Source organism: Ceratotherium simum, chromosome 14 (genome assembly GCF_057802395.1).
Source record: "Ceratotherium simum simum isolate JZ-2026a chromosome 14, ASM5780239v1, whole genome shotgun sequence".
NCBI classification, from domain to species: Eukaryota; Metazoa; Chordata; class Mammalia; order Perissodactyla; family Rhinocerotidae; genus Ceratotherium; species Ceratotherium simum.
The window spans coordinates 47,045,529-47,333,886 of record NC_141913.1 but is presented as its reverse complement, the minus strand read 5'-3'; the positions used below and the strand labels follow the sequence as shown (position 1 = coordinate 47,333,886).

At 42.6% G+C, this 288,358-nt stretch overlaps 1 protein-coding gene across 1 annotated transcript; it reads left to right on the top strand.

Annotated features, from left to right (window-relative positions):
- Nucleotides 1-48,800: 48,800 nt before the first annotated feature.
- On the top strand, nucleotides 48,801-285,482 carry CCBE1 (collagen and calcium binding EGF domains 1). The gene is made up of 11 exons (XM_004422670.3): nucleotides 48,801-49,396; nucleotides 49,854-49,934; nucleotides 242,460-242,512; nucleotides 251,777-251,911; nucleotides 254,170-254,322; nucleotides 263,153-263,256; nucleotides 271,108-271,228; nucleotides 278,554-278,693; nucleotides 278,793-278,828; nucleotides 279,565-279,600; nucleotides 281,311-285,482. The coding sequence occupies exons 1-11, from the start codon at nucleotides 49,266-49,268 to the stop codon at nucleotides 281,530-281,532; spliced, it is 1,212 nt and encodes a 403-aa protein (XP_004422727.1). The 5' UTR covers nucleotides 48,801-49,265; the 3' UTR covers nucleotides 281,533-285,482.
- The last annotated feature ends 2,876 nt before the right edge of the window (nucleotides 285,483-288,358 follow it).

Genomic DNA, 288,358 nt, shown 5'->3' with positions numbered 1-288,358 from the left:
AACAGAGAGACAGGAGGTGGATGAGATGATAACTGGTGATACCGAGTGGGAAACAGCCAGGGCCTGAGGAATGTCAGGAGAGACAGAGAAGGAAAGATCCACAGTGGGTCATGGAAACAGCTGATGGAGAGGGGTGGACATTTGAAGCTTCAGCTGCTATCTCAGCAGAGATCTCACACAGAATTTTACAGGGGCTCTTTTTCCCAGGGTTGCTGAGCAAGAACAGTAGTAAGAACAGTCATAAGACCATTTTTCCTTGAGTATTTTACAGTAGCCCCATGAGGATTAGGTACTACTTTTAGCTCCATTTTACAGGTGAGAAGGTTAAAGCTTAGAGAGCTGAAGAATCTTGCCCAAGGTTACAAGCTTGTAGGAACCGTGGTGGGATACCAGATTCTGTGACACCAGAAGCCCTGCTCTAACCTCTACACAAAGCAGGAAAGCCACACCCCAGGATTGCTGGTCCCACAGGAGAAGACTAAGAGCATGGTGAAGATGAAAATGGGTGGAATCCAGTTCAGTATCTGCCCTGACCCTCCATAATACATAACTGGAACATTCGGTTATTGTATTTTCTATGGCTAGGAGGAGTATATGAAAAAGACAAGAAATGAGGAAAAAGAGAAGAAAATAAGGAAGCAGAATAATGTAGAGAACACAAATATAGAAATTAAATATGTATATGTATGAAAGTGTGTGTGTGTGTATGTATAAAACAATAGAAAATTATGTCTTGTATATACCTATCAACATTCGGATTATATGTTCCTAGAAGATATAGCCCTTGTGTTTAACTTTTGTATCCATCAACAACTACCACAATATTGGGAAAGACCTAATTAGAAGTTTACTAAACATTCATTGAGTTAAATGCAGGGCATACAGTGGGCATTCCACAAGTATTTATGCATTGCCAAACATCAACTATGAATTAGAGTTTTATGTGGTGCAATTTCTCCGATGCATACTGCCTAAGTAACTGATAATGGTGGGTAGGAGAAGGGAAATCAGATGAAAGCTCCCTTTTGCTTTTATTTGTTTGCTCATCATTTCAATCAATAAATGCCAAGTTACTACATGGGCTAGCTGCCAGCGAGGAGGAACAAGAGGTCAAGAGGACTAGGTATGGCATCTAGCCCCCTACGTGGCCGGGGAGGCATTTACCCCTACACCAACCATTTGACCGAAACCTCCCTGTGGTTTAATGAATTATTTTTCTGACATTCATTCTGCAAAAAAAAAGGAAAACGTAGAAATATGATATAGCATTTCATTCAGCACAAGAACTAACACGTGTGTTTCAAAGAGAAAAAAGATGTCTAACTGATCTCATCGTCTCTATATCAACTGCTTTACATTTATATTTATTTCAGAGCAGCAGAGAAAAGATTACATTGCTCATTTTCCCTAGATCAGTTTCCTAATCATTTCCACCTGTGAGATCTGTCCACATTACCCATTTATGTACAGGTATTTCTGCAAAGGTTATTTTTCTGAACCATAAATTCTTCCTGGACTTATCAAAGTATGAACATGTACTGATGATTACTAAAGCATGGAAGAACCTTTATCTGAATTCAACATTGCCAAAACAAAAAAAGGGCTACACGTTAGAGATATTTACATCAGGTATTTCCTTAATACATTTTACTATAAAATTTAGTCCAATCTCGACACATATGTTGTTATGCACAACGAACATACCTAACACAGTTTTTCTACTATTCATTTTGAAAGTCTGGATCCAATGTTATTTCTTTAGCACAAAGAGAACAGTCTATTTCATGGAAATGGAAAGAATAGTCCATTTCAGGGAAAATAATATTCTAACTTAATGCAAATGATGCATTAAAATAATGCAAAGTCTTATATAGCTTATATGATAAATACATAAATAATTGACACTGAATACTGAATACTGTAGTACTGAGGCATAACATCAAGTAATATGCAGATTCAGTATGGCTAAAACTCTCTTTAACCAGAAAAGTAAAAGAAATGAAGAACAGAACATCTATTGACACTGGCTTTGGAATTTGAATTTTAAGATTGTTATTTACTTAATATTATTTAGAATGATGCTCTAAAGTGTGTAGAGAAATCAATCTGTATCTCCTTTAAGTCCTTTCAAATTTTCTTTAAATCTATTTTTAAAATTCTATTATAAGCCTGGTACAATAATTCCAAAATTTTTTGAGAAGATATTCTGTATCAGAGAAGTGTTATATAATTCTTTATGTTTTTGGAAGTAGAGAAAGAACTAAATATAAATCTATGTCAAATCATACACTATGTGGTGGCATTTTGGCAGGGGAGCAATTTGAGGTTGAAACTGGTGCTGTGGCTTGCTCCTCTATTTTGAAGTGAACCATACTAGTAGATATATTCACTCATTTATCACACATTTTTTGAGTGCCTGCTACTATATTGGACTGGAACATGAAATGTAACACAAAGTCCCCCCCTCAATGAATGTATAATCTCATGGGAGAATGAAACATATGAACAAATATGGGAGTGTCAGCAGTACTTGGCGGTGGTACATATTGGCAAGGCTGGCATGCAGGGGGGAGGGGCCATACCACCCAAGAGGTGGGTGGGTGAACAGGCAGGAGGGAAGATGGACAGGAGGAGTCAGAAAATATACCAGAGAAAATGTCCAAACTAGTTCCTGTTCCTAGCTTGACCAGTGAGGGAGAAGGGCATCGTGGATGGTGTAAATATGATTAAACTGCATGGGCATCTAGGAAAATGCCAGTGGAGACTCAGTGAGGTAGTTTCTCCATCCTTCACTCAGTACGTAGAAGAACAAGTGCAGCTGAGAAAAGAGAGCAATAAACTGAGTGGACAATGATCCAGCCACCGAGGCTGTGGGGGGCCAGTCACTGGGGTGAGTCATTACGTACACACATGGCCAGTGTGGCCAGACCGTCAAAGCTTGCACTTGCTGAGGTTGCCTGGAGCTGGGTGGCAGGTACTTGCATGAGACACTAAGTCTCAGTTTCAGCCCGACAGCAGCAAACACACATTTATGAACCATGTCACACTTCTCCCCTCCCACAGGGTCAGCTGCCTTTTGATCCACAAATGGGAACGTATGAGGACTGTTTGCTCCTCTTGTGCCAACAGTGGCACCAAAACTATTTGTTGTGCTCTGAGTTTTCCCCCCTTGTCCAGAAGATCCCAGGGACAGATGTGTTCCTCCTCTCCTGAGTTGAGTAGTGTTCCTTAAAACTGATGGTTTGATCGTGGTTAGAGGGCACTGAGGCAGGTCCCTCAGGACCGTACTTCAGGCAGATGTGTATATCACGTTTGTGGGCAATACTGGAGTCCGACGTCCCCGATGTCACTCTTCCCAAGAGAAATAGGTTGTGAGTTTCCAGTAGTCAACTTCAAAATCAAATCTTTAGAATACAACCATTTCTCCTCAGGGTTTGGTTTTATTCAAGCTCAAGAGACAAGTGTAGGTGGAGAAAAGGAGAGCTAACCCTTGGCAGTGATTCTGTTTACACTGTCTGCTCAATGTCTAGCTCAAAACCTGTACAGAGGGCACTCAGTAAAAATGGGTGCAATGAACAAATTGTAATAATTAAGCATTGGAGAGCAAAAATTTCAAGTGGTAAATATTTGTGTCTAATCCTTTATATTTTGCTAAATATCTTCCAGAATATTATGTTTAATCCTTACTAAAGTGGTTTTAATATTTTGAGCACAATGCTATTGCATTAACCTTTATTTTGGAAAAAATAGTACAAAATTCAACGGCTGAGTTAAGCTTTCTGAGTTAAATACATTAACAGGTAACTTTTTTCAACAAAAAGCCTACAAAGGAGGCTGTGCAACAATTAATACGTGGCCTCACAAATTAATTGCACATCAAGTACTTGGAAAACAATAGAAAGATTCTCAAATCCCATTGCCAAATTGACAGAATAAAGAACAGACTTTCTAGGCTTTAAAAAGAAGTTGATAAACTATGACACAGTGAATCAAAAAAGGTTGCTATTCATTGCACATAGTTCTGACAGTTAAAGGGTAAGTGTCTATATGGCAAGAGTCACATTGTAACCGAGCAAAAAGGTGCTCGTTCTGCTCGCTGCAATCCAGTGCCAACCAAATGCAAGTGAGTCGGTGATTGAGAAAGGAAAGTTTATACGATTAGCTAGCACAATCGGAAGATGGTGGCCTAGAGTCCTAAAGAACCATCTTAAAGTCATACAGAATCTTGAGGCAGTTATATAGGGGAAATGGGCAGGGAAGGAGGGGTTTAGGGATGTTGATCATCTGGTGTGACGAACTTCAAGGCGCCTCATTATCTCTTTCTTCTGTCATTTGTGACGGGTACCAACACACAGTTTTTCTTTCTGGAGTCATCATGCTCCTAAGGAACTCAGAGAACAAAGTTATCCTTATCACAACTGGGAGTTATACGTGAGCAAGGGTCATAGAACTAGCAGATCATGTATTTTGCAAAAGTGAGAGGTGCTCAATCATCTCGCCTACATGCAGGCTAGAGTGCATTCTCAGAGACTAGTGAGTCAGGATCACAGCTACAATACTGCTTCCTTTCCCTAAGATGGCTTCCCTTAGGCTAGCCTAAGATGTAACACATCTAGTTACAACATGGGATGTGTTTCGAAGGCACAGGGCCCTGAGGGTGTCACAAGTCAATGCTGCTGCTGGTGTGTGAGTCTCCGGGATGAAGACTTTTCCTGCAGTGTGCTCTTTGCTCTGGTATTGAAAGTCCTGGTGAACAAGACGGGGTCAAGTCATCAGTTTAATTCTGTGAGGTACATGAAGAATAGCATTTCCTTTTGGGAAATTTAATGGCACTAAAATGTGTTCAGGGTGTTTTCAAACCTAGGATGGTGCTTCTAACATCTAGTGTAGCGTGGGTGATAATTGCAGAAATAATTGCAAAAGGAAGGAAGGGAGACACTGGGGAGGGGAGGGGAGAGAAGGAAGGGGAGGGAGGGGAGGGAGAAAGCATGTGAAGTAGAAGATGTGAGAAGAAAAATTCTAGTTTCCCCAGTTCCTTCTCTACCATCAACACTTACTTGTTTTATCCTTATTTCCTCAGGTCTCAGAGTTTTCCCAACTCCTCTATCATCAAAACTTGTTTTGTCTCTTATTAACTAAGAGTCCCTGATAGGTGACTCACTAACTTAAAGAGATGAGATGTTGATGGCTGGTAACAGCAGAATGTGTCGTCCCCATCAGATCACATTTACATTTTGATTGAGCCCTTGAATACCTTAATCCAAAAGGAAAAGGAGTGGCTGATGTGAGAATCTCAGGCTCTGTAGGAGGACTAACTGGGGGGAAAGCTAATCAGGATGTGGGTAATGAGCTTCCATTGCCATTTTTATTGCATCATCAAAGGGTGGCTATCATCTAGTGGGGTGAGAAGCTGATATCTATGTCTTCCAAAGTGGACAGTTGTACATTCTTTTGAAAGTGCTCTAGGAACCCATGGGAGTTCATTTCTGGGTTCCAGATCGATAAATCCAAAGGTTTAATGAAAAAGTCTTCTTCTAAAATTTGAACTTGTTTTTTCTGTTTATATCTCAGCAAAGGTGCAGAGCAATGGGGCAGTCACTCTTCTCGTTAAGCATTCTTTTATACACTTGAAGACAGTGAATAAGTATCTTCCTTTCTAGGCAATACAACCTCAATTTCTTTAGACTCCTGTTAATAAGAACCCTTTGCACTGCTTTTGCACTATTATATCCTTTTTCCGGACTAGCTCCATTTTTTCACACAATTTCTAAAACACAAGTGTGCTTGGTTGCTGCTGCTGCTGTTTCATCTGGAAAGCCATCAGCTGGTGCAGCCTGCTCCGTGGTCAACAGACCTGCTCTTGCCCCGGACGCGCTGTCAGTCATATCTCTGAAAACGTTAAACTTTTAAATAAAATAAAACTGAATCACAGTCTCTTTCTTGAGCTTCCCCAAATCTCACCAAAGTCCTCTAACATGAAGACACAAACTCAGGGGCAGATTTCACGTTTCAGTGATGTTCGTATTTTTCAGAGATCTTAGCATGCTCTCTTGACTGTAATAGGTGCTCACAAAACAACTCAGTGCTGAAGAATGGCCATTTTAGCCCAAACCATCTTTCTTACTTGGTATAATTCCCATGTCTTCCAACATTCATATTTAGCTAACAGACAATTCGTGGACTCCAAACAAATGCAATTTATGCCCACTGTTTACTCAGAGCTTAATTTGTTGTCGCATTTTTGGGTTGGCTTTTCAAGCACGAGGATTAATTACCAGGGATGGTTTTCTTGGATGAAAGCCAGTGCTCCAAGAGCTGTCAGTTCTGGAGAAATTTGAGATTTTTATCTACTCGAGCAAAGTTTTTATCACATCATCAAAGGGTGGCTGTCATCTTCTCAGATGAGAATTGGATCTCTAAGTCTTCCCAAGAGGATCGTTGTGTGTTCTTTTGAGGGCTCTCTAGGGATGTAGAAACCACAGAAATTGTCTTGAGGATGGGATGAAAAAATTAACAGAAATAGAACAATGTTGTGTAAAAATGATGGTTGTAAGGATCATGATTTTAGACCTATAGCCTCCCTTCTGAGGTCCTTGCCCTCTCCGGGGAATGGCTCCATGGTTAAATCCCTGCTCACTTACAGACAACTCACTTCTGAGGGTAGCAGATTGCAAAGTCCCCACAATCTAACAGTATTTAGAACCCCTAAGCTGTACTCCTTCACCCCTTAATACTTGTGTTCACTCTAAAAACAAGATATTCTCTTACATAACCACAGCACAGTCAGAAAACTTCAGGAAATTTAATATTAATACCATCATGTTATCTAATCTCTAATCCATATTCCAATATTGTCCATTGTGCCAATAACGGCCTTTAGACCATTCAGTCCAGGGTGCAACCAAGGATCGTAGTTTGCATTTAATTGTCCTTTAGTCTCTTTTACTCTGGAAGAGTTTCCCATCCTCTCTTTGTGTTTTATGACATTAACATTTTTAAGAATACTGGCCACTCATTTTACAGAAAGTTCCTCAATTTGGGTATGTCTGATGTTTCCTCATAATCACATTCAAGCAGATTTTGAGGGCTCTTGCATGGAAAGTCAGAAATCATGGACTCGTCCAGTGGCTTTCCATCACATTCAGAATGAAATTTACGGACTTGAGCAAGCCCTAAAAAGTCCTGCTTCTGCACTACTGGCTCCTGGCTCTCTCTCTGCCTCAGGACCTTTACACTTGCTGTTCTCACTTCCTGGTGTGTTCTTTCCCTGTCTTTGCTTGTCTTGCTCCCTCCCTTCATTCAGTTACATTTAGACACAAACTGAGTGATAATCGCACATTCCAATTCACAGCATTCTTTCATTGTTTGGAGCACTCCCTTCCTGCCAGACTCCTGAAAGCCTTCCTCTCCCTCTCTCCTACCCACAGAGCGTACATATGCGTGTAATGCTGATTAATAATTTGCTCTTTGGAACTAACCTTGTGTCCCTTCAGTGTTCACTACTACAGATGGAGTTTGTATTTAGAGCACTATTAATTTAGGTGAGGGTGACATCTAGTGGACCAGTGAGGACAGTCTTTGAACTAAAAGCTCTTGATTAGACCTTACAGATCCAAGGATGGGCAAAATGAAAACAACAACGAAACAACAAAAACCCCACCCTGATTCCTAGATAGATTCCGTTGTGAGATCTGGAGAATTCGGTGATATTCCTGTTAACATTTGATGTGGCCTTCGATGGGATAATGATCTCTAAAGATTTAGGTTTCTATTATGTGTAGTTGAAAGGAAGTGTAGAGGACAAGCCTAATATGAGAAAAATAAGAGACTTTGGTGTGTGAGACAGCTTACACTACTATAAACTCACTTTCTAAGAGGTTGATTTATCACCCAAAAGGTATGACTATGAAATTAATGTATGAAATCAGAGTGTGATGGCAATCATTACCAATGGCGGTAATGATTCAAAATTAAATACTTTGTTCATTAGGCACACTCAGCTGAGGAAGAAATTAGCAAATTTTCCTACTTATTATACTTTCAAATATGAGTATACTAAATGCTACAATATTGAAACATCATATAAAAAGCAAGCTTTAAAGTGCAAGATAAAGGAATATTTTAATCATTATCGTTAAGTTTGAGTGATTTAATTACAAGGGGTAATGAACAGGAGTGCATTTTTCCTCACTCCCATGCCGACAAAGTGTGTTATCAGTTTTTTTGTTACTTAATCTGATAGGCAAAACAAAACAAAACAAATCATAACTCATGCTATTTTTGTGTGTGTGTGTGAGGAAGATCAGCCCTGAGCTAACATCCAGTGCCAATCCTCCTCTTTTTGCTAAGGAAGACCAGCCCTGGGCTAACATCCATGTCCATCTTCCTCTCCTTTATATGGGAGACCGCCACAGCATGGCTTGACAAGCGGTGCGTCAGTGCTCGCCCGGGATCTGAACCTGCGATCCCCAGGCTGCCGAAGTGGGGCGCTCACACTTAACAACTGAGCCGCCAGGCCAGCCCCTAACTCATTCTATTTTTATATAACATTTCTGTTATGATGGGTGAGATTGAGTAATTTCATCTGATTTTCTTCTCCCTAAATTATTTCCTTCTGGTTTGTCCATATTTCTAGGGAATTTTTGGTCTTATTTTTTAAAAATTGGTTTGTAGGAGCTCTTTACATATTAGGTTAATTAGCCCTTTATCTGAGATATGAGTTGCAACTACTTTTTTTCCAGTGTGTCATTTATCTTTTGACTTTGCCTATGATGGTTTTTGCCATGTAAAATTTTCTTATCGTTTGGGTTTTTGTGTTATACTTAGAAAGGCATTCTCTTTTCTGAGCTTATAAAAGAAAATTATTGTATGGCTTCTTATAGTACTTTTATGGTTAGTCTTTTAGATTTAAACATATGATCAATTTGGAATTTGTGAAATAGCATTCTCACTTCAGTTTTTTCAGCACTGAATTGTCACATCATCATTCATTCGATAATGTGCTTTTTTCCTAGTGATTTAAAATGCCACTTGTACTATGTACTAAATTCCTTTGTGATTTTGAGTATAAGCGTATTTTTGTTATCCATCTGTGTTGATATACAGAGATGGGAAGATTTTTAAAAATATTTTGTCTCATCTCTCCAGGTTGTTGTGGATATAGCCCAACTTTCCCCTAATGGTCCTGCTGACTGTTCCCCCTCACCCCTCTCCTTGAAATGATTGTTCACATGCACTCTTCTCACTTTCTCTCCTTCCATTCTCTCCTGAACCCCATCAACCAGGCTTTTGTGCCCAACAGGCCACCAAAACTGCCCTAGTCAAAGCCACCAATGACCCAGGTTCTGGTTTGCCCAGGACTGTCCTGGTTTTTATCTGTTGGCCTGGCATAATTATTAATTGCCTTCCCTTTCACTCTCAAAAGTGTCCTGGTTTGAACGATAAATTATATGGTCACCCTCATACCAGTGGTAAGTGATTTACCAAGATTCACCCATGGTTAACATTTTACCCCATTGCCTATACATAAATCTCCAAATATTTCCTAAGAGTAGGTATAGTCTCTTGCATAGCCACAGTACAGTGATTAATTTCATAAATTTTCACTGAAGCAATACTTTTATCTAATCTACTGTCCATATTACAATTTTTTCAGTTGACCTAATAATTTCCCGTACGGCATCCCTGTGCCCCCCATCCCCCACCCCCTCCCTCCGCCAAGTGTAGGATCCAGTCTAGGGTCAGGCATTGGATTTACTTGCCATGTCTCTTTGGCTTCCTTTAACCTAAAATATTTCTTTGACATTATGGCATTGATATTTTTGAAGAATATGGTCTTCCTCTACCTTTTTATTCCAGAACATTTCTCATTTTCTGTGAATTACTTTCACTCTTTTAATCGCAGAGCTCCACTGACTCAGTGGGGACTGAGCAGGAATTGATGACTACGTCCCCTCCTTAATCTTTCCAGAGAACTGGGTCTCAGGCTTCCTGCCTGAATCTGGGCAGTGGGGTGAGGGATGAGGGCAGGAAGGCTGAGTTCTCACATAGTATCCCAGAGTCCCACTCTTTGCTCGATTGCTCTGTTCTAGAAAGCCCTTGGCTTGGCCACTGGCTGACCTGAAGTCTTGGATCAGAGAGATGGGTGTGGGTGGGTTCTAGGGGAGGAGCCTCCTCAGAGTCATAAGGCCAGAAAACGAATCATGGTGCCTAGTTGCCTGGCCTTGCTTGGTCTGATCTCCCTTCCTTCCTCCCTCCTGCCCTTCCCCAGCCACCCAAGCCCCTCTAGTCACAACTGCCAGTCTCCCTCTGGATCCCCTAAACTCATTCCAGGTGCCTCCAGGGACACATCTACCACCTGTTAGGAAACATGGCTCTTAGGAGCTGTCAGTTCCTCTCTCTTTCAGGCCTTGATAAACTGCTGTTCTCCCAAGTCAGACACAGAGGGAATCTTGGACCAAATGGCATGATGCTATTTCCTCAACTGAACAAGAACTCCTTTATTCTCACTTGAGGGCTCTAAAATATTTGTGCCCCATTAAGATTAGAGAAAGACCTCCTCCAGCCAGGCATCCCAGGGAGCCCTGAGGAGCTCTGGTAAATGTAGCCTTTGACCATAAGCCCGTGTTGCTGTAACTGGCCTTACTGGAAGAAATCTTAGCAGGGGTCTCTCATGGTGGACTGGTACCCAAATAGATTCCACTTAGCTTTGCCTGTTTGGAGCAAGGCTCAGGGAGCCTGCTTCCGCTTCTCCCTATCTGTCTGTGCCAAAGGAGTCCCCGTCTGTACTCCTGGGACACCCTCCAACCCCAAATTGCCTCCCACTGGTTCTTTTCTGGTTTGACCCCTGACCTACTAGTTGAGCACTTGCTGATTCCCCACTCAACTGAGCCCACATGGACCTCTGGACCCTTGACCAACCTGCCTTCTTCTTTCCTAAATATTAATTTACAAAAAGATTGACACAGCTGAAACCACTTCAACCTGGCAGGGAGAGGCCCTTGCCCTGCCCTGGCATGTTCACTGGAGCCCTGACTTAGCAGAAGGTCTCACCATGGAAGATCCAGGAAAGACTGAAAGAAGATGCCAAGGTTCCCAGGAACATCCTTCCTTCCTCACAATCCTGAGTTGGGCCAGCTCTGCTAGGATAAGGAAACTTTTGTCTTATGCACGTACACGGGGCAGACATTTTTGGCAATGCCTTTGCTCCACAGAACACTAGGGTTAGGGCTAAGGAAAACACTGTATTTATATGTCCACAAGGTCTCTCAATCATGAGCAAGTTATTTGCTGCTCACAATATGAAAAAATGAACTTTGTCTTTTGAGAATTGGGGAAAAATCGAAGGAAAAGTGAAATTAATGGATCAAAGAGAGCTTGGACAACAAACTGAGCACATTCACTTTCCAAAAGCACGTTTAACTATTTTATCTAGAAAATCTTCCCAAAGTTTATAAATAATGCCTAGCTATCAGTTCCAGCATCAACCTTGGAGAAACACTTCCAGCTTTATGACTGAGTTTGTGTGCTTGTGGCCAAATGGGTTTGGAATGGAAACTTTTTTTTGTCATCTGGCTTATTGTTGTTCCCTTCTGTGGCCACAATATTTGTCTGGGCTGTGGGATTACTCAATCAATCAAATATTTATTGGGTAACCAGACAACCAATGGAAAAATTAGACTTGAACCATGTTGTATTCCATACCATCTGCCTTAAAGTCTTAAGTCAATTGAGATCACCAATGCTCATCTTTTGCTTTGGAGCTTAGACAAAAATCCACTTGGTTAGAAAAGGAGAAGCACACACACGCAGAAGCAAATAATATTCTTACGACATTTGGCAAATGAAATATTCACACATTCAGTTGCCCCATTCTGGTATCTACTTATGAATGTTTCTCTCCATTTTAGCTGTTTTCTCTGTAATATGTCAACCATGACAACAACATCCACTTGAAACTGGAAGCCCTGAGAATTAAATGTTGGTCTCCTTAATTTACTATAGAACAGATCCCTAGAGACTATAAATCCAACATAAATAATGTGTGTTAGGGGTGAGTATATACATACGTATATTTTTACTAAGTGGGTGTGGAGAGAGTCACTAGTGCTATTTACTAATATTTCGGCTTCTCCTCTTTCTAGAGACATGGAAAGATTTCACTTCTCTGCCCACTGGAAGTTAGGATTGGCCATCTGACTTACTTCAACCAATGAAATGTGAGCATAAATGAAAGGTGCCACTTTTGGGTAGATGCACAATCTTCTATGTTCCCACTGTTCTTCCATGGCAACTTGTAATGTTCCAGTTGGTAGAGATTCCATCAGTGTGGGTCCAAGAGTGAGGATAATATAAAGAAGTGTCCCCCAGTGACCTGAAATGGACATGTAGAGGGAGAAGAAAATAATAATTTATTCTAGGTTACTGAAATATAGGGTTGTTTTTCCTATAGCATAACCTTGCCTATGCTGAATAACACAAACATTGGTACATAGATGTGGGCTGCTGCTCGAGCAAATACCTAAACCAAATGACTTAAGGGCCAGGTCGTGGGTGGCAAGGACACTGTGCCTGCAGTAATTTGGGATGTACATTCTATTCCTGATGAGCTTGTGCCTCTGGGGGAAAAGATTGGGGGAAATTTATTGCTGGTAGCCTGTGTTGTCTGCTGATGACTGTTTCTGGCAAGATGTTACAAGAAAGAGGCGAGCTCAAAAAGATATTGACTCATTTTCAAGCAGGAATGTAAGAAAATAGAGTTCATGGATTTAAAAGACTGAAAGAAGCCTTAATCCTAAGTAGCAAATGATAAGATGAGGAAAATTTAAAGCAGCAGGGACTAATTAAAATGCAACCTTGCATCAAGGGACAAATTAAGGGTATGGTCATCACACTCTTTGTTAAAACCTGTGAATGAATTAAGACGCCTCTGAGTAAAATTCCCATTAATGGTGTGGTGTCCAAAAAATCCATTCACTTGTACAAAATGGCCCAGAGAAAAGAGATGAAGTATGTATTTATGTTTCTCATTGAAGCTTGATGGCCTCAGGAATTGAAATTAAACTGATAGAGAGGCATGGGTACAAGAAAGCAAAGAAATATAATAAATACGAGAATTATGTCTGAAAAGGAGCTGTGGCTATTGGCGTAGGGAGCTGCCTGGAAGAAAATACACAAGAAGCTATGTTTTTGACAAGAGAAGTATTAATCCGCCTGGACAAAAGGGATGGTGCTTATTGAAGACTTAGCATGACTTTGGGACTCTAATCGTCTAAGAGCAGGACGTGGGCTGAGAAAGCTGTTCATCCCAAGGAGGACATATCCTCACTGCCCACTTCAAATGTGGCCACAGAGAATAATGAAAAAGGAAGATGCTTTCAGAAGTTGGAGCCAGGCTTCAGGAGGATAATTGGATAAGAGAGCTTTTCCCAGGGAGCAGGACCAGAACATAATCAAGGGCCTTTCCCACTCCCAGGTAGGAGACCTCAAAATATCTGCACAGTGGATTCAAGAATTTCTCTATACCAATGTCTGCCACATGCCTCTTATTCCTCCCATTTCTGAATAGGGGTATTGTTGTGGTTACCCCATCCCTATTCCACCATTGGGTGGTTCCACTAAGGGTGATGGTGTGGAGAGCAGATAATTTGATTTTCTCATTCATAGGTCCCTGAATCAGTAGGTGCCATATCTAGACTTGATGTAAAAATGGCTGTGCATCTCCCCAAATCCTGGGTTTAGAACTAAGAGCCATGTTGGGCTGAAACTTGCTGGCAGCACTCCTTGGAGGAAAAGACGAGTGCATTTTGTATGCACAGAGGAAAGTGAACTGAATATTCAGTAACAAAAAGGGCAAGCGCTAGTAGTCATTAGGGCTATTCATCAGTGTTTCTGGTCCTTCTCTTTCAAAGCATAACAGGGATACAGGATCTTGCCACCTTGATGTTTAACATGTGATTTGCTTTGGCCAATGAAACAAGAATGAAAATGACGTGTACCACTTTCAGGCAGAAGCCTTATAGATACAGTACTTGATTTGCCATTTTCCCTTTCCCTGCCATGGCAACCAGCGATGTTCTAGAAGGTGGAGGCTCTGGCAGCCTAGGTCCCCAAGCGAGGACAATACAGCGTAGCAAGCCCTGCACACCCAAGATGGATATGTAGCATCAATGGGAAATAAACCTTTGTTGTTTTAAACCTCTAGGAGGTTGGGGTGGTTCGTTACTGAAGTATAAACTAGCTAGGGCTGACTAATTAAGTGAAAGTGTTTAAATTGGATATTAAAATCTTAAAAGGTTTTCCTCATGGATAGAAGGCAGTGTCCCTTAACTGGTAAACGTGATTTTATTGAGCAATTCTGCTAGTTGATTCTCATATATTGTTGAAATTTTAGTGAAACAAATGATCTACTGTTTTAAATCACCTCCTTATAGGGATACCACAGATTCATTTATATATGGATGCCTCACGCTTTCGCTGTCAGATAATATGTTTTTCTTAACTTCTTAACACTCGTATTACACCAGGATTCAACAATATATTCAATTTTATTTGTTTAAAACTCACATGTTCCAAAATAATACACAATATCTTTAAACATATGAAAGAAAACAACTAAATAAACACACTTATTTTTATATATTTCTAGGAATAAGTGAGCTGTCCTGAAGCACTTGGTACGAATTAAATTACTACTTTTGAGCACTAGGTCAGCTCCTGGCATTGGGTTATGAAGTTGTCATTGCTCGACAACAGCAAGTATACAAATGTGTCTAGGGAAAAAGTCTTTTTCAGGCTCTTTAAGGGGGGGTAACATGGTCCACAGTGTCTCCAGTATGTATGATTTTGCAAAATATATAAAAATATTCTTCAAATTAATGCCTTATCTCTCTTCTCCAAAGTCCAAGGACACAACATTAATCTTAACTCTATGAAAGTTAATCTGTGGGGAGTTAAGATAATAGAATTCAGGTTTGTTGCTTTCTGACGATCTAATTTACTTCAGGGATGTAGGACTTACAGAATCTAGAGAAATGGAGAATTAAAATATTTCCTTCAAATCCCAGACATTTTAAGCAAACTTTTGGCAAGCACTGAACTGCAGTTAGTTTGTGATGGGATTCTTTGTAAGTTCCTGAAGGGTGCATTTCACTGTCTTCCTTTGTTAATATTGTCTCTTTAACTTGGAATATCCCCTTCTTCTTCTCCAACCATCAGAATCCTTCTTGTCTTTCCAGGTCCAGCTAAAATGCTAGTCCTTCATGGAACATTTGATGGAGGTAATAATGATAATAGATTGTGTTTTTAACTAGAAGTAAGACAGTAATATTTATGTTCCCATGTGCCAGACATTGGGTAAATGCTTTGGGTGATTATCTCATTTAATTCTCATTATAAGCTTATGTCTTGGAACTGTTGTTGTCCACATTAGGTATTCTATCACTCAGAATTTCATAATTATAGAAATGCTCTATCATACCATTGTAGCAGACGTACTTGGGTTTGATTCCTAGCTCTAAAACTCACTAAACTAATTGTGTGACCTTGAATGAATTATTATGCTTTTCTAAACCTACATGTACAGGAATTAAAAGAACTAACAAGTCGCGAGCATAGCTGTGGTCCAGGGATGGTCCCTCATCAACAACCCACGACGCCTTGTGCCTCCTCTTGTCAAATCCTGTGTCATCTTGGCTCTTGGCTTACTCTTTTATTTTGGTGGAACACATCCTCCAGATGCTTTTCCAGAATGTAAACACGAGCCAGAGGCTATGTTTGTGAGACCTCACATGTCTGAAATTTTATTTATTTGACTGCTTTAAGAGGTGCCTGGGGCCTCCTCTTCCTAACCTCTCCAGGGGTTCATCTGTGTTAATCAGCTTGTTTCTGGATTCTTCCCTCTGCCAACTTAGGTTCTGATTTTCTTTGGTTTGCCAAGTCAGTTACTATTTATCCATGTGTTTTTCCACCTTCTGAGATTGATAGCTGTCCTCTCTTCGCCGTCTCTTTTTCCTTGTGGGTTTATGCTTCTTTTTAAACCCTTTTATTGCAATTCAATTCTTTTGGGGTTTTATAGGGAACACAGATACCTAAAAGTATTCAATCCACTATATTTAACCAGATGTGAGGACCATTGTTATTTTAGTGTGAAAATTGAGAAGGACAACTAGAGTTCCCATCTATACAGAAGGTCATACCTCTTTTACATAAAGGTTGGAATATGGAAGGAGGAACTGGGGTGTGGTGTTAATGTTCTCCATTTGGGACAAGTTGATGTTGAAGTTCCTAAGGGACATTCCAACGAGAGTTCTTGGATGACTTCAGACAGAAGAGTGTGGAGATTAGGAGATAATTCTGGGTTAGATAAGGATATGTGGAAGTCATCAGCAGGGAGGAGGCAGTGAGGAGTGTACGAGGAGAGCAAAGGAGGGAAGACAGAATATCAGTTAAGGTCAGATAGAGGAGAGTATTTTGTAAAGACTAGATTATTTCCCAGGCTTTTGTTTTGTTTTGCTACTCCCCAATTTCTAGGATTAAAAAAAGAAAAATGTAAAGCAAAGCTTCAAACTCTCCTCTTTTTTATTTTTCAAATAGACTTTATTTTTTGGAGTAATTTTGGGTTCACAGTAAAATTGAGCAGAAAGTACAGAGAGTTCCCATATTCTCCCTGCCCCCTCCCCCACGCACAACCTCCTCCACTATCAAGAACCCCCATCAGAGTGGTACCTCTGTTAGAATCAATGAGCCAACATTGACACATCATTATCACCCAGAGTCCACAGTTTACTCTAGGTTCAGTCTTAGTGTTGTAGATTCTATGGGTTTTGACAAACGTATGATATATATCAACCATTATAGTATCACACACAGTAGTTTCACTGCCCTAAAAATCTATGCTCAATTCTCTTCTTTTTAGGGAGTTATGCAACTTACTCTGATCTCCAATACTGCTTTCTGAATCTTAGCCTACATGAAACTGGAACAGTGAGATAATGGAGATAAGAAAGCTAAGATAGATGAAGGGTTGCTCCAAAAATTGTGGATTACCTTAAAAGGTCTAAGTGATTTATAACACTTCACTAAAACCTGACTTCCTTTTTAAACACCCACAGACTGCAGACAGGCTAGCACCAGCATTCCCGCCTTAGAAAAGGGTCATCCTAGTTCATGATCCAGAAAATGCTGACAGGAAGCCAAACACCCTGACATTAACAAGGCAGTGCCTCAGTTACCAGGCAAAGTCACACATACACTTGCTACATTCAAGTAGAGCATATGTTACACCCTTTGAGGGGCAAAAAGTTAAATGAGAGGATTTGCCTCTGACTGTCACAACAGAGTTGGGAATCGTTGCCCATGGCGTGGCCCTTATGAAAGGAATTAGAGGAATACAGCTCTCTCTTGGTGATGAGAGTTTCTCTGGCAGGGTGGAAATATTTCTCAAGAAAGAGCTTTGAATCTGCACAGGTGTGTGGGCAGGTATTTGGTTAAGAGCTTGGGGTTCTGTGCCATGAAGCAAGATGGAGCCAAATTTGACCCGAAAACATCTAAGGGCAAGTGTTACAGATTAGTCACCAAGACGATGAAAAGATCACCAGGGGGCCTTGTAGACTGTCTGATTTTAAGTGAAATTATCCAAAACATATCCTATGGTTCTGCTAGGACAATGGTTTTCCATGTTGGCTGCTCATTAGAATCACCTGCGGAACTTCTACAACCAGTGATTCCCCAGTGTCACGGGTAGAGCTTGGATTTAATTGGACTGAGTGGGGCCTGGGCATCTGTCTATCTTAAAAGCTCCTTCCGGTGATTCTACGTGCAGCCAGGATTGACACCTACTGTATGAGTTAGCTTTACCTGTGCTCCCAATAGCTGAAGGAGGTCCATTGAGATGTCAGCATCCACTAACAACAGTGACCCAGTAACGCGGCCAGAGTAACATGATGTGTGTTGAACGAATGTTAAGTGAACCTCCTCACGGTACAGATAAGGACCTGAAGCTGAGAGAAGTGAGGGCCCTCACTCAGTCGTGAAGCCAGACCTGTACCAAGTCTAGAATCGAGTATTCCGCTAGAGACTAGGCTTCGTTATTTTGCTTCTTTGTCAGGTTGTGTTCTATTACAAATTCCATAAATCCGCTAGCCTGGCGTGCTTCAAAGAGCCCTGGCATGTTAGCATTACTTGGGACATGATAGGGGCCTCTGCCTGGTTCCTTGGGTGTGTCTTCGGGGCTTCTTTCATACAGAAGTGGCTGGGGGTAGGCAGAGATGGAAGGAAGGGTCAGGATAGACCAGGATTTGGGTGCCCCACTCCTGTTTCCATCAGAGCAACTCCAGTTTTATATTTTGGTCTTCCATAGAAAAAAATTTTTGAAGGAAAGTATCCAATGCTAAGAAACAGGCAAGGAACATTAAAAGTAATGGTTTAGTTCAATTAATCCTCTAGTGTTATAAAAGAGAAAACAAGGCAGAGAAGTGAAAAGACATTCAAGACTAAGCAGATGATGGCCCAGTCCAAAGTAGCCACTCACTCTTTCTCCATATTTTCATAGTCATAGCCATGGACCACGCAGTGACCAAAACTTCCACAATGATGTTAAGTGACAACGATGTTGAGCATCTTTTTATTATTCCTGATTTTATTAAAAACATATACAATGTTTGAATGTTAAGCCTCTTTATTTTCTAGATGGATCTTTTTGGTGATATTAAGAAAAAACTGTTACAAGAAAGTTCATTAGAATTAATGAGAGCATTATAAGCATCTGAAAAGATCACACGATTTCTCTTTCCAAATAGAAGCTCTGTACCCATTAAACAACAACTTGCCATTTCCCCCTCCCTGCAGCCCCTGGTAACCATTATTCTACTTTCTATCTCCATGAATTTGCCTATTCTAGGTCTTTTAATGTATTCTTGATTTCAATTTACAGCTTTGCATGAATGTTCCTATTTTATAAATATATTATTTTATATATTATATAAAAAATACATATTTTTTTATATTATTTGTATAGTGTTATCATTTTGGTGCTTTACCAGCTGCTGTCTGCACAGGGTGGGGGAAATGAAGAGATGTTGGTCAAACGGTACAAACTTCCAGTTATAAGGTAAATACATTCCAGGGATCTAATGTACAGTATGGTGATTATAGTTAACAATACTGTATTGTATACTTGAAAGTGGCTAAGAGAATAGATCTTAAATGTTCTTACCATCACCACAACAAAAAAATGGTACTTATGTGAGATGATAGATGTGTTAACTAACCTTATTGTGGTAATCATTTCACAATAGATATGTATCAAATCGTCACATTATACACCTTCTTTAAACTTACACAATGATATATGTCAATTATATTTCAGTAAAGCCAGGGAAATAAAGAGAGAAGCAGTTGAAGGCCAAAACTAAGCAACTGACTTTATTTCTCCCTCTCTTGGAAGATATGGACTTTCCCTTCTTATTTGGGTAGCCCGATTACATTTCTCACTATTAGACATATCTAAAACGAGCAAAAGGGAAAAATGTTGCATTCTCTTTTTATAGACCAGGAATCAAATATAAGACTGCTTAGCTTTACAAAGGAAGTAAGTGACTGTTCTCTTAGCCAGCCCTGGTAATGGTTTAAAGATGAGACATTGTATTTAAATACAAACATCTAGTATATAAAGGATCGTTTATTTAATTCACTCTATTCTCTTTATCAGGGATCATTAGTACCTTGATTGTTTAGTAGTTTTCATAAAATAATTTGTGCTTTTCTTTATTCTTTGCTTAACACAATAGTCTTTCTAGCCTTTTTATGACCTCTAATGAGGATAGTAAGTTACAACATGAGACTAGCATTTTCCAAAATGTGTTCCAATAGATGTTGTGGAAAAAAGAAATTTTCTGTGGTCAAATACATTTGGGAAACATTGGACTAAACTAATTTAAACAGATTCTTTACTGCAGGACTTCCCAAACCTTTAATATGCTGTTTGTATTATGAATCTCCATGGCATGTAGCATGCAGGGCTTCCAAAACTGATTTTTCTGTAGAATTCCTTTTTCAGAAGCCAGCTTATAGGCAAGGAGGTTAGGTGCCAACAGAACACACTTTAAGAAAATTAAAATTAGACTTAGAACAGAAGAAACAAGAAAGGCACATTATGTAATTTGTTGAACATCAATGGGCTTGAGTAAGTTGAGAGACTTCAGCTGTAACATATTTAAATTTGGTTTATTAAAGAATGTGTTGATTTTCAAAATACAGTAGAAGACTAAGGCATACTGCCAACAGAGTGTTGGCAATACTGTCAGTGGTTAGTAATGAGGCAAAGAATGAGCCTATGCATTGGTCATACTGAGGCAAAACCATTTTGAGTTTTCTTAGGAGTATAATAGAGCTGTGTTATTGCTTGAAACTTGTGAAAAGATTTAAGACAAAAGAAATCGTCCTGGATCTCAGTAAAAGGACTTGAGGAGAAATATCACCAATAGTTGAAGTAAAAAATTTTGTATTAAGAAAATAATCAGGACTGGCCCCGTGGCTTAGCGGTTAAGTGCGCACGCTACGCTGCTAGCGGCCAGGGTTCGGATCCCGGGCAGGCACTGATGCACTGCTTCTCCGGCCATGCTGAGGCCACGTCCCACATATAGCAACTAGAAGGATATGCAACTATGACATACAACTATATACTGGGGCTTTGGGGAGAAAAAAAACAAAAAGGAGGAGGATTGGCAATAGATGTTAGCTCAGAGCCAGTCTTCCTCAGCAAAAAGAGGAGGATTAGCATGGATGTTAGCTCAGGGCTGATCTTCCTCACAAAAAAAATAAATAATAAATATTAAAAAAAAAAGAAAATAATCATGCTGTCATTGAAAAATTGTCCTTAAAGATCACAAAAGGTGGATTAATAACTGTATTAATCAATGTTCTCCAGAGAAACAGAACCATAGTAGATTAGATAGATAGATAGATAGATAGATAGATAGATAGATAGATTATAAATATATAGATATATATATCTATATTGACTGAGAGAGAGAAATTGATTTTAAGGAACTGGCTCATGTAACTGTAGAGGCTCGCAAATCAAAATTCTGCAGGGCAGGCCGGCAGGCTGGAGATCCAGAGAAAAGTTGATCTTGCAGCTTGAATCTGAAGGCAGACTATAAGCAAAATTTCTCTTCCTCTGGGGAGGTCAGTCTTTTTTCTCCTAAGGCCTTCAACTGATTGGATGAGGTCCACTCCATCATGAAAAGTAGTCTGCTTTACTCAAAGCCTACTGATTCAAATGTTAATCTCATCTAAAAAATACTTTCACAACAATATCCGCACTAGTGTTTGACCAAATGTTAAGGTACCATGACCTAGCCAAGTTGACACATAAAGTTAACCATGACGACAACCTATATTATAAACTATCAAAATTATGTAAGCTTAAAATTATCTGCATTGACTTCATATTGGGGCCCTAAAATATCTTAAAAATTAATGACTAATTCATTGGTGAAAATATTCTGTGAATCAGCCAATTATTCTATTGAAATCATTTAGATCAGGGGTTGATAAAGTATGACTGTAGGCCAACTCACCTTGTTTTTGTATGGCCTGTGGGCTAAGAATGGTTTTTGCGTTTTTAAATCATTGGAAAAAAATAAAAGTAGAATAATATTTCATGACCCATGAAAATTATATGAAATTCAAATTTCAATGTCCATCAATGAAGTGTTATTAGAACTCAGAAAGCCATGCTCATTCAATTATGAATTATCTACGGCTATTTTGAACTATGCTATATTGGCAAAGTTGAGTAGTTGCAACAAAGACCATATGGCCCCCAAGCCCTAAAATATTTATCATTTGGCCCTTTACAGAAAACCTTTAATGATCCCTGATATAAATAAACAACTAATAGAAAAAAATTTTAATACGTTACTGGATTGAATTGGCATCCTATTATATCCTGAAGAAGACATACGCATAAAATGAGAGTAGACATAACAGGTTATTTCCAACAGCAAAGGATCATCTATCTTCTACAGAATAGTTAAGCCCCAAATACTACTTCAGTGATATGAATTCTATGCTTTTCCTTTGGGTAGAGCAGGAAAGACAGTTTCTCTCACTGTTAGCAACTGATATAGGTATATGTCACATTTTCTTGATCCGTCCATCTGTGGACAGACACTTAGGTTGTTTCTATACTTTGGCTATTGTGAATAATGCTGCAATTTTCATGGGAATGCAGATATCTCTTTGATATCCTGTTTTCATTTCCTTTGGAAGTACATCCAGCCTTCTTGGCCACCTGAGATAGCGGTTTCCTCCCAAGTCAAGTCAAACCCTCTCTCAGGCTGGGTCTCCTAGACTCAGAGCCACAAGTCTATCAGGTTTCCAGCCATCATAGAGGGGCTCTATTACTCTGATTCAACTCCTTCTGGAGTTGGGACACAAAGGTTGCCTTGATTTCCTGGGTCTCTTAAAAGTGCCAGGTAGAATACATTTATTTCTCAAAGTGAATTAATATTTATTTTGCTTTGAGCAATTCGTGACCATTGAGATAATTTGGAATTCTAAAGTTTAGAATCCCTTTCTATAAACTTTGTGTGTTCAGATACCCCAGAAAGAATGATTTCCTTGCTATATCTCTTGTAACTAAAAATGAAAAGTTTGAATGGGCCACAGCTAAATATTCAAATAAATAAGAGCATTTTTCTAATTCTAGTCCCCTGTTGTTATCTTATGGCAATAGCACCCATTCAATGTGGCCATCCCTGAGGGAGCTGAGTCACAGACAGGCTGCCTCACAAAACAGATGACTAATAAACACAGCATGCCCTGGTGCCCACAAAAAGAGAGTTGGAAGGGAAGGAGGAGAGTGAAAGCGGGAAGGAAGGGAGGAAGGAACACTCAAAACCCAAGCAGGCAACCGTAAGACTGTTGTCTGAGGTTGATTAATCAACTGACATTTCCAGAAAGTCTTTTCGGCTCAGCCTTTTTGCCAACAATTCATTGACATGGAAACCAATAGAATCCCAGGTTGTTCTACATCAGTGTTAAATGGGGTCTCTGGCCAGATTTTCATGTTATGGCAGGAAATACAGACCAGAATTAAATTACAGGAAATACCTTTTCCCTACTAAAAAAAATAGAGATCCAAGTTCAAGGTCTAGTTTATGACCTCGGATAAATCATTTATCAGGTAGTCTCAGTTTTCTCATCTGTGAAATGGATAAGGAGGTGACAGTCTTAGTACAGCTGAAGCAAGTCAGCTCTTTGCATGCCACCTGAGGAGACACCTGGACAAACTAAGGAGGGTGGCCAGGATGATGAGCAGGATGGAAATCAACAAGTCTTTAAAGAAAATGGGCATGGTTAACCCAAATACAAAAACACTTCAGAGGGCAAGATAATTGTCTTTAACTATTCTAAGAGTTACTACATGGAAAAGGTAGTAAGTTCTAAAACTCGGGTCGGGGAGTAGAAGTGACAAGAGTCAAGAGTTAAGAGCTAAAGCTTTTAACCACAAGAAGGAAATTGCCCAAAATTTTCCTTGACCTTTCACCCATCTGTATCTTAGGACTTTGTTGGGAGAAAAAATGGGAGTTTAAGATGGGATAAGGGAAAGGAAAGAACAATCAATATTCACTCAAAACAAAGACTAGTATTAGAGCTGTCCTACAAAGAGAAAGGGATTGTGGCCCTCGTCTCTGCCTCTCACCAGAGAGTGAGCAGCTACAGGACACACACAAATGTCTCACAGAAGGGACTGTGAAGATGATCTTCATGATGGGGAAGAAGGCTGCAGATCTCCTATGTCCCACTCACAGTTCCCTGCTCAGTGCCGACGAAATGGAGAACAAGAGAGCATCCTTCAGAAAGCTTCGTACGCAACAATTCTTAGATTATCGTAACTCTTGAGTTATGCAGCCTTGTACATGTTATTTTTCAAGCGTGTATGCATTTTTCAAGTATATGCATTTTCCACATATGGTGCAAAATAGTAACACACACTTTAGAGCTGGAAGCATTTTTTAACAGATTTATTCACCATTAAGTAATCTATGTGTCATCAGCCTTGTCCTGAAAACAGTTCACATTTACCACAGAATGGCGAGTACACTCAGAACTACTCAACTGGGGGCACTTTTGAGGGAACTGACATCTCGTTTTTATTGAGTCCAATTTTTTTTCTTATTTAAAATTTCAGACCGTCCCTCCTCGATGGTCTGCTGGATAACTGCACTTATTTGGCTTACCTAGAAGAGTATATCTTTCTTGGCAAAGCAAACAGAGTTGGCGGTGGTCACCATTAAATCTTCAATAGGTTTTTTCCTGATGATGATGAAGAGTATGACCTAATGTCCTGTCTGATCACTTGAGTATGAGGCCAAACTATTAAATTTGATTCCTGAGAACTACTGAGAGCCAGCAACTTTAAGTAAAGAGAGAGCAGGATGGAAAGGAACCACAGAGAGCGTAACAAACTCTGTTCTGCTCAGGAAACAATGACCACCAACTGCAGGAATCTAAAAAAAAGCCTCAGGACTGAACCAGAGATGAGTGAAAGAGTTCATAAATAAGGCAAAAGGTTAAAGCAGGCTTTGTTAGTAGTTTCCAAATGAGGAAATATGTGGTCAGGAAGTGGTTCAAGACTGTTCAAGGAACCCAAATCTATGAAAAGCCAGAGTGAGGAAATGGGGAATATGTATTTAAAGTAAAGTAAACCATGAAGAGAGAATTCTAATCCCTCTCCTGTGTGATCACTTGGAATCCTCCTCCATAAGAGTGGACATAAATGCTACATTATCTAATAAAGTGTCAGAGGATGGAGAGGAAGATGAGAAAAGAAAATTTATTGCAAAGCCCTTCCCAATGGCATAGAGATATACTTTATCATCCACTTGTGTGAGGATGGGGGACAAAGTGAGGCAGGGGGTATTGATTTTACATCATCCTTAAAGCAGTCTGCCCATGACATGGGACAGCCTTGGCAGAGGTGAGAGGGAGGCAAAATGACAAGATTTTAGCTCCCATTTGGTCTTCCAATGGAAAACGGCTCCCAGAGGTCACCGAAGGAGAGAATCTCTGGGAGAGCTGCTTTACTCTACAGGACAACACTCCAGCTCTCCCCCAGAGAATGAGTGAAAGCCCCTGGAACTTCTCTCTGTCTCAAGACTTTTCTCCTCCCTCGAGCTAGCAAGGCAATTCTACAACGTCGTGACTACAAACAAGCAGGATTTGATACTCCAAAAGGGAAGCAATGGGAAAGGTGAAGCACAGAAATCAAGAGTTCAGCCAAAACATCCAAAAGTGAGAAAGCTTTCCTGGCTGCCCTGAAGCACTTTGAGGAGCCAGTGGTTATCAACACTGTGCGAAGCCCTAGCAGGTTCCACACTAGAGGCAATAATCCCCTCCGCAAATCCAGGACCAGTCAACAGGCACTCAGAGAGCACTTGCTTCAAGTTGCTGGGCTAGGCAGTGTCGCTGCTCAGGAGCTTGAGGAATACACAGCTATTAAATATGACACCTTAAGGCTGTAAGTGTTAAGTAACGAGGGGATAATCCAGAGGTCTGCGAGTTTTCAGAGCAGGAGACAACCAATGACAGACTCTTGAGTTTCTGTCCTTCAATTTCTGGCTAAGTGGGTACTCCAGTGACCTCTAGCTATGGCCTTGTGCCAAACGCTTAAGGTAGAGAGACAAGCCCAGTCTACACTATGTAAACCAGGACTGTGTGGTCATTGCAAAACCGGTCATGCAAAGTCTCCATTTGTAGGATGTAGGCAACATTCTGACAATGGCAGTGATTAATTGAAGGAGAGGGGAATCAGCCAAGCGAGCACATTCTATTTACTGATTCCTAAATAGGTCACCTACCTTTTCTTTCTATGAATCTATTAATGCTTTTAGGACCATAGAACCAATTTAGCAATGGAAAAGACAATTGTAATTTATTACCTAACTCTCTGCCTAAGTTCTGTGGCTAGGATGAGCGAAAAGAAAATATAGGTCTTTGGGGAAATTTACAATCTAATTTGGAACTTATGGTCTAGTTTGCAACATCAGATGAACATACGGACTGACCTGATACTTGTGGGAGTGAGACGGGGATGTGATACAGTGTTACAGGCTGAAGAAGTGAGATGGGCTAGGGAGCCAGTAACGACACAGAGAAGGGCTTGGGTTAGACATTTAAGGTTGGGTTGCATTTAGGATCTGGCTTGTCTGGCCAGGCCAAAGGCAGGGAATTTGCGTGTGCAGAGCACAGAACGATCCACCTTACAAGAATAGATTTGGTATTGAAGAGGAATTGGAAAAAAGAGATGGCAAGTACAACAGTTAAGAACATGGGTTGAAGTCAGATTTGAACCCCACTCTATTTCCTTGTAGCTCTGCGACCTTGAGCAAGGAACTTAACCTCAGAGTCTCTATTTCCTCATCTGTAAGATAGAGCTGTATACCTCATCAGGTTGTGAGGATTAAAAGAGACAACCCATGTTAAGCACCTAACACAGTACCTGGACTTGTAAGCTTACAATAAATATTAGCTCTTATATTTTTTTAGTCTCCATGAGGGTAGGGACTGTGTCTGTCTTGTCCGTCTTTCCTAACACAGCACATGGTAAACTGTCAATACACGTTTCTGAATAAATGAATGAGTGAATGGACAGAAGACATGAAAGCCAAGTGAGCATACTGGTAATAACGTCATCACCAAGACTACAAGTTTCTTGAAACCAATTTTTTTTTTTTTAAAGATTTTATTTATTTATTTTCCCCCCAAAGCCCCAGTAGATAGTTGTATGTCATAGCTGCACATCCTTCTAGCTGCTGTATGTGGGACCCGGCCCCAGCATGGCCGGAGAAGTGGCGCGTCAGCGCACACCCGGGATCCGAACCCGGGCTGCCAGCAGCGGAGCGCATGCACTTAACCGCCAAGCCACGGGGCCGGCCCTCTTGAAACCAATTTATTTAAACATTTATTTAGGTAGAATTTCCTCCTCAGGAGTATTTCCTCCTTGGGTCATGGGAAAAGCAAACAAACAAAACACAAAGAACCTGATATCTCATTGATGGCATTACAATTCAAAAGAGGATGATCCAAAGGAATTATGTATGTTAACATTATCATGTGCAAGTAAATCCAATTATTTATTTGTAAAAGTTCGAGTTCAGGTTTCTCTATAGAAAAACAACAAATATCTCTGTGCATTATGTAAAACCCTAGCTAATTTGTTCAGGCACACAATAGAGAGAGCTAAGGCACAATTTTAAGAACAGTATTTTTTTTACTGATAAACGATGGCCCGTACAATTACAATTAGTTACAATAGCCAAAAAAAAAAAATCACTTTGATATTCAATTCAGCAGGTTAGTTTATTGTAACGTAAGTTAATTGGAATTTTAAATCTGACTCTGGGCATGCACTTGGAATACTTTATGTACTGTCTGACTGAAAGAGATAAATGGATTTGGCTAGTAGGCCAAGAGAACTAGGGTTAATAATAGTACCCTCACACTCATTGAGGGCTTCTGAAGTGTGATAATCTCATCATATTCAGAGTTCCAGGGACTAGGGCAGTTAATCACAGAGGTCCATTTTGGAATCCTGTCTACCACAAGCCCTCATTATTATCCATGTATCTTACTTATTCCAATCTCCCATTGCACCTAGACCAGTATCTTTCACAGAGAATCCTCTTTTGAGAGTAAGCTCTCCTTGCTTACATTGTTCAGACAATTGCTTAGCTCAATTCTCTCTTCTTCTTCTTTTTTATTTTTTTTTGAGGACAATTAGCCCCTGAACTAACATCTGTTGCCTATCGTCCTCTTTTTGCTGAGGAAGATTGTACCTGGACTAACATCCGTGCCCATCTTCCTCTATTTTATCTGTGGGACGCCTGCCACAGCATGGCTTGATAAGCAGTGCATAGGTCCGTGCTTGTGATCCGAACTCGTGAAACCCCGGGCTGCCGAAGTGGAGCACACAAACTTAACCAGTACGCCACTAGGCTAGCCCCTCAATTCTCTTCTTTATTTGGCCTGCACAGACATAGCTAAAGTCTAAGTCAAGTGAATCTTTAAAATATGCCCCAGACCCAGTGTTACGAGAATTGAAATCACGATTCAATTTCAAATTCTTGTTATTTTACCTGATCTCATTGTTAATTACAGAATTATGCATAATGAGTCTTTGAACTTACAATGATGTCGGCTTATTTCCCATCTAATGCTGTCGCATTGGGCCCAAAAATCTTTCAATAGATACAAATTGGAATTGGAATTGGAAAAACTTTTGGCCTGTTTGTAGCAGGTTTTCCAGAGAAGTATTCTTCACTGACATTGTGGAAACCTAAATAGGCTTCTCCCTCAGGATCGTCATGAGAGTCTGGAAATATCAATCAGCTCTGAACACTGGCCAAGATTTTATGTTTTCTGGTTTTTACAAAATGTCAGTTTTGATTTTTATTGAGCAACAAGAAATTTAGTTGTTTATTGGAACAAACAAGGCTAGTAACCATTCTTTCCAAGTGCTGGATCTTTCCATTCACTTAAATTAAACAAAGTATTTCTGGTATGCCCATAGGAGGCAAGACTGTGGAACTGTGGAGCTCGCATTAGAAAGGATTTGCTATGCCTCCTTCAGGTCGTTTCCCCATCATCAGCCTATTTTGCATTTTGTTTTCTTTTTAAATCTTTGCAAACACAAATTGGATACAAATTCTAATACCCTTGTGGTGGAATTGTAAGATACTTCGAAAAATGAATAAATTAGGAATTGAAGTTCCCTGAGTACATCTTCATTTGGAAGCAAACAAACCCAGCATCATGTCTATGAGCAAAGAGCTTACAAATAGTGAGGATACGCCCCCCATGAGGAGATGAGGCGCGGGGGCATGGGATGGGGGGACAAGTTGGCAGGGTCTTTTGTGCTGTGGTCTGTCAGCAGTGGATGGCGATAAAGAGTTGCTGACACTCAGGATGGGGGTGTGAGCATAGCTGAGGCTGTAAATTTAGCCCTTTTCCTCATCCGATTCAAGGACTCTTTTCATTCCCTTCTCTCAAGAAAACCATATTTTAGAGGCTCCCTTGCTCTTAGCTGGTGAACAACCACAGTAGAAGGAATTTATTTTCTCTCTCTTTACCCTTCAGGAGGCTCATCTCTTCCGAGCATATACTAGAACCAATAAGGAATGCCTCTGAGTAGAAATGTAATTTTTCCACCATTTTTTTACATAACATTACATGTTATGGAAACTCTTTAGCCTGATCACAAATTTTCACATCCAATAAATTCAAGTGATGGGTTGGTGGTTTTAGAAATCGGTCCCGATCACCCACCATATTTCCCTGGGATTTCTTTCTCATTTTATTTAGTGATTTAGTGACATTAGTATATATGCAATCCTCCCCTACTCTTTCTTACAGGGAACAATCTTTTTTGGCATAATTTGCTTAAATCCGTTGAGTTTTCAGTGACAAATCAATGAATCTTTTTCTCCCTACTCCCTTATTGGTCTAAACTGGATCTCTTGATCGACCTCAAATGAGAACAGAAGGATTCTATTGGATTTGAACATGTTTTGCTGCTTTGTGTAAAAATCTTGGGCAAATTGCTTGAAGCACAATTCAAATCTTAATATAAGAAACTTCCAATACTGCCCCAATTCCTTTGTTGTATGGATTATCACACTAACAAATGAACTATTATGTAGCTCGAAGAATGTTTTAGCTGCCAGGGGTCACAGACTCCGTTTAGTCCAACTTTCTAATTCTGCCGACAAGGAAACTGGGATTCAGATAGTTTTAATGAATGAGACCAAAGTCAAATTGCATGGAGAGTTTGAAGATCTTATACCAGAGTTCCCAACATTAAGGTGTAGTTCAAACTTATCTGAGTTCCATTGAAAAGGATATAATCATGAATACAAGCTCTGTTTTGATGTTAATTTTAACCACATGTCCCTTAGTTGGGTTAGCACTTAACGGGCTCTTGCTCACATTCCTGCTGAAGCATATTAATTGTCAGGAAATTAAATTTTGCTTCATTCTTTGTCTGATAGAAATGGAATCATTGAGTAAGATGGTATTTGAAGCTCTTCATTTATAGTTAGAATTTCTCTATTCCCTGTTCATTTTTATGAGATGTTAAGCTGGTCATGGTGCTGTACCTTAAAAAACAATGCCCAGCGTACTGCTTGTCCCTGTTAGTGTGTGTGACAGGGAAGTTTCAGCCTGACTTCAGAGTAGGTGCAGATAAGTTCAGAAAATCTACTTGTCAGGCCATTAACACATGTTTGGTTTTTCCCCCACTCATCAATAACAATATACTTATGATAACCATAAGAATCAGAAGCTCTAGAGCTTTGGATTATATTTAAGATCTTGCTTTATTTTTATTACAGACTTAATTATTATAAACCTAGACTTTTAAAAAAATGGCCAGTAATATCTACCATTGTAAATTTGACTTAACCAAACTAAAGTTCAATTTTCTCTAAAATAGTCATTCTCATTTAAGGGTGATTTTGCTACCTCCAAGGGCATTTGGAAATAATCTGGAGATGTCACAACTGGAGGATGGGGGTGTGTGCTACTGTCATTTAGTGGGTAGAGACCAGGGATGATGTTAAACATCTTACAATGCACAGGACAACCCCCCACAACAAAGAATTATCTAGCTCAAAATGCCAATAGTGCAAAGGTTGAGAAACTTTGCTCTAAAAAGAGGGGTAATTCCAGTCTGCGCACCAAAGATTAGTGCAACATGGCTAATATTCTTAGAATTCTTAGAGTAAGTTGCTAAATAAACATTGAGAATTATAACTCAAAATACCATTCTTCAATGGGAACCAGAATATGCCAAAGTGAAAAATGTATATTTAATGGGTTTAACTGAAAGCTAGAGAAGACAACTAAATACGAATACAGTGGTATATCATAGCATTCAATAATTTTACTACAAATATATGTAAATACACACACATAGACATACACTGGAAACTCACATATGTACACACAAAAGCCTACTTTATCAAGATTCATTTATATTTTTAAGCTACAATGTAAGGAACTTTTATCATACTGGGTTGACATACTTTGTCAATCCTCTTACTGGGCCATTGTTCATCCAGGCCAATATTGTGTCTTTGTCAGTGAGATTTTATCAGTTAGTCTTTGCTGTACAACAAACCACCCCCGCAAAACTCAATAGCCTTCATCAATAGACATTTACTTTCATGTTCTTGGGTCTATAGGTTGATTGAATGGCTGATCTAGGTTGGGCTCAGCTGGGTAGTTCTGCTTTGGCTATGGGTCTTGTTGGGCTCAGCTCTTCACTGTGGGTTGGACTTGGATTTGCCCAGGCTGAAGGAGCAGCAGCTACTCTTGGGAGGGTCTTCTCACGATGATGGCAGATGTGCAAGTCAGGAAGCAGAAACATGATGTATCTTAAGACCTGGGCTCAAAACTGGCACACTGTCGTTTCTGTGCACATTTCATTGGCCAAAGCAAGTCACAAGGCCTAGACTGGCATCAGTGGGGTGGAGGAATGTTCTCTGCCATCAGTGGGAGGAACTGCAAACTCACATGACAGAGAGTATGGAAATAGAGGAGTTGGGATCCATTATGCAATCCACAACTGGCATTATGGTAGTTCCTTGTGACATCATCTCAAAAGTTTCATGGGTTATTTTAAAGCAGCTCTGACACGTTGCAGACACCAATTATGGCTAAATCATCTATAAATTTATATAATTTTTAAAAAGTTTAATTTTATTTCGTTGTAAAATTAATTTAAAAAATTATTTTAGAATATATGGAAAGTACATAAGACTAGATTAAAGAAAAAATCATCCTCAATATTACAATCCACAAAAAATGACTATTCATGTTTTAGTGCATTTACTTTTAGCGTTAATTGCTGTTGGATTAGAGAAGTGATTTTTGCCCTATATCGAGAATTTGGAAAATCGTAAAAAGTATAAAAATCACTTGAAATCCCACCACTCAACAATTATCTCTGTTAACATTTTTCTAGGCACAGATTTTGTTTTACTTAATTGGTGTCACACTGAATATGAATTTCTCTTCCTGATTTTTCTCACTAAAATATATATTAAGCATTTCCCACATCGTTAAATATGCTTTGCAAACAAAATGTTAATAGCGGTAAAATATTCCAGCACACAGAGGTCCTCTATCCAATCACTTATTTAAACTATTTTTATCTTCATCTGTCCAACCTCTTAAGACAGTGCTCTCTGCACTATTTATAAAGCACATCTTTGAGAAACAACTAAAGACAAAGGGAGTATATCCCAGATATTGATCAAATGCTGGTTTCATACAACTTTCATTAGTAGACTTAGTGATTAAAACAACTCAACTATTTCCAGCAAGGCTAACCAGGACAGGAGCCAAGATTCACTAGTGCAACAAAAGTCACAATAATTCTTTAAAAGTTCATACTTGGCTTATTTATTACCCTGGAACTAATAGTAACATATGCTTTCCTGATGATACTTTCTAGTGATATTCTTCTAAGGACTGAAAGCGTGATAAATATTCTTTTTGGTGATTGTATAATTAGACAAAGAGACATATTAAGGCTTTAAATCACGGAATTTTGATGGTTTACAATGTCGATTGCTTTTCATTATAAGGACTTTTAGGGCTGCATGTAGAGTTCTAAGGAGCCATGTGTAGCCCTGTGGGCGTGGCAATACTTATTTATTGATGAGGCTTGAAGTGGTAGCAGATGCCAATGGTTTAAGGATTAAGTTCTGAATATTTAACCTAGCCATCCCTTTATATACTACAAATTGACTTTGAATAGAGTTAAAAGAAATGTACAGGGGCCAGCCTGGTGGCATAGCAGTTAAGTGCACGCGCTCCACTGTGGCAGCCCGGGGTTCAGATCCCAGGCACGCACTGCTGCACCGCTTGTCAAGCCGTACTGTGGCCGTGTCCCATATAAAGTAGAGACAGATGGGCACAGATGTTAGCCCAGGGCCAGTCTTCCTCAGCAAAAAGAGGAGGATTGGTGACAGATGTTAGCTCAGGGCTGATCTTCCAAGGAGGGAAGGAAGGAAGGAAGGAGGGAGGGAAGGAAGGAAGGAAGGAAGGAAGGAAGGAAGGAAGGAAGGAAGGAAGGAAGGAAGGAAGGAAGAAGGAAATGTATAAACCGAGTGTATTAGTTTTCTAGGGCTGCCTTACACAGTACCACAAACTAAGTGGCTTAAAACAACAGAAATTTATTGTCTCGTAGTTCTGGGGGCCAGAAGCCCAAAATCAAGGTATGGGCAGGGCCACGTTCCCTCTAAAACCTGTAGGGTAGAATCCTCCCTGCCTCTTCTAGTGTCTGGGGTTTTCCAGCAATCCTGGGCATTTCTTGGCTTATAGATGCATCGCTGTAGTTTCTGCCTCTGTCACATGTTACATAGCCATCTTTCCTTGTCTGTCTTTTCTCCTCTTTATAAGGACATCAGTTATATTGGATTAAGGGCCCATCCTACTCTAGTATGACTTCATCTTAACTAATTACATGTGCAACGACCCTATTTCCAAATAAGGTCACATTCTGAGGTACTGGGGTTAGGACTTCAACATATCTTTTTGAAGGACACAATTCAACCCATAACACCAGGAAATGGAAAGTAAAAGCCCTGAGTAATTGAAATACCTCATATGAGTATTTGTTCCCACTGCTTAGCTGGAAAGAGTGAATAATAAAAACATGTTTCTGCAATTGTAGGATGGCTTTAATCAAAAGAATAATGGAAAGTTCCCCTTTGGTCACTTACCAACACATATTATGTTTAAATTCCAAACTCCAAGAGTACCATGTGAGCATTCCAAGAGCACAGCATCTCTATGTACAATGGCCACAATATTAGTAAGGGAACCTCTGAATTAACTACTGATTTCTGGGAATTTCCAAGATTTCTCTGAATTTCAACATGAGTGATAGGACCCGGTGTAACAGTATTGTGCGCTATAGGACAATATGGCTGGAAAGGACAAATTTTCCTAATTACTCATATGATCTCCGATTTGACTAATTGAGTCCATCTCAGTTTCAGATAAGCCAGAAAAGAAGAAGATATGTCCCAGAATGAGCCTTGATTAGAAAAGTCTGCCCTAGTGTATTCCAGCATCAGGCCAACTGGCAATATCCTGAATCACCAAAAAGAGCATTGCAACGTGGATTTCCTCATAATTGTTCTCCTCATCATTCTTAATAAGTGACATTTGGCCACTAGGATCTTTCAGAAGGCACTTATGTACACCCCAAACCTCACTGATTAATTGCTTGTCATGTAATAAACCAATTACACACAGACATTTTCTGTAGCCAGATCATGCATGCTTTATTCAACTGTGCTTATAGAATACCCATGGCAGTATGAAGAATTTATAGTATATAAAATAAGCTCTCTGGTGGAATGATTTATACTCCTGAAGCAAGTTCAACAAAGATACTTATAAAGGTTAAGATAATTTTTTTTACATTAGAACTGATGAAGGACAGCAGAATGACATTTGTATTAATAATATGCCTCTCAGCAGAATTTTAAGCACTATCTAAATGCTATTTAATTAATTGCCCCTGTCCTTGAGGTAGGTATAACATTTTATTGGAGGAAAATCTGAGACAGATAACTAAGTGACTTTCTTATGATCCTAAGTGCTGGATAAAATTACGATGCTTATTTGTGATTTCTATAGTCACTAAGGGCACACTCACAAAAACATGAATACACTATGTTTACTGAACACACTTTATATGCCCAGTACTCTCTCCTGCATAGGACTTTCATGTACTCTCTAACCTCACAGTAACCTTATGTAATGGGAATTGTTATCATCTCGATTTTAAAGACGGGGAAACTGAGGACTAGAAAGGGTAAGTAACTTGACTACAGCCCCAAGCTAGTAATGTATAGCATGGATATGAACCCATAAGTTAATTCCAAACGTGTCGTCTTCCCAAGTCTGGTTTATTCCCATTCCTCTAAAGAGCACCCTTAGGTTGTCTCTTCTGCAGACATTCTCTAGCTGTTTCCAGCCAATGCTCATTCCAGAATTTATCATTGATTCAAGGGTGAGCTTAGTTGTGTGAGCAGTAAAGTTAAGGATCAAAGATGCAACCAGCAGCCCCACATCTGATCTGAACCACCATCATTGTCATTGCCCTTGTCATAAATTGCCCATGATGTCCCTGCTGAAGGTTGGGCGTGCACTGAAGTACAGGCTCAGTTATGTCTGTGTGAGGGGCCATCATTTCTCAGCCCTCCTCAGAAGGCTAAGACTCCTCTAAATTGGACGCAGGTTGCAGGTGTCAGGAGTGCCAAGTATCTCCCTCGCATTCCTCCCAACTCACGTGAGCAGTTATCCTTCCTGTGGAAAGCAACCATTGGATGTGTTCAGTATGAGAATAAGGATTATGGGAGATTATAAATAACAACTCCCCTCCATGAGCATATTCCAGGAAAATATTTTGGGAGCCTAGAGGAAGATGAGTAAGTAGAAACAACCTTGGCCAGCCGTGACTACGTGCCAGAACATGCGTTCTGAGGTTAGAGAGCTGCAATTTAACTCTGCAACTGTGAGCTGGTGTTAGGACCACCGTTTCTCTCTGATTTGTTTCTAAAATGTATAATTTATGTACCGAAACACTTCCCCCAAAAGCAAAATAAACCTAAACAAAATAACCAAATAGCTGACTCTCATGATTGAATTATATGAAGTGTTATAAATCGGTTTGGATAGCCTTCCTTGATAGGGAATGCAAGAGATGGGGAAGAAGAGCTTACTAACTCCATCATCGGCAAATTGTTTTACAGGGCTTTTTCCTAATGCTTCATGTTGGGGATGACAAAGCCATTTCCATTCAGTCTCAGTGGTTTGTTGGCCATGGAGAATGGAGGAAGATGCTGTTCCTTTCTAGTACTCGTAAACCATGTGTTACTTTGATCCTTGAAGTGAGGCCATAGCCTCCAAAAAGTGATGCTGCCTGCAATGGGGTGTATTCAGTGCAGAGCACACAGATGTCTCCTTCCCTACCCCATCCTCCTGCTGTCTGCTCACCATTGCCTCTGGCAGACCTCACCATGATTACAGTAACCTCCCCTCAGGGACCAGGCCACCTCCAACAATCACAACACCTCATTAAACCATAACTTCCAACCTCTCCCACTCGGCCTGACAGTAGAATTGTGCCAATAGGGAAAGCTTTTGATAGAATTTTAATTCTGTTTCCTTTCCCTCCCTGACTGTGAAGGTCTGGTGAGGTGGCTAAACAGTGAAGATCTTCAGGGATAACTGGAATCTAGAGGTCTAGAAACCCACAACTATCTGTTAATTACATGCATAATAATAATTGACTGAGCTGGGAGCATTGAACCAGATCCATGGCGAGGGGAATGGAATCCCAGTCCCAGGTCTCATTCTTAACACTGGCTGCAGACAGAGCCTAAGACCCTCCTATCTAGATGCCTCTACTTTAGCCTTCTGCCCACCCAGTGAGCCAACTCTCAGCCCCTGCTGGGGTGGGTGTCAGTTTTCCATCTAGCTTACCACCTATTTCTACCTCTGGGGTTCTGTTAGGTCTTTTGTCTTAGTGCACTTACATACCCAGTTATTCCTCTGCTACCTGTGTTTTTGCCCAGGAATGCTACCTAGAGCTGGAAATCCTCAGAAGCTAAGTTGATATAAAAGAACCAGAAAATCAAATAACAGAAGGCAGAGCAAGGCAGCCAACCTTTCCTATAGCCTCCAGCCCAGGGAGGGAGACGTGGATGTGCTCAGGGTGAGGTGGGCCAATCTGGACACTGAATACCAGCTCTCAGTTTTCATACCCAGAGCAGCGATCTTCCTTCCTATGAAGATGATGATGACGACGATGATAAAACTTTGCAAATATCTTCATAACTGACATGTGAAATCCCTTCCTTCAACCATGGTGGAACCATTTAACAAATAGGAGATGTACATCCTACAAAAAGAATGCAAGGATACACTAAACAAACCTTTTCTCTTCTTTATTTAACAATCATTTATTAGGAATATACTAGGCACAAGGCCTAAATGAGATATTCAAAGATGTATCAAGTTCCTTGTCTTAAAGCCTAAAATTGGGCTCCAGGATCTAGATAAATCCTGTGACCCTGAATATTTTCTTGTAAATAACGTAGTAACATGTCCTCCTTTTGTTTGCATGTATGTCCCTCACCCCTACACTTGAAGTTGTTTTTCTGGTTGTGGTAACGTTGACAGTCATCCATTTCCATGTAAGACCGTTCACCAAGGTCCCTCTTGACTCTTAAGGAATTTGCAAGGTGGCTGCCTGGCATTGTGCACACAGCCTGTGGCCACAGAGCTCAGCAGAGCTGTCTGACTCACCAGGTCTGTTGTTAGAACCCTGGTACCAGGAATCACCCAACTTGGCCAACTAATCATGTATGGCAAGAACTTGCCACAGGACACTATGTGGAATGAACTTCAGATTCCCTTCCTCATTCCTTTAGGGAACCCCAGACCTTGTTTCCGGGCAAAGCCCAGGCTTCCTGGCCTGGTGACTCAGGCCACTAAGTGTTTCCAAGGGCCTGATGGAGACCAGACTTGCCAGGAAATGATAGTGACAGACCCAAACGAGGTTTCTGTAGGGAGGGTGGCCTAGACAGTGACTCCTTATGCAAAATCACCTTTTTAGATAAGAGCCAAAGCCAGATAAGGTAGTGGCTAAGCATGCGCTCTTCCTGCATTCCAGGCCCCACCACTTACTGGCCAGGTGACCTTGGATGAGTGATTGACATTTCCATGCCTCAGTTTTCCTTATCTATAAAATGGGGGTAATAATACTTAACTGGCAGGCTTGCTGTGAGGACTGGATGACATTACATCAGTAAATCACTTAGAACAGTGCTTGGGAAGTAACGAACAGTCACCATCGATTAAGGATTGCCTGATTTATTATCAAGGCGAGATGGGGCATGACCTTGATAGTGACACCAGGAGGCCCGTGTTCTCACCACGAGCAAGTTAATTTCACAGAGCTGTGAAGAATGTGCATGTAATCCCCAGTCTGGTACCAGCACCCTAGCCTGGCAATAGGTAGTGGTATCACAAACAGGATTATGGCCCTTCCAGGGACATCCACATGTCCACAGGGAAAGAGCCCATCTCATGGGAAAATATAAGGTGATAACGCTTAGGGAAAGAGGTTTCGAGTGTGTTTTGGTCTCAGTTTGATCTTAGGGAAAAAATATCTTCCTTAATACCGAGCTTTCTGTACCAAAGTCTCCCTCCCAGAAATGACAGCGTTTTGAAGGCTCATGCTAAATCTTACTGTTTTCCTTCATCCCCTAAACTGCTTCTGTAAGTTTTCCTAACCTTGACCTTGTATTTCAGGGAATTCAGTCCAGAAGAAAAATAAAGCCGGCCTCAACAGAGTGACCGTTGGCTACATTTCATAATGTTGTGTAGGCATTCTATCAAGGGAACAAGGCCACTTTCATGCTTTTCAAAAATGTCTTGATTTCCAGAGATGAGGCCTAACGCCTCCAGATGGGTAGAGTTTCCTATGGTAATGACACAACTCAGCCCACTCTGATTTATTAATTGCTCACAGTATAGAGAACAACAGTTTGGCCTTAAGAGAAAGCACATTGTTTTTGTAGGAAGGGGCTATTAAGTGCAGGTAGTTTAAACCACTTGTCTTCTGACCCCTTCCTTTGAGACCTCATTGAACGTTGATAGTGTTTTTGCAAGAAGTGAGAAATAAATACGGAGCCACAGAGCTGTCACAAGTGGTATAGGGGCTCCCTGAAGGGCCACAGGTGTTTTGTGCTTTGGGGGCAAAGGCAGGCATCTCCAATTACGGTGGTCTTTTTCAGAATGCTGAGCTTTAGTGCTGGTATGAGGGGAGGGGAAGTAATGAGGGGTGCTGGATTCTTGTGGCAACTCCACTAAGCTACGTTTGTGTCCAACTGGATGGCTGCACTTCACAGTCTCTTCATCTGGAAAGGAGGAATCTGAGATACGAGGACGCTGGAAGGAAACTGATGATTGGTGGCCTCTGATTCCTTGGTCCTTGCTTCGCTGTACCCACTGCATGAAGGGCTGCCCACCATTCCTTCATTCACGCATTCATTCATCATACGTTGCCTGCAAGCATTTAACCAACAAGCTCTACGCTAGCATCTTTAAAGAAATGGAATGAGCTCTCCAGTTCTTCCTTTTCCTCATCCTGCCAAAACCTGCTCCCAGACTCTGCAGAAGGAACGAAGCCCTGCTGACACTTGATTTTAGCCCAGTGAGACTAATTTTGCACGTGGGACTTCTAGAACTACGAGATAATAAATTTGTGATGTTTTAAGCCACTGAGTTGTGGTAACTTTTTATAACAGCCATAGAAAATGAATACAAGGTGCTTTATCCTTTCTGCTCCTCGAGCCCCTCCCTCTTGCAGGCAGAACTCTGTGATGGCATGCAGCTCTGAGGTGTGGTCGGCTGTTTTGCTCATCTCCCTGTTAGAGCTGGAGCTCGCTGGAGACAGTTCTCTTATTTATATTTCGGTTACTAACACAGCATTGACTGCCATACAGTAAACGCTCATTTTGATATTTTTTTTTTAAAGAATGAATGAAGGTAGGAAAAGAGGCATGCCCCTCTCCTAGAGCAGGAGAAGAGCTGGGACAACTACACCACGCAGATGCAAGCAACATATAAGCATCAACCTAATGAAGACAGGACAGGAGCAGCTCTGTGGCCGGCAGCAGGTGAGCTGAAGGAGTGTGGCAAGAAGGAGCGAGGATGGGCAGAACAGAGGGCCTGCATGGCTGCCCCTTTGGGCACATGTGATATGCCCAAGAGACTTTGAAACCAGAAGCTTAAGGGCTGCATTGGATTTGTGAAAACTTGGAAAATAAACAGAATTCTAAGAAAAATATTTTCCTAGACCCTCCAGTCACTGCAGGGCAGCTGAGAGATAAGGTAACTGCTGAACTAAGACATGAACACAAAGGCAGGAGGAGAGAGTCTAAGAGGTGAGGCCCGACCAAGTTTAAAGGTATAAAGGAGATTCAGCCAAGGAGAAGGATATGTGGCAAGGAGGAAGCGATACCAAGAAGATGGGAGACAACAAAAGGGTGGGCTTGGAGAGGGAAAGGATTAAGCAGCTGGGATTTGGAAATAAGAGATAAAAAAAATTAGAGTCGAGAGATGGATAAGTGTCTGTTTACGGCAGCATTTCTCAACCTCGAGGCTATTGACATTGTGAGCCAGAGAATTCTTTGTCATGTGGCGGTGGGGAGGGGGCTGCCCTGTGCATTATAGGAGGTTGAGCAGCATCCTGGCCCCCACCTACTAGATGCCAGTAGCACCCTCCCTCCAAGTTGTGACATCTAAAATGTCTCTGGACATTGCCAAATTTCCACTGGGTGACAAAATGGCCCCCCAGTTGAGAACCAATGATTTTGAGGAAGAAATAGGATTGGGGAAGGAATATCCTTTATACTTGTATACTTGGGGAAGCATAGACTTTAAGGAAGAGGAGGAGCAGAAGGAAAATAACAGAGAGACAGTGAAGCCAGAGGATAGAAAGTGAAAGAATCTGACCAAAGGAGGAATTACAGCAAAATGATTGACGAAAGAGAAGAATGGACAAGAGGCAAGCAAAAAGCAGAAATAGGGGAGAAAAAGACCCAAAAGGAAAGTGAGGATGACTGGCCAAGAAGGAAGGATGCAGCGTGAGAAGGAACTGACTTCAAAGCTGGTCACTTGGGGGGTTTAATGACGGGTTACTGACACGAGGGGTCAGAGCCCATTAGTCTTCTGTTAGGACATGAAGATGTGAGAGCCAAATTCATGTCAAATTGCGTACACATAACTTGCAGGCTTATTATAATTATGCCACAGATAAATGCTGGAACTGAAAAAAGATTCGAAAGGTCCCAACTGCCTCTCTGATGAATTATCAGGATGCTCATCACAGATCAAACAAATAAACAACACCAAAAGATACACTCAGGTCTAAACATCACTGATCAAGCAGAAAGAAGGTAAACAATTGCCCCGATACCCCCCAAAAAGAAAGTGATGCACGTCCAGTAAGTGAACGTAAACCAAAGCAGCGTATTTTATCTGGCATTCCTTGGGGATTCTGCATTGTTGGTAAAGATTAGGACTGAAGAATGCAAACCCATGCTGATCTTAAACATCCACTGCAGACAAGTCAACAGCCTCTGAGAGCGGGGTGTGGGGAGTGCGGGTGAGAGAGAGAGAGGCAGGAAGAGAGAGAGATCCAAAAATCTTCCAACTTTCTTGAGCAAACCTTGGTTGCAACTGCTTACCCTCCTCTATTCTTTCTGGATCTCAAAGAATCAGTTTCCAACTGGAAGGAGATTCCATGGGACTACGCTGGAGTCTGAAGTTTTCAGAACATTTTCCCTCAATATTTCTTTCATGGTGACTACAAAAATGCTCCCCCCCCAGGGCTTTCGTAATCTCCAAGTTCCGTGACAGTTCTAGGTCTGATAAAGACCTGTCTCAGGTCCAGGGATAGAACTGGAAGGGTGGTTTGCAAAAGTGCCAGAGCTCTAAGAGTTTTGAAACCTGATCTGTTTCTTCTCAAGCCAGCATTCCCATGTAAATCAGCAGACTGTCTGGCTCCATGAGGACAGGTTCAGTGGATATAGCTCAGCTTTGCTGCAAAGAGAGAGGTCAGCTAGGGGAGAACAAAGGTGAGAACTTATGGGGCCAGCTGGTTGGCATAGAGCTGCAGAGGATGGATCATGAGCATGAACCATGATAGAGTCTCCAGGTTACTGGTTGTGGTGGTGGACCTGGGGCCTTCCCTGGTTCTCATTACATCCCTGGGCGAACATCCTGGATGTAGTCTTTTTCTTAGGAGAAAACTACCCAGACGCTTACTTCTCCAAAGAACAGTTTAGGGTAGCGTTGGGAGCATGGGCCCTGGGGCCCAAAATGCCCCAATTCAAACTCAGCTCAGTTACTCATAAGTCTGTACCTTAGGCAAGTTAATGAAAATCTCTACCTCAGTTTTCTCATCTGTAAAATGCAGATAATAATAGAATCAGTGATAGAGGATTACAATAAGGATTAAATGAGATAAAACTTGTAAAGTGCTTTTAAAAATATCTGCAGGTACCAAGTGCTCAATAAATATTTGTTATTTTTTTGTGCCAAATTCTTGGGAAATTATCATCATCCATTAAAAGCTTGCAGGAACGTGGCTTTCTTCGTATTACATCATGAACAGGTCTCCATTTTGGTTAAGAAATGTATCCCACGTTCTTTGAGAATCTAACAACTTTTAACCTGAACTCTTAAGATTTTTCTACACAATATGGACTGCCACGTTTTCTTTAAACATTACTGCCCTACTGGAAGGTTGTGGGGGCCTCTTTAGGCAGGGGCCCTTTACATTGTTGCAAATTTTCCAGGCCTGACCCAATTAGGAAAGTTCAACAAAAAATAACGCAATCTCACCAATGGATAGATTTTTATTTATTATTTATTTTTTGTTTATTGCAGTAACATTGGTTTATAACATTGTATAAATTTCAGGTGTACATCATTACACTTCCGTTTCTGCATGGATTACATCATGTTCTCATGTTCACCACCCAAATACTAATTACAAACCAATGGATAGATTTGAAGAGAATATATGCACCATTCTAGAACTGACCACAGCTGGGTTTTAACTAGTCAGCTCCTCAAACATATTTAAGCCATGATTTGATTTAAAATATGTAAAAGTCAGAGAGGCACAGTACTCAGAAACACAGCTATTTTCCAAGGGAAAGTATGTACATTCTAATTTCTAGCAACTGTTAATAGATTTGACTTAGCCAGAGCCTTAGTCACTCCTTAAGGTCTAATTAAAACACAATGGTAATGACACCAGTGTCAATTCTGCTACTTAGTTTAGTCTGTTCTGTGACAGCATGTCTGTAGCCTGAGCCATCCAGTTGACAAAGTTTCTCTTATGGAAAGCAAATTAGATGTGACAGGGTGGATAGTCCACCAAAATTGCATCCAAATTTTTGAAGAAAAACAATTAAAATAATATTAGCTATCATTCATTATCTCTGTGACAGGCATGTTATATACCTCATTTACACTTTTCAACAATCCTATGAATTGGAGATCGTTGTTTCTATATTATTTATGGATAAACTGAGTCTCAGGAAGATTATGCAACTTGATCAGGGTCCTAGAGGTTTTACACTGTGTAGCTGGATTTCAAACCTAAGTGAATCTGATTTTTAAGTCTAATTTCTTCCCACTTCCAAATGCTATTTCTCTAAGTCCATTTTTTTAAAGGAGAGAGGTAAAGTCAACCTCATATTCAGAAGAAAAATATATTTTTAGGGGCCAGCAGAGTGGCGTAGCAGTTAAGCGCGCATGCTCTGCTTCAGCAGCCGGGAGTTCGTAGGTTCGGATCCTAGGCGCGCATCGACGCACAGCTTGTCAAGCCATGCTGTGGCGGCGTCCCATATAAAGTAGAGGAAGATGGGCACGGATGTTAGCCCAGGGCCAATCCTCCTCAGCAAAAAAGAGGAGGATTGGCATCGGATATTAGCTCAGGGCTAATCCTCCTCATAAAAAAATTAAAAAATATTTTTAATTACAGTAAGTACCCATGCTCTGCTGGCATGGGGAATATAGTTATATTTATTCTATCATAAAAGATATCTTGCCTCAGATCAGAACACTTTTAAAGTCAACGTTCTTATTACCTGTCAAATTGGCTTGATACCATATTCCTGAGCTGAGTATCTCCCAGTTCTCAATCAACATTAAATAAAAACTCTTACCCCTATGGAGGTAAGAGACATAAACAGAGTTGGCTCTACAAAAATAAAGCGGAGAAGTCATGGTATTGGAAAGGCTGACACTCAGAGGAGTCAGTTCATAAATCCAGGGATAATTATAACGCCCTTTTCTCAACCAGACACTTTGTAGCATGGCCCAGCGGCCCTACTTCTAGTGCTGGCCCCTTATCCTTCCTTGTTCATGCTTGTGGGGACCGCAACAGATGGGGCCATCCCAGCTGCACGTCCTGCAGTCTCCACTTGTCCCAGAAGGAGCTGCAGAATTGAGTGCTGTTAGAACGCACTTCTAGAAAGCCTGGGTTTGACCCTACAGCTCTGACTAGTCAATGAGACCGCTAAATCCTATTGTCTTAACAAGCTCCTCCTTTGGGAGAAATCGCCGACAGGGACTCTGTATTTGTGTGTGTGTGTGTGTGTATTAGAACTTTCAAGAATATGACACTCAAATCACATGAATAATTTTTCTTGATTTTTTTGAGACATTCAACCAAGTAACAAGAAGGTTCTCTCTTTTTTTTGGTTCATTTTTCTTTTAGCAGGCTATATACACACAAGGCTAATTAATCTTTTAAAATTGCTTTTATTTCAAAGTTCGGCACAAATTGTGTGAGTTTGTCATGAACATAAGAATCAGATATTTCTTCCCGTCTTGGGAGAAAATTCCAGAGACCCACAGCTTCAATATATTTTCAGAATTCGTGCAAGTTAAAACGAACGCAGACTAAGTGCGAAGATAATGTACACATGCCAGAACGAGGGCTTTCAAACCCTTTTACTGTATTAACCTATTTGAGCCTTCTTGCCTCAAGCATTTCCTTACAATGGCTTGGAGATTGGCGCACTTGAACAGTTTTCACGGTGTAGTCCTAATTCTCTACACTGACCTGGCCATATGTCAATCAAAACTGAAACTGAAGGAAAGGTATCAGGGCAACTTGTTTATTGTAGGGATATCACATTGTATGTCTCTCTCACACTTCAGTGGGAACTCTATCCACACTTGAGCCTTGTTTCTATGAAAAGACCTTTATCTGACAGTAAGATGACTGTTGCTATATTTCAGGGAGAGCAACAGGAAAATCTGTGATTTTTTTTTTTCTTTTGAGCAATTTATAGGCTTTTCCTTTATGGCTACCTTGAATCTTGTAACCAATCATGTAATCATCTGGAATTGATGTCTGAGAATCTGAGAACTGATTTGTGATCTTAACATAGCACAAGAATTTTCTGCTTATACAATCTTGCCAACTAACTTCACTTTAGCTTCATTTTATTATTCAATCCTGATTTTTCCTTTCCCTTAATTGCTTTATCTAATCTTGCTCTATACTATACGACCTACTATACATAATGCATATAATATAAAGAAATATATACACTGTAAAATAGTCCGTATTTTTGTCAGCCACCGCAAATCTTTTTTATAAGGGAAATTTTAAGCAAATAATAGTGAAATGAATTGTGTCCCCAACTGGTGGTGTTCTGTTCCTTATAGTAATTTAACTTTATTGGTCTCTCTTTTCTAATATTATGTTGATTTTCTCCAAATAAGACGTTGGAGTCCCTTAAAAATGAGTGGGCAAAATGGGCGAAGGTGGTCAAAACAACCTTCCAGTTATAAAATCAATAAGGCATGGGATATAATGTCCAGCATGCTGATTATAGTTAATAACACTCTATTGTATATTTGAAAGTTGCTGAGAGACGATCTTAAAAGTTCTCGTCACAAGAAAAAAAACTAAAATTATGTGTTGATGGACGTTCGCTGAACTTACTGTGGTGAACATTTCCCAATATATATACATGTATACACAGTACACCTGAAACTAATATAATGTTATATGTCAATTATGTCTCAATAAAAAAATTAATGCAAGCTAAAAATAAAAAGCAATGAGCAGAAGAGGCCATCGGTCTTATTGAGCGTCCTCTCTGCCCTATGACCTAGTTTTGACTTTTCCTTTTTCCTTTCACTTTGCTTTTGTGTGCTGGCCTCTCTATTCTCTAGCCAGTCAACCCCCCCCCCACGGCCCCCAATGCCCCCAGGCAACACTCAGCAGTCCTTAACAATACCTGGTCCACTAGGGAATCTAACCTATAGCACAGTCTGCACTATGAAGCCCTAGGCACAGTCCGGCGTCCCTAGGACATGGTAAATTGTATAACTATCCACTCTCTGGTTTGTTTCAGGGAAGCTGACAGGTCTATATGGAAAACATTGAGTGGTATGTTGAAAAGAAATAATCATACAGAGCCTCCCCCGAGAAGCATTTAGGTCCATATCATTAATCTTTGTAACACTCCTACGGAAGAGGCAGGAGGTGAGTCCTCTCACCCAGTGCTTCATAAATGAGGGAACAGGGCAGATCAGTGGGGGCAAGCCGGGCAGGGGGGAGTTTGTACGTGGTGGGGGAGAGTTAGAGTATCAGGAGAGAATATCTAAGACCCTGAAGGTCCCTATGAGGCACTCAGCTTTATTCTGACAGCTCCCATGCAGGCGGCAGCCTGAGCAAATGCAGGTTTTGTCTTTTACAGGAGTGTTTAACTTTTCAGGGGACTGGTGTCCATACACGGCCTTCCCCACCTCCTTCCGCTTGGCTCTGCTCTCCAGCCCAGCCCCCAAGCCTCACACTAAATGTCGTGCTGTCAGTAGCTGCCAATGAGTTTAAATTCCAGGCCTCCAGGCAAAGGTTTTCAAAAGGTCTCTGCTCCAGCTGACCATTTCCAGAAATGCTTTGACCACCCACCCTCGAGATTTCCTCCCCAGGCAAACCTGGGCTGTTTGCTTGGCTCCAGCACCTTCTCTGACGCCTCATTCTCATCTGTGCTCAGTGTAGGGGGCTGAAAATAAGGAGGCGGCAAAGTTGGCCCTGTCCCCAATCTTCTGCCACACAGCTGTGCATAATGGACGTGGATTTGCTTATTTTGCAGCCTGAATTACTTTCTCTTTAAAGCTGCATGTCCCCATATGTGGCTTATTAACTATTTAATGAAGCTGATAACTAATCTCTTACGTCATTCTCTATAATTTGTAGAACTAACATCCATAATGCAACAGTAGAAAATGAAAGGAGTCAAGATGAGAAAAAAGACAGCAAGACATCAAAGTAGAGGAATTGGTAAGAAAATAAAAATAGAACCTCCTACAGGATGGCTTTTTCCCTGCAAGATGGAGATTAAACAATTTTGTGGTACAGTCTAAAGTGATACAATTTTTAGAAGCTCCAGGATGGGTTTATTGTTTATGTACTTAGAGGTATCTCTTTAGGAAACCAAAGAGCTGTTGTAAATTAAACTCCTGTTTAGAAAGTGGAAAGTTAGAATGTTAAAACTGAAAATTCTGTGCAATACAATAATTTATGTTAATAATTGTCTACTGAGCACTCAATATAGGCTGGGCACTGAGAAAAATGCTTTATATGCATTACCTCCTTTAAAACTCAAACACTTATGAGGGAGGTTTCCCCATTTTACCTACAGGAAAACAGTTTCAGAATGGTTATATAACTAAGACAAGGTCATACACCTAGGAAGTCACACAGCCTGGGTTTGAATCCAGGTTTGTTTTTTTCTTTCTGACCCCATGATGGTCCCTCTCAGGTTCTGCAAGCTTCTGAAGTGTCTTGTGAATTACCGTGTGAAAATTCACTTCTTTTGTGTAGCTCCATATTGTAATATCAAGTCTGTTTTGCCATGTCTATGTAAGTTTTGTAGAAAAACGCATCTCACTGAAGAAGTCGGACTCCTAGTTTCAAGGGATATTGTATCAAGTAAAGTCATGAATGTGAAAAACCTTTGGAAAATATAGAAGCATTCTACAGAGGAATGAGAATGCCCTTGCTATTAAAAATGTCAAGGTGGGGACCAGCCCGTGGCCTACTGGTTAAGTTCAAAGCGCTCTGCTTCAGCAGCCTTTCTGGGTTTGTAGGCCTGGACTGGGGCAGGGACCTACACACTGCTTATCAAGCCATGTTGTGACAGGCGTCCCACATACAGAGAAAGATGGGCTCAGATGTTAGCCCAGGGCGCATCTTCCTCAGCAAAAAAAAAAAAAAAAAAAAGTCAAGGTGTATGTGATATGCATGGTAATTCTAGGTTGACCAGAATATTTTGAATAAAAACACCTGCTTACCTAACCCATTAGCACACTGGTAACTTGTGAACAAGCTACCGCTTCACTTCATTGCCCTGGGAGCTGCAGAACCACGAGTTTGTTCGAGATTAGGCATTACAACCTCGTGCTCTCCCAAGTTATTTCTGGGCCACGACCACTTGCTTGGCTCTGCGGGGCACGTTTATGTCACGAGTTTTTCTTTCACAGGCACAGACACTCCTAACGTGCAACAAAGCGTTAAGAGGCAGCCATATACGCATTACAGCTGGGTCGTCAGCAAATAAGCTACTTTACCGCCCCCCGCCCCGGGTTATCATGCTGCCCACAAACACCGCTGCGCTAACTAGCAGGGGGCAGGGCTGGTGATTAACTGCCCCCTTCAGTGTCTCACCTGATCTTCCAAGAGTTTCCAGCGCTCACGTGCGTGCTTTGAAACAGCATTAAAGCCGCTCAGGGCAAGAGGATTTAAAACCCCCAGAAAGACCTGATGAGAGCTCATTACTTGATCCACCTCGAGGTATGAAGAAAATAGCGGCTTTACGTACACATGAAATGACCGGAGGACTTTCTTCTAAAGGGCCTTTAACGAAGACAGCACAATTTACAGAGGGTAGTCTATTTCAGGTTTGAAAAGGCAATTTGGGAGAGTCGCTGTAGCGTTCCAACTCCTTCTTCCTCCCTTATTCTACTAAGAGAAAACTGAGGTAGCCGGAAAGCACAGTGTAGGAGCTCGAGCCGGGGAAAGACAAATGTTGGCCTGACCCTGGTCATTAGAAATCAACTGACAACAGGAAGGAAGCTTATTAACCCCTCTGCTCCCCCTCCCTTTTCCCGGGGTGGGAATCGGCTCCTCCTCCTCCTGGTCGTGCGACCCTGGTGTAAAATGCAAGCAACCGCGTGCTTTCCCCACCCTGCCCTGGTCTCCCGGCAGAGGAGGAGGCAAGAGGGGAGGGCACAGCCCAAAGCCGAGTCCAGCAAATCTGTCAATCCGGTGTGAACATCCCGAGCGAGACGACCTGGACCCCGCGACCCTCGCCCGTCTGGGCACCGCAGTTGCCCCGTTTACTTACCTCTCTGGAGAGTTTGCACCCAGCACCCCAACTCCCAGCCTGATTCCCCCCAGCTTCACAACGCCCCCAACCCCTGTGCCCCGCGCAGGTGGCGCAAACGCCCTTGCCCTCCGGCGCCCCCTGCCGGGGAGAGGGAGGGCGGCGGCGGCGGCGGCCGCGGAGGAGCCGGGCGCAGGGCGGGGAGAGAGCTCCGGCGCCGGGAAGAAGCCGGGAGCTTCCCTGATGGTGCCGCCGCCTCCGAGCCGGGGAGGAGCGGCGAGGGGGCAGCTGGGCAGGAGCCTGGGTCCGCTGCTGCTGCTCCTGGCGCTGGGACATACGTGGAGCTACCGAGAGGAGCCCGAAGACGGCGACAGGTAAGCGCTGCCAACCCCTGCTTGGTGCGCGCACGGCTATCGGGGTGCCGGTGGTGTCCCCATCACCTACCTCCGCAGCCCCTCGCACGCCCTCGCTCCACCCGGCATGGGCTGAGTGCTCAACCGTCCTGGGCGACATTAAACTATGCTCCCGGGTAACAGCCTCCACTCTCTCAGCTGGGGCTCCCCGATTCCCCCGCCCCGCATTCCTGCCGCCCTCCAGTGCCCCGCTTCTTCAGCTCTTCTTTCTCCTGGGGCTGGGTTCGCTCCGTTGGACCCTCACCTGCCCCGACCCTGACCCCGGAGTCCGCTGGGCTACGCGCTCGGGGACCAGCGCCTGCTCGGCGCGCCGGGACGCAGATGCCTGCAATCCTCGCGCGCTAGGAATCCCCCCGCGCGCACTGCACGCCGCTCTCCGGGCAGAATCAACGACATTGCCTCTCCAACTTTTTCGCAGAGAAATCTGCTCAGAAAACAGAATCGCCACGACCAAATACCCGTGTCTGAAGGCTTCAGGCGAGCTCACCACGTGTTTCAGGTAAGCCTCGGGGCTCTGCCGGCTCCGCCACTGCGCACCCTGGGTGGTTGGGAAGGCGGCGCCGCAAAGGAGGGGTTTGGAGACGCGCTCGGGAACTAGGGGCCGCGGTGGTGCTGGGACGTGCTTCGTGAGTTCTCCTTGGTTCAGACCTTTGTTGTTTCTGGGCTGGAGCAACGACAGTCAACCAAGAGCCTGCACCTACAGTTTGTGCCCTAAGATCCTGAAGTTGTTGACCGCTCCCTGGAATACTTGTGTTGGAGCATCGTAGGGGAAGAGGTTGCAAGTTTGTAAGGAAAATGGATTGGATTGTGGATGTAAACAGTGCGGCACAGCAAAGATGATTTTGCATTTTGTTTTGAAATGTGCGAAGTCAACAACAGAGACGTTCTTGGCCCTTGGCTGTCTTTGACCTTCTGCCGGGACACAGTGTAATACTGTCACGGTCTCTGTGGGCAAAAGGACGGGGGAGGATTGCGGGCGGCTGATATGGTTGTGTTGAGTGAAAACAAAAAACGTCAAGATTGTTGAGCCACAAGGAGAACAGTTTTGTTTTGGTTTTTTTTGAAAATGCGGTCCACAGATCACCTGGGTTAAAACTGAGCCTGGAGAGGCCTCGGGAATCTGTTTGAAAACTGCTCTCCAGGCGGTTCTTATTCTCAACAAAAGGAGGGAATCACTGTTCCCCTGCTTGCAGCCTTTTGGAGGTGTGGGGGTCGATTTCTTTTTTTATACCATTGGCCTCTGTTCCAATGCTCTCACTAGATGGAGGCCTGTGCCCATAAACCTCTATTAGTTTCCTGCTTCTAAAAGTTACTGTTCAAGGTGCTGGGCTCACACACTCACACCCGACTCTGTCTTGGGGAATCCTACACTCTGGTTGGGGTGCCAGGATAAATATTGGGACATACAAGGCAACACAGCAATCCTCAAAAGTGAACTCGAAAGAAAAAAGTTTTGCTATCCATAGTGTTGTAGCAGATGAATCAATCATACACTTCTTGCAGCTGAAAGCATTGTTTTACATGCTCAAAGGTTCAGCTGTAAGTGTTCTGGGGCTGGTCGGTTTAGTGGTACAAAGGCCCATCAGTTACATCACCTCCCCTGCTTTAATGTGTCATTGGCAATGGAATGACTACGATTGCTTAGTTGAATCAACAGTCACTCCTTGGGCTTGGGACAGGCTGCCTTTTCTGGGACAGGGGCAGTGAACACTGAACAAAACAGGTGAGTTAGAGGAGGAAGGAGTATGTTCAGTAGGTAAAGACTTAGAGGTTGACTGGGTAAGCAGGGTCACCCAGCTGCTGAAATGACCTGATGAAGCTGGCACCAGGATTGCTTGCCCGGTTCCAGCCTGGTGTTTCAGCCATGAGACCACAGTGTTTCTTAGGACACATTCTGTTCCTATCACCGCAGTATAAAGCCTCTAATTTAGCATGGAGAGTGTTCCTGAGATGGTTTGCTCATTTGTTTGGTCCCTGAAGGTCAGACTGCACATGAATCAGTGACAGTTACAGAATGCATGTCCAATTTCCAGAAACCATGGGTGCCTGATTAGTGTTCTAAGTGGATTTAACTTGTTATGCTGTTACACTCATCTTTTCCAGATTTTTAAAAAGTGTGGTTTCTCTTACACTAAGAATCTCAACAAGACACTAGCAGTGTCTTGATGTGTTTTCATTAACAGCTCTCAAAAGAAACAGCTTATGACAGCTGACAAAAAGGTTATTTTATATCTCGGAGAAGAGTAAGGAACATTGTTTTGGGGAATGAGAGGAATGGGAGAGGATGTTTACAACTAGAGAAAGTGGTAATGGTCCCTGTGAATAGGAAGAGTTGTTTGGTTTTGTCTTAAGTTACTTCCTTGATGAAAGTCAAGCGTTCCAAGCGTTCTGTGTACTCGTTTGGTTTTGTATGACTTCCGTAATTTAGTAATTTCTTAGAGACACAGTTGGCTGGCACTTGCTGTCCCCATTTTGCTTTTGAACCCCAAGAATGGAAGCATACTGTGTGTTCCTTGGTTTGTGGATTCTGATTGTCCTGGCCCTGTAGACCCTTGCTGCTCCCAAGGGCATCATCTGGGAGCTTGTTTGAGCCTCTGGCCCTCCCCAGACCTCTGAAACCGGAACCTATGTGTTAATGAGCTGTGCGTTAAAGCTGGAAAAGTGCTGCTGTAGAGACCAGGGTCCTGCACGGTCGTGGTGCAGGCCCGTTAAGACAGATCCTCAGAGTAGGTCGAAGAGCCCTGCAGGTGAGAGAGGAGTTACGCTTTCTACTACATTAACCTATAACAAGACTAAGGACCAGCCTTCCAGGAAACCAGACCCTTCAACTCTTGGATGACCCTTAATTAAGCTGTAGGTAAAGTAGCAGAGCTCCTGCTCGGGGAATGCTGATGACATAGAATCCCACTCTTAACAGAAGGGCTTTGGTGAACCAGCCCTTAGTACAAGTGAAACAACTCTGGAAGTCACTTCTGAATTTGCTGAAAGTGACTTTTAAAAATCATTGATATTGAGGATGAGTTTAACACTAAAATGAACGTGGTGGATGTGAAGAATAAATCTGATCTGCCATTATACCTAGAAGTTTATGCAGACCACAGTGATATATGGAGAAAAGGTGGGTTCAGAGTAATCCCTGTTCTGGAACCCCCTCCCACCACCTTTGTACATTTGTTTTACATGTTTTCACTTAAGCAGCCTTTTCTACTTTAGCCTCTTATGTTATCTATTAAATAATGAAAATCTGAGGACTTTGTATTCAGCACTGTTCTGTGCACTTTACATACATTATCTCTAATCCTTAAAGCCACTCTGTAGCATTTGTATTATCTCAGTTTTATGGAGGGGAGGGGGAACCAAAACTCAGAGGGATTAAGTAAATTTGCCTAGGGTCACAAAGTTAATACAAATGAGAGCCAAGAATCAAACCCAGGTTTGTTTGACTTCAAAGCCTGGGCCCTTTCATCGTCCCCGAGGTGTTTGAGGATAAAGCTGAACTTTCTAGATCCTGGGATCTAAGTAAGGAAGAAGACTATAAATTCAGAGAGAGATAAATTCAAAAGACAGCTTGATAGAAAACTCCAACATCCATCGTGACCACAGTGGTTTTTCTGAATTACTGTTGCCCTTGAGATCTATCATAAACAATTGAGTTTATATTATCATATTATACACAAAACTGGTTCATACTTGTATAGCTTTCTTGTAGGATTTCATCTTAATCACAGGGTCTGTCTCAAGAGACTCCCTACCCCAATGTGCACTGTGTCAAGGACCCAAAGTTTAATAAACACTTGTTGAGTGAATGCCAATGACAGCTTAACAGGCTTACAGAGTACATGTTTGCTCAGCATTATAATTGGATATAGGGTGCAGTCTTTACCGGTAGTTAAGATTTCAGAGTTGGTGTGTGATTTATCTAGACTCTGAATTTATTATAGCCAAACAAAGCATATAAAGTTTTCATGGCATTAGCCCTTTCATGGCTATTAAAGTTCTTCCCACAAGTTGATTTTCCTTCTTTCCCAAATCATGTAGTTTGAACAAAAGGTTTGTTTACACCTTTCTTTTATGGGGGCTTGTATTAATAAAATGACATGTTAAAAGCTTTTTGAAAAAAGGAATACATTTGTCTATAGGAAACACCAAGAAAATCCAATTTTTATTAAGGTTGTATCAAGTAAACATCCTAATTAAATCTTTTATCCATTGAAGAATTTGTTGAGCATCTATTATGAGCTTAAACTAGTCCTAGAAAATGTTTGAGCATAAAAGAATAAGCTACAGTCCCAGGTCTTGATTTTTTAGACCAAGGCCTTTGAAATTGTAACAATACACAGTGGTGCATGATTGAGTTCAAGTTCGTATAGTTTATATTATCAGTGATGGAGAAGAGATTGGAAACAGCTAGGTATGACTTTATGAGCTAGAGAAGACTTTGTTTTTCAACGTGGTTCTTTAACATAGTGCGTTAAGCATTTGTGTTAGCCATGATTTTCAGCTTTGTGATTCATGGACCTCCAAGTGGAGGCCCTCAGCTGTATTTGTCCAGTCAGTGTTGTCTTTAATTAAACATTGCTCTTGTTTAGTGTTTGTTCCCATGGGAAATGACGTGGGATGCAGCGACTCCCACTTTTCTTTGAGATAATGCAACAGTGTTGCCAAATGCTGTTAAAACATGGCAGTTAATGTGATATTTCTGCAAAGATGTTTACTTAGAATTTGGAGAGGAGGTCCAGTCAATTAGGAACGTCACTTAATTAGAGCAGCACCACCAGATTAAGAGCCCCGGACTGGAGCTAAGGCTGTTTTGGAGGAAAGACTGTAGAAGGCACTCTCTGAGATCTCTGAGTTTCTACAGATGGCTTTGATGTCAAAAGATGCACAATAATGGAACCGCAGCCCTGGTTTGTAATCCTAGCTCTACTTACTTAATTGTTTTGTGACCTTGAACAATTTCTTAATCTCGGTACTTTAGTTTGTGCCTTTGTAACACGAGGATCACGTTCCCATTGGAGTTACAGCGTTTCTTTGAAGGTTAGATGAGTTGATATATGTAGAAAGTGCTTGATGACTATCACCTCTCCCTACCACTGCTGCTTCTCCCTAAGTCTGGCATGTTGAGTGCACCTAGTAGTTGCTCAGAGCGTTCATTGAGTTTTGAGTTCTGAGCTTTATAGAATACACTTTTGAAAGAAGAAATTCAGACCACAGCCAGAAACACTGAGGGTGTTGATACACCAGTCACACATCAGTTTTTAGATGCTTTTCCAGATGTAGCATAGCCCAGAAACGTTGAGCCTTGGGGAAAATGAGTGTATCTTTGCTTCCTGCCTCCTACCTGACTACACAAGGTACCATATGTGTATGACCATAAGGGCAGGCAGAAGGCATAGTTACCCCATTTTTAGAGGATTTTAGAGGTTTACCCCTTGCCTGGTGTCATGAAGGGTCTTATTAGCAGAGAGGAGTCTAAAAATCAAATCCTCAGGTCCTCAGCCCAGTTCTGGTCTCGCGTTTCTGCCGCCTCCTGGTCCTGTGGGCAACACAGCTTAGGACAGGCACTGAGGGCAGCTCTGTGGATTGTTGTTGGCTCATTCAGGGCACGTGGTCCTCCCTTCAGAAAGCATTGGTGTCTTCACAACAACTGTCCACATCCTAACGATAAGGAAGAAGTGGTATGATGATGTGAGGGACAGAGCAGGGGACGGCAGAGGTGGCTTTGTGCAGAACTGCCTAAATCACAGGCACGCTGGAGGCAGCCTCTGTTTCTCTGTGCTTTCTCGCTGGACGGTCAGCCCGCTGAGGGCGTGGGTCACGTGTCCCCTCATCTATGACTGTATCCTCAGAGGCTACCCCATGCCTGGACAGTGCCCCATACACATTGTCGAATGACTGAGAAATGAATATGTTAACGTTACAAGTAAATAATGACGAGATTTGACTTAAATCTCTCAGGCCTTCCAGAACTTCTGTTGCTCTCCAAGTATGCCTCCTTTTCCAGCTGAGAGATAGGAAGGCTTTTTTAGAATGTATTTTTAGTTTAAATTTTGTTGAGGTCATAATAGTTTATAACATGGTGAAATTTTAGTTGTACGTTATTTGTCAGTCATCATATATATGCGCCCATTTACCCCTTATGCCCACCCCCCTTCCCCTCTGGTAGCTACTAATCTCTTCTCTTTGTCCATGTATTTGTTTATAGGAAGGCATTTTTAGAAAACAGAGGTTACCTGCACCTCTGTGAGATGCTACCCTTGTCTTCCTTGGTTTCCAGCTCCTGCTGTGTAGCTTTAATTGCTAACGTGCTACAGGTGCTGATTCCGGCAGATATCGCTAACTCCATGAACTTGGTATTTACATAACACCTGAAGAGGACGTGTGCCTTCCTGCCCACGTGCTAATTGCCCTGTAGACACTGGCCTTGAAGCAGAGGATTGCAGTTTTAAAGGGGATCCGGCTCCCTTCCACACCCTCTTTTTTTTTTTTTTTGGTGAGGAAGATCGCCCCTGAGCTAACATCTGCCAATCCTCCTCCTTTTGCTGAGGAAGACTGGCCCTGGGCTAACATCCGTGCCCATCTTCCTCCACTTTATATGGGATGCCGCCACAGCATGGCTTGACAAGCGGTGCGTCGGTGCGCGCCCGGGATCCGAACCTGCGAACCCCGGGCCACCGCAGCGGAGCGGGCTCACTTAACCGCTTGCGCCAGCGGGCTGGCCCCACCCTCCTATTTTTTTAAGCTGAAGAACAGGTGTTAGAGGGCGGGAAGGTGGAGGGTGTCAGCCAAGCTCAAGTTCTGTATCATTTTCCATTTATTCTCGGAGAAACAACACAAAGTGATAGGAAACAACTAACAATTGAACTCAACCCTAAAAGCTGTGCTTTCACTGGTGTGTCCTTGGGACCGGGTCCAGTTCTACTCTCATTGTCCCTGAAGCCGTTGATGCCTGACTTTCTGCGTTAACTCACTTCATCTTTTCTAAGTGAGGCTGGGGTGGCTGCACCCGGAAAAAGCAACAGCACTCTTTATTCCAGACACAGTATCTTCTCAGATCAAAGCTTGCATTTCAATCAGTAGTTTATGTGTCAGTGCCCAGTTCAGCTTCCCCAAACCTGCTACCCCCTGCTTGGCAGGACCCTGACTGCTTTTGTGAGTTAGCGGGTCTGCCTGCATTCGGGGCATTGCTGAAGATCCAGAGAACAAAGGTCCTCGGTTCTGTCTCCGTTTGTTTTTGTTTGGGGGATGGAAAAGTAAACAGCTGTAACATCTGCAGCTTCTCTTCTGCCAAGCTAGGTTCTTCCTTTTCCATGAAGCCATTTGAAAAACTTTCAAGTTTTACCAACAATTTTCGTTCATTTATTCAGCAAATACTTGTGACCTTACTATGTGCCGAGCACAGTGCCAGGCACTTAGAATACATGTGTGAATGAGGCAGGAAAAACATCCAAACCTCTGCCCTTATGGAATGTATGGATTTTAATTCAATTTATCTTTCAGTAAAGGCATTTTGAGCCAAAGATGTCCTTTGGAACATTTTTAAGATATTTTTGGCACACATCTGATTAATGTCGCATTTTGGGGGCTAAGAGCTTGAAATTTCCTGTGGCCCAGCTGTATCCTTTCAGCAAAAGAAACCCCACAGCTCCAGGCAGGGACACAAGAACCTAGGGATGGTGGTAACCAAAGCCTTTTTCTGCAGGGGTGTTAGCAAGAAATTAGCATGTGCCGCAAGTTTCTTGCTTCTAGTAATTATTGGGATGTGAAAACATTACAAAGAGATGGTGAATTCTCTGGCTGTGTGCCCTGTGAGGTCGATGGCAGTATCAGAACTGGCCCCTAGGGACAAATACCTCGGCCCAGTTCACCTCATATTTTCCAACAGTGGCTTTAAGCAGAGTGCAGTAAGAGGGCATGCCCCCCCCCCCACATTCCTTAATTCTCCTAATAATCCATCACAGATCCATCATCATAAATGTGTCTGACCCTTCTGGACGATTTTTCATCCTGAAGTACCTATAGGAGATGGAGTAGTGTTATGATCTCTACACATTTAATCCCCATTGAGCAAAGGGGTGCATCTTCTTCCCATCAAGGTGTGATCCATGTGAGTCACAAGCAGGTATGAGAGTGCGGATGAGTGTATATACTGCCGCCTTGTTCAGTGTGGTAGAGCATGAGCTAGATCATCTTTCTATGCCCTTGATGATTTCAGAAACTTGGACCACATCCATTTTCAGCCTTGGTATCCATTCTCAACCTTGCCCTCTTGGCCATTTCTATGGGATGTTCTCTCTTTGCCCCTGCTGGGGTGAAGCCCCCCATCCTCAGTCCTCTGGGAATGGCAGGGGCAGCTGCTAGCCCAGTGAACAGGTGGGAAGCCAGGAGGGCCCTCTGCACTGGGATCTGGCCCTGGGAGTTTGGTATGGAGCAAGAATTGGCAAAGTAGGGCCCATGGCATGTTTTTATACAACCCCTGATGTAAGAATCCTTTGTACATTTGTAAAGGGCTGTGTTAAACAAAAAACCCGGCTATGCAGCAGAGAGACCTTATTTGGCCCCTAAAGCCTCAGATATTTACTATCTGGCCCATTGCAGCAAAAGCTCGCCAACTTCTGAAGAGTCATCTTAACGCAAGGACCAGGAGTGGGATTCTCCATCCATATGTAACCTCATCCGTAGGCTGAGTCCTCGAAGAAGTGACTCGGCGGGCATTTAGTCAGCTTCATCTTTGGGTCCTTTGCCTTTGTGTCGCCTTATTTATTTTATAGTATTTGAATCTCCTGGCCTGAGCATCTTTGTGACTGGAACTGGAGCTCTTTTGAGTCATCATCCCTAAAGGATACTCAAAATGAGTGTAACTTGTCAGAATGTTATCAAGAAGCTGATTTTATTGCAAGTAGTTGAGTACTATCTTACTGCTGCTTTTCTACATGTTCCTAAGACAAGCCTACCTGTGCCAGTTGAATAATCCTTGGATTGCCATTACTGATCTCCTGCCTCCCTTAATTTCTGACTTGCATATTGATTATCACATGCTTTGACTCAAAGCCACCTCTCCATAAACCTCAACACATTAGTTTTGAATTTCTACAGTGGGAAACTTCACGTTCAAAAATCAAATGATAGTATGTGTTTTATCTGAGGAACACACATCTAGAAACAGCCATCTTCAATGAAAGGTACTCTAAATCAGAATTGCAACACTATGTTTTTCCTTATATGGCTAAAAATTATTATACCGTTACACAGTTGAACTATGCACCATATATCAATAAACTTTTGAACTTAAACTCTGAGCTGCCTTTTAACAATGCCAACTGGTCCATGAAACTCATAGACTCCTAAATAGCAATGCCTTCTGACAGTGTGGGGAAAAAGTGGTGGAAAAGGAAATAACACTTAAAAGAAATAGACTTTAAGAGGGGAAAGAAGCAAAGTCTGTGAATGGTATTTTGGAGAAGGGAAAAGGAAGAAACTGTTGGAAGGTACCACTTGACATATTAGGAAGATAAAAGAAATGCTGAACATCTTTCCTGAAAGAGGAAAAATATAGGTATAAAAATTTGATAAGGAATAAAGAGTATCCTGTGGAGATGAAGATGGGTGAAATAAATGTTTAAGTCATGTGGGAGCTTCTGACCTTGGTAAGAGCCATTTTTACTGATTCAGCTAAATGGAGATTAAGAGGGAGGCAGACTAAATTCACAAAGGTTGACAGATGTACAAATGTGATTTTTGTAACATCTTGTGTCCAGGACTATTTCCTCAGGGGTCAGAGGCCATCTAAAAGCCAATGCAGAGACCATGCCATGGCTTTCCCTCCAACTGTTTTCTCTGCTTTCACTTGGCATTGCTTTTGCTAATGCGTCCATGTTTCCTTTTGGAATTTTCCTGTAGAGAAATGGCTCACGACTTTTGTGGTGCAAAACTGCATGGCAGTGCAGAGGTTGCCTTCCTAGCAACGCCCCAGGACTGCAATGACTTCTTTGGAGGCAAGGTTGTTCAAAAAAATGTCCTGGAGTTGAGTTCTGAAAGACTCTGAAAGGTTAGAAGAATCTAGAATGCAACATTAATAGGGTTTATCTCTGAGATCTCAAAGTTTGGTTGAGGATTTTTAAAAAAATTCTGTAAAAGTTGATTTTAATATTTAACATGATTTCTAGAGCTCATTCTCACATGTTCTGGTCTAGCTGGATGGACATAGGGAAAGATAAATTTTACACAGGAACCTCATACTTATGTGACTTAATCAGGCAACAATTTTTATCTGGAATAGAGCTGAAAAAAGAAGTGGGGAGAGCGAGCTTTGAATACCGAAGTAGATATCGTAAAGAAGGATCACAAATTTCATGTACTTTCCTCAGTGAGTCCCTCAGATTGCCTTATGCGTGAAGGCTTGCTCTGTCAGAAGCTGTTCTCACTCAGCCTCCCAGAGCAGGTGCGTGGCAGAACTGGGGTTCTAAGCCAGACAGCCTGACTCCAGAGCCTCTATTCTTCTAACCACTGGGCTGCTCTGAAAGGCCTGACATGTGGCTACCTTGCTTTCCTGCCAACCACAAATTAAAGAGAGGCATTTAGAAGAGGGAAGGAGGACTGCTAGAAATAGAGATGCCAATTCCGCTGTAATGACTGGTGCAAGCATAAGTTGGACAACTTATGAAAAGTAGGCATGCAAACCAGCCCCCCTCTACTTGCTAGGACTGCCTAAACAAACTGCCATAGACTTGGGTGGGTTAAAAACAGAAATTTTATTTTCTCGCAATGCTGGAGGCTAGAAATCTGAGACCAGGGTGTTGGCAGGATTGATCCCTTCAAGGCCTCTCCCTGGCTTGCAGGTGGCTGTCTTCTCTCTGTGTCCTCACAAGGTCTTATCTCTGTACATGTCTGTGTCCTAATCTGCTCTTACAAGGACACCACTTCGTATTGGATTGAGGCCCATTCTAATGACATCATTTTAACTCAGTGACCTCTTTATAGATCCTCTCCCTAAATAGTCACATTCTGAGTTACTGGAGTTAAGACTTCAACATATAAATTTGGGGAGGACACCATTCAGTCCATAACACCCCCCCCCACCCAAAAATAAAACCCAGCACACGCTGGGGCTGTGTCATAAAGGGGACATTTTTCATACACACTGTAATTGCCACGGGTAGCACTGTCTTCCATGGCGATCCTGAGTTACCCAATGAAATTAAAGTGCCTTGAGCAATACCGCTGAAGAAGGAAAGGGATTCAACTTCATCTAAACTGGCATAAACCATAATGTTATTTGTGCCGTTCACTTCTGTGGAACCTCTCTCTCCAGGATGGGGCCAGATGATGGAGGCTAGAAACTGTTCTAATCCCTTACGTGGAGACATTGCTGTTAGAAATGCGGATACTGAAACCCCACCCCAGACCTACTGAATCAGAATCTGCATTTGAACAAGGTCCCTAGGTGTTTCCTGTGCACATTAAATTGAGAAGCACTGTCCTCATCATCACCACATCTGTTCCAGGGCTTACTCGCTCACGTGGCTATTCTTTGCTTCCTACTTGTAAAGCCATAAGCAGTGATTCTGGACTGCATGTTGGAATCACCTAGTGAGCTTAAAACAAAACAAAACAAAAAAAACTTCCAGTGTTCAGAGAGCACACTAGACCATTATGTCAGAAACTCTGGAGATGGGTGCCAGGCACCAGGAATTTTTAAAGCTCCTTGCGTGATTCCAGTATGCAGCCAAGGTTGAAAACCTGGGTGCAAAAAGCCAAAGAGGGTGAGCAGCTAGTTCTTTGCTGGAGGATAAGTGGTCTCTGTTTCTACCTTCTGTGGCTACTAAGCCTGGATCCTCGTGTCTTTTGCAATTGCTGGTCCAGGATCCTCAACGGGGAAATTTACAGCTGAAGCTTGTGTTGGTGGACCATCAATAAGCCTGGTGTCTCCTATCCCTTATCTGTTAGGTCCTGTTCTTTTTCTCCTGGAACCTCGTTTTTACTCTCAGTGTGGGATGGTTCGAGGGCAGTCAGAGGAGCGATGAAGTGGGCAGAAGTGGATCGAGAAAGGTAGACCATTCCTCGGGAGTTCTGTGTTTCTTAAGCTATCAGTTCTGAATCCCGTAGTGCAAATTCCATCACTTTTCATCTCCTATTGTGGGCTCTCAGCTTGGTGTCTGGAGCCACTGAGTGGCCTTTGGTGCATGTTTTAAAAAATGTTTTGCTTTGTTGCTGTGCTGCACCAACCTTCTCCCAAGATGTAAACATGGCTCAGTGTATTATAAATGAAAGCTTTTCAGTGTCAAGCTGTGTTTTTCTTTTCTTGTAAGCATCAAACACAAACAGTACTTTTTCCACATAGTGTGATAGGAAATCTGTGTACTGCCAGAATCTTGTCCCATTCCATTTTTGTTTTCAACTCTTCGTCCTCCCCTCTGATAACTGAGAGAACTTCTTAAGCCCCCCCCCGCAAACATGAGGCTTTTTATAGGTTTGCATTAACTTTATGCAACAGGAAACAATGCGCTCTGTGGTCTGACTGCGTAGTTATCACCCAAGCCCTATATTTATCATGTGGCCTTAAACCAGGCTGTCCCCAAATATGTCTACATATGATACATAGTTATGTGTATATAATTGCATCTTTTTTGAGTATTATAACAGCAATTATGCTGATTGTCATAGAAATAGAAACCATTATAAATTAAGAAATAAAGGAAATGTAATTGCATTATCGTGGATGGATGTGTTCCTGAGGTTCTTAATGAGGGATTTCTGTGAATTGGAGGCTGGCAAGATGTGAAGTGGTTCATAAGTGACCTCTGTAGGTTTTTAACACACTTTGAGAGTTTGACAGCATAATGTGTGGCACCCTATTAGGATATAATAGGAATGGATGTTTGCAATCTTAAGGCATGAAAGGATCCTAACAATTACTCAGCACCTGTGCCACCCCACTGTCTTCAAGTCCTTTCCCAGAAACCCCTAGTGTTTGGGAAGCACATTTTCAGGTCATGGCACACGCGACAATTATCATCTGTGGAGGGCACATTGAGGTCAATGACAAGGGATGCTCGAGGCTGGAGATGCCTGGCCTTGGAGGCTCTGGCAGTCCACCCTGCCGTCCTAGGGCAGGAGGAGGGTGTAGGTCTTGGCACACTTGGAGCCATTTCTGGGCAGTCAGGGCTGTGAGGGGCGGGGAGGGCATGTGCTCCCATTGGGTTGCTCTAGCCTAGGCTACCCCCCGCTTTTTAGCTCTTAGCCATCAAGCTGTTTGTTCAAGCTGCACCTCCAAGTCCTGCCTCTTCAATGAATCCTTCCTTGGCTGTTATTAAAAACACAGTTTCCCCCCATCCCTCCTCTAAAATGACTTGTATCATCTTAGGATGTGTATTTATCCCTTCGCTTATATACAGCTTGACTGTTGGATTGTCCTGACCCGTTCGGTATGTGCTCATATGTGTACCTGTGATGTAGTGTAACCTCCATGTTGGGAAGCCCAGGTGCTGCTGGGAAGATATTTAACTCCCTATATCCTGAAGAGATGAGGGTTTCATCCACATTTCTTAGGACTCTGCAACTGAGGCTTGGCTCCCGAAGGAAGCTACTATAATAATAACAAGGGGAAAACATTTTTTTTTTTTTCTTTTAGAGGAGTATGTAAAGGGGGAATCATGCCTTGCAGTTTTGCAGGGAAAGGGGCACAAGAAAGAAGAAATCTTCCCTATTGAAAACTTTGATGATGACAACACTTACTCTTTGCACGTTTTACATCATAACACCGTATGACTTAGAACTGCGGGTCCTCCGTAATCTCTCTCCTCCAGGATAATGACTGCTGAGGGACGAGAATGTGTTTTTTTCCCTGGTCTTTTCTATGCCTGTACTATACTAACAGACATACTTGTAGCTATTCCTTGCAGAGATGGGTTTGTTGTGCAATTGCTTTCTTCGCTTAACAATGGGTAAGGAATACTTATTCATCATTATATAGAGCGCTAATCTATCTTTACAGCATGGTATTGCATTGTATGGAAATATCATAATTCATCTCTTCACTGGAGAATTCTTTACAAGGCAATTAGGTGCTAAGGGGGCCCTCCCTGATGTTTTGGTGGGTTCAGGTTTTAAACGTAAGATGCAAGTTTCAAATATATCAAGTTTTACCTAAATGAATCAGAAGGAGGAAATCGAGTGTCATCAGATAGCACTTTGATCTGGAACCTGCAGGACATGGCCTGTAGCATACGGCCCTGCCACGGCCCTCCCACTGTAGAACGCGTCGCTGTGGGTCTCCGTAACCCTCTGGTGGTCTCTGGTCTTTGGGTGTGGGAGGTGGGGCTTTGATCGAGTTCCTTGCAGGTCTGGCAGTCTGTGACTCTGATCCCTCTCTGCTTCACAGAAAGCAGAGCAAACGGAAGCGGGCTTAGTTTACAACCCAGGGGATTTGCTTGACCTAAGAAAGAACATCTTGACTGTGAAGACACTGGCGGACATTCTGGGATACTTATCTCTAATCAGGGTAGCCATCTGTGAGCTGTCGCCTGACTCTCTTGAATGCCTTTGGTCGTTTTTCTTACCCCAGTTATTTAAAGGAAAAAAGGAATGTCTCTTGACTCTCTAGGTATATACTTCTGAAGGTGAGCTCTCTGCTGCAAGCACGGCCTGTGTGAACACAGAAACCCATCATTTTACTCTGCAGAGGTGCTAAGGACACCCCCACCAGCTTGCTTTTCTTGCTGCTGTTTTCTTTCAAGATGTGCTCTCCCACAGAATAGGGTGCGGTATCAGTTTCCTCACTCAGGGAAGAGCTGTACTCCCACGGAGACCTCCCCTTTCCTGGAGAGGATACATTTTCACTTGGGGAGCCTCATGCTAGTAAAGTGGGAAGAAAAGGTGACATCAGATGAGAAGCCTTTCCCATAAAATTCCTTGCACATCTTTTATCTTAACATACTGGGCTTAATATTTGTGTCATATTTACAAAAATTTTCATTGCAAACTTATGTTTCCACGTGTGTGGATCCTTCTGAATTGATTATCTAATGGCCCTTGTAAAGACTTCGTGTGTCAGTTGGCCTGCTGCAGCCCCGTTGCCACATCATCATGTGCTGCCCTGGTGCTGGTTCCATATTTGGCTCTGTTTAGAGACGCCAAGAGAAATGGTGAAACAGGGCAGTTAGCTACATAAGTGAGACCAGCAGCTTTTGGTTTTTTTTAGCCAAATTATCCACATAAAAGGATGAGGCCTCTCTCGAATAACTTAGATAATGATCAGATTTTTTTTAATGTCCTTTTCCATATTCAGGCTCTCAGTTTAACAAATGGTATCCCACTTGAGTTGCCCATTAAGTCAACAGGCTCCTGATTAATTTGAAGCTTGATTCTTTCTGTTAACTTCTCTTTTTGCACACTAGCCTGCCTTGTCTGCATTTTAACCCATGTTCCTTTTGAAAGAGTTTTAACTAGGGTGGGGTTGTGATTTAAGGGAGGAAAGTACATCTCCACTGTAGCCTCTGGTTTTTAGTGTACTTGCCTCAAAATCATAAAGAAAAGCACAAATTTACCTTCTTTTGAAAGTGAAGAAAAGCTGTGACCATATTTTCCCTCAGAATGTATTTTTTAACTAGGAAAATTTCACATATGCCATAGTAAGAAGAAAATCCCATCTGCTCATCACCAACATCAGTAATTATCAAGATTTTGTACCATTTGCTTTCTGTCCCTTTTCCTTTGCTCAAGTATTTTAAAGTAAGTCCCAGACATGTCATTTACCACCACGTATTTCAATATTCATCTCTAAGAAATGTAGAATTTTCATACGTTACCAAAGTGGCATCATCACACCAAAAAAAAAATCCAGTATGAACTTTTTAAACACTTTTCCCCCAAATAAAATGGGGGTTGGTTTTGTGAAGCTATTTCTCGTGAATTAAGTCGTGGTTGAGTGTACTTCTGTCACCACTAATGAGTGATGTCACGTTATAACAAGTGTGGCTTAATTCTGAGAGTTTCCTGAAATCCCGTACTGTACCTGGAATGCCACACTGCAGCACTCTTTGCAGCAGAGCAGAACTCTGCATGAGGCACTGGCCCAGGGGTAGTTATTGGCTAAATTTCACAAGTACAAGATTATTTCACCTCAAAGGCAGTTCCATATGTTTGACCCCCAAGATAATACCATACTATGAATGGGGTGTGTGCTTAGCAGATGAAAATGTAGCTTCAAAAGGAAAGCTAGCATTTTACTTTTATACTTATATTTGTTTATTTGTTTATATTTTCCTTATATTTAGGGTCCTTTTAACCCACATGAACAGGCCTTTTCACTATTTTTTGGTAGGAAAATTGTATTCATTGACACTCAATGCATTAGCTTTACTAATATCAAAAAACAAAAACGCAGCTTAGATATGGTGACGTGAAAGGTAGCCATAATTGTAGTCCTTTTGTTTTTAATATTCTGATGCCATCTATTCTTCATGTACATTTTCAGTGTTTTACATAGAGCAACATCAATGGTATAATTGACTCTGCATTTGCAGTTAACATCTTACACTTTAGTTTTAAATGTTACCTAAATTAGAGTTGAGAGTCAAATAACTCCACAGCTGGTAAGACAAACAGCAGGCCCTCAACCACCACCCCCCCCCCTCCGCCAGCCCCTCTGATCCCACCATAGCAGCTATGTTCCAATTTTTAAAACTTATTGTTTTGATTTTTCACATCCACAGCTCTGAGTAACTTCTATTACAACCTTTTTTTTTTTTTTTTTTTCCCCAGTTTTTGGTATCGTCTTTTGACTTGCTTCTATGGGAGAAGAGAATTCGGCTGTCATCAGCCACCGTCCACACACTGACTTCCTATCCTTGCGTCGTCCAGTGCAGTTCTGGTTTAGGGTAGACCAGTTATCGTTGTCCGCGTTTTGGCAGTGGGAATGCTGTTGATATCTAAGCCCTGCTGACCACTGAGTGCTCTTCACTCCTCCTATACTTTGCCTTCCCTGTGGTTCATAATTGTCTTCATTTCTTTTTTGCCTTTTTTAAAAGTATAGAATCATGAATCTAACCCCCAAATCAAGCTTGTTTGTATCAAGTTCCTCTTAATATATTCAAACTTATTAGGTGTTCCGTCATTTCAACCTTCTGAAGAAATTCCTCCCAGAACCTGAGGCCTGGCCTGATCCAGACTGGTTTCTGGCTAAGCCTGCTGTGGTCTCTCTCTGGTGTTAGATTCTGAGTTCCCTGGGTCCCATGTTTTCCCCTTGCCTGACTTACTCCGTTTTGGTGGAGTGTATAGTCTAGTACTTTCCTGAGAAAGGGTCTTGGAAGGGGTATGTTTTGAACTTCAGCACTTCACAAATCCAGTTGCCTACTTGACTCCACTGGGTGTCTGTAAGACGTTGCAAAGATCACCCACCCAGACAGAGATTGTGATTTCTACTCCCTCTCCCCACTAACGACCCAAACCCTGCTGCCCTCGCTTGTGGTATTGATACCTGATGAATTGCTCTAGACAAAAATCCAGAAGCAATTTTAGATCATTCCTTTTCACATATCCTCTGCATCCAATCTTTCATCAATTATATCCAAATTTGGGCTCTTTCTCTCTCTCTCCACTGCCACCATCCAGGTCCGGGCCACCGTCATCTGTGGCCTGGACTAGTGCAACTGTTCTCTTTGCTTGTGTCCTGTCTCTTACAGTGGAAGGTAAGCATGCAACAGAAAGTGAGATCCTGAACCTTAAAACAGATTATGTCTGACCCAGGCTTAAGATTCTCCAATGGCTTCTCATTGCCCTGGAAATAAAGTCTATACTCCTTACTCTAGCCTGTGAGGCCCTGGATGATCTGACCCCTCCTCCACCTGTTCACCCTCATCGTATGTTATCTTTTCTCTGTTAAGCTCAGTCGCGTTTCTTTAAATGGCGACTCTTACTTGTCTCAAGCAATTGCCCATCTGTTTCTTCTGCCTGGATAAAAGATCTTCTCTTGCTTTGAGGAAAAAACAAACAAACAAACAAACCAAAACCCTAATCCCAGCTCCTAATCCTTCAGAATTGACAGTGTCACCTCCTCAGTGAGATGCCCCAAGCTCCCTACCACAGTATATGCCCCTGTCCCTGTGGTTATGCATTTTAGGTCCTTGTGTTCTGTTACAGTACTTTAAACAACTTGTAGCGTATTTTGTGTCTCTTCCTGACTAGATGTAATGGCGGGGCCATGCCTGTTTTATTTTGGAATTCCCTGTGCCTAGCACAATGCCTGGCCCATTTTCTGTGCAGAATACATGTTTGTGAAAAGGTGAATGCATACATGTTGTTGCTGTGTAGTAAGATCATCCTCTGAAACAGAGCCATGTTTACTATTTGTGGATTTAAATTTATACTTGGATCTGTTCCAGATATGTAAGGCAGTTTACAATACATAGAACATGAGAAGATAGCGTAAATTAAAAAGACACGCAGAAAACGGCTGGAGACTTAAGAAATGGAGCCAGCATTGAGGCTAAGAATGTATACCATATAGCCACTTAGACTTGCTCTGGGTGGGCCATTTGGCTCTGAGCTCTCTAATAGCCAGTGAGAACAGATCACTTATACAAGTCCATATGGTAAAAACTGAACAGTGCCTGGGAGAATGACAACTGTTCTTTATATTAAGACCAAAGATAACTTTCATCCAAGGGGCATTGTAAAAAGAACAGTACATAATGTGATGAAGATCATCCCTATAATGGACATGGTAAATTTCATAGGAACAGTTCTTATAATGACCTTCAAGTGTTGACTGCTGCCGTTCTGCCAAGTACAGTCCAGTTAGGGCCCATTCGTGGGCCCCATGTGATGCTGTCCAGGCGCTGTGTGCTGTATGGCGATTGCTGCTGCTTTGGTTTATGGCGCTGCCTGCTTCAGGAGATGACCTACATGGGTAGGGGCAGGGGGGTACACTTTTTGGCTTTTATTATTTGTAACTTCCTCTCTTTGTCCTAACCAAATATTGCTGGCTTTTCCCATTGCATCATTTCTCTTTATTACTAGCTCCTGTTCAACATCTCAGAGATATGCTTTTTTCCTTCCAGACTTTTCTGTCCTTTCTATCCCATCCCTAGTGGTGGTATATACTTCCTCTAGCAGCATCTTTTAGCTTAAACAGTGCTAGTCTCCCAGACGGTACTTTGAGAATGTCTGAACCTTCTTTATGTTTGATAACCGTCTCCTCACTCGGGATGGACCAGCTTTCTCGTCTATCTCCTGAATGCAGTGGGGCTTTCATGTAACTCAGTAGTGCCTGTGTGTTCACGGGGATTCTAAAGAGACTGAGGAGATTATTTTCCTTAGCTTTGTCGAAGAGTCAAGTCTTTTAATGTTGTGGGAGCTGTCCACTTAGAGTGAGGCTGCTCAGAGCACTGTACTCTGAGGAGCGGAAGTCTTTGTGATACTTCGTAATCCCATGTGTTGTGGCAGGTGAAGTTGCTGTAGATTTTAGTTATTATTGCTTGGCTTTCCCCATAAACAGCTCAAAGTGAAACCAGGCGTTGAGCACACTGATCATGATTATAGAGGAGAAGCAGAATTAACAGATTTTATTTAGCACCATGGTTAGGATACAGTCCAGAAATTTCTCCTGCAGGATTCATTTTAATACCACAAGTTGGTTATAATGCAGTAGCTAAATAAGAGAACACTGTCTGCGTTACAGGCTGTCACTGTTGGTAATGAAGCTTTCCTCACCGGGGATGAGAACCGTTCATAGCAACAAACGTTGTTGGTGATGCTTGGTTTGGGCCGCTGACTGATTGGCTTTGGATGCTTTCCTTCAACATTCTTCTGATCCAAGCTGCAAGTTAACTTTGGGGGTTTTATTAACCCGCCTGTTTCCATTTGGGTTATGAAAAGCCATAGGTGATAAAGATGAGAATGTGTACAAGAAAGTACAAATGATAATCTTGATGAGATAGAAAAAGAAAGGCCTTTTGAGCAAAACCTGGATATGATTAAATGCTGGGTTTGCTCGAGGATGTGTAGGTTTTAGAACTATAAACTATTACTAAGTTCCTGCAGAAAATAACTTTTATTGTAAATCCGAAACTTGAGAGACCCTAAATCTCTTTTCCCTATGGGAGCAGTTATTTTTATAACACAATTGTTGATTACACACAGTTTCTTAGAAATGCAAATATTGTATAACAGAAGAGATTGTGTTAAATTTTTCGAGACAGTGCCAAACACATATTTAATATATTAATTTTGGTAATGTTCAGATGTATTCTTTTAATTATCATTGTAAGTAATATGTATTGAACACGTACCGTGTCAGGCAATATATCTGATTTTTCTTTAACCCTCTCAACAATCTTATGAGTAACAAACTATTTTTATTCCTCATTTTACAGATGAGATAAATGAAGGCTTAGGCTTGACAAGCAGTTTTCTCAAAGTCACATAGCTTGTAAGTGGTGGAGCCATGGTGGAGTAATTTTTGATAGTTTTCCAATTTTGATCAGTTTATTCATTTCTTAATTTCAGCAGAATTTTGTTCTGGTATCAGTCATCTATTGCAGCATAACAAACTTCCCCAAATCTTAGTGGCCTAAAACAATGGTTTTCTTGCTCACGGTTGTGTGGGTTTGCAATTTGGGCAGGTCTCAGCGGGGATGGTTTGGTTCTGCTCCATGTGGTGTTGGCTGGGGAGACTGAGCTGGGGCTGGAGGGACCAAGATGGCCTCACTCACATGTGGGGGCCTTAGTGCTGGCTGCTAGCCAGAGTCCCTCCGTTCTCCTCCACCTGCTCCCTCATCACTCAGTGGTCTAGGTGGGGCTTCCTTTCCTTGTGGAACAAGCATTCCAAGAACACAGAGATGGAAGCAGTCAGAGATAGAAGCTTTGCAGGCCTAAATTACTGAAGACCGGAACTAGCATAGGTCCCTTTCACTATATACTGTTGACCAAAGCAAGGGACAGGGCCAGTCTACATTTAAGGGAGGTGGCCTATGCGGAGGAATGGGAGGATTGCTGGAGGCTGTGATGGCAGACAAGCTTCACTGTAGGTTTCTAAACATCACCCTGGGGACCATAGTCCTCCTTCACTTGACATCTTTTTTTTTCTCTTGACTTCTAATCTCAGATGGCTTCTTTGGTTCTCCAAACAGCCACTCTAACCGCTTCTTTGCTATGCCTTATATTCTCTTTTTATTTCTGTACATAATAGTAATTTAAAGCCCTTGGCCCCAAGTTCTGGTCTGATTATGCCTGCATTAATGTACTTATTATTCTATGTGAATAAAGACAGTCTCATGTCCTCAGCTAAAGGCCTTGCTACTTCTCTCGTCCTTTTGAATCTTCAAGTTTTGTTCTTCTCTTGCTTGAATTCATCATCTCGGTTATCTCCAACTAGCATCCTGCCAACCTTCTCGTTATTGCCAATGGGGCCAGCGTTTTCCTTGTTCATTAAACCTGCTGTCTTGGAGTGAGTCTTGATCTCTTTGTTGCCTTCCCTCCATCCTTTCCTCTATCTGATCCAACACATAATAACAGCCTTTGAACGTGCCTTTCCTCTTCCCTTCACCACTCACACTCAGGCTTGTATAACCTCATCCCTCACTTAAGAGTGTTCAAAGTGCTTTGCTGTCCCTGCCTTATCTCCTCACTACTCCGCTCTCCTCCTGCAGCTGCTGGTTGTCGGAAACTAATGATGAAACCTACATTCTGACACTTCCCTCTTCAAGGACCCTTCCCTCCCACTAGTCATGTCTTATTGCTGGGTACTTGAACTGCATTCCTGGTGTTCAGGATCTGTCAGCAGCTGCTGCCTACCTCCCCCAAACTCAGTAATATTTAAGTGAGCATTCTAATATAATCTGAAAATGTATCATTCAGCTGCTCTCTGCAGAGCTCTACTTGAGGCCAAATTGTGGTGTGGCTTGGAATGTCAGTCTTGGGTTTAGATTTTATTTTGAAGAGTTTCTGAAATGCTTTGTACGATGGAGTGATAGGATTGAAAATTATTTAGGGAGATTGATGTGGGGTGGTGGAGTGCCTGATAGGATGTAAAATGTTTTGCTAAGGAAGAGATAAGCAGATCTACTTTGAAGTAATGGCCCTATGGAGATGGTTACATGGTTGGAGTTGTGTGGGACATTGGCCAAGTACAGGAGTTGTATAGGATGCGAGCCATCCCATTACTGTGAATACGCATGCATGACTATGAGGCAAGTCGTAATTATGAAGGAGGCTGATAACGTGTCTAGCCTCATACATATTTCCTTAGGATCATCCTTTCCATCCTAAGCCCATGCTTCTTCATCTCAGACGTGTTGATATTTTGCTTTCTAATGCCTTCCCTCCTTTTGAGGAGGAAAGAATCTGTTACCATTTGTATATTGATTGGAAATTGCAACGGACTGAAAGTTTGTATCCCCCCAAAATTCATATGTTGACGCCTAACCCCCACTGTGATGGTATTAGGAGCTAGGGCCTTGGGGAGGTGATTAGGTCATGAGGGTGGAGCCCGTGTGAATGGGATTTGTGCCCTTAGAGGCCTGAGAGAGCTCCCTTGCTCCTTCCACTGTGTGAGGACACAGTGAGAAGACCGTCATTTCTATGAACCAGGAAGCGCCCTCACACCAAACACCGAATCTGCCGATACCCTGATCTTGGAAGTCCCAGCCTTCAGAACTGTGAGAGATAAGTATGTGTTGTTTAAGCCACCCAGTCTAGGCTATTCCGTTATAGCAGCCCGAATGGACTAAGACAGAAATCATGCCTATGAGAGTGTCTATCTTTTTAGTTGTGGGGTAAAAAGATTAACAGTAATAAAAATACTATAATCATCATCCAAAACAATGCTTCTGGATCTTGCCCTTTAAAAAAAAAAAAAAAAAAAAAAAGCATACCCTTCTTTTACACCCATCCTACTTTTCTGCTGCCTGGAACACAGACAGTGGTGTCGGAGCTAAAATAGAAGCACATGTTGGAGATGGAAAAGCAAGGAGCAGCAGCCCATCAGCCCGTACTGTTTGTGCACATTGTACAAATGAGAGAAATAATCACCTATCTTAAGTCACTGTTATTTGACTTTGTAACAGCCAACTTAGATATTCAAGCTAATGTGACATCTATAATGACAGTTATCCCGGCTCCCATTTGTTGAGTGCCTATTCCGTGCTACACACCATGTGGGTGCATTGTACACAACGACCCAGCAAGGCTAGTAATTACTTCTCACATCTTCTGCCTGAGGAAACGGAAGCTGGATGTGGTTAATAATCGTGCCTGAGGTCCTGCAACTGGGAGGTGCGTCTGAAGCTGAGGTTCCATCCACGTCTGCCTGACGCCGGGGTCAGATGCCTCTCATTGTACCACGCTGACTCCACATCCGCCCGGAAGTTCGTGGAGAGACTTGAAGGAATCTGAAGTGACCCCCAGGCTGGTCATTTCTGGCACTTCATGATGTCTGGGGACGAGGTCATCGTGGATCTTCATCCTGTCTAAGCCTTTGGGCGCCTGAACCTCTGCTGCAGACCTGGGTTTGCAGGCAGATTTCTTACAGCTGCAGGGACAGACCTGGGCTGCCACCACTGCACACAGGCCTGGAGAGGCGATGCTCCCAGTTCTCTCCTCCCTTGATTTTCTTAGCCGCAAGAGACTCCTTGTTGTTCTACCCTCCAGTGCTGTGGTCACGGCCAGTGTATCATATTGATTCAAGGGTTGGGACTTGCAGGGAGCTGTTGGTCAGAAACCTCTCTTCTTGGGGAAAACGAAATGGTTCGTGTGAGACGGGGGTACATCGGGCACAAGTCGTGTCGGCCTGGAGCAGGGGACTTCGTGCTGATAGAACCTTGCATTATCGTAGGCCTCTGTCTTTTAATGTTTGTAAACGTTATCTCTATGTGGGAGGGGAGCAGGTTAGAGGTGGAGATTGACAATACTATATTGGAAAATAAAGTTAGAAAAGGGCAATGAAAGCAATACTTAATCTTTGTAGATGGTGTATCACGTATGCAAAACCACCATCCAGCACAACTATTTCATATTCATAGTGTGTCCAGCAAATTAGCTGTACACACTGGAGGCCTTAGCACCATGCAGAATCCATGTCTAGGAATTTATCTTAAGGAAATGAAGAATGTGCAGAAAGAGATAGCTGTAAGGCTGATTAATCTGTTTTGTTTTTAATATAAAAATTTTGAGAACAAAACCTAGATATGCAATGATGGAGGTGTAATTTAGAGTGTATCTGTACTATGGAATGCTGTTGAAATATTTTCTAAAATAAAGGTATTCATGATATAGTATGTGAAAAAGATTCCATATGAAAAGTGTGTATCCATTTTTATAGATAAAAGCGTGTGTGAATATATAATACATGATTTTTTTCCAGTCTTAAGTATTTAAGTGTATAGCTAATGGTCTACCTTCTGGGTAGTGGGGTTATTGGTAATTTTCTGTTTTCATCCTGGTTGTTTGTTCTGCATATTCTCTGCTCCTCCAGACCTACTGTCCACTCTTTTCCGTCCTGCTTTGTGTCCTGGGTTCCAGAGCCTGACTCTGTGGAATGACTCAGATGCCGTCTGGCTTCCTGTTGGGTTTAGCCAGTGACAACGCCAGCAGCAGAGCAGAGGGTGGAAGGAGAGAGAGGTCGGCACATCTTGTCCCCAGCTTCCTTCCTCCTGTGCTGTGGGTTGGTGTTGGCTGTGTGCCCCTGTGAAAGACGCCAATCCCTGTCGGTGGCCCTCTCCTTACGGCTTCAGCTGTACGTTTTTCCCCTTGCCCCTTCAGGCCGATGAGGGTGCCAGCTTCCTGCTGTTGCTAGCCCCTCAGTGCGTCACATCCTGGATTGGTTTCCCCAAGCCTGTGCACATCTTTGTAAATAGCTCCATTACCCCACTTGCCTCCTGGACCCTGGAGGAATACATAGCTCCTAATATTTCTGCAGTGCATAACAACATCTTATGAAGTAGGAAAATGTGACTTGTAGCTTTAAAAATGTGCCTTGTAGCTTTGTAACTTGTATAATAGCAGCCCCCCTCCATGTGTATGATGTGGCGGTTTCCACGGGCTCTGCATACTTATTGAGTGATCACAGTTGCTGGCTCGTGTCACCTGGGTGTATCCTCATGCAGAATGTCATTTGCTCCTGGCTTTCATTAAGATAGAGGGAATTTTCCCAGCAGGACATTAAAATATTGATGCTTTTGCTCTCTAGACTGTAATCTCTCTGAGGGTAGTCGGCGTCATTCGCTCCTTGTGCCTTTGGCATCGCCCTCGGCTTATTCACGACAGTGTTTTGCACGTTACGTATCCTTCAGATGTTGGTGAACTTGATGGATTAACTCCAGCCCTCCCAGTGTTCCTGCTCATTTAAAGTCACGTTCCTCAGCTGACAGTAATAGCCACAAAGCAAACACATGTTCACTAGACCCATTTGCTCTGTCTCCTGGTGAGCAATACACTTTTCAGTGGGAAACACTTAACCAGGAAGAGCTTGGCCCGGAGTATATAAATGAACTCAGAACTATAAACATTGCTGCTCTTGAATGTGACGCTCCTTGACATCCAGGGGTGAGCTTTTATTTTGCCTTCAGAAGCAAATCACATGTTTTCCTGTTGTTTACACATAGTGAAGTGATATCCAAATATTTCCATGAGATTGCGGTGTTTTCGCAGTTGGATCTATAAAATGTGAGCATAGCCAGATAAATTGGTGGTTAAAATGATGTGATATGCCCCTACTTTTTGAAGAATTTTCACATTAGATTGCTTCATCTGGTAAGTTGAACAATGGCTATTGAACACTTAGGATGGGATAAAAAATTCCTTCAGATTCCTTCGTCTCCTCCGATTACCAGCTATCTAGTCTGGCATTTTAGTTGCTGTTAACCATTGGGGGTCTTTAATGCTAATAAACCGAACAGGAGTCAACACATTTTCTGTACCATAGTCAATAAAATCAGGTTTAAAATGTTGAGATGGAGAACATCGTCTGTCTCCTGAAGATAGTTATTAGCTGGTGAACTGAGAGATCTTGGCCTGTGTCCTTGTGCCTGAGCTGCTGACTCAGGAAGAGCACCCTGGTTGATGGGGCACAGGCCGGGCCTCTGGGTTTTCAGATGGCTGCAAACGCACTGAGGAGAATGCAGCCAATGCATATAATCGCTTTGGCCTTTGTGCAGGATTACTCCCACACAAAACCACCAGGAGATCATGAGGAGAAAATTGCAGTGGTGTCTTGAAGTCAAGGCTGACTTGAGCTACTGGACTTACACAAGTAAATGCAGTTCCTAAGAGGAAGCCAGTGGGAAGGTATTTAAGAAGGCGGACCCTGTTCCTCTTGTTTCTTATCAGTCTTTCACTTTGCTTTCGCCTTAACTCACTTCTTAAATGTTGGTGTTTTTCAGATCACTAAGGGCCAGTAGTTCCTAAAAACGAGGGGGTACTTAATTGTAGCAACCTAGTTCAAAGGCTGGAAGTGGAGATGGGTAGAGGATTTATATTGAGGCAGTGTTTGCGTAGTATGCTGTTCTTCTTAGAGTTGCGTGTTTATTGGGCATTTCTTAGAAAGGATGGATTGGGCCAGCCCCGTGGCCTAGTGGTTAAGCTCGGTGCCGTCTGCTTCAGCGGCCCAGGTTCGGTTCCAGGCCCAGAACCACACCACTCATCTGTTAGTGGCCATGCTGTGGCGGCGGCTCACATGGTGGGGGGGGTGAAGGAAGATTGGCAAAAGATGTCAGCTCAGTGCAAATCTTCCTTGGCAAAAAAAAACAAAAGGGGGGGTAGGTTAATGCTCAGAGTTCTTATAGTGGGTCTGTTCTCTGTCTGTGCACCCATCCCCGTCACCACCCAGAGTGATCTCATCTATTTCATCCTCAACTGCCAAGTATGTATGGGCAGTTCTTTCCTTTCTCCAGGGCTCCAGTTGCTCACTGCACCTATCTCCCTGGAGGTCCTGCCAGCCCCACAAACACAACATGTCCGAAGCAGAAATCTCTCCTGCCGCTCCTCCCCTTCCACTTCTGTGTTCCATATCTTGGTTAGTGGCTTCACCACCAACTTTCAAACTGGAATTATGGGATTTACCCATTATTTCTTCCCTGCCTTTCAGACTTCTCCAGGTTCACTCGGTTGGTATTAAGCCCTGTCCCTTTTCCTCATGAGAGTCTCATGAACTAGATCTTTTCTGTTCACGCCTATTCAGCTCATCATCTCTTGCCCTAAATAATGTCCTCTGGTCTCAGTCTCTGAACTGTCTTCCTCTTGACTTGCTCCCATTTTGCCGACTGTCATCTTCCTAAAATAGCCAGTCTGAAGGTATCCAGCTCTGCTTGGCTTTGCAGCGAGACATCCTCTTCGGTTGGCTAACCCACTGATGCCAATTCATAACTCCATCACTTCCACTTCCCCGTTCCCAAGTCCCAGCCTCACTGAACTCGGCCACATCAGTGAAGAATTTGTCGTCCAAGTGAGGACACTTTTGAGAATGAAAGAGGCACTGATAATAATTACTGATAAAATAGGCAAACACAGGGACTGGGCAAATCAGGACATATGTTCACTCAGTGTTGGCTCTTCTCTTGGAATGCCCTTCCCACTCTTCCAGCAAATTCCCGCCACCATCCTTAAAACTCAGCTCAGATGTTATCTTCTCTGTCCTTCCTTCCAAACTCGCTCCCAAGAAAAATACTACTTTCCTCCTCTGTGCTTGACATTGCTTTTTCATGTTAATAAAGCCTGTGTACACTCGACTCCCCACAAAGAGTCTTCCCCCGCTACCCCCACGATTATGGGTCCATGACAATAAGAACAATATCTTATCTCCTTTGTATCCCTGGCATCATGCCTGGTGGCAGGCTCATGGGAAATATTCAGTAAGTCTTTGTTTAAGGTTGTTCATTCATTTTTGAACACTAAGCACATTGAACTTGGAGCCCTTCTCTAGGCTTCACTCTGCTATTGTATACCTTTACTATATGGGACCTGATTTAACTGCCCCAAACTTGCCTTAGGGCTCTTGCATTTATTCTGTCTGCCAGCTGACCCTCACCTCCATCTGGCTAACTCCACCTTGTGCTTTGATACTGGGCTTAAGTGTCATGATCCTCCTGAACCTGCTGTTAGATTAGGGTCCTCCTTTTATACATCCCCATATCTTCTACCTCATGCAGTTATCACATTTTGTAGTTATGTATTTGGGTGATTAACTTTTTTCCCCCCCACTAGACTATTAGCACAATTCCTTGTCACGAGACAAGGAACCTGTCTATTGTCACGTTCCTACCCCAGTGGCTGGCATTGAGGCACTCAATCAGTATTTAGGGAATGAATAAAGTATAGTAGATCCTCATTATTTGTGGATTACATATTTGCGAAGTTATCTGCTTGCTAACGTAGATTTGTAACTCTCAAATCAGTACTCGCGGGGCTTTCGTGGTCATTCACAGATACGTGCAGAGCAGTGAAAAATTCAAGTGTCCTGATGTGCAAATTCCTAGCTGAGGTCGAACAAAGTGAGGCTCTGCCTTCTTATTTCAGCTTTCATACTGTAAACACTCGTCCTTTTTTGGGGTCTACTTAGCGCCAAGTTTTTCACATTTTCGTGTTTTTTTTTGTTGTTGGCGATTCCACTGTTGAACACCACCCCCAAACATAGTGGTGAAGTGCTGTCTAGTGCCTTAAGCACAAGAAGGCTGTGATGTGCCTTATGGAGAAAGTACATGTGTTAGGTAAGCTTTGTTCCGGTATGAGTTACAGTGTTGATTGTGACTTCCATGTTAAAGAATCAATATTTTTTTAAATAAGATTTCCTTAAACAGAAACGCATGAAACAAGGTCATGTGTTGATCAGTTGATGAGAATGTTGTGAGCACAGGCTCGCAGGAACCCTACCCCTGGACCTCCCCTAGGAGAGTGGCTCAGCATTCGCTAATTCAGTGTTTGTGGCGACCTTATAGAACACGACTACCGTAAATAATGAGACTTGACTGTATGAGCCCCATTTCTTTAACTGTGGAAAGTAAAGCTCTGAGGATTTCAACGTCTTGCATCAAGGCAGCAACTAGTGAGTACAAGACTGGAAGCTTTCATTCTTTCAACAAATATTTATTGAGCCCCTACTGAGTCAGGCGCTGTGTACGTCTGACTCTCCAGATGCTTAACCCCCAAACCCAGTGGATGTGAACAAAGTGTCCTAACTTCTTCAGTAAGTTATTACAAACAAATAAGTTCAGTTGCACTCATCGCAAACTCCTTTTGTGCTAGACCAAAAATATTTACTGTGTGTTTTTGGTCTCCAATCTGCAGGTCCATAGAGACACCCGTTAGATGGCTGAGATGTTTTTGTAAGTTGCAAAATTTTCCAGATGAATTCCACAATGGCAGTGTCTTAGCAGTATATCGTTGGAACATCTCCAGGGAAAATAGCTTTGGTCAAGGGGCAAAAATACACATCAAAAAAAATTCCCAATCGATGATCATAGAGTAGTCATGGGAGGAAATAGTTTACAAATGTGTATGCATTTATGCATTTCCCCTTAGTCCCCAAGTCTGCTAGGTATTGGGATATCTGGGAAAAAATGGCATCTGTAAATCTGTGGGTGATCTTTTGGCCACAGAATTATGAAGTTATTCCAATGAGAGAGTAGTTCCAGCTGATTACTTCCGTGAATCTAATTTTCAAAGCATTTTAGGAGGAATTTTTGGATTACTTCATCTTGGAGAGACAAATTGGGTTAGGTTTCCATTTATTGCTTGTAGAGGCAGAAAATAGGGACAGAGTCTTTCACTTAGGTGGACATTGTATATAAACTTCTCTATGAAGGAAGCAGTGAAAAGAACACATACAGAAATGTCAAAGCTGGGGACTTCTACAGTATTTATATAGTGTGGTTCACATAGTTTATATTCACCAAATGCTTAATCTTAGGCTCAAAAGGGCTTTGCCCTTTGTGCAAACATACCCAGAATATTGCAAGGAGAATACTCTGAAAAGAGCAACTGAAGTTGGTGTTTAGAAATTGGGTCACAGTCACTGAGAATGAAATATTAAACTCCTATTTTCCTTAATAAATAAGACTGAGTAAAATATGAAGATTTGGGCACTAAAAGAAGTCAGTCTCTCTTTAAAGGGCATTTAATTTATTTTTCCTCATGTGTTGACTGAATGATCATTTGCTTACTTAGGTAGTTTTATGTGCTTTGTGTTTGTGAAAAGGTTCATGTTTCTGGGCAGGGCTGCAGCTAGGATGTAGGATGCTTTCGTTTGAATTGGGAAAAAGCCGTCCCTTCTTCTAGGCTGATACATAGGGGAGTGCAGGCTGGATTTCGGTGTCCCTGTGCAGGGCAAAGCTATATAACTGTATACAGAGGTCCTGAGTGCTAGAGAGGCTGCTGAAGTGGACATCTGGAGAATTATGCATGGGATCTGATAAACTCAAGCATTGTCTCTCACCTAGCTTAAGGACACAGAGAGAGAAGAGGAAAATGTTCCATAGGGAGGTGCTAGGGATAAAGGGACTCTGTCACAGAAATTTAGAACTGGGAGGAACCTCTGTGCTCTTGTTTTGTCTGTACAACCGTATCATTTTACAGCTGAGCAAACTGTGGTCCAGGAAACTTGCATCCGTGTGTTTGATCATGCAGCTCCTTGCTGGCAGTGGGAAAAGTTTCTGCTTCAGTCCACTCAGAACGGACCTTCTATTTCCTCTGTATACATATGACACAGCCATGTGTCAGTGGACACTGTGGCCAGGCCTGGCCATGTTTCCAGAGACCCAGGCTCTCGAGAAATCCTGATACTGTGCTCAGGCACATCCCTGGCATGGTTCTCCTTTCTGGCTACACACTAGATAGACTTGATGGATTTTGGTTCATGTCATTTTTTCTTTCTTTCGTTCTGGCATGCAATGAATAACAATTGCTAAAAGTGCAACCAAATCATTTCTTGTAAACTCTTAGAAATGCTGGGAGTAAGTTTCTGCCTGCCCACTTCCCCACTTTTTGATGCCCAAGAGAAGGCATAAAGCAGTATTTTTAAGAATTAGTTGGTTATTAGAAAGCCACGTTCATGGGCCGGCCCTGTGGCTTGGTGGTTAAGTGCGCGCGCTGCGATGCTGGTGGCCTGGGTTCGGATCCCGGGTGCGCATCGAGACACCACTTCTCCGTTCATCCTGAGGCCGAGTCCCACATACAGCAACTAGAAGGATGTGCAGCTACGACACACAACTATCCACTGGGGGCTTTGGGGGGAAAAATAAAATAAATAAAATCTTTAAAAAAAAAAAAAAAAGCCACGTTCAGAAATCTGTGTCGCTGGATTTTATAACAGTGTCTGTACTGGCTTCTCATGTTCAAAGTTGGCTCCTGTTAAAAGAATTTACCTGATTTTTTTTTTAACATATTAAGAGCATTTATGGAAGGTGCTCCAATTTCATTGTGGGAGGCCCCATTTCCTTATAAATTTCTCCAGTAACGTAATCCTTGGTGTTTACATGGAACCTTTCTCCAAGGAGATCAGAGTACTTGTAGTCACTATTTTGTGACCCCTGACAGCTCTGTGGTGTGTGTGGAAGCCATGCAAAGGAGCGTGTGGTATGTGTGGCCTTGGGTTGCTTTTCTTTTCTATTTTTAAAGATTATTACTTGTGGCGTTATAGGCAACAAGATGGTGCTGATGGAAACAGGAATTGGCTGAGCCTTTCTGAATACAGTCCTCAGTATCACATCTCGTTTCGTGGAACATAATTATTTACAGTAAAGGGTAGGTAGTATCGGGTCATGTTGATTGAGTACTGACTATGTGCCAGGTATGCTCTCGACAGGTCTTAACTCATTGAATCTTCACAGTAGCTATATGAGATAAGTAATATTACTGTCTGTGTTTTACAGATGAGTAAACTGTGACACAGTAGTTAGGTACCCTGCCAAAGGTCACACAGCTTTTGTGTGTCAGAGTAGTTTAAAAATTGGGCCATCTGCTTTCAGAGACCACACTCCTAGCTTCCCTGATGTCCTGCCTCCAGTGGCTATCATGTTGCCTCCTTACAACCAAGTCATATAGGGCCTTGAGCGTATCTATTTCTTCATCAGACTTTAAAAAAATTGTTATAATCTTACAACAGATTATGTTGTTAATCCTAAAGACTGGTGTCTTCAGTAATCCTGAAACTCAAATAACCCGAAGAATCAATGAAAGCCATCCTTTCTGTTGAAGGGGATTCTGCGAGTTGGTGCGCTTTGTATGTAAAGAAAACTGCCCTGTCGTGCCCTGCCCTGATCAGGTAGGATGCAAATTGAGAAAATGACATGTGTCTTGGGGTCTCTCTTCTCTCTCCCTTCTCTTTTTCAACACTTCTCAGTTCACTCATCTCCTTGGCATTCCCTGGCTGTTCAGCACCCATCACTACAGAATAGCCTCTCTGTCCCTGATGTTCCTCCAAGCTTTAACACCTTCCCTTCCACTCACATACAAACCTGTCATAAGTCTTATTCTCTGGATGCTTTGCTAGGTAACTTGGCTAAATCTGAACTGCTTTGTGTTGCAACATAAGTATGTGATTGGTGGCTTTTGAAAGTAAGTTCATTTCTATATGGAACTTTTAGAGATAATAGGACTGAGACAGTGGAAGGCTCAAGGTAGAATTTCAGGCTGTGAAAGACAAGCGGTGGAGACATTCTGGGGCCCTGGCCTGTCCTTCCTGTTGCCCCAGGGAATGATCTGTGAAGCCAGTAAATCTTTTGAGACTTTAGATTCATCTTGTAATAGTTTTTTTCTGCCTTTTAGGATCTCTGGGCTTAAGCTAATAGCAGATTACATTGGTGGCCTCTGGGTGCTAAAGCACCCAGAGATAGATGCTTTTGACCCTCTCTACACTCTAACTAAAACTAATGGTCACATTAATATAAAAATAATACTGAACCTAAAGTATTTTCTATAGTAGGGAAGCCTGTGAATTTAGCATTTTGTATATAAGAAACTTTGTTCTTGAGACAAAATAATAAGCCTTGTATTTACAACTCCATCACTAAAAATACTGACCTCTTAAAATATTAGTTAGCCAAATAATTGCCCACTAGATACACGTGTGAATAATTAGGCCCAGATGCTGTGTTTGACCATCAAGAACTAAAACGGCCTGGAATTCATGTCCTCAGAGCCGAGTCTTTAAATTCGCCCTTGGTTAAAACCAGTTTAAAGCAGTGGCTCTCTGGGAGGTAAATTAACCTTCCCTATATTGAAAACTAGCAGTTACCAAATACCCAAGAAAATAATTTAGTCTTCAAGTAGTCAGTTGCTCTCCTGAGATTTAATATAATTTAAAATACTTTCAAATGTTCTACAGTGAAATGGGCCACAACCATGAACACTTTGTAGAGTTTTTAAAAATTCTTCTATAGTGTTTAAGTGGTACAAGATATAATTGGCTTTCTTTTTTATTAAGTATAAGAATTTCACTATTGTGTCCTCTGAAATCCTGCCCCATCTTGTTGAAATGAACGCTCGTCTCTCTGATTCACTTGAAATGAACCTGCTCGTTGAAAATCTAACTGTAAAATTATAGTGTGTAAGTTCACTTCCTTGGGAATGGTCATCAGTCTTTTTGAATGACTCTAAAGTAGAAATTATTTAGGGTACTTCATCTTCCCTGCCTTTTCCTCCCACCACCCCCTCATGTTCTGTAACCATGGGCACCACATTCAGAGTCGAGTCAACATTTGGAATAAATCGCCAGACCAGATTGCTTACAGCTTTGTGAAAACATCTCAGACTTGCTATCAGGCTTCATAAAAAATGAACGTGGTGTTCTTTGCTTTCTGAGTAGTGGTATGTTCGTTCTTGGCGTGTTCAAGTGGGGCTTTAATGTCTGGCTGAGTGGCAGTCCTTAGAGAGACCTAGTGGAGACGGGCTTTGGCCAGCAGGTGTGGCCTATGGGCTCTCTGCGGCCCCACCACCGTTTTGTGGGATGTTTTGACTCAGAGGAATCATCTTCTATCTCAGGACTTGGCAAACAGCTCATGTGCTGAATCTAGCTGCTGCCTAATTTTGTAAATCAAGTTTTATTGGAATGTAACCGCACCCATTTCTTTACATGTTGTCTGTGGCTGCTTTCCTGCTACACCTGGAGAATTGAGTATTTGCTCAACAGAGCAGAGACCGTATGAGCCATAAAGCCTAAAAGACTTACTATATAGCCCTTTACTGAAAAGTGGCCAGGAGACTTTCTCTTCAATTTGTTTTTCAACAAGTCCTTGAAACTTGTCTCCTGTCGCCTCATGGCACCTGCCTTCTTTCTGCTCAGTGGCTCAGCCTCGACTTCCTTGATTTCCCTCACGTTGCTCCCAATGGGTGACCAGTCTTGCGGAGCTGTGCTTGGGGACTGGCTTTCCTACCAACCCCGGCGGCAGACTTGGTCCTGGAATTTCTTCATTGAATGGAACCCATCAATGTTGCAGTCACCAACTAACATTATCTAAAAATGTGACACAGAATTCTGGAATTTTAGAGGAGACCACCTCCTCACGGTCAAGCTCCTTCTCTTCTCGGATGATGATGTTGAAACCCTAGGAGGGACTGCCTGCGGTCACACATCTGGGTAGTGGCCTTTCAGGGTCTACTCTGGGCCTTTTGGCCCATGTTCCAAATATTCTTCTCACAAACGCCATGTTGCTTCCACACACACCACACGCCCATGCAAAACACGTGCTGTGTAAGCTTTTGTGTCATGTGAACATTTTCTTTCTTCCTTCATTTCTACCATACGTGGCTTGATACCAGTTGGCCAGAGAGAAATAATTTGTGCTCAGAAGAAAAAGCAAAAATCTTGTTAGTGCTGGATATGCACAGTGTTTTCCTTCTTCACTGTTTATTCCATCAGTACTCAGCCATCAAACAGAATAAAATGTGTTTTTAACTGTTGTCAGTAGTTATAATGCTAACCATTTTTTCCAGCCTAGTTTTAAACCAGTGAATTATACTTCTGTCTTTTTTTTTTTTTAAATAATTTTATTTATTTATTTCTCCCAAAACCCCAGTAGATAGTTGTATGTCATAGCTGCACATCCTTCTAGGTGCTGTATGTGGGACGTGGCCTCAGCATGGCCGGAGAAGCAGCACGTCTGTGTGGCCCGGGATCCGAACCCGGGCTGCCAGCAGCAGAGCGCGCGCACTTAACCGCTAAGCCACGGGGCCAGCCCTATACTTCTTTGTCTTTAATGTGCTGTTTTAGCAATGTCTAAAGCCTTCTGACTACATATATGACCTCTGGAATCAGCAGTTTTATGTATTAATATTCCTTATTGAGCTGACATTTTTGCTTATGATGTGTTGATTATAAGCATTTAAATTTTGTAACATGGTAGTCATCAAATAATTCACTTCTGATATGATTTCCTATTTTCTCCTTATCAGAGGGATCAGTATAAAATTGGATAGTAACTATATTGACACATATTCAATTTTGAATTATAATAAGATGAGCCCAGTGAAAAGCAGTACTCTGCCTGGTTCCCAATTTCTTCACCCTTCACTGTCAGCGTGGGTTCCCTTACCTTGGGAGCATAGAGCAGCACTCATGTTGAGAATGAATTTGGGGGCTTATTGGATGACCTTGGGCAATTTTCTTAATTTCTCTAAGCTTTATTTTATTTTTTTAATAATTTTATTTATTTATTTTTTCCCCCCAAAGCCCCAGTAGATAGTTGTATGTCATAGTTGCACATCCTTCTAGTTGCTGTATGTGGGACGCGGCCTCAGCATGGCCGGAGAAGCGGTGCATCGGTGTGCGCCCGGGATCCGAACATGGGCCGCCAGCAGCGGAGCGCGCGTACTTAACTGCTAAGCCACGGGCCCGGCCCTCTCTAAGCTTTAGATTCCTTATCTGTGAAGTAGAACTAATGGTACTAATCTCATAGGATTGTTGAGAGGAAAAAATTGGCAGAATGAGTGAAAAGCACGTAGTACTGTATTTAGCACTGTGTAAGCACTCCAGATAGAAATCTTTAAGCTATGTGATTTGTTAATGGTTTTCTATTGAGATAAAGGGATGAGCCCTCAAATATATTGGTTTCCTTAAGCAGGTGGACTTAATCTGGTCACCTTTTTAAGGTTACCTTTAATTGGATGGGAAGAGTTTTGACGTCTCCATTCTTGAAGGAGTGACCCTCAGCTGTGTTCAGGGTGCCTATGAAAAGCCTAGTTTGGGTCTCACCAGGCCCCTGGGGACAGGAGGGATGTTTGCCGGCTCTGTGGGCTTGGGAGCAAGAACAATGTCATTCTTTGAGAGAGCTGGAGGAAAGAGTAAGGTGTCAGTGGGAATGTTTTGTCCAGGCTTATGCCACAACTGCATGATTTTTTTTGGCAACGTGGTGGGTGAGAGAGGAGCTGAGTAGTGAAATGGTTAGAGCAGTCTGACGCTGCTTGCTTTTCAGTGACTTTTTTATAAAAGCTTCTTGACCGTGGGTTTGGCATCAAACTATACTGGAACTGAAATTCCTTTCTGTACCTGGAGCAGTGTCTTTCTCACTTGGTTCCGAGTCCGAGTAGGATGACAGTGGCAGCTTCTCTTTCTTGCTTTGCCCTCTACTGTCACAAAATGTTATTTTTATGGACCCAAGCTTTATTAGAGGGTTATAGCATTTTATTCTGGGCTATAGATTTCGCATTTTAAAAAGCAAAAGGGAGTTTGTTGTGTGTTACCTTTACTGATCATAGAAACAAAGGAGGTAGAAAGAACCTAACTATCCCATTGTCCTTCTGCCTCAGGCTAGACCTTTGCCTGCGTGACAGAAAGAGACCCATTGCTGCTGCTGACGGGCAACACCTGTCAACAGAGATTCAGCTGGGGTCCTTGTAACTTGTTCGGACCTATCAGTGATGGAAGAGGGCTGATTTTCCTTGATTCTTTGTTCCAAGGCGGAGACTCCTGGGACAGGTATATTATATAAACGATAGCACTAGCTTTTCATTTTGTTTCCCCAAAGCTGAAATTTACATGCGCTATAAGATGGGTCCCACGTCTTGGGCTCAAGCCTGAAGACTCATGGTGATGTCACTAGCTACGCTCTATAAATTGTGTACTTTCTACCCCGCCTCCCTTTTCCTCGAAGGTCCTGCCTAGAAAAATGCCATACTTAGAGCTGCAGGAGATTAGCCTGTCAGTCACTCTGCATCGCAGAAAAGATCCTTGCTAAAGGATCCTGAGCCATTGCTAACACAATCTTTGATTCTCAGAAAAAAACGAACAGTGTAGAGACATCTCAGTTTAGTTCTATGAATGACTACCAGCCTATGCACTTAAAGAAAGAACGTAAACTCAGTCTAAAGGAAAGAACCAGCATTCAGCATGCACTCTTGGCAAAACCTGTCCAGAAAAGGTTGGGGTAGTTTTTCACTCTGAAATGCCTGGTTTTTGTTTCCTTGCAAGGCAGTGTATGCACTTGTTTTTGAACACTTGCAGCAAACCCCAATGCCTGCAGCTCCTCTGCCTAGATTTGCTTCATCGTCCAAAGGAGAATTACCTGAGCAGCTGGACATTTCCCCCGGAACACAGTGTAGTCGGTGGGAGCCTAGGTCCTTTTCTTTCTGTAGCCTGGGCTTGGCTGCTTCTGTTGATGCCTTTGTTGAAAAAGAATAGAGTAAAATGGTCGTTACCATTTGGGGTGAGGTTAAGAAATCCCACCCAATATCCAGATTCATTAGCTGGCCATGGCCTGGAAACTGTTCATTCTTAAACTCTTGGGAAATTCACCTTAACCTTTATGTGCTGTATTTTCTGGAGCGACACTCAAGTCTTTTTGTTCCTGGAGGTTCTGTGGCTGCTCCTTGTGCACAAGAAGAGAATCTTTGGTTCCTTATAATTCATCTGTTCCTGCTGCTTCTTGACCACTGAGGGCTAACTCTGTTTCTGACTTCTGAGTCACTGTCCCAGGTGCGGTTTGGGTGGGAAGATGGGAATATGCCTTCAGGTGGGACCTGCAAAGCAGTGGGAGTAGAGGAACTGTAATCAACAGAGATGCTCAGTAGCCAAGAGGGCTGACTGTAAGATCGAAGCAGAGAATGGGTTAGAGGGAGAAGTGCAGTTCTTGAATGTTTGGGAAGCTTTCTCAGGGCATCAGAAGTGCTTTGAACATTCAAATTCCAGCTGGGATAATAACTTCAGAGGAAATGGCACTTAGTGTAAGCTGGTGCTGAAGTTTTCTCTGAAACGATTAGCTCTTACACTAAAAGGATTAGGCAGCTTTTAACGTGTCGGAAGCTTTCTGAACCCCATCACATTAGGTTTCCCATGGGATGATAAAGCTGAAGAGAGCAGGAGGTTAAACATCCCTCACATGTGGGATCCTGGGGAGGGAAGGGGGCCCTCTGTAGAGTTTTGAAGGCTTTTGTTTTTTTTGAGTGGAGAGCTTGGCTTCTGCCCTGTGGGTGCGCTGGGCTTGGTGCCTCACCATCCCACTCAGCGTGGTGTCCAGGCAGGGGTGGACCCTGGAAGCTGGCCTCTACTGCTGTGCATCTGTTTTGTTTTTTAAATTAAACTCTTAGATAATTCTATGGGACTTTTTTTGGTCCTGTGGGCAGAAGCTTTTCTCTGAGAAGTAGTTTATGGATTCTGCCATATTTCAAATCACTGCTATGGCCTCGAAGCTGGGATAACCATGCAGAAGAGGAAGAGAGGGGAGGTGGCTCCACGGCTGGATAAAGATGGCTCCCCCCACCTCCCAAAGTGGTGCCAGAGTAAGTTGACAATGAGCTCCCTCCCCCCTTTCCCGCGTGCCCCTCAAAGCCACCCTTTTGTGGTTACTTCCTACCATTGGACAGTGCTCTGAGCTCCTTGACAGCGGCCTTGGCTTAGTCCCTCTTAGAGCTCCACAGCTAGACTGGAATGGACCCTGCCTCTGAGCATGTGCCCTATGAGGGTTTAGGTTTATGAGCCACCCCTTTTCTCTGTTGTGAGAAAGGAATGGAAGGGTGTGTGTTCCACTAAAATCCAATGGTAGCTGAGTTGGTTGAAACAGCATGTGCTTTGGAATCAGCAAGATGTGGGTTGAATCCAGACGCGGTAACTCGCTAGTTACAAGGGCAGTGGGGCCCCTTAACCTCTCAGGCCTAGTTTCCCCATCTGTAAAGTGATTGTTAGGAGGATGAAATAAGCTAATGTGTGTAAAGTATTATTAAAGTGCTCTATTAGCAGTAGCCACTATTTTGCATGAAGCCTTAGCTTATAAAGGACTGTTTTTCTTTTTGGTAAATTTGAGGAGGGCCAGATTGGATTTTGTCTTGCATTTCAATCTATATCAATTGTTGAACATACACCGTGTCTCAGGTTGTTGGACACGTGGAGTGTATTTTCTGGGCTTATGTAGCTGCCTGAGGAAGGCCCAGTAGGGACTGGAGGGGCCAAGCCCAGAGACATGACCAAAGGGGCAGTGCACAGATCTCCTGGTGGCTACTCTTCTCTGGAAGGTACAGGGAAGGATAGAAGTTTCCTGAAGTTTCCAGTGTCTTATAAACCAAACAGTGGTAGTGTGCTTTACTTTATAGGATGCTCCCTGTCCACTCTTAGGAAAACACATTGAGCTTTATAAAAACAGTCTTGATGGACCACTTTGAGTTGTCTACTTCTCAGGCACTCTTCTTTCCCCTGTGTTGAAATTCCTGCAGTTAATTTCAAGTATGTGTCAAGAGAGATCAGACATAGATTTAAGCAATATCGGCAAATGAAAGCAGTTAGTGTAAGATTCTCACAGCTCTAACCTGGGCATCTCTGAGGGTGCTAAGCTTGGCTGAAGAAGTCAAGAGATGAAAGAGGAGAGGACAGTAAATGGGGCCTGACCAGTCAGGCCTTGTTCAAAGGCAAGTTCTGGGCTGTGGTGGAGGTTGCCCCATCACTAGCTGAACTGGTTTGTAGGTAGCAAAAGTTGCCCAGTCCTAGCTGCTGATACCTAGGTTTACAAAACCATCAGCCAAGGGGTTCTGGAAACATCTGAGCTTGGATGGTCTCTCACAAGGGTTCTGTTGAGGCCCAGCCACCCAGTTCTTCAGGTATTTATATATCCCCAGCTCTTCAAGACCACCAGCCAGTTCTCTCTGGTTCAGTTCTTCTCTGTTTTCTCCATCACTGGATCGAGGGGTATGGGAAACGTGTGTGAGAGAGGAGGGGGTGAGAGGAGTAACACCAGCTGCCTCACACTTGCTGAGTAGGCTTCTGACTTGTGGGTCCGCCCAGTGAGCTGTTCTCACTCAGGCCCCATGGTTCCCCATGCTGTATGGGGAGACCTGACATAGGTCAACCTCGCTTTTTCATTGTGTGTTCCTACATTTTTCCCATTTGACCTTCATTTACTTATGTTCTGTCTGTTCCTCTTTGTCATATAGTTTAGTTTTGATGTAGGGACTTGCTCATATTTGCTCTTATATAGTAGCTCTCTGAGATAGTCTGGAGATGACAGTATATGCAAAATCAAAAATATTTTTCAGTCTTAAGGAATAACTCAAGTTACCTAATTTTCTCTCTCTTTCTCACTCACACACAAACACACACTCACACACACAGAATGAGAATACTTTTTTCTTTGCTGAGGAATATTAGCCCTGAGTTAACATCTGTGCCGATCTTCCTCTGTTGTGTATGTGAGATGCCCCCAGAGCATGGCTGATGAGTGGTGTAGGTCTGTGCCTGGGAACTGAACCGGGGCCACCTAAGTGGAGTGGGCCGAACTTAACCACTAAGCCACGGGGCCAGCCCCTGAGAATACTTTTTAAAGTAATTTTATGCACTTAAAACTCTTAGAGGTTGAAATCCTTGTTTTCATATTTATTCAGAACTGAATTTATGTTTATTTCATGAAAACAATTGAAATGTGTGCCAAATAATTGAAAATTGTGAAAATTCTGTCCTTTTTCACAAGTACCCAATTGAAAACTGTGCAGGTGAAGGGACGGTCTGTAATACAATGTATGCATTTATTTTTATGACTCAGCACTCAATTATGCAAAGTGGCCAGAATTTTTTAAAGAGAAAAATTGAACACCGGGAGTTTTCTGCCATCCGGTTGTTAGGAGTAAGCCATGCAGAGTAAGTTGAGTCATTATAGAATCTGATTACAAAAGCAAAATGTTCATTGTAGAAAACTTGGAAAAATAGAAAACTATGAAAACAGCCCAACCATAATTGCATCAGAGGTTATTCTTCCAGTCTTTTTCTGTGGATATGTGTGTGTGTGTACATTTCTCATTATTGAGATCATACATACATATTGTTAATCTTATGTTTTTCATATAGGGTGAATATTTCATATGCCATTAATTATATAGCCATTAAAATAATATGGAATAATTATATTGGGATGACTTAATACACTCCATTTTATTGTGAACATTTTAAGCTGACTTGACTCTGTTCTTGAATATGTGGTGGATATTTTTAGGCAGAAATGAAACCAAATGTAAATAGAGATTAAAGAAAAGTCTGGGAAACTGTATTACCAAGGTTTTTGTTTTGTTTTTTTTTTGAAGTCTTGCATCAGCATCAACTTTTTGCTTTAGTTACTATTTCTATTATTAGATAAAATCAATGCAGCAAATTCCTTTTAGAATTTATGCTGTCATCCTTAGGACCACAGAGTGGTTAGTCTTTGCACTGTTTTGTTAAGGCTGGTGATGCCTAGTGTTTGATTAGAGATTTACATGGACTCCAAATGACTTTCTGGGAGGAAATGCTGCAGGGACCTGGTCGTCATCCTAGATTCTTTGGGGTTCATGTGGCACTGGTGGTCCCATTCACTGCTTGGCTGATGGTTAAAGCAGATGGGTCAGCACTTCATCAGCAACAGACTCACTGCACTCAAGGCCCTCATCAGGAAGTGCCGTTTTGAAATCATTGCTATACAAGTCCATCAAAAACCTCTGCTGAGAGGTTTTATGAGCGATATTTATGTCTTTAGGGCAGCTGCTCTTAACCGTATTAAGTCACAGACCCATTTAAGAGTTGGAACAACAGGCCACATACACATGAAATTCGGCATTAATTTCACAGGATTTGTGGTCCCCTAAAACCCAAGCTTACTCCCAAGTTGAGAAGTCTTGCTTTTCATACCCTAAGCTCTGCCCCTACATAACACCCCCAACCCCCTCTCTCCAGCATTCCTGGGGCGCTGACCATGTCTCCTAGATAACCATGCAGGTTCCCCTCTTAGCAATGAGTTCTCAGCCATCCATTTCTTGGTTGGGATCATCTCTTCCTCCAGGCAGTCCTCTTGGGTGTGGTCCTTGTCAGGATGGTCAAGTCCTGCTCCTTTCCCTAGGTCCGTATCTGGCCCACAGAAAACTCACACTTGCTTGGCTCCGACCAATTCTGAGAGTGATCATCCATCTTGGTAACTTTTAGGCTTTTACATTGTGATTCCAGCGCTAGTCTCTGTGCCCTACAAACTCCAATGGACACACGTTACACTTAAGTTGTTCCCTGGTTTGAATCAAAGTGGGGGCGGGTGGACTTCATAAGCCCTCTCCAAAGAAATTCTCTGTACCTTTCTTTTAAACTATCATGTTAGACCATCAAGGTAGGTAATGGGCAAAGCCTAGTTGAACTGGTTTCAAAACCATTTCGTATGTCTTCAATAGTGTGTGTCTACAGTGTCCTTGGAATAAGTGGGTTGGGTCTTTGCCACCGATTATTTTGTCCTAGCTTATGGACACTCTGAGACAGAAAGTGTTCCTTTTTAACATCTTAACCTAGATTGCTCTTTCCATGGCCAAGAGTAGGGACATCAATGGAACGGGATATAGGGGGAAAGCCTTTGGACTGGGAAGAAGTGCTATGGATGTGCTGAGGGCTTCTACAGGAATGATTCTGAAAGGAAACGGGTAGTTTTTAAATCTTGCTCTTCTGTTTTCTCTCACTGAGAAACAGGAGGGACTTGGCCAACATCAGCATGACATTTTCTATAACCTATCTTAGTGAATGTGTTAAATATCCAGATGTGTAATCCTGGTTCTCAGAAGCCATATATGGATTTGTGACATTCCTAGGATCTCTAAACCAACAGATGACTTATACTGGAAGCAAATGTAGTATTTTGATATGATGAGTATAATTTTTCATCATTATTTATATCTAATAGAAAAAGCAGATATTTGAGAGCAAGAATTTGAGATAACACCTATTTTTTCCGCTGATACCTTGTGGGAAGCGGGAAAGTCGCTTTTCTCTAGGCTTGAATTCACTTGTAAATGATACTCTTATTTAGGAATTGGCAAGGATATTCCTATATGGGAAGAGGGGAATGTGGGTGAAGAGTCTCTGACTTCCCTTTGCCCCCCAAGCTGGAAGTTAGTGGTAATAGGGAGGGAGGGATAAGAGGTATTAGGGAGACATCTATACACGGAAACATTTCCCTAGACATTGTACCATTTAATTAGAGCTTAATTTTTATCTAGCAAGTTCTTTGAAATGGCAAATGGTCCTTGAAAGGATTAACTACAGGGGCATTCAATTAGTTAATCTAATTGTTCTTTTCCTGACGGTGGTGATTCTAAAGAAATGATAATTATGAGTGGGAAAAATAGTAACTTTGGAGCATGCAGCTCTTTACTTGAGGACAGGTTAAACTGGCTTACTAGAATAGGATTTGGGAGGGGTGCCTTCTATAGCCAAAGAGCATAGGAACAGCAGAATTTATGCATTCAGTCAATTGAAACCCCTTGAAGATGATCCAGGTCAGTGTGTCTCAAATTGGCTTCCACAGACACTAATCCTGTGGGATGTTTCAGAAGGGGAGAGAGGAAGGGTCTCGGGTCAAATATGTTTGGGAAGCACTACTTATTCCTGACTTGGGCGTTCACAGTAAGCTTTAGCATATTAAGGATTCTGAGAAGACTTGCCATTTGGAAACTTGTTTAGCTGGATTAAAGAAGCGTTTCCCTAAATTACTTGACCAAGGAGCACCCTCCACCCCGAATGTTAGGACTTGTGCATTTGGGATATTGACTGTCCCACTCTTTAGAAGGTTCTAAGCTTCCAAAGCAGCTGCTATGACTCAGGATGCTTTTTAAGCTCTGGTTAAATTGCCTTCAAACCAGAAGAGCATTTGCTCAAATAGGCTCTGTGGTGGCTTGTTTTCTTTACCTCAAGGGTCAGTTAGAAGTTAGAATCACATATTTAAGTTAAGGTCCGATAAAAAGATAAATAGGATAAATAATACTAGATTGGGGTAAACAACATGAAATCACTGGATATATTAGATGAAATACACATAAATGTTTATACATGTATGTATACACACAGAGACATATAGGCTTTGAATGCAGTTACAAAAAATGTTTGATAGGGCTTTAATAATGACTCTGAAAATAAATAACTGTTAAAATGAAACAGTTGGTCTAAGTCTTCTATTTAATACATCCAGTTATAACTATGCTTTAAATTAAGATGTTTAGATTAGAAGCCAGGGCTGGTCCCTAGTGCTAATGTAACTGATCTTTTGAGAAATGTATTAGAATTTAGTAGCAGAGGATATCTGGGAGGAGGCAGAAAGGGAAGCCATTGGTGGTAAGTTATCAGTCTGGACTGGCACCACCCGCCCAACCATTCATGACCTCACTAATTTTTAAATGGATAAGTATCTTTCCTAAACTGTTCTCTCTTCAGTATTCCCCTAGTGACTTGCTTTTTTCCTTCAACATTGTGTTTTAAAGAATCATTTTTTTCTGTATAGTTGACTCATTTTCACTGCAACATAGTATTCCATTGTGTGAAAACATCACAATTTATCCCTTCTACTGTTGATAGACATTTGGGTTGTTGCCAGATTTTTGCTTTTACAGTACTGCTGCTATGGACATTCTTCTTTTTAAGTACAGGTTGCCCCAATGGACTCTGTAGATTTTTTTTTTTTGAGGAAGATTGGCCTTGAGCTAACATGTATTGCCAGTCTTCCTCCTTTTTTTCCTTTTTTGCTCTCCAAAGCCCCAGTAGATAGTTGTATGTCATAGAGCAACTAGAAGGATGTACAATTCTGTGGGACGCCGCCTCAGCATGGCTTGATGAGTGGTGCATAGGTCCATGCCCAGGATCTGAACCAGTGGACCCCGGGCTACCGAAGCGGAGCACACGAACTTAACCTCTATGCCACCGGGCTGGCCCCCTATGGACATTCTTATGGGTGTCTCCTGGTGTACCTGTGTGAGAGTTTTTCTAGAGAATGTCCCTAGGAGTGGACTTGCAGAGCCATGGAGAAGGGGAAGTTCAGCTCTGCTAGAGAGTCTATTTTCCGCAGTGGTGGTATCAGTTCATACTCCCACCAGCAAAGGATGCGGGCTCCCATTGATTCAAACCTTCCCGGTTGGCATTGTCTGACTTGGAAGTTTTTATCGTGTGGGTGTAAATGGTATCTTTGTGGTTTTAATTTGCGTTTCTGATTCCTAATGAGATTGAGCATCTCACCATGAGTTATTGGGCCGTTTGTGTTTCCTCCACAATGAGATGCTCTTCACCCATTTCTCCATATTGTTTTTCCTTTACTGATTGATTCTTTGAGGATTTTGAATACTAATACTTTGTCGGTTTATGTGCTTCAGAAACTTCTTATGGTATCTTTTGACAAAAATTTGTAATTGGGGGGGGGCGGTGGTGAGGAAGATCAGCCCTGAGCTAACATCTGTTGCTAATCCTCCTCTTTTTGCTGAGGAAGATTAGCCCTGGGCTAACACCCTTGCCCATCTTCCTCTACTTTATATGTGGGATGCCTGCTACAGCATGGCCTCACAAAGCGGTACGTAGGTCTATGCCCAGGATCCAAACCTGCAAACTCTGGGCCGCTGAAGCCCAGTGTGCAAACTTAACCACTATGCCGCTGGGCTGGGCCCAAAACATTTGTAATTGTGATGTAACTGAATTTATCAATTTTTTTGTTTTGTTCTTTTTGTTTTAATATCCAACTGCATTGTTTCTCAAAGTTTTATAGTTTTGCCTTCTCAGACCCACCTGGAATTTATTTCATGTATAGTGTGAGATAGTAATCCAACTGCGTTTTTCCCTTTGTGGAAAACCAGTTGTGCAAGCCTCACTTATTTAATTCTTCATCTGGTCTTCCATGTCATCACTCATGAATCAGTTTTTCATATGTTCGTGTGTCTGTTTTTGGACTCTTGATTTTGTTCCGTTCACCTATCGATCTCTGTACCAATATCAGACTATTTTGGTTACTGTAGGTTTGTGTGTCTTGATGTCTGGTAGAAAATTATTCCTTCTTTGCTGTTCTTAAAGTATTTTGGCTCTTCTGGCCATTTGCTTTTCCTTTTAAATTTTAAAATCAGTTTAAGTTCTACCAAAAGCAATTGAATCTAAAGATTAGAATTTTAGAAATCAGTTATTCCCAAATTAATGAGTCTTCATATCTATGAACGTAGTGTATTTATCCACTCTTTTAGGAGTTATATCTTTTTGTAAAAATTTCTAACTTTTTCTGTAGAAAGCTTGTAGGTCCTTATTAGATTTATTCCAAAAATCTTTATTTTTGTAGTATAAGTGGAATCATTTTTACAAACTACATTTTCTGTTTCTTGGAGATATTTGTAAATGCATTTGAGATTTGTATTTTTTGTGTCCTGCAACAGTGATAATGGGTAGATTCCTTTCTCCCCAAGAACAATCATATGATATATAAAAATATATTGGAAAGAGAGAAACTGTCATTATTTGTAGATTTGATTAGTCTTATTAAAAACCTCAAAGTAATCTACAGATTATATAATGTATATTTTTCTTGCCTTATTAGTTTACTTAAAAGCTCTAGTATAATGGTTCCCAAACCTCACCTGCATCAGAATCACTTGGAGAGCTTATTAAAACACAAATTGCTGGGCTTCACTGCCAGAGTTTCTGATGCACTGGGTCTGGGATGAGGTCAGAGAAGGTGCATTTCTAACAGGCTTGCCGGTGATGCTGATCCAGGACTACACTTCAAGAACCATTGCTCTAGTACAGTGTGCAGTACAATGGGTGAAAGTTGATATCCTTATCTTGCTTCTGATCTTAAAAGGAATGCTTTAGATATTTCACCATAAAGTATGTTGTTTGCAAGGATTGTTTGTGTGTGCGTGTTGGCGTTCTCTCAGTTAAAGAAGTATAATTCTATTCCTTATTTGCTAAGAGTGTATTATTTTGAAATTAAGAATTGATGTCAAATTTTGCTGATCACCGTTTTTTTTGAGAACATGACTTTTCTCCTTTATTAAGGTTGTGAAATAATTGACTTTCTAATTTTAAACAAACCCAATATTCCTAGGCTAAACTCATCTTGTTCGTGATTCCTTGCCTTTGTTGTTTATTGCCAGATTCAGTTTAACATTTTTGCATCTATGCTCACGAGTAAGATTTTCCTGTAATTTTGTTTTCTCATAGTGTCCTGTTTGGTTTCTTTATCCAGGTTATGCCAACCTCGTAAGGTTAGTTGGAAATTGTTTCCTCTTTTTCTGTTTTCTAGAAGAGTTTGTGTAAATTGGAATTATCTGTTCCTTGCTTGTTTGGTAGAATTTGCCTGGGAAGCCATCAGGCCTGACTTTTATTTTGTGAAAAGATTTTTAATTGGATTTAATTTATTGAATGGTTATAGAAATATTCATTTATTCTATTTCCTCTTGAATCACTTCTATTAAGTTGTATTTCTCTAGGAATTTATCCATGTTTCTGTGACCTTTTGTCAGTTTTCAAAATTCATGAGATTATTTTTTAAATCTCTGCTGCATCTGAAGTTTTGTTCCATTTTTATGACCAATATTTTTATCTTTTTTTTTCTTCATTAATCTCTCCAAAGGTTTGCCTGTTTTGTCTTTCCAAAAAACAAATGCTGCTTACATTTTTTTTTCTCTTTGTACTCTTTATTTTTCCTTCTGCTTCTTTGGTTAATATCCAAAGTCTAATTTTGTGTTTTATTTGGTCCTGCTTCCTTTTTTTCTCTTTTTTTCCTTTCTTTTGGGTTGACTGAGATTTTAAAACACCTCTCACTAATTGATGGATAAATCAAATGGTTAAGTTTTATCTTTTTCTTTTCTTCAACTAGTTCTGCTCTGTTTTATTTTAGTGAAAACTCTGCTTAAAAAATCAGAATCATTAAACATTAAAATGTGAGAGACTAATTGTGAAAGAAGGCATCTTATAGCACCAAAGATAGAAATGCTAAAGAACATGAAAAGTTGATTAGTTCATGTTGTATGTATAAGAGTAAACTTGATTGAGAATTGCGTGTATAAATTCCAGATATGCTGCTGGGATTAAAACTTTTTGAGCTTTGTGTGCAATTACTCTCCTTATATACCTCTATTCTTGATCATTTCTTACATATAAAAGTGCATGAAGGGGAGCACTATACATAATTACATAGTTCTAGCATTCATTGAAAGTTCTTTTGTCAAAAGGTTTTGCATTGTAGAATTTTTACCCTGAGGAATATGCACACAAACATTCGATCATTAGGAGACGTCACACTGAAGATTGATATTTATTTGCACATTTAGCTTAAGATGCTATAATGGTAATCTGTATCTTTACCCTCCTCTCAGATTTTAAGATCACCACTTTCCAATGTAAAGGCTCTTCTTCTTTTTTTTTTTTGTTTTGTTTTGTGAGGAAGATCGGCCCTGAGCTAACATCTGCCAGTCCTCCTCTTTTTGCTGAGGAAGACTGGCCCTCGGGTAACATCCATGCCCATCTTCCTCTGCTTTATATGGGACGCCGCCACAGCATGGCTGGACAAGTGGTGCATCGGTGCGCGCCCGGGATCTGAACCGGCAAACCCCAGGCCGCCGCAGTGGAGTGTGTGCACTTAACCGCTTGCGCCACTGGGCCGGCCCCTGTAAAGGCACTTCTTGTCCAATATTTTAATTCTACCTTATTCCCCCTCCCCCACAAGTTAGACATTCCTGTAATTTTGTAGTCAGTGTTTGTTTAAGTGTCTCCATAAATACCCAGTATCATTGCTCACTCTTCCTTCTTGTATCTTTGACCTTTTACGTGAGACGATATTCTTTCTATCCAAGGTGCATCTTCTGGAAATTCTTTTAGTGAGGATCTGTTGGTGGTAAATATTCTTAGTTTCATTTCTCTATAAATGTTGATATTTAATTGTATTTTTGAAAGACGCCTCTCATCTCTTGACATATTAAACATTCTTATTTAATTTCTGAGTGTGATTAGTCTTATTCTGTCTGGGTTCCTTTGTATTGTGTAATTTTTGACTATGAGCTCTTGCCTCTTGGATCTTTATCCTTGGGAATTCTTAAGGCCTGGGATAAAGTTATTTTCCTTCAGAGAGAATTTGTGATCCCATCTCCAGGTGCCTAGACCTGAGACCGCTTGAAAAGAAATTTACTGTGTGTGCTTTTCACGCAAACCTGTTTGAGGGCAGTTCTGTGATTAATATACATAAAGCGCTTTTTTTTCTCCTCACCGCATAGTGCCAAGATCAAAACAACTCTTTATCCTAAATGCTTTTTACCTTATTGTCTATTTTGTCTGTTTAATACAGCTTTTTAAATCATCTTCCACCATGCCTTCCTTTTCTATGTCTTTATACAGTCATGCGTCGCTTAATGATGGGGACATGTTCTGAAACACGCGTCGTTAGGTGATTTCGTTACTGTGCAAACATCATAGAGTGTGCTGACACAAACCTAGGTGGTGTAGCCTGCTACACACCTAGGCTGTATGGTACTCATCTTATGGGACCACCGTCGTATATGTGATCTATCGTTAATAGAAACATTGTTATGTGACATATGATTGTATTTTAGGTGTGTCTGTTCTAAGTAGCACATAGCAAGAGTGTAGTTTTTAAAATCTAATCTGACTTGTTAAAAATCGATTGTGACTTCTGATATTATAAAACTTATTTCTGCATGTCATTTTGTGCTTTGTTTTTCCTTTTCTCTGCTGCCTTTTTGTTTTCCTGTCTTCCTTTGGATTTTTCACTTAAAGATATTTTCCCTCTACCTTTTTTGGAAGCTCATCATTCCATTTCTAGTCATTTAGTAGATTATTCTTAAATTTTTAGTAGGTATACTCACCGTCTAGTCTACTGTGAATACTTTTTTCTCCTCCCGAATAATACAGTATTTTATTAGAATATTTTGATTTTGATCATACCTTCTGTAAGTTTTGATCAATATTTTAGATATATTTTGTTCTAATCTCCCAAACTACACTTCTTGTTATTGATTTTTACAGTTGCTGATTTTTTTTAGATTTCACCACATGTTGATCCACTTCTTGCTTACCTTTCCTTATTGCATCTCAGACCTTCCTTTCGAGATAATTGTCTTTTCTAATGAAATACGTCCTTTGGCAATTCCCTTGGGGATGTGCACAATTAACTTTCTCCTTTTTTGTCTGCTGAAAATTGTATTCTGCTTTATTTCTTGAATGCCTCTTTAGCTGTTCACACAATTATAGATAATTATTTCCTAACGATTCGTTGAAGTTATTATTTCGCCGTCATCTGGCTTTCATTTATAGCTGTTAAAATCTGATGTCAGTCAAATTGTCATGCCTTTGAAGTCATCTCTCTTTGCCTGTGAACTGTCTTTGCTTTCTATCTTTTTATTACGCCACATCTAGCTCCCTTCCTTCCTTCTTTCCTTCCCTTATTGTTGTGCTTCAGAATATGAGGATTTTGTCTTTCATCAATTATCTTTTCAAATGCTGACTGTCTTTCTATTTTTTTGGATTTCTAATTAGATATATGTTAGACCTTCTCATTCTCATAGACCTCCCATCTCTGAATCCCTCTTCCATTTTTCCATTTCTGTGCTGTATACTGGGATGTTTCCTCATAACTAATTCAATCTTCATCTGTGTCTAACCTATTTAGCTTATTTCTGAATCTTAAATATTAGTAATTATATATTTTGCATATTTAGAAATTGTATTTGATTCTTGTTCAAATCTCCCTGATCATTTACATCTTTTGTTTCTTGCTCATGTTGTAGTTCCTATTATTTCTTTAAATAAATGACATTTTTAATTTGGTTATTTTATATTATCATTTGGAGATTCAGATTGATATCCTTGGGTGTTCTAATTCTTTATTTTGATGTTTTTTGGTTTTTGCTGGCTCTAGCTCAAGGATTTTTGCTTCCTCAGTGTTTTGCAGTTTTTTACTGTGAACTCCTGTTTATCCATCATAATCTGTGGGCATCCTTAAAGACCTGGCGTGAGGGTGTGCTTCTCCAGTGAGACTTAGGTTTGCTTCTGCCGGGTACCCTGAAGTGCCCTCGAATTGGGACCACTTTCAGTTAATTTTGCAGCCTCGGGGATGCCAGATCATGCAGTTAGGATAAGGCAAACCCGGAAGCTGTGTGAACACAAATCTATGATTACAGATTCACAGGGAACCCTTTTCTTTCTACCTGAGCTGAGGCCAAAACAGACAAGTTTCCCTGTTGCTTTCCCTTGCTGGTCAGCAGGGTTTTCCTAACTTATTTCACTGAGAATGTAGTCCTTTGAGGGTCCTCTTACCATTTTGCAAAATGATTGTATTTGACTTCAGTTTTAGTTGAGCATATCGAGTTTGTTCTCGATTTTACTTCCCAGTTGGGTTCAGGTCCCTAGTATGTTCAGGCTATTGAGACCCAAATTATCAACAAGTCCTTCATTTCTTTTTCATACATTTACTGCAGTTCTTACAGTTTTGCAGACACATCTGCCAGGCGTGTTTTATTTCCCATATTGGCCATGTCTCCCTTGAGGTCACGGATATTCATCCACAACTTGATTAATGTTTTCCTTTAAGTCAAGATACGACCCTTTGTTTTGGTGTTTGTGTAATTATAAAATTTATCATTTATATTTGGGTCCCATGTCAAGTGGAATGTTGATACCATAAAAGAAATGAATATTTCACTATAAAATTTTATGCATAAAATGATTTTCTCAAAAAAATCTAAATTATATAAGAGTGTGTATGTGCACGTGCAGTTAATACAGGAAGAAGCAGTTTGTCTTTGGATAGGTTCGCTGCCCTTCATTTTCCTGGCTACATAACCTCTTAACAATTTAGACAGTGTTCTCAATGTTTTGCCTCAAGGGCTATTGCTGGCTGAGCGTCCTTCAATAATGACATCAGGGATCCAGAGGAGCCTGGAAACCCTGTTTAATGAAATGTACAGATGATGCTAAAGAAAAGAAGTGTTCCATTCTCACGGGTGACAGGAGCTCAATAGCAAGAGGAAAAACTAATGCTGTAGGCAATAAATAATGAAACAAGAGAATATGCCCGAATTTAGACTAGAGAAAATTAATGTATCTTTGGAAAAATGATCTGCAGTGATTCTCAGGGCAGTGATCCTAGAGGGAAAATTGGATCCAGAGAGGAAATGTGAGAGCAAAGGATGGGAAGTTCCACTGTAGTTATTTCCAGCTAATTGGTCATTAGCCTAACAAGGGAGTAAGGAAGTTTTAGTCTTTCTTATACAAAGTAATTTTTATTATTAATAACAACATAAATACTTGTAGAGTGCTTTTCTGCTTTGAATCTGCTGTTTACCTCCATCACTATAGGTTATTTCTGTCATATACGAGATTTTATGAGAAATTCTCCCTGTGAGCTCCTGAGGTACAAATTGAGAGATGTGCTTAGGGAAGGAGGAGGCTGTTTGGATCATCCCTTCTTAATGCTGAAATGCTTAAAGCCAGAATGCTTACAGCCCATTCCAGAAAAATCACATGGCCTCAAGAATGGATGCCTGACTTTTCCCTTGCAATCTTCTCTTTGGTTCACCCCATTCCTCTCTGCTTGGTAAAATCATTCCCAGTTGTCAAGTAGCAGCCAGAACCTATGTCAATCACGGGCCGTTCCCTGCCTCCCCAGCCCTCGGTTATTTCTCTTGTGACCCCGATGTCTTTGTGTAACCTTATAGCTTGGAGTGTCTCTTCTAACACAGGGTCTATGGAGATTCCCACTGCCCTTTTAGCCTGTGGCACAAAATTCAGTGCTTAGTTATTTATTCTCTTGTATTGGACCTTAAAGCTTTCGTAGGCTGGTCTTGGCTTCACGTCGAGATTTTTAAGTTCTTATGGACGTCCGTGTCAGATTTTACTTGAAGCCATAGCACAAAATATGGCAGTCCAGTGCTGAATAAAGGGTGGGTACTAAATAAGTGGTGGCTATCTCAAATTTTTCGCTGTCTCACGTATCCTATTATCTTCTCACTCTAAGATTCCCATCCAGACCACCACTACTTAATTTTAAGGGTCTTAATTCTAGTCAGTTTACTTGTTAAACCCCAGATTTCTGCCTCCTTGATGCAGGGGTGCCACCTAGTGGGAAAAGGTGGCAACTGTCGGCTATTCAGTGGCCATGCTCTTTCCCCCAGGTTCTTTCAATCAAGAGGCGCAGAGGTAGGTGGGCGCTTTGGAGTGAGTTGCAGCACTGTGACTAGAACTGCGCTGCCATTACACATAGTACAGTAGGCTGAAGGCTGCATGGTGTGATATGAAGGCAGCTGATCTGGACTCTACTGCTCAAAGGTCCTTATCCCAATGGCCTTTCATGTCTAGTGTTAGAGGCTCATTGCATAAGTGCCTTTTTATTTTTTGCACCCTATCCATTGACAGGAAGAAGTTGAATTCTGGTTGGCCAGATCTTGGTCATGTGCTCACCCCAATCACGTGAACTGAAAGATGGAAGGGGGGATCATTCCCCAAAGGAAGATGGAAGTACGACTTCCAAAAGGAGGAGGATTGGATGCTAGACAGACAAAAAATACAGATGTCTGTGATGTTGGCCATTGTATTTGTTAGCCCATTACAGGCAGCATGTCATTTGCTACTTGCCAGCTTTTGTACATTGCTAGCTGTCTAATATGTGCTTAATTATTATTGGCTGGATGATTGAGGAATAGGTGGGAAGGGAGGCCAGTGAGCAGCACAAGGCCACTGGGTACCTGGAGGAAGGGTAGAAAATCAAGGATACATTGTGTGGGTGAATTCAGGAGCAACTGTGTGGTGGTTTTAAAACTTAGCCTCAAATACTTCGAAATTCCTTCCGTTGAGAAGTGGGGTGTGTGTTCCCTCCCCTTGAGTCTGGACAGGTTTGTGATTACATCAGCCAATGGAATATAGAAATGATGCTATGAGACGTCCTAGGAGAGGTCACAAAAGACCATGCAGCCTTGTTCACTGGAACACTTGATCTTGGAGTCTAAATCTACCACATAAGATGTTCAACATGAGGCCACCGTGCTGGAGAGGCCACATGTAAGTGTTCTGCTTGACAGTCCTAGCTGAGCCCAGCCTTCCAGTCATCCCTGCTAAAGTACCAGATGTGACAGTGAAGCTGGCTCAGACCATCCAGCCTAGCGCATCCTCCAGCAGAGTGACACCGTGGAACCTTTGATGCCACATGGAGCAGAAGAACCACCTAGCTGAGCCCTGCCTGAATTCCTGACCCACCAAAGTGTCAGATACCATAAAGTGGTAGCTTTAAGCCACTAGGTTTGGGTCATCTGTTACCCAACAATACATAACTGGAGCAAGCTGCCGTCTCTTCAGCAGCCTTAACAAGAAAGTGAAGACCAGACGCATTTCACGTTGACGGTGATCGCGGCACAAATGTGCTTTAAAAAGAGCTGTTGATGAAGAAAGAGTAAATGATTTTTCTCCCAAAAGGGTTTCAGATAATACACTTGAGTAAATAAATGTCTTCCTGCTGCCAGCAGCTTTTGGCAGGCTGCCTCCTTTATCTCGGGGAGCCTAATGCAGCACGAGCAAGAGGCAGAGGCTAGAGTCTCGCTGTCACACTTTGCTGCACATGGTGGCTGGCTTGCAGGTCCCCAGGGGCCTGGAGAACTTCTGTTTCCTCGTGCAGAGGCGTCTCGGAGGGCAAGTGGAGTGAGTTCCATGAGCAGTATTGCAAAATAGAAAGTAGTCTCCGTTTCTAGAATTTTGATTCATTTTTTTCTTTTTCCTCCCTGCAGACATACAGCCTGTCCTTTGCCCCAGTGCCTTGTTAATGATTGGGCAGGGAGAGGACCAGGGTGAAGTTTGGGAGGGCCTGAGGACTCAGCCCACCCACATCTTTTATAGGCCTGACCCCTTTTGCCTGCCTCTCCTGGCCTTCCCTCTCCCCCTACCTGTAGGCGTTGCCCCCCAACTCCTTGCCAAGCTGTTCAGAACCACCAGGTTACATGTGCATGTGTGTGCTGGAGAACCCCCAGTTTTCTCCTTAGGAAGTAGTCTCCCAGCTCAGGCTCCCTGGGACAACTCCGAGACACTGCACTGCTTTCTGTCTCTGACTTCTCAGGTAGCAAAAGCAAGTGACTTCTTGCCAGAAAGTGTTCTGAAGGGGGTACAACTCCTGTTCCTTGCCCCTCCCTCCTCACTCAACCAGTAATCAGGCAGATTGTACTCTGTGCCATATAGTGTTCTAGTCTCTGGGAATATATTCATGAGCAAAATGGACAAAAATTCCGATGGTTGTAGGATTTACTTGCTAAAGGGAGAGGGAGAGACAGACAATAAACAATAAGCACATAAAACATACTGTATGTTGGGAAGCTGTAAATGAGATGAAAACCAACTAGAACAGGGTCAGGAGTGGGTGAGGGGGCTGCAGTGATAGTGTGGTCAGAGCAGGTCTCATCGAGAAGATGACCAGAAAGAGATTAGAGAACCAGTTACATGATTTCTGGGGGAAGATTATTCTGGGGAGAAGAAACTGTCAGTGCAAAGGCCTTAAACTGATAGCAGGGAGGAGGCCTGAGTCTGAGTGTCGTTAGCAGGTGAGAGTACACGAGGTCAGAGGGCCACCTGGACCACGGTAGGGCCCTCAGACTGTGAGAGACAAGGGAGTCATTGGCGAATTTTGAACAGAGAAGTGTTGGGATCTGGTTTGTGTCTCAGATCGCTCCGGCTGCTGGTTAGGAATTGACTGCAGGGGACAAGGGTGTAAACAGGACATCCCATAGGAGGCTGTTGCAGTAATGTGGGTGAGAGTTGGTGGTGGGTGGGCCCGTGGAGGTACCGACGGCAGAGGTGAAAAGTAGTGGGGTGTTTAGTGTGTTTTGAAGGTAGAGCCATTAGGATTTGCTAATGGATTGTCATTTGGGTTGAGAAGAGAAGTCAAGGGTGGCTCTGAAGTTTTTGGTCTGTAACTAGGAGGACGGGACAACTGAGAAAAGCACGTTTGGAGAGAAGATGAGCAGTTCAGCTTGGGCCATGTTGCACTTGGGAGGGAGGCCTGCTGGACATCGAAATAGAGAGATGAGGAGGCACTTGGACATGCAGGGCAGGTGGTCAGGGGTGAAGACCAGGCTTTAGTGAAGGAGCCCTTCCCAATGGGCTGCTGGTTGTCTTGGGTTAGATTAGGTCTCGGAGCAGAGTGGGCACACAGCTTTGTCCATTAGGTTTCGGAACATACTCCAGCCCATCAGGTCTGATGACCACCGTCTCTTCCACAAGCTGGTGGACGTTGTGGTGGTGACAGAAGTACAAAGTATCTCACGCACCATCCAGCGTCGTTCGCGACAACATCGTAGGCCTGGAGCACAGAGTGGACTGTTGCCACGCTCAGATAAAGAGCTGTCTTCTCTGATAGTGTGTGTATTTAAGTTTGAAGAGCCTGAAGATTGATTTTCCATCACCTCATGTCACTTGGGGGTAGGGGAATTGGGACTGGAAGAAAAAAATAATTAGGAAAAATACTATTTTATTCTGAGGGAAGCCAATAAAGGAAAAAGCACTTTGTTCTGTCTTATTGCTTCTCTCCTTTTCAAATGAAAAATAGCGGCTTCTACTTAGTTGATCCTTGTGCAATATTTATTAATTGAGAACATTATCCCCTGCAGATCAAAGCTGCAGTGGGATATCGCCTCACGCCCGTTGGAGTGGCTGTAATTGACAGCACAGGAAACAACGGGTGTTGGAGAGAGTGTGGAGAGAAGGGAGCTCTCGTGCACTGCTGGTGGAGATGTGGACTGGTGCAGCCACCATGGAGGACAGTGTGGAGTTACCTCAGAGACTTGGGAGTGGAGTTACCATGCGCTCCAGCTGTTCCACTGCTGAGTGTTTGTCCAAAGAACATGAAAACACAAATGCGTAAGGATACATGCACTCCTGTGCTCATTGCAGCATTGTTCCCGGTGGCTGGGATATGGAGGGGACCTAAGTGCCTACGGAGGGATGAATGATAGGGAAGATGTGGTGTGTATACACAATGGAATACTACTCAGCCATAAGAAAAGATGAAACCCAGCCATTTGTGACTGCGTGGATGGACTCGGAGGGTATTGTGTTAGGTAAGGTGAGTCAGAGGGAGAAGGTCAGGTGCCTTATGGTGTCACTCATAAGTAGAAGATAAAAACAACAGCAAACACACAGGGATTAGATTGGTGGTTGCCGGGGGCGGGGGGGGGGGGGAGGGGATAGGGAGGAGGGTGAAAGGAGTGATTAGGCACATGTGTGTGGTGATAGATTGTAATTGGTCTTTGGGTGGTGAACATGATGTAATGTATGCAGACGTAGAAGTACAGTGATGTACACCTGAAATTCCCAGGTGCTGGGGCTGAAGACTTGAACATATCTTTTTGGGGGACCCAGTGCTACCCACTGCAGTGCTGAAGGACAACAGGAGAATGGGCTGTAATGCTATATAAGCTAAGGAAATACTGCTTTGTCAAAATAACTCAGTTAAAATAGCTCTTTTAGTAACTGATTTTGTATTTCTTATTCTTTCGTAAAAATTTAGACCACTTCAAACAAATTTAAACTCCCCCCCCCAATTCTTGACATTTCAAATTGAGATTTGTTACATATAACTATACTCGGAGTAGCGACGAATTTGTTTTGGTGTGTGTGTCATTCTAGGAAACTTATCAGAATGAAAAGGAATGGACTGAAATTTGGGGTCTTGACCCAGAACACCCACGAATTGTTGAACTAATAAATGATGGAATCTGCCTGTTTTGTGCTTCTCTGAAATGAGGATTATTCAAAAGAAAAGTGATAAGGGGGTTGATCTCTAGCTAGGAACAGGTTGTACAGGTGTTTCCAAGACCATGGACGAATTTGGGAGGCATGCAGAGAGGTAGAAGTGCATGGTGAGTAAGAGTGCAGGTTCAGGACCAGTAAAGTGCAAACCCCAGCCCTTGACCCCTCCAGGCCTTAATGTTCCATCTACAGAATGGGGGTTTTGACTGTACTTAACCTCGTAGGGTTCTTTTGAGGATTTAATGAGTTGATTCATGTGGAGATGGCGTAGCACAGCAAGTAAAAGCATGGATTCTAGAGTCAGATGGCCCAAGGGACAATCCTCCACCACTTATTCCCTGCGTGACCTTGGACGAGGTGCTTAGCGTCTCTATGCCTCAGTTGCCTCTTCTGTAAACGAGGATGATAATGATACCTACCTCATTGTTGTGTGAGTTCAATGAGTTAATACATGTAAAATTCTTAGAACAGTGCCTGGCAGAGAATAAATGCTATTGAAGTGTTTTCCATATTAAAGTGTTTGAGTGCCAAGATTATAGTATAGGGTCAATAAATGTTAATTGTTGCTATCATAATTGTTATATCCTTCTCCTCATCCTGCTCCCGGAAGTAGTCTCTATCAGCCTTCTTCTCTACCCTCATCGAGGTCCTGAAAAAATGCTATTGTGGGGCATTTTACTTCAAGGAAAGCTGGAACTTTGGAAATGGATGAGCTGAAAAATGGCCTAATTTACCCCAGGGCTTACTGTGGAATTCTTTAAATAAGGTAGCACTTCATGGTGGAACTTTATTTACAAAAATAATTTCTACATAGGCCATCTTTTCAGGAACTTACCGCATCAAGTGAAATTGGTATTAAGATTGGATGAACTAAATGACCTCTGTTCTCTGTCCTTCACGCATCTGTGGGGGTGTCCATTTCTGTGCTTTGATGCTTCTACATAACATCTTAGCCCCCAGTATTTTCTTGTTAACTTGACCTAAGTGATGATGTCTGATTTTAGAACTCCAGAATGTCATAATTGAAAGGAGCCTTAGAAATCCCCAAGTTGTTCTCCCTGCTGGTTCTGCATTCAAGAATGTTCACCCAGTGAGAAGGTGGTTCGCTTTCCAGAACTGTCGCCTTTGCGAACAAGGTGGCAAGTCTCCAAAGCTCCCTGTGGCCATCATTATTTGGCTACAATTTTATACCACTGTGTTAACTTTACCTTCTATTTATAGCTGGGCATTTTGGTTTCCATTTGTGACACTGGTGTTCAGCCTGGGGAGTTTGACAACAATGGATGCCTTGGCCCCCCACACCCGCCCCCAGAGATTCAGCTGCGTGTGTGACCTGTTTAACTGACCCAGTGGGACTAATGCGCAGCCATGGTTGAGAACCATCACTTTATAATCATGATGTACTGTTTTCTTTATCCATGATAATGTCTGCCTTTTCAAGGTCAGTGAATAATAATAAAAGCTAAGTAACCATAGCCCAGGTGGTTACAGGAGTGACTGAGGTTTGGTAAACACTGGTGAAGCCCGCGGAGGTGGAGTGACCTGGCCCACATCGCCACAGGGGCTGGTGGGAAGTCTGTCTCTGAGCTTGTCTGAGGCTTGATTGTTCTTTCTTTTTTGCTTTGTCCAAAAGCCTCTCAGACTTGAAGCAGCTGCAGCTGTGCGCTTGTACTCAGGGGAATCTGAGGCCCCCTGGGTCCTCTGTCGTGCTGTTTTGTAGCCACCACCTCCACAACTATATTTAAAAACTTGACTGTGCCTGCTGCGTAAGTGTCAGGAAGCCTGACTGTATTTTGTGCTTAGTCCCTAGAGTATGCGGAGGTTGGAAAGTTGTGTTCAGTAGATGTTGGTATTCCAACAATCACAAATAATATTTTTAAAAACTTAGAAAACAATTTAAATCTATTGCATGTTTCAGAAGTGATGCTTATGTTCTTTCTCCGCTTCTTCCTAACCTCACACGTCCTCTCGTTTCAACTCCAAGATGCTCTTGTATTTGCAGCTGAGTCCCAAATGTTCTATCATAGCCTTGGAATGGTTATATCACAGGCCAAAGAGAATTTGAGGCTGAAATGTTAGGGTCTGGCCACTGAGAAGGATATATCAATAATGTCCTCTTCCAGCCTTGCAATGGAAGAGAAGGGCAGCTAGAGTCGCAAAGCCTTTCTTGACCAGAAGCTCCGAGAAGTGGGCAGGCAGTCGTCTTAAGTTGTATTTCCGCTGACCTCAGCTATGGCCTGGCCAGACCACCCTCCTTTTTCTGCAGAAAGGTAATTCTGCTACTAAGTTCAGTCCGTCACCCCCCTGTCGTTTGGAACGAGTTATTCCTAGTGGCCTTGTGGTTTGGGTCTCTATGCGCTAGGGAACATGTTTGACAAAAACCACACAATTCATTTTGACAGCTTTGGCCCATCTCTCCCAAAGTGAGGAGCTAGCTGCTTGTGACTTTCTTTCTTCTGTTTTCAGTTTGCGTGTTTTCGATTGCAAAATCAGGCATTCCTTTGAATTCATGTGTGTCCTTGAAAACAAAACAGCCATGTTTTCAATAGCGCCAACTCCCCCTTCTCTGTGGCTGCTGGTGGATGTGTTTATCCTTCAGGGTGGAGGGAATGGTAAACAATTAGTAAACAGAATGTTCCCCCACAAGGGTCCTACAGCTTGAAGTCAAAAGTATAGCCCCTCAAGTGTGGCTGGATATCAGTGGGCTCTGAGCATGTATTGGATGAGACTTATGAGAATTTAAGACCCACCGCCATGTACATGCTACGTGGATTTGTGTGTTCCCTGGGTGTGGTCCTTCGGAGGAATGACCCAGGGAGACACCCTGTCTTTATGCAGACTTTGCTCAGTGAGAAGTAGGGCGGCCAGTGCAGAGTGCATGGCTGGTGGGATAGAAGAGAAGTGGGTTTGAATATTTGCTCTGCCATCTCCTAGTTCTGTGTCTTGGACACATGCCTTCACCACATGCCATTTCCTTTTGTAAAATGGTAGACAATGATAGTGTTCCCAGTTGATTCAAGAGTAGAGAAAATTTTCAGAGGACTTAGCATTCACCAAAGGGCAGCTGTTAACTGGCGGCGGAAGCAGTAACCGGCAAAATCGGTGAGCCCGTCTCATCCTGTAGTTTGTACACCTTTTAGATCCCAAACAGTATTCGGATTCTCTATCACTTTTTCTTCAGATTTAGCCCTGGATAATGTCTGACTCTTAACAAAAACGTAAACAAATCTGAAAGAGTCGCTATTTGTGAGAGTACTTAACAGAATATGTTGCAGACTATGAAAATAATTTCAGTAGATGAGTTCCCCCCAAAGTTCTGAGAAATGGCAGGATTGTTGAAATAAAGACACAACTGCTTGGAGCAGCTGCTTTGAAGGGCAGGCTGCTCATTTGGGCAGATCAGATTAAAGGACTGTCTGTGCCCGTTATTTCATCCACACAGGACTTAGGATGGGTGGCCCCATGAATGGATGCCCTCTTGAACACTTGGACCACAGGCAGGAATCACCCTTGGCATTTACCAGGGAAGAGAAAACAGCAAGTGAACATCCGACCTGGGAAGAAGGTGAGCAGATACAGACGAGGTGGAAAGACGCTGAGAGAAGGCGGGCTTTGATTTATTTAGTGCCAGGGCTGGGAGTTGGAGAGGACACGTTCAGGCAGGTTTCTTTGCGTAGCGGTTATGGGGGTGTCGGGTAGTGCTGGAGTCTTGGCGAGTCCACGGCTGGACTTCGTAACCAAGGGTGACAGCTGTGAGTTGCCTACTGCTCATCACTTGTATGGCAGGTTCCCCATGGGGAGTTAAGCTAATATTTCTGATGTTAAGGCAAAAAATAAAGAGACAGTGGCTGTGCCTCGCCCCCCAAACACAGACCCTCCCTTTCTTTCATCTGGGGGCTTGGGCCGTGCAAGTGATAGAGGATAGATAGGCTTCGGAATCAGGGAGATCTGAGCTTACTCACCAGCAGTGTGACTCTGGCACGTTTCTCACCTCTGAGCCTCTTTTTGCTCACCTGTAAAATGGAAATAATTCTATATTCCTTGAGGGTTGGTGTGGGATTTGGTTACAACCTCTGCAATGTGAGGCATGCAGTAGGCGTATATTCAGTAACTTGCAGTAATCATTATTGAGGGTTATTTATTCATGTGTCTGTCTCCTCTCTGTGCAAGGGTGGGTGGCCCAGCAATGTCATCTGTCTGAGCGGCTTCACTGAGTGATTTTAAAGCAAAAATCTTTGACTCCTTTGACCCAATGCAGATTGTCAGGCAGTGGAGCCATCTAGAAAGAGAACTGTGATTAGTCCTCTAATGTAATGAGGGGCTGATTCAACTTGTCCTGAGGGACTATCCATCTCTACACCTTCAGACTAAGTACAGACTTGAGAACTGCATTTGCTTGATCACTGAGTGTGTGTGGGGTTTGTTGTGGGTTGTTTGTTTCAGAGCTGGGTGGTAGGAGGACAGGTCCACCAGTGAGTGATGCACCATTTCTTGGCAGCTCCTGGGTCCCCAGTTCCTTGGTGTTGTGTTCTGGGGTCCTGAACCCTTCTGAGAAAGGTGTGGTCTTTCAGATCCTTTTACACACGCTATGCTTTGTCATGACTTCAGCTCCAAGTTGGACTGCACCATCCCCTCCTCATACCTGCTTTACCCATCTGTGGTTTCTTCCACAGTGAATTGAAGTTTTTTGCCCTGACAGGCCTGGCCAGTGCAGGAACATTATTCTAGAAGCCCTTCCCATTTTGCAACCAAGCTGGGATCCTGCCAAATGCTGTAGTTACGTGCTGCACAATGACGTTTCGGTCAGCAGTGGATCTCATACGACGGTGGTTCCATAAGATTAGTCCCATATAGCCTAGGTGTGTAGTAGGCTCTGCCATCTAGGTTTGTATGTGTACACTGTGCGATGTTAGCACAATGACGAAATCACCTAGTGATGCATTTCTCAGAACGTATCTCTGTCATTAAGTGATGCATGACTGTACTGTGGGGCTGATATATATTCAAGGTTTTCAAGTCATTTTCTATTTTCCTTTAATTTTTTTTATTTATAAGAGAAGAAAAAATAAGTGCTAAAAGCCAGTATAAAACCCTTGCATGATTTTTCATTATGAAGGTTTAACAATCCTAATTGAAATAAGTAACTGTTTCACATAATACCTGGGGTAGCGTACATTCATTCTGTCTCTCCATCTTACTCTGTAAAATAAAATACAGTTATGTAAAGTTTCTCAGTCTCAAAATAAGTAATTAAACTATTGCTTTTTAAAAACTCTGGGTAGTTCACAGGTACATCATAATAAATTCTGAGCACTTTCTTTTGTCCCAAGTAGAGACACAGACACCTTTTGATAGCCCTCAAGGTTAGTTCCACAGGAAGACTTTTCTAAGGAGGACGTGTTGGATGTAGACTTCTGGAAGTTACACTGCTAGACTTATGGGAACAAGAGTTGGCTGCTTCAAATTTTACATCTTTAAATTGCACACAAACTACCGCAAAATTTAAAGTATTAATCCATAGTTATGGGGGACATTTAACTTTTATACATAATTAAGCATAGTTCAAATTGGTTATCTTTGGGTTCTTAGATTTTTAATTACTTAACTCTAAAAGATCCTAGATCCACTTACACAAATCTTTCTTCGAGGCGGGTGAGATGATCCATCAGTTAATTTATGGAGTGTCTGATTAATCATGCATGACGTGAAAATCACATACTGACTTGATTAGCTCAGGCGCTGTGCCGTGTTCTTTTCAGCGGGCAGAGGGGATGATCAAATGGGAACATTTGCAGATGTGGAGGCCCCAAGGTCAGCATGGCTCAGGTCTGACCTTAGTAATCCCCAAATCAGAGAAGAATTGTTTCAAAATGTTTCTGCTGATATGGAGCCTAAAAATGAAAAACCTGATGGTGAAATTCTCCAGGAAAAGGTGCTGGGATGAGTCAAAGGTCAGCCAGAGCAACACAGGCGTTGCTTCCAACCCATCGGGGGAGATCTCTGAAAAAGTACCCCGAGCGGTGTTTGCCTCCAGCTTTCAGCCCTCCTGCCCTGTGACCTGCTCTTGGCCAAAGACGGGCGCTCATCTCTCTGATGGAAAATTGCATTTCTCTTCATTTTAAATAAAATCACCTTTCTCATGTTTCCTGTTCTTTTTCTCAGCAGCTGACCTTCGGGCTAAGGAGCATGTTTTCAGGGGATGCCTTTGCCATAGTCTGGGTTTATGGCAGTGAAGGTGCCATCTTCGTGGTTTTGCTAAACAAAGAATCTCAGACTTTAATCTGTAAGCATTTCAAAATTACCTTTGACATCAAAGGAGGAGTTACTGAATGCCTCAGGTGTTCAGGGAGCGATGGGAAATGCAAAAGAAACATATTGTTCCTGTTTCTAAGGAGATTCCAGAATAATTCTTTCAGCCCCCCAATCGCATGAAGCCACAATCCATTGATTATCTTGAGTATCGTTGTCATTGTATTGTAAATTCCTGTAGTGCAATGGTTCCCAACTTTGGCTGCTCATTGGAATCGCCTGGGAAGCTTTTGTGAAAACTGATGCTTGGGTTGCACTCCCAAAGATCCTGATGTAATTGGTGTGGGGTGGAAGCTGGACAGCTAGATTTGTGCAGCCACGGTTGAGAATCAGTGGCTTCACATCAACCCTATGAGAAGCTGAAGCCCAGAATGATGACCCACTTGTCCAACATTACCCAGTTAGTCAGTGGCAGAGTTAGGATGAAAAAACAGGCTTCCATCCGAGTGGACTTTCAAATTAAATTTGGCAATCCATTTATCACGCTTTGACCGTTGTGTGAAATTCTTTGGTTATTACATTGAGAATCAGTTTCTGGGAAATGTAATGCAACTTGTTTAATCCTGGAATCCCTCCAATGTTAATGGACTCTCTCCCATGCACCAAGCTTCTGGTGCTGGGTGGGAGAAGGATGAAGGCGACCGGGCCCTTGGAAGAGCCAGAACTGAAGAAATGGATTTGGCACCAAGCCTCTGAGGGAGTTTCACAAGAGACAAATTCCAGCCAAGATGGCACTACCTCCCTCCAGCCCGGGGGACCTGTTTCCTCCCTGAGGAGCCATAATCCCAAGCAAGAAGGGAAAGGGGCAGCTCTTCCGTTTGTCACGTTCTTAATATCTAGACTTGAAACTGATCCAACTTTCCAAATATTTTAGATAATGCTACTTAACCTGAAATTTTTTTCCTCAGTGTTTGTATTAACCACATTTGGGGTCTCCCATAAATTGCGTGGCCATCATTTTTCAGGGCCTCCTCTGGCTCACTTCTGTGTTTTCTTTTTCCATTTTTGCCAACTTTTGTTTAAAGTGAGCATTCCCTAAATCGGTCATCTCTTGATCTCCCCCCTTCCTCCACCCAATACTGCACGCTCCCCTGCACAGACCCCACTGCGGCCCTCACTTGTTTGGCAGGCCTGCCCCCATTTTCCAGCTCTGGAAAGTCCTCGAGAGCTCATCTCCCATTGGTCCTCAAGTGGGCCCTTGGGTCAGGAGGGAGGCACCGGGTGTGTGCTCGCTGGAAGGAGGCCAGGCCTCCCGTTCATGTGATCTGTACCTTGTTATTGCATCACAGCAGGGCTTTGTTGCTCTGGCTTCTGTGACTTTGTTAGGATTTCCCCTTGATCCTGATATGGCCATGGTGGTAGGTTTTTTTTTTTTTTTTAAGATTTTACTACTAGTAACAGTCCCCTTGGAGAGTGTCCCCTTTCTTCTAAAGGAACTTGCTTGCCTGCTTTCGTCTCGTTCCCTTTCCTCCTCTTCTGCAAATATCGAATATTTACTACATGTGCTGTCTTAGCTGTGTCAGTGAACAAACCAAGTTCCCGTGTGGATCTTGCCTTCTATGGTGGTGTCTGTGTCAGGTTGGGGAGGACATTTATTTAGCACCTACTTTGTGCCAAGAAGAACCTCATAAACTTCATGGAACAAGGCAGCAGGTTAAATAAAGGCCAAGTACAGTGTTGATAAAGAATAAAACAGCTCCTGTCCTATGTTCACAACCTATTTAGGAGATAAACTGAATACTGTAGTTCAGTATGGTCGAGGTGTATAACAAATGTGATGGAAACACACATAAGAGGTGATCAATCTTTTTTTTCTGACCGCCAATCAGGAAAGGCTTGACCAGTGCAGATGATGTTGGAAATGATCCTGGAATGAGGAATGGCATCTGATGAGTGGACAGAGCAGGCTGTTCTGTTCAGGAGGAATTGGTGGGTGAAAGTGCAGAGCGTGGATGAGCATGTTGTTAGGGAACAAAGAAGAGCAAGGGATTCTGCTTGGGAATTAAACTGGAAATAAAGCTTTGAACAGCCTTACAAATCCTAAGGGATGACCTTGTAGATAATAGGAAACCATTTCAGGCTTGAAAGGCTAGTGGTTGACACCATCAGAATGTGTGTTGAAGGTCACTTTGGTAGAGTGGAAGATGTGTACAGGGGAGACTGGTTAGGATACTGAGCTATGGGTAGTCTTCTAATCAAGACATGATGAGATTCCAGTCTCCGTCATAGACAGGACCAGTGGAGAAGAGGGAAAGATCCAAAGAAAACTGGACACTGGTTGTCTGGCATTTGTAATTAGATGTGCTGAGTGAGGCAAGGAAGGAGTCACAGAACTCGTGGGTTTCTGGCTTGGGCATCTGGGTGTGCCATTAACTAGAGCTGGAATATGCTATGGTTTAGGGTGGAGGTGTAGGGGAGCATGATGAGTTGTGACTGGAACACGTTTCTATCTCACACTTTAACATGTTCGGAAATCAACTCTGAGACACACGTGGGTAGGATAATGTTACCCCATTTTATACCAAGTTAACGGAAGTCAAGAGAACTGTGTCATCAGCTCAACTTTAGAACTGTGACCACAGAGGTGGACAGTCTTGAGAGAGATGGGGTAAGAGCCAGAGAAATGAACTCTAACCTAGGCTTTGAAGGAAGTTGCCTACAATCCCAGTGTTCGGGCTCATCAGGATGGAGAGACTGGTAACCTGTACTTAAGTGCTAGGGGTGTGGGCTGTGAGGCCATTTCTTCTGGATTGCATTGACAATATAACCATCATACAGGGTGTTGAGAAAAATCGCCCCAGATGTCTACTCCACATTCTGTCAAGGTGCAAACCCAGCCAGTTGAAAAAATATCTCCCAAAATTAGCTTAAGAAGGCAATTCAGAAATTATTAGGGAAGGTATGATTGATCTTTAGTGGATTAAATGTGTTTTAAATCAAAGTGAAAACTATGTAAAAAAAATAAATAAGCACTTTCTGTTTAAAGACCAATCTGTGTACATTTGTTTTAAATATCACTGTTTGGGCCTGCCCCATGGCTTAGCGGTTAAGAGCGTGCGCTCCGCTGCTGGCGGCCCGGGTTCGGATCCCGGGCGCACGCCGACGCACCGCTTCTCCTGCCATGCTGAGGCCGCATCCCACATACAGCAACTAGAAGGATGTGCAGCTATGACATACAACTATCTACTGGGGCTTTGGAGGGAATAAATAAATAAATAAAATCTTTAAAAAAAAAAATCACTATTTAAAATTGATAAAAATGTTTCCCATGAGAGAAAAACATTATCCTTGTGCTTAAATATAAAATAGGTAATCGAGTAAGAGGTTTAAACCTATGTTTACAAGTATGGGAACATGAGAGACGTTAAGAACTAATCATATTGAAACTTTGTTGAATTCGAAGTGTTAAGTTGTTAGACAAGTGAAGTACTCTAATGATCCCTTAAAATTTCTGAATGCAGTTTAAAACACTGAGTATAATTTGTAAAATCCCCCTCAAAAATAATTGTCAAAATGTGTTTATATAGAAGATGTGTAAGATGAACTTTAATTCTTAAGGAGGGACTTGAATTTGTAAACTTGAATACATTACATATGAATTTTTAAAATTAAAATTCAAAAGTAACTTGAGAATGATCTTTTCTGTATACACAAAAACCTCTCTCTAGTGCAAAACACACAATGACAGAAAATACACTTTACAGTTTGTATTTTGACCCTGCTTAAATGGTGACAAATGATTCCTGTGCCCTACTGGCCACTCTGTGGTTGGGTGGTTATCCTTACATGTGCACACGCGTGTGCACACACACCTCCTGTCTTTCCTGCAGTCACTTCCCCTGAAGTACGGGTCTTTGCTCTTCCTTACCCCACCCCCACCTCAAGCCCCTGTCAGGGGGCTTCCTTGAGGTCTGTCTACTCTGAATTCCTTTAGGGTTTAAAGTCCATACCATGCAATTTAGCACGTAATTATATGCCCTCTGGTCACAGTCTCTAATTCTTTCAGTGTGTGAGTCTTGTCTTCTCAATCAGAGCAGGAATTATCTCTTCTTTATTCCTCACATCTTATCTATGAGATGGTTGGCTGGAGCTATGTTAAAAAAAGAAGAAAAAAATGAATGAAGAAGCAAAAGAAGCCTTTTTAGTTGACTGCCTTTTGGGTTCTTTTCCTCAACTACTTCTAAGTAAAAGGAAGTCATAGGAGGCATATCTTAAGAATCATCTACATGGTGCAACTCCCATAGCACAGTATGGGGCTGAGGCTTCAGAACACAGTGGTTCCCATCTTGCCTTCATTACATATTAGCTGTGTGAAGATCTTATTCGACACTTGGGATTTGCCTCAGTCACTCTTAACCCACTCAAAGGTGAGCAAAGACTTGTTCAGGCACCATCCTTGAAGCCCACACTGTAGGTTTCCTGTTCAGGCACCATCCTTGAAGCCCACACTGTAGGTTTCCTGCTTCGACCTGTGAATTCCAGGAACTCTTAGCAGGGGGCTCCACTGGCTCAGGGGTATGAGTAATGATGCAAAGCCCCAGCAGTCTATCACATCTGAGCAGGGCTCAAAGTGTGCAGTCTGAATAGCTTTAAGACAGCAAACTAGATAGACCTCGCCCTGCTCCTAACACTTTTTAGACATCTGTTTTCCAGTTGCTTATATACTTCTATCGGTATATACTTCAACCTGAACTTGATGCTTAAGCCTCAGGCTCAGTTTTGAAGCTTTTAGTTCAGTGTCATGAATGCTGTTTTTCTGCAATCAGAGAAATGCTTTTTGACAAGCTTCTGCTTTGCCCAAGTATGGACGTCTCCTAAAAAGAGTTTTGAATCGTCTTTCTGCTTTCTGAAGTTTTGGTTGCTGTGCTTTTCCTTCTGAACTGTGCTCCGAGTCAGAAAGCCTACATACAAACAAGTATCCTAGGAGTCAGTCCTTTTCTTCATTATCACTCTCCAGTCCTGACTGGCACGCTTGCCAGCCCTCAGCCAGAAGCAGGTGTGGATGCTGAGTGTAACCAGCTCAGTGACACCTAATAAATTACGAAGGCCATGCATTGATGGCAGAGCTGCTGTGTGGTGTCTGAGCACGACTCAAGACAACATTGTTCTCACGTTGGACGAGCCAGACCAGTCGTGAGATCTGCCAATGGATGTCTCATACCTTCTAATTCTTTGACAACAAGCATGCTACTGCAGCGAGTTTCATTTCCTCATTTTCTTTGTGCCAGAGCACGAGGCCCACACAGTAAAAGCAATTCGGAAAGCTGGGTGAACCTGATTCAAAGGGCATTGGCTTGAGGGCATCTCAAAAGTTGATTGTTGTGCGTAAAGAGGCTTTTTGGCTTGTGCCCATGTTGAACTCTTGCTGCTGACCTGTTGGCAGCCCATGAATCCCCAGGGGCTTTGGAAGAGAAGGGAAGAGCTGTGTGCCGAAATTCACGTTGCTACCTGGCTCTGTAGAGAATGCACCTCGTCACCTTTGGTCTCGGTCTCAGGCTCAGCTCATGTATCCATCTAGGGGTTGGTGGGATGATTTTTCTGAGTGAGCTCTGGAGCCTTCTCAAGAAATAGCTGCAGGCACCAATGGTTCTTTCTCATTCAAAGACAGGCCAGACTAGTGCAGTTATATAATGTGCATAAAACAAAATCCCTTCGAAAACAAACACTTATATAATCCTGTTAAAGCACATTACACCAGTTCTGGGAGATTCCAAAATCTTTTACTGTTCTGAAGTTTTATTGGATCAAATATTGCTTGAGGATAAGATTTCCTTTGGCTAGAGGCTACAGCCCTTTCCAGTTCTAGTGGTATATTGGTCTGTAACATTATTACAGAGTGGCTTTTTGGGAGGAAGGAGTGAGGCTCAAATAGAACCTAGAACAACGTGAGATGGTCTTTGCATAAAAACATCTGTTCTTAGAAATTACTTGTAAACAGTTTATTAAATAGTTCTTAATATATACAAAAAGTATAAATAATCATACAATAAATGCCCTTGTATGCAACACCCAGCTGAAGATATGAAACATTTCCATAGAGTTAACACTCCCCTTGTGCACCCTTGCCTGATTTCAGCCCTCTCCATTCCAGTCAGATTTAACCACCATCCTGAACTTAATATTATTTCCACATATTTCCTTATACTCTTATTACTTACAAATGTATCCCCTAAGTGACATATTGTAACATTTTTCATTTTTAAGCTTTATATAAATGAAATACTTTGTTTATTCTAGTATGACTTTTTCTGCTCAATATTAGGTCTGTGTGTTATATCCATGTTGACCCAGGTAGCTCCAGTTAACCCATTTCCACTTTTCTATGATACTCCATTGCTTGAATATACCAAAGTTGGAGAAAGAGTATTTATTGATGCAGAAAGATTTCATTCATGTTGTCTTGGTAGTAAATGAAAATCTTTCTCTTGCCCAATCATATTGAAATACTCTTTCCCATAACTGGATCATTGCCTGCATGGGTCGATTTTCTGGTACAGCTTATGATTTAGAAAATGTGTGCTTTGGTGATGTTTCCTATTGGGAGAGGAGTAGACCCTCTAGAAAATGCCTTTGCAAATTTGCTGAAATGATCAGATCTGATCACATGAAAATGGATTGGAGAAGGCTAAAAGTGATATGAGGTAGATACTTTTACAGTAAACTAGGCCAGAAGGTGTGAAGTCATTTACTAAACTGTGATAGTAGGGATTGAGTGAAGTATAAAGATTTAAGAAATAGTAAGAGGGTAGACCCTATAGTACTTGGTGGACCAGAGGTGGAGATTGAATATAAGAGAGGAGACAAGAATGATTTCTGTCTGGCTTTAGTCTACTAGGTGAATAATGGAACTATCCTCTGGCATATGGAATACCTAGGAAGAACCATTTTAATGGGGATGAGGGTGGATTATGATGATTTAGATTTGGACTTGTTGAATTTGAGATATTTGTGAGATATGGAAGAGGAGATATCCAGTAAGCAACTGCATATATGGGTCGGGGGAACAGGAGAGAGATGTGAGCTGAGATAGACTTTTGATAGTCATTGGCATATGAATGGTAGATGAAGCCAAAGAAGTAGATGAGGCTCCAAGGAGCAATGAGAAGGAAAAATGGCTGAAGACAGAACCCATCAGAACACTAGGAGGAGCCTGCAAAGCAGTGTGAGATGGAGTCCAAAAAAGGAGGGAAAAAAGTGCTTCCCTGAAGTCAGAAGTAGTAGTTTCAAGGAGGAATTGGGGTCGGCCCGGTGGCGTAATGGTTAAGTTTGCACATTCTTCGCTTTGGTGGCGCGGGGTTCACAGATTCGGATCCCGGGCGTGGACCTACACACTGCTTATCAAGCCATGCTGTAGCAGCCTCCATATAAAGTGGAGGAATATGGGATAGATGTTAGCCCAGGGCCAATCTTCCTCAGCAAAAAGAGGAGGATTGGCAACAGTTGTTAGCTCAGGACTAATCTTCCTCACAAAAAAAAAAAAAAGGAATTGGTCAACAGACCAGCTGTGACAGAAAAGTCAAGTTAGATAGGAACTCAAAGTCCGTTGGATCTAGCATCAAAGAGGACATTGGTGACCTTCAGGAGAGCCATATCAGTGGAAGGGTGGGGGTAGAAGCCAGATTATGAATCAGCGAAGACTGGATAATAAGAGAAAAGAGACAACAGATGTAGACTGTTGTTTCAAAAGATTTGGTTGGGCCTGAGACAAACAAGTGGCAGCAAGAGAGTAATGTAGGATTGAGGAAAGTGTTGTTTTGAACATAGGAGAGGCATGAACATGTTTATATGCCAAAGAGAAAGATCCATTGCAGAAGGAGAACTTGATGATCATAAATAAGAGAGGGGATAATAGATGAATGAGAAGGGATGGGATCCAAAACAAAAGTGGAAAGATCAACTTTGGGTCAGAGCAGAGATTCCTTTTTCACTGAGGAGGGTTGGCAGAAGGAAGAGAGTAATGGGGATGTGGATAAATGGGTAAAGTGGGAGGTCAGGAGCTGAAGATGTTTCGGCCACTATACCTCTGCAGATACCTTTTATCCACTACCACAGATCCTGAGAAACTTTTTTCTTAAAAGAGTCTTTCAACATCGCTTCCTCAAGCACTGTGCTGTCTAATACAGTAGCCACTAGCCACCTGTGGCTATTTAAGTTAATTAAAATTAAATACAATTAAAATTCAGTTCCTAAATACACTAACCACATTTCAAGGATGGAGTAGTCACATGGTGGCCACCATATTGGACATCCAAGCTGTAGCTATGTCTATCATTGCAGAAAGTTCTGGTAGCCAGTGCTGCACTAGAGGCCTCCTTGAAAACAAACCTCAGCCTTCCTTCTGAATTAGACATTCATCCTCTGAACTCCTTTGAGGATATTTGATGCTTATTCACTTCAAGTGTCAATGACTTAAAAGGCAATTAAAAAATATAATAAAAGCTTTATATCTCAGTAGCCAGATCAGTGTCTGGTTCACAGGGGATGCTGAATAAATGACCACTGAAAACTCAAATGAATCAACAAACTGAAAAGTGAGTAAGTGAACAAACGAATGGATGCAATGGCCTAACTAAGTCTTTGGGCCTTGAGGCAGTGAAGCTTGGGGCTCTACAGGGATTAGATAAGTGCTCGTCCATCCGCAGTAAACACCTTATTTCTGTTAAAGCTCTGTTTGAAATGCTCATAGTCCGGTCTTCAAGTTTCCCCTCAGAAATCCTTACCTTTCTTGAGTAGTTGACAAATTTTAGCTTCAGACAAAGAACCTTCCCCAGATCATTCCATTGCTGATATGAAAACTAAAATCGGGCCTTATTCCTATGCTTTCCCTGAAACACATCTCAGAAGTAGGTGGTCAAGACCACGGTAGCTCCTCTCTTTAAAAATGCAAAGATACTGTTTGGTAGGAATAACACATAATCATTTTGTTTCCTATTAACACCTTGGCCCAAGTTTGTTAAATAGTCTCTATTTAGCACAAGGAGTATTCTGGGGGTCTGGAACACAAGAAAGTTCATTGTAATGTTGACCTATAAGAAGTAAAAAAAAAAAAAAAAATTCTGAGAAAGAAAGTCTATAAACAACAACAATAATAGTTAATGCTTATTGAGCACTTGTGGGTCAAACACTGTACTGAGTAGCTTGTTAGAGACATTTCTCTTTAATCTTTAACATAAGCCTCTCACATATATGTGCTTTTATTATGCCCATTTGGTATCTAGTAAACCAAGAACCTGAGGTTTGAAAAGAGTGATAACGTTGTTAGTGTCACACAGTGAGTGGTTAGAATTTGAACTCAGGTAGACTCCAGAACCTATGTTTCACCACTGTGCTACATTAGCTTCCAAGACCTAGTACACTGTTTTGGCACGAAATCTGAGGTTGTCAGAGGCAGCTGAAGTGCATGGAAGGCGGGCAGTGAAAGGAACAAGAGGAGAAGAATGAATGTTGAAATCCAACTGTACCATCTTCTTTTTGCTTAGGATGGTCTGTAGGACTGTAGCAATCATGCCTCACAGTTTATCTTTATAGCCAGTCCCCAACTACTAAATGAGTTGGACCCCATAGTTTATTGTATGTCAGTTAAGTGAAATTTGGAATTATACAGATTATACAGTCTGAACAATTATAAATGATGGTTAGGTCTCCAGCGCAGTGCATCTGCATCCATGTAAATGATCTATCCTTTAGTTGGTTCACAGATGATCAGGTTCTGGACATGAAGAGGAGGCTCTTCATGTCATACATGAGCTCATGAGCCATAATCCATGCCAGTTGGTACATGGTAAATATCAGCCCAGATCACATAAAACTAGAAGACTAAAATCACAGTTGCAAAAATGCTATGCATGTCCAAGTATACTGGACAGGATTTTTGGATTAACCTTGTTTTCAAGAATAAGTACTACTCTTTCCCTTTATCAGTCTGATGGATGCAATGAGTGTGCTTATGTGTTTTCATTTAGAGTGTGGGCGTCCATCAAAAAAGGCTTCTCTGAGCAGCTGGTCAAATGTAAAGTGAGAGAACTAGCATTTGTGTTATAAATGTAAGCTTAACCCATTTTGATTAAAAAAGCAGTCATGCTCCAAGTCGTATGTCTTGTATAAAAAGACTGAACAGGTTTTTCTTATCATTGTAAAACAGTCAATGACAAAATATCCAAGATAACGTACAGCCTGCAGAGATTATTCTTGGTGTGTTTCTTGACACCCCTCTAAGATTTGTTTATATCATCCTGTGGCCCAGTGGAGATGTTCCATTTACAAATGCTCAGTTGGCTCCAAGACAGTGCCCAAAGATGGCAGGGATTCACATATGGATGTTATGTTGGAAGAAAAGTCGTGTTTGCTACTTTATTTGAAGACAATTTGTAATAGGATGTCATAACAGGCTTGTTAAGTATGTAGATAATTAAAACAAAATCTGATTTATAAACAAGCAGAAAAAAAAGACACAAGTCAGCATTTCATGTGCGCAGTGTGTGATTTGCTATGTGGGCGTTTTCCTTGTCACAGATGCCTTTCTGCTTTCCCTGAAAGGGTCACTGTGTCCTTGTCTGTCACCTCAGAGGAATTTCGTTCTAAGTAACTAAAAAGATCAATTTGGGGGGCTTCTAATGCGTTTAAGCTCTGTCACGGAGTGTGCAAAAGACAGGTCAGTGTGATCTCGGCCCTCTGAGAGCTCCACAAAGCATTTTTCTGAAAAAGCTAATGAACAATTAAGCTTGTATTTCTAAGAAAACCGTACTTGTCCGATTTAAGTTTGGAGTAAATTGGAGTTTATCCCAAAGCACAGCAGGAGCTGAGATCACCGTGGTTGCTTGGGAGGGGTAATGTGCTTCAGGCAGGAAGCTATAGCTGACGGGTTCAAGCACTCGGATTCATATCCTCAGCAGATTTCCAACCCTGGTTTCTTGAGGCCTGGCCTGGGCCGTTTTCAAGTGGAGCAGGTCACTTCCACCTTCACCTGTTCCCGTGGAAACTGCCAGAAGGAAGACAGATTATCCTAAGGCTGCCTCACCAGACAGTTGTCCAGTTGGCTCTGGGACAGTCGAGCCTTCCTCTGGCTTTTCCTCTCTGATGACAACCCAGGTATATTTTAACCCTCAGTTTGGGCTGTCCTGGGAATATAAGGTGCTTCATCATCCACCTAGGAACACTTCATTGGGATAAGTGAGAGGCAGGGGCGGGGTCTCAGAGTGCGAGGTAAAGAGTGCCTGCTTGGAGGTAAAAGAGGCTCCATGTCATCTTTAGGTCCCTGGTTTCCCAGCAAGGCCTTAGCACAGGTGGGAAAATCAGGAAACATCTGCCGGGTAATTACCCGTAATGGCTGGGGAATGGGGCTGCTGAGGACCTGAGGAGGTAGCCATGGGATGTGCTTTCCTCTGCCCGGAGCTGCCGCCCTTTGCCGCCCCTCAGCATCCAGTTGGACCACTTTTTTGTCTTTCAAGGCTCAGTTTGAGCAATTCTTCCTCCAGCAAGCCCTTCCTGTCTTTCCCTGGCAGCAGGGAGCTCCCCTTCGACTGTGCTAGAGCCCAGTTCACGCCCTATTCCAACCGTCTGCCCATCTGTTCTCTTTAAGGATAGAACATGTTGTCTTCATTATGGCACCTCTGGGCCTGGCATGGTGATTGGCTTTCAGCAAATGAAGGAATGATCAGGCTTTATTTTTTTTTTGTGTTTTAAAATTCTTTGGAATTTTTTTTATTGAGGTAAAATTGACATACAACATGTTTCATGTTTACAACATAATGATTTGATGTTTGTATATATTGTGAAATGATCACCACAGTAAGTTTAGTTCACATCCTTCACCATACCTAGACGCAGAATTTTTTTTCTTGTGATGAGAACTTTGAAGATCTACTCTTAGCAACTTTCAAATATGCAATGCAGTATTATTCACTATAGTCACCATGCTGTACATTACATCCCCAGAACCTTCTTATTTTATAACTGGAAGTTTGTACCTTTTGACTCCCTTGACCCATTCCCCCTCTACCCCGACCGCCTGCCTCGGGCAACCGCCAGTCTGTTCTTTGTATCTATGAGCTTGGTTTTTTCAAGATTCCAGATATGGGCTTTACTGTTCTTAAAGAGTTCAGCTTTTACCTGTAATATGTTCTAGAGGATGTTTTATCAAAAAGACCAAAGCTCATGTCGCTGACAGACCCTTCCTCCTCTTTATTTCTACCCACTTTGCCTCACAGGGGCAACACCCCTGCTGGGGCAGGTCCACCAGCTCCTGCATTGCAGGTGAGGCTCCCAGAGGGGACACTTTTTCCAGCATTTGCGATCAAATCAGGTCAGAACATAATTCCCCTGGCTGCTTTAATGAGGGCATTTCTTTCGTCCTCAGGCAGGGTGAACACAGTGTAGGTGGCGGTGAGCATGACCCCACATCTCCAGTTTGAGGCAGATCTGGGGCTGTTAGGATCTGTGCTGCTCACCGGATAAGACCAAGGGTCTTGTCTCCAGTCTCACCTTATCAAGCATCTTAGCAACAGTTGACAAGGAATGAATGACAAGATTTGAAAGATTTGGAATAAATCTTAAAAATACGTTTAATGTTAAGCTGATAAAAACAGTACACAGTTCAGTTTTTAAGAATCAGGAGTGTTGGTCTGGTGCATGTCAAAATTATTATGAAAAGTAGTTCAAATTGGGCATTGATGCAAATATCTATTGAAGCAATCGTATATAGTGGAAATTGATTCTTTACTAAGTCTCCCATATCTGCTTGTTTAATTAACATTTTTCTGTATGTAAAAATAGATGAAGAGGAATTAACTCTCCTTGTGAACACAGGTAATTGTAGCCAGGTACTCAGTACAAGCGTAGTTTACATCGAGGGAGTAGTGAAATGTCCTGCTTTTGTTTTATGTCTGGCTGGTAGAGTGGCCTATGGAGAGGGTCAGTTTGAGACCCTCTTCTGGATAAGTAGCTCTGTTTTGCATGTCCTCCTACTGCCAGCTCTAAGAGCAGCAGCATTCTCCTGGCTGGAGACTGTGGCTCTGTCCAGTATCTCTTTTGTTCTTGTGTGGCCCTGTAGCACTGAACCTCTTCATGGAGTGACGAGGGGCCTTGTGTGCATAAGTTTTCCAGTTTCTTCTGCATACTTTCTCCATTGGATCCTTCCTCATTCACTTACCTGAGATGAGATAAAGTACCAGACAGAAATAGGAGGGACCTTTTCCCACTTTCTATTTTTAAAAAGTAATAGATCACAATATCAGTGGTCGCATGTATTTAGTGTCAGGCTTTCCGCTTCATCTGCTAACAGCCCTACAAGTCATTTCTTGGCGTGTGGAAACTGAGGTATAGAGAGGTTGAGCCCCTTTCCGCCTGAGGAAGTCAGAGTAGAACTTGTGATGTCCATCTCAGGCTCTAGGTGCTGCCTCAGATCCCCTTGATAATGTCTCAACTGCTTGTTATCTCTTTTTCTTATCTAGTAATTTATTTGCTTGGTCTTCAATATTTTAACAAGGATAACAGGTTCTCTTCTCAAATAAAGTTGGTGTGTTTGCTTATGAAAGATAAGGGCGAGTTTCCTGGGATCAGAGAAAAAAAGAACAACTTAGTAGTAGAAGAAGGATACTAATTTCATTTTGTGTTCTTGTTGAATTTAACAGCAACATAGGAACATATAATTAGTGGATAATGCTGTATTTGCTTCAAGATGAGCAAAAACTTGAAAATGACCCACGATGTGAAAGGTTTTAAAGCAGGGAGATATGCTTCCTGGAGAAAGCCAAAGACTATATTTAAATCAGATGTTTTACGGAGAGATGAGCCATCATTATCTGTAAAGGCCGAATTCTGTTTCTTCATGGAAGTAGGGGAGAAAGATTGTTTTAGAAATAATAATAAAAACTTTATTTACAAAAACCTTTCAGCCAAGAACCCGAAGGGCCTAGTCGACATTAATGGGTGAATCCTTGTAACGCTGAGCTTCTCCTATTTCTTCAGCTTAAAGAATTTCCAGCCCCAGGGACTAAATTCTGTGCCCTGGTATTTGAGGCTGCAGGAGTCGTGGCTTCTTTACTTCCAGTGGTCTTTCCAGGATCTTCTGAGTGGGTGGTTAGCATTTGGCTATGGTGCACACACACCCTGAATTTTTTTTTTTTTAAGGATAGTTTAAAACTAAATATTTTGTCCTCTTAGTCTTCTGTGTGTAATAATAGCTAAAAAACTGAGTATTGTATGTTCCTGGGAGCATGTCAGTGCAATTCAAGTGTTACCTCCTTTAATCCCCACAACGACCCTATAAGGTAGGTATTATTACTTGATTTTACGGTTCAAGACAATGAGACACAGAGAGGTTTAGCAAGTTGTCTAAGGGCACAGGGCCTGTAAATGTGAGCCAGGTTTTGATCTCAAGTCTGTCTGACTTCAAATGTGAGCTTTTTAACATTGGACTGCACAGTGTTTCGTTTCGTCAGACCACATGTTCTGATTTGAGATTAGAAACTATGACCATCGTATATCCCTCCTCTCCATAGTCTTAGGGTCCTGTTGCTACTGGGCAAGATAATTTATGTCCCACAATTCCTGGGGCTGCCTTGACCACCCTGTGGTCCTCTGAGATCACCCTCTTGCCCTCAGGCCTGGCTTTTCTCTGTGAAATCCCCTTCCCTGTTCTGTTTGTCTCATTTCTCCAAGTCCTGCTCATGCTTCAAGGTTTCCCATAAAGCCTTTCAGGGTTATTCCAGCTTATTGCGATCACTCCTTAAGATTTCTCCCCACTCGGAACTCGGAGGGTTTTTCTCTTTATGCAGTGCCTTGTTACATGTGCACACACGCATCCATCCACCCTTTCTGAACTGTATTTTCTATTTTTACAGTGTGGTGTTGTACTAGCTAGGTCTAGGTCTTCATTTATCCATCCAGTTGTTTCATATTGAATTTGTACTCTGTGCATAAGCACTAGGGATACAAATGAAATATAAGGGGAAGGTCAGTGTTTAGAATAATGCTAACGCTAGGGGCCGGCCCCGTGGCTTAGCAGTTAAGCACGCACGCTCTGCTACTGGGCGCGCACTGACACACCGTTTCTCCAGCCATGCTGAGGCCGCGTCCCACATACAGCAACTAGAAGGATGTGCAACTATGACATACAACTATCTACTGGGGCTTTGGGGGGGAAAAAAAGGAGGAGGAGGATTGGCAATAGATGTTAGCTCAGAGCCAGTCTTCCTCAGCAAAAAAAAAGAGGAGGATTAGCATGGATGTTAGCTCAGGGCTGATCTTTCTCACCAAAAAAAAAAAAAAAGGGCCGGCCCTGTGGCTTGGTGGTTAAGTGCGCGCGCTGCGATGCTGGTGGCCCGGGTTCGGATCCCGGGTGCGCATCGAGGCACCACTTCTCCGTTCATCCTGAGGCCGAGTCCCGCATACAGCAACTAGAAGGATGTGCAGCTACGACATACAACTATCCACTGGGGCTTTGGGGGGAAAAATAAAATAAAAATAAAATCTTAAAAAAAAAAAAAAAAAAATGCAATGCTAATAAATCCTGATGGAGGAAGGAAGGAAGAAATAAAGGAAGGATCCCATAAAGATGATGATGCTTGTAACCTCATGTTCTCTCTCTTGACATGGTTGTTGAAAGGCAGAAGCAGAATAAGGACAAATGAAAGAAAGTCAGGAAGAGATTGAGCTCATTTTGCTATTGCAGCCTCTCTTTGCCCTCCTGTCACCCTAGAGAAGGGTCTTGGTGCCAAGAGTTTGTGCTTTGCTTAGGTTTTCATTAGCTTTATGGGACCCAATCTGGTGGTGTTAATAAAGGAAAGCGAGTAGAATTCACATTTGTAGTAGCAAATGGTCTCTTGTAATTAATGAGCACTCACATGAATTGTGGTGGATCCCTTTCTGCTATTTGCATTCCAATCTCGTTGTATTATGTCTAGATTAAAAATGTTTCAAATTTTTGGATGTTTTAACTTTCCTATAAAAGCAAGCTGATCAGATGTTGAATTTGCTAATTATTTAAAGATGGGCAAAGTGGAAAACAAAAGATCTTTGGGAAAAATTAACGGGACAGAGAAGGTGAATGAAGGTTGTGTAAGTGTGAGGGAAGGCAGTTTTTTCTAAAACTTCAAAGATTTAATTTAATTAAAATATCTGGCTTAACAAAAGCAGAATGTCCCCCTCCCCCAATTCCATAATGTTCTGGGCTACACATACTTTCTCAATACAAGTTTTGCTGTTGGACGATAGGTAATGAATGCAATTAAAAGAAAACTGAGACACTGCTAATAAACAGGCTCCTGTTTAAAGCAGAACGTAGGCCCCTTTTTCTTGCCTGCAAGCAGGGGAAATGGGTTTAGTGAAGTTTAATAAGGGAAAGCTATTATTTATACTTTCTTCTCTGCCACCCCCCACCAAACTTGAAATCTTTTAAGAGGAATATCAGTTCCAAGACTTGGGGGTGAGGGACAAGGATGCTCACCGGAGAAATCCAGAGAGGACAAATTGCTCTACATTAAAAAAAAAAAAAAAAAAAAGGGAGTGAGCTGCTCAGAGGGGAAGAATCTATGTGGGGAGGAGTTGGTGGTCACCAGCCCTCTGGTTGGAAGCGATGGGGGCAGCTGGAAAGAGAAAGCTATAAAGCAACTGCCTTTGAGAGAGGACTCTTAGGATATGGAGGGGACTTGGCTGACCAGGGTGTATTGTAATCTTCTCCTTCCTCTTCCCACATATCCCTCTGTGAAACCTACATTATTCATTTAAATAAACAAAAATGCCTGACATCTCTTCTGACGTACAAAAAACCAAAACAGCTTGGAGACTACAGGCTCTCACTCTGGAATGACCTGTTTTACTGGGCAACACCATCACTCTGTGGGGTTAGGATGAATTTTTGCTCTTCAACAATGAAGAAGAAATTTTTGTTCTCAAATGGTGGATGGAATAGGAACAAGCCAAGAGTGACACAGTGTCTTTTTTTAACCAAGAATTTGATTTAATTGCCACTAACTACAGTGTCCATTTTCTAGAAATGCCTTATTCCGTTTGGAAGCCTTTCTTGTCTATGGACTGGAGACTATGTGACTTGCCTACATTAATTCTGCAGGCAGGAATTATTATACCAGTGGTACATGTGAAAACGTTAAGGCACAGAGTAACCTGCTCAGATCTCACAATCGGGAAGAAATGGAGCTGGCCTTTGAACCCAGATCTGACTCCAGATTTTGAGCTCTGAGCCTGCGTGCCGTAAGGCATACTATCACGGTGATATAATACTTCAGTAATGCCCAGGGATAATGTGACTTGTATGAACAAACCATATTTAGCTAACTCTGTTTACTACACTGTAGTGACGAGAATTAAGGAAATGAACTTCAACAGAATAGTTATTTCAATTTTAATCTTGATGTGATTCAGTGCTGCTTGTGTTCTATCCAGGTCTGGTAATTATATTAGTTTTAGATGCCTGCTGGATCTTGAACTGCATATTTTCTCAATTGAGTACTTGTCACATATATTATCTCTTAAATTAGTTCTAAATGAGATAATGGAATTAAAAGCATCCAGCATGGTGCCTGGCATGTAATATAATTTATAAATCTTCATAATATAACGTAAATCTGTCACCCACCCAGCTTTTGTCTGTCCCTCTTTCCTCATCTCTTTCCTTCTTGCTTCCTCCCATCCTCTCTGTATAACTCAGAACTCACTTGGTTGCAGAGGGAAGAAATATAACTTAAAAGTAGTAGAAGTGAAAGTACAAGAAGAAAAGTAGGTTGGTTAACAAAGGAGGAGAAGGACGAGAAGTAGTAATAGAAATAGTAGTAAAATGTACAGAGGAGCGGGTCTGACATCAGCCATGGCTGGACTCAGGGACCCAGTCAGTGTCACGAGGACCTGATGTTTCTCCATCTTTCATGCTGCTCACTCCAGCATTGGCTTCTTTCTCAGGCACACTTTGGCATGTGCTGATTTAACAGCCTCCAGGAATGCCAGGCTCACATCCTTGTAGCTTCAGATCTATCAGAAGATATTTTCCTTCTCAATGGTTTCAAAAAGACCATGGAGTTGAGCCTGATCTCTGGCTTGGCTCATGTGCCCACCCAAGAACCAATCACTCAGGCCATGGGAATGTAGGACTCGGATTGGCCAGGTCTGGATCATGTGCCTATCCTTGGCTGGAGGTGTGGGGCCATCTCTACCTCAGCCACATGGATGAACAGTGGGGGGAGTGATTGTTCAAAGAGAACTGGGGCATGGAGCTGGTACTATGGATTGGTTACCTCAACAGCCTTTCCGACCTCCACCTGCTGTGCCTTCACACACTTCATAGGGTGGAGAGCTAGAAATAGCATTCTCACATTCCTTGTACCTGGGATTCTGGCTGTGATTTAGGTCCTGCCAGTCACTGGCACTCAAGTGAAACCTGAATTCAGAACCAGGTTAGACAGGTAAAGAAGCAGTGCATTTGGCTGGCACAGATCATATCCGTGGCAGTGTGACTCAGTGTTCAACAACTTCATAATATGGCAGCTTCCCGCAGTGATGGGTGACTTTCTGTGTCATGGCAGAGGCAGTGTGATTCTGCAGGGTAGGGGACATTTTTTGGCAACTCAACCTAGAGCCTGCTATTCAGGCTTTGTAAATCACTAGTTTTGTAAATCACTTAATACCTAGTAATAAATCCTTTTCTGCTTAAACTAGCTAGCGTGGTTTCTGTTTGTCTTCAGTGATCCCTAATTGATACGGTGCTATCCCTGGAAGATGAGGGCGTAGATACTGGGGGAGCTGCACAATCCATGTCCACCAGGGTCCCTAACCTTCATTTCCCTCCTGCCTTTCTCTTCCCTTTCTCCATTTTCTTTTCACTTCTTTCCATTCTCTTAAAATTCAGGCTTTGAGGTTCCAAGTTGTGTTCCTCAAGAAAGTTTCTAAAATATTTATCCTTCCCAACAATCTTGAAGAAAAGGGTAGATAGTTTATTTCTAAGGTGCTTGAGTGAAATCTATACAGATGAGGGAGTGAACTAGTAAGACTCTTAAAGTCCCTTCTAAGCTTACTTATCTGTGCCCTTCTGGACGTTTCCTAATGAAAGAGTGTTAGTGGAAACATCATGGACTTGGAAGTCAGATTTGGGTTCATATCCCAGGTTCTCTATTGACTAGTTATGTGGCCTTGGGTAACTGTGTCCAATGTCTCCAAGGCTAAATTCTCTTGTCTGTAAATGGATAGTAATACGATGTCATGGATTTGCTGTAAGGATTAAATACTAGACTGTGTGTAAATGTTTCACTCAGTGAATGCTCCAGTAAATGCCTCTTTCTTCCTTAAGCCTTGTTCTTCCCCATCGGTTTTTTCTGACTCCACATTACATTGAACGATAGCTTACATTAATTGAACACTTATTGTATGCCCAGCCATGTTATATGAATATCTCATTTAAGCCTCACAACAACCTCATGACACAGGTGCTTTGATTGTCCTGAGTTTACAGATAAGGAAATGGAGGCCAGAGGGATTATGTAACTTGCCTGAGTTTGCACAGCTAGTGAGTGGTAGATCTGAGATTTAAAGCCACCAGTCTGACTCCAAAGCCCAACTCATAACCACTGACTGGACTGTTGTTTTAATCCTAGCACCCTGGCCAGCACAAAATATTAAATGAATGTGAAAGCCTTTAATAATTGAATAAAATGTACTGCCCTTCCTTTTTGAAGATGATTCCATTAACCTATTTTCAGAACTCATATTTCTTATCGTGCTCTGCTGATGTATTTGCATTGAGATATCCACGTGCTCTTCTGTGGCCTTCTTTGTAACTACTGATTTACGTTTATGAGGTTGTAACTGGGTGTGTCCTTTGGCTATGGAGCAGAGGTTTTTCCCACGTGATACTGTTGGTCTCCATAGACATCGAAACTATAGCTTTTTTTTTTTTTTTTTTTTTTTTTAAAGATTTTATTTATTTTACTTTTTCCCCCCAAAGCCCCAGTGGATAGTTGTATGTCGTAGCTGCACATCCTTCTAGTCGCTGTATGTGGGACTCGGCCTCAGGATGAACGGAGAAGTGGTGCCTCGATGCGCACCCGGGATCCGAACCCGGGGCACCAGCATCGCAGCGCGCGCACTTAACCACCAAGCCACAGGGCCGGCCCGAAACTATAGCTTTGATTTCACTTGAGTCCTGTATTAACCAAAAGAGCCACACTGCCTTCTCAATTCAATGCTTCATCAATGGTTGGCTCACAGTTAAACCATCGCTACTTGACAGAAACAAACAGGCAAATGCTTGCTGTCTCGATAGTGTAAAACAGTAGAAGACATGGATCTGCGCACGCTCCTCAGCTATCAACTGTGAAAACCAGGCCTTGGGAGGGGAAATTGGACACAGGAGCTTAGCTTCAGTAGTGAAACTGAAGGTGTTTGCTACTTGGAGCTTTCTTCCCCCTTGTCATATATCATTGCCAAGAATGATTTCCTGTCAACTTAGACCTCGTATGCTTCTGAAATATATTCCTCCATCTAAAACTCTTGAAAATGATCCAGATATTGAAACTGAAACATTTCAGAAAGGGTCATTTCACATAAATGATTCCATGTACATCTTATTGTAGTGTTAAACAAGGAAAACTAATAATTATTTGGTAAAATTATTTTTGAAAAGTAGACTTCTTCATTGTGATCTGTTCTCAGCTGGCCTAGGGTGAGTGGACCCAGACATTTGGACCTTCTGTCTAAGCATCTTTCTCTCCCGACTCCCTTCTTAATGTAAAACACTGAAATGTTTTGAGCTATACTTTTGAGAAGGAGACTTTGCTTCCCTTATAGAAATGGAAGGAAAGTTATAGGGCAAATAGCCACTATATTCAGAATTTTTGTTTATTTACCCCATCCTTTTGCCATTTATTTTAAACAAAATGTTCACATGGGCGTTTGTTATAGAATTCTAAGTCCTCAAGAACAGGCACACCATTACCATGTAGACCACTTTGTAGATACTTTTAAATTAAAATGTGTAGATTTTAATGGATAACATTTATAGAAAATCTATGACAAGTCTCCTTTCACCTGAACTTCACTTTTCAGTCATTTCTTGGAGGTGACAAAGCCCTTGGGGTAGCCAATGGAGAGGGCCACCACTGTGGGACCCTACTGATAAAACCCAAATTGCTTTGTCCTGGTATTAACATATAATAGTCTTGTGTCTTTCTCAGTACATTTGTTCTCCCTGCCAAGGAACTGACATATTCATTACACTGAGGTGTGGAAAACAGTTTAATGTTTGGAAATGTTTTACACTATATTTACACATAACATTTATCTTTTAAGTTTTTATTTATGCTATGAAATTTGAGAGCCAATAGTAGTCACCAGTGGTCAGAATTGAAGGCAATACAGGCAGGAGAGAGGGAAAAATACTGTTGGTCAAAGGAACTTACCCTAGTTTCTGGAGGAACTCAGGTGATGACAATGATAAGAATAGAAAACATTTAGTGAGAATTTACAATGAGCATGCTCAGTGCTAAGTGATTTTCCCTGCATCATTATAGTTAATCCTTCTAATGACATGATGAGATCAGTTCTCTAATTATTTCCATTTCTCAGATGAGGAACCTGAGAAAAACAAAGGTGTTACAAGAACGACAGGATACCCTTATACAGCTACTAGAATGGCCAAAATCTGGAACACTGACACCACCAGATGCTGGGGAGGACGTGGGGCAACAGGAACTCTCATTCATTGCTGGTGGGAATGCAAAATGGTACAGCCACTTTGGAAGATAGATGGCGGTTTCTTGTAAGACTAAACATACTCTTACCATATGAGCCATCACAAGCTCCTTGGTATTTACCCAAAGGAGCTGAAAACTTATGTCCACGCAAAAACCTGCACATGGATGTATATAACAGCTTTATTTATAATTGCTTCAACTTGGAAGCAACCAAGATGTCCTTCAATAGGTGAATAACATCCAGACGATGGAAAATTATTCAGAGCTAAAAAGAAATGAGATATCAAACCATGAAAAGATTGGAGGAGACTTAAATGCCTATGACTAAGTGAAAGAAGCCAATCTGAAAAGGCTACATACTGTATGATCCCAACTATATGACATTCTGGAAAAGGCGCAAGTGTGGAGATAGTAAAAAGATCACTGGTTGCCAGAGGTTGGGGAGTGGGGAGGGACAAATAGGCAGAGCACAGAGGATTTTTAGGGCAGTCGAAATAGATTGTATGATACTATAATGGTGGATACAAGTCATTTATACATTTGTCCAAACCTGTAGAATGTACCACACAAAGAGTGAACCCTAATGTAAACGACGGACTTTGAGTGATTATGATGTGTCAGTGTAGATTCATCAGTTGAACGAATGTACCACTCTGGTGGAGGATGTTGACAGTGGGGGAGGCTGAGCGTGTGTGGGGGCAGGAGGTGTATGGGAACTCTCTGTACCTTCCTCTCAGTTGTGCTGTTAGTCTAAAACTTCTCTCAAGTCTTTAAATATGATTTTAAAAAAAGGTTAGGTAACTTGCCTGTTATTACACAGCTAGTAAGGGTCAGGATTGGGATCAAAATCAGGTCTTTCTGATGCTGGGACCCACAGGGGTGAGCCCAATTTTGTGGAAATTTATAAAATTGCCTGGGGAAGGGATGGGTCCCTTTTAAGGAAAAAAACAAAATTTCGAACAAAATGCTAGGTATCAGCAGTGCCTGTGCAAGGGAGGAATCTGGAAGCTTCAGCTTCTTTAAGCTTCCCAATAACCCAACTTTGAGAACCAATGATCTTAATCATTTCCGGGGTGCTGCCTCTGCGATTGCACATAGTGGGCAGCCTCCCATACCTGTCCGTGGGGCAGGCTCGGGTTAAAATGAACCATTGACACAGTGAGCAGCACCGGGGAAAGGAGTTAGATGTTAGGCTAGCTAGTTGAAGATCTGTTCCCCTTAAGAAAATTCCGACTTTCTAAACAGAATAATTAAAGGATAATTATTAAATTCACAAAAGAATTTTGTTTTGTCTAAGGATACTTGCGTGTCTTTTCCTTTTAAAAAAAATTGTGGTAAACTATAACATAAAATTTACTCTTTTAACTATTTTCAAGTGTGCAATTCAGTAGCATTGAGTACATTCACGTTATTGTGCAACCATCACCACCATCCAGAACTTTTCCATTTTCCCCAACTGGAACTCTGTACTTACTGAGTACTAAGTCCCCACTCCCCCCCCCCCCGCCCCACATTCTGCTTTTTGTCTCTGAATTTGACTACTCTAGCCCTGCCATGTTCTTTTTAGTATTGTAACTAGATCTTACAGGCTTTTTGTGTTCCTTTTTTTTTTTTTTTATTGTGACGAAAAAACACATGAGATATATCTTAATGAAGTAAGTGTACAGTACAGTATTGTTAACTATAGGCACAATCTTGTACAGCAGATCTCTAGAGCTTCTTCATCTTGCTTGACTGAAACTTTATACCCATTGATTAGTAACTCCTCATTTCCTCCACCCCCAGCCCGTGCAACCACAATTCCACTCTTTGATTCTCTGAATTTGACTATTTTAGATACCTCCTATAAGTGGAATCATTGTAGTATTTGTTATTCTGTGACTGGCTAATTTTACTTGGCATAATGTCTTCAGGGTTCATCCATATTGTCACATATTACAGAATTTCCTTCTTTTTTGAGGCTGAATAGTAGTCCATTGTATGTATATACCACATTTTCTTTATCTGGTCATCTCTCACGGACATTGAGGTTTGTTTCTACATCTTGGCTATTCTGAATCGTGCTTCAGTGAATATAGGAGTGCTGCTGTCTCGTCAAGATCCTGATTTCAGTTCTTTTGGATGAATACTCAGAAGTGGGAAACTTTTTAACAGTTGAGCACTCAAATTTTCAGGAACCCATTTGTAGGGTCTTCACTTGGAGAAATAGAAGAATCACATAGGGAAGACATTGGGATAATTTTTAAATGTCTGTTTTATCCTCGAGGAAGAGGATAGGGAATCAAACTTGCCTTTGTTTGGGGCCCACGGTGATGGGAGCACGAAGGGAGGGAGAATCTGTTTTCCACAGGGTCATCCTAGCTTGCTGATCTCTGCTGAAGCAAACAGTTCCTGTGTCTTCATCTAGACTTTTGGGACATTGAGGATAGTGGGAGACTGTGCAGTTCTACCTGGCTTTATGACGGGAAGACGGTTCTTGAATGTGCAAGGTGAAGGTGAATATGATGTGGCCACTGGAATGGGAGGGCCCCCCCTTTGGGAAATGGAGCCCACGCCGGTACCCATTAAGTCATGTGGCTTTTCTTTTCTAGACCAGAGGCTGCTACCTCTGGTGATCAATGAATTATCGGCCCATGTACCAGACTTAATCAGTTACAGTTTGCACAACTGATAGAAGTTGGACTATGTGAACAGCCTTGATTTTGCTTTTTTTCCGAATTTCCCCAAAATGTTCAAATGTCAGAACAGATCAAGAATCTTGGGAATACTTAAGCCAAAACTGCCTGCAGTCAGGATTGTAGAGATTAATGTGTCCAGCGAGTTCACAAAATTTCAGGCCATGTCTTATATAAGAACACTAGACTTCTTTTACCTTTTCTTAGATTTTTCTTAAGAAAATAGGGTAAATTTTTATTTTTTCATTATCTATGCTATTGAGGGAGGATGGCAATGCAGATAATCTAAAACAGCTGATAGAGCAAACAGTTTAAAATTTATAGTTGATACTGGAATGCATTACAAAAGTTATTGTTGGCAATACTTAAAGGCTGTTATTTATGTTTTTCTTAAGCTAATCTAAAAATTAGAATACGTTCTCTGATCATGCAGCATCTAATGGAAGGAATATATTACAGAATTGTACTAAGGGGCAAAAAAATGCTAAGTAAAGATTTAAGGATGCCTGCAGATAAGCATCACATGGACAACTGAGAAATGGCCAGGCATTTAGTCTTTCTGAAAAGCTTTTCATTGTAAAATGAAATACAGATATAGAATACCACTCAAAACAATTGTGCAGCTTAATATAAGGCAGACACTCTTGTATCCACCACCCAGGTCAAGAAATAAAACTTTGTCAGCCACAGAGAAGTCTCTTCATGTGCCGTGTCCTAAAACACAAACTTCCCCTCCCTTCAGAAATAACCGCTCTCCTGACCAATACTTTCTTGCATTTCTTCATAGTTTTATCACCCACATGTGCATCCCTGAACCCTAGAATTTGCCCATTTTCCAATTCAAAACTGTCTTTTAAACCTTTTTGAATCTACAGGTTTCCCTCTATCCCTTTCTTTTCCTTACAGTTTGCTGAAGGAAAGATCCTGGGCCCTTTGTTTGTAGAGTTTCCCATAGTCTAGCTTTTGCTGATTGCACACTCATCCTTATCGAGGCGTTTTTTGAGTACGTGAAAGATTAACATGGTTCCAGAAGACAAAACTATGCAAAATAGTATACTCAGCAGTGTCTTGTCTCACCCTTATCCGTTTACTCCATTTTCACCCAACAATTGCATTAGTTTATCCTTATGTTTCTTTTTGCAGAAATAGATACATGCACATATATGTAAATATATAGTTCCATCCCCTTCTTTATTATATATGAAAGTTAGTATACTGTACATGTTCTTTTGCATTTTGCTTTCTTCACTTATCAATATATTGTGGTGATCACTCCATGTCAGTTTATAGAGATCTTTTTCATTCCTTTTATTTTTCTTCAGCCGCAGAATATTCCATTATGTGGATATACCATAGTTCATTCAACTTGTCTCTTATATGAGTATTTACTCTTTCCGTTATTTTGTAATTATAGATAATCCTGCAATGGATAGACTTGTGCACATGTACATTCATTTTATTTGAGAGACAAATTCCTAAAAGTGAGATTGCTAAAGTCAAAAGGTTAATGCTTATATAGGTTTTGACCCATCCGTTGTTGTTTTAGGTATTGCTGAATTCCCCTCCATGAGGGGTGTACCGGTCTGCATGCCCACCAGCAATGTCTGAGCACCTTTTCCCCAAGCCTTGGCAACAGAGTGTGCTTTCAAGCTCTTTAATTTTGGCCAATCTGGTAGATAGAAGATGGTATCTCATTGTAATTTTAAATTGCTTTTCTCTTATGAGTAAACTTGGACATCTTGTCATACATTCAAGGGACATTTTTATATCTTATGAATTATCTGTTCATGAGTTTTGTCCATTTTTCTATTGGGCTTTTACCCCCTCTCAATTTTTGAATATATGTGTTCAATATATATGTAAATAATATTAGCCTTTTATTTGTGGTATGTGTTGCAAACATTTTCTCCCAGTTTGTCATTTGTCTTTTGACTTTGCTTATGGTACTTTTCACTATGAAAAGGCTTTTTATTGTTATGTAATCAAATTTATCAATATTTTTTAAATTGTATCTGAAATTTGCCAGTAATTAGCTGCTTTTTGCACCCACATTATAGAGGAACTTGACCATGTTTTCTTCTTGCATTTTCGTGGTTTCAGTTTTTACATCTCAGATCCATTTCAAGTTTATTCTTGTGTATGGAGTGAGGTCTGGATCCAATTTTATTTTTTTGCAGATAGCTATCCAGTTGTCCTGGTACAGTTTATTAAAGAGGGCATTTTATCCCAGTGATTTGAGATACCACATTTCATGAACTAAATTTCCAAAGTAGTTGGGTCTGTTTCTGGATTTTCTGTTCTAGTCCGTTGGTTTGTCTGTCCTCTCTGTGTGTCAGGACCACCCTGTTTTAATTCTGAAAGGCTTTGCTGTATGTTGAATATCTGGCAGGGCTATTTCCGCCTCATCCCTGCCCCAGCTTTTGTTTTTTACTACTTTCTTAACTATTCTTGCATGTTTGTCTTTCCATATAAACCTCAGTGTCATCTTGTCTAGCTCCATAAAAAGCAAAAAGTTTGTTGATATTTTCATTGGAGTTGGTAATTTTACTGCAACTTTTAAATTAATTTAAGAAGAACTGACATCTTTATGAGTCATCCTAGCCAAGAACAAGAGATGTCTATTTGTTCTAGTCTACCTTTTTGTTTCAGGAATGTTTTAAAATATTCTTCATATAGGTTTTGCAAGTTTCTTAAGCTTATTTTTAAGTATTTTATCTTCTTTTTTTTTTTTTATATAATTTTGTTTATTTATTTTTCCCCCAAAGCCCCAGTAGATAGTTGTATGTCATAGCTGCACATCCCTCTAGTTGCTGTATGTGGGACGCGGCCTTGGCATGGCGGGAGAAGCAGTGCGTCGGTGAGCGCCCGGGATCCGAACCCCGGGCCATCAGCAGTGGAGCGCGTGCGCTGAACTGCTAAGCCACAGGGCCGGCCCAAGTATTATATCTTCTATGTTGCTACGTTACATGCTACCTTAGTAAATTCTTTTACTGTGGAGAGATTTTTTCATTGTTTCTCTTAGTCTTTCTAGGTATCCTATCATATCATCTGCACATAGAATTTTCTTTCTTTTTCAATTTTTATGCCTCTAATTGATTTCTCTTGTCTCAGTTGACTCAATGGAATAAGGTTAAATAGTAGTGGAGATAACATCTGTATTTTGTTCCTGACCATGGTGGAAATGCCTCTAAAGTTTCTCAGTTAAGAATAGCAAATAAGTAAGATGCTGGCTTTAGGACTAAGGTATATATCCACCAATTCCTATTTTCTTGAGTGTGCATGTGTACATGTGTGTGTGTTTAAATCAAGAATGGGTGTTGAATTTTGTCGTACTTTTTTTTTAGCATTATAGAAATAATTTTATGGTTCTTCTTCCTAGATCTGTTAAGATATGTTTATTGATGCATTTTCTACTATTGAACCTAACATGCATTCCTGAAGTATATTCCAGTTGGGATTTCCTAAATACAGTTGGCCATGGTATATTATTTTTTAATGAGATGTTAGATTCTATTTGCTCTTCTCTTTTGGAATTTTATATCAGTCTTCTTACACTCTTTTTTGGGGGGCTGTCAATGATAGGTCCAATGTTAGATAAATAGCCTATCTGGTCTTTAATGGTTTGGTAGCATACCTCAGTAAAACCATTTTGTGAAGGGTAACTTTCTCGATTTCTTATATGAAATTGGTCTGTTTAAGCTTTGTATCACTCATGTGGTCCATGTTGATGAACTGTACTTTCCTAGAAAATTAGACGTTTCATATAGGTTTGCGAATTGACAACAGAAGGAGTAGCTGCTAGACCTAGGGCTGAGATAGAAGCGGGGCTCTCTTCCCTGAGCAGTCTGTCTCCAGGCTCCCCTAAGGTGAGATGCAGACCTTGCTGAAAAGGGCATGGCTGTGGCTCAGTGGGTGGTGGACAAGTTGCTAAGATGCTGTACCAGTAGAACTTGCTGGAAATCCTCCCTCTGGAGTCCTGGGGGAAGTCATCCATCAGGAAGCACCATACCTTGGAAATCACTGCAAAGTCACCCCAAGAAGGTAGTGGGGGGGGGCGGTTCCTTGCTAGGAGCACTCTGCTGCAAAGCGTCGTGAGGAGGTATCAGGGAAATGTTTCTAAGGTGCCTCACAGGTGGCCTTCTACTGCACAGCTTCTGGAGGGGATGCTGCGGGAAGATGATGGATGCTGGGCACTGATGGTCGCTTAGTGCCTCAGGAGCTTGGTGCTGAGAAGCAGATCACTGCAGGACCTGATGCTAGAGAAGCAGCATGCTGCCATTGCTTGTACCCATTGCTAGAACTACCATGTACTGCAGTATCCTAGCCAGAGGAGCACACCAGAACCAAGCAGAAAAGTACTTCTTGCTGTCTGGTAGAAAAATTGCCTGTTGTTCTTCACATGTTTTAAACCACTTAGAACTTGCTGCCTGGTTCCAGTTATATGAGGATCACGATTAGACAAAGCTAATCAATAGTGCTTGAAGTCAGGATTATGATTACCTCTTGGTAGGGGATTATAATGTGAAAAGGGCACAAAGAAGCCTTACTAAGTGCTGGAAACGTTTACATCTAAATCTGAGCGGTGGTTACATGAGATCTGCATGTAGAAAATATTTGGGCTGTACATTTAGATTAATGCAAAGTATAGACTTTACTGTATATATGTCATACCTCAAAAAAAAGGTAATCTTGGCTATGCTTGGCCCTTTGGTGTTCTATATAAATTTCAGAAACATTGTCAAATTCCACCAAAAAAATCTGTTAGGATTTCATTAAATCTATATATGAATTTGAGAACTGACATCTTTATATCTTCCAGCTCATTATTATGAGCTCATTTCTTTTAGCCTTCTTTAGCATATCTCAGTTTTGTATTTTCTTTGTAGAGTTTTTTTCTTCAATTTATTGCTAGTTACTTGACATTTTAATGCTATTAAAAATGATCTTTAAAAAATTTAATTTTTTTACCTCTTTAGTAAAGTTGATTTCAATTATAAATTTATATCTAGCAAACTTGATAAATTCCTTATGCTAGAAATTAATCTGAAGATTCTTTCAGATTTTGTTTTGTAATCTTTTCGACAATTAAGAAAAGTTTTATTTCTTTTTCAATCCTCACATCTTTTATTTCTTGCCTAACTCAGTAGCAGACTGAGACTTGCAGGAGAACGCTGAATGGAAATGAGAAGAGCCATAAGGCAGACCCATCCTAGATCTGAGTCACTTCTTGGAAGAGAACTGCCTTGAAATTCCTATAGACCGTAAGCAGATTTTTTGTGAGCAAGAAATATACTTTAATGTGTTATGCTACCAAAAATGTTGAGTTTGTTAGTTCCTATGGCATATCCTGTTCTGACTAATACAGTCAGATTAAAGCAATTCTCTTCAAATCCTAGTTTGCGGAAAGATTTTACATACACGAGTGTTGATGCTCAAATGTTTTTTTGGCATCCATTGGGATGATTATATAATTTTCTTCTTTAATGTGTTAATGTACCCAGTTATATTCATTGTTTCCAATGTTATGACAAACTACCATTCCCGAAATAATACAAACTGGTCATAACATATTATTCCTTGTAGTTGTTGCTGTGTTTGGAATGCTAATATTTAGTTTTGATTTTCACAGTGATGTTCATGACTGAGATTAGCTTCTTTTCTTATACTTTCCTTACTGGGCTTTGTTATTAAGGTTTATAAAGTGAATTGGGAAGTTTATCTTTTTCCTATACTCTGTAAGAGTTTGTAAAATTGAAATTATTCTGTCCGTATTTGGTAGAATTTGTCAGTGAAGCCATCTTCAGTTTTTCCAGTTCACCAAGTTATTTCAGATGAAATGAATATCTATTTTTTTATTTAAATGAATGTCTGTTTAACTGTGTTCAAAGTTTACATTTGCTTCTGTTTCATATCTGCCTTTTGTTTTTTCTAATCTCCAGACTCATTGGAAGCTTGCTATTTTTTCTCTTTAAGAATAAAGAATACTTTATTTTCAAGTCCATTTCAGAATGCTTTGTTATTTCTTTCTCATCATGTTTCATCAGCTGAATTCACCCTTTGTTGTGTCTGCCACATGTATCTTATTGGGTTTCCTGCTAAGCTTTGTAACTTTTATGTGAACTCATCTTATGTGCTCTCATGGTTGTCTCAGCCTGTCCACTAGGGTTGCAAAGCAATGAACAGGTCTTGAACTTCTGTAAAGTGTATGGTTTGCCACTCAAAAAGAGATCTATTCCGGATGCTGCACTCACTTGCAGTGCTGGGCAAGTTCTCCTTAACATAGCTGATGCTCTTTCCTCCTTGGTCATAGGAGAATATTGCATTTCTGAACATATCTAGGATTTGGTGCAGAAGCATTTTAGGCCTAATGTCATCCTAGTGCAAGCCCATCACTTCCCCTAGGAAGTTTGGTTCTGGTCATACCCCACAGCATGCTTGTGAGGCATGCTTGGCTGCATTTCCTAAATCTAGGGGGGACCACTTTCCATGGACCACTCACCACTATGCTTTTCTCTCCATTCCCAGACATGGAGATTTTCTTAGTTTTCAAGTGCGCTCATATAGATTTGACTCCCCTGCCACCCCCCCACCCCCAATATTTATATGCTATCTAGCCTCCCTGAATGTTTTCAATGGAAGGAGGAGGATTCAGAGCTTAGTCCCTCTTCTTACCAATGACTATCATGTGAGTTTTCTTTGTAAACTTTCTGGTTTTTTGTTGGACTCTAAACTATAATAATAAACCATTTATGATTGAAGTAGAACATTACTCTAAAGTTAGGGTGAGCACTTCCTTTTCCACAAAATTAATTTTTGTGTGCCATTTTAGATATAAAAAAGCATATCAAATTTTGAGTTGCTTATTACTAAAAGGTCAATATTGAGGGAGAGACAGAATTTCCTTCATTTTGATATCAACTTTGTAGCAAATACTTTTCAAGACTCAAAGTTTACTCCTCTTACCTAAAATTTTATTGCTGTACATTCAGAATCATGGCAGTGGGATTAGAAGTAGTAGTTGAAATACACGTGTGTGGTTAAGATATAATTACCTAAATAGTGTGTGCTGCTTTTAGTAAGCGACTCCTGCTGCCCCAAGTTTTAAAGAATGTTGATGCCTACGTGTCTGGTGTAAGCTGTTTGTACAAACCTAACAAAAAGGTATGTGCATGACACACACAATGAGGAATGTGATACTAGGTGAGGAGTGGATTAAGGTGCCAGGCATGTTCAGTGTTTATTTATAGTTTTACCTCCCGGTGGGTTTATGATAGCTAAAAAGTTGTTTTGCTGATACTTAACAAAATAAGACATTTTGCCACTTTTCCACCTGTGATCAGGGAAGCTAGAGTTTGAGGTGTCTGAGAGTGGTTGTCTGCAAATTTTCCTGGATTTGAATCAGGGTTCACTCATCCACCAGTTATTTTCTGAGCTTCCAGGATGTGTTAGGCTCTGAGCTTGGCGTTGGGGATTTAGTTGTAGCAAAACCCAACATGGTCTTTGTTCCCAACATGATCCATGTGGCTCCTTGTTTTCAGGAGTGTGTAGGTTAGGGGCAAATAATAATCAAATAATCACCAAATAAGTGTAAAATTACCATTGTGGGAAGTGCTAGGAAGAAGGTTACTGGGGATGAGAGTATTGACAAGAAATACTTGGGTACCGAGAGTGGAGTGAGCATCAGAGAAGGTTTCCTGGAGGGGTGACATTGATGAGACATGAAGAGTGAGTAGGGGTGTCCTATGTGGAGGGAACAGCATGTTGAAAGGCCCTGTGGTAGAAGGAACATGCAAGACAGGCAGAGGGCAGAATGTGTGTGTTGTTTTGATCCCTTGCCTTGCAGTGATAGGAAACCATTAACGTGCTGATCTTAAGCAGGAGAGTAATAGAATCCAAGTTGTCTCTGGAGTGGATTCTCTCAGGCTATGTACAGAGGGCTCTGAGCTTGTTTGAAGGTTCCAGAGGAGCAGGAGGCCAGTCGCACACTTGGGACCAAAAATTGGTCCTTCTCTGTGTGAGAAGATCTCTGTTTCAACTCAGTAGTCCAAGACACACAAAGAGCAGTGAGGGAGCGAGGCTTTTGGCTGTTATTTATAGGAGAGACCCCTGTCCGCCCCCCCCTCCCGCCCCAGCCGCGGGAAATCCCAAGGGAAATTTGTTACCTGGCTCTTTAGAAAAGGCATTGGCTGTTTGATGGATAATGAAAAACCAAACCAAAGGAGAGAGCACATTCTCGTCTTCCTGTGATTCTCATCTGGGGACAGTTTTTCCCTCTACCCCTACGGGAGACAAGTTTGGTTAGATATGAAGAAATTTCAGAAAGAGTGAGCATTTGGGGCCGGCCCCGTGGCTTGTTGGTTAAGTGCGCACGCTCCGCTGCTGGCGGCCTGGGTTCGGATCCCGGGCGCGCACCGACGCATCACTTGTCCGGCCATGCTGAGGCGGCATCCCACATACAGCAACTAGAAGGATGTGCAGCTATGACATACAACTATCTACTGGAGCTTTGGGGAGAAAAAGGAAAAAAAAAGAAAAGAAAGAGTGAGCATTCAAATGGACAGCTAGAGAGTTGCCTTGAAGTTGCCTTTTATCCGTGAGAACCTCAAATTTTATCTTTAGTAAGTTTAGGAAAAGTTCTTCATGTATTTTATTTTTTCACGTGGACTTAGAATTAAAGTTGAAAGCATAAATTTCAAATTAGTAAAGATACTTTATTGGAAGAACTCACCTGTGTGCTGAGTTCAAGTGATAAACCCAACACAGGGTTAAAATTTAGCCTAAAAAATGGTTAGTGTGCCCTTTAATGCTTGACTTCTCCCTTTTATAAAAATACATAGCCACTTTACAGCTAGCAAGTTTAGTATTAGTTTTTACTTGGTTGTAAAAGAGAATTCACTTTCTCTGATGAACAGGATAGAAAATAAGCCTGAGGAGAGTCCTAATCCAGGCCGTGAGTGTGGGGATGTCTGGCTACAGCGCTGTTGGCCACCCCTTGGTTGTTGGGGGCTGACCTTGCTGCTCTGTGGCTCAGCAGGTGCCCCCTTCCTCCCTCACGGCTCCACGGCATCCATGGTGCTGAGAACAGCCTGGCTTCTTAAGCAAAGAGTCCGTCTTGCCTCAGTCTCCCCTGAGAGCCTCCAAACCAACTCTCAAGGTCTGTTTGCACAAAACATATTTAAATTCCAGCCTTTTCTTATCAAATAACGTGGCATTAGCAGTCGTCTGGTGATTACAATAAGGCTGGTACCTGCCCAGCTGAGTAAAGCCACATAGGCTCTGAGTTATAATGCCCTAAGATCCTCTAATGGAAAGTCAATGGAGCCTGCATTGTATTGGGTCATGACATAGCCTGCTTTCTTTTTTGTTTTTCACGAGAGTGTAAGTTCAGCAGAAAGTATAAGAAAGTTAAAGGAAGGAGAGATGGTGAAGAAAGGCCTCATGGCAAAGTTGCCTTTGACTTGGACCTTAAAGGATGGGTAGGATTTGTTTTGGTGGAGACAAGGGAAGTGCATAGCAAGAGGAGCAGAGGCAGGCCAGTTAAGTGGGTGCAGAGGTTTTGTGAGAGGAAGGGGAGCCCTGAACCTGAAAGGTGTGTTAGGGTCAAGTAATTACCCCTAATTTTCCTCACTGTCTCATTTAATCTTCATGCTTAGCACATGTGACAAGGAGGGTTATTATTATTAGCAATAAAATAAGGTAGAAAACCCAAAACGTTAAATGCACTGCAGATGGGGTTGGATAAGACACTTGAGTGCAATGGTTCTCAACTGGGTGGTGGGGACTTGTAGCAATGTCTGGACACATTTTTGGTTGTCACAATGGAGAGTGGGTGCTACTGGCATCTAATGGGTAGAGACCAGGGGTGCTGCTAAATTACCTACAATGCATGGGACACCCTCCCTCCCTGCCCCCCAACAAGGAAGTATCTGGCCCCAAATATCAGTATTGAGGTCGAAATGCCCCAAATGGTAGCAACCATGGGACATTTCTAAGCATAGGAAGACAGTGTGCTTTGTAACCCAGTGAATCTGGGTACGTCCAAGCTGGGGGCTGTTAGTTACCCTTTGGCATAACTCTTACTCCTACTATCGAAAATCGGTTACTTTGGGGCTTTTCTTTTCAAGAAAGTTGAGGAGACACGAGTGGGAGTGCCTTGAACATATTCCACAAGAACTAGAAAGCCTGTCAAGTAAGTTTATATTTCTCCTGTCGACGTATATTCTGCTTGGCTCCTTCTCAGTGTTTAGCACAGTATGAAAGGTTGTCACTTGGGTTTCAAATATGTTGGCACTGTTGCTCAAATTAAAGGAAATAAATAAAACTAACCAAAGGAAATAGCGCAGAGCTCTGGTGCCTTTTCTCATCTGCCCTAAGGCAGCCTCAGGTGAAACGCACGCAGAGGCGGATTAAATCGTGGTCAGGCCCTGAGTCTGGCCAGCACGTAGCAGACGCTTCAGTGTTCTCTGGTCCCTAACTGATCGCACAGCATCGCAGCAAGGACTAGAAGTTGGAAGCAAGTAAATAGTCTGATGGAAAAGCACAGACTGAGTCAGAGGGCCCTCATCCCCGTACCTTGGACGAGTCCCTACAGTTTGGGACACCATGGCCTATCATAGGTGAAAATGTGGAACTAAATTATTTCCAGGTTTTTCTAACTCGAAGACTTTCTGTACTAGACCAACAACTGGCTTCACCCAAAGGGTTTTCCTTGGAAAATAAGTTCTATTCAAATGAGATGTGATTTACTCTCCTTGAATTATGGAAAATGAGGAGCTTCAGGAATTTCTTTTTTTATGTTGTTATTCTCCTGTCTTCAGATCCCGGCGGCATCTTTTTCCTCTTCGTATGCTCAGCGTCACCAGTTGTTCTAGTAAAGGCAGTGAAGGCGGATGCTGGTAGCTCAGCACACTGAAGGCGTGCTCAGGGGAGAGCTAGGTCAGTGTGTGACCTGGACAGGGAATAAAACCTTGCTGTTCAGGGAGAGTCCGGGCAGATCTCACTGAGAGGGGTGCTAATGCAGTAAGAGCCCAAATACTTCCTCTGTAGGCATGCTCCAGGCAGGTGGACACCATCACACACAATGTGGGGAACAATGAGGGTCCTCTAGAATTAAGTATTCTCAATGGTGGAGTTACTTTGTCACAATGTGGGCAAACGTGTTATGAACGGTGATTCAATTAAAATTGTCCTTGACTGGAACCACAATAATGATGATAATGTTCAACTTCTGCGGTGCATTAAGAGAGGAGCTTTTTAAGCACCCGGTGTCCAGGCGACACACCACAGTGTTTGAATTAACATCTCTGCGAGTGGGACGCAGGAATCCCATCTTTTTTTTGATTCCCGTGGGATTCCAGTGAGCAGCTGAGGTTGAGACAGCTGTTCTTGGGAAATGTTTATCAGATGCTAGTCTTATTTGTACATTTATGGAACTGTAAAGTGTTGCTTATTTCATCTTCCTGTTCTGTTTCCTTTTGCTTGTCTAGCTGATTTTAACAAATCAAGAGGCTAATAAGTGTATTTGCGAGATGTACGGTTATAGCAGTTGTCAAAAAAGATTCAAAAGTTGTCAAAAAAGATGAATCATCTGTCAGGCTTTTGTCAAGGGGATTCTTGTGTTTTGAGAGAAGTTGAATAAGAAATCCTCTAATATTCTGTCTCTGAGAGTCTAGTGATTAGACCAATCAATGAGGCTGAAATTAATGTCTTGAAGCTGGCAACATGACCAACCTCCATGTTTGTATTGTGATTTTCTTCTTGTTCTTAATAAAGGCAAGCATCGTCTATTTAAGCCTATTTCAGCTCTGGAGATTGGCTCTTTGCTGTGTCACCACTTCAGTCAAATAAATCACATTGTTGACTTTTTTCTCTTTACATCTGTTCAAAATTAATTTGATACAGTAACTCTACAGCTCCTGTCTTTGTTGCGTGTTTTCCCAATAAGATATAGGATGTGTGTGGGCACAGGTTTGTATACTATATAACTTATGCGCTCGTTTATTCTTAGATACTTATAGAATTCTTAAAAGTCCACAAATCTTATTAACACATCTTTCTATGTGGCAAACAGACTTGAGCATATTTTCATCAAATGTGATCTAAGACATCTGGGGTAGACTTTCTGAAGATTTAGCTTTAGAACTTGGGCAATAAGAGAAGTGCTGTCAATCGGGGCAGCTTAAGCGAGTCCCCCGTGTCTTTCCAGGGGGTTTTCCTTTTATTAAATTAATCTTCCAACTCCCACTGCGCTGCCAGACTTTTGTTGGCGAGAAAACCAGCTCCAGCTGGAGCCGTTGCCTGGAGACTGAAAGCAGCCTCTCAGATAGAGCTGTCGCCCCAGTGACCCCATAAACTCCTCTCTCCCTAAGTGTGCGTTGGCGCAAGTGTGTGGTTAATGTTCATGCGTTTCTCAAACTCCGCCATCCCTTTCCCATCTATGTCCAGATCCAGGATATCTAAATACTCGCAGATGCTCCTGCTTCCCCACAAACACAGGTTTGTACGAGGACCCTTCAGAGAAGGAACTAGGGTATTGGATTTCCTTTATGTGTGAGCCAGCTGGCCTTCAGACTTACTACCAGGATTTCTCTTGGTCCTGTGCATAGAGGCACATCTGCGACTGGCATCAAGTTCAGAGAGAAAAAAGGCAGGAAAAAAGATCTCTTTCAGGTAAGCAGAACCCACTCTGCAGACTTGCTGGCATCCTCGCTTCAAAAGACGGCAGACCAATCTCAGGGGAAGATGCAGTCTGGTGAGAGACACACACACGTGGAACAAACAGGTTCATTTCACCTCCTCAGTACTTTTGCAGTGATTGTTAATTTGTTTGGCACAACACAGAAGCCTTGATGAGGTGCCATGATGGGAGGATGAGTAGACAGAACGGCAGGGAAGAAACTGCGTCCTGGCTCTACACACAGCTCATCACTGCAAGGGAGAGGGCAAAAGCGATTTAATCCCACATTGAATCAGAAGCAAAATAGAGGCAGAAAGAAGTAGCTTTTAGTCTTCACTTATACCTCTGTCCCCTCACAGTTTTGCTCTGTGTTTTGCCTTAGTCACAAATAGCAAGGTTTTTGGTAGGTCTTAGACATCTACCCCATTGAAAATGGATGTTTCTAATGAAGCTGCTCACTGGCAAAAACACATTTACTTATTTCCTTTAATCTTTTCCTGAATGTCAAGTGTAATGTGGAGCCCATGTAGTTTTAAAACAAAGCTACTTTAAAAACAACCATCTGGATGGTACAGTCATCTTGGAAAACAGTTTGACGTTTTCTTAAAGTTAAACATACATTCATCATATGAACCAGAAATTCCACTCCTGAGTATTGACCCAAGTGAAATGAAAACTTGTGTTCACACAAAAATGTGTACAAATGTTTAAAGTGGCTTTAGTTGTAATCTCCGAAAACTGGAAACAAGCCAAATGGCTTTCATCAGGGAAAGGCATAAAGCTGTGATGTGTCCGTACCATGGAATACTACTCAGCAATGAAGAGATGAACTACTGATGCATGCAGGAATATGAATGGATCTCAGATGCATTATGCTAAGTGGAAAAAGCCAAAGGCAAAAATGCTGTAACCTCCTGTATGATTCCATTTATAGGTCACTCGTGAAAAGGCAGAGTTATAGGAAGAGAAAAGAGATCAATGATTGCTTGGGGCTGGAGGGGAAGGGGTTAACTAAAGGGGTATTGGAGGATTTGGGGGTGATGGGACTGTACTATATCTTGATTGTGATGGTAGTTTGTATACATTTATCAAATCTTGCAGAACTGTACACCTAAAAAGATGAATTTTACTGTATGTAATTTATGCCTTAATATATACAAAGAAAACAATGAGGGCGGGGAGACAAAACCACCTGTGAGTGGGGAGGGGCTCTTGCCCAGTACTGCCCATCTGGGGCTTCAGAATTGTGGCTCCCAAAGTGGATGGGGTCCAGGTTTCCAGATTACCTCCAACTACTTGAACTTAGGATTCTATGAATGACTAACAAAGCGTCAGTTAACAAAGACTGAAGGCACGTGAATGAAATGAGAACTATGCAGTTAACTCAAGCATCGCATATACAACAAGACTCTACAAAGATTGTCTGGTCTCTGTTCCATTTCTCTTCACTTTCAAATTCTGCTGTCTTTTGTCTACCTTGATCGTATTGTGCTAGCTGTATTAGATACTAATTCCTAGTATCAAAATCCTGATCATTTGTTGAACATTCTCAGTCTCTGAGGTCACTTTTATGAAAATGTATAATCGTTATCCCTCAAGGTTAGTTGTCCCAAATGTATTCAGTAACATAACAGCTGCCACCTTTATGTATAACCTTGGGAAGGTGTGCACTCTTATTTTGGCCTTGTTCTGCTGTTTAACCTCTTGCACTGTGATCTGTACCTTGTGCAATCTGCCCCTGTGCGTGTCTTACATGAATTCTGTGGCACTGCAGGTGTAGGATTGTGGATTAGATTGCTAGGGCTGCCATAACAAAGTACCACAAACTGGGTTGCTCATAGAAGAGACATATATTGGGGCCGCCCTGTGGCATAGCGGTTAAGTGCGCGTGCTCTGCTTCGGCAGCCCAGGGTTCCCAGGTTTGGATCCCGGGTGTGCACCGACGCACCGCTTGTCAGGCCATACTGTGGCGGCGTCCCATATAAAGTAGAGGAAGATGGACAGGATGTTAGCTCAGAGCCAATGTTCCTCAACAAAAAAAAGAGGAGGATTGGCATCAGATGTTAGCTCAGGGCTGATCTTCCTCACCCAAAAAAAGAAGAAACATATATTGTTTCACAGTTCTCAAGGCTATAAGTCCAAGATCAAGGTGTTAGCAGGATTGGTTCTTTCTGAGGGATGTGAAGGAGAATTTGTTCCCTGCCTCTCCCTCTAGCTTCTGGAGGTTTGCTGGCAACCTTTGGTATTCCTGTGCTTGTAAGTGCATCACCCTGATCTCTAGCTTCTTCACATGACGTTCTCCCTGTGTATGTGTCTGTGCCCAAATTTCCTCCTTTTTATAAGGATATAAAGGATACCAGTATATTGGGTAAGTGGCCCACCTTACTTCAGTATGACCTCATCTTAACTAATTACATCTGCAATGACCCTATTGTTAAAGAAGATCTCATTCTGAGGTTCTGGGGGTTAGGACTTCACCATATGAATTTTCAGGGGACACAATTCAACACATCGCAGAGTGTATTAACTGATGCTTTTTGGCAGGAGGAAGAATCAACTACCTAGAGGTATAAGCTGAAAAGTCTCTCCTCACCTGGAGTTGGGTGAACACAAGGATGCCACAAGACCTATGTAACAAAGTTAAACATTTTACCAGGCTACAGTATACCTAATAGAGGATGTTGCTGTGAATGTGTTTCATGGAAGCTACATGAAGAAGCAGACTTTTGATTTAACCTTTCTTTTTCAAAAATAGAGCATAGAAGTTTAAAGGTACATTTTCTTGGAATCTATGTGTAGAGCTAAAATGAGATACCATTTGGAAGAAGTTTGTGAATTCAGTCAGCGGTTTTGACCAGTTTTTAACCAGCCCTTTTTGGGCAGTGGAATTTCTACTGCGATGTTTTAAATGTAGACCTCCTTTCTCTAACGCGAAGCATTAGCAATTCATTTCCTGTAAGTGTGATTTATTGAGTAAGGGTATATTTTATGGCGTGACTGTGAGCTTCGATTTCAGATCATCAGTTGACTTCAACTCAGGTTGCAAAAGTATAAAGCAAAAAGCCTTTGGCCAAATCACCATACCATAAATTCTTTGAAAGCATCACACCTGGGGTCAGTCTCAAAAACACTGTGGTCTAATCTAGATTCACTGCAAGTGTCATCTGACATGACTATGATCCGATCACATGAGCAGCACTGGTGTGAACTAGTGATGACTAAACTCGGAGGTGATTCGGGAGTTGTTTGGCACCCGTGTAATGTTTTAACGCCAGCTGCTGTTCCAGTTGCGCCCAGCATAGATAGAGCATGTTCCACCTGAGGGGTGGGGGGAGCTGTGAAGGAGCAGAGAAGCATTAGAGTGGTATTTAGTTTGAAGATTTTGACCATTCATTTAGCAAAAAAATATATTTAACACCTAGTGTGTGAAGATTTTTTAAAAATTCAGACATTCCCTGTCCTCAAGATGCTCACAATGAAATGGGGAAGCCAAGCATGAAAATAGATGAATTATGTTATATAGTAAATGAAATAATGAAAGTATAGACAAAGTTCTGTAGGATTTCAGATGGTTATGGCGGTTCCTCCAATTTGTAGTAACCATAGTACAGCAATAACTTCATTTTCTACCTGGGAAGGTGTGGCACTTGGGTTTAAAATAACTCTTGGAAGTTCCTTGATTCTTCCCTGCACATTTGACCAAATTGTGTCTACTAAGATGGTAACAGAAGAATAGTGTAAATGTTATGGAGACTAGGGTTTAGGGCTATATTAGTCAGAATTCCCCAGATAAACAGAACCAATAGGATCTATATATATAGAGAGAGAGTTATTTGAAGTTACTTGGCTCATGCAATTTCAGCGGCTAGAAAGTCTGAAATCTGTAGGACAGGCCAGCCGTCTGGAGATTCAGGTAAGAGTTGATGTTGCAGTGTTGAGTCTGAAGGCTGGAAACTCAGACAGGTTTTCCATGTTGCAGTCTTGAGACAGAATTCCTCCACCTTCAGGAAACCTCAGTCTTTGCTCTTAAGTTCTTCCAATCATTGGATGAGGCCTACTAACATTATGCAGGATATTCTGCTTTACTCCAAGTCAACTGATTTAAATGTTAATCACATCTAAAAAATAACTTCACAGCAATATCCAGACTAGTGTTTGACCCAACAACTGTTCACTGTAGTCTAGCCAAATTGACACATAAAATTAACCATCTCAGAGGCACAAATATCTATTATAGTCTTCAGTGTCCTCAAGACATTGCGTCCTGATTGAAGCACAAGTGTTCAAAGAGGTCCTAGTTCATTCTCTTAAACTGTACCAGGATTCAGCCTCAACTTCCTGCCGGCTGAGGGCTGTCCCAAGAACACGGGGTCACCCTGCTTATCTGTATTTGCTGAAGTTTGAAAGTAAAGGAAGTTAATCCAACTGAGCTTACCCAAGCAATATAAATTATCTTGACTGATTTACGCATTTTAACATTTCACATAAAGCAGATTTTTTCCCAAACAATCAATGATATAAAACCGTGATAGAAGATGTTAACGGGAAGAAATGGTTGTAGTCATTTTTCTTCCTTGAAGTATTTCATTTGGAAACATTGTCAAAACAATCCATGGCACCGTGCAGTGCCATTTCACATGGATTTAATTATGTTACACACAAAAAAACCCCAAACACCCATATAATATTATTCTAACATCTCAAAAAATTGATCTGGAATAACAGGAAATCCGGGACCTCTTTTATTTAGTCTCCTTTTAACAACAATTGGTTCCAGCTTCACAGGGCAAGGGAAAAAAACATAAGGTTTGTGACAGCTACAATAATACTGCCTTAGCTTGATTAAACTCGATAGCAAGCTGATCAGGGGATTGATTTGATGCTGCGAGACGTTTTTTAAAAAACATGCATTCACTCACTGTTACAGGCTGCACGGTTTATTTCTTTTCACGCATGGTAACTATGAAAATGCTGACGAATGCCAAGATGGCATCAAATAATACATTCTTATCATTTTTGTTTACTTCCCCAGATACCAGCTCTGCCAAAATAACCACTGCAGAGATCTGTTTTGGCATCCTTCTTAGATTATTCTGAAGAAGATACAGGATACATAGACTAAAGTCCAGACTGGACTCTCCACTAGTCGAAAGAGTGAGCTCTGTCCAGTGTCTTTAGACAACATTTAGAGCCCACTCAGTTTGCCAGGCCTCACCGTCAGAATTTGATTCAGTAGGTCCGGAGTGGGGCCTGAGAACGTGCATTTCTAACAAATTCCCAGATCCAGACCACACTTTGAGAATCACTCTTCTATGTGTATCAGAGAGAAAATATATGGGGTTAAATCAACCTTGTTATAACCCTCAGATATTTCTACTCATTGTCCATCTCATCTATATATTTATTTATTTTAGTATTTAGTGGGACTACTATATGGATAGATGTTTTAAAAAATCATTGTCATCAATGACCTTACAACTATTTTTTTTAAAAAGAGAGCAAAAAGAAACACATAAGGAAAAGTCATGTGATAAGGCAAAGCAAAATATTATTTGCCAAATGCTTCAGCCTTTCCTGAAGGCCTTAACAAGCTGACCTTTAAAAGGAAATAAATTAGTCTTGGCTTGCTCCACTGTGGAATAACAACCCAAAAAGGAGCACATTTCACTTTTGGGGGTTGACTGTTACTGAAATCAGAAGTGGTAGGGTGAATTTCTGGCTCAAGCTCATATATTTCAACTCAGCAGTCAACTTATTCCTCTGATGGAGCATGAAATTGAAGCAATATGGCCTGCCAGCTGAAGGACCAGCTTTGTGGGATTCAGGCCCAGGGCGCTGCTAGGGGACTGCATGAATGACAGAGGCTCTGATGCCTTGATTTTCATCCTGGTTGGTGGGCAGCCGAGTGGGCGTCCGGCTCTCTTGGAGCCGCTGTGCTGGCATTCTGCTCCGATTCCTTTGCCCAGCAGCAGTTCTGCCCTTTGTCCTTTCTGGAAACCTCACACACAGAGCGCTTTTAATATCCTGTTGATGAACTGCCCTGGCCCCTGGGAGATCCTGGCCCTCCAGCACATCCCTGAGGGTGACTTCCCTTTCATTTTCTGGGAGGTTACTGCCCTGGCCACATCACACAGGACTCTTCTCCCCTGGCTGTGATCTTGGGGACCCTGCCCTAGCAACTACTCTTGCTCCCAGCTGTTTGGGGGCTAAGTCAGATCCAAGAGAATCTATACAAAGTCCCGCAGAAGCCAGAGATGTTACAGCCAGTGGACCCCGGGGCCAGACACACGTTCCTTAAACGCTGTTGCACTCACCTGATCAAAACCTACTGCCGACTGTTTTAAGTTGTTGCTTAGAAGCCTGGCTTTCAAAGCCCCTCCCCACCAACCACCTAGTCTGTGTTTCAGAGGGCGGCTCCCCTTGGCCTCGCTGAACGTTTTGTCTCTCCTTTGTGTGGGCTCACGTCCCCCCAGCACACTCTATTGTTCCTCTCCCTCATGAGTCGCAGTGGATTGCAGTGATGGTAGCACACAGCTTCCTAGGTAATTCTTCTCTCAGGGCCACCGGGGAAAGCTCCCTCTCACTAGCCCAGACTAAGCTCCCAAAGGAAGCTATTACACTTGACCCTTCGGTATCTCCCACCACACCCAGTCCGAGCTGGTGACAGGTATTCAGTAAGTGCTTGTTGAATGGAAGAATAACTGAATAGCAACAGATTTTTAAAAGAAGTAGAAAATGACCTTGCCTACCCTGTTTAAGAATGAGAGGAGGGTTTAGAATTGGACATTTTTCTGGTGGTGATATCTGCCTACCAAAAGGGAGCTCAATTGCTAAAAATACTACCTGTTGACAACATTCTGTAAATACGAATTTGGGCTTTTTGCCTCATTTTGACTTTTCAGTTTACTAGTGTGATTTTGGTTAATTTCTCTTTCTGATATTCTGTTTTCTTGTCTGTAAAATTGGAATTATATCTACTTGGCAGGGATTTTGCAAAAATTAGACAATAGATATGTGCAAAAGATAAATCAACTAATGGAGAGTCTGGCACCTGAAACGTAGTAAGTGCTCAGAGAACAATATCTGCTTTTTATATTATTGGTATTGGTATTATTGTTGGATGTACCATTTTAAGGTAAAATGCCAGTAAAGTCATAAGGTGAAGCAGCGGAGAGACTGGAGGGAGTCTTGAACTTCCTGACAAGCTGGTGGCAGTGAGGGGCTTAATACCTTTTTAATGGGGGTGTGGCCAGGCCAGCCCTTCCCATTATGGTGGATTCTACAGCTTTCTAGACCAGGTTGTCAGAGGGAGAGCTGGATTGTGGGGGAGCCACTCCAGTGAGGAGAATTGCATATGGAATAGATGGGGGGACGGGCAATCAAACGCTGTTGACAGACAGCTGGAGATGAACCTCTCTGCAGAGGGGGAATTTGAAGGGGGAGCAGTTGTGAAAGCACGTGGAAACAGCCAGTGAGTGGAGGAGGTTTGTGAATGAAGTGGATGAGAGCCCACTCGGGTGGGTCCTTGTGAGGGAGGTGGCAAGTGAGAGGGTTAGTTGTTGAGGATGTCACTGGATCAGGAGAATTCATACCCCACCCATGTCCTGTATGTCAGTCGGCTTGCTCTGCGACTCCAGCCTGCCCCAGCAGCAAGCATCCTGTCCACTTTTTGCAGGTGGGCAGAGGTGTGCAGGTGCTCCCCAGGCTCAGTGAATCCATCTTGAGAGGCTGAGGCCTGCAGTCAGGAATGAGGTGCATGCCCATCTGAGGGCATTCTGCAGCCCTGAGCAGGTGGGCTGGGCTGCCTACCATGTGCACTGTTTTTGTTTTTTTTTTCTGTGCAGGTAAACTAGCCAGATGCCGCCTGGCTTCTAAAAGACCAGTTTAGAAGTTTAGACATCTTCACCTTAATTCTCGTGGTGAAGAAACAGAGAAATTGGAAGGCTTACGTTGTTAGAGATTCAATTGAAACCCTACTGAGAAGAAAAGTAAATAGTCGATTGATTTTGTTGGAGACCAGCTGGGAGAAAAAGGAGCTCAGGACTCGTCACAATGCTCTGTGTGAGTTCCTTTCAAGAAGTCTTTTGAGAAGTGACACTTTGCTTTCAGCCACATTCGTATTAAACTTCTCACCCACATCTCTCTGGCTGTACTGGTCCCCGTGTGCATGGCCTGTGTGGTAACCAATCATTGCACAGAGTGGAGGCAGGAATTCTGGATCAACTCTCTCCGTATAAACCAACTGAATAGCTTGTAAGAAGACAGCACTGTGACAGCAGGGCAGAATTTAGCATTATTCTGCAGAAAATCTTGGCTTCTTGTTTCTACCAGATAATTTAATCGAGATGTCAAGATTGGGAGGTTTTATGGATTGAATGTGTCTTTCCAAAGTTCACATGTTGAAGGCTTAACCTCCAGTGTGACTATATTTGGAGAAAGGCCCTTTATGAGGGTGATTAAGGTAAAATAAGGTCATAAGGGTAGAGTTCTGATCCAGTAGGATTAGTGTCCTTGTAAGAAGAGACAAGAGAGCTCGCCCTCTCTCCACATGCAAAGCACTGAGGAAAGGCCGGGTGAGGACACAGAAGGCAGCCATCTGCAACCCAAGGAGAGAGCTCATACCAGACACGAGCCAGGCTGGCACCTTGATCTTGGACTTCTAGTCTCCAGAACTATGAGAAAATAAATTTCTGCTGTTTAAGCCACCCAGCCTGTGGTATTTTGTTATGGCAGCCTGAGGGTTCAGATTTGGAAAGTGCTGGAAGGACCCCCTGCAGGGACCCACTTTTGCCCCAAGATGGATTTTCCTCACTGTGGTTCTTTCTGTGCGAATTCAAATTTCAAAAATTAGAAAAATAATAGCCACAACAGCCATTTTTTCAAAGCCTATGAGTAAGTAGACAAAACTAAAGTTCAAAGCAAGTTACAAATTTTTTTAAATAAACAATTTAAAAATAGCATTAGGAAGGGACATCTTGGATCGATTCTCTGGTGCGTGAAATATGAGTCCGTTGATAAAACCTGGAGTGAGTTGGGTCTGCTTTAAATCTGCACATTATTGACAATGTCTTTTATCCCCGTCAGAAGCAGAACAGTGTTGTTGAGCAAAATACTTCGTTGGCAAGTCTTGGATACAGTTTCAGATAGTTCTAGGCAAAGCATAGGACAACATCAGCCCTGGGAACTAGCACCTAGAAGGGGCGTCAGTTACCAGCAGAGACATTGATCACGGATAGAATCACTACATTATCACAGGATCCACTTGGGCGGCAGTTTGGGATGATCTTAGGATGGAGTCAAGGAAAAAACATGATCTCCATCATTTGCTTCCCCACCACCACCTCCTATGTTTGTTTCCGTATTAGCTAACTGACGTGTAGGTGTCCTCAAAGATGCACACAAGCAAGAAATGTTTATGAAATAAGATAGTGAATGAAAGAAAATGTTTCTACTATCTTTTTCAATAAAGGCAGAACGTTGGAACAGGGAGAGACCTTGGAAATGACCTGTTCCTCTCACCTCTTCACTTTAGAGACACGAAACAATTTGCAAAATGATTTGTGGTGGTAACGTGGTAGCCTTAGGAAGCTTGTCTTAAAAAGAAAGAAATCCACTTAGTTTATCTTAATTGCTCGTTTTACCCTGACTTTCATCTTTGTTCTTAATGTCTTATGAGGCTTTAAAGATTTTTTGGTATCTAGACATTCCAGGAAGCCGCTATCATTTTTTCTTGGAAAAAAAAGGGCCGGGGGAGAGAGAGGGATATTTCTTAAGAAGCGAATGTTTGCCAGACATATGTCAGAGATGGTATTTCTTAATAAGGGAATTTAGGGATTTTATTAATATGTTCAGATAAGATTAGCAGCATCAGCAAGTATGATCTTTGGCAACGTACAGCAGAGTGGAACAATTCTGATCGTTCTCATGACAGTCCAGCGGGTCTTGCCTATGTATCCTGTTATCAGGGCTTTTCCCAAACACGTGCCTGAAGAGTCTGTACTAAGGATTTAACTGGCTATTTAAAGTTACGATTGTTTAATAACATAGTATTCCATCCTCATAGGTTAATTTTTTGTTTTGCTTAAATTTTACAATATTTCTACAGACAAGTTTAATTAGAGTTACTTATAAATTATGCATATGAGCCTTAAGCAAGCATGTTCAGTATTAAAGTGTCCCCTCTCTCCCCCTGGAAATTGCCTCTCAAAATGGTCACAAGAGGCAAATGATTGACTCGGGCTTTTTTTATAATGGAAAACGGACGTGTTATGAGTGGGCCTAGAAAAGGCACTGAATGCTTCCATGTGAGTGGGAAAAACTATACTTCTACGGATGGAATGACTTGCTGACTTTGCTGCTTCTGTGGCACCTGGTAGCTATAACTGCTGTTGCAGTACGTGTCCTGGATATTTCGCTATCAAAGTCCTCTTAGAGATGTGTGCTAGGTTAGAGACGTGGAGCATGGTTCAGCCCATGGCAGTGGACTTAAAGTGGAGCTTAAAGTGGAGCTCCAGTGCCTTCTGGAGCTCAGAGGTCAGGGGTGGTGACTCAGGGGTCTTAGGTGGCATGATGAGTGATGGGGGGCACGGGGCTGTGGACAAGAGTCCCGAAGTAACAGCCCGAAAGGCTCTGCCTTAGACTATCTTATGCATTAGGTTGGGTTTTGCATCTGATTTTCTTTGGGGAGGAAAAACTTTGAAAACCCAACAGTGTGTTTGAGAATTTAACAGGCTCTTTGTGCTGTTAAAAAAGAAAAAAAAAAAAAATTATCTAGTGTTGACAACTCGTCTTTCCCTCTTAGCTGCAGGGTCTGGGTTTGTCCTTCACTTAGCGGCGGGGCTGGCTTCATGGCCATGTGACCTCTGCATTTGCACAGGAGCCCACACTCAGAAGGGCCCTGTGCTTAGCTTAATGCTCTGCTGTCATCATCTTGAGAAGTCTTCATGATTTTTGAATAAGGGCCCCACATTTTTATCTTGCACTGGGCCTGGTGGATTATGTAGTTGGCCCTGCCCTGCAGTCTCTGCCCAATCCTGATTTCTGGCTCAGGAGGCATGTATTAGGCCTTCAGGGGTCTCTGCCGTCAGTCTTCCTGCTGTAGCCTCGTGTTACAGGGTTGGTATATAGAGTGAGTTCTAGGCATTGCGGCCTAGCCTGCCCCTCACCCCTCAGGGTTTGCTCAGCCTGCACGACTGGGTGATGGCCTGTGTTCCCTGCTGTGGCCCTGACACAGTCTGTGACAGCCCTTCTCAGCTGCTCTCCTTGGAAGCTGGATCTTGCCCCTCGCCCCAGGCCTTTGCCATTGGCTGGGATCCTGTGCTGAAAAAAATAGACTTCCTGGAACTCGGACATAGCCCCTCACTTGACTAAATGCCAACCCCAGCCCTCCTCTTTTCTTTTCCCCTACTTCTCTCACCTCCCTACATTCTGACCCTGAGTCAACCCGAGATGGCCACCATCTTGACAAACTCCACTAGGCTGCTGCTGCTCCCCCAGTGGATCTCCCTAGCCCCCCGCCTGACTCCCCTTTATCTCTCTTCTCCTGTAGAGGCCTGCGTTAGCCAAGCCTGTCATCAATAAAGGAACAGAGCTGACTCTTCAGTTCTGTTACAGTGGTCATGCTGGATTGTCGAAGCCAACATGTTTGTGGGTTTTCGCTGTGATTCCTGTGACTGACACTGGAACATACATTTTGAAGTCCCCTTGTTACCTGCTTTTAAATTGCTCCTAGGCCTGTTGTTTGCTTTCTGCTTCCACTACCACCCACCTAGCCCAGGCCTTGATCACTTTGTCCTTGCGTTCTTAAAGGCAAAGCCTTTCTAAGTGGTCTCTGGTTCCTCATCTCTCCAGTCAACCTCCTCTGGCCTCGGTGTTCATTGCCCTTCATTTCGACTGCAGGATTTGAACATGCTCGCTGTGTAGGAAGCTGTGCTGAGTCCCACGAAGGAAACAAAGATGCTTCAGACAGGTCCCAAAGACTTCATAATGTAGTTGGTGAGATCACCAGTGAAATACAAGGCAGCTAGTAATAGGTCCCTTATGGAGGGTACAGAGGGAGTAAGCGCTGGAAGCACTGTCACATATCATGAGAAAACTGGAAACAACCCAGATATAGAAATGATTAAACCATGATATAGCCGTACAGTGGAATACAATGCAGCCATTTCAAATAGTTGATGGGTCTGTATGTACTGATATTGGAACATATAAAAGATAGACTAAGTGAAAAAGAACACAGAAGATTTCGTATGTATAAATAATTACCTAGGTTAGTCTATACATAGGAAATAATAAAGTTGGGGAAATTGTGGCAAATGAATGATCATGATTGTCTCTGCTGGATAGGATTAAGGGGAATTTACCCTTGTCCATTATGTGTTTCTATAGTTTGAATTTTGTATAACCTTGTACTATATTTGTTATTAAAAATGAAGCATTTTCAAAAGGCAAGTGTTAGAAGAATTCAGGTTGTTATAAAGATCGTCTCCCCATGTGGCTCCTGGAGTCAGAATGCTCTTAGGGGAACATCCAGCCATGTCAGGTTTGTCCTGCTTTTGGTCTTTGCACACCTCTGCTTACCCAACCTTCTGGAACTCTCCACGTCAGCCAACACAGGTTCTTCACTCCAGACGGTTATTCCATCCCTGTGCCATTGTTCATGCTCCTCTCTCTTCCTGAAAAACCTCACTTCCTCCTCTTCACTTACTCAAACCTGCTGTGAAGCACATTCCCTGCCCCAGGTTCCCCAGCCACTGCTGTTTCTTCTCTAAATGCTGAGGTCCCACTGACAGGGGTTACAATGTGAGCAACCTTGTACCTTTATGGAACTGTCACACGTGTTTTACTGACTCGTAAATTTTGAACTTCCTTGTTGGCAAGAACTGGGTTTTAATCATCTTTCGTGTCCTCAGTAGCATGAGAGTTCTGTGCAGCTAGTAGGCATTCAACAAGGACTTGGTGACTGAATTAAAGCCCAGAGAGCTTAGGTTCCAAGCATCCATTAAAATTGGTTCATCCTGTGAACCAGCCAACCAACCATTGAAGAGGCCTCACCCTGTGAGAGCCAGTGCTTCTCAAGGCTCTGTGCCCTTTGAGCCGGTATGAGGAGGTCCACAGCCAAAATCAAATGGTGGCATTATTTTCCTAATTCATGGGGGGGGAAGGTAAGGCAGGATTTTCTCAATTTGTATTTTTCCTATAATTTTTGAATAACTCTTGATGTTTGGTACTGATTGCTTATGAGTGTTGGTCACATGGCTGAATGAATGCACAAGTAGCAAACAGATATTATTGGAAAGAATCAAACAGCTGATCATGTTTATTTCAGCAGGTTGATTCTCCTCATCTCACTCTCTTCTTGCTCATTTCTCCCTCCTCCCGCTCTCCCTCTCTCCCTCTCCCTCCCTCCCTCCCTCCCGCTCTCCCTCTCTCCCTCCTCCCTCCCTCCCGCTCTCCCTCTCTCCCTCCCTCCCGCTCTCCCTCTCCCCCTCTCACACACACACACACACACACACACACACACACACACACACACACACACGTGGTTGGGATTTATATTGGAAACAAGACAAAGCAGCATTTTGTGTGCTCTGGATCAGTCCATGCTTCGTCAGGCATACACCTCTCCAGTTGTCACCTGTGGCTCTGCTGCCATGAGGGGCCCTGCTCCCCTCCACCACCCTGGCCTACTCATGGACACAGATCACTAGAGAATAAAATATGTAAATATTCCCGTAAGCATGCCAACAGTTTTGTCTTTGTTTTAAGCCTAAGCAATCCATACAGTTGATCTTATGGAAGACCTCTTTCCTTGAACACTGCTGCTTGGTTAGGGAAGCAGAAACAACATAGCTGAGACTAGGTTAAAACATCTAAGAAGACTTCACGGCGGGCTCAGTGATGACACAAAGCGCTGCCCACGGAGATGTGACCACAGCACCAAAAGGCTTTCCACACCTTCTCAGGGTGAAGGCTGTTGAAGTAGGAACAGCTGAGTTCTCAGTGGTCCTGGAGGAGGGGCAGGGCGGTAGCTGTGTAGGGTACTCTTAGCCCCTGGGCCAGAGCTGGCTCTGTGTGGATGGGGGAACAACACTGGGATTCTGGTCAGAGCTCATTGTTATAAGAAACAGATCCCCTCCAAGTAGCTCAGGTAGAAAGCCGTTTTATTATTGAAAAGATCAGGGGACTGTCATGGAAATGAAGTGCAGATTCTATGCTGGATCATAAGGGAATGGGAATTCCTCAGGCCCACACTGTCTCCATTTCTCAGTCTCACTGGAGCCACAGGGTCTTGTCCCTGCTTCTCGCTGCATCTGGTCAATTCTCTTGCCTGTTTCTGAAAATGTATCCATTTGTCTGTGGTGGAAAATGGCTACCCTCCTCTCCAACTGGACCAGGTTGACTTCTCTAAATTTCCTAATTAGCATTCTGAAAAGTAGATTCTGTTTGATTCCTGGTTTGCCAAAGGATTGGTTTCCTCATGCCAAGCCAGTCAGCTTGTGTGTGTGTATACAAGCTGGTCACACACAGACCATGATAAAAGGACTAAGTGAGGTAGGTTATTGAGAGAATTTTATTTTAAGCTATCTTTGATTCTTATGTATAAGTATTTAATTCACTCAATCAATATAACTCAAGTTTATGAGTCATGACCTGGGCTTAAGCCTCTATCTTCTCCTCTTATATATTTTATAGACCTAAGAATTCACCAGTGAATCTATGCAAGGTCTCGTAGTAATCGTGTCCCCAGATTCTTTGATTTTCTGCTTTTTATGCTGCTGAACAACATTGTGCAAGGGAGTCCTGTTCTTCTGCAACCTCAACTAACTACAAAACTGTAAATAATCAAAGGAGACCATTGAATTGAGGAAAACTGTTTTCCTACTTTGTTGCAAAGTGGATTTGGATTTCTGTGAAATTGAGTTTTCTGATTTTATAAACCCAGATGAGTATGTTGGCTTCAGCTAGTAAACCCAGCATGGTGTTAAGAAAGGGGAATTACTGTTCAATGGGTATAAAGTTTCCATTATGCAAGATGAATAGAGATCTTCTATGCAACTTTGCCTATAGTTAACAATACTGTGCTGTACACGTAAAAATTTAAGAAGGTAAGTCTCGTGTTAAGCATTCTTTCTACAATAAATAAATATGTAAATGAATACACTATAGGAAAAATAAAGTTAACCATAAAAAAAGGTACATTGTAAGTCACGTAGAAAGGAGGGACACAAGATACACCTGAGTCACCAAATATAGAGCAATCTTCTCTTCCTTGGGAGAGTTTTGAGGGTTTTTCTTCCCAACACTAACTGTGTCTCGCCTTTGACCTGCAGGAGTGATCATGATAATGACATGGTCATCAAAAAAAAAAAAAAAAAAAAAAACTTCAATTATATCCATGCACATTTTAATAAAGGTATATGTATCGGAATTAGAAAAGCAGAAACACTTTGATAAAATAAGATTTATTGTAGGGGTTTAACCTTATGCAATTGTGGGTACTGGTTCAACAGTCTCTGTGAGGCTGTTGCTTCTGTATCTGGTGCTGAACCAGCAGTCTTCGGGGCTGGCATTGGAAAGAAAGATGGACATGAAGTGAAGAGCAAGGATGAGCTGGAATCTGTCTGCCTCCAACTCCACAATGTGGATGACCTGCAGGGGAAGCTGGACCCTTTGCTGCAGAGCTGCACACGCTAGCCCAGGATCCAGAAGGAAAGTGTGGTTGGAGTTGGAGAAGTGGGGGCCCTGCTGCTGTACTTTGCCTTCCACATTTGCGCACAGATTGCCTCTGATGGCCAGCACTAATGTAGAACTACCAACGGCTGGGAATTCTGAGAAACACAGCCCCAGCTTAGCTGAGACAGTGCAGCAGAGTCTGAAAATGTATAAATATTCCTATTAACAATGCAGACAGTTTTGTCTTTGCTTTAAGCTTAAGCTATCCATGAAATGGACTTATGTGGAATACCTCTTTCCTTTGGGTGCTACCACTTCAGTGCAACAACAACCAGAAAACCAGAAAAAAAATCTCAGGTTGGAGAAGTTACAAACTTATGCTGACGTATTGATTCTCCAAATAATTATTAATTTCAGGACTGATTATATCCTCCTAAAAGTGCCTGGTTCTCTGAGCAGAAAGAAGCCTTTTAATTAAATTCCAGCACACAAGGTCGTTGCCTGGCCTGCCACTTGTTCCCTGCTGCAGGGGCTCTGCCTCCAGCTGCCTTGAATGTTGCATAAACCTTTGTCTTCTGCAGCTGGGTCACATTCAATAAGTAAGTACAGCACATCTAATGAAGGTCACTCCCAGAGCTTCCATTAATCATCTCCAGGAAAGAATGCTGACGAGGCGGATGTTACTACAGGTCACTTTCTCCTGTTCTGCTGATCCGTGGTCTCCTCACGCTCTGTGCTCTATCACAGTCCCCACTATAATTGCTCCTTGAAGACAGAACACAGCTGGGCCCTGAACGCCCTGGGGACTTGTCCACAGCTGGGATTTGGCTCTGCTGAGATCTTGTGGACTTGCTGAGGACAAGACTCCTTGTCTGCATTTCACTCGTTTCCCAAAGCAGCCCACACCAAAGCCATAGTGGTCAGCTGAGATGTCATTCAAGGCAGGAACCAAGCAAGAGGCTCAGTATCAGGAAGGAGGGGCAGAGGTCCTGGAGCAGGAATGGCTCACCTGGGGGCTTGCATAGCTAAGACCTGGATACTATGCTTCTGAGCAAAGCCTAAAAATGATGAGAATCTGAATGCCCTGAGATGTGTAGAAAGTACATTTTGTTATCAAGGCTGTAAGCAGCAAAGCTTTCCTCCGGAAATCTTGCTACCGCCAAGCTCCTGAGCTGTGGTTCTGCTGCCAAGACAGGACTGCATTTATAACAGATGGAGTTGGTCTGTTTCTTCAGGATGTCTTAGCTGTGACTATAATATTGACTTCATAAAATATGAGGAATGACTCCAGGCCATTGGCATTTGTACGTGATACAGTGGCATTTCTTTTCAGCTTTTGTGTATTCTGAATGGAACTGAAGACTTCCCCTGTAGGTCAGTTAAATAGTTCTACTATTTCTTTCTGAGATAACAGCACAGCCTGCTTCAGCCTGTCTGTTTTAATCTTTCTGAAATAGAAACCCAAGGAGCTGGCACAAGACAGGCTCTTGAATTATGACATTGGACCTGGACTTTTGGAGCATCTGAAGCTGAACATCACCTGTTGGCAAATATAACAGAAGAGACTGCAAGAGCTGAGGATGCAGGTGGTGGGGTACTTGCAATGCTTTGATTGACTGGAACATACCAATTAAAACTTGCCGTTAAATTCAGCCCGCCACCCCACCCAAGAGAAAAAGCCAAGGATTCATATGTTCTTTTAAACATTTAATCTTTTCCCTTTGAGTATTGGACAACCAGCAGTTCCTCTTGGTGAAGGATTTTTAAAATATACCATTTCAAGAAAATTTTTCAAATTCTGAAATCATTTATCACTATATTTATCATTATTAGAGCAGAACAGGTAACATTTTCCATTTATATGTTCAAGTGTGAAGAGCACAGATATGCCTGTCTATTAAGTTGGCTTGGAGAGAGTAAAATGAATGTCAGAGCTAGAGGAATCTAAGAAATCACGTCCTCCAACCGTTTTATTATAGAAATGACTTTAAACCAATGCCTGGCTTAATTAAGGTCCCTGCTGGTTACTGGCAGAGGACTAGAATTTGATGCTCTGAATTCCTATTCCAGCTCCCTTTCCAGTGGCCCTCGAAGCTGCTTTATTCTCTCCAGACAAGGGAGCATTCCACTGGAGACCTGTGTTCCCACTTGGATCTGAGTACATTTCCAGGTAGTAACTGGACAAGGGGAGGAGAACCACGACCTGCACCCCCGGGAACTTCTCGCCATCATCTGCCTCCACAGGACTGTCCTGTCCAGTGTGGAGGAGGCTGTCACCCCTGTTGGACTGTGGAATACTTCCTCATCACCTTCTCACATAAAATCTCTGATGTAATAGGGAGAGAAGAGGCTCTAGTAGCCCGTGACTATCTGGCAGGTCTAACTTTGAGTCCTGAAGAGTTGGCCATTTTGGCCTGTCCTTCTGCACTAGAGTTCTTCTCTTATCAGAAGTCCTCTGGCCTTCTTGCTTCTTGGGGCCAGTGACCCAGAGGAGAGTGGGAATGACATAAACACTACCCATACAACAGAGAGCTGCTTTGGTTGCTCAGAGAACCTCTGAGTAGTCCACAGTGAAGTCAAGAAATTCTTTGTCTATGCTGGATAATATGTTTTAAGCCAGGGGATCTTTAGAAAGACAGTAAGTAACAGGATCCACACGCAGTGGTATGATTGAATGTGAGGAACTGTACTTAGGTTTTTAAAATCAGATGTGAGAAGCAGAAAATCATGAAAATGATGAGCCAGCATCCCTCCGTAATTCCCTTATGCCAGGTCAAGCTTCCGATCTGAAAAGAAGTATACTCTTTTCATTGAACGTTGATCAGTAACCAGAATTCTCTTCTGGATGCTAGTTGTCCAGAGCAGTGCCTTATCCAAAGTCTGGAAGGGAATAGAAAGCTCCTCCATCATTGGCCATGCTTTATAATACCAAAGATGTATTTTATTTACACTTCCAGATCCAGAGGGATTGGATCGTCAGGCCTCCAAGTCACCACAGTAGTGACAGGGGCTGCAGTGTTGGAGAAACAGCTTGGGGTCTGTGGTTGACCAAGGTTACTGAAAACAGAGCGGTGGCATTTCAGTTCCACTTGTCTTTTCAGAGTTTTTGGCTCCTTAGCAGGAGACTGCCTACAACGCAGCATCTGCCCACCTCAAAGGTGTGCTTTTCCTAAATAGAAATGGTACTGTGGCTAGTCTGGATTTGCCTCCAACTTTCTCCCCTTTCCTTTGCCACTGGGGGAAGGATTTTAATGGCTTGATTTGATGATGCTGCTGAAAAGGCACACTCAACATTTCCCAGCAGCTGTAACTCCATACCCAGTCAGAGCCCATTTGCGGATTTCTAAGGTGGGCCGTCACTGCATCTGGCTTACACGTGCCTGGTTTGCGCAGTAGTTGTGTGTGTAACGATCTCTCTGGGTGTGTGTAAGGACCTCTCTGGACCTCAGTTTCCTCATTGGTCAAATAAGAGGGTCCCCTGTGCCTCTGAGGTCTGATGTTATGTATGCTTTGCTCAGATGAGATTGAGTTGCATCAGTTGAGCTGTAAGGCACCTTCACCCCTTCTCAAAGTGGTGACTGTGATTAAATAAGCAGCCACTGTCTCCCCCACATAGACTGTTTGGCTTCAGATGAGTAGAACAGGGGCCATTGAAAATTGTCTCACTAATTAGGCCAAGGCTTTGCTGTCTTTTATTGATCCCAGGATTATGATGGTCAACTCTCTGACAGTATATAGGCTGCAACCAGATTTGGCTACTGGGCATGTCTCCTGTACACAAAGGAGATGATCTCCTGCAAAAGGCTATGTGAGTGTAGCTGGGTAATTAGAGGAGACTGTTGTTCCTCCACCATATCTCCCCAATGTTTCTATTTTATATCTTTGTGGCGGACACATGGGACAACCATATGATCAGAGGAAGGCCAGCATCAGTTCAAGAGGGAAAACTCCGCTGTTAACCAAATCTAAACATTCATTTCAAGGGCACAGATATACAGTGATTTTTTTTGCGAAATGATTGATTACATGGGTCCTTTCACCAAAGAGGCAAGTGAAAATACTCCAACACATTCTCTATGGGCTGCCACTTAGCATTCTTTATTGTGATACTAAATGAATTTGACTAGGTATTTTCCTTTTTGATTTAGACAGCTTCCCCGAGTAACCTTTCCAAACCAGGTTTCCTGACAGAAAAACGATGTTGGAAATATTGCCAACTTTGACATATACTTCTTACAATTTATTAAGTGAGCAAATGGATGCTTAGGATAGCTGAAGTATAAGGAGCTGTCAGATTGGTTCCAGACACCGCCAGAATCAGGATGCATGTTAACAGCAGGAATGTCTTTGTTAAGACATACAGTCTTGCCAAAATCTGGATGAAGGGTAGAGAAGTTCTTTCTGTATGCCCCAGATAGTTCATGACCTGACCCTCTGATGAAACATTCTACATGTGTTACCTCACTCAGTGATCACAAACACAAAGGCATGAATATCCTGGGGAAAATATGGCCATAATATTTTGCAGCTCTTTACCATCAAGAGGTGGAGTCCATTTCTCTACCCCTTGTGGCTTCCCCTGGCCGATAAAACATGATAGAAGTGCTGCTGTGCGAGTGTGGGAGCCTAGGCCACAAGAGGCCTTACAGCTTCTGCCTTCCCCTTCTTGGAATGCTCCTGCCCCCATGAAGGAAGCCCAGGCTAGACAACTAAATGACAAGAGGCCCATGGAAAGAGAAGGGCCCAGATGACAGCCAGAACCCATGCAGCAGCCGTGTGAGTGAGGCCATCTTACACCCTCCAGCCCCAGACCATCTGCCAAATGACTATAGCCAGATGAGTGAGCCAAGGCAAGAAGAAGTGCCCAGCTCAAATGGAGAATGATGATCAGATAAATGGTGGTGGTTTTAAGCCACTGAGTTTTGGGGTGATTTGTTACACGGCAATAGATAACTGATATATATCCCACATTACAGATGGAAAAACTAAGGATCAGAAAGGTTAAGTAACTTGCCCAAGGCTCATAGAATCAGTAATTGGCAGAATCATGGTTTGAACTAGATCTTTATGACTTCACATTCTCCTTTGCTCATCCATGTCAAAACTATTTCACTTCAGTGAAAAAGTCCTGATATTGCTGGAAATGTTGAAGTTTTTTAAAGGACCAATCTCCTATAAATAGATGAGGTTAAGACTATTAAGACATGGTTTTGTTTCAGTCTTTATTTTTCTGTCTCTATTCATTAGGAAGTGTTTTCCAAAGCACCGTTAGAGAATGCTCTTTGGGAGGAGGATTCTTGAGCTTACAGGATTCTTCAGCTGCTCCTTTTTAGCATCGCAAGGCTTGGGCAAGCAAACTCCTCTGAGTACAGGCCTTTTCATAAGGACTTTCTAGTCCAATCCACTTGATGAAGGAAAATATTTACCAGGGAGTCAGCCCGCTGCAGAAGTTAGTGTTCTGAAACTTGTGAAGTATTTTGGGTGTGAGGGTTTTTCTGAAGAGCTAGGCCGTCAATTAGACAGGGGTCAGGGAACTTGTTCGGTAAAGAGTCAGATAGTATTTGAGGCCTTGGGAGCCCATATGGTCTCTGTCACAACTACTCAGTTCTGCCCTTGTGGCCTGAAATCAGCCATGGGCCATATGTAAACAAAAGAGCATAGCTGTGTTCCAATAAAATTTTATTTACAAAAACAGACAGTAGGCAGGATTTGGCCTGTGGGTCATAGTTTGCTGACCCCTGAATTAGAGGAAGCCTGCCCCGCAAGAGGCTGCCTGTGGCTGTGCTGCTGGCCTAGGTGTCTACAGGGTGTGAATGATTGCATAGCTTGCAGGTAGATGTTGTGTAGACAAGCTAAAGCTAGGAGTAGATACAGCCAAGAGGATGAGACTGAGAGACGCTTTCTAAGGATCCATGGAAGCACCTCTTCCAGTAGTGCCATCATCCCAGTAGTCTCCTGAGAAAGCCAGGTGGCGGGCAGCCAGGCATGGCACATAGCCAGCCACGCGGCACAGGGAAGCTTCCTCAGTTGTGTCCTTGGGCAAGTTCCTTTATCTTTCTGAGTGGTCTCAGCCTGCTTATCTGTACAATGTGGGGGGTAATGAGGAGCAGACTCTGCAAAACGGGTGGGCTTTTTATGCCACGTTGGTGTCTTCACCCCCATGCTCATGGAGAGGAATCAAGTTCAGCGCTATCATCGTCCAGTGTGGAGAGCAGCTGTGGATCATTAAGGTAGTTATTACTCACAGGCTTTGCTAGGAGCACGCTAATTGCCTGACCGGGCTCTAGATCACTGTGGCACTGTTAACTGCTGGCCTGGCTTATTCATCTAATAGTCTGAAATTTGGCATCTCCCTCATGGCATTCACTCTGTTGGTGACACACGGCATCAAGGCAAGTAGGGGTTTGGTGCTTGTTGTGCCCAATGGCTTAAGCAGCTCATTGACAGAGGTTAGCTTCCTAGGCCCAGCCGCGCCAGATAGAGTTCATTTTTAAAATCAGCCTCAATCAGTGAGATCAAGTATTACATGCGCTTAATTCACTTTGCTTTTTGGGACTCTCTTGTGTCCCTCTGGGGGTGCCCGTTAGTATTGTTTGTTCCTTCAAATTGCAGTTTGCTTAATTTATTTTGCTGGAATTTGTTTGGAGATGGTAGAATCAGAAGAGCTTGGTTCACCCATCATGGTGTGTGTAGATTTTATCTTCACCAACATTACATTTCTAGAATACTGCCATATTTGAATCAGATGTTGCCATTCAGAAGTGTGGATTTTATATTTAAAAGAGCACATAGGGCCAGCCCCGTGGCTTAGCGGTTAAGTGCGCGCACTCCGCTACTGTCAGCCCGCGTTTGGATCCCGGGCGCGCACCGACGCACCGCTTCTCCGGACATGCTGAGGCCGCGTCCCACATACAGCAACTAGAAGGATGTGCAACTATGACATACAACTATCTACTGGGGCTTTGGGGAAAAAAAGGAGGAGAATTGGCAATAGATGTTAGCTCAGAGCTGATCTTCCTCAGCAAAAAGAGGAGGATTGGCAGGGATATTAGCTGAGGGCTGATCTTCTTCACAAAAAAAAAAAATTGTCTAAAAGAGCACATAAAACAGAGTGATCTGTATTTCCAAGTGAAATGAAGAGGCTCTCAGTGCAAAGTGTATTTCTTTTGCTCATGCTCTTAGTTTTAAGGGCTTTCTGCAAATAGTCTGTCGGTCCATAATTTCATTTGTTGTGGCAGCAGCTGATTTACCCTATCTGGGGCTTGTCAGGAGGGCTTCCTGGGTTTTTCCTTCTTATATAATTGTTCCTTGCCGGATCTGAAAGGAATCTGTGATCACCTAGCCATGCCCTGCAGTCCCTCCCCCTCCTCCTTTGTAGACTGGAAAATCAAAGCCTTCTTCCTAAGTTTTCCATTAGGTGGTGGTGTGGACTGAAAGTTTGGGTCCTCCCCAAAATTCATGTGTTAAAATCCTATCCCCCAGTGTGATGGTATTAGGAGGTGGGGTCTTTGGGTGGTGGTTAGATCATGAAGATGGAGCCCTCGTGAATGGGATTAGTTACCTCATAAGAAGAGACAAGTGCTCGCTTTCTCTCTCTGCTCTCTACCATGTGAGGGCACAGCAAGAAGGTGGCTGTCTGCAAGCCAGGAAGTGGCCTCTCACCAAACACCAGATCTGCTGGCACCTTGATCTTGGATTTCCCAGCCTGCAGAACTGTGATAAATTTCTGTTGTTTAAGCCACTGAGTCTATGGTGATTTGTTATAGCAGCCTGAACTGACTAACACAGATGTAATGCACTATTTTGAATAATGGAAACCAGAGCAATCTGGACGTATCCATATAATTTTATTTTCTTGATATCAGTGCAAATACTGCCATTTGCTCTCATAGCAAGGACACCTTTCTTCTCAAGGAAAGAACAGTGGGCTGAGAGTAAAGAGGCTCAAAGTCTTGGCCCACATGGACCACTAACCAGCCACGTGGTCTTGGACCCTAGTTTGTCATTCAGAAGATGAGAAGACCACTTTGAATGAACTCAGAATCCTCTCCAGCACTCTTGAACATTTGACCCATCCAATAGTTGGCATCACGTGATGGCACAATGACGGCCAAGACATTTTCAGTTCAGTAAAGCGCTTAAATCCTCTTCATGTCTATTTCTTCATCCATAAGGAGAATAAAAGTACAGTGTATTAAAGTAAAAGTCTTCACGATCTTGGCTGAGATGCCCAATGCTCATGTTTCAGTCAGGTTACCCTTCCCTGCGGGAGCAGGATGATCCCAGATCTCCTGCCATAACAGCAGCAGCAACCCAGCCAGGGAGAGTCCTCCAGGTGACTCCAGTGCACTGCTTCTGCTGGCATGTTCTGGGCAGCCCACATACAGCCTGTGCAGTTCAGGGGCTGTGGAGGTCCCTGGAGGTCTCCCTGTTTGCATTCATTTTCTCAGTCCGGACCATTGTGTGAAGCATGTGGACAAAAGTATTGTCAGCACTTATTAGAACAAAATTGTCTTCAGCTGGAAGCAAATATTTTTCATGTGTTGAAATGTCTATCAGGCGTGTGACCCATGCCCCATTAGTGCTTTTAATGAGCTGTGAGATATGTTCATCTGATGTCACCTTTGGGTTTTCATGCTAATTTAAGTGGCTCCATTCTTGTGGTCTGTGCTGGTGATGCCCTAATCGGAATCTTCAAACTCGTCCTCCCCGCTGGGGCCAATCTTCTCTCTGGTATTGCGTTCTGGACGTGTCAACTGAGAGTCTCGGATGACATCTTGAAAACCAGGCTCCTCATCTTAGCCCCCAAATCAGCTTATTTTCCCAGTTTTAGTTTCTGCTGGGAGCTCTGCCATTCTCTCAAAGGTGAACTCGAAACTTCGGGTCTGTGATGGCTCTGTCTTGTTTATGCTCCCTCCCCAGCCCCCACCCCTTCCAGTACAAGTGCCCCCTAGTCCTCCAGACTGTGTCATCCTTCTCTCTTCCACTTTCTCCTTATTCCCACATGCCCAGAGTACCACAACGCTCCTTGACTCCACTTCTTCAACCCTCCCCAGCCTTCCTGCTCAAAAAATCTTCACGGTTTTCTCAGTTCCAACCTAAGTAAATCTAAACCTCTCTGTTTGGTTTCTAAGGCCCTGCATGTTTTCATACTCACGGTCTAGTGTGGAAACATGATTGGTTCTGCTTAGGCCCATTTCCAAACTATTACCCTTTATTGTTGCTTTTGTGCCTTTATTTATGGTGGCCCCCTCATCTGAAATACCCTCCATTGTCCCTACTCCCATCTGTCCTCTCAAATTTCACTCTCTCAAGCCCTCCCTAATTTAGCTGTTCTTTGAATTTCTTCTGGTTTGTCATATAGTATAAATCACACATCGGCTAGTCTTATTACTAGTTATTTCACATGGATGACTGTTCTCTCCCGTGCTAGGTTATAATCCATTAACTGTCATGGCAACACAATGATTTGTGTCCATCTCAGCCTGTTGACAGTGATGCCATTGGCTAGGAATGCCTGGGGCATTGACTTGGGCCCCAGCAACTTGTAGTGAGTCCCCACAGACATTTCCCCAACCAGAGCCAATGTTGTGGCTGGACTGGCCTTTATGGTTCTTACGATTGCAAAATGTACCTCAGCAGCAACCATCAGAGAACTTTGTAAAAAGGTTTATTACTCACAAGTCCTGGAGGGTACACGGCACGTGTAGGGCCACACAGCAAGAGAGCGAGCAAGTGTGGACCTGGCATTCTGCCTTTATTGGTCCCGAGGGTGGGTTGCCTAGGGTTTTGCTGGTTCACTCTTTATTGGTGAATTTAAAGCCTTAGAGTGGGAATTACAGGGCAGGAAGAGAAAAGCGAGGTCACTCAAGTGGTCAGTAATCTGGGTCACCCAAGGCTTTCTAAAAGGAGAACTTAATGGGTGGAGTGGCTTGGCTCTTTGGTCACGTAGCTGGCAATATGTTTATTCGAGATGGATGTCTTTGAAATGGATGCCTCGGCGATAGAAAGCTTAATGTCACGCACTTAACATTACAATCAAAAAAGCTAATTGTCAGGCACTTACACTACACACTACAACCATGAAACAAGAGGAAACTCTCCTACATGATAAGGAGCTAGTGCCCTACTGCCAGTGAATCTGGGAGCCACGGGAGCTGAGTTCTGTGGCTGTTCCCTCACACAGAGGTCACAGCCCATTTCTCTCCTTCAAGGATGCCATTCCTAACTTCGTCCGCAGAACAGTTTTCCCTTCCTTGGCCTGATGGAACATTTAAAGTTGGATTACACTGATCTTGGTGACCCGGCATGGAGCCATAGATTTTCTGCTGGTCAAAGGCCCTTATGTTTCCTATTTCTGTTGTCTTTGCATTGAAGCTGAGACTTCAAGTCCCCTCTGGGTCTTGGGCTTAGAGTACACCCTTGGCAAAAGGAGCTGCCCACTAGGGTTGGAAAGGGTGAGTGATATTTTAATAATCCCACGTGTTCATGCTGGAAATGAATGTAGAATTGGGGTATAAACAGAGGCATCCTATCTGCTTCCAGGGACAGTAGGATGAAGAGACAGAAAGAAAAACAAGTGACACATGGGAGACAGGCAGTGAAGAGCACAACCCCCAGCAGGAATCTGGCCAGGCACCCTCAGTCCCCCCATTTATGTGTCATTCTTCCTCATGATTCTTCCTCATGAGCTGTATGTGGAGAATGACTAGCTGCCAGTCAGGACACTTCACACAGCCTGAAAGGTTTCTTGGAGGTGAAAGTGGAGTGATGAATAAGTTGATTGTTCTGTTCCCTCCAGACAAGAAGAGCTGATCAAAAAGCCTTGGCCATTCCTTGGCTTAACCAAATGTTTCCAGGAAAAGCCCCATGGGGGCAAGCGTTGTCATCTGTCCCCATGTGGAGACCTCAAGTCCACATGGACCACCTCCCCTTGGGTGTGACTGTCACTCTCCTAGCTGACCTTTTTGACCTAAACATTCTACCAGGGAGGTGTTGATAGAGGACAGGGCTCCAAATGAGGAAAAAAATTGTAGGTTTAGTATCAGGAAATGCCTCAGAGTATTGGAGGAATAAGCCTCCCGAGGGTACGCTCTCACATGAGACATTTAAATGAAAAGTTGTCCTTTTGCTTCTGGAGTCCTCTGCGGACAAAGATGTTTATTGAAATGTGAGACTAGCAGGGATGATCTATTCCCACCCTTTTAAAACAGGCATGATTCTTTGCCTGAATCCACACTGGCTGTCCTTAATTAAATTACTGGATTTTCAAAGTTTCCTGTTAGGCATCCTCACCTACTTTCTCCTGAGGGAATTGAGGGAAATAAAAGAATTGCATAATCAGAGTGTCAAAATATGTAGATAACCCCCGAAGTTAATTAACATTTTAATACCACAACTTTAAAATAGCGTGAAGTGACTCTTGTTGCCAAATTTCAGGAATCAAAACTGCCCTGTTTCCTGCAGGTATGTAAGCTATGGGCTAAACCAGACATGTGATTTCTTATCACAGATGGAAATTCCTGAGATTTCTATCTGCTGTTCCTTTCAAATATCTCAGAGGTCACAAGTAATTAGTCATTATCAAGTCCTTTTGATTCTTTTCTGGAAATTCTTTTCTCCTCCTCCCTCCCTCCCCCTCTCCCTTTGTTGCCTTTTCCATTCCTCTAACCACAGCCCTAGTGGGCCTACTTCAAAATCCACAGACTTCTCACCTGGGCATTTACAATATTTTATTAACAGTTTAACCTACCTTCTTCCTTTAATCCATTTTACTCCCAGATTAATCTTCATAAACCAGATCTCATTAGGCTACTCCATACTAATTAAGTCCAAAGTCCTTAATTTGGTATCAGATGCCACCCTTGACCTGGCCCACAGTGACCCTTCTGATGTTCAGAGTGAACAGGTTGCTGTGACACACACTCCTTCGCTTGGGGACCATGTGCATGCAATTGCCTCTGCCTGATGACTCGTATGCACCACCTTCACATCCAGATTCCATCAGTTCTATGAGGCTCAGCCCACATGGCACCACCTCCAGGACCCTGGTTCTTTCTCCCCTTCCCCACTCTTCTGCCTCATCTCTCCTTTGACCACCACCATTTCCAGCCTTGAGTTATGATCATTTGTCATCACATCTCAGTCCATCTGGATTGTAAGCTCATTATGGCTGGGGACCACGTTTTAATGCTTTGTGAATCTGGCAACCCCGAAGCATCTTACCCATAATCACTCAATTAACAATTGTCACTTGAATAGATAAACTAATGAATTTTAATTGTATTTTACTCTATAAAGTGTCTGAAATGTGCATTAAAACCCCTTTATTTATGTATCTTGTAGAAATCTTCATGAATTAATGAATTATTGGTATAAGGCCGACAATATAAATGCAGGAGTTCAGAATAACTTAGAATATCATACCTTTTTTTCCTTGATGAGTATAAAGTAAATCCTTTCAAGACATTCTCTTTCCTAGAAGAAAAGGAAAGGAGCAAGCTTTAGAGATTGGATAAAATGAGCTTACTGTCGATAACTCAAGGTTCTGTTGACTTAAATAATAAATTATCTTAAAATTTCTGTAGACATAAAACCTGGAAGATTAACAGATTTGATTACATAACTTTGCCATACAGAATATTAACATATTTAAAATGCTGACTGGGAAAAATATTTACAGAATATATCAGGGGACAAAAATTAATATTCCTCAAGTATAACAAGTTTCTACAAATCAGTAAGAAGAAATACAAAAATGGATCAAGGACTTTGTTTCAGTTATCTATTGCTGTTGAACAAATTACCCAAATGTAGTGGCTTGAGTGAATACTGACTTATTGTGCCTCATGATTCTGCCATCTGGGGCTGGGCTCAGCTGGGTTCTTCACATGGTGTCCACTGCAGCTGGAATGTCCACGAGGGCTTGTTGACTGACATGTTTGGGACCTCAGCTGAGATGACTAAAACAGCCAGCCATCTCTCTCCATGGGGTCTTTCTTGCAGGGAAGCTGGACCTTTGTGTGGTGGCTTAGGGTTCTAAGAGTGAGCTTTCCAAAGGGAACAGCCCCACTGTGCGAACCCTTACCAAGCCTCTGGGTCATGCTTGCTAATACCCTATCAGTCAGAGCAAGTTGAGTGGCCAAGACTAGCACCAACATAGGTGATAACATGAGAGCATGAACATGAGGTGTGATTCACTGTAGACCACCAATGTAACCGTCTACTACAGATGGGACAAGCAATTCACTGAAGACATAGGAATGACTAACAGGCATGAAAAATACACAATGTTATTAGTAGTCAAGGTAATACAAATGAAAATAAGAGGCTCTTTTCATTAGGAACTTGACCAATATTCAGTAACTGGTTAATATCTAGTGTTGACAAGTTTGTTGGAAAATCCCATACGTTTTGGTGGGAGTGTAAATTAGTGTGGCCTTTTTAAAGGATTATTTGGCAGTGCATATCAAAATATAAAATGTGCATGGCTCAGCAAATTCCACTTCTACATATAAAAATACTCCTACAAGTTCCCCAGAATGTGTTATAGTGGGATGTTTATATATCATTATTCATAATGGCAATAAACCAAAACATAAAAGTCCATCAGTAAGACAATGGGTAAATTATAAAGACTATGGAATATTAGCAGTTATATTAGTTAAAGATTAGTTAAATCTGTACATACTGATGTGGAATGATATCCAGATATGTTGTTGCATGGAAAAATATGCATTGTGTGTCACCATTTTCATGAAAACAAAAATTTTGTGTATGTACACACCTACATGGAGAAAAGGGTCTAGAATGAGAAGTGGAATTGGGTTGGGAATATATGTTTACTTTTTGTTTTTTAAATGTACTTCTGATTATTTAGAGTTCTTTCTGAGTATGTATTGTTCTCATGATGGGAAAAATGGAGGCTCCTTTAAAATATGTGTGTGTGTATGTATGTACACATACACACATATATAGATACAAAGGGAGAGAGTGAGCAAGATATAGTATAAGGGGATGTAGGAGAAAGTTCCTTGGATCCCTGAAGATCTCCGGCTTCTGAAGCCTCTCTTGACCTCTTGTTCTCTCTTCAGTGTCCTCCAGCTTATTCTCTATTGTTCTGGAAAAGAGCAGGATCTGGGAGAAAGAATTTTTCTCAAAGCTTCTGCAAAGTCAGGTGTGTATGAGTTGCAAGAGTAAGTCTCATTTAGTTTGAAAAGATCATTTGCAAGATAGTATCAAATCTTGCCATTTTTGTGAGGAAAAAGCAATGGTGTAGAAATGTACTGATAGTTTTTATTTCATAATGGGTTAATTTCCTTAAAATTTCTTTATTAATAAAAAGCAACTCAGAGCAACATGTTTGTAACAGACAAATATGTTCAGAACTATTACATCTTGGTTTGTAGTTACCTGGAAGGGATCAGTTAAGCTTCAGTCAGGGAGGACCAAAGGGTAGCCCAAAAAATGTCTGACTTCTTCCTGGGAGTTAGGAAAAGCACCTGATACATAGCTGATACAATTTATTAAAGTGACAGAATTCCTATTATGCCTTGAAATCAGCTGCTTGTGTATTATCATCTTTATTCTGCTAGATATTTTGTACATTGTTTTAGTTTTTGTGCATTATACAATGTAAACAGTAAAATTTAAACAAAGCACTTAATATTTTATTTTCTAAGGAAAGTATTTTTATATACTGAAAAAAAAAATGCCTTGCTTCTAGAATACCTGTGTTCCAACTTGGACATTTTGTGGGAAAGATGATACTGCTTGTGTCAACACAAACTGTCAAGCCCAGAACTGTGAGAATCTCTGTCATTGCTTTCAGATTCTCACATATTGGTTTTATAGGTACAATCTTTGTAATAGTCAATCTTAAAAAAGCTTAGCTACCATCATGTTTTCCTAAGATAAGTTGCCTTACTTACCTGAAAATCATATATACATAAACTGTTTCCTTTTTACAACCTAAAATATTAGCCATAGAAAAATTTAAGTCTTTTTCTAGGTGGAAAGAAAAATAAAAATACTTCCTTTTTTGTGTGTGTGAGGAAGACCAGCCCTGAGCGAACATCCAATGCCAATCCTCCTCTTTTTTGCTGAGGAAGACTGGCCCTGGGCTAACACTCATGTCCATCTTCCTCTACTTTATATGGGACACCGCCACAGCATGGCTTAGCAAGTGGTGCCTTGGTGTGCGCCCGGGATCCGAAGCGGTGAACCCCGTGCCGCCGCAGCGGAGCGCCCGCGCTTAACTGCTTGTGCCACTGGGCCAGCCCAAAAATACTTCTAATATTGCATCTTTCATTTAATACTCTTTCCCTAAATAGTGCTTAATGAATGTTTGCGTAGGCTTGGCAGAGAGTTCTAGATTCTTCAGCAGGGTTTCTCCAGGTGTGATCCACAGGCTCTGGGTGGGGTTGTAACTTGTGCAGAATCCTAGACACCCAGCCATCAAGGACAGGGCCCTGGACTCTGCATTTTATTTATTTATTTGGTGAGGAAGATTGGCCCTGAGCTAACATCTGTGCCAGTCTTCCCCTATTTTGTATATAGGATGCCGCCACAGCATGGCTTGATGAGCGGTGCATAAATCTGCACCCGGGATCCAAACCTGCGAACCCCAGGCCGTCAAAGCAGAGCGTGTGAACTTAACCACTGTGCTATGGGGCAGGCCCCTGGACTCTGCATTTTAAACTACTACTCCCTGGTAAGTTTTAGTGTGCAGTGAAGTATGAAACATTTAGGATTGAACTAGCAAAATCTAGGACTGCCTGAGAAGGAAGCCAAAATTCTGAGGAGAATTCTGGTTATGCTTTTTGGCTTGTTCCTTAAAAAATTTAAAAGAACTTTGCAGAAAGAGGGGGAAAAATCACTTCTGGGTGGCCTGGGTTTGGCGGGATCTTGCAGGAATGTCTTCCTCCCTAGTGGGGTTCGAGAGGTTAGGAGGGATGGGAAACCAACTGTGGCCAAGAGAAGAGGGACCTCGGCAGGTCAGAGCTTCAGAGGAGGTTGTTACGTGGGGCACTTCCATGGTGATGCTTGGGGCACCAGGAGGAGAGTGAGCCAGAATTATCACCCAAGGGGAGGAAGGGATCTATGGTCGGTAATGCTTCGATGCCATTCCAAAACACCCTTCAGTCCTGCCTTTCTTGGACTCTCTTGGCTGGACAGCACTTTTTAGCGATGCTACTAATTTCCCAGCAATATTACATAAATACTTTAAAACGGTGCTTGCTTCTTTTAGTATGTTTCATTTTGGGGATGAGCACAGAGCGCAAGAACATTAAGAATGACTTTCTTAGCAGTTATGTTAATTTCTCCTGATCCTTACAGTATTATCTTTGAACATCTATATATATATATATAATTTAAAAAGTCTATTCTCTTCAGTTTCTGTAATTTCTCATCTCTGGTGCTTTAGGTTTTCCCTTGTATGAGAGCTAAGAATGTTACGTTGACTACTTGTTCATAGAAATTGTGGAATCTCATGTTTGAAGAGGTTGTTAAATCTCATACTGTCCAGATACCCCCTAAGTTCTTCAAGGCTTTCAATACGAGCAGATAAAAGACACTATTCAGCAAACAGGGGACCTAGACTGCACCGAGAAAGTGCAGTTCTTTTAGGAACAGCTCTAGTTGTAAGAAAGATTTAACTAAGCAGAAATCTATCTCTTGGCATCTTAACTCTTTAATTCTGGCCTTGCTTGGTTAGAACAGCTGGAAGAAGTCGAATGTCTCCTCTGTCACATCCCTTCACCTATTTGAACACAGGGAATGTATTGTCCTGTGTCTTCCCTCTCTGAGGTCTTTGCCTTCAATGCTTCCTCCCGTGTCGCAGGTTCATGGCCCCTCCCTCTTCCTGTTGGTCTCTGTTGGACAGCTCCAGTTATTAGTGACCTTAAATATGGACCTTAGGACTGAATCCTCTCCTTTAGGAAGCCTGAACAACAGCATTTAGCCAGACTGTCATTACCTTCCTGGATACCACAATTTCTGCTGAAGTAGCCTTATCTTTTTTCCCAGTTTTATTGAGATATAATTGACATATAACATTGTATAAGTTTAAGGTGTATAACATGATGATTTGATATATATGTATATATTGAGAGATGATTACCACAATAAGTTTAGTTAACAGCCATCACCTCACATAGTTACAAATTATTTTTTTTTTCTTGTGATGAGAACTTTTAAGATCTACTACTCTCTTAGCAACTTTCAAATGTACAATAGAGTATTGTTTAGAATAGTCGCCATGCTGTACATTACACCTCCAGATCTTACTCACTTTATAACGGGAAGTTTGTACTTTTTGACTACCTTCACCAATTCCTCCCACACCCCACTCCCCTGCCTCTGGCAACTACTAATCTGATCTGTTGCTGTGAGTTGGTTTTTTTTAAAAATTTCATATATAAGTGAAATCATGCAGTATTTTGTCTTTTAAGGCTGACTTATTCCATTTAGCATAATGCCCTAAAGGTCCATCCACATTGTCACACATGGTAGAATTTCCTTCTTTTTTATGGCTGGATAGGATTTGAATTAGCCTATCTTGACTCATCTCTTATAGTGGCTGTACCATGCAGCAGCCCACATTTAACTTACTGTTAGCTGAGAACTTAAACTCTTGCAAGTTGACTGCTGTTAAGCCTCTTCTTTCCCATTCTAATATTCTGAAATTGGTTTTTAAAATCTAGTATACTTGTTACCTTGTTAGATTTGGTTATTCTTTACAACTTTATATCTTTTGGGGTCTTGCCTCAGCTCGTGCGTAGTAGAGAGAATGTGGGACTTGTCACCAGAACACAGGATTAAGTCCCAATTCTGTCATTTATCAGCTGAATTCTCAGTTTCTTCCCCTGTAAAATGAGGTTGGTGATGTTACCCACTTAACCAGATTTTGTAGAGCCCAGATTATTTAACAGATAGTTAATGAGATGCAGAGCTCATAAAATGAATATGAAAGTATATTTTAACAATGGAATACTATGGAAAATTTTTATGTTCTGTGCATTTGCTATCCATCCCATTTTCAGGTCACCTGCACATGTAAGCAAGTTTTTGTCAAAATTCTTGTCCAAGCCATGGATGGGTACCAATCCACTGGTGCTCTTTGGACCAATTTATTTAATGGTACCTTTCATCCACAATACCGCAGTTTTCCAGCTTATTGTCAAGGAGCTCATCAGAGACTGTCAAATGTCTTGTTGAAATCCAGATGTGCTCACGACATATTGTATCCACTTTTACTAGGCTTGTGACCTTCTCCAAGAAAGTAATGAGGATATTTGAAAGTGTGTGTTCTTAGTAAATCCATTTTAATTCCAAGTGATCCCTACATCCTTGTGTTATTATTACAAAGCTCCATTTAAATTACTTAATCTAGAATTTAGCCTATGATTGTCATAAAGCTCCCTGATATATGGTTATGAGCTCCACCTCCTCCTGTTTGCCCTTATTTTTGGTTTCCTATCGTCAGTACATTTATCATGACTTTCCTTTCATCTTTTCTGACTTGTAAAGAATACTGAACAGAATTTAAGTGAACAAATTCTCAAGATAATTCTACTGAATTCCTCAAATTGAATAGTAAACATCATACCAGCAAACATCATCCAGCTCTGGAAAAGAAGATGAGTGCTTTACCGAGTTACCTCATATAAATTATATCATGTCATTAAGCAACCCTGAGAAATGGGTCAGAGATATTCGTTTCATTGTGTAATGAGAGACAGTCTCGAATTTAAATGAACTGCCCAAAGTTCCCACATCAGCAGGGATGAAGTAAAGATTCAAATGTGCTTCTTTGGACTCCAAATGCAGCCCCGCCTCTAGAGAAGAGATAACTAGCCTAAATCTTTGATTTGTTATTTTTCTAACAGTTCTACTTTATTGTAAAGCATTGGCTGGACAGACACTATTCCTTAGTTTCTATCACGATTTTTTAAGTACAGAAGTGAGCAAATCTTTTCTTTAAGAACCAGATATTAACTACTTTAGGCTTTACAGGCCATCTGGTCTCTGTCACAACTACTTAATTCTGCCCTTGTAGCATGAAAGTAACCAGAGACAATATGTAAATGAAGAGTGTGATTGTGTTTCAATAAAACTTTACAAAAACAGGCAGAGGGCCATCGTTTGCCAGACTTCTGTTTTAGAACTTGAATTCATTTAGGAATAAATGAAACCTTGCAACATAGAAAGAGTGGGTTCATTTGCAGGAGTGGTTATATTAAGAAAATCAACGGGAGGAAAAGAACTGTATGACACTTGAACCTAAACCACTTGAACCTAAACCACTACAGTTTGAAACTGTAAGAAGTTTATCCTTTGGGATAAGAAACCTTCCTAAAAATAGAATGACAACAGCACCTCCCTTCCCCTCCTCTTCATTAACACCCACTTAATAGCAAGGTTGGCCACAGTCCAACTATAACATGGACAGAATTGGTACTCAACTTTCCTGGAACATATTTGATCCTGAATTATTCCAATTTATCTATGAGACCTAAATTGTACACCATTTCTGAATCCTGTATATAATGTTCTCAGATAATGGATAAAAATTGAGCTGTTGGCTCCTTTGGGTTAGAGCCACTATGAAGAACACAAAAACCCAAAACAAACAAATACAATCCTAATGATTAACTGCCTTTCTCTATGGAGGAAATGTTAAGCAACACTTATAGTAAGTTCATCAATTTTTCAAAGATAGCAGCAATGGATTAAATATACTCTAATCATTTATAAGTGCCTCCTAGTTCCCATTCTTTTATTCATTGCGAGACGTGAGAGGTTATCTTGAAACTCAAAATTTTATGGGGTAAAGATTAAGCACTAATCTTTAGAGTCAACTAAGTGCATTAAAGAGGATCCTGGAGGTAGGGGGTGAGGCATGACCCCCAGGGAGAATTTACCAAATAGGATCCTCCATGGGGCAAGGGCGTATAAGAATTTGAAAAAGACTATTTAAATTACAAAATTTTATATTTCAAAAAACAAAAATAGACTCTTACTAAATTCTCTCCTATGTTCAAAATATAAACTACAGAAAGTAAAACTTTAGATCTCTTAATCTGGTATAACATATTTTAAAATAAGTTGGAAGTCATGGTTATTTAACTATTATGTGGGTTTTAAAGCATATTCAGCAATACAAATTTTAGGAGAACAAGATTCCCATTTTAGTTTCTAGACTGATAAATGGAAGTTTAGAGGTTTTGAGGAACCAGAAGATATGGTCAGATTCCTCCAGCTCTGGAGAATCAAAATCTAGATACTGAAAACAGCTTTTGTACCTTGTCTGATTGTCATCATTAGTTGATAGACTTTGTATTAGTTATCTATTGCTGTGTAACAAAATACCCCAAATCTTAGCAGCTTAAAACAATACCTGTTTATTACCTAAGTTTCTGTTGGTAATTCAGGCACTGCTTAGCTGAGTTCTCTCTTTCAGAGTCTAATAATGTTTCAGTTGGACTGTAGTCTGTTCAAGGTTTAACTGGGGAAGAATTTTCTTCCAAGATCACACAGTTGTTGGCAAGATTCAGTTTCTCATGGGATGTTGGACAAAGGGCCTCAGTTCTTCACTGGCTATTGGCCAGAGGCCACCCTCAGTTCCTTGCAAAGTGGGCCTCTTCAATGTGGCACTGTACTTCATCAAAGCGTGCAAGCCAAGGAGGCACTAGAGAGAGTCAGCCGGCAAGATGGACAGCACAGTCTTTATAATCTAGTTGCAGAACCCACATCCGTCACCTTTGCCATGTCTATTGGTTAGAAGTAGGTCACTACATTCAGCCTACCCCCAGGGGAGGGGATTACACAAGGACGTAAATATCAAGAGGTGGGAATCATTGAGGTCATTGTAGAAGTCTGCCTGCCACGGACTTCTAAATTCTCTCCTGTCAGGCTGATCTAATCCTTGAATAAAGACATTGCCTTTAAGTGTCACTAGTGTTTCCATGACATGTGGTTTTTTCATGGCTGTTTTTCTTGTCCCTCCTTCTGTTAGGCATTGATTTTCAGGTTGTCATGTGTAGCATCTTTGGCTGGTAGTTCCCATAATTAATTACAAATATTTCAATGCCCTTAAATTGTCCTTTTGTGAATTTGTGTTATTTAATAAGATAACCGAGAAAACATGTATGTCCTACAGAGAGAAGGCAGGAGTGACAGGTTTGAGAGATGTCTACTGAAATATTTATTTTTTTTTAGCATCATTGTGTTCCTTTTTAAAGTATCTCGGTAATAGATATGAACCTGTTTATGATTATGTTTAACAGCCAAGTTCTGAGGAATAATGGCTTTAGAAGACATTTAGGAATGGAAAGTAAGAGAAAACAAGTGTGCGTGTATATTTTGGCAGCTGAAGATGAACGTTTCTTTGAAGTTTGGGAAGTATCTGAAATTTACTATGGAGTTTTGGAGAATGAACTCACTCGTTTCATATCTTTTACTCTAGCTAAGCTATAATGTATTGAAATGTGCTCATGTCATTCTTGACATACATTCTTGGTATATGGAACCATACATCTTTAGATGCATTATCTGTTGGACATATTTAATGAAAAGCAAGATGTTTTGTTAAATACCACCTTGTCTTGCCAATGTAGCTTATTTATAACCATTTTCATTTAGAATATATATATATTGTGTTTACTATGTTCCAGGCACTCTTCAAGGTATTTTAAAATAACTCATTTAGTCCCCATAACACCCTATGAAGTAAGCGGTGTTATCATCTCCGTTTTATAGATGGGAAAGTGACATACAAGAGGTTGTGACTTGCCCAAGGGCACATAGCTAGGAAGGGGTGGAGCTATGAATCAGATTCCATTAAGGTACATAGTGTAGTTCAACTTCAAGTTTGATGGGTGAGATGAAAAAATGTATTGAAAACAGAAGGAGGATTAGCCAAGTTCCTTATGAGTAGACTCATTGAATGCTGTGAACTTTATTTGCTTGTTAAAGAAAGAAACTTGGCAGCTGCGCTTGGAGTATATGTCACCTTGGTTTGGCTGGCATTGTGCCTTAGAGACTATAAATATAATACAGAGCACTCCAGAATCTAAGTTTGAAATTTAGGGACAAGATTAGAAAATGGCAGCCTTGAGACTAGGTCAGAGCTAATATGAAATAGATGAGATTAACTGTTGGAAATCCCCAGCCCAAAAAATAGTTTTTAAGTCTTTAGCTGATGAGATCAGCGGTCTCCCAAATGCACCCAGGAGCTGTGCCCTAAGGATTAATTTGCTTTTTCCAGTTTATAAGCTAACAAAACCAAGAAAAACACAAAGTGTTCTTTTATTTTCTTGATTTAGTGTCAAGAAATGGAAATAGATGCCCATTTAATACAATTTCACTCCTTGAATTTGCGTCCGTCATTCTTCTCGTTTGTTTCTGCACTATCACTATTACCAAGTTGTCCTCCTGGCACTTCGTTGTTGTCGCTTCCATTTTTCTGGGAAAATTGATGTACAAGACATCCTTCTCTTCCTTTGAACATACACATCTGCCCCCTTGCATTTTCCTGGGTGTTTCCAATTACAGACGAGTTTCTTGCTCATGCTGTAGAATCGGAAGGAGTCTAGCTGACAAGAAAGAAGAGCTGGAGATGGCGGTCACGTTGCAGGAGAGAGAAAGAAGACAGCCCAAGGATGGGACACAAAGATTTCCTGAAGGCTGTGTGCCAGGCTCTACAAAATGTAGAGCACCTCACAAATGACACATCATTGGACGCTCAAAACTCGCCCACAGTAGAAAACCAAGGCTCATAAAGGCTAATTTGACCAAAGTCTCGCTACTATTAAGGACTAGAGTTGGTACTCCTATTTCTTTAGATTCATAACTTTTTTTTAAATGAAATATTTCAGGCCTTTACAAATGTTAGAGAATATCATACAAACACTTGGCATTCACCTGAAAAAATAAAATATTATAAGCGCAATTGAAACTTTGTGTCCTTCTCCCCCTTGAAAAAGTACACACTATCCTGAACCTGGATTGTATTATTGCTCAGAAATCTCCTTATACTGATTTACGTATGTATTCCTTATCAATAAATACTATTATTTTCAAGTATTTAAACTTGGACATAAATGATATCATGACTGTACCTATCCTTTCACAGCTTGCCTTTTGTATTTTACATTATCAAAACATGATGATATTTCTCTGTATGAGTAAACCACAATTTATATATCCAGTCTTATATTGATGGACATTTGGGTTATTTCCAAAATTTTTACCTATTAAAAACAGTCCTGCAGTAAATGTTCTTGTACACGTGCCGTGGGACTCATGTGCTTGAATTTCTTAGTGTTCATTTCTCAGGGTACTTAGGACTAGAGCTGCTGATGTAGTTTGCACATTTTTTACTTCACTAGGCGCTGCATCTTGCTCTCCAAAATTATTATGCTAATTTTCACTTACAACAGCAGTGTCTTTGAGTTCTTGTTGCTTTATATGCTTATCAACACTTGGTTATATCAAGCTTTTGGATTTCTGCCAGTCTGATAGGTATGAAATTTTGAGTTTCTATTCTGTTCCACTCAGTTTCTAAAACTGAATTTTTTCCCAGGAAAACCTTACTTTTTACAAAAGAGAGCTAACCCTTCTTGAGTATCATCATCTTGTCAAATCTCAACACAGTCTCCGTTCAACTTTGACATTCTCAACATTTCTTATTACCTTTGCAGCATCAAGATTTAATTATGCTATTGATTTCATTATTACTGAAGGCAAAACTACAGCAAACTGAATTGCTTTCCCTGAGATCAAAGAAGTTATAGTATAGTTTTCATATGTCTTTCTATTACATACTTAAATAATTTGCAGAAACTGTGGTGTAGAAATTGTGCTGTGGAGAAACTATGGTGTAACATTTTATTCACCTCTAAACATTAGGAATAATTGTTTTAGTTTGGGAATAAAAATGAATGAAATGGGATTTTCTTTTCCTTCTAAACCTTAGTGCCATTACTTATGACTTTTTTTCTCCTTCCTGTGAGTACTTGACTTTTATGTGCATGGTCAATTTGGTAACTTTTGAGAAAATGTACAGACTGTGAACTCCAGGTTAGACAATTCTAAATTCTGGGCCAGAAGATCTACTGGGAGGTATTTCCAAGGGAGTGCAGGACAGCTTCTAGAACCAAACTGCGTCTGGGGAGAGCCCCATTCTTTTTTTTTTTTTTTTTGTGAGGAGGACTAGCCCTGAGCTAACATGCATGCCCATCTTCCTCCACTTTATATGGGACGCCGCCACAGCATGGCTTACCAAGCGGTGTGACGGTGCGCGCCAGGGATCTGAACCCTCGAACCCTGGGGCTGCCGCAGCGGAATGCGCGCACTTAACTGCTTGTGCCACCGGCCGCCCCTGAGAGCCCCATTCTTGAGAGCAGTGGTTCTCAGGTGTCAGTGAGCATCCGAGTCACCTGGAGGACTTGTTAAAACAGATTGCCTGGCCACGCCCCCGGGGTTCCTGATTCAGTAGGTCTGGAGCAGAGCCAAAAATTGACCTTTCTAACAAGCTTCCAGGTTGTACTGATGCTGGGGACCACACTTGGAGAATCACAGCTCCGGAGCAATTTACTCCGAAGTAGGGGAGATACTGGTCCAGGAGACAGCTCTCAGACTGAAGATTAGATCCAGACGTAGGGCTGATGTGTAATATTACAGTGCAGAAGTCTGGCTGGTAGCTGTGTGAATGATTTCTATTTTCTTCTTTGTGCTTCAAAGTAAGTTTGTGTTTTCAAATATTTAATTAAGGACAAGACTAAGTAAAACTAAGTGAAGCTTCAGGGCCTCACAGATTAGGGATTCAATAAATTACAGATGGTTCTTATTTTGAATTTGAATTTTTAAAATTCTAGCAAAAGTTTTACTACATGATACAAATGTTACAGGTATGTTATTTTTAGGTAGATAGACTTTTAGGAATGTGTGGCTGGGCAAACTATTTCTAAGATGGTAATAGTTGCCCGCTCATTTATCATCAGCCAACATTTGGTGATCCCTGTGTGCCAGGTTGTGAAGGATGAATCACACACTTTTTAAAAGGAGGAGCAGGATGGTTATGATGATTCTCCAATTGAGAGTTTTTCTGTTATTTGGGATCTCCCAAATGGGAGCTAATCCATGAAATGGATTAACCAATGTTCATGGATTTACAAGAGCACGGGGCATGTGATGGTAGAAACCTTTGGGGATTGGCTTTACAAAGTGCAGTTATGACTTATTTAGGTAGATGGATAAATGTGTTTTTGCCCATATGTGTGTATATGGACACACACACACAACCCATATATGTGGATCACCTGAATCACTTGGACTTGACAACCAAGGTGATCTAATCCTTCTGTTCATGCAAAGGCAAAACAATTTTGTTTAAAAAAAATAACAATTGTGAGCAGACGCATGGTAAGGAGGAATTTTAGGATGCTGGTAAATGTCTGTGTTTGAACCTAGATGATATTTACACAGGTCTTTCTTGATAAACATTTGTTTATGGATATATATCTTTCATCCTGGTTTCTATATGTATTTTATGTTTCAAAATAAAATGCTTTAAATATGAATAAAGCTAAAACCAAATTATTTTCTTTCCATATTGCTTACATTTCTTTAGAAGAGTTACTCGTACTTATGAAGAGTATATTTAGGGGGCCGGCCCTGTGGGTTAGCGGTTACATGCATGCGCTCCACTACTGGTGGCCCGGGTTCGGATCCCGGGCGTGCACCAAACCACCGCTTGTCAGGCCATGCTGAGGCGGCGTCCCACATACAGCAACTAGCCAGATGTGCAGCTATAACATACAACTATCTACTGGGGCTTTGGGGAGAAAAAGGGAAAAAGGAGGAGGATTGGCAATAGATGTTAGCTCAGGGCTGGTCTTCCTCAGCAAAAAGAGGAGGATTGTCATGGATGTTAGCTCAGGGCTGATCTTCCTCACACACACAAAAAAACAAAAACAGTATATTTATATATGAGCGTGTGTGAATATAAAATTTGAAAAGTACGGATTAAAAGCAATATAAGAAGATAGTGTCATTCTCTTTATCATCTGTATTTTTATAAATAACTGATCTTATACAAGACGATTTAGTTAAGTTTTCTAGCAAAGTTACCTTGGTTTAAGTTTTAATTTTTATTTTCTTTTCTATTTCAAAAGACAAATATAGATTCATAATCTGTAGGAATGGAAAATCATATGCATGTACTTCTGATATCACTAGCATTTCATTTTAACCTAACAATGCTAACAGTTCCTTCCTTTTGAACTTAACTGTGCTCAAAATAAAATGTCCTTTCTTGTTGTAATCTGCTTTGTTTTCTTGTCTCTAAAGATTTTGTTTGAACATATATTAAACATAATGGAATGAGAACCAAGAATAGCTTGGGGGAAAAAAAAGAACTAGGATCAAGCTTTCAAAATATTATGAAAAGGAAATAATCAAATGCAACACTTCCCTTTTATGTTGATTTCATGCTGGTTCCTCATCCTCCACCCTCACTGAAGTGTCCTGAAGCCCGCGGGCATTGGTGACCTGCCAGACAGAAGGTTATAATTACCAGGCAGGTGCAGCAGCCCTGTGTGCCACCGGTGGAATTTGGTGAAAATGGACAAGGCCTAGATATCCTCCAGAATAATTTTTTATTTTATGTAATTGTTCTCTCACGAGGAAAATTTTGTCAGAAATCTCTACATTCTGAGTTCTAGAGTGGCTTAACGTGGTAGAAAGAACATGAACCTTGAAATCAGAGAGCTCTACACACTTCCCTCCCTCCTCCTCCTGGCTATGTTATAATAAATCCAAGTTAATTAACCATAATATTGGTGAGAATGCTTCTTCATGCTGTGGAATGGATATCATAACAAGTCACAGGATTTTGAGGATGACATGAGACAATGTATGAGAAAATGTGAGACAAGTTATCGATGCTTAGTAAATGGTAATTCCCATCTCTTCCTGCCCAAGTCTGGTCTTCGATGTATAGCGCCTGCAGCCTTCCCAGCCAGCAGCTTTGTAGGGTAAGCAGGCTAGTGGTCCAAGTCCACACTGCCTGCCCCCATCATTGAAAGGAGTGCATTTAATGTGCTACAGACCCTTGTTTCTTGACACAAATCCTGCCTTCTAGACATTCTCTGCATAAAAAGACAACAACGTAAGACCATTAAATGAAGAGATAGATGATCATGAGTCTATTTATTCTGTGTCCAGTAGGTAAAAATGATACGGAAATAGGTTTTTAAAACAAACCCAATTGGTACAGCATATGCTTGTATTGGGGACCAGAGTGAGAAGTGACGCCACTTCCACTGGGTCCTTTGAGAGGCCGTACTGAGCTGGCCTGCACGGTAATTGATGGGTCTAGGTCCTTCCCTCTTGAGTGCCACCCCCTCCCCCAACCCATCCTCTGAGTCTAGAACTCATTCTCAGCACTCCCAGCACCTGGCAAAGCACCTGTTAGTTGGATGAATGAATCACCTGTGTTTGAGTGAATGAATGAATCACCTGTATTTGAGTGAACAAATGGCCTGTAGGTTTGCACCAGCATACATTTTATATTCTGTGATATTTTAATACTCTCAGAGAAGGATTATGTTTCTGGAGGCTGAGTGAATGACTGTGGAGCTCTTCAGAAGAATGATGTCCATGGCCCTTGCCTACTTCAGTTTCTTTTTTATTAATTCACTGAGATTTTTGTTTGTTGTTTGCTTTTCAATTAGGGCACAAGGACGCGTTGAACATCTTCTTGCCTTGTCTTTGTTGTAGATGGACAGTACCTCTGTGATGAACTGGAGGGCCATCCATTATCAAAGCTGTGACCAGACGGGAATAATGGTTAACACTCCAGTAGTGCCTGGTGCATACCAGGCACACTGCTAAGCACCTGACGTTGTTTACTATGTGCACTTTTCTCAGGTGTTAAGGATAACAGTGAAACCTTGGAAAGCCTAGAACAGCGTATCCTGGAATCAATGTACTGTAGTTTTAATGTGAAATATGTGTTGTGATGTAGTCTTTGTAGGTAGACTCCCAACTATTAAATTTTATTTCTCAGATCCCAAAATGGACAGTAGTCTATTGAATTGTGTGTTAATTTGAGTCACATTTAATCGTATGAAGCAAGTAAATGCTAAAATTATTAGCAATACTACATCAAAGGCAACTGACATTGTTTTGAGTGATCACGTGCCAGGCATTGTGATAAGTGTTTTACATGCCTTGTCATTTTATACTTGCAACAACCCTCTGTGGTAAGTGCTATTACTGAAATCCTAGATGTTAGAACTGTGGCGTGAAGACTTTGTGGTCATCTGTCTGACTCCACATTGCCTTAAATGAAGAAATCAACGGGCAGATGGCCAGAGTGAGTTGTCTCAAGTCAGGGGGGTACACTGACAGAGTTGGGGCTGGAATTCAGATATCCTAACTTGAATTCCAATGTTCTTTCTATTACACTACATTGTCCTTAAGATTATCTTTTGGGTTCTAGCTCTCTTCAGTTAACTTACTCTTATGTATTTCTGGGACCCTGTGTAGGACAAAATGAACTTTAATGACAAAAACGAGTGTATATATTAACTCCCAATGCTACCACTACTACTACTACTGCACATGCGTGCGCGCGCGCACACACACACACGTGTCATATTTCCTAACTGTTGTAACCAAGGCCCTTCCACCATGAACCCCCCACTATCCTCTCTAGATATATCTCCTTCACTCTTCTATATGCATCTTCTGCTCTTGCCAAGCCCTGAAGAAACTTTGTACAGTCTTGAACTTATGAAATGTCATGTACTTGACTGATAATCACTCATTATTTAAGACTCAATTCTACTCCCATGTCTTCTGAGAAATATTCCTTGGCTATGCCCCCAGTTACATCACATTCTGAGAAAGCTTGCAACTTTCAGGTCTCTACTAGTCATTTGTACTGGCTAGATACTGACTTGAATGGCTCCTTTGTATTTTATGCTTGTGTGTCTTGGTTGCCAAATGAGTTGCTGTTTGAAGGCATCACCTTCTTGTCTTATACATAGTCCCTTAAACATGTTGTAGGTATTTAGTAGTTTTTTTGTTCCTGAGGACAATTTTTTTTTTGCTCCTCTCTCTTTCTTGTTCATTTTTCTTTTATTCTCTCTAATAAGAAGCCTGATTTGATAGCCCATAAGAGTCTTGGACAGAAGAAGGAAAAAGATCAAATGTGGTTGAAAATAAATGTGGTTTTTATGTTTTTCTTGAATGTGTCCTGTCTCGTCTTTCACTCTGGCGGCGGCACCAATGAGGCAGTATTTCCAGTGTCTGGGGCATTTCTTTTATAATGTTGGGAGTCCTTTTTGTTCGCTAATTGCATGACCAGCAAGTTGATTTGAGGGATATCGGATCATTCAGTTCACCCCGTGATCCCTCATTATGTTGGAAGAACACTGAGTACTCGGATGTATTTAACAAGACAGCCTCTCAAGAAGATATTTCAGCTGGGTTTTTGGTATTTTAACAGTTTTGAACCCATCAATTCAAGGCCATCACTTAGTTGACATAGAGTGGAAGAGTTGGCTCATTGTAATAAAGCATTCAATTAAAATATTGTGTTTAAGAAAATAAATGTTATAGATAATTCAAGAAATAATTAGATCTGGTACTAGAATAAGATAATGTCAAAGTAATTTGGGAAGTTATAGTCTACAAAAACAATACCTAGTGCTATTGATTAATAAGGCATTTAGGTAGAAAACTATTTTAGAACAATGGGAAAGTGGTGCTTTAGGGAAATTGTTCTGCTGTGTGTGTTTATCACTGTTTTCATTCTTTGTTCCTCTGTTTTGTGCCGTAAACTGTAGCGTAAGTCAGATTTTCCAGCGAGTTCCAGAAGCCTGTTCACTTTCATGAATGCCAGCTAATAGACAGGAGAGAAATTGGAAATTGGCATCAGAGGAGGGGATGTCCAGACTCCTTATCAAGGCCAACTCTGACCTTGACCCCATTCCCTCCTGCTTCCTCAAAGACCTTTTCTATTGGTCGTCAGTCTCTTACATTTTCACTCAGTTATTTTCTGGCTGCTTCTCACCTGAAAAAAAAAAAAAAGACTCCAACACTCTGCTGGCTATTGTCAGTCTCCCTCTTCCCACTTAGCCTCCAAATTTCTGGAAAGAATAGTCCATGTTTACTCTTTCCATTGCTCCATTTTCACCTTTTCTCCTTGACCCACAGTAATACTTCTCTTCTGAAATTGTTCTTCTTGGTCAACAAATGATCCTCTTGTTGAATGCAGAGTTAATTTTTCAACTCTTCTCTTATTGAGGCGCTTGCTTCTCCTTGAAGCTTTTTACTCTTCCAACTTTATTGGAAATACTTTGTCTGGTTCTCATCTCTCTGTGACTGTTTCTCCACTGTACATTCACTGGTGTTCGCCAGGGTTCCATCCTCAGCTACTGCTCTTCTGTCTCTGCTCGCTGGTGGCATTTCTGTTAGGATTTCAATGGTCACTTCCCCTCTATGGCTGATGACGCTCAAATTTTCCCCCTACTCCAGGATCACTGATGGCTGAACTCATTTACTTGTATTCCAGAAGAACTTCATATTCTGTATTTTGCCCCCAATCACTTCCTCTTCGTTTTTTATTTCCAGTGTTAGCAACACTGCCCACCCACAGCTTCGTTAAAAACATGTAATTTTACCTTGATTCTTTCTCATCTCCCACATCTAATCCATCAGCATGCCTCTGGGTTAAGTTTCTAAGTAATTATTTCTTGAACCCATCCCCTGATGTTTATCCCTTGTCTTCTCTCTCCCGGGCTTCTGTGATGGCCTCCCCTCCTACCTGGTCCCTCTGACTTCAGTCTTATCCTCATCAGAGTCTGCTACTTTGCTCCAGTTGGAGTCACCATTCCAGAACTCACATGTGGTCATGGCATTCTCCTCCCTGGAAGATGTCAGTGGTTCTCCGTGGCCTACAGGATTAAGTCCAGGCTCTTCAACATGGCACCCAGGACCTTGACTTTTTCCTTGAGCTTCCGATTGCACAAGAAGCTGCATTGCCTCTTCTGATCTAGTCCCACTCTGTCACTTCCATTATATTCTGTTTGTTGGCAACATGTCGTAACATTCAGCCCACACTCAAGAAGAGACACTTAGACTCCATCTTTTGGAAGCAGGAATCTCGAATTTATGGTCATATTTTAAAACCATCAGAGGGCTGGCCCCGTGGCTTAGTGGTTAAGTGCACGCACTCTGCTGCTGGCAGCCAGGGTTCGGATCCTGGGCGCGCACAGACGCACTGCTTCTCCGGCCATGCTGAGGCCGCGTCCCACATACAGCAAACTAGAAGGATGTGCAGCTATGACATACAACTATCTACTGGGGCTTTGGGGGAAAATAAATAAATAAATAAAATTATAAGAAATGTTTAAAAAATAAATAAATAAAACCATCAGGGCCCTTTATGGAGGTCCCAGGATAGAGGCAGATCTGAGTGCTGCTCTGTGCTCCTTTTCCCATGAGACCCTCCCTCTGGGCTTGGTTACCTTTATCTGACCTTAAACTTGAGGAGGAAGAGAACAAGAAGACAAGAGGAAGCCTATTTCCTCTGAAGTCTAAAAAGGTCCAAGCCTCCCCTGTTTCACTTGATTAAAGACTAATTTCCCAGTTTTAGAGAGAAAAGAACAGTTCTTTTCCTCTTACCAGTGGGTCTTTTCATAGAGAACCTAGACTGGGCAGAGGGAGGTTAATAGAAGTAAGTTTTATTGTCTCCTTCATGTGGGGAGGACAGGACAATCCCCTCTCTTCAATCATGGCACACACCGACAGAGGGGGCATGGTGATGGGGTGGAAGGAGATGGGGATAGTTATGCCCGAGGAGGGCAGAGTCAGCCTAACTGGGCTGGGAGAGGCAGCAGTTTCCTCAGCAGGTATTACAGCAACAGCGTGGGCCAGACTTCCTGCCAGCCCAGTCAGCCTGCCCAGGAGAAAAGGGCCAAGACCTCTTCCTTTGACCAGCTGGGTGAAGGTGGGGCTCTCATGGAGAGTAGCCAGGCTTTCTTGAGCCGGGCAGTAAATGCACAAATGTCTCACCAATCCTTTCCAACTACATCACTAAAAATCGCTCAGACCTTTATGTTTCAAACATGGTATTTAAGCCTAGTTTCCAACAATTCTGAGCTAATAAAATTACATTATCTTATTTATAACCTACAGACTTCAGATAATTTGGGAGAGGATCTAATTATCAAAGGAGAGCTCTCTTTAGAGTGTTGTATTTGCTTTGAGGGCCCAGACCTATGAGCAAGGTTTTCCTGTTCACCCCACCATGCCCTGGGCTCACCCTGACTGCACCTGGCCTTCCAAGAGAGGGGTTGGGGGAGGGACCCCAGGCCCTGACTTACCAGATCTGATGTGCACAGGAAAGAAGAAAACAATCAAAAGAGAATGCACATGTGGGATGAAAGAGCTTACCTGTGACTATTCCTATTTCTTTTTTTTTTTGTATTTTTATGTTATTTATTTATTATTTTTTTTGTGAGGAGATCAGCCCTGTGCTGATCTCTCTGCCTCTCCCAGCCCAATTAGGCTGACTGTGCCCTCCTCCCTGTGCATCTGCCAATCCTCCTCTTTTTTTGCTGAGGAAGACTGGCCCTGGGCTAACATCCGTGCCCATCTTCCTCCACTTTATATGGGATGCCGCCACAGCATGGCCTGACAAGCAGTGCGTCGGTGCGCGCCCGGTATCCAAACCGGCCAACCCCGGGCCGCCACAGCAGAGCATGTGCACTTAACAGCTTGCGCCACCGGGCCGGCCCCTGACTATTCCTATTTCTTTTCAACTCTTTCTAGAAAGTTCCATCTGTTGGTACCAAGCTAGCTTGATCATATGTCCCAGTTGGACAGCCACAGTCCTTGGAGGTTTGCACCGTAAAGGTATAGAATTTTTGGTTAATTTTTCCTCTTAGGGGGAGTTAAATCAGAGGAGCCTTCACTGACTTGTAAAACAGCCTAGACCTGGGAACTGAAAACACCGTGAGAACTGGAGATATTTGAAACCAAATGATGAACTTGAACTGATTAAATCTGTTTAATTGGGTAACCAGGTTGTGGTTACATAGACATTTTAGAGTTTGGGTTGTTTTATTTTGGTTTGGTTTTTTTTTTTTTTTTGGTAGTATAGATTTTTTTAAGGAGGGTTTAATAGCTCACCAGCCAACTTGGTGCATGGCCATCTAAATGCAAAGGAAAAAAAATCAACTTTTGGTTCCTTGACTCAAACATTCTAGATGGAGGCTGAAGCTAAGGACCCTGTCACTGTTTGAGATCTGAAAGGCAGATTCTCCATCCGGGGGCCAGAACAGTGTGGTTTTATCTCCCCTTGCCCTTATTGCTAACTCATAAAGCAGAGGCTGACGCTGGCCTTCAGTTATCTCCCAAACAGACAGATTTCCTTTTCTAAACAGCTTAGCTAGATAAGGAGAGAAGCTTGAGCCCTGAAATGGGCACTTAGTAGACAGAGTCAACAGGACAAGGCTCCGTCTGAGGGCACGATGCAGGGGTGCACACACACACACTCTCTGTAGTAAACAAAAGCTACACACCCAGTGGGTATTCGGGATTTGAGCCTTTGGTCACCGTACCCTGTGCTCTCTTAACCATTGGCCTAAACAGCAGACTCTGCTCAGCCAGTAGCATGGTTTCCTTTGTGGAAGGCATCTCAGGACCCAGGTTGCTTGTGGCTTCATAGTGGGGAAGTCTGAAAGCACTTTGTAAGTAAGCAATAAAATGACTCTCTGTAAGCGCTTGTTTTGGTAAAGGAGGTGGACTGTTACTATCTTATTCCTGGGTGAACTTCAGTTAGTCACAGAAATGGTTCTTTAAATCAAATGAGTGTAGAAATGCAAATATCTTGGGATCACATCACTGATGCTGAGGCTGTCCTGTGCAAACAGGTGGTATGGAGTAGTGCAGAGAGCCTGGAGTAGGAGACCCAGGATCCAGGACTTGATCCTGGCTTTGCCCCTCATGGGCTATAGACACTTCACCTCTTTTAGCTTCAATTTCTTCATCTCTAAAAGGGCTTACCACCCTGACTGTCATTCACAATTGTCTTCAAATTAAAGTTTAATAAATGTACGTCAAATCACTTTGACACCCCTAATGTGCTAATTAGTTATAAAATATAATTATTACAGTTTATAGTTTTATAACAACTGTAATATAATAGTAGTGATTATTTATTGAGCATTTGCCATGAGCCAGGGACTGAGTTAAGTATCTTATATGCCTTATCTAATTTAGACTTCACAGCCCTTGAGATAGGTATCATTACAATTCCTATTATACACTTGAAGAAATTGAGATGCAGAAAAGTCTAAGACCACCCAGCTGGTAAGTAACAAATGCCAAGTTTTGAATCCAGAATGTCTGGCTTCAAGGACTGTGCCCTTAATCGGTATACACAGTGCCTCTCTGCTGAAGTCGCCTGCTCACCGCTGCTCTCTGTCTGAGAAGTGTCTCTGAGCTAGGAATGTGTCTTAATCCTTTTGATTCCTACCTCTGTTCCTGCACCAGAATTAACCTCGATACATGTCTCTTAAACTGGCAAACAATTTTTTAAGCTCAGTACTCAATGCTAATAAGGATGACAGATGATGAACACTTGGACATCATGCTGACAGGAGTGTTCATTGATAGAACTTTCTGGAGAGTGATTTGGCACTCGAGCCTTTAAGTCCTGTTTAGGAATATGTACTAAGGAAATAATCAGGATTCATGTAAAAGATGTCTGTTAAAGGATTATATGTCTTAGCACAGAATTTCAGACTATAAAAATATACAATAATTAGAGAAAGGTTAAACTATGGTTTATCCATCTGATAAAATATAATGTAGCCAATAAATGTCATGTGTTCACAAAACTTTTAATGACAGAAAATATAAGATTTTCAAATTAAAGCCATGAATAAAAGAGTATAAAGAGTACAGTCCTAATTTTGTATAATGTGTGTATCATTATACAATAAAATGTAAACAGTATTTACATATGAGGAGTAGCATTATGGAATGTTTGTCATTTATTCATGCTTTATATTTTCCAAATTTATATAATCACCATATAGTATTTTAGTATTTAGAAAAAATAAGCATCACTTTAAAATTTTTTCTCAAGAAAATATTCACTAAGTCCAATGAATTTTAAAAGTAGAATTTCTTACAGGTTTTTCATTCTACAAAGCCTGCAGATTTCCTGTAGCACTTTCTCCACATTAAAAAACAAATAGGGGCTGGCCCAGTGGTGTAGTGGTTAAGTTCGAGTGCTCCACTTCGGCAGCCCAGGGTTCACAGGTTTGGATCCCGGGTGTGGACCTACACACTGCTCATCAAGCCATGCTGTGGTGGTGTCCCACATAAAAAATAGAGGAAGATTGGCACAGATGTTAGCTCAGCGGCAATCTTCCTCCAGCAAAAAGAGGAAGACTGGTGACAAGTGTTAGCTCAGGGCCACTCTTCCTCACCAAAAAAACAAACAAAACAAAACTGGATCAAGTGGCATGATGGCTTGGCTTGTGAGAGGAGGCCAATGGTGACATCTGATTCCTTTTTATTTATTTATTTATTTATTTATTGTGAGGAAGATTAGCCCTGTGCTAACATCTGCCAATCCCCCTCTTTGTTTTTGTTGCTGAGGAAGACTGGTCCTGGGCTAACATCCATGCCCATCTTCCTCTACTCTATACAGGATGCTGCCACAGCATGGCTTGCCAAGCGGTGCGTCTGTGCGCACCCGGGATCCGAACCGGTGAACCCCGGGGCTGCCCCAGCAGAGTGTGCACACTTAACCGCTTGTGCCACAAGGCATCCCCCACCCCCATTCCTTTTTAAATCACCTGTTCATTGGCCTGAGCCTAGAGTGCGGTAAACACAGGAGGAGGGAATCCTTGACTGGCAACTGCCCAGAGATGTGGGGTGAAAAGTAGGAAGGGACTCGACAGAAGAGCCATTGGATCCACTGAGGATTATAAATTCCCTGCTGGAATTCCCTGCTGAGCCCCATATTTTTGGGAAATGCTTCCCGAAAAAAAAAGGTGACTTCTTTTTCCCTGGAAGGATGTGTTCCACCGAGACTCGTCTGCAATCCACATAACTCATGAACACATTGTCACCACAACTAAGAACCGGGGAAATCTGTGTTGAAAAAACCAATGGTGTTGAAATCATGAAATAAATCCGGAATCACAGTTCTGAGTCATATCAAAGTGAGAATTGGGGGATTTTTATGTGCGTAATGCTTTTTAGAATTTGGCTCTTAATTTTCAACTTTGTAAAAATTCTTATTTGCTTAAAATAGTCATCTTAGCTCTTATGGAGCAATATTTGAATGTGAGGTAACACATGGGATTAGATGTTGGCAGGAAAGGGTCAAGATTCCACTTTGGACTGTAAAATCTGCACTTCTGGCTGAGGGATGAAAATGGATGGATTTAATAACAGGAGAAGTTCGGCATTCAGAGAATATAGTTCCAGAAAAATTGTTTTATGGTCCTTTTGTGACTGATGAAAACCAGCAAAAATCTATTACTTTTTAAAAATCACTATTTCAAAGAAACACGCAACTGGGTACACTGCTACAGTTAAGAAGCATTGTGCCAAATTGGATTAATTTATATTTGTGTTTAGTGTGTCAGGATCTTAAGGCTTGAACGAACATTTTTTAGAGAAGGAAATGATGGTAAGCATGATGCTTACTTTACAATCAGCCAAATTCAGCTCAACTCAAAATCATTATGGAAATTTGATACATGTCTGGGGGATGCTACCCTGTCAGGAAACATGAATGCAGATGTTCTGAATCTTAAAGTCAACCTTGTTTCCTTCTGTGGGTTTTGTCAGCTGCTGTGTGTGTGTGTGTGTGTGTGTGTGTGTGTGTGTGTGTGTGTAAAATTGCAACATGTTGCCTCTCCCTGTATGGATATTTCGCCATTTATCTGAAAAGTCCCCGTTGCAAGAAGTTACTTGGCAAAAGTTCAAAGGTGTTCTCACTGGAAAACTGCCATTGATTTATTGTCAAATCATTCTACTTAACCCAAAACTCATCTTGTTAATGAACCAAAGTTTATATTTGACACCTTAACTTTACTAATGGTATGAGTCCTACATAATGTGGGACATATTGCCTTTGGAAGAGACAAGATCTTTCCTATAGACGCCATTTCCCCTGGATATTTAGTAAAAGCTATTAATGTTAGGTAAAAGTTGATTAGATTCAGGTGTTATTTTAAATTGCAATGCAATGAATAAGCTGTTTTCCTAGTTACTCAAATTTTTTTGCTGTGATATGAAAGTCTTAAAAATATACAAAAATTTGGACCAATTGAATTTAATGAAATCTTAAAGATTAGGCCAAAGGTTATGCAAAGCTCTGTTAAATATAGCATAGAACATAGTAGTAAAATTTGGTCTAAAAATAGCAAAATTTTGTGGCCATCAGAAATTACATTAAAGATTTTGAGATAAAATGCTTATGGTGTGACATGAAGTAAAACAAGCAACATACACAATCGTGTATCAGTGTGAGCTCAACTATTTAAAAAAATCAAATGCATATAAAAAAGTGAAAGGATAGTTGCCAAAAGCTTATTATTCTGGGTTGTGGAATTACAAGTGGTTATTTTGTTCTTTGTATAATTTCTAAAATGTATGTATTTGGATACATGGGCATATTACTTTATAATCATAAAATGGTAACAAATTACAAAGTTCTTAAACATTTTTAAAATGAGAATAAAACTTAAAAATGTCTTTGCATCGTGTGTATGTGGGTGCGCATTTGCACAAATGTACCCATCCTCACTTACGTTCCTCTATATTTAAGCTTTAAGGTAAAATATAAGTCTTAGGGAAGAGCATATTCCTGGATTGATTCAAATGCCTGTGAACTTAATATAGAAATAAACAAAGGGAATACATTTAACCAATTATGTGTATATATAGTTGTATTTCTTTTTTCTCTAAAACATATGATCAGTTTTGGCGAACCACGTGTCTTTTCACTGTGTAGCGTCCGTTGTTTTTTCCTAGTAATACTATTCTCGTTTTGTTTTGGGGAAATTGTTCCTTCCCACTCTGAGTGCATCGAGTTGAATAGACCTCCCATGCCGGTCCCAGGGTCGGAGGCTCTGGCTGTGGCGTGAGCCCGTCAAAGTGTTAGCACCCTAAGTCACGATGATTGATGCAGAAATAGGTGACCCAGTTTGGGCCAGTGGGAGAGAGTAAATCCCAGGACCTGTAGGTGGTGGTGACCTAAGAAACGTCAGACCTTTGGACCTGGTGTTGTGAAGATGTGTGCCTGAGGCTGCGGGGAGCCACTCAGCAACCCGAGAATGGAGCAGACCCGGGCAACAGCGCTGAGAAATGGATCCTGATGGTGCTTCTTGTACCCCGGGTTAAGCCATCCCTTACACTAAATCTTCCCCGTTGTCTGAGCCAGTAAGCTCCCTTGCTGCTTACTCCAGTTTGGGTTAAATCTTCGTTCAACTAAATGAGCACTAACTGGTGCAGAAACCAGATAGGAAAACACAATAACCGGGCCGACGCTCTAACATCTCCTCTGACCCCGCACTGGGTTGCGCTATCGGAAGTCCTTAGCTTTCTCCCCTTTGTTGGAGGACTCGACAGTGTAAGGTGCACCTTCACTGGGAAGTGTTGAGAGAAGGTGAATATTTGAAAAGCGGTGCTGAGATCCCTTCTGCGTGTGCCCACGCCTGCTTCCGAACTCCTGGGAACAGGGATCCTGGGAGGTCTAGTTTACTTATTTTCTCCCCCTAATTTAAAATTTTGTTGTAGCCCCACGGGCATTAAAGATCCGATTTTTACCATTTCTATTTAGCAGCAAAAAGTGGTCCTGTGTTCTTGTTCTTCTGTCAGTCAGCCACCACTGACAGCTTCACCTTATCTCGTATTTGTTAAGGCAGATCTGTGTTTAAAGTGTGGGACTCAGTCCATATGTGGAATTTCATCCCTGATCCGTCACTATTCTTCACTGAACTAAAAAAGCCTTAGTTTTAAGTAATTGTTCTTTTTCTCTTATCGAGTAAAAGTGTTATATACCATTGTACAGAACTTAGAAAACACTGATAATCCAAAATTAAAAAATGGAAATCACTATAATCCTATCCTACAAAGAAAACTTTGATTAATTTAAACTAGGAGATTTTATGGATATTAAAAAATAGGATTATATAGTAATTTCTGTTTATAGTCTGCTTTTTTTCCACTTATTAACCTCTTCCCAATTCATTACATATTTTACAATTACGTTATTTTAAAAATCACGTAGTACTCCATCATATAGATTATATCACTTAAACAGTGCCCAGTTGTTGGACATTTACTTTATTTCTAGTGTTTTTGTTCTTTTCTATGACAGTATAAAGAACATCCTTGAATGTGTGTACTTTTCTTGATCCTTTTATTAGAATAAGTTCCTAGACATTGGAATTCCCTGGGTCACAGAGAGAACCAAATTTTAAAACTTTTCTCCTAAGTTGTCCTCCAGAAAAGTTACGCCAGTTTACATTTCAGCCAGCATAGTAAGAGCACTCTCACTTACTCTGACTATTATCATTTGGAAAAAATCTCTTTCTCACTTGCAGTTTTACAAGATTTAATATCATTCTCCCACACTGGACAGTAAGTTCTATGAGGACAGACCCAGCATCTTTTCTCCCGGTACCTCCCACCATGCCTGCCACAGAATAGGCTGTCAGTAAATCATTATTTGGGTGGATTAAAAAAAAAGACGTACATACATACATGTATGTATGCATATGTGTGTATTGTGTGTATCATTTTCAGTTTTCATTTCAATGAGCCTTAAAACTGTGTTAGGTTACTGACAAACTCCAAAAACTTCAGAGTATTGAATCCATACAACCAAGAGTAATACCATGTCAATCACTAACCCTGCATGTTGCTAAGCGGTGATGGAGTGTCACTGTCATCACAGCTCAGCTTTTTCTGAGAGAGAAAACCAGACCTAATTATAAAGTTCTGAGTCTATATTCTTTTGTCTCCTCTCCCTTCCATACCATTATAACAATCCTACAACCAAAGAGTGCTATTTTTTAATTGTTTTTAATTTGGAACAAAGACTCGAGGAAGCCATATATTTGTGGCAGGATACATTTTTCTAGCTCATTTAAAGTTGCCCTCAGAGACAACTTTGCATGCAGAGGACTCCATCATTCTTGTATTTAGTATGAGGTTAGTCTGGAACCTCATAGTATCTCTATTTTTTCTCCTCGCTCCTTTATTTCATTCTTCCTAGTGCTGCTGCTTTTCAAGTAAGTCTGAGGACCTCAGAGCTGGTATTGATCTGAGGTGAGACTCTTGGTGAGGGCTAATAGAGCTGGACCATGACTGAGAAGCCTCTTTCAAAGTGTGTGGGGAGCAGCCTGCCTGCCCCGAGTTTGTCTGCCACTGGCCTGCTCGGAGAGCTGTCTTATGACAACATAGGTGTACTTGGTGGTGATTTTAGTTTGGTTTCCCCCAGAAGCTGACCCTTTGACCAAGATTTAAGTATGTGTGGTTTATTTGGGAGGTGATCCCAGGGAACACTTGTAGGGAAGGCGGCCAATAGAGGTATGCTTAAAGCAAGTTACCATGGTGAGGTCCTGGAGCTGAATCCTGCTGGGAACTTTGGGAACAGTATAAAATTAGAGCCCCGGGGCAGGGAGCTGTCAGTCATTGGCTGAGGGCTGCTCCCAGGAGGTGTTAATTCCCTGCACTTCCTCTTTCTCACTCTGGGCAGCCCTGCTAGCAGGTGTTCAGGCTCTGGTAGCCAGAGAAGGCACTCTGGCAAAGTGTTACAGATGCCAGGTGTAGTTGGCCCCACAAACTTTGGGTGGGGCCCCAGTCATATCTGCTTCAGTGCCTTTCCCTGTAACTAAATGGCCACACCATCCATATTCCATGAATATGACTTTCTGTGCTATTTGAGGGGGAGTTACCACCTCCTTCTCCCAGTCTACCCACTGATTAGCAAATAGGCAAGTTTAACATATGGACCTTAAACAATGAAGTACAAACTAAAGACAGAAGTGAATGTGATGGCCAAAACAGGGAAGACCTGTTAGCAAACAGGTGATTTCGAATTCTGCTTATGCTTATATTATGAATGGTTTGTTGTCTTCTTAATCACGACCATATAATAAAATGTGCATAAGCGCTAACAATACTGTGCCTGCTACTGGTGGGAACTAAAGAAGGGATGATAAACACACAGGGCGGAGGGACTCCCAGTTGGGAGTCTGGTCAACTGCACTGGAATCCCAGCCCATCAGCAACTCATCAGAGTTGAGCTTTGGTTTCCTAATCTGTAAATTTGTGGGGATTGGGCTGTTGGCAGCTAAGCTACTATTAGTGTCCTTCCCCTTGCCCAAAAAAAGATTTTAGTATGCTAATAATTCATGGATTTCTTTTCTTCCTTCTGGCTTGTATGACATATAAACACATTCACTCAAATTAAACACATAAGCCATGCAAAGAAAGGAACTTCAGAAGAGTCTCAACAAAGCCGTGCAAAGAAAAGAACGTCAGAAGATTCCTACCAGAGAGATGGTTATGGTTCTGAAGAAAGAACCTTTTAAAAGATCTCTATTTTGAAATCTGGTTTCCCAAGGAAGGAATAGGGGTTGAAACTCTTTAAGTTCTTGATGTATATACACACACATATATACAAATATACATGCATATACATACATACATACATATGCATACATATACGTACATACATATACTCATATATAGTGTGTGTGATTAGAACAGTGACTAGGACAGAGTTAAGCACTAAACGTGTTTGATATTATTATTGTATTATTGCATACTGACTCCCTTCCAAGATCCTGGGAAACCTTTCTGGAGAGGAAGCTTATCACACCCTTAAAGAATTGGTGTTTTAGGGCTGGACCTGTGGTGTAGTGGTTAAGTTTGGAATGTTCTGCTTTGAAGGCCAGATATGCGGGTTTGTATCCCGGGCGCGGATCTACACCACTCATCAGCCACACTGAGGCGGCAACCCACGTATAAAGTAGAGAAAGATTGGCACAGATGTTAGCTCAGGGCTAATCTTCTTCAAGCAAAGAACGAGGAAGGTTGGCAATAGATGTTAGCTCAGGGCTAATCTTCCTCAGCAAAAAAAAAAAATTGGTGTTTTTTAGAGCTACCATGAGTGTATCCTCAGAAAAATATTGAGACCCACCAGAGGGTCCCAGGGATCTTTTGGTCCTACTATTTTATGCCCAAACCCACAGAACATCATCTCCTCCTTTCTCATGACACTGATCACAGGCCTAGCAACCAGGGTGCGAGTTCCCTCCACCCCAAATTCCCAGAGAAGCTCCCTGCCAGGTTCAGAACCATGGACAGTGTCATGGGAGGCGGCATTCCCCTGCCACCCAACTATCTTGGACATGCTGATCCTGTGACATATCTCTTTTAATCTTTGAAACTCCCCCACCCCCATGACCATGTGTGTTATGTAGTGAAGAAAATGTTCTCTCTTCCAAACTCAAGACATGTGACTCTCACTGGCTTTGGCTCTAAATCACCTGCCAGCCTAGCTGCTATTGGGTCAGTAGAACAACTGAGTGCTCTGAGAGCCTGCTCTTTGCATCTTGCTGTTAGGAACATCTGGTTTTAAGTGCAACTTATAAATTACTCTGGGAGAAAAGGAACAGAACTTATCAGATGGGCTCACGTAATCAGTGCACACACACTCAAAATGGGACTTCCATATGACCAAGGGCCTCTGGGGTCCAATGATACCTGACAGGTCAAAAAAAAAGGTAATTGGTGTGCGTTATAGGAGGGCTGGCAAGCTTCAGTTTAGGGTGTGTGGAGGTTATGCGTAGTGCCTCCGTGGCACTCTATCCTTTATATGAGAATAAATGACTTTTTTACCTGAAGTTGAGCTGAAATAGCCATCGCTGAGGATTACCCTTGTGAACACACATAAAAGCAGGTGAAAATTCCTCCTACCCCAACAAAAGGGAACCTGACCCCTAAGGTAGTCAAATTGAATACTCCAAGAATGCCCAATGCCAGGGTTCCTTACAATTAGACAGCAGCAATGTAAAAGAACAGCTTGTTTGTGAGTGAACCAGTGAATTAATTCTCGGTGATACAATTCAATTGGATTGTTCTCTCTGCATCCTCTGCTCCAAAGGGCCTTAGCAATCTCATCTACTCCCCTTCTTGCAAAAATGAGGAAATAGAAGCATAGACATTAAATGACTAGAGTAGTACCGGAACCTTATCTCCAATGACCTGTCCCACCTGCCATGGGAAAAATGTGCGTTCTTGGTTTAGACCTTTCTGCCTTGTGTAGTTTAAATTTATGGTATGGGTGAAAGTGCCAGGAGAAAAGTGGCAGTCAAGTGATCTGGCTGGCACTAGAAAGCTTAATTAATATTTGGTTTGTTTCAAGATGACCTGAATGTGAGATATTGATAGGAAAGACGGTCACACAGTGCTTTCTAAGGAAGACCCAGGTGAAGAAGTTGAGTTGGGACAAAGATTCTATTATGGCACATAGTGGTGTGGACAGCCATTCCAGCCACTCACCAAAACATTGTCAGTGTTTGCTGTGATATTCTGGCAGCCACCTTGCAGTTTGTGACATGCTGCTACCACATTCCACTGTAACCCTGCCCGAGAGGACTGAGGACTGGCCTCTAAAGCATCTGGAGTCTCAGGAACCAGGTCACAACGTGAAAACCAGTTAAATATAACTTTGGTTAGCAAGCCAGAAAGGTCTGGTAATGAGCCAAATCATCTCCTAAGAAGAGAAACAGACCCTGAAGATGAGTCATAACAGGAGGGTAAACAAAGATAAACCTTGGTGACCCCCTCGAACTTTCCTTTTCAGCACAGATCATTTTACCCCCTATCAGTGGAATGTTAATGACTCACATCCATCCACGAGGTACCGTTGCAACAACAAACACTGGCAACTACTATCGGCCACTTGACATGTCTGCTGGCCCTTCTCATTTTCACTGGCTCTTTCTTTCCTTCGGCCTTAATGAAGAGTTGTAGATATTTGCATTTCTAGCCAAAGAGAGAGAAAAAGTAGAGGTTTTTCTGCAGAGGAAATCTTTGTCCCTGTTCCCTTTCCTTGGGAACTTGGCTTCTATGAATAAAGGCAATTTTGCTCTACAAAGTTAATTAGAAGAAAAAACACAAATGTTTCTTGAGCACCAAGATATGACAAGCCCCATGCTTAAGCATGACTTGCATTATCCCCTCAATCTCCCCTGAAACCTTGTAAGGTAGATCCTGCCATTGAACCTATTTTGCAGATGAAGAAACTGAGGCTCGGGGAGATTAACTTGTCCAAGACACAGCTTGGAAGTGGGAGAGGTGGGATTTGAACTCAAGCACCCTGACAGCTCAGCCTCTCTTTTCTCCTGCCTCCCTCCAAAGGTGACTTTACAAGGGCTAGAGAAGAGCAACATAGAGCTAGCATAACTTTTAAGGTAATATTTTTTTTCCCAAAGGATCACTTTTCTTACTATTCAGTTAATTTTCATCAAACTTAAAGATGACTTTGGCCTCCTAAGCTGAAATGGTGTCCAAGAGAGACTTTCAGGAGGGTCTTTGTTGACCATCCAAATGAACTACTGCTCGGAGATAGAATCAGTTGCTGCTCTCAGAAACTCGAAACACAGTGGCTCTGAGAAGACCTAAAAAGACGTGGGCAGAGAAGAATCTTAATAGCCCAGTTTTGAAATGATACCATTTATGGGCATATTGCAGCCCTTTTTAGAAGTAGCCTCTCCTGTTTGTAGAGAAAGTGTCTAGTGCCATCCCCAGCACATAGTAGGCACTTAATAAGTAGTTGCTATTTTAATTACTAAGATCTATTATACTGATTCCTGAGCAATTGGTCTTGAAATAAAACATAGCTGTTATTTGTGTAACTGTGAGGCCAGCTAGAAAACCCTAGAAGCAAATGTGTGGCTCATCATGGCCAGTAGGTAGGTTGTAATGATTGTGCATTTCCTGCTTTGAGCCTTTTTCTAGTTCTGCTTTATCTCCTTCCCCTTCTTTTTCTTGCACCTTCCACTTTTTACCCTTGTTCTCTTGTGTTTCATGTATCACTTTACACTACTTTATATCATCTTTGGAGAAGGCTACGACACGCATAAATTCAAAAAGTAAAATAAATATCAGAACCTCCTGCTTCTCAGCTTTGCAAACATAAAAGTAAAACCATGTGGATCTGAACCTGGTCCTTGGTTGTTGTAACTCCAGGTGTCATCCATAAGTACAACTGAGCTAGAATCAGGAGGGTCAGAAATTGGAATTATAGAGATTTATCGATGACCACTGAAAAACCTAAGGAACTGTGGCCAAAAAACACTTAAAATATATTCACTAAAACAGATGACTTTTCCCTTATGTTTTAATGATTGAAACCAAAAGGCGTTCTGTGTTGCGGGAAGGGTGCTCTGGGGTAAGGATTAAGTGTGTGTGCTTTAAAGTCAGCAGATGCCACTTAGATTAGGGTTGCAGGCTTTTATTTTTATTTTTTTAAGAAAAGAAGAAAACAGGCCTGAATTCCCCAAGGGAAGTCTATATCCCATAGCAAACAAACCTCCAGCCAGAAGCTGCCCTTACACGCACAGGGCTCCAACCTGCGAGTCCGAGCCAGCTGAAAATGTCACCGGCGGCTTTCCAAGTCAGACTAGCCCGTGAGGCCGCTGGTCTTGGCTGCACCGAAGGCTGAGCTTTGGGAAAACAAAGTGCCGGATCAAAGCAGCGAGACCGCGCTCTCAAGTGGACTCACTGGGAGGGCCACGTGTTGATTGAGGAACCAAGTAAGGGGAGCTCCCAAGAGTCCAGGCATGGTAATCAGCACTTATTAAGTGCCACTGTATACGGTACTGCCTGACAGCAGTCTGTTAGATGCTCTAAAATGTGCAGAAGTGGTCCCTCCCTTGAAGAGCTTGTTGATCTTACAAATTTGAGATAGGCGAGTGGTGTGGTATGTGAAAGTTTTTTGAAAAGGATAATAAAGGGATGATCTCATGCCAGGTGGTGGTCACACACTGCTGTTCTTGTGATGGTTACTAGTGTCCCCGAACTCCAAGCTGCAGCTGTCCAATATAGATCAGAAGGGCTGTTCAAGTCCCTCATGCTCCCAGTAGCCAGTCCATGGTGGCCAGAGCATGGTGTGCGGGCTGCCCCAGAGCAGGAAGGGGTCGGCCCTCTCCCTGCTTCCTGGGAGACAATGTGGACAGCAGAAGAAGTACAGGTTTGGACCCAGTCAGACATGGGTCTGAATTCCAGCTCTGAGCCTCAGTTTCCTCATCTCTAATTCAGGGCTCATAGCTCAGTGTGAGATAGGCTCTCACCTACATGTTACCCGGCCTCTCCCTTTGTTTCCTCTCAAAGTGTAGCCTTTGCAATTTGCAGGGTAGCCAAGGGTATCTTCTATGCCACCTCCAGATTCACGGGCTTTCTTGTGTCGTCAGGAGCTCCCACCAGCTCTCTGCTCAGTCCACCGAGAAGACCACCCCCTCCCTCATTCTTGATGGAACTTAGAGCTGGCCGCCTGTCCCTCCACCTTCCACTGGACTCCACACTTGACTGCAGTGTCTTAGAACTCACCCGGAAGGAAGAAGACAGCTGAAATTTGGGCTTTTGGGAAGAGCTGGTCAGGAAAGGCTGTTCAATACTTGGCTGCTTCCTTCCCTCTTGCCTGAACTGCTTCCCTCAAACTCTCGCCCGTATCTGCACCCCTGACACTTTTCAGTTTTCTTAAACTGAAAAACCTCCTCCCCTGCTTCAAGGAAACCACACACTCTCCAGAAAAGGAAATCTCATTTCTTTTTTTTTTTTCCTTTCCTGAATCTTCTGTCACAAAGGGGTGCGTTGGCTTCAGCTTGGAAGAGCCCCGTTGTCCGCCCTGCCCAGGCTGGGTGGAGGATGGGCCCCAGGACAGGAGATTGAGGGGGTTGCTTCTGTCCTTACTCCTTCACCCTCCAGGGAGTCTGTGGACCTGCTCTTTTTCTTACCAGAGATCATGTTCCCCAAGCACATCTCTCGAGAATACTGATTTTTTCCCTCATCGACAGCCCAACCTAATCTCATCCAGCAGAAGGCATGCTGTTCCTATGGCAGGAATCTGGGAAAGGAGACCCCCATGGTGGCCTGAGGAGCCCTGGGCTCTTTCCTGCCGTGCCCCAGACCTGCCAGAGTCACGTAAGGACACCTGCCTGCTTCATGGGATGTCATGGTGCCCAGCACAATCTTGAATTCTGTCTCTGATGGACGAGTGTGAGCATCGGGGGTTTTCCAGCTCCTACAGCCACAGCTCTTGTTGCCAGAAGCAGAAATCTACCTCAGGCAAAAATGGGGATTAATTGTAAGGCTGCAGAGGAACCACTACACCCAAGGCCAGAACATGAAGTATGAATGGGCCTCACCTGTAGAATTGGAAAGTCAAAGGCTATGGTTACTGTCTCGTTAAGCACCTGTTCGCTCTCATTTGGCTTCTATCCGAGTCTGCTTATTCTGTCTCTTCCATTTGACCATTTTCCTGTACTTATTCAACATACACAGGGCCCCCAAAAGACTACCCCAACCTAAGAGTCAACTGATGCTCAGCTCTGCTCCCCACAGCTAACTGCTGACATGGATCTCTTCTCTCTCACTTGAAACTCCTGAGCAAATTTGATTGGCTCAGCCCAGCTAATGGACACCCTTCAAGGCTGGTGTCCACTGGTGGTGGGAGGGAGGGGTTCTGAGCTGTGATGCACTGAGGGTCCCTTTCAGGAGCTATGAGAAGGTCAAGTTCCCCAGAACTAGAATGTAATAAGATTTGTCATGATGATGATCAAATGTCATCATTTCTAACATATGTATGTTTTTGCATGTTAACGTCTCTCAAATTGGGACATATCTTTCATTCACTGTATCCAGGCAACAGTTAGGATATCTTTGTTGATGCCTGTGAGTCCACAGACAGCAAACATGCCGGCATCAAAGTGTGCATCAAGGGCTTCAGCTGCTTGGAAGAAAGTCCTGGAGACACAGTAAAGCATCATTCAATTTCTTACATGGTTGACTTAACTCCTAAGAACCAAAAGGTTGTGGGGAGATAGTTAATCCCATGTGTTCAGCAGCATGCCCAGAGCAGAGTCAGAAGTAGGCTCTAGGTACTCACAGAGCCAGCTTAGGGGCTGGTGCTAAGGACTTTCATTCTTTTTAAAAATGCCGTATCACCAGTGCTCCCAGTGGCACGAAGGACGTTCTGTGGTAAAGCCCAGGAACTGATGACTCTCAGCTAAAAGCCTGATTCCAGAGAGTCAGACTCCATATGTGAAGACATTTTAAGACCATCTGAACCAATCTCTTTTGTTTATTTTATGTATATCCACACATGTGACATACGACAATCTGTGTCTAATTAGGATTAAAAGAACTATTTTAGCAAATGTAAAAGAATTTCGGTGATAAAGCATTGTGTCAGAGTTTAATTGGCCACTTAAAAAATTGTATTACATAAATAATGGTGCATCTTACAACTGATAATGTCTCAGATTCAGTGAAATGTGGTAACGTCATCAACGATAGAGGCTGCAGAATTCTAAACAGCAGAAGCTTAGGGATAGGGATCTGGTTTTGCGGGGAGGAATGATGGGGACTTGTTTTGAGGCTGTGTTTGCATAGTAAGCATATCTTTATATAAATTGTATGTGACCAGTCCGTAAATATAGCAACAGTCTTGAAGAATCTTTTTATTCACACTTCATATAAGAATGCCAACCTTTCAGCAATCTATGTCTAAGAAGAACACCACCAGGAGTGATAGGGGTGGTTATGAAGAGGGAGACAGAAATAGGCCCATGTAGCTGCAGCACAGGGAGCCAGGGAGGACCTTCCTTTGGAGAGGAACCCAGGGGCTTGATCACACAGGACTCCACAGGCCATTGCAGGGAGTTTGGATTTTATTCTCTATGTGGTGGGATGCCTTTGGGGGAGTTTGAGCAGATTGACGTTTTGTAAAGATCATCCTATCTACTAGGAAAACAATGCCATACAGGTAGTAAGGAAAGAAAGTAGAGAGACCAGAGGTTGATAAAGATTTGGAACTAAAGACAGGGAAAGGGTTGAAGCAGAGATGGAGAAAATATAATTAAATCCTAATAAATATATCACCATATGTTCTCCCTCAGAACTCATACAACAAAGTATGACACATGGTCCCAGCATCCTCTACCACTCACCCAGCCGTGAGAGTTGATGGTCATGCAGAAGAATAGATGGTTGTCACTCTGCAAGACAAGTGGCATTGCTCCCGAGGTATTTCTGTCTTTCGTATTCAAGAAAGAGAATGTTTCCCAGGCTGGACTTCCTGTGTTGGAAGCCTTTGAGCCCCGTAGTGATGGTGGCTCACATTTCACAGTGTGAACTCCCAGCATCACTGTGGCCTGGTGTTCGGGTTCACGGATTTTTCTGCTGGCTTCCTGCCTCTGGCAGCCCTGCATCCTTGTGCACCGCAGTTCGCACGGTCACTCCCTTCTCCAGCCTTCCCATTAGAAAATCACCATTCCGTAGATTTGGAAATGTGCTGGGTCACTTAAACAATTATTCCTTTTCTCACCCAGCTCATTAATAATGACATTCAGTAAATCAGCCCTATCGAAAAATACTTTCAGAGCAAAAGAACCATCTGGATTAGAAAGCACACATGAAATAATTGTTTCCTAATCCCCTCCTGTATGAATCTGGCTTATTTCCACTAAGCACTGAAGTTCCTCTTTTTTGTGGTGTGCTTTTGCAAATGTAAGAAATGTGCTAGATTCCAAATGTGTCCAAAAATCTCATGGTTTCAGCGTGTGCCCGGGACAGGTTCTAGTTAAGGACCAGATTCTTTGTTGTTTTTCCTTTTTTGTCCCCTTTTATTAATTACATTCAAAATAAAAATGTTAGCATTTTCTTGGTATTTACCATGCATCTATGAATGCACAACAATAAAAATAAAAATAGAATTGCTAGAATTTCCTTTCTGTAGTCAACGATAGTAAATAATTTATAGATAGTATCATTAAAATTCTTGATCAGGTGAGATTACTATCCATTGCAGCAACTGCAATATATGCATAACTTTTCATTCGTGTTTGCGTCTTTACATAGATAACCTTTTGATTAGCTTTTGATTTTGACTGTTAAGCAATGCCCAAAAGGGAGCTAACATTGATATATATGGAAATAATATGACAGCCACTGCCTGCTGTGACCAGTTGCTCAAAGAGTCTGTTTATTGAGAATACAGGACAGTTTGGGATCCACAGAAACACTGATTATAGGTGTGGTTGTTTGGAATAACCATGGTCAGGAGACTTATTTCTGCTTGTTCTTTTGTCCAGCATGGCTGAGCAAAAATGCTAGCTTCAGGAGACAGGGGAATGGGAATGGGGACCGTAGGCTATAACCCAGCAACCAACTGTCCATATCTGGGTTGCATGTGGTTAAAAACTACATTCACTCATTGGCCGTGAATTTAAGTTGCGTGACTTTGCTGTTCATTGTTAAGAGCCTAACTTTATGCCTGCCCTGTGCTAAGAGTTTTACATAAATCAGCTCTTCTTGCCTTCACAATAACACTATGAGGCAAGTTTCAAATTGCCATTTAACAGATGAGAAAACTGAGATGCAGAGAGGAGGTAAATAACTTGTGGCAAGTCACACAGATAGTATATGGATGGGCTGGAACTCTTAGCTCAGGTTTCTTTGACTTCACAGCTAAAGCTCTTAATCACTGTGCTATAATCTCTTCCTTGGCCCAGAGATACACAAACTACCGTAACACATTGCTTCTAGATTAATCTGGAAAATAAGAACACAGGGAAAGATGTAAAGGATTATGATCATTATATATTTACTACTAATCGCAGAGGAAATGTTGATGGCATATATTGTTGTAAGGTAAAGTTTTTTACAAATGCTTTCAGTTCAATTGGATTCATGGTGGACCCTGGTATACAAAGTATAAGTAACTGCTGTCATCAGGTGATAAAGAGACAGGCATGACCACAGTGTGAGGGTAGGACAGCAAAGGAAGCACCCTGGCCACTGCATGGTTCTCCTTGACAGTTGATGGAAAATAAGTTGGAAAAATAGAATGGAGTTGGAATATGAAGATCCTCAGAAGCCAGGGAGGGGATTGTGTATCTGACAAGGTAGGACCTGAGGCAGAAGGGGTCACTGAAGAATGTGAACACTAGTGTGGCATAAGGAAGGCAATATTGCCTTGGTCATGGCAAAATTGGAAGACCTGGGAGCCTGGAGTTGTGAAAACCAGCTTAGAGCTCGCATGCCATTATCCAGGTATAGATGGAGGTGGCTTAGATGCAAGTGGTGGCAGTTGTAGAAGTGGAGAGCAAAGGTGAGCAGAAACACAATGTCTTGATGAAAACTGACGGGCCTTTATGTTTGGGTAAAGGAAATGAACTGGAGAGTTTAAGCCTAAATGGTTTAGAGAAATGAGATGAGGAATTTCAAAGGGGATGTTGGTTTTGGAAAGATGATATGGTTGATTTTCAAACGTTTTGACTTTGAACAGTTTATAAAACGTCTTGGTGAAGATTTCCTGGGGTTCCTGGAAAGTGGGGCTCAAGCTAGAGTGAGAGGTTTGGCTAATCATGCAGATGTGGGAATCTCAGTTACTGTAAAGGCCACTATGAAGGCTGAGTGTGAAGACAGAAGGAAAGAGCCAAAGAGAGGACTTGAGTTAGAGAAACCTCAGCTGAAGAGGGTTGGAAGAGAAGACAAGAAAGAGACCAACTGGGTCTTGAACATCTTTTATTTCTGGGGAGAATAACAGTCACTTTACAGGAAGGAAAGATTTGGGTTGATACTTTTCAGCTTTATCATCCCAGAAGTGATCATTGTGAGATTTCATCTCATGCTGGTAGCTTTTGTTTGCGCCTCCAGATACACTTATCACTCTTCTGCCTCCTGCTCGCTGGCCTGTGTGGACCATGTCAGCAGGGCCCCCACATCCTCTGGCTTCCCGTTGGGTATAACCAGTGGGGAGCCCCAGGTGAAAATCGGAGGCAGGGAGAAAAGAGATTGAGGTCAGAACATATGTTCATCTGGCTCCCTTCTTGCAAGGTTGCCTCAGACTGGCTCTATCCCTTGACTGAAGGTCACTGCTCTGCTTCAAGTGGTCCACTCAAGACGTTTTCCCCCACTGGGCTCGGTTACTATCCTCCTTTCATCTCTTTGAGAAATGGCGTGGTGTGTTAGTTTCCTGGAGCTGCCACAACAAATTACCACAAACTGGGTGGCTTAAAACAACAGAAATTTATTCTCTTACAGTTCAGGCCAGAAGTCTGAAATTGAGGTGTCATCAGGGTTGATTCCTTCCGGAGGTTCTAAGGAAGATACTTCCCCATGCTTCTTTCCTAGCTTCTGGTGGTTGCCAACAATCCTTGGTCTTCCTTGGTGTGTCAACACATCACTCCAGTCTCTGCCTCCACCTTTAAATGGCTGCCTTCTCTGTGTCTCTCTGTGTCCTTTCTGTCTCTTACAAGGACACTGTCATTGGATTCAGGACCCACCCTAATCCAGTATGATATCATCACAATCTTTATTTCAATCTGCAAAGACCCTATTCCCAAATAAGGTCATTTTCTGAGGTTGCTGGTGAATTTTGGGGGAGACGCTATCCAACATACTACAGGTGGCAACAGCTCCTCTGTGGTCAGCCCTGAGTTTCTGCACATGCCCTTGTGGTTCCCCTATACTCTGCCCACATATTTGTACTTTAGTCCCTTTGTAGATGACCCCTCCTTGGATTATCCTAATTTCACTGGGCCTTCTGTTTTTCGTTGGAGTTCTGAGTGATGAATATCCCTTGGGTAAATATCTTACCTCTTGTACAAACCTATATTAGAACTTACTCTTAGCTCCCTTTTTGGGATTAGCTTCCAGTAAAATTAGCACTAAACATAGTGCTCGACTGTAGAAGCTCTCTTTAGCCTAAATTTCTGCTATATTTATCTTTTCTCTTGAATGACTGGTATTTTGTTCTCCTTTTAACATGTCTTGATAAATTATTTTAAGAGATAGGAAGTTGTGTAATTTAGTAAGAATAATCCTGGTTCTCCAAGTCCGCCTTTCTCTTGCCAAATCGCTCACCATTTAAAGCTCTTCCTCAGAGGGATCAAATTTGAGCATCTATTTTTCACATTTTGGGCGTGGTACAGTTGGCTAATCTAAAGTGTTATGTCTTGAATTCACACTGGTTGATCATGACTAAAAGAAATGTTTAAGTAGTTTTTCCTCTGTGTGTAATTCTGAGTTTGTGTATAATTGCAATAACCCAGCTTTATCATGATGAACATTTCACAGCACAGTTAATACAGCTTACAGCGTCAGACCCGGTGACAGTAACTCTTACTGTCCTGGGCCTCTCTTGGTTTCATATTTGGTTTGAGAACGCCGTCATGTGGTTCTTTGGAAGATGAAGAAGAACATAACATCCAAATCATTGTTTTCAACTCTTAATAGTTTGAATGTGCCACAGAGTTCTATACTTTTTTACTTCCCCTTCCGCCCCACTGGGGAGCTGTCAAATAGTGTCAGGATATGTGGCATTTTTCACAGGATTTTAGAGCTGGAAGGAAGCTTAGAGGCCATGGAATCCAACTAGTCTAACTTCCTCATTTTGCAATGAGTAGACAAAGGCCCAGAGAGGTGAATGTACCACTCAGTGTCCCACGATGCATTCCTGTTACAGCAGGGACCAAGTTCCCACAGCAGTGTCCTTTCCCCTGTGATTTGCTATATGTGACCTTGACAGGGCCTTAGTGGCCCAGAGAGCAAGTGGTATGGAAGTTCAGAGAGAAAGTCACTTCCTGCTTGGCTCAGAGAGCCAGAGAAGGCATCAAAGAAGAAGAGGAAATCGAGATAAACCTTGAACTTTGGGCAGAGGTTAGCTAAATTCCAGTTCACACGGGGAAGGCAGGAAGACATCAAAGATGCCAACAGCTTAGCATTGGAGAGTATTTGCCTCAGAGTCTGCGTGGCCCCGAAGTTCAAGATGTAAAATGCAATTGTCTAGTATGTCTAAGGCATACCCAGTTTAATATACTGGTCATCTTAATCTGGGCACTCGCTCTTTGTTTAAAAAATGAGAGGGGCCACCCGGTGGCGCAGCGGTTAAGTGTGCGCACTTCGCTGCAGTGGCCCGGGATTCGCAGGTTCGGATCCCGGGCACGAACCGACGCACCGCTTGTTAAGCCATGCTGTGGCGGCGTCCCATATAAAGTAGAGGAAGATGGGCACGGATGTTAGCCTAGGGCCAGTCTTCCTCAAGAAAAAAGAGGAGGATTGGCTTTGGATGTTAGCTCAGGGCTGGTCCTCCTCACATACACAAAAAAATGAGAACAGTAGTGGTCAACCAGAATTCTCAATTAACCAAGAAAATTGCACTTGGGCTAAGAAAGAAAAAAAGGGTAGACAATCTAGGATCAGATACTATTAATAGCTAACCTTTACTGAGGAAAATACTTTTGAGTGGAATAAAGATAGGCTAAAATGTTAAGGGAACATGTTTTTAGCTAGAATTTAATTTTTAAATCTAATTTCTTGTTATTTCAAAAATAAGTAAAATCTACACAAGTAAAGCATGGGAATTATTAAGGTTGTTTATACTGAGTGGCAGTGCATATGCAGTTGTCAAAAATTCAATGGTCTTTGCTAATTTTTTTTCTGACTTGGAGATTCTATTCATCTCAATCGGTAAGTCAGCTATGTAACATGGATTCGCACTTACCTTCTGGCGGATCCTGGGGAAGTGATGGAGATGAACACGATAGGCCTCTGGTCTCCTAGGAGCTCACAGTCGGGGAGGAAAGACATACACGTGAGTAAGTAGCAGGTGAAGAGAATGTTTTACAGAAGGCATCTTCTGAGTTGGATGTTTCGTGTGACTGGATCACGGTGGGGAATGATGGAGAAAAGACTGAAAAGGTGGAGTGGGACCACTTGTGCTTTGCAAAGGATTTGGACTTGACTTGAGGCCATGGAAGCCAAGAGGTGATATTACATAAGGCAATAAAATAGATACATTTTTAAAATACTTGCACTTGATGGGATGAGGGACAAGATTGGAGGCAGGAGGATGAATTAAGAGGCTATAAAAATGGTAAGGGTGAGAGATCTTAAGGTCTGAACTAAGGCACTTGGCAGCAGAGATGGAGAAGAGTGGTAAATTCCAGAAACATTTTTGACTGTCAGTCCTGGGATGAGGGAGGTTGAGTAACGGCGTGATTAGGAAGCCAGGCTTTTGCGTCAGGCAGATCTGGGTACAGATTCCAGCCCTCTCACTTACTGGTTGTGTGATCTGGGCCAGTTGCTTACCCTCTCTGGACCTCAGTTTCCTGATCTGTAAAGTAGGGATCATGCCTTTCCATGGGCCTACAGTGGAGCACTCAGAGGAGGATTGGATACATAATACGTCCTCAGTAAATAGCTGCTGTTATTAATACTACTGCTACTCTTAGCCCATGAATCCTGACTTCCGGCTGGTTTGTTGTTTGGAAATTATGCTTTCACTGCCGCTGACACTTTATGGCAAGTGATGGGGGGAGGGGTGCTTGATTTCCATAGTAGTTCTCATTGGTGGCTCCATGGCCACCAGCTGTACCCAGAGCACAGCAGGCTGTGTCATCTGTGCGTCACAGGCTGGTCCTTAGAGGGAAAAGGCACAAACTCATCCCCACGAAGAACAGTTCAGAACACTTGTCTTGCTCACAACAAAGCAGGAGCCTGTCTTTGCATGCAAGAGACGGCCTTTCCTCTACTTATATTTTCAGATCACTGTGGGTTGGTCTCTGTTCCTTTTTAACGGGATTTATTATTCGTTAGTGACATAGAATGTGATGGGATCCTTTGATGGGAGAGACAGCGCAAAACTGGAAGGGATTCAGCGGTCTACCTCCTCGCCAGTGAGTTATGACTGTTTGATTTAAGCAGCCTAGCAACGGAATTGCCGCCAGCTACAAAACCCGGCATCCTTGCAGCTCCACTCTGGCACGCCTTGCCTTTCTGAAATGGAATTTATGGCCTCGTATCTAGTGAGCTTTTTTTTTTTCCCCCCTTTTTCTAAGGAAATTGGATCCACAAAGCCAAGTCGTGTAAGCTTGAGAATTCCAAGGGCTCGGAGTTGGGCTCAAGTTCACCAGGCGAGTGTTTAGTGCTGTCCTCTGGTTCACCTTTGTTTAGATAAATAATTGAAAGTGTGCCATTTACAAGGCTCAGGCCTCAGAGGCACATAAAGGAATCTGGCTGAAGGCTCCTTAATTGAAAGCAGGAGATAACCAACAACATAGCCTGTTCCTCCCTCGAGATGTTAACATGGGGGAATTTATTTTCTTTGAAATTCAGGTTCTTGGGTTGCCCAAATCAGAAGATGACACACATGTTACTCTTACCTTACAAAACAGGCTCCCATATCCCACTGGGGGATTGTTTAGATTTTCAGGGGAAGATGCAGTCACTCAACAAACATTTAATGAGCACTGACTATGTACAAGGCCTGGGCTCCATGCTAAGGGCAGCACTGCACAAGGCTGGGGCCTTGCCTTGAGGAGCTCCCAGCTAGATGGGGAAAAAGGACACACTCAGTTTTCAAGGCTTTATAGCCCTGGTTCTCAGTCCCTGCTGGTTTTTTTAAAATGCTGATTCCCTGATTCCAGCCCCAAAGATTCTGATTTAATTATTCAGAGGTGGTGTCTGGGCATAAGTATTTTTCCATCAATTTTTTTTTTTTAAAACAATTCTCGGGTGGTTTCTGGCATACAGCCAGGATTGAGAACCACTGTCATTCTGGTTTGGGTTTTTTAGGTATCCTGAGACTGGCACAGATAGTGGGAATGTGGATGTTCAGAGGAAGTGGAAACCCCTTGCTGGTGGGTAGGAATTCAGAGAAGGCTTCCAGGAGGAGGAAGAAGTTGAGCTGAGCTTTGAAGAGTAGGTTAGCTGTGTTTGGGGTCAGGCAGGGACGACTATTCACACTTGAACCAACAGGTCAAGACTTGAGGGTTTCCTCTCCATGCCTTGGCAGGTTTTCTAGCAATTCAACTCGCCTACTTTTTGCCTGGCACTCACTCAGTTTTGCTAACTGCCCGCAATCCTGGTCTGTGGCCTAGGAGGGCTAAACTGGCTTTACCCACCTTTCTGTCCTAATTCAGTAACCATGGGTCCAGCACTCTCCCCCTAGAACCAGGGAGTGGAAGGAGAGGTGCTGTCCCCAGGGAGGAGAGAGCAGCCCCAGCACACGGTCCCAAAAAGCGCCATCAGAGTGATGCTCCAGCTGAGCAGCCCTGGCGCTCTTGGGCTCCGAAGTTGGCTCTTCTGATGACGGTGTGAGCATTTCCACGTCTGCATTTCTTGGTAATCAAATCTTTTGTTTGTTTGGTGAGGAAGATTGTCCCTGAGCTAACATCTGTGCCAGTCTTCCTCTATTTTGTACGTGGGATGCCGCCACAGCATGGCTCGATGAGTGCTGTGTAAGTCTGCGCCAGGCATCCGAACCTGTGAACCCCAGGCCGCCAAAGGGGAGCACACAAACTTAACCACTACGCCACCAGCCAGGCCCCAGATCTTTCTAATGAGTGACTGTTCTGAGTCAGACACCGTGCTTCACACTTTGAGGACAGAAATCCTGGCTCTAACCCTCCTTCACAGTATGACCTTGGGCAAGATTCTTGAAGTGTCCGGCACTCAATTACTTCACCTGTAAAGTGGCGGTAATCACAGCACCTGTCTTGTCCTCCCTGTGAGGATTTGATGAAACTCCATAGGAGGTGGCAGTTGCTCACCTTGTGACTTACCCTCAAGACCACCATAGCAACACCCTTCCCCACTCTGTATTTCCACCGTCACAGGGAAGAAGCCCCAGACAGCAGGGAGAAGATAGTCTTTGGAAGAAGGGCGGGTAGATCCTGGGGATGTGATTTCCCCTTGGCTTGTTGGCTTCTGCTGGAGGGCACAGTGGCACAAGGCGGTGCACAGAGAGAGAGCCATAAATGTTAGCACTGCTCTTGCTGTTTCCACCACCACGACCCTTCCCAAGTAAGACCCCTCTGCCTGACTTCCAGGTTTTGTTAGATGGTGGGTTGAGGCAGAGCTGCCTGGTTAGGAAGGTGGGATGGGCACTTAGAAGGGTATCATCGGCAGTTTGCTGAACGAAGCCAGCTCTTATCTCTGGGCCTTCACCTACTGGGAGGCTCCTCCTAGAAGGATACTTAGGAGACCTTGGCCGACCAGAGTCATGGTCTCTTTCAGCAGAAAGAAGCCAACAGGCCAAAGGGAAATTCCATACCTGGGACCTGCCTAACCTTCTTCTGAAGAACCCCACTGCCGTCAGAGCAACCCTCTCTGTGACGGTGGAAATACAGAAAGGGTAGGCGAGGGTGTTGCTATGGTTGTCTCTCAGAGTGAGTCACAAGGTGAGGAACAGGCACTTCAGGTGGTCTCCTGGGATCTGTGGGAAAGCATTGTGCTTTGGGTCCAGCTTGTGGGCATATAGCCCATCAACACAATTGTGGAGTAGGGTTGTGCTCAGGCCGGCACTGATGGGACATCCTTGGAGCTGAGGGTGGTCCGGGTGGTCTTCAGAATAGTCTTGCTCCACTCTCCTGGGAGTTATCTCTTGACTTGGCAACCCGTTCTGGAGGGCTAAGCCCTGGGCCATCTAGGAGTAGACTTTAATTCCATAATATACACCCCTCTGTGATAGCCTTCTTCACAGCTGTCCATAAGCCCCCAGACATACTGGCCCTAACGGAAGGCCCCTAGAGCAACTGTGGCTCCTTGGGAAGGCCCTTCTACACCTGCTTTCCCACCAACATTGCCCCGTCTCGCCACCAAACGTAAACACTTCAGTCCCTGGAGAGATCTCTAAGCCTCCCAGTGTTGAAGTGGTATCTCGGGTCCAGCGGGCCACTTCTGCACAGAGAAGCCATTTGCTTACCTAGTGTCATTAGACTTCAGAAAGCAACCCCCCTCCTTCCCTCACCAAAAAGCATCACTCTCACCACAATATCTGGGATTCTTCACTTTATTATAATGGTTGAAATTCCACCAAAGAGATTCCTCTGAGTTGAACGCCATCCTTTGTACGGTCGATGCCTTAAAATAGTGGTATCTTCTTAGGATACCCAATTCTTCATGGACTTTTGTTTAACTATCTCATAGAATTAAAGGAATCCTCTGTCACCAGACTTTGTAGCAGTGCTTGGGCTGTGTGAGTAAATGACACTAAAGCCACTATGGCAAGTTTTCAAGGTTACATCTATCAATCACGTGGCACTATTTGCTCTCTATCTTAAATGCCATACTTGGGAGAGGGAAGAGAGACTGCTCTCTCCAACTTCTGAGAGCCACTTGGCCTTAGGTTACATCAGGAGACCAGATTAGAAAGCGTTTCAAAGATCTGGGGGAGGGGAGTCAGTTAATAATATAACAGCAACTGCATGAAACAGCAATGCATCTATTTACCAGTCTTATCACTTCTCTCTAATGGAACCCGCAGGAGGATTTCTTTTGGCTGGGAGTAAGGAACCAGACCCCAGGGAAGCCAAGCAGAAGACAGAGAGCGCCGAGGCATTGCCAGTGAATTATGCTATCACGTTGCCAAGACGCTAGAACTTCCATGTTATTTAAAATAAGCTCATGTTTATGAAACACATTCTCTCACTCTGCTTGCTTTGCTCTGCCTGGTACAGGTGGTTTCTTGTTTAAACTCAAGCTACAACTCTTTCTCAAGGTTACCAGTAAATAATTCACTAGTGCCAAAAACGCCTGGACATGCAACTGTTATTGACAGAATCCAGTTCTCAGTGTGATAAGGGCTATGTCTACAGGTTAATAAAAAACATTTCTATTTGAACCATCCATGAGTGACTTCTGTCCATGAAACAGAAATTTGTGCTTTTGATAAAACACACAGAAGTCGTGGAAACTCTACCTGGGATCAACCCCCAAATCAAAAACCTTTTATACTATTACTTCCAAAAAAATGGATCATTTGTATGTTACCAGGATAACTGGAAAGAACAAGCTCTTGGTTGCAAAGAAAGAAATGCCTCTTGAATCTCAAGAATAAAGGGAGTTGTGGTTGGGGTGCCTGGGGTTAGAATGGAGGAGCTGTCAGAAAATGGGGAGCCTGGGGGTGACTCTTCCCTCATCTCCCTCTTGAAGTCTCTGCTTCTCTCAGGAATCTGGCCAATGCTCAGTTCCCCCCAACCCACCCACCGCACTCAGGGTTTCAGCTCATTGTGGTCTCTCCAGACCTTTCTCAACTACTGGAGCCTCGGCTATACTGCCATGGCTAATAACTAGCCTGCTCACTGGGTGTTTGTTAGTGTAGAGCCCTGGACCAGAGTGTGTGATGGTCCAGCTCACTGTTTTGGCCTGGGATTGGTGACTGGATTGGCTACTCTTGGTTCGGGTGCCCCTTCCCAGTCTTCTCAACCAAGAGGGGCAGAACCATTGGCTCTTGGTACAAAGTAGGACCATCCAGGCTACCAATCAGAAGCAACTATGGGCTAAGCAATTTTCCCTAGGAAGGGGTCATGGACAGCCAGGCACAGATGTCAGTGACTGACATCTCTCGTTCAAAGGATACCTGGGTAATTCAAGGTTCTAGTTAATAAGGCACTACTATCTAGTACCATGTAACAAGTCAAACAGTGCTGTGTCCCCAAGGCCAAGATAACCAGCACCTCCTCATGATTTTCTGTATGCCCTGTCTCTGCCCTGACTGACCTTCCGTTCTCTTCTCTGTCTAGACACATCTTATCCATCCTGTAAGATCCAAATCCCACTCTACAAAGAATTCCCAGATCATGCTGGGCTGGGCCTGCCCTGTCCTGTGGTAATTTTTGATGGACTGAGTGCCTTTTGACATCTTGAGCATTTTATTATTTTCAAAGGTCATGTTGTGGTTGAACATTTCTTTTTATTTATTCATTTTTTCCCCCCAAAGCCCCAGTAGATAGTTGTATGTCGTAGGTTCACATCCTTCTAGTTGCTGTACGTGGGACTCGGCCTCGCGTTGGACGGAGAAGTGGTGCCTTGGGGCGTGCCCGGGATCCGAACCCGGGCTGCCAGCATCAGAGCGCACGCACTTAACCGCTAAGCCACGGAGCCGGCCCGTGGTTGAACATTTCTTATGTTGTGTGTCCTCAATGATTGTATAAACTCTTTATCTCATGATTCTTTATATTTCCCAAGGTGACTATCAGTGACTTGCCCAGGGTCACCATTCAATTATTATTTGTTGATTCAATGTGAGTTAACATGCTGTTTAATCTTAAGGCATTCCGTTATTTCACAGTGCTACATCATAACTGTTATAAATATTCATTTGATATATACTTAACCCCTACATTGAAGGAAGACAGAAGAGAATAACAACATTAACTACTACTACTGTTACTATTACTACTGCTGTCATTATTAATGTCCCTTTATTGGGCATTTCCTATATAACAGGTACTACACCAAGTGCTTTATCTGTCTCATTTAATGTTCAAAATAACCCTAACAAAGTCTATATTGATGTTGCATTTTCAGAAGAAGAAACTGAAATGTAAATTTGTATATAACTTACATCAATTCATGAAACAAGTAAGTGGTGAAATCAAACTCAGCTCTGCCTAACTTTAAAACAGTTGCCCATACTGTGATACTGTGCAATGTCTCCACTTTTTTTTTTTTTTGGTGAGGAAGATTAGCTCTGAGATAACATGTGTTGCAAATCCTCCTCTTTTTGCTGAACAAGATTAGCCCTGAGCTCACATCTTTATCCATCTTCCTCTATTTTGTGTGTGGGACACTGCCACACATGGCTTGATGAGTGGTGTGTGGGTCCGCACCTGGGATTTGAACCTGCGAACCCTGGGCCGCCGAAGCAGAGCATGCAAACCTAACCACTACACCACCGGGCCAGCCCCTCTCCACATTTTTGTATTTGTTAATAATTTTGATTCATTCAGGCCTCCTAAACGCAGAGGCCTGTGTTGCCACTCAGAAGGGATCCAATATTAACATCCCAGGACAACTTCTTAGCCTAGACAAGGTGGCTGAGTTACCAGGCCACCTCTGGATTCTGGTTCCAGCTGTACCACTGAACAGTCTGGAACAACTTGCCCAGACTGCCTGAATCTCCCAGTTCTTCATCCCAAACAGCAGAGCACATATTATTTACTCCAGATCAAGTTGAATATTTTCAGCCCCTGGAGGCAGAAGATGGTAAAGGCAATTTGTCATCATTTCATGCAAGAATCATTACTGGGGTTGCACACTCCTGACTCTCAGTCAGGCCTTAATTCCTTCTGCACCTTGTAATACAGAAAAGGAGAAAGGAGAGAAGAATGAGAGCCCACGAGAGGCCAAAAAAGATAAAACAAAAGGTAAAGAGAAGATAAAGCCATAACCCTTCTACTTGTAAATAACGTCTTGGGTAGGTTCTTCCCAAGGAAAGAGTTGTAACCAAGGTTCAATTCAGCCAAAATGTGTTGAGCATCTGTGATCTTGCAGACGCTTGGCCAGGGGCTCAGGATAACTAAGACCCGACTCCTGCCCTAAAGGAGTTCATGGTCAGTTAGTGGAGACAGAGTGGCGTGTACGATGGTAGAGACATGCCTGTCCTCCCATGACCATAAGATTTTCTGTAAAGCTACCTTTATCATAAAGCCCCAAACTATACCTTGTGGTCAGGGATCAGACTTATTACTCTTCGGCACTCTCTCTTAAAATTTACAAAAAGGGAAAAAAATTGTGATAAATGACATAACCTTCATAGTAGACTCAATATAGAGAGGTGGGCGGCTTCTCCCTTCTAATTAAATGATGCTTCAGATAACAAGGATCTTAAGTTGTTTTAAGTGGGTTTACCTTCACCGGGAGCATCCTCTCCTACACCTTAGAAATCCTTGTTGAGTTTCGCTGTGTATTGACTGACATGTGATAAACTCCTGAGAACCACCGCTTGAGCAAATTGTCTGGAGGTCATGGCCACCTGGGAGCTGCAGGTCCCAGGAAAGCCAGGGCTGCCGCACTGCTTCCCTGTGGCTCTAGGGCTGTCCTAAAGAACCTACCGCACGTGCCGTGTCTGCGAGTCCACCAGAGGTTCTCGTTCCTTTCCCATGTGCTTGTGAAATATATGCAGGACATCTGCTCGCTTGTACCAATGTCTGGAATGATCAGGAACTAATTTCTTAAAACAGTTCCTTCTAATTTATGTCTTTTTTCCACTGGGAATTGGGGGGTGTGCCTTTTTTGACCTGTATTTTTCTCTGATGAGAAAATAATTTTGCATGAAATGGATAATTACATGGAGCCAAGGAGTTTTTTAAGTCAACTTCAATGAAGTATAATTTACATCCAACAAAATGCACCAATTTTAAATGTACAGTTCAGTGAGTTTTCACAAAGGGTACACCCATGTGACTACCACCACAATGAAGATATAGAACTTTGTCATCACCCCAAGAGCCAGGGAATTTTTGAGTGGGGGGAGACCTCAAAGATCACCCTAGTCCAAGGCCCTTTTTTTCCAGAGTGGGAAGCAGAGTCCCACTCGAGCTATATGCTCAAACTCATATAGCCAGTTTTTTGGCTTCCTCGCTGTCACTTCTGTGGCTAGTCCTTCTCTCCGGCTTCCTTACATGGTCCAGTTCTTCCTGGAGGACAGCTCCCCAAATCATGTCCTTGGTCCACACCCTCCCCAGGTGTTTTTATCCAATGCTCAGCTACACTCGTCCCTCTAAAGACGTCTCTAGCACACCTCCACCCTTGTGTCACCCTTGAGCTGCCTAAGGTCTCAAACATCCTAAATGATATGTCCAAACTGAATATAATTAGTACCTTATAGTCACCCCAAAATTTGTGCTATAAAAATCTTTCATATTGAGCTCTTTTCTGATTTAACCTGCGTTAGTTAATGGTGACCTCATCCTCCAGTCAGCTGCCCTGAGATATATCTCTAGTCTTAGACTTCTCTGTTTTTCTTATTCTCCACATCCAGTGTGTTAGGAAATCCTATAGATCCTACCTTTCAAAGGTCTTTAAAATCTGTCCTCATTTTTCAATTCCCGCTACCCTGTTTTAGACCTTCTTAATCTCTTGCCTGAAATGTTTCAGTGGCGTTTTTAACTGCTGTGTCTGCAATCTCTTCTTTCCAGCCTCTCCTCTGGGCCTATACTATGGCTCTCTGACCTACAAATTAAATAAGTTTCAGGCTTATGAGGCACATCCTAAAGGTTGTCTAAGGAGATCCTGAACCAAGGACAGGGAATTTTTCCCCAGAGGGAAGCTGAACGTGCAAGACAGAAAAACTAGATTTGGAGCCAGGCTGGAGAGGCAAGGCTTGTAGGTGGTGAGGGTGGGCACCCCTTTTTACAGGGCCTGATATATCTTTCTGGGGCGGGAGCAACTCCAATGGGCCACGCATTTCTGCAGCCCGTAAAATTGAGTTGATACTCTTCCCCCTGTACTGAGAGAACACATTGTACTTGTGTGAGGATGGTTTTGATGCAGTTTTATGTTATCTATAGATGTGTGTATACGTTTCTCCCACATTGATTGTCTTCAAGGACCAAACGCAGGTCTGAATCATCTCCGTATCTCTGTATCTCTGTCTCACCCAGTTCCGGGAAGAGGTGGCCTCTGGACTCCTGCAGCCTGGGTTCATGTCCAGCTCAGCTGCTAATTTGAACAAGTTACTTAAGCATTCTGTGCTTTAGTTTTCCCATCTGTGAAAAAAGGGTGGTTACGAGAATTAAATAATCTATGGGAAATGCTTGGCTTGGCGTATAATAAGCTCTCAATTAAGTGTTGGTTGAATAGAGTCAAACATAATGCTTCCAATTCTTAACTAATCTGAATTGAAATGTTTACTGCAATATTGAGTCATTATTTATATAGTTCAGTATCTAAAACAAATAGAAGATTCCTGCTCTCATCTGTAAATGATTTGGAGGTAGAAATCCCACTTTCGGTGTTGTATGAATTACTCCCTCCAGTGACTTGGACCTGAATTAATGTCAGTTGTATTTCCTTTTCTGTAAGGGTTTTATGCACGTGAGGAATGGGATATGTCACACCATGATTAATTAACCTAACAAAGAAGATCTCAGATTGGGTCCCCTCTGTCTTTCAAAGTTTTATTACAAGGAAAACTCTCTACTTTAAGACTTCCTCATTTAATTCCCAAGTGACTGACCTGTGGGCAAAAATCAGAATCAGCAAATTGTATTTGCTATTTACATTCCTGTACTGAGATCTCTCTGGAAATGCCTCATTTACATGGTGAAGGGCAGGAAAGGGAGCAGAGTGCCAGTGAAACTCTGCCCACTGTGTGGAGAGAAGGATCACGGCCCTGTCAAAGCAGAGAGTTCTTGAGCTTTGGATAATTTACAAAGAAGGTTCCAGACATTTTCATTTCAAGGATTATCGTTTCATAAGGCTCAGGGGCTTCAAGCACAGTTGTTACTGGAGCAAAATAAAAGACCACGTCTTCTCCAGGCCCCTCTGGCTTACTAACCTTACATTTCAGTAGTCTTTCTCCCATGGATTCACTTCCTTCAGGTTTTTTTAGATTTGGGGATATATTAGACTCCTATAACTGAAACCAAAAATAATAGCTTAAACAAGATGGAAGTTTGTTTCTCTTACGTAAAACCGTCAGGCATCCTTAGCTCGTATGGTGGCTGCACAGCATCATGGACTCAGCTCCTTGTATGTTGATCCACCCATCACTAAGGCGTTGATCTCCTTGTCCAAGATGGCTCACCACCATCATGTCCACATTCCCACACATGGGAAGGTATGTGCCCCTTCCATTTAAGGGTAGCACCTGAAAGTTGCACACACCACGGCTACTCACATCCCAGTGGTCGGGCTTCTTCGCAAGGCCATACTTGGTGGATGCAAGCTGAGACATGTTTCCTTTATTCTGGGTGGTTGTAACCCAGCTATGATTTAGGTTTTTGTTAAAATAGAAAAAAAGAGAAAGTAGATAAGGGAGAACAGCTAGCTCTTTCTGCCACAGTAATGACCTTCTGAAAATGCAGCTATTGTGGGTAATTTGGGGCTTTAGTAGGAAAAAAAAGAGAAGTGATATTTTAAAACAGCCTTGTGGATTATTTGCCTTTGAGCTCTGGCTTGGTCAAGGACGCTATTCTATTCCACCTTGGCAGTGAGAAATTAATTTTTTCTATTAGTTTTGAAATATAATGTTTTCTCCTTACAAAAATAATACTTGATAATTATAGAAAACTTAGAAAATACAAGCAAGCAAAGCGAAGGCAATTAAGATGCCTGGAAGTTTGGAGTTTAGGAGTCATGAGCAGAGAGGTGAGAATTGAAATCCTGAAGCTGGATCCACACTTTGGAAGAGAGAGAAATGAGAAAACAATGGCAGAATTACAGAGAAAGCCCAGAGTGGGAGGAGAAGGTGACAGAGCAGTCAGGAAACTTCCAAGAATGCCTTGGTAACCACTGTGGATGACTTATATTGCTCAGTTTATCATGAATAATTCAGTGCTTGAAGATATGATTTTCTTGGTGAATAACACTGGAGCATATTATTAGTAACCATTCAGGTGGTCCTCCGATGCTTAAAGAGTTAAGGATAGAATCAAAATAAATCAATGACTAGGGCTTTGAGTCCCATGATGTCACTGCATTTGGTGAACCATATTGCTGTAAGGAAGTCTTGCAGCAACTGTATCTATGTATATACTTATATATAGAATTTTATTTTGTTTTTTATGAAGATAGTAACTACCTTTCTCAACTTGTTATAACTTTTTCTTATATTTCATAAATGATCAACTTCTCATCTGAATTAGGGAAAGGCAGCCCACAAGGAAGACAATAAGGGTTGATGAGATAGAAAACTCATTTGGGGTCATAAGGAAGGAGGAAAAATGTTGAGAAGAGAGCTGGCGTGTAGAGCATTGTCGTAGTTGCGAAGAGGAAGTTAATCCCAGGTTCTTGTCTCCAGAAGCCCTCTGGGCTCTGGCCAGCCCTCTGCAGAGATCCTTAACCCTGAGATAGGGAGGCGCTGGCAGAAACATCATGCCAAGGTGACCACGTGCATCTCAGCCCTGCAGCCTGGGCTGTTGTCTGCACCTCCTGTGTGCTCCTGCCCCAGCTTTGAGTAAACAGTAGGAGATCCAGTTGTGTGTATTTCATCACTGAGAATGGATATCGCGCCGATCATAGAGAAGGAGGTGGAATGCTCTAGTAGCCCAAGAGGGTTTCACTTCTCCCGCTATCCAATAAAATCATCTTTGAGCAGGAGTGACTGTGGAAACAAAATATGACCAAGATACCAGCCCTTGTATTGTATCAGTCAGCGCTAGCTGCTTCTCACTCAAAGCCGAGCCAACTGGGAGTCATACTGTGGTGGCGCTGCTGCCTTCCTGATGCTCCCCCTCTTCAGTGCTCCAGGCTCCTTGAAGGTAGTCATCAGAGAAGGGACACAGCAGGAAAACCATCATATTTCTTTCTCAATTTTCTGCTGGACTTAATGTCTGTCAGCACTGTACTAAGCTCTGTATCCATCTTAACTCTTTGAAGCCTCACACCAAGACAGAGAGGTGGGTCCTATTACTATCCCATTTTACAGATGAGGAAATCGAGTTAGAGGGACTTTAAGTCGCTTGTCTAAGATCCCACAGCTGGAAAACAGCAGAGTCTGGATTCAAACCCAGGAGGTACATCCCCAAGGCCCAGAGCCCTAACCACCAGCTATTCTGCCTTTCAGGTAGATGCATGATGAATGTTGAATGAGTAAATTATTATCACTTTTAGCCTTGTAGGGATAAATACCTTCTGGTTATTACCTTAGCCCCGTCTAAGAATAATCCTCCCACACACACTTCTAGTTTTGTTCTGTACTCACACAGCTAAAACCCAGATGGTACCATGACCAGGGTGTTAATGGTTAGAGGAATGACTTCAGTGTTGCTTCCTCATTTGGTCTTTGTGTATATGTGAGGTAAAATATACATAACATAAAATTCACCATTTTAACCATTTTTAGGTGTGTAATTCAGTGACATTAAGTACATTCACCTTGTTGTGCAGCCATCACCACCATCCATCTCCAGAACTTTTTTATCTTCCCAAACTGACATTCTGTCCCCATGAAACAACAACTCCCCCCACCCCCGGCCCCTGGCAACCATCATTCTACTTTGTCTATGAATTTGACTAAGTACCTCGTATAAGTGGAATCATACAATATTTGTCCTTTTGTGTGATTTCACTTAGCATAATGTTTTCAAGGTTTACCCACGTTGTAGCCTGTGTTAGAGTTTCCTTCCTTTTTAGGGATGAATAATCTTCCATTGTATATATATATGCCACATTTTGTTTACCCATTCATCCATTGACGGCATTTGGGTTGTTTATACCTTTGGCTATTGTAAATGAGGCTGCTATGAACAAATATCTGTTTGAGTCTGCTTTCAATTCTTTTGGGTATGTACCCAGAAGTGGGATTGCTGGATTATGTGGTAACTCTTTAATTTTTTGAGGAACCACCAAACTGTTTTCCTTGTTTGATCTTGACCATCAGTAATTGTGCATATAAGAGCAGGGTATACCTAACATACTCCTTATGATTCTCTTAATATTGTCATTGAGATTTGGCAGTAACCAGCTTATATATAAATAAATTGGTAGGTTTGTTTTGTTTTGGTTTTTTTAAGTTTTCCTTTACTCATTGCTGTAGTGAACGTGATATTATTCCATTTGCCTGGGAGGAGCACTTTCTGGTTAAAAGGCTGGAACCAAGCATGCCAAGATGGGAGGTGAGTCATTTTACTGGGTTCGGTTCTCAGGGCATCTGGTGTAAAAGGAATTCTGGTAGCTCACGCAAAGTCGTGCAAAGCTCAATAAAAGTTTCGACAAGGGAGGAAGGTTAAAAGGAAGAGAAGAAAGCTTCCTCACTCTAAGGAGATTTACAAAAAAATTCAGGCCCGCTTTTAAATCCTCGGCCCTTTAGTATTAGCCCCCAAGGCCTCGTGTTCTGTATTCTTCCTGGCGAAAGTTTCTTATGGACGACTTTCTCATGCATGCCACAGCATGGTGGGAGTTGTGAAAATAAATCATGCAAACTGGGCTCTGCAGTGTCTCCATCTCATCTGTCTTCATTTAGGACTGACGAGCTGAAGATGTGAGAAAGCACCATCAGTTTACCTTTAGAAGCCATCACTAGGAGGGCTTCACTGTTTTGGAAGGAAATATGAAATTGAAGGGGTTCTTTAAAAACATTTGGAAACTGTGTGCCTGGGCGGGATTATCTGCTCGTGGGTAGGTGCCATTGGGTTGTCTGGCTTGGTGTTCCAGTCTTGAACTTCTTGGGTACAGTTTTCCAAAAGGATGTGCCTTCTGCCTCCTGCTGCAGTAGGCAGAGTATCAGGCTAGCTGCTTGGGGTTGGGGAGGGAACTGGAAGTCCAGCTTCTCACCAGACTTGCAGATCATCTTACTGTCTTCTGGCCTCCACTTTCCTCAATACCTGGTGTATCCATTTCTAAGCTTTGCTGAAGTTCTGCGGGATAGGTTGGCTGGCTTCCCCATGATAACCTCCTGATAACCTCCTCTGGAGGCACTTAGGTTTGAAGTTACTCCACCCTGCAAAATCACTTCCAATCCTTCCTTCCACTGGCCGTGTTCATATATTGTGATTCGGAGTTAGAGAGATCTCCTAAATCCGTGGGATATGAGCTTGCATTTTTATTTCTTGTTCTCCTCGTTATCTGGGGTTAACATGTGAAAGAAGAAGAGGACAAAAATATTACTTTTCCATCATCTTGAAAGGGGAACTTGCGCTTCCTCCCCTCCTCGTCTCTTGTTTTTGGAAGAAGAGGTGACATCTGCCATCGAATAAGAAGTGGAAGAAAGAGATGAGTCATAAGATGAAAACATCTGGGACGAGTTGCTTTTGCTGTTTTCTTGCTGTGTTCATAAAGCTGCAGCTGGAACACTGTTCTGACCCCAAACCAGGCCCCGTGCTAGGCACCTTCATTATATTATCTCTTATCCTTGTGATAACCGTATAAAGCAAATATTATTTTTCACGTTTTGTCCGTGAGGAATCTGAAGGTCAGCAAGCTTAAGAAATGAGCCCAAGGTCACATCCCCAGCTCTGAAATGACAGAGCCAGATTTATAAACCAGATTTGCTTGACCCCAAAGCCATTGCTCCATCTGCTCTTGGCACCAACGCTTAAAAAATGCAGTTCTGTCTCTCATTCTTAAAAAACTCCTGACATCTCTGCTGCATGTCTAGGCAGGTATGCAAAGGAAACCCCAAGTAAATCTTAGGAAAATTTACTGTTGCGTTGGAGCAAGTGTTGAAATATTTCTTGCCTACTAACTCACTTGACCTTTCAAGGTTCCTTCTAGTCCTCTAATTCTTCAGGCAGTTTTTTGGTTTTTTTTTTAAATTCTTTTCTAGAACCTGATAACTAACAGTCAGCAGACACTTTGGATGATGCTATCTCGATCTTCATTTTCCTGATGTAGTTTTTCCTTCCAAAAGCTCTCACACACACTTGGTTGGTGGGATATATTTCTGGCTGTACTGTTTTTATTTATGATTTTTTGTGTGTGTTGATACTTAGGGGCACCCCAGGGAAACTTCCACAGACTTTCCTGATTACCAGATGTCGCCCTTTCTATGTAACAACCATCTAATCACCACTTCCCTTTGCCAAGAAATGAGAAAAGCATTTCCATTTGGAAAACCAAGCTATGACATGTGAAGCATATTAAGGACTGCCTCCCCTGAATCCACATGAGCTTTCCCCATCTTAGTTTGTTTTTCTTAAAGATAAAAACCACACAGCCATGTTCGTAGTGAGATCTAACAAGTGTTCATGCCTGCACAACGAGGAGATCGCACTTCGGCTGTCTCGATTTCATTATATGTAAATTATGGTGTAAGTAATCTTTGAAAAGGTATGACGTGCAGCCAGTGTTGTTTTTTTATACTTTGGAATATTTCATTGTTTATTTTAAATGGTGATTTATGATTGTTGGGTGTTTAAGATGCAAAATAATGCTGTATTCGCAGGAACTCTGGGGAAGTAGGAGGGGACAGTGGAGTCTCAGAGCTCCTTCCTGTGAGCAGAGAGCTGGTATTAGTTATTCAATTAAGAAGAAACAGCCAAGGGGGATTTAATTCTTAGCTGAGCAGGAATTTAAATGAAGCATGCCCATCCCGAAGTTCAGATCTTCTCCTGACAGAGCTCTCTAGCCTTTCAAAGCATATCAAATCACTATGTTATCATTTAATTTCACAAAAAAGGCAAATGACAGGTTACTTTTGGCTCCACTGTGTGGACGATCTCAAGCCCTTGAAATGCTCAAAAAGGTCAGAATGCCCAAGTTTAACGTCTTAGATGTAGAAAGAGAGATTGTAAGGATTGCATCCATTTGCATGAACTTTAAAATGCCATCGAACATCTCAGAGGCTGTACCTTAGATGCACCATTTGAATAGAAACAGACAAATAGAACCATATGTTTAAATGTGGTGTTACCTCTGGGACATGAGTATCAAAAACACATGTTTTTCCTCCTCCATCCAACTTTCTCATGAATCACTCAGTTGCAAATCATCTAGTGCACAGCTCTTTTTCTTATAGTTTTCTGTAGAACAGCTTCAAGTAATATAGTAGGTAATAACCATAAAATTTTAAGGAATACTCTATTAAGCCAGTTTTCTTTTTGGTTGTTGGGAACTTGGACTTTCTTAAACCATGGAAAACTAGACAGAGTTTAAGTTTCATGGAATCTAAAGGTAGATCCTCTACCTCTGTTAGAAATAATAATCATAAATTTAGACCCCATGGGCTTCTCTTATCATGTTAAATTATAATTCATTTGGAGATGTTGGGAAATTATGTCTAATGGGAAAACTCTGGACATTGCCACGCATCATTTATTATCAGTAAATTACATATATATGTAATATACATATATGCCCTAACATAAAATATGCTGAAGAACGATTCAAAATAATCTATATTGAGTGGACAAGTACAGGTAGGCAAATGTGTTCTTTGCCGAGGAGGGGGGACCCTTAGCTATTTCATTCAAGTCTGTTTCGGGAGCATCCCAAATGCTGCTGTTTTTTATACTAGAAGCCCACTTACTATGATTTTGAAGTAAGATTATCTACCACAGCTGGACTGCACATGAGGAATGTTGCAGGGAGGGATGAGGCAGTGGTGTTGTACCTGATTGGACCTCAGAATGTTCTCTTACCAGATGTTGATGTTTATAGGTTGTATACATTTTTAATAAATTTTATATAAAATTTGTAAATGATAGATTTAATAAAATTTTCATAAAGTTTAAAAGCTTTAGGAATAGATTGCTGAAGTTTCTCCTATGAGTGGTGACCTACCTAGCAGACCAGTTCAAAGAAATTGATTTGACCAATAATATACATTATACTAATTTGCAAAAGTAGAAAATAATGCTCTTAATTTTTCTTTTACTATGTGATAGAAAAAATACATTCAAGTATATCAAATTCTTCTTAAACAGACAGAAGCCCTTTTCTAACCTGGTTGAAGGTTCTGACCACTTGATGAAGGTGAGAACTTGCTTTAGGACACACACAGATAATGCCTGATTTCTCAAATCAGTGGTTTGTGCCCCTGTACCCATTACAACGTACAAATGACGTGTTCACACAGGTGGCGTGATAGGCTGCAGGTGATTGGCAATTCCCAGCCAGTTAGACCACATTTGACTTATTCCCTTTCCCTTGCACCTAGAAAGCACATCCAAATGCAAATGCAAATATTGAGTGGTATTGCGACAGGAGTAACTTTGAATTTGATTTCTCTTATGGTTACCGAGAGATAGTTTCTTTAAATGATAGTTAACCATTATAGTTAACTCAAAAAATATCTTAGGGTATATTCTTAAGATATGCAGATTCACTGGACCTTGGCCTCTGAGTTAACATATACTGATGTAGTGTGGTAAACGGAAGCTTCCAAAGAAACAGCTGGGAGAGAAGAAAAGGAAAAAGTAATGGGGGCTGGAGAGATGGAGAGCAAAGGGGAATGTTTGCTCCAGCAGAAATATCACTATTGTTCTCTTTCCCACACAATGAAGAAACCTTGTAACCATATAGGGCCATTTACCCTCTGCCATATTTTTATTCTACATTTGTTACACTTATTCCATCTACATGCATAATGAACCCTACAAAACAATGGTATAATTTTGGCTTTAATACAATTGAGTGAAAAAACTAGCCTTTTATATGTACCTGGATATTTATCATTTGTGATGTTCTTCATTCGTTTCTAAAGGTTCAAGTTTCCCTCAGGTATCATGTCCCTTTAGCCTGAAGAACTCCCTTGAGCATTTCTTGGGGTGCACGTCTGCTGGTGACGAATTCTTAGTTTTCTTTTATCTGAAATGTCTTTATTTTACCTTCATTCTTGAAGGATATTTTCACTGGATGTAGGATTCTGGATTGACAGGTTTGTTTGTTTTCTTAGCATTTAGAAGAAGCCATACCATTGTTTCTGGTTGCCATAGTGTTTGATGAGAAGCCCATGGTCATTCAAATCATCCTTTCCTTGTAGATAATGTGTAATTCTTCTCTGTCTGCTTTCAAGATTTTCTCTTTAGTTTTCAGCAATGTGACTTGGACATCTCGACATTTTTTTGTATGTGTGTGTATTTAATGTGTTTGGGGTTTGCTAAACATCTTTAGTCTGTACATTTGTTTTTCACTTAATTTGGTATGTTTCAACCATTTTTTTCAAATAGTTTTTTCTGCTCCGTTCTCTTTCCTCTCCTTCTGGAACTCCAAATACCATACATTAGACTCTTGAGATCATCTCACCAGTTACTGAGGTTTGGTTCTTTTTTTAAATCATTTTTTTTTCTCTTGTTCAAGCTGGATAATTTCTATGCATGTATCTTCAAATTCACTAATTCTTTGCCATATCCTATCTCCATCCTGCTGTTAAACCTATCCAATGAGTTCTTTTTTTTTGTTAATTTCAGATATATTTTCTGGTTCTTAAATTTCCATTTTGTTCAGTTTCTGTTTCTCTGCTGAGATTTCCTACTTTTTCATTCATTACAAGTGTATTTTCTTTTATATCATTGAACATAGTTGTAATAGCTACTTTAAAGTCTGTATGAGCTGACACCATTGATTGTCTTTCCCTTGAGGATGGGTCACATTTGTACATGTTAAGTTGTAGAGACCCTGGATCCTGTTATATTCTTCCAGAGAGTATTGATATGTTTTTTTTAGCAGGCAATTAACTTTGTTAGACAAAAACTGAAAACCATTTGGCCTGCGGTAGGTGGCAGCTCCAGTCCTCATTCAGCCCCTTTTGTCTCTAGCTGGGCTGATGTGCCTGCTCCTCACACATGGTGTAGGGCTTACAGGAGCCTTGGGCAGAGTTTATACACAGAGTTTGAGGTTCTCCTTCTCTAGCACTCTCCTTTTCAGAATTCTCTCTCAATTTCTCGTGTCTCTGATTGCCCAAGTTTTGTCCTCTGTTTGATCAAGCCAAAAAATGCTACAGTTTTCTCTGAGTTTTAGCTTCCCACACCACATGGCAACTGTGATCTGCACTCGGGCTAAAGCCCTAAAGGGCAGGAGACTTACCCTGTGTTGGTCCCTTGTTCAAAATTATAACTCTGCCTGCTTTATTCACTCTCTAGAAGCTTCACGTAGTCATTGGCTTCTATTTTGTCCAGAGTTTAAAGTTATTATCTGCAGGGGAGCGGGTTGGTTAGGAGCTCAGAACTCCTTACCAAAGATGTAGTCTTTCCAGTGGAAATTTACATTTTGAGCTGATGGCACCATTCCTCTACCTCAGGCAGAGATGTAAGTCTTTGATATTTATGTTAGGAATTGCCTGTTTCTTGTTTTTTAAATTCAGATAATTTAGGTGCTTTTCAGTACCTTATGTGGTAAGGTGTTTAAAAAAAGCACTTGAGGGCTGGCCCAGTAGCATAATGATTAAGTTTGCACGCTCTGCTTCAGCGGCCCGGGGTTCCCGGGTTTGGATCCCTGGCGTGGACAGACGCACTGCATGTCAAGCCATGCTGTGGCAGGCGTCCCGTATATAAAGTAGAGGAAGATGGGCACGGATGTTAGCTCAGGGCCAATCTTCCTCAGCAAAAATAGGAGGATTGGCAACGGATGTTAGCTCAAGGCTAATCTTCCTCACCAAGGAAAAAAAAAAGCACTTGAATGAAGACAGAATGCTTGGGTTCCAGTCCGAGGCTTGATAATAATTTTGTTGTTAGTGCTGTCAAGTCAATTCTGACTTCTGGTGACCCTGTGTACAGTAGAGTGGAATCCTGCCTTGTCTTTTTGCTAGATCCTCTCACTTCCAGCACTATATTAGACAATGCTCCACTGCTATTCACATGCTTTTCGTGGTCAATTTTTTTTTCAGAAGTGAGGGACCAGGTCTTTCTTTCTATTGATAATAATTAGCTACCTAATTATTATTATAATTAGTCATTATTTATAATTATCAAATTATTATTAAACTTAGCTAATTGTTATAGTAATAGCAAGTCATGTGAATCCTTGGCCTGTTGGAAAAGGTCCTTTTCATGACTATACCCTGTAGGCCTCTAATTACCTAATATAAATATCTTGAAGTCTCCAAGTTAATTCACTTCATAGGATTCAAAGGATTAATTTCACGCATTATGTGAAAAGGACATCCTACTATTGGAAGATGTGGTCACGTGGTATTGAGGATAATTTTCCTTTTTATCTCAAATTCCCTTAAAAATACTCCATCCCTACTTTCCTTTATGCTTCAGTTTTTCCTGGGCACAAGTTATTTCATTCAAAACCAAAAACTGAAAAGAATTATATTTTCAGTCTAACACATCACATTTAAAATGTGTTTTGTTTGTTTGTCTCTTAGGAAAAAGTGCTGCAAGGGTTATAAATTTGTTCTTGGACAGTGCATCCCAGAAGGTATGTGATATAAAAGATTATGTCTTCTTACCTTTTTCATGACTCATCATTAGATGTCTATAGAGTTCAGATGTACATAGAGTGAGTGTATGTGTGTTATCTGTGTGTGTGTGTGTATAATTTCTATTTTTTTGGCATTAAGTTCCTCTAATGCCAATTTGGTTACAGGTAGCCTATTCTGTCTAAATCATTACACAACATACACACATACATTGAGTAATTCTTATATTTCAGTTTTTATGCTGAAGAGGCTGTAATTGCCTAATTAGTATTTCATACACAGTTAGAACACAACCGTCCTCCCAACATCTCTACCTGCTTTTCATGTGCTAACTCGAAGCCCCTTCACATGACCATCAGCAAACACTGTGCTCAGCCCAGCACTGAAGAGACAGAGCAATGTAAGACATGGACCCAGCACTCGAGCTGGGGAGACAGGATGTGGATAGCATGGAATCAGAGAGACCTGGATTTTAATCATGCTTCCACATTGCCTTAGTCCATTTGGGTTGCTATAACAAAAATACCATAGATGGGGTGGCTTAAACACAAACATTTCTTCCTCACAGTTCTGGAGGTGGGGAAGTCCTGGACCAAGGCATCAGAAGATTCAGTGTCTGGTGAGGGCCTTCTGGTTCACAGACAGTCGTCTTCTTGCTGTGTCCTCACAATGCAGAAGTGGGTGAGGGAGCTCTCTGGGGCTTCTTTTATAAGGGCACTAATTCTATTTATGAGGGCCTCACCTCGTGATCTAATCATCTCCTAAAGGCTCCACCTCTTAATTACCATCACATTGGGCATTAGGATTTCCACATATGAATTTGAGGAGGACGCAAACATTCAGTCCACAACATACCTCCTACTAGCTATGATCTTGGGCAGGTTACTTTCTAAAGCTTAGTTTTTGCAGGAAAGTATTAGTACTTGACTTGTATGGTTGTTTTAAGAATATTACTGCATGTAAAGTACTTGGAACAGAGGCTGGCTCTTGTGAAGTGCTTGATAAATGGCAGTTGCTGTTATTGCTGCTGCTGTTAGTAATTGCAAGGTGCAGTAGAGGCATTCAGTGCAACAAGTATTCAAGGGGACACATAGCACAGAGGACCAGGGTGGTCAGAGGTGGTCTCAAGGAGGGGAGACTTGAACTAGATTGTTAAGGAAGGCTGCCCAGGACTTAGACAAGAAGAAGGAAGAGAGCTGCAAAGGATTCCAGGCAGAGCCCTGACACACAAGACACTAGGAGCTGTTTGAAGAGCATGAGGTTAGTTTGCCTAGGCCTGGGGTGGGCCGGGGAGAGGTGGGTGAGTAATGTGAAATAGTTTTCTTTACTGTTGCTCAAGAAGCTATGTCTCTATAGAGGACCTGGAGCCCAGCCAAACTAATGCGTGTTGCATAATCTCATAGAGAGCAATTCCTTTATCAATTAGAAATAATTGAATCCCTCCTGTGTATTGCTTTCTTTGGTGGAAGGATGGAAGAGTTCATTAAACCAGAGCTGACCTTTGGGAAAGCTGCTTTAGGAAGGTTGATTAGGAAATCACTTCATATATGATGGTTTATGTAGCCTTGGGTCTCTCCAAGACTGAATTTCACACTGCCAGCCAATTCCGTTGGTTAGAGCTTGGTGGAAAAAAACACAAAGGTCAAAATAATTGCATTCTTTTGTAAGCTAGGTTTTCTCAGTCCTTCATACTTCAGATGTGTCCTTTATGTTTCAATTTGGCAGATACTGAAAGGAAATTGAGGCGGATCAACTTAAGATCCCAGCTAAAGACCTTGCCCAACCTAATTAAAGACACGTTTCGTGGATACCACTTACCTAGAGTTTCTTTAAATGTTAGGTATTGTGGTTCCAAACATCTAGGCCTAAAACCAGTCTCCTTCACCCTAAAGTGAGACTGCAACACCTGTAGTTAATGTAGCCTAGACCTGAGTATTTCCAGGAAGAGTCTCAAGTGCCGCAAGTTGCTTTGCCATAACTCTCTGCTCGATTGCTTTTCACTAGAATACTTTTTAAAGTTGATTTGTTTTAGTCTGTGGAAATCAGTCAGAGTGGGAGTGTGTGGTTTTTACTAAAGATATCTTTAGTCATAAAGGTTTCTATTACCGAAGAATGCAAAGCATAAATGTAAGATTTCAGAAAAGGTGGTATATTAGTCAGGATTCTCCAGAGAAACAGATTTATTTTAAGGAATTGGCTCAAGAAATTGTGGAGGCAAGTCCAAAATCTATAGGGTAGGCCAGCAGGCTGGAAGCTCACAGAAGAGCTACAATTTGAGTCTGAAGGCGTCTGCTGGCAGAATTCCCTCTTTATCCGGGGAGGTCTTTTTTCTATTAAGGTCTTCATGTGATTGGATGAGATCTACCTACATTATGGAGGATAATCTGCTTTACTTTACTCAGAGTCCACTGATTTAAATATTAACCCCATCTAAAAAATATCTCCACCAAAACATCTAGAAAAATGGCCGAATATTTGGGTACCATGGCCTAGCCAAGTTGACACATAAAATTTACCATCACAGGTAGTAAAAAGAGACTAGAATTTCTAAACAAATATGCTAACTAATGAGAAGAAGCTACAGTTTAAAAGGTGTTGTTGCCTCGTATTTGTTGCTCTAAGTCAAGGATCAGAAACCTATGGCCTGTGGGCCAAACTGACCCACTGCTTGTTTTTGTAAATAAAGTTTTATTGGAACACAGCCACACCCATTCACTTAAATATTGTCTGTGGCTGCTTTTGCCCTGTAACAGCAGAGTTTTGCCTTAGTTGCAACAAAGGCCTGCAAAACCAAAAAGATTATCTGGCCCCTTTACAGAAAAAATTTGCCAACCCTTACTATAAGTATTATCTTGATTGGCCGGGTGATAGGGTAACCTGATTTGTTCTAGTTCAACAATTATTAATTGAGCATATACTGTAAGAAGAGAGTGTTGCTGGTTATTCCAGGGGACATAGTTCCTGCCAGATACCAGCCAATCATAAAAACTAGTAACAAAAGAAGCAGAAGAACAGGGAAAGCTTTTTACCATGTGTCAGGCACTGTGCTGAACGCATCATTCAATTTAATCTTCATAAAAGCACTGTGAAGTCCATATTGCTGTTATCCCTATTTTATAGGTAAGGAAATTGAGGCTTAAAGACCTCAAGGTCACAGAGAGAGTGGCAGAGTTTGGAGGGTTGGCTCCAGAACCTGTCCTGGTCACCATAATGCTTCATGCCTCCGAGAGTAGAACCTGACACAGAGGAGGCCTTCCAGAAACAGGGCAGAGCATGTGAGGGAAAGAGAGCGCAGTCTTACTGAAGTGTAAGGAACTCATAGATCAGTCTTTCTTTCTTTCTTTTTTTTTTGTGAGGAAGATTGGCCCTGGGCTAACATCCGTGCCCATCTTCCTCCACTTTATATGGGACACCGCCACAGCATGGCTTGACAAGCGGTGTGTCGGTCCGCCCCCGGGATCCGAACCTGTGAATCCCGGGCTGCCAAAGCAGAGCGTGTGAACTTAACTGCTATGCCACTGGGCCGGCCCCCTTTTTTTTTGGGGGGGGGGGTACGCAGTTTTCACATTTTATTGTACTTTATTAAATTTCACCATTAAATAGGTTTAGTATATGCTAGTCTTATGACCAGATTTTTGAAATGTAAAGATAACTGGATGGATGACTTTAAGAATGTGCTATATTAGACATAGAATTTATTAAACCATTAGAAAATATGGGGGTGGTAAAACTCTTGTCAATACACAATCACACATTTTAATGGCACAAGTAAATGATACAGGGACAGGAAGACGTTATGTAAAACTTTGGGTTGTAACTGGAGGAAAAACCTGTTCAGGACTGATCGGAGGTCCTTGGTTGCTGACAATCCCCCCTGGGTTGAACAAAATCCCTATTAGTCAGGAGAAATAGTAGCAACAGGATAGACTAAGAAATTGGCTCATGTCAATTCAGATGGTGGGGGCTGGCAGTCTGAAGAGAACAGGGATGGTTGGAGGCTGGAATTCCAGTTGGATGTTGCAGCTCAAGTCTGAGATCTGTAGATTAAAAAGATTGGAAAGAGTCCAGGCGGAATGTTAGTGCATCTCTCAAGAATCTTTATTTCCAACAAGCTCCTAGGATACTTTCCTCAAACAGGGAGATGAATCTTAAGGTTGGAAATGTACTCGCAAGGGATGTAATGCCAGACCTCAAATGCAAGAGTGAACCATTTATATTTAATGTTAATTAGTATAGAGTTTAAAAGTTTTTCGAGCAAGGTGGTGACATTCACAGAGCTATGCTTTGGGAATATTATTAGCCTGACAGTGTTATGCAGAATGGATTTAAGGGGGAAGAATCTAGGGATGAAGATCCTATTTACAGGGGAGGTTCTGAAGGTCTAAGTTAGAATGGTGCCAAGAGAAATAGGAGACATAGAAAATAGGCAAATTGTAGAGGTAAAGCAACATGACAGAAAGCTGGTAGGCTCTTGGAAACAAGCATCAAAAATGGAAGGTTGAGGGGCCGGCCTGGTGGCGCAGTGGTTGAGTTCACGTGCTTCGCTTTGGCAGCCCGGGGTTTCACAGGTCCGGATCCCAGGCATGGACCTACGTACTGCTTATCAAGCCATGCTTTGGCAGGCGTCCCACATATAAAATAAAGGAAGATGGGCATAGATGTTAGCTCAGGGCCCCTTTTCCTCAGCAAAAAGTGGAGGATTGGCAACAAATGTTATCTCAGGGCTAATCTTCCTCACCAGAAAAAAAAAAAAAGGAATATTGAATAAATTCATTAATCTTGCTATCTCCAGAACTCCCACAAAGTGGAAAAAAAAGGCGGGGGGCGGGGGGGTGGTTCACAAAGACATAAACCCACAAGGACAAAGAAAAAGGTAGAGGAGGTAACAGTAACAAATTTTGGAATCTGGAGAACAGATAGAGAGGTTGTAAGTAGCTTAGCAAAATGAGAAAGGTGAGTCCTTTACCAGCATCAGAGAAAACTCAGGAGCAGCCCAATTTATACCAAAACAAATAACAATCAGAAAAACTAAAAGTCTCCAGATTCCAAAATTTGTTACTGTTTTAGATGTAGGGGTGAAAGTGATGTCAAAAACAGGGTTGACTAAAAGTCTGTTTATGTAGAAGTCAGGGTCCTAGATCTGGTCCTCCACTCCACGCAGACAAAATATTGCCCCTTCTACAACCAAGCAGGCAACCAGAGATGTATTCTTTTGAGAGGGTACCTGGAGACTCTTGGGACTGGGGGATACCAGTCAGAGATGAAGGTAGGGGTCCAAAACTGAAAATTGAGGGATTTAGTCAAAGATTATACATTAAATTTTGAAACACTGAGCTGCCTTCTTCACTTGAGTTCCAGGATGACTTTACTTTCAGGCAAGGATTTAGAAATGTCTCCTCTGGATATTCTAGACAACTCAAGGAAAAAGTCCTAAAGAAACTGACATTGGAATGCCCCAGCCAAACCACTTAAATGAAGCCCAGGATTTATAAAGTCTACCACATTCAAAGAGCTTCTATTCAGCTATTTTTAGTACTTCATGAATCAATCAGAGGAGATATCCAAACAGGAAAAGGATCACCAGATGTTAGAGGAAAACCTACAATAAGAAACACACAGAAAAACAGTCTTAGAGAAAACACAAACCACACAGAACATAATAACTACCATTTATACCTCAGTGAGATATAAAGATGATATAGCATCCATGAAACAAGAGCATGATATTATTAACAAGGAATATTCAAAGAAGAAGGAATCCTTGGAAATTAAAAACATAAAATGAAAACAGTAAAAGGGTTGGAAGATCAGATTGAGGAAATCTCCCAATAACTAGAGCAAAAGATCAAAGAAATGAAAAATAGTAAAAAAAAAAAAAAAAAAAAAAAAAAAAGATGAGAATATTAGAGGACCAGTCCAGGGGATGCAACATCCCAATAATTGAGAGTTCCACACAAAGCAGAGAAAAAAGAAGAGAAATCGTTAAAGATATAATTCAAGAAAATTCTCCAGAAGTGAATAATATGAATTTCTAGATAAAAAGGGCCCACCAAAGATTGAAGTGGTCCCATATGAAGACATCATTGTGACATTTTGTACACTGGGAACAAGAAGGAAATACTAACATTTTTCAAGAGAAAAATGTGAGATTCATACAAAAGATCGAATTAGAATCTAGTAAGACTTGCCTATAGCAACACTGAAAGCTAGAAGACGATGGAGCAAAGCCTTCAAAATGCTGAGGTGGTTTTCCAGCCTAGAAGTATATACCCAAACTAGCCATAACCATAAGGGTTGACAAAAGACATTTTTAGACATGCATGATTTCAAAACTTTTAAATCCCTTAAGACCTTTCTCAGGAAGCCACTGGAGGACGTGCTCCACTAAAATGAGAAAGTAAACCAGCGGGCCGGCCCTGTGGCTTGGTGGTTAAGTGCGCGCGCTGCGATGCTGGCGGCCCGGGTTCGGATCCCGGGTGCGCATCGAGGCACCACTTCTCCGTTCATCCTGAGGCCGAGTCCCACATACAGCAACTAGAAGGATGTGCAGCTACGACAAACAACTATCCACTGGAGCTTTGGGGGGGAAAAAATAAAATAAATAAAATCTTTAAAAAAAAAAAAAAAGAAAGTAAACCAGAAAAGAGGGAGTCATGGGATCCAGGAGTCAGGGATCCGACACAGGTGAGAGGTGTGAATCCTGGGGTGATGGTGAGTGGACATCCCAGGAGACAGCCGTGCAGCAGACCTGCAGGGTCCTGTCTGGAGCAGGTTGGAGGTTCCAGGAGAAACTTCCTCAAAATTTAATTAATAAAACGTCTAAGAGGAGATTTGCTGAATTAGGAGAGTCTCTAGGGATGAATTAGTGATAGATTTGTAGAAAACTGAGTGTGTGGATCCTAGTTAAATCCAGAAGTAGAACACTCACCAGTTATTTAACAGAATTGAATACGAAGAATTGCTAACTAGAAATTGAGAACTGAAAAGACAAAAGGAAAACACTGTCACAGAGGTAACAACTACAGGAAGCATCTACCACTTCTAGGCCAGGGGAGCCAGGAGAAGATGTTGGAAGGATTAAAACTGAGAAGCTTGGAGGACATGCCCATTGCACTGGGACCCAGAGAGCTGAGGTGGGGGCACCGGCCAGCAGATGCTGTTTCTCTGAACTCGGAGGAAGTTATCCGTGGACCTGGGACCCAGACCTTGGGAAGGGAGCACCGGAGGCTGATGCTGGTGTCTCGGGGATGGGATGTAATGAGGCTGATTCTGCAGGTGCTGGAAAAACTGCAAACTGGATTTTGCTGCTGCTGTTGGAACAATCTACTGCTAGAGGGAAGCAGCAGGAAGGCTGAGGCGAGGCTCTCAGGAGCAGGAAGCACAGGAAGCAAACAGAAAGGCACATGCCCCTCTTTCTCCTCCAGCCTCTCAGTGTCTGTGTCTGTCTGTCTCTCCCTCCTCCTCCTGCCCCCTCCCCCTACTCCTTCTCCCATCCCTGCCCCCCCCACCGAATTAGCCAGCAGCTGACAGGGCAGAGAGGAGGTGGTCTCCAGAGTCCCAGTCACAAAGTAGCTCATGGAAGGGGGAGTTTGAATCTAAGAAAAAACGCTCAATACCTGGTACCCCAAAATATACAAGATAATTATTTTAATTCCAGGGAAAACAAAAGGCTCTTCAGGAAAGGATAGGTAATTAGAGCATAATCCCAGGCTCAGCAAAGAATAGCTTTTATATTGTCATTATGGTGCAAACACTGAAGATTTATCCAAGATTTCAATATAACTACATTAGCAAGATGGAGGGACTAGAAAGTATGGCTGTGGTGGGGGAATGATGGGAAAAAACCCAATGCATCCTTTCCATGGCTGGAAATCAATAGAGAGGATTTAAAAGGAAAAGAAGGAAGCAATGCAAGCTGGCTCTTGAGAGATGCAGAGGGAACTAATAAAAGACTCAGCTAGAGGAGGTGGCGATGGCACCTCAAGGGAGCAGGAATGGTGGAGGTGAGCAGGGGCTGCTGCTGTTCGAGACAAGCCTTGTTGGGCACCACAGTCAACACAAGGACTTCTGATGGCCTCTCTGCCCTTGTCCTCCTCCCTGGTGGCTGCTGAATGATGGCTACAGCTGGCCGAGCAGGGCAGCCCACAGCCCATCACGGCTGAGCTCTTGCTCTTAAGCAAAAATAGCACAGAACGTTGGTTCCCTGGAGGTGATGCTTAGTTGAAGAAAACACCTTTGACCAGGGACACACACTGGCAAAGCAGACCTGGAATCACAACTGTGGGGAGGAATATTTAGCAAGGGCAGCGTTCCAGGCCGTCATGTGAATGGCATGATCCTTGTCACACCAACCCTGCCTGCATCAGAGGCTGACCGCTCACCCATTCCACCTTTGTATGTGTGGCAGCGCAAAGCCAGGCTCACTCCATGTCCAAGGAATGTTGATCTGTCAGCACCTGGGGAAGAGAGTGCGGCGATTAATGAAATGCTGGATCTAGTCTGGAAGTAAATGCTCAGCCTGAGCTCCTGACCTAGAACCAAAGTCCCTTCAGAGGCTCGTTAAATATCAGTTTGTTCGTGAGGACGAGAGGAGGAGATGCCCGTTACAACTGTTTATGAGGAATAGAGCATCCACCCTAATTTGCACAGGCTGAGGGCTGGAACGAGATCTCTAGCCATTTGACCTCACCCAGCCCCTTCTCAGCATGCAGAATCAGCCCCCGGTATGCACACCTACCCCCCACACACACACACACACCAGCCCTCTAACAACTCATGTGTGTCTCTGTTCCACAATCCTCCGAGCCTGCCTGCCTTCCAGCCCCCGCTCTCATGTTAACACGCCAGCACCCATCAGCAGGGCTGGCTGCTGTTCAGTGTTCAGCTGGAAGGAATTCCCTATCTCTTCAGTAGTGGGAGAAAGAGAGAAAACAGGCCCCCAGGTGAGGCTGCAGAGCCTGGCCATCTAGAGCATCTTTACTCTCGGGTGGAGTGACAGAGCAAAGGAGGATGAGGTGCCCGGAGGAAAATCACAAGTGGTGTTTGCTTCCAACCACTGTGATGCTGGGCATTGTTACCCATTGCAGAACTCAGAAGGCGCCCCATGGCCTGAAGAGTTAATGCTCCCCTAAACATAGCTGGTCACTCCTCACCCTTCCCCTTTGCAGAGTGCAGCCCGGAAAGTCTGTTCCGGTCCAGGGCTGGGGACCTCGCTTTCGCCTGGGAATGACTGATTGACGTGAGCTCACGCTTTTCTTTTTCAGATTATGATGTGTGCGCCGAGGCTCCCTGTGAACAGCAGTGCACAGACAACTTCGGCCGAGTGCTGTGTACTTGTTACCCAGGATACCGGTATGACCGGGAGCGACACCGGAATCGGGAGAAGCCTTACTGCCTCGGTGTGTTGGCGATACCCGTTATTTTCAGCTCCTGGGGATATGCCTCGTTCAGCTGCTTTGATCTTTGATTCTTCCTTTATATCTTGACACTTGTTGGATACAGTTGCGTTGGTATTATCTTAGGAGTCACTGCCTTTCACCCTGATTATTAGAACAAACTATGGCCAAGGAATTCTTCAGGGGGTTCGTACCAGTCCGATCCCAATAGGCAGTGAGATATAAGAGCAGGAGGAGGGGAACGTTAACAAATGAAAACTAGAATAATGTAAAACAGAACATAAGTGGGCAGAAATGTAAAAACACAGAAAGAGTGAAACAAGAGTAAGCGTTCTCTCTGAAGACCATCAGGAAGAAAGACGGGGAAAGAGGAAGTGTCCACATGGCAGACAGGTTGGAAGTGAGTCAGAGGGAGCTGAAGCAGCCGCCTGGACTGCAGCTGAGCAAAGCCAGCACCATCCATCGCCACCAGCTTGTTCCCCTCCCCCTCACTCCCTGGGCTTCCCAGCCTTGCACTCGCAGAGTTTCTGAGACAAGTTTTTGGTAATTGTGCCCGCGAGCCACATGTTGCAAAGTGTAGTCACTCTGTGGCTAACCTGTCTCAGAAACATGTGGGGTTCTTGCTTAAAAAAAAAAAAAAGGTTCTTTGCCTTCCCTCCAGACTCTGAGGGTGGGTCTGGAAATCTCCATTTACACACTTGTCTCTAGCCATTCACATGCAGAGTCAAGTTTGAGAATCAGCTGAAGGAGGAACTGAGGAGGCTGGCAGAGGGACCCAAGTGGACCACAAACAAGCTGTGATGAGCAGCCCCGTTCTCTGCCCCAGCAGGGGCTCTAGAGAGCAGCATTTAAGAGATGTTCTAGACTTTGGGTCCCCTGTCTTCTCCCCAGTGGCACCTGGGATGGCACACCATACTGGCAAAGAATAGAATGGAGACCACCAAGTGAATGGAGCAGGAGCCCATGGCCTCTCCTACAGAGAGCGTGGTATGCCATTCTGTACCACCGAGGCCCGGGCACAGCGCTCTTGTCTCAGTTTTTGGTTCTACAGTACCCTGTTGTTTTCACCTAGGGGATTTGGGGATCAGCAGAACTAGCATTCTGCTAAGAGTCCCACCTATTTCTGTCTCTCCTTGCAACCTTTTCTTCCCTATTCTGGGCAGTAGAGGCAGCTTCATGCTTAGGTTTAGGGCAGGGGCACATGGAGAAAGGTAGTCAGCCTGAGAAATTGCAGCTGTGACATCTTAGTCTACAGATGACGTAGGACATACTGCCAGGGGGACATCCAAATGACCACGCTGCCAGAGGTGGGTCCCGGGCAGCTTGTCCAGGGACTGGCTGGGCTGGACGTTGTCAGCATCCTGAAGTGCAGGGCTGGGCTCTGTCTGCCCGCCACATGTGCACGGTCTGGGGCTGTGTGTCACGGCCCCCTCCTGCTGCCACCCGGTGTCTTCAGCCAGCGAATAGAAAATGGAGTTGGGCCTCCCTCTCCTTCCCTCTTGGGAAAGGGTTTTGTTTCTACCCTGTTTAGTAGGGGAGCAAGTCTGTGATGTGCACGGTTCGTGTGGGCTCTTACTGGTTGCTTGTTTGATGGGCTCATGGCTCATTTCCACAGCTCGTGAGGGGTCTGTTTGGGTCATTGATGAGGCCAAAACTTCCTAGGGAAAACACGCTCCATAAGACCCATTATAACTATTTTCTTTTATCAGAAGTGGCTTTTCCCAGGTACCGTCACGTCTGGTAACTGGGAGGGAGCCATTCCTAAGTGACCTTGGGTCACCATCATGCTGTTTGGAACCCACAGCCCTAAGGGGGACATAAAAACCTATGGCACACTAGGATCCTTGCAGAAAATCATTTCTATGATGCTTGCTTTTCAAAGCGTGTTGCCATCGGTTATCTCATTTTCTCCTCTTTGGAGCCCTGCCAAGTATAGGACAGGCTTCATTATCTTGTTTTATAGATGAGAACTTTGAAGGCTAGCAGTGCCTGCACCAAGCCACGTGACTTGGCAGTGGCAGAGCCACAACCAGGAACCCCATCACCGATCAGTTTGTAACCGTGGTGACCCTGCCTAAAGTGCTCCTGTCATGGATGGCCCATGTTTCTAGCTTCCTACTTTATCCCAGGCTTCTCCGATAGAGGTCTGGCAAAGTGTCCTTTGCAGACATTAACAGAAGGGCCAAGCCTGATGTCATCTGTTGTGTTGGAAGTGAATTCTTTGAAACTCTGAGCATTCTCTGCATTTGGTTCAAACCCAGATATCGACGAGTGTGCCACCAGCAACGGGACGCTGTGTGCACACATCTGCATCAACACCTTGGGCAGCTACCGCTGTGAATGCCGGGAGGGCTACATCCAGGAGGACGACGGGAGGACGTGCATCAAGGGAGACAAATACCCCAATGACACCGGTGAGTAGGGCAAGTAAAATTATCCCCCTAAGTAGGTAGGTAGGTAGGTAGGTAGATAGATAGATAGATAGATAGATAGATAGATAGATAGATAGATAGATAGGCAAGTGGGAGCCCAACAGCGTCCCTCAGGGAGCAGTAGGCAGATGGGGCATTTATAAGAATGGTTAGTGGGACCGGGATAAGAGACAGGTAGGATATAGGTCAGGCCCCTTCTAAAGAGACCCAGTGAGAGCGACGCCTGTTAGCAGCAAGGGTTGTGAGCGGGTGTGTAACCGAGGAAGCTCTCCACGAAGCAGAGGTGGTATGCTCATGGATAGATCCCGAGAACTCCGTTACATGCTTAGACCAAACTAGGATGAGCAGAGGAGAGGCCATAAACACTGTGTTCTCTCAAAGAAAATGCACTGAACATACATAGGAAACATTTCCATGTAAGGCAAGAATCTACATCAGTGCTGCTCCAAGTATGCAGTCCATGGCCCTGGGCCTGCCCCTGAGCTGTTTGTTATTTGATTCATGATGGGATAAAAACAGAAATTGAGAGAGTTTAGAAATTTTTATGCCAATTTGACGGGAGAAAAGTTGTCTAAATCCAAAGATTTATGCTTGTATTTGGTCTTATTTTTCTAGTAATGCATTTTTATTATATTTTGCAAATAGAGTCCACAGTGAAGTACAAAACTTTTAGAAGCTGGCTTTTCTTCACAGACTTCGAGAAGCTGATTTAAATTACGTCAACCAGATTCAACTGAGATGTCTGGTCACTCAGGGGCATGATCAGCCTGAGTGTTGGGTTACTGCCTTATCTAAGTTTGGAGGGGAAGGAAGGAACCTTGTGCTCTGGCATCCTACACGTATAGGTCAGAAAGCTGTTATCATCTTCCTGAGCTCAGGGCCCGGGTCTTCACTGCCTCCCTCAGGAGGAGAGTCCTGTTTGTCGGGAGAGGTTAGCTGTGCCTGGGCCATCTCTGGGTGGGGAGAGGGCTTCTAGAGCAAATCCCATGTACCAAGAAATGCAGGGAGATGAAAAGCCCAGAACTGTCTACACGCTCGGGAGATGGTGATTCTTGGGTGTAGCCTGAGATTCAAACAAGGGTAGAAGGCAGTTGCCATCAACTGAAGACAGTAACCAGCTGGGGACCAGCTGCCTTACGTGGAAAAACTGTAAGGCAAAATTCTGAGGACCGACCAGGTTGAGTTTTGACAAAGCCAGCATATATTAGAAGTAAATGCAAAAGATCTGTTTGATCAGGCAATTTGGGATAATTGGAGTCAATAAGAGGGCTTAGTGACACTTTTTAAAGCCTGAAGTGTGTAGGACATGTGCACCCAGAGGTGCTTCAAGCAGGGGTAAACAGTTTTTTTGGCATAAGGGTTGATTGAGAAAAAAATTTCAGGCTACTTTTTTTTTTTTGTGTGAGGAAGATCGGCCCTGAGCTAACATCCAGGCCAATCCTCCTCTTTTTGCTGAGGAAGACCGGCTCTGAGCTAATATCTATTGCCAATCCTCCTCCTTTTTTTTTCCCCTTTTTCTCCCCAAAGCCCCAGTAGATAGTTGTATGTTATAGTTACACATCCTGCTAGTTGCTGTATGTGGGCCACGGCCTCAGCATGGCGGGACAAGCGGTGCGTCGATGCGCACCCAGGATCCGAACCCAGGCCGCCCCTAGCGGAGCGTGCGCACTTAACCGCTAAGCCACGGGGCCGGCCCCAGGCTACTTTTTTTTTAATTCAAAATTAAAATCACTTCATTTTTGTCCCATGGTAGAGAAGGTGGGGGGCGGGCAGGATGTGTAAATCACCTCTTAGATTATATCCTTTTTTGAAAGGAAGAATCTCATTAAAATGAGGTGTGGTCTTTCAGCCACTGATATATCAACGTGAGGGCTGACTTGAGAATTAGCAACAAGGAAGCAGCTTCCTAATTTTTCATTTTGGAATTGGGTGTTCAGCTACGCTCTGAGCCAGGTAGCCCGCGGGCTGTGGGCTACTCAGCCTGGCATTCTGTTGTGTCTGTGCCTCACATTTCTATTCAGGTGAAATCCATTTACACGGGCGTGAAGGGCAGCCTTGAGCAGCCCAGGCTAGAGCATAACCATCAGAAACAGCAACACCACCTACTGCTGAGTGTCAAGGTGGGATCTCCAAATAATAGGACCAGGCCCCACCCATGAGCACTTCCCACCTGGTGGGGTAGATTGGTCTGCCCAGAGGCCTGACCTTAATTAGCAGAGACCCGAGGAGTTGGATGGAATTTCCAGAGCCCCGGGTAGGATTTTACATTCTGAATCTACTTGTTCTTGGGCCTCCGGTGGCGTCCGCCTCTTACAGTAATTCCTAGGTTCTCCAACCACATCCCTTTTCTGTCCCCATGGCAGTGAGCTCCACACAGTCACCTTGCTGTGGGGACTCTAGGGATGGCTCTGAGCCAGAGTGCAGTGACAAGGTGGGCCTTGTTGGGAGGTGCTCACCTCCTGCCTCACACTTTGAGAGAGTGGATCCAGAGAGGGCCCAGCCAAAGGCTGGGGCGCAGGACGCTCTCAGTGCTTCTTTGAAATGAACAGTCTATTGCACTAAGTCGGTCCTGGGACCACTCTCCTTGCTTCCCTGAGAAATGAATTGTACTTCTCAAAAAATTTTCCAACACAACAAAAGTTTCAGTATGAGAGATCAAGAATTTTAAGTGATAACCAGTTTGACTTCTAAGCCTGAGAATTCAGAAGAAACCTCAGCTGTCATAATTATGTGGGACATATATGTGCAATTTTTTTTGCTCCTTCTCTAGTATTACTTTCATTTAAATACATATTTTATCTCAATCATTTAGTACAGCGTTTCCCAACATTGTGTTCTACAGAACTTTGGGGTCCTGTGAGGTGTTAACCAGCCTTTGTTTAGAGCTTCTGTGTTCAGATGTTTGGGTAGGAATACATTACTGCACCCGCTTCTTAAGGATTTACGATGCGAGTGCATTAAAAGCTTTGAGCGAGATTGCCATGCAAAAAAGGTTAATTTTAGTTAAACCTGGATTTCCCAGAATTATTTTCTTAAGAAACACCTATAAACATCTCACGGATGGTGGTATCTTGAAAAATACAGTTTGGAAAATTCTAACTTATTAGCATCAAAGAGCTGAGCTCTGGGGCCTGAACTTGGTTAGGTCATCTGGTCGACTTTCAGGCGAGGATATTTTCATCGCTAGATGAAGCAGCCAAAGTCTAGAAGGGAGCCATTTACTGCAGAGCATCTGACGAACGAAAACAGGATGGTACTCCTCCGCTCTGCCCTACTGAGAGACCGTTTGTTCCTGTTTACAGTGACTTCAATGGGAGATGTCCTCCTGTTTAATCAGCAAGAACTGTCTGGTGGTTATACCACTGAGCCTTCTCGTAACTCACCGCACAGATTAGCCTCGGCTGCAATTCTCTCTTCCTCCTCCCTCCTCATCTCCCTCCAAATATAACAACTACGAATAGTTTTTTTAAAAACCTGAAACAACACCTCTCTGTTGTATCACACTACCTCTCCCCAAGCAGCAACGTTATAAAAGGATTTCTCAGTATTTCATTTTCAGTAACTAGTGTGAGTTCACCACATAGGCACAGAGGACTAGCATTTGGTTTTAGTATTTTAGTAAGAAAAACATTCCAACGCCGGTAACCAAGGACACTGGGGGGTGGGGGGGAGGGACCGAGAGGAGTAATTCATACACGCAATTAAAATTACGAGATAGGACAGGCACATTGTATGCCCTGAAAGTGACAGTCATAACTCAAGCAATGGGCCACAGAGAAGTGGGGGTGCGGGGGGGAGCTGGCTTTGATGGTTCTGGCAACAAAAAGCAAGTGCCCAGGATTCACTTCCTCCTCAGCTGTGATGCCGTGAAAAGTTCCTTGGCTTGGAAGTTAGGAGAGCTGGTAGCCGGACCCAGCTGAGTGATATAGGGCAGCTCCCTGGGCCTCAGTTTCTGCTTATGTAGACAAGAGCGTTGGACTGGATGAGCTCTGAAGACCCTTTCACCTTCATACATCTTTTTAACAATTGGACGTGATTTAGCGTAAGTAAAAGTAACATAAGCCCCTACCAGCCCTGTGAGCCCCTCATTTCTTGATCCTCCGTCTAAGCCAGTGCCAACCCTCAAAGACATGCTCTGCTTCAACACCTTCTAAACAGAACTTTCCTCACAGTTTCTACAAGATGAATAATTAACATCGGATATTCAGCTCAGCAATAGGAAAAGTTAGGGGCTGAATGAGCCCTGTCTCTGGAACAGCCGAGTCAGCTAAGTGGTTTCATCTGTTTTGGGCTAATAAGCCCAATATTTCATCACCGTCATTTTTTTGATGAAGAGAATGATTATTGAGTATAAACACATGCTATCTAAAACCTCCTTTCCCTCCTGTTTTTTGTTTTTTTTTTTTAACTTTGCGTTGTCCAATGTCTATAACATTATAGTTAGAGGAATTGAAAATTGGGCACAGCCTCAGCTAGTTGTTAGGAAAGCCGGCGGAGAGCAGCAGGGGCCGCCCTCGGCCGGGCCTCTGGCAGTTGAGAGGTTGCTGTGCACTCACAGGCATGGTGACACAGCCGTCTGGCTAATAGGCGAGAGTGGTGCACAGTCACTTTGATTTTCTCTTTGAAAATATGTGGCTGGAGCCAGTTCAGTCACCCCAGGGAGCCTGTGTAGCACCGATGAGGAGACAAATTAAGGACATGTTGGCTCCATGGTAATTAGCTTGCTGATCTCGATTTTTCAACGTTTGTTTGTTTTCTGATAAAGCGACCATGACCCTCAACATTACTTACAGTTCAAAGTGTCAGGGGGTGGCCAGGTGTTTCGTATAACTTTCAAGCTCCGCTAATCCATAGATCAGTGGCGCTCAACCTGGTGACCTTTAAAAAATGCTGATACTGTTCCCTTGTTGTGACCCCAGATGGGTGGGGTGCAGCATAGTGGGATTTTTAAAAGCCCCCCAACATGGTTATAATGTGCCACCTGAGTTGAGAACTACTGCCAGGGCACAAATCTGCACGATCGATTTTAAAAAACAAACGTGCTTTGTTCACTTGTGACACTGCCTGTGTGAGATATGTTGGGAACATTCTTTAGTTTTCCCGAGTTTATTAAATATTAATATGGTATCTAAGGAATTCTATTTCTAGCGATTAGTGTGTAGATCCTGCTCAACACCAGTAAAAATTAGAGCTACACGCTCCCGTGTGGCTAATCGCTAGTATTGCAACTTTAAAATCTGAACAGGTTGGAGCAAAATGTTGAGTGATCCCTCACCAGACTTTTGTTAGAGACCCGTGAGCACAGCGTGAATTGAGGGGACTGAAAACATGCAAAGTCAGGGATGTCTACCAAGATTTCTAAATGAATTATTAATGTAGCATATCTGGATTATTTTAGCTCCACCTTTGATATTACTGCAGACAAATTGCAGGGTGGATGAATCCCAATTCAGAATAGACTGTTCCAGGTCTATACACGCAAAGAAAGCACATGTTTTTATCTATCTTCAAACCCTGAGACCTCTTGCCAAAGGATAATGTAAAAAGCCCTACCCCACATCTGTAATTTTGTAGGGAACTTAATACCAATGATAATAAATAATACTAATATTTATGGAGCACTTGCCATGTACCAGACACCGTTCTGGGAACTTACAGACGTTATTTGCTTGACGCTTCACAAGAACCCAGGTGATAAGTCCTATAGTCATTTTACTGTTTGAGGCATGGACGAGCACAGAAGCTGCAACTTCCAACCTAAAAGGTACTAAGTGGCAGCATCAGGATTCGAATCCTGATCACCTGACTCCACCAGAGCCTAGGCTCCTTGCTACTGTGTTACTCCTGCGTCTGCAGAAGCTTCAAGTCTTTTGGACAAAGTTAATCTTGATCTCTGTGTTCTGATGATTCCACAAAGTACAGAAAACAGGCCAGGCATTTTGGTCACTCAGCAGAGCCTCTTCCCCAGATCAGTGATTGTTGAACTTGCATGTCTTCAGAGTCCCTTGGAGGGCTTTGACAGAACTGTGCACTAGGCCGCACTCCCAGGTTTTAGGATTTCTGAGAACAGGCACCCACATGCTCCTGCTGCTGGTCTAGCGATCACACTTGAAAACCACTCTCCTGTAGCCTGCCTGGCAGATAGCTCTCAGGTATCCTGAACAGAGCTCCCAGTAGTGTGCTCACTGCGGCCCCACAATGCCCGATTCGGACGCTGTAAGTGCTCATTCTCTGTGCACAGCGTTCTGGGAGACCTAAAACAAATTACTTTCCTTCTCTGGATCTTATTTTTTTTTTAATCTGTAAAGGAGATTGAACTAAATATAACATCAGTTCTAACAGTTCATGATCTAAATAGAGTTTAGAATCTGGTAAACAGGTTTATTCTGTGACACTATCAAGTTCCGTTAATCACACCAACACTCAAAGTTCAACTGAGTGTGTAAGATTAGAAATGGAAAGATGGGGTTTTAAGCCTTGTTCGTGATGGCCTGGCTCTGCCAACAGGGCTAGTTCCTTAAAAGGAAGGTCAATAGCAAATCGTTAAACAGGTATCCTCACTTATTTTGCGTTCTCAATGCCTCACACATGGCCTGGCGAATATCAGATGCTCCATGATGGATAGGAGGGAGAATAGGGTGGATAGATGAATGGATGAGTGAATGGACAGATAGATAAAGGGGTGAGATAAGTGTTGCTTATGGCAACTCACCTAGACAGAGCACTGCTTCATGCACTTCAGCCTGCTGGGTTGAGAAATGTGTTCCTAGCTTGTGTGCTCCAAGCCTCAGACCTCCCACAAGGTGCAGGTGTTGGGGTGTGGCCAGTTAGGTCTGAACTGCCTGCCCACTGCTGTGCTGCAGATGAGTAGTCAGAGATCTCAGCTGCCCCTGGGCGCCCTCATCTCCCAAAGAGCAGAAACACCAGTCACCGTGTAGATCACCAGGCAGGGGGCTGACGCCATTGGAGAGATCAGCTGGGCTGCATGAGGAATGTTGACTTGAGCATGGGGCTCTTCAACTGCCAGCCCATCCATCCATGTGTCAGTTTCCTAGGGCTGCTGTAACAAAGTGCCACCAGCCAGGTGGCTTAAAGGAGAGAAGCGTATTGTCTCAGTTCTGGAGGCTACAAGTCTGAGATCCAGGTATCAGGCAGGTTGGTTCCTTCTGTGACTGTGAAGGAGAATCTGCTCCAGGCCTCTCCCCTGGTTTCTAGAGGTTTGCCGGCAATCTCGGGCATTCCTCGGCTCCTGCTGCATCACCCGGTCTCTGCCTTCATCTTCACCTGGCGTTCTCCCCGTGTGAGTGTCGGTGTCCAAATCGCTGCGTTTTATAAGGACGCCAGTCATATGGGGTTATGGGCCACCCTACTCCAGTAGGACTTCAACTTAATTACCTCTACAATGACCTGTTTCCAAAAAGTCACATTCTGACGCACTGGGGGTTAGGACTTCAACATGATTTGAGGGGGAGGGGGCGCAATTCAACCAATAGTGCTCCATTTCACAAACATCTTTTGAGCATCCGCTGTATGAGATACCAAGAAGCAACTCCGGTTCTTAGATGGCTTACACGCTGGCATGTGCACTAGTAGCCCCTCCACAGGGAAGCCTGGAATACCCGCCGTTTGAGTGGGACACGTGGTAAACACTGCCTAATCTCAGAGGACTACAGTGTCTCTGTGGATAGAGAGGGCGGGCTTCATGGAACATTGGAACTGGGTCTTAATAGTTGGTAGGATTCCGCAAATGCAGACAGCAAAGAGGGCTTCCCAGAAGAGGGGAGTAGTGAGAAGAAAATCAGGTGGGCCCAGAAGCCCAAGAAATGACTTGGGGAGATACGTTACTCGACTGTCCCCAGGTGACATTCCAGTTAGCAGTGGTTATTATCTGCCAGACAAACATCAATGCCAAAGAGCTAAGCTAGGAGAGTTTACACTTGCCTGGGTGTCCAACTGTCCTGCCCCACCCAAGGAAACACGCGCACAGCTTCTCACGTCCAATCTTGGCCCACACCACTGCCACCGTCCGCCCAGGCCTTGCTAGTCTGCGCCTACTCATCAGTAGCGGGACGACCTCCAGTTTCCGCAGCACGCAGGCTTGTGTAGTCCGTTTCGGTGCCAGTAAGATGAGAGCTGTGTGAATTCTTGGCCGTGTCGCCATTTAACTCACCCAGTCATTAGCAAAATACAATTTTACAAAAAGCCCTTGGAGCTCCCAGTGCTCTACAAGGCGGCATTGAGACCTTCACGGTGGACAGGCCCGATTGCTTTCCCAGCACCTGTCCCGTTTGCCCCGGGTGGGCATCCAGGGTGCCTGGCACGTTTATCTATCCCGGCCTCACATCTCCGTGGAAGTCAGTTCCTGGGCTCCATCTGTGACCCTGCCCAGCCTGGCAGCGCTCCCTTTAAACAGCTGGATTATCAGAGGTGATAACCAGCTTTGTGAGCCCTGCACCCTACACCCGTTGTCTGAGCGTGGGGGATGATTTACAGCGTGTGAACGTTGGCCCTTAGGAGTATAAGTCATGCTGGGTTGACAGAGCCTGCCTCCTGGAAAGGTGTTGATAAAAGGGCCATGGTTCACATTTTCACACATGGAGGAGGAAGACGCTGGGGTGCTAAATGGGAACAGCTGAGCCCAAAGTGTGGCAGGGCCCGCATCCCCCTGCCCTGACCTGGGGCTGCTGTCCGTGACCTGAGAACTGTAAAATCGCCAGCCTCTGTCCCTCACACGTTTCCCCGCCGGCCAGTCCACCTCAGGCCTGCCCTTCCTGACGCTGTCTCTCTGGGTCTGGATGTCCTCCCCGCTCAGGGCACGATGAGAAGTCGGAGAACGCGGTGAGGGCCGGGACGTGCTGTGCCTCATGCAAGGAGTTTCACCAGATGAAGCAGACGGTGCTGCAGCTGAAGCAAAAGGTACGTGCCTGGTGTGTCAGAACCAGTCCCGTGAACTAGGAGGAGGGCTTGGCGGAGACAGTGGAGGAATGTTGACAAACAAGGAGCAATTGTCTTCCACGACCTCACTGATCGTTCACTGAGGTTGGTGCCAGCTAGGTTTGGACTTGGATGCTTTGCCCACCCACCCTCAGAGCTGACCACCTAAAGGGCAGCAGAACACAACGCAGGCGGGGGTTGAGTAGGTGACTGTTAAATAGACGACTGGGTGAGGGGCACGTGGCGAAGCTGTAGAGAGGATGAGCTGTGACTAGTGTGACTTTTTGTAAAATGAACATCTGGACACAGCCCTGGGGCAGTCTGATGTGATTCTATTTTACCTAATATTTTGTCCATATTTTATCAATAGAGAACATCCTCTCTCTAAACTTCCATACACTGGTGATGAATTTCTGCAGCGGCTTTATTTTTCACATTTGCAAGTTACAGTCTGTGCTTTGTCTGGGCTCCACGCACCTTGGAAAGCAGCCTCGTGTCGCCGAGGGTGAGGACTGACTCCCTTTATAAAAGGCTCCCATGCATGCTGGGTGGAGGATCAGATTTCTAGTAACATAATTATGCTGTGAGTAATGTTCCGTGGTGGATCTAGTAGACTGATTTCTTGAACAACTGTCCTGGACCCAGATCAATGGTATTTATTATACCTAAGGTCAGTCAATCCACCAGTTTGTCAGCGACTCAGAAATTGCTCCTACGCTGGTAAAACGTAAACTTACTGGTCTGTTCATTTCGTTGCTTCCACTCAAGTCTCTTAGTACGTCAAAGAGGTGCACGTAATCTGTTTAGCTTTGACATCTAGTTATTCTAAAGGGCAAAAGGGTAAGCATAAGACAATATAGCTTTTCTGTGTTCAACAAACGTGCCGGCAGCCCCTGATGAGAACCACAGCTACGGGGGAAACAGGCAGATTAACAGGCTGAGAAGAGAAGTGGCTTTGTGGGCCTTTTGTTACCTTGTTGGAAGATCTATCAACTTTAACAGAGGCATGTATAGTCATGCACTACATAATGACGTTTTGTTCAACGATGGACCACATATACGATGGTGATCCCCTAAGATTAACACCATATAGCCTAGGCGTGTAGTGGGCTATACCATCTATGTTTGTATAAGTACACTCTATGATGTTTGCACAGTGATGAAATCACCTAATGATGCATTTCTTAGAATGTATCCCCATCATTAAGGAACACGTGACCGTGTGTGTGTGTGTGTATATATATATATATATATATATATATATATATGTATATGATGCATAATCATGATCCAGAATATTTTGTGATCCAGTAGGGAGACCAGGCAGAACATCTTTAAGGTATATCAGTATAAACACAGAGATATCCTCAGGTTGAACTTGGATTGTCATTACTGTTCATTGAGCAAATCTAAAGAAGGGTTCATGAAGAAGTAAGTTTGCATTTCATAGGCCAGAGGGTTAGCACGTGGGGGAGGCAGTTGATCAATGTCTCCAGGCCTAAAGCTACCCTCGGTTTCCTTCTCTGGATGATTAATTTGAGAGCTATGGGGAAACTCTTTCCAGCCTGGATGATCTTTGTGATCAGTGCTGCCGAAGCTCCCAAGTTGTTCAGCAATTCAGTTGCTAAGTCAACGTCTGGCTTTTCCTTAACCTCCCTGCGGTGTTTTATGATACATGAAAGAAGAAACATTAAAAAGAAGCTGAAAATTTTGTGTCACAACGCCTGTCACCCTCACAGGCCTTGCCATAGGGCCACATACAAATCAGACAAGTACTTCTTAGTACACTAGTAACTCTCGTGCACTTGGGCTGGACTGGAATTGGTCCACCTTATACTGAATTCTCCTACAAGTGCGGTGGGCCAAGTCTGAGCTAGTGCCGACATTCGAGGAGCATTATGAGGAGTAACTCATTTTTAAAGGTGTCTGTTAGAATGTGTTGCATCCTATAGTTTATCATGAAGTTTTATATCCAGGATCTCATTTCATTCTCACCATGACCCTGTAAGAAAGATGCTGATATTCTCGGAGAGGTGAGGCCACTGCCCAAGAGGCAGGCCAGACCCACCCTAGGTCTCCTCACTTCTGCTCCTGTGCCGGTGTTGGGGTTGTCGGTTGGTTTTTAACTTCATCTACTGCTGATGCCATCTGTTCTGTTCAGAAAAGAATGTAGGACATCTGCCCAAATAAACATTGGCCAACAAGTAGGTGGTCCAAGCGCATGGTATAAAATGGTTTGCAAACGGGTTGAATTGCACCACGAGGGTACAGTTAGCAAGATCTCAACTGTGGGAAACTCCACAGGGCAAACGCCCTGGGTTCTTCAATGGGTGAATTGTAAGGAAAAGAAAGAGTAGAGCGGTGCCCTGCAGATTAAAAGAAAATTAAAAGATGTAAATTTTAAATGGGCAGGACTAAACCATAGTGTCTAGGCGTGCACAGTTGGGTGGCAAATTATTTTTTTTAACTCAGGAAGTGATTAAAATCAGGATAGTGGTTACTTTGGGGGGAAGGAGGAGGCTGTGATTGGTCAGGGCACGTGGAGGGCTCTTGGACTTGAGGGTGGCGTTGCTGCGGAGCAATCCAGGGAAGCGTGAGTAATGACTCGGGGGGTGTGTGTTAAGCAGCTGCTGTGGGCTAGGAGACGAGGAAACTCAGAAGAGTACGGAATCCAGGCCTGCCTTAAATAAGCTTCCTCTCTTAGCTGGGAAACTAAGCCAGCAGTGTAAGTCAACCAGCAATTGCCCAATGGAGTTGGGGCGGGCAGTCGAAGCTTCAGGAGTTAGAGGTCCGTGAGGTTTCAAAAGTGTGAGCAGGTCTGCAACCTGGTGGCTGCATTTGCTCACTCTAGTGCTGCTTTTAGTGCCAGGCAAATATATGGCTTCTCAGTAGTGTGTGCCTTCCTCTGCTACCTTGATCTAGTTGCTCTGTAAAATGGGTCTTCTCAGGATTGTTGGGAAGATTAATCCACATTAAGGTGACAGTAGATTGCCTTGCCAAGTATCATTAGTAATATTAAGAGAGGCAGCTTGGTGTAGTGGTTAGGAGCACACATTCCAGAAGCAGATTAGCTAAGGTTAAAAATCCTAGCCCCACCACTTGCTGGCTGTGTGACCTTGGGTATGTTACTTAATTTCTCTGTGCCTCAGTTCTATAGAAAGGGGATAACAATAATACCTACTATATAGAGTTTTCATGACGATCAAATGAGTTAACACTTATAAAGGACTTAGAACAGTACCTGCCACCTAGAAAGAGCTCTGTAAATGTTTACCAAATAAATAACATTAATTATATGTCCTTACAAAGTACTTTATAGGCAGTATCTAACTGATTCGTACCAACAGCTCTGTGAGGTAGATGCTTTATTAAGGAGGCTAATATGAGATAAAGATATTCATAATTCCATTGACAGGGATCCAGGAGAAACGTAGGCTCTTCTTACATTATGACAGCCTTCTTCCCCAGCCCCTGTGTCCCACAAGCCCATCCTCTGCTGGGTTTGTGCAGCATGTCAAGCGGGGATCCTGAACAGCTGCTTCCAGAACGCCAGGCCCTTTACTCTGCACTCATCCTGCTGACACAGAGAGGAGCTGACAGGAGCCAGAATGTAATTACCCCGCAGGAGGTCAGCCAGGAAACTGAGGTCAGCATTTACTGGATCACCTCATGACTTTTACAAGGGAGGAGAGAGAGCTGGAAAGGGCACAGGGCAGCATCTCTAAATTCCATCCACGTGCAGGTCTCGTCCTCCAGGCTTGCTTACAAAATTTTAAGTCCAAAGACAAGATCATCTGGTCTAAACCTCTCGTCCTGTAGACGTGAAGATGAGAACCTGGAAGGATGAAGGGACTTACCCAAAGTCACACAGCTACTTAGAAGCAGAGCCAAGAGCGTCCCCTGGGCAGAGCGTTTCCACTGTGTCCATGGTGATGGCTGCTGGCAGTTACTAGTCTGGGCACTGGGCCAGGCGCATTAAAGACATCATCACTTTCACCCTCCTGTCAGCCCTTTTAGGTGGATGTTGCAGTCCTCATTTTATAGATGAGGAAATCCAGGTTATGTAGCTTACCCAAGACCCCACAGGTAGAAAGTGGCAGGGCTGAGATTTAAACATAAGTTTGCCTAATGCCCAAGCCCACAGGTGGGATCCACATTTCAGTTTTTCTATTGGAAGCACATAATAAAATCGGACCAGGCTACAGGTGCCAGTGTTGCCTGCTCTGTCCCCTAGAATAGATTTGCTTACAAATTTCCCTCACTCACCGGTTCGCTCCCGTTCCACCGCAGGGCCACAGGTATGCATTTGCGGGTTGGAAGAGTCTCTTGCTATGACACAGTGACAGCAGCTCCATTGTAAATAAACACCTGGAACAGAGCTGGATCCTGGGAGTGACTTTGAACCCTGAACCCCAACCTGAAATTGTGCAAAGCTGACTTTCAGACTGCACAAGACTTTAATTCTTGTAGTCACTCCTACTGAATTCTGAGTAACAGTCACAGGGGAATTGAGTGCCATTCCTTGTGTCTTTCAGGGAACACTAGGTCTTCTCAAAGCTTAGGGGAAGACTGTTTATCTGGAAGGAAGTGGATGATCAGGAATCACCTAGCTTGCAGACTCCCAAGGCTGTCCTTATCCAAGGATTTTAATACTAGCTGGGGGCTCCCAAGCTTCCTAGGGGTGCAGGCTCAGAAGTGCTAAGGGTACTGAGGCACCCTTTGGAAGACAGTGTTGATGCGTCTTTGAGCTTCCTGCCTTCTGAGCATCCTTGTGCTCTGAGCTGGATGGACTTCAGTAAGAACTCCAAGAAAAGGAAGGAAAAAACCCTCTGGGGGCTGACCCAGTGGTGTAGTGATTAAGTTCGCACGCTCCACTTTTGCAGCCCGGGGTTCACAGTTTCAGATCCTGGGCACAGGCCTACACATGCTTATCAAGCCATGCTGTAGCGGTGTCCCATATAAAGTAGAGGAGGATGGGCATGGATGTTAGCTCAGGGCCAATCTTCCTCAGCAAAAAGAGGAGGATTGGCAACAGATGTTAGCTCAGGGCTAATCTCCGTCACCAAAAAAAAAAAAAAAATCCCACTCTGGAGGGAGTTCCAGACGGGGGAGCATCCCAGGCTCAAAGAGGTCACTTAGGGCAGCTGAAGTGGGACTAGGACCTTGACCCCAGAAGAGCCTGACACGTGTTCCCCAGGCATGTGTGGGAGACTGAGCAAGAGGAGTGGGAGCAACACCTTTGGGCTCACGAGTCTACTCCTCCTTCATGCCAGGCTGCAGGGATACGGCTGAAACCCCCTGTGGTTTCCTGTGATTGTGCCTTTTAGAAACATTGCAAGCGCTTCATTAAGGAGCTAGTGGGATACAGGACTAGGGCAGTCACCTTACAAAGGAGCCGGAAGAATTTGTTCTTCATAAGATATACGGGTAAAAATTGTTTGCCAAAGTGCAAACCACATATTATGGTCATGACTACTTTTTATTAATACTGGATTTCTTCCATTGGCAAGAACGTCTGTCTCCGTGACTAAGAAAAATCATCAGTTTCTAAAGCTGAATCAAGATGGCCCCAAACCCAGCAGCGACTCAGCGGGAGAAGGGGATCTTGGCCAGCGGTCACCATCAGAACCATGTTTCATAACAGGCCTGCTGATCATTCCTAAACCCCCATGCTCAGACATGGACAGTAGTGCGGGAGACCGAGGACCTTCTGAAGCCAGATAAGGTCGTCTTGGACAGCAAAACTTTCGTGGGCTTACCTGGAGCCATTCACAGCCTGGCATCGTAGCTGCAGTTCAGTAGATTATTTTGTAATTCTCCACGTGCACCCCTCGGGCCTGGGCTTGGGGGTTCAAGATCTCATGATCATCTTTCGCTCCATTTCCCTGCTGTGTTACTGTGAAGCCAGGTGCCCTGCAATCCTAGGGGTATTTGTGGGGCATCGTTGACAGAGGGTGCTTCACTCTGCTGAGTCAGAACTTGACTGGGCGTCTCGTCTCTTGGGGCAGGAGGAAATCCCTGAGGGGGGAAATGAGAGGTGAAACGTGCTGCCTGGCCCATGAAGGCAGAAGGTACAGAAAACTCCACGGTCATTCAAATCAACATTCAGCTCCGTTTCTTGCTCCCAAAAGTCGTAATTCAGAGTTGATACAAGCCTCAGAGGGAGAACTTGACACAACTTTTGATTTAGTGTCTGTGACGATGTTGAACCCCACAGGGCACAGCTTTGTCACATTGGCAGTTAGCCACCTCTGATCACGCATAAATAGTAGGTACCTCTCTCGAAAGCTGGGGTCCAAAGATGGGTTTAGAGCCTCAGAGCACTCCCAGGGCAAGGATGAGATCTGCCACGTGCCTTCTCCTGGCTTGTGTTGCCCTCTGGGCAGAGGGTCCCCACGCAGGACCTCGTCCAGAAGGATGTGGGGGCAGATGCAGCATGCTTCAGAAAATTGCAGAGATTCACGGTTTCTGTGGGACTCCAGGATCCAGAGTTAATCCTCTGGGGGTAGCTCTGGCCCTCAGAAACGTGCCCTTCTCCACTGGATTTTGCATCCCTGAATCAGCTTCTTGGAAGGAAAAGACTAGAAGGACCATTTATCAGGCACTTAGTATGTTCCAGGGCCTGTGCTGGGCACCCATTGTATACTTCCTCACTTAATCCTCTCAGTCCTGAAAGAGAGTATTACTGTTCCCTTTCATCAGTGAGGAAACAGAAGGTCATAGCGTTCCGTTCTTTTTTTTTTTCTTTTTTTTGTGAGGAAGATCAGCCCTGAGCTAACATCCATGCTAATCCTCCTCTTTTTGCTGAGGAAGACCGGCTCTGAGCTAACATCTATTGCCAATCCTCCTCCTTTTTGCCCCAAAGCCCCAGTAGATAGTTGTATGTCATAGTTGCACATCCTTCTAGTTGCTGTATGTGGGACACGGCCTCAGCATGGCCGGAGAAGTGGTGTGTCGGTGTGCGCCCGGGATCTGAACCCAGGCCGCCAGCAGCGGAGCGCGCGCACTTAACCACTAAGCCACGGGGCCGGCCCCGAGCATTCCATTCTTACTGAAGGTCTCACAGATTCACAGTTACCTGACCTCAAGGAATGCGAAAGTCATTCATTGGTGTGGTCCCTCTGGCTTCCCCTAAAATCCAAGAGAGAGAACAAGGAAGAAGCCTTTTATGACCCAGTCTCAGAAGTTACACTGTCTGTCCCTTCTGTCATTTTCTGTTCATTAGAAACAAGTCTTTAAGTACAGCCCACAGTCAGAGTGTGGGAAATGAGTCTCCACCTTGTGAAGGTTTAAGTGTCAAAAAATTTGTGGACGTGTTTTAAAACCATCACAAGTCACTGTTTCCCACTAGTTCCCAAACACCTGAGCGTGCAGGTAACTGTAAGCCACATTTTGGTACCAGCTCCAGGGCTGAGATGTCCATAAGGGCAGGGACCATGTCTTGGTCACCATTGTCACCTTAGAACCAAGCATAGGGCCTGGCACAGAGTAGGTCTCAAATAATTGACACAAAGTAATTAACAAATTGAAAATCAGAAATGGCTAAGTTGCAGTAATTATGGTAATAATGAGTCTGATGATGATGTCTAAGCAATCTGGAGCCGATCCAGGTTCACCCACTAACTAGCTGAGTGACCTCGTTCAAGCTGTTTTCACTAGAAGGCCTCTGGGTGTAGAAACAGGATCTCTACAGTCCCTTTGGGCTCTAACTGGCTCAGATAAAGAGGAATTACCATGAAACAGCTTTGCAGCCTCTGCAAACAACACAAGTGCAAAGACTCTCCCGGCACTGGAGCCATTGCTTCCTGACTGAGGTTCCTCTTCTCTTTGCAGATTGCCCTGCTCCCCAACAGTGCTGCCGGCCTGGGCAAGTACATCACTGGTGACAAGGTGCTGGCTTCAAACGCCTACCTTCCAGGACCCCCTGGCCTGCCTGGGGGCCAGGGCCCTCCTGGTGAGTGTGGAGAAGGGCAGAGAAGGGTGATAGAGTCCCCAGCCAGGGATTGCCGAGAGCTTACGTTTAGTGGGGGATGGATGGACTTCTTTAGCTTCTGTGGATGAGAACAGAAGCAGGAGTCCATGGAGCCCCCTCACCTGTACGACGAGAGGGCCTTGGGAAATTGAGTCCTGAAGTCTGAGAAACTCTCATAACCCAACAGTAAGTTGGGAGAAAAAGGCCATTGTCCTGGGTTTGGATAAGATTCTTTTTTTTTTTTGGTGAGCAAGATTCTCCCTAAGCTAACATCTGTGCCAGTCTGCCTCTATTTTGTATGTGGGATGCCTCCACAGCATGGCTGGTGAATGGAGTAGGTCCGCGCCCAGGATCCAAACCCGCAAACCCTGGCCGCCTAAGCGGAGCGCGCGGAACTTTGACCACTCGGCCGCGGGGCTGGCCCCCTAGATAAGATTCTTAAAGATCATTTTAAGTTACAGAGAAACAAAATGAAAATTATTTTTTAACGTTAACATTTACAAAAATAGAATGATATAATGAACTCCTATGGGCTCATCACCTGGCTCTGACAACTTATGGCCAGGCCCGTTTCCACTATTCCTCAGTCTTCTTTCCTCCTTCCCCTGTTATTTGTCGACACATTTAGATCAATATTTATTCTTCTATCTATCTATATATTTTTCTTTGTAAGTCAGCCTTATTGAGATACAATAAAATGTACCCATTTAAATTATAGTTCAATGACTTTTGACGAATGTATACACCCTCTATCACGCACTTACTAGCCACCACCCTGTATCTATATATCGAGATATAGACCATTTCTATCTCTTGTGCCCATTTGCAATCTATTCCCCCAACCCCAGCTTTAGGCAATCTACTTTCTATCACTGCAGTTTTGTCTGTTCTAGAACTTCAGAGCACTGACTCTCATAGTGTGTATTCTTTTTGTCTGGCTCCTTTAATTCAGCCTACTGTTTTGGAGATTCACCCTTATTACTTTGAAGAAAATCCCAAATGTCCTATCATTCCATCAAGAAATATGCGATAAGAACTTTAAAAAATAATTACAAGATGTTTTGTATTTGGAGTCCCTCCATAAATGGATAAATCAATAGATTTTTTTCACACTAGTAAAGGAAATGATATTAGTGTTAGTAAATGATTCTAAAGCATGGATTGTCTTATTCTCGATTATCATTGCTTAGCTAGCAGTGTGCTAAGTGCTGTGAATGACCTGCTGACATTCTAATCAGGAAGACAAGACACGGAGAGTGAAAGCAAATAGAATAAAACAGTATCTGTCTGCCCCAAGTAAGCACATAGGTGCTTCCTGCTGTGGGAGCTTAAAGAGGAGAGATCACTGTAGCCTGCCGGGGTTGGGGACTTGGGGTTTGAGCTGGACAGGAAAGACTGGTAGGACTTGTCCAAGCTGGAAGGACATGGGCAGATTTTAGGTTGGAAGGCCAGTAAGAGTAAAGGGTCAAAATTCTTCCCAAGACTGTGTGTTTTCTTCTCCGCTTGTGTGTTAATCTCCTGGTTTCCATCAAACACAGGTGGCCTGGGTCTCAGTCTGTACAGAGAACAGGAACTGGTTCAGGACAAGAGGTTGATCCTCTTGCTCATTCCCTTGGCCTGAGCTACTCTGGGTCATGGTGGAGTTTTCACCAGCAGATGCCACGCACAGGCAGCCTCTTGCTGCTGCTAAGTAGACTGGGGTCTCTCCTTCCAAATTGATTCCTAGCAGAGAGAATGCTCTTGCTCTGCTTCCCTGGAGGAACTTCATCTCAGGCCAGTCCCCATATCACTCCAACAAGGACAAACTAGAAACAGGGAGCCATTGGCTGTCTTTCTTCTTAATGCATGGCTTGCTGGCTTTCCTTCCAATTCTGCCGTCTGATTCCTAACGTGGTTTAAGCTGTCCAGGGTCCTTGATGGAGCAGGGCGTGATGGAGGATTAGCTTTGGCAATGGACTGTGCCCTTGCTTTCTCCTCCAGTCCTGTTCCCTTCTCCCTCCTTACCCTTAGCATGAAAGTTTGTGATGCCCTCCACTGAGGTACGCTAGGACAGCTAGAGAGAGAATAAGGTTTCTCTTACTGTTAACAAAAATTCCAGTCCTGAGGCCTGTGACGGATCACAGACTAGGGCACCAATACTGGAAGCTATGCTGGGTGGGAATCCTTTGGTTTTGGGGGTGAGGGAGTGGCTCTCTGGCCCCCACTGTTATAAATAAGGTGCTGAAATTTGCACTTAAAAGCCTCACATGTTAAAGGCACTTGACATACAGTGATCTCTGAAGTTCATTGATTGTGTAAATGAAGGTAAGGTATTCTCTCTGGCCTGTCCTTGTGCTATTGGAGGTGAAGTATTTAGTTATAGGAGGAGTCTGGTCCCCTTCCCACATAAACTCTTTCAGGATGTACCTGGAACCAGCATTAAGAGTAGGGCTGTGAGACATGTTTGGATGGAACATTAACTTCCCTTTTTTTTTTAGCCTAATTGTTCTGTGAGCTAGAAGAGACTTCTCCAAATATGAAAACTCTGAAGTCTTTGTTTCTTTGTTTTGTTTTGTTTTCTGGTGAAAACAAAGTCATTCCATCCTGTCACTGTGCTCTGCCAATAGTAGGAACTAGATATGATCAAAAAGTACTGGCTGTATGCATTTGAAAGAGACATCACTGAGAAATAATTATGGCGCAGCAATCAGCCCAACCTCTTCAATGCAGTCGTTTGACATGAGACATTTACTAAGCAGCCTACTGTGTTGCTGGGAGTCTCTGAGAGAGTGCTGCCAATTAAAACACAGCCCATGCCCTCAAAGAGTTGGCAGTCTAAAACAGGCTAAAACCAATGCCTTTCCATATGCAAATAATAAAGTTGGACCCTACCTTACACCATATACAAAAATCAACTCAATGGGGCTGGCCCCTAGGCCTAGTGGTGAAGTTCAGCATGCTTTGCTTTGGCGGCCCAGGTTTGGTTCCCGGGCACTGACTTACACCACTTGTTGGCAGCCATGCTGTGGCAGCGACCCACATACAAAATAGAGGAAGATTGGCACAGATGTTAGCTCAGGGCGAATCTTGCTCAGGGAAGAGAATAAAATCAACTCAGATGGATTAAAGACCTAAATGTAAAACTTGAAACTATAAAACATCTAGGAGAAAACATTCATGACATGGGATTTGGCATTGATTTCTTGGATATGACACAAAAAGCACAAGTGACAAAAGTAAAAATGGACAAATATGATTGTATCAAACTTAAAAACTTTTGTACATCAAAGGATACAATCAGCAGAGTGAAAGGCACTCTATAGAATGGGAGAAAATATTTGCAAATCATATATCTGATAAGAGGCTAATACCCAGAATATAAAAAGAACTCCTCTAATTCAACAAAAAATCAATCTGATTTAAAAATGAGCAAAAGACTTGAATAGACATTTCTCCAAAGATGATATGCAAATGGCTAATAAGCACATGAAAAGATGCTCACCATCACTAATCGTAGAGAAATGCAAATCAAAACAAGACATCACTTCACACCCATTAGGCTGGCCACTATCAAAGAACAGAAGATAACGAGTGTTGGTGAGGATGTGAAGAAATTGGAATCTTTATGTACTGTTGGTGGGAATATAAAATTGTGCTGCCACGATGGAATACAGTATGGAGGTTCCTCAAAAAATTAAAAACAGAACTACCATATGATCCAGCAGTCCCACTTCTGGGTATATATCAAAAGAATTAAAAGCAGGATCTTGAAGAGATGTTTGTATACCTATATTCATAGCATCACTGTTCACAATAGCCAAGAGGTGGAAGCAACCTGTGTCCATCAATAGATGAATGGATAAACAAAACGTGGTATATGCATGCAATGGAATGTTATTCAGCCTTAAAAAGAAAGAAATCCTGTCACATGCTATAACATGGATGAACCTTCAGGACATTATGCTAAGTGAAATAAGCCAGTCACAAAAAGACAAAGGCCATATGATTCTACTTATATGAGGTATTTAAAGTAGTCAGATTCATAGATACAGAATGGTGGTTGCCAGGGGGAGGGGGAAATGAGGAGCTGTTGTTCGATAGGTATACAGTTTCTGTTTTGCATGATGAAAAAGTTCAGAGATCTGTTGCACAACAATGTGAACTAGTAAACTGTACATTTAAAAATGGGTAAGATGCTAACTTTTATGTTACATGTTGTTTACTGCAATTTTTAAAAAAATACTCCCAAAGTGCCCACTCCCTTCTCCCTCATCCCCACCACTGATGTTCAAGGCCTAATGCCAAGGTGAACACGCTGGAGTCTGCACCAAGGTGCCAACCCCCTGCTTAGCAGCCACAACCCCTGTGGAGCCAGGAGGTATTCCCTCCAGTGTAGCAGGTAGGTACAGAAGTCAAGGGGATACCCTAACCCCCCTGCAAGTCCAGCCCAAGCCAAAGTGGCTGTTTACAACTCTCTGTGTCTGTGGTTAAAGGTAGATGAGACCTATCAGTCTCTTCCCCATCAACCCCCATGATGGGTGGTATGACCAAATTCTGGCACACATACAAACGATTATTAGCAAGCAGGCACAAAAGCAGTCCTATAGCTTGTCCTTAAACTCAATATACTCTCTGTGCTCTGTTGATTTAGGCCGCTGAAAAGAATTTTAAAAATTATTGTAAAAACCCTTAATGTCTACAGGGACCAGGCAGGTAGCATAGAGGAATGAAGGGAGCTGGGTGTGAGCAATAGGGAGTAAGGAGAATTGAACTAAACCCTAGAGCACGTGGCCCCATTTAAAGGGCAGCCCTCCATAAAGCGCCAGCTCCCTTGGCACAACGGGAGGATAGTGGTCCAGGTTTTAGTTCTTCCTGTTTTTAAACAGAAGCCAGAAACCCAGATTTTTATATGACATCTCCCTATTTTTCAATTTTAGGAAATTCAGAGCATAGTAGTATACATAAACAGGGTACATATACTTGTAGAGTATGTGTGTATTTGTTGTATATATGTTTGTGTACATAGAGAGATCTGTATGTACATGTATACCTCTATACATCTATCTATATACAGATATATCCATATACACATACACACACACATTATACTATATGTATAGTATAATGGTGCACAATGAAGTAAGCTGTTAATTCTCTTGTAGAGAAGGGAGCGTCAAGACGTTTTTGGAGAAATGTGGTCTATGGTGATTATATGAATAATAATCTAGAATAATCTAGGCTGGGTGGTGCGCCGTAGCGGGGTTTATTCAGAAAGAATGGGGCCTGAGAGGTGATTAGGAAGGGAGGCAGTGGGGAAAAACAATGCCCAGAGAGGAAGCAAGAACAGCCTAGTATACCACTACAGCAGAAGAGTTTGATCTTTGTTCTGTATGCAGACGGGGCCACTGCCGGCTTTTCTACTTCTTTTCCTCAGATTCCAATTACATGTATGTCAGACTATTTGATGTTGTCCTGCCTCTCTTGGATGCTCAGTTTTGCGTTTTATTTTCTTCTTTGTTTCTCTGTGTTTCATTTTGGATAACTTCTGTTGACTTACCTTTAAGTTCACTGATTATATCCTTAGCTATGACCAGTCTGCTGATAAGCCTATCAAAGAAGTTTTTCATCTCTGATAATTATGCTTTTTATTTCCAGCATTTCCGTTTGACTTTTTTTTCCTCTAGTTTCCGTCTCTCTGCTGAAATTCCCCATCTGTGCAAGCAAGCTGTCTTTTCCACTAGCACCTTTGACATATTAATCACTGTTAATTTAAAGTCCCTGTATGATAATCCTAACATCTGGGTCACCTCTGAGTCTGATTTTGTTGACTGTTCTATCTCTTGACAATGGGGGTTGTTTGTTTTGCGTGTGTTTTAATTGTTTTGGCTTTTTTTTTTTTTTGCTTTTTTTCTGTGCCCCAAAATTTTTGATTCAATGCCAGATATCATTTGTAAAGGAAAAGTAGAGACTGAGGTACATAGTAATTACTCCTGGAGATGGGTATCCTCTTCTTTTGTCAGGCCGTTAACAGGGAGAAATGAGTCAATCTAATGAATAACTGAGCTGGGTTTGGGTTTATTGTTACTGTCTTTACCTCCAGTGTTCCACAGTCTTCAAATTTTCAAATTCCTCCAATGGTAGGATACTGTTACTACATGCTTAGTAGGGGCCTAGGATGCTGATGGGTTTTTCTCAGTGGTTCTCAGCTTTCGGCAGCCCCTACACATCTGCACTTCAGAGGGGTTCTCTCTCCACATTCTTGCTCTTCCCCCAGTGGTAGACTGCTGTTCCTTCTTACTCTGCGGTAGATTTGGGGGGGTAGGGGAATTTTCAGTTCTCTGGTGCAGCTGCAGTCTTCAGCATGACCTGTGCATCTGGGCCTTGGGGTGAGATCTTCTCCCTGCTGTGGCAGCCCAACTCTGCCTTGAGTCTGTGGCAAATGTTGAACAGGAGCGAGTTTCCTGCTTCCCCCCATAGTAGTAGCTATTTGGGTCCTGCAGGAGAGTTTGCTGTCCCACCTCAGTGGCTTTTGCCCCAAAGGGTTGAAAGTAGGAAAGTTATGCAATAAGACTTGTTTTAGAAATAATATTCCCATAGAAGTGTGAGAACAGGTGAGGGGCGAACAAGAATGGTGGGAAACAGAGGGACTGGTGAAGAGGCAAACAAGAATGGTGGGAAACGGAGGGACTGACCTCAAGAAAGAGTTGAGGTCAATAAAAGGAAGGCCTAACAGAATTTTTTTTAGTGCTTGCAAGTGTGAGATGCTGTGCCAAGTGGTGTGCCTGTATTTAAACTCTCATTTGATACTCACAACCACTCGATAAGTTAGATTTTTATTAGCCCAGATCATAGATGAGAAACTAAGATTCAAAGAGGTCAGGCAGCTTGTCCAAGATTCAAACTTAGGTCTCTCTGTTGCTGAAACCTGTACTCTCAACCACTGTCCAGCTATATTAACTACCACCTTCCTGTGATCGAGGGGATACAGAGAGGCAGACAGTTATGAGATGTTAAAGAGGTAAACTGTATAGAACTGGTCACTGATTGGATAAGGAGGTTGTGGAAATAGGGAAATCTGTAGGAAGACTCGCAAGGTTCTGGACTGAGTGGGTGGGTGACTGGTGGTCCTTGAAAAGAAAGGGGGATGGGGATGTCAACTTTTGATCATGTTAAGTTTAAAATGCCTCTGGGGCATTTTGGAGATATCAGAGGGCAAAGGGCAGAGTGCAAAGAGAAATGGGTACAGGGGGCTCGCAGACTCTCTTGTCAGCCGGAGCCCCTTGTCCTCCTCACAGATGTGGCTCTAATGAGGTGTTCTTTGATTACAGGCTCACCAGGACCAAAAGGCAGCCCAGGCTTTCCAGGTGTGCCAGGGCCTCCTGGACAGCCCGGCCCACGGGGCTCAATGGGACCCATGGGCCCATCTCCTGATCTGTCCCACGTTAAGCAAGGCCGGAGGGGCCCCGTGGTCAGTATTTTATCAGAGATCCGCTTACTGTTGCTGGGGAAAGCGTGTTCTCATGCCATGCTTTTTCCTTCTATTAAACTGGATCCCTTTGTCTTGTAGGGTCCACCAGGTGCACCAGGAAGAGATGGTTCTAAGGTGAGTCTTAAGAGTGGTCCTTCAAAGCCTGAGGCTGCCCAGTTTTGACCTATTGTGCAGGCATCAGGGAAGCTAAAACACTGTTTACTGTCCCCATCTTGCATGTGGCAAAATTGAGACACAGACACACTTTTTCCCCAAAGCTGGGAAGAAAATCTAAAAAGCAATTTACTTAAAATATGAAACAACTGTAATAACAAAAACAACCAAAGCCATTCCTAAGAAAGATTACCCTATAAATTTTAAACAAGCCTCCGTGTTGTAATATTAGTATGTGTTTTTCTCTTTAGCTGGTGTTCTTTTGTAGGGCTATTCTTTGTGTGTCCCCATTTCTTTGATATATTTAAGTCAAGAACAGGAGAAGCTCCATTCTGTGCAAGTGGGAGGTTTCATTTCGAGAGCTGCATGCTACCTGCATCATAAAGAAGTCAGTGTGAGTTACTTTAGAAAGCTTCTAAGTTATTCCACACGCTGCCTGGAAATACACACATTCCTCCTGTCAGATCTGGTTTGAAAATATGCGGCCTTGGGGAAAATCGGAATGAGAGACGCTTGACCCAAGCAGATCTGTTCAAATAAGTGGTCCTGTGAGTCCAGCTTCAAGCTTACATTTGTTTTCAATAGAAAATATTTATTGTTTCATGCAGGGAGACAGTTATGGGGGGTGTCTAAATACAGGCTGTGGTGGTGGCATCCACATGGTCCGGAAAGCTAACCCTGACTTTTCTGCTTTCAGGGGGAGAGAGGAGCACCTGGACCCAGAGGGTCTCCAGTAAGTAGCACTATCTGAACTGCTTCCCCAGTGGGGATGTTCTCAGGGATACAGCTCTGATGAGCAGCCTGTAAGTTGGTCTTATTAGCAAAAGCCGGCCCCTTCCAGCTGTCACTCAGCCTGCCCAAACAGGAGGTAGTGATTAGGAGGAGAGTCACAGAGACCGTTAGCAGCTCATGGGGATTTATTTTGAAAATTCATTTTCTGTTGTTTTTTCTTTTATCGTGGCTAATCTTTATTTGGAATGTCTCCTCCTAAGATTCAAAACCCTAGTATGCCATGAGTCTGTTTCCAGGTATGTCATAAAACATCTGAAAGGACTAGAAAAGAAATCTGTGGGATTAAGTCATAAATCTGAATGTTTCAGAATTTAGCCACTGCTATAATCCTAGCGGGTCAGATGACCGTCCCCTGCAGACAGTGCAGAGACATACAAGGCCGCGTGGGACCACTGAGAAGAAATTAGCTGGATGTATGTGTGGTGTCTGGGAGATTAAAAATGAAAGTTAGTATTCAAAAGCACAGAAAATTCAAGCAGCTCCCTTGCTTTTGAAGAGGTCAGTGTAATTTCTGAAGAGTGGCAAAGAGCCTTGGCCTTGGAGGTGGGAGGTCTGGGTTCCCATCTCAACTCTTCTACCTGTTGGCTCTCTAATTGTGGCCATGCCACTTAGCATTTTTGGGCAGTGCCTGTGCAGTGCCGAGTGGAATCTGATCTGCCACACTCAGGTGGTTATTGTAAGGGTCAAATGATGTCAAAATACTGTACATCACTAAGTGCTTTGCAAATGTAAGCTGCTGTTTCTAAGGTGGTAGCCGCGGCAGCAAAGGTTGGGGGGGAGCTGGGGGGGTGATCAAGATTTGACTACAGGCTACCAACCAGCCCAGAAGATGCATGCTCACGCATTATATTACCGTGCCCCACACAGCACTGCCTAGAAATTAAGGCTTAATAAATACTGCATAATGATAAAACGTGTTCAATCAACAGAAAAATTAGGTAGCCTTTGCTTGGACCTTTCCTGGTCAATGAGGAATGGATGACTTGACAGCATACTTTCAACTACCTTTAGGTTGCAGTTATAGTCAACCATGCTTATAAACACTTTAATAATTTCATTTAAAAAATATAGCATAACATTGTGAGCATTTTTTGTGCTCTAAGCCCTTTACAGGTATTAACTCACTTAAATCCTCAGCTATGAACCTTATGAACTCGATGAAATTGAAGCTATTATATCCCCATTTTACAGAATGGGAACCAAAACCCAAAGGAATTCAGTAACTTGCCCAAGACCACACAGCTAGTAAGTGGCAGAGCTGAGATTCAAACCCAACAGAACCCCAACCTCTTAACAACTACTCTACGGCCTTCATGAGTATTTTCCAGGTTTCTTTGGAAAGGAACCTTAGGAGGGTCATTCTCATATTCTTTCATCCTACCAGATTTGATATAGCCTAGAATTAGGAGGAAAGAGAGGTGAATATGTCACTGAAGCTCATATGGGAGTTGAGGGAATTAGAAGGCAGTCTTAAGCATCCCCCAGGCTACTATAGTAGTCCCTGTGTTTGCTCCATTTGGGACACGGAATTATTAACTAAATAGTTGCCAGCAAGCTGTGCAACTAGCAAATCATGGAGCCTGTGGAAGCCATCACTTAGCAAAGGGTTGAGTCTGTGGTGTCTTGGCTTTGATTCCTCTTATGTGCACAGGGACCCCCTGGTTCTTTCGACTTCCTGCTGCTTATACTGGCTGACATCCGCAATGACATCGCAGAGCTGCAGGAAAAGGTGTTAGGGCACCGGACTCAGGAGTTCCCTTCACGTCAGGAATTTTCCAGCTATCCAGAAACCATGGACTTTGCCTCTGGAGATGACTACCCGAAAAGAACTGAGACAAGAGACTTGGGAGCCCCCGGAGACTTTTCTCCTTAGCGCACCCCAACATCTTCATGCCAAAGGAAGAGGAGAGAACAGTGTTTTCACCTGCAGTTAAATCATCTAAAGAAAAAAACAAACACCACTGGAGACCTAGAAAAGATACATTTTTATTTTCTTTACTATTTTCCAGCCTTCTCCCTACTTCTCTTCTTCCAAATACTATCATCAGAGTCCCCTGCCAGACCCACTGAGGACATGAGGGAGTAAAAGATGGATTCGCATGCTTCCCGCTGAGAGCCGGTTGGGGTGGTCTACGTTGGAACTTTTCTTTTACTTCCTTTTTTTTCAGGAACTTCTGGATTTCTGAATCAAGTACTCTCACAGTGTCTTAAAATTTGGCAGAATATCAAAAAGGGAAAAATGGCAAGGGGAGCTTTAAGAAAATGTGAGTTTACTTACAAAAACAGTAGATATGTGTCCAAATTAGACTGTTAACTCCTCAGTATCAACATTAAGCCTCTTCAGTTAAAAGGGGGAGATGATGTATATTTACTTTGGTGGATAATTCTTTTTCCTTGCCAATATAATAGATTTTAAATATTCTATCCTCTTGTCCAACCTTGTTTCCCAATTTTGATTAAAGAGAGAAGGGGTGGAGATTAGAGAAGACAGAGGAACATTACAGTCATATATTTCTGTCATATGGGTTGCCACATTTTAAAATTCAAATACGCCTATTAAGGGTTCATGCCGTGCTTATCTATAAGGAAAGTTATTGTAGCTGTAGGAATAAATCCTCTTTTCAAAACAAAATAAATGTATACAGTGCCCTGATTCACATTAGAACAATGGGCTCCTGGTTTGCCAGGACATTTTAAAGCTGTTTGATCAAATGAGGCAATTTGCTTAGTAAATCACAGATTATTTTTTAAATAAGGGTGGCTGACCCTTAGGGAGAGGTGCAGAATTCCCTGGCTGTGCCCACGTGTCCAGAAGGTGCCGTTAGGATGTGATACAGGTTGAACTGATGGACAGTGGAGCTCAGGGCTGGAAGGAGGTTGCTGGCTTGGGTTATTGGTGGGCCAGGAAGGAGAACCTTGAACAGAGACCCCACTGAATCAGCAGAGGCAGGTAAATTTGCTCCTTGAGAATTAGAAGTCCTTGTCTGGGGCCAGCCAAGCTTGCCAACATAGAGAATAATACACTATTGAAAGTTCTCTTGGATAGGGAGGGGAAAAAACAACAGTTTTCCTTGTTTGGCAGAAATTTCCTTCCCACTATTCCCATTTCTCCTTAGTTTTCCATAATTTAGTCCAAGTTCTAGTTCTTGCAGACCTCCTCCTGAATTTCCCTTCCTCAGCAAATGTGGGAAGCAATTGGGAAAGGGGTATCTTTCCAGACTTCCCACTGAGCTAGTGTTTGCTCACACACCTCTGGGTCCCAGAGGGAAGCATGTTCCAGAAAAAGCTTTCTCTGGAAAGAGATAGACACAGGAGCAAGAGTGAGAGTGAGTGCTCAAGAGACCAGCAGGAGCGTCTGCTCCTTTGTCATATTGTTGGGAAAGCTCTTGGTTTTAATGGGCAGCTTCCAGGTTTCTTCAAGTCCACTTGCTCATTTGACATCAGAACAGCTTTCCACCTGCCTGTTCAGGGACCTCCGCCCTTGTCTCGAGCCTCACAAATGATGGTTGTCACAACTCCTGTTTGCTCATGTTGGGGTTCCCATTTCCCATCCTGCAATTTCCCCCTATATTTCTGGAAGGTTTGTGTTTGGTTTTATTTTTCCATCTCCTTTTAGCCTACATCATTTAACTCGCCTCCTGGGAAAACTTGTTTAAAGAGAACCACGGTTGGGTGTGTATGCCACTTTCAGTCTGCTTTCTTCAGAACGACAGGAAGAGCTTCTGTTTGTGAATCTCAAGTGACAACAGCCTTCCCTTCCCTCGTTCCCATCAGGTTATAAATGCAGGACTCCGTGCAGTCAGCCAGTAGCCGTTTTTCTCCAACACTGTACCCCACTATTTCTTCCTCATGCAAAATCCCATGTGATTGTCCACCAAAATGTTAAGGCTGAAAGCAAACACATTCTTAATGCTGCTTTTCTAGCACCTTGCCTGCCCCTTCAATCTCTCCAGAATCCAATCTTCAGAGCAGAAGGCCTTGCCGTCCACGGCTTCACAAAGAGATGAACTGAGCAGCTGTCGATTCCCATCTGGAATCTATTTAATGTTTGCCTGCTTGTGGAACGCAGTATTTAAAGGGTGTGGATGGATGAATGCTGAAAAAAAAAAATTATGCACAGGCTTTATGAGAAATGATCTGTCTTTGATTTTTTTTTTAAATGAAGAATTTTATTACCTTTTTTGTTAACAGTGAACTGTATTTAGAAATATAATCATCATCTTTATTGTCAAATGCTCATAAAATGCAACCAAGCGGCATGTTTGGCCAGAGGCTAGGATAATATATTAACAGAATGAATTAAAGGTAGTGATATCTGAGATTTCTGAGACTATTCTAGATATTTGCCAGTAAAACACACAACAACTTGTATTTTATCATCTCAGTCTGCTGAATCAGGTCAATTTATAAAATAATTATTCATCAGATTTTCAAAACTTAGACTGTACCATGGGACTAAATATGTACTCTGTATGCCCAAATTATATTTTTCAAAGATAAGACATAATAAGGCGTTGTTATTCCTAATGTATGTTTTAGTTAGGGATAAAAAAACTAAAGCTTTACTGCCTAAACAGAACTTCTGCTCCAAACCTAATGGAAAAGCCATGTTGGGGGGTGAAATTTGCCACAGTTTTGTAAAGCCACTTCATGTTTCATGGGAAACATGAACCTCAACCCTTTAGCAGAAACGTTGGCTTTAATTTTTTTGCACCCTCATATCTAGAACTTAGATCAGGACTTAATAGATTGCTTCTGTTTTTGGAAAGCAATGGGAATAAAAATCGGCTATTGAACATAGTGCAAGGAGGGCATACATTTTAATTTAGGAAAACCCCTCTCCCTTTCCATTCCAGAGGGAGAAATTCTAAGCTTTACTATGCCAAAGGCTGCGGAGGTATAAAGGGAGTGCTCTCTTCTCTCTTCTAAACTAATTTCAACACCTGCCACAGAATGAATTGACCAACTGATGTCATTTCTACTGTATAAACTCAGACAAGTGTGTCCACAGCCAAGCAGGTAAATACTAGGTGCACACTGGCGTGGGGGGAGAGGATTACCCCACCAAACACCAGGTGAAGGGCACCCTGGTTCTGGTCATGCTCCCTTTCTGGGGTTCATAACTACTGTTGGCCTTGTGAGCCCTGTTTCCAGGCATGCGGGGCAAGATACTCGCCATGGCTAGGTGCCACACGTCTCCTTGGGTTGACAGCAGATCCCTCATCATACTTTGGTGTCACCTCTTCCCTCTCCCCCCCACACTGGCCCATCACAGGGAGAAGCAGCAGCCTCATTGTCTCTCAGGAAGAGAACCTTCCTGAAAAGGAAATTGATTTGCAGGAATCTGGGCCAAACAACTAGTAGAACAGAGCCATCTAAAATTATTAATAATGAATTCAGGGAAATAGATGAAATTTTTCCTGGCACAGCCTGTATGTTTCACAACAAATCAAAAAATAATTTTCCATTTGAGAAAAAAAAACCATGACCGTAATTCTTAAAGCATCAAATGTTGAACTTCACATGCTCCTTCAAAAACTGTTACTGCTTTAGGGATTCATAGAAAAAAGATCCTTTTACACATTCCCCAGGGACCTCGGTATTTTTAATTAGCTCCCCAAAGCACGTGCCCTGGGGAACTTTATATGTGTCGTGGCTCTGTTTTTATTTCCCGGTGACTAGTCATATACTTCAGTAGTTATGTTCATTATTTATAACAGGTCCATGTAACAGTTGAGCTAGTATTCAAACAGTTATGGATGTGATATCATGAAGTACTTTTGATAAGATTATATATGCTAAATAACAAAGTTATTTTTCTTATGTGGTTGTACTGTGTTTTGTCCTGACACCCAGTCCAGTGGCACAAGTTATCTTTTCACAAGATGAATTTAAGGAGATGGAGAGAGAATTTCTCTTAAGAACCGGAACGTGCGTTGTGGGTAGGCCACCTCTGGGGATCTGAGTGTAGTCCCAACATTTGAGTCTGAGACAAGGTCTGAAGGCCCAGGTCCCACTGAATATGAGTCTCAGAGGCCCATGTCCCCAGCTAGGGGGATCCTCTGGGACCCCCAGCGTGGGATTTTCAAACCAAGAACACTCAGGATCACTGGAGATGCCTTAGGAACTCACAAAGGGGAGACCTGTGAGGGTTCTGCCCCCTACTCCCACTGCACCACGAGCAACTCAATTTTCAATTGGTTTTGGATTAGAATCAACATAAGGTTTCCTTTGGAGGGGAAAAAAAAGTTGACTACCTGGAAAAGTTAGAGTTGGGGGAGGAAGCCCCATAGAAGCTGAAGTCCTCTGTGTGAACATAAGAGGAAGGGAATTTTCATCACTTGGGCCATACGGGAGGCAGAGTCACATAATAAAAAGGAGATTACTTCTGAGAGATTTTTTGCACTCTTTAGCAGAGTGCCTTTAGCATGTTGAGGTTAACCTATATTTATACATCCCACTTTCCTTTAGCAAATATTTATCACATGCTTGTTGTAAGCTGCACAATGTGCTATGCACTGCAGACACAAAAAAAAATCATAATCCCCATCCTCCTGGGGATTTTTGGCAAAACAGACAGGGATCCTTCCAGGCAAAATACATTAATCACATAAATATGCAATTACAAACTGTGATAAGTGCTATGAAGGAAAAGTGCTGCAGGAGCCAATGGCAGCTCATGCCAGGAGGAACCACCCTTCCCTCCCCGAGTGCTCCTTCCCAAAGTCACACCCACACAAAGCTCCCAGCAGCGGTCGCCCCAGAGCCACAGGAGACCTCTGGCCCTCGGAGGGAAAAGCTTCACGAATCCCCTGGGTAACACAGCAGTCGATGGAAATCTGGGACGCCACTTCATATGTAGTTTTTCCAGCCTTCTTAATTTAAAAAGCAGCTTAATGAACCAAAAGCTGGTTCACTCCAGCTGTGATGGAGTGATGAACACTCCTCATGGCCTCTGCATGTCCCATTTGTGCGATTGGCTGGTGACCTCATGTCCTCTGGTCTTGATCCCCAGCAGAATTTGAGGCTGGTTTCTTCTCAACCAGGACGCTGAAGTTGTAGATAAAGCTCACTGTGCTTTTGAAACACACATCTAGATACAAGGTTACAGGGTGACCAAGTGGGAACCTGCACTCGGCCGCCGTGGGGTCCGTGAGGAAGAGGTAACTGCGAGGGTATGTGGGGACAGCTGCAGTTGATTGCTAGGTTCTGGGGAACTAGGAGAGATGTGAGGATGAAGGGTGTGTTCGTTTCCTCGGACTGCCATAGCAAAGTAGCACAACTGGGGGGCTTAAACAGTGGAAATTTATTTTCTCACAGTTCTGGAAGTCCGAGAGGTGTCAACAGGGTTAGTCCCATGCCCCTCCAGTTTCAGGTGGTTGCTGGCAATCCTTGGTGCTACTTGCCTCTGGGGTCACATGCCGCCCTACCTTCCTGTGTGTGTCCATGTCTTCACATGATGGTCTCCTCTCTGTGTGTTCTATGTCTTTCTTTTCTTACCAAGACCCTACTTATTGGATGAGAGCCCACCCTAATTCAGTATGACCTCATCTCAGTTTAATTATATCTGCAAGGACCCTATTTCCAAATAAGGTCACATTCTGAGGTTCCAGGTAGACATGAATTTTGGGAGGACACTATTCAACCTGGTACAAGCAAGAAATTTTCTCCCTATCCATTGATTCCTGTCACCCTACTTATTTCCTTTAATAGCATTCTTTCTTATCTGAAATTCTTGCCCACTTCATTCAATAAAAATTTATTGAGGGCCAAGGATAGAGTAGTGATAGTCCAAAGTTCCTGTTCTCATAGAGTATGCCTTCTGGTCCAGGAAGACAAACAAATACCTGTATTAGGGTTCTCCAGAGAAACAGAACCAATAGGATATATATATGTGGATACATAGATATAGATGTGTGTGTATATTTATATAAATACATGTATACAGAGATTTAAGGAATTGGCTCATGTGATTATAGAGGCTGGCAAGTCTAAACTCTGTAGGGTAGGCTGGAGACCCAAGGATGAGTTGATGTTGCAGTTCGAGTCCAAAGGCAGTCTGCTGGCAGAATTCCTTCTTCAGGGGTAGGTCAGTGTTTTTCTATTAAGGCCTTCAACTGGTTGTATGAGGCCCGCCCACATTATGGAAGGCAGTCAGCTTCATGCACACTCTACTGATTTAAATGTTAATCTCATCTAAAAAAAAAAACTTCACAGAAACATCTAGAATAATATTTGACCAAATATCTGGGTAATATGGCCTAGCCAAATCGACACATAAAATTAACCATCACAATGTATATCAGTGTTAAAAGGATCTATGGGGAAGAATAAAGTACGGTAAAGGAATAGAGAGTGATGGAGGGTGGGAGTTTCCACTTTAGGTGGGATCTTCTGGAAAGGCCTCACCAACAAAAGGATGGCATATCAGCAAAAGCCTGTACAAAGGGAGAGGTGAGCCATGTGGAGATGTTGGGAAAAATGAGCCACACACAGGTTTCAGCAAGACTCCGAAGCAGATTGCTTAGTGTGCTCAAAATAGCATTGGGGTCAGCGTGGCTGGAACAGAATTAGGGAAGGGGGAGTGGTAGGAAATGCCTTGAGAGACAGCCAGAGGCCACGTAGAGCATTAAGGCCCTTGGTAAGGACTTTGTATTTCCTCCTGGACCCATGGAGGGGTTTTGAAGGGGCAAGGATAG

Excerpts from the sequence above, each read along its gene's own strand:
- CCBE1 (XM_004422670.3), top strand. The coding sequence starts at position 49,266 with ATGGTGCCGCCGCCTCCGAGCCGGGGAGGAGCGGCGAGGGGGCAGCTG. Across the intron at positions 49,935-242,459 it reads GAGCTCACCACGTGTTTCAG|GAAAAAGTGCTGCAAGGGTT; the intron begins GTAAGCCTCGGG and ends TTTGTCTCTTAG. Across the intron at positions 278,694-278,792 it reads AAGGCCGGAGGGGCCCCGTG|GGTCCACCAGGTGCACCAGG; the intron begins GTCAGTATTTTA and ends TTTGTCTTGTAG.